We start from the raw sequence: 288,358 nt of genomic DNA, 5'->3' as shown, positions 1-288,358 counted from the left end.
TAAATCAAACCATCACGCTGTCTGCCTTACATGTATACGGTGATGTATGCCAATTATTTCTCAATAAAACTGAATAAAAACCACAGTGACTACAAAGACACAATTCCTATGAAATCTAAGTTAACGTTAAATTGACATGACACATGATGGTGAATATTTTACTGAATATTAAATTGCCTTTCGCAATATAAATTAGAATCTGTTTGCTAAAGTGAAGTTCTTGTCAGTTTAACCTATCTGGACACTGTTATATCTGTTATTACATTTCTCTTTTTCAAGCTCTTGTGAAACCCTCAAAAATAAAAAAAATAATAAAACTAATTTACTCAATTCAAGATTCTCCATTCCAATACAGCTGACATTTTCATAGCAAGATCAAAAGTTTACAAGTATCCGAAGTAGTCTTTTAGGACCAGTACCAACCACCCTGAGGGCTGGTTTTAATTGCATTCTAAACCAAATCCTTTCAGCTAACCATTAGCACTCATCACTAGCAGGCTTTCTCATTCATTTGTTTATTTTACTTGTTTATTGTCTTTCTCTGTCCCCTTTTCCTAAAGGTAAACTTCAATGAGGTCCTAATCTGTCTCGTTCATGCTGGCTCCATCTCTAGTGCCTAAATAATAGCAGCCATTTAGGAAAGCATGGTAAATACTGCTGAATTAAAGTAATGGAAATTACATTAATACTAGTAATACCATCTATCCACATGAAAACACTAAAATAAGAATGATTTGTTTCTAATTCTTATTTGCCTCTTCTCAATCCTGTTTTCACAAACTTTACAAATTTTGCAGATATTTGGCTCCACTTCATAACATCTGGGTTATGAGTAATAAGAAAACATTTATAAAACACTTGGAATTTCTGCCATGAAGTATTATATGTAAGAGGACCTGTTTGATTGGCAAAATGTGCACTGTGTAGTCACTCACTTATAAATCAAACATTTGCTGGATAATAGACACTCTCACACAAATTATCATTCCTAATCCTCACTAGATCCTATAATGCACAGTAAGCCTCTAGATTTACGGGTTGGGAACAATGCTCATATCAAGTGGTGAGATCATGAATCTACTCTAACCCAGTGTTTTGTCATAATCTTTTCCTGGCTTTTATTTTTCCATTTTAGCAGACACATCAGTGCTGTGTTATTTTCCCACCTTCACAGGGAATGTCCCTTGGCAATGGGACAGGCTCATTCATACAAAGGTTCACTCCCTGGAGGCAGCTAACTGTGATTGTTAAAGCACTCGAATTCTAGTGTAGACTGTTCTCAAATGGCTTTGTCACTCACAGGCAGCGTGAGACCTTGGGCTTAATGTCTACATGTCTCGGTTTCCTCAACTGCAAAGCAAGGATAATAAACAATAAATGTTTAACCATTGTTAATGACAGAGTAGACCATTGTGGTTGCTAGTAATGCTCAATGCAATTTCTCCATTATTTTTTTTTCCTGCACAAATCTATACTGTTTGATCCATGAGATGGGAGAGTACTCCAGGGTGGTTAAAAAGCTGTCTAGTGGCTGCAGGGAGGGCCTCAGACTGAAGCCCTGATACCAGGGGGTTGCAGAGGGGCCCTAGGCAGGCCAGGGATTCCGGAGACTCCCAGTCAGTCGTGTTTGATGGTGAGGCTTTTGAAAAGATATTCTCCTAGCCCCACCTGGCGGCCCACAAACCTACGATTCCTCAGGTGGTCATCCTTCTATTTGGGGAATTTCACAGTTCTTACCCTAGTGAGTGGCTTTCCGGGAAGGCACAGTGACAAGCGTCTGTGTGGGGAGAAACCTGGGCATGCAGGTCCCAAAGGGCCTGGCCCAGGTTCTTCTCCAAGAGCATGGTGGCTTCTGCGGCGTCAGGGGCGGCACCCCACTCATCTTGGGAGGGCTTGTGCATCTCCTGGAAGAGGCAGCAGCCGAGCTGGTTTTGCATCATCAAGAGATGCCCCGTGCCCCCTCTGTACTCCTCCTTGGCCAACTTGGCAAGAAATGGATGTTGTCCTCCAGAGTCACCTCGTTGCTGTGGAATAGAAGCCCAGAGAGGGAGGGAGGTGTAAGTGCCCGGCAGGTGCAGGTTGATCAGGCTGTTGCCTGCAGCCTCGACCTGGTGGAATAATTCTGACGAATCTGGGAGTTGGTCAGCCATAAGGAGCTAAGCTCAAAATACAGTGTATTTTGAGGCAGAGGATGGCTGAGATGATTCCAGAGGTTGCGACTAGGAAGGAGGTAGGAAGCCGGAAGAAGGGGCATCCCCGGGTCAGTTCTCTCCTATCACTGCTGAAGCAAGAGACAGATGGCGGGACCACCTGGTGGCCGCCTCCGTTTCTTTAGCAGGTGAAGCGTCTGGCAGAGAGCCTGGGTCACACGTTCAGTGGGAATGAGAGGAAGAAGGGGGCCTGGTGACTGTGGCAGGGAAAAGAAATTCACATAGAGCAAGACTGGGGTTAGCCAAGAAAAATGGGGCAGAGATTTTAATTTTCACCTACAGACAAAGTCTGTGCCTTTTTTTTACAACTCAAAAATTCCAAAAGAAGTCACCCAAACACTCTAAGTTGTCAATTTATGACATATTTAAATAAGTGTTAAATGGCTCCATCCTCTAAGTTCTCTTAACCTATTTCAGGAAATTGATTTTTAAAGTAAAAGGTGATATGTGAACAGCTTGCTTTTTCTCATTATAAAAAGTCTACTTTTGCTCAAGGATCTGCCATTTCTAAGATCACAAAAAGTAAATGTGGAAAAATTACAGAAAGAAAAATTACTTTTTCCACAATTACAAAAGTAAATGTGGAAGAATCACAGAAAAAAATTACAATTTCCTGTGTTACAAAGGCACAGACAGCTTCTTTAGAGATGGTAGTTGTGCTAAGACAGATTTACACTATTTTAAACTCACTCCCATATGGACTCCAGTCCATATCCTCTGCTAGATCCTGAGCTTCATTAGGTTCTTCAAGAGGATTCACCCCCTGGCTGGTGTAGCTCAGTGGATTGAGCGCAGGCCTGTAAACCAAAGAATCACGGTTCAATTCCCAGTCAGGGCATATACCTGGGTTGCAGGCCAGTTCCCAGCAGGGAGAGGCAACCATACATTGATATTTGTCTCCCTCTCTCCTTCCCTTTCCTCTAAAAATAAATAAAATCTTTATATTAAAAAGATTCACTGAACACCTGCCTAGAGGATCCCTCTTCCCGATTCTGAATCAACTGAAAAGTAAGGCAGAGCATAGGGTCGATAAAAGCCATAATATTACCTTTGTTACTGAGAGAGCAGAGTTCGAAGATGGGGCTTGTATCTGCAGGCAAATGTGATGTAATCAATACTTTGGAAGGAGAAAATTGTTATAACTGTAAGATGACTCCAGAACCCAAAAATGATATAAGTGCATAAAATTTTATAGTCACAGAAGCTTACTTGAAGGGATTTTTCAAGAACCCTGTGAAGAGCCTGGATAAGTGAAACTCTATTAGTCACTCTTTGACTGCCCCCTACTGGCTGAATTTCAGAGTGTCCATTAGAGCTCAGTACTTGGTCTTAAGATTTTAATGGTATCAAATACATTTGCTGTGAGATTTTTATAAATTTTCAGATTTTTATAGAGGGCTCACGTGATCCCTATTTTCTCTACCTCTATACAACCAAAAGTGATTTCTCCCATTTATGTTTAATCCTTGCTGATAACATCTTGATTTTTCATTTGTGTTCCTTGATTTGTCTAAGGGGTTTTCAATAAGGACAAAAGCATCGCATTCAGGGATGACCACTAACAAGGAATTCAGTGTGCTGCATCTTCAGCAAGAGAGACTTCTCTTATAATTTAGCGAAAGATGTAACTTGCTGAGTGCAAAGCCTGTCATGAGAGCTGTAAACCTAAGTTTTGTAACTAGTGCTTTGTATGTTATTTTATTATCTCATACCTCAGTGTTTCTACACTTACTGATAGCAACCAAACACAGGCTTATGGAAAGTTTTTATTGGGAAATGATACAGTTGCTTTGATAAGGTTTGGGGTAATATTCTTGAGATGATGTCTTCTTAAATTTGAGGGGCAGTCATGGGAGTTAAGTTTAGGTGATCAATACAAGTTTAATTTTTAAAGGTCTTGAGTGCCAAACTGTACTCCTGGCATCCTGAGTTTCTTAGCCTGTGAACTGGGGTTATGGGTGGGGACAATTTAGGAAAGCCAAGCTAATTCGTCTCCCCTGTTCTCTTGTCACAAGAATACAGAAGGGCTGATGCCCCAGCAGCACTTGGTGGCCAGTAGGGGACTCTGTTCCTTCAGTGGCCACTCCAAGGAAGTCAGCTCCTGTCAAATGAAGAAGGAATTTAAAAAATCTCTATTTTCCATCAAGAAAGGGTGTTGGAGGACAAAGTACTGTCCTACAAGTTATAGGGCAAGGTCTTTCTGCAGAATAAAAATCCAAGATTGTGCAAAGGATAGAACTTGTGCTATAAACTTGAGAGTCTAAAATAATGTTCTATAACTTTATTTCTCCAAACCTGAATAAATCTTTTTTAAAAGATTGTACTTATTTTTAGAGAGAGGGGAATGGAGGGAGAAAGGGAAAGAGACATCTATGTGCGTGAGAAACACTGAATGCTTACCTCTTGCATGCTCCAGCCAGGGACCTGGCCTGCAATCCAGGAACATGCTGTGACTAGGAATTGAACCAGTGACCTTTCAGTTTGCAGGAGGGTACCCAGCCCACTGAGCCACACCAGCTAGGGCCTAATCTGAATAAATCTTGAGATTGAGCCTGCATCACACTGAGTTATCAAGACATTCAGTTTTATAAGCAAAATATAACCAAAGACACTGAAATTGGAACAGGCTGAGAGTGACCAGAGGGGAGAAGGGAGGGAATTTCAGGAGAAAAGGGTGAATGGTTTTTAGGAACAAGTATAAAGGACACATGGACAGTAACAAGGGCAGGGGGTAGAATCACGAGGGAGGTGGGGAGGGTTGGGTGGGTGGGCTGGGATGGGGGTAAAAGGCAGACAACTGTACTTGAACAACAATTTTTTAAAAAAGACATTCAGTTTTAGTCCTTATTATTCTGGGGTTTTTCCTACTTTAAATTCAGATCAAGACCCTTGCTCTTGCATAGAACAAAACTGGTGGGAATGGCCCCTCCAGTTATCCATCCTCTCTGATTGCCTTGACACCTATCCAACACCGAGGTCCCCGCGTTCTGCCTCCACCCAGGCACACCATGGGCGGGAGGTTCGGGTCCCCACTGCTCCCAGAACCTGCAGCCTTCCTCCCCCTGAGTCCTGGGGAAATGCAACTCTCTACACCTCGTGATCATCTCTCTCTTGCCCTTTCTGCATCACCCACCAAAATCTCCTTAATGAGTTCAGGCTTTCTGATAGCCAGGGTGAAGCACTCCCAAACAACTTCTGCTAGAAGGCTTATCCAAGCACCTCCCTGGAGGCAGACAAACACCAGGGGGGAGAAAACAATGCAGAGAATAAATATATAACTTCATTTTCATCCTCTCTGATTCTTCTGCAGCCGTCAAAACTGATGTTGCTGCATCATTAATTTATTCTGCCATATTTACAAAATCAAGGAGAATGGAATAAAATAAGAAAGATATGAGTTTGGGAAACTTAGAAGAAGATTTAGAGAAAGAGCATCATTTCTGTGGATCCTGTAATTCATTATTTAACCTATTTATTTATTTCTGCTGCCACCTGCTGGTGCACAGGCTCATGTGCTGAGCCAGTGAAGGAGATTTGTCATGCTTTTAATTCATTGCAGCTTGCAAGGATCTGTAAGGCCTAAGGATAAGCAGCCACAGGGGATCTTCAAAGGTTAAAGTAAGATGCTAGCAATGCTTTAATACAAGTCAGAAGGTAGTATGCTGGGGGAGAGGTCCATGGAGAGAAAAAAGAAGTAAGGAAATAGGTAATATACGATACCAGAGGTCAGTATACCCCAGGTTGGAATGCTGCTGACAGGAGGGAGAATTTGTTAATGCTGTGGGTGCAGTGTTTCAATACCTGCAATAGGTACTTCTGGGCTCCTGTGCTTATTCAGGCAGTTAGAGATGATAAGGGAGTTTCAGAGCATATTTGAGCTGCTAAATATACATGCCAGGCTTGCTCATTTCTTGCCCATTTTACTGTTTAGTTCAAACAATAACACCTAGGGCTGATGCAATTTTTATTGTTGTTTAAAGCTGGGCAATAGTAGACAATATGAAACCACCCTTAAATGCCACCAAGGGACGAATTCTACTGTCTGAAAAGTAAGCAGATGCCATGCTGTATACAGTAGCCTTAGTGCTCCAGGATTGGCTTGACAACAGTGCGTGGTCTGGAGTTCATACACTGAGAGGTTTTTATTCAAATCAAAACAAAGCTGAGGGTTCTGCACAGAAGGCATGTTGCCTATGTTCTTGGCCATTTGTGGAGCCAAAACCTAGTCTATGAGAAGATTCCTCAACGATCCTGGGTTCAGCAAGGGCTGAAATACTTACTGACAGGATGGAGGTAATGAAGGCCAAGTGTGCATGATTCCGGTGGGCACCTGAGAGATTTGAGCTCCACAAGAGGAAGCAGCTGCTACCAAAGACACTGCTGCTTGGGGTGCAATGGAGAGGTTTCTGAGACAGAGTTCAAGGTCAGCTCACTCACATGGCTACTCGAGTGACCTAAATTCGGTGTTTATAGAATATAGCTGGTGGACTGTGGATTAGTCAACACTTTTCTTCACAAATGACTCCCAACTTGAACTATCTTAGACAAGTGAGAATTTGATGATTAACAGAGTTCAACCATAAAGGGCAAATCTGTTGTGATTTGGCCATAATAGAGTTCATAGGGCCACCTCACAGGAAGAGTGGGGATCTGGCTGGGCCTTAGAAGTAGCTGAAATAAGAGTTTTGGGGTGCTTCTTGTGCTCGTCAGTGGTGCTCCTCCACTCATAACAGCTACGTCTGTAGGACAGGAAGTCTTCCTTCAAAGGAGGCACTATCTCTTCTGACAGCTCCCAAGCTTCCAGTCCCCACCACTCCTGACACTTAAAATGCTCAAGGAAGATTGTTGATTGGCTTGAGTCGAGGGCCCGTGTCTGACTGCCCTGGTGTGGTTCTGACACTTGTTAGCCCTGTGACCTTGGACAATGTACTCAACATCCCTGTGCATCAGTTTCCCCGTCTGTCAAGCAGGACTATGATAGTACCTCGTTCAGAAATTAGTGTGGGAATGAAAAGAGACACTACATGTAAAGTTCTTAAAACTATACCTGATGCAGGATAAGCACCATTTGAGTGGTTGTTATTCCACTGGAACAGCAGTTCTTCATCTCCCTGGCTCATCAGGGAACTTTACCCGATGTCTTGGTCTCATCCCCAAGGTGACTGGTTTGCAGGTATACTTCTCAGGAGACTCATTTTGCATATGAGATTGAGAACTACTGCACTAGAGTATAAGCGCCATAGATGGAAGGATATTCTTTATGTCTACTACTCAGTCTTCAGTGCGTAAAACCATGCCTGGCACACAGAAGGTGCTCAGAAATGTTTGGTGAGTGAGATAATGAAGCAGCTAAGGGACTGCCGTCTCTAGTTGAATGAGGATGTGTGTGTGCGCGCATGTGTGCACACACATAGGCACAGGGCAACCATTTGTGGGGCCAGGGTGTGAGTACAAATGGAGACCCACTTGGCATGTTTGTAAATATTTCTTATAAGCCAAGCTAATGAATGCCTAAATAAAATATTTTTGCCCTACCATGAAAAAATAGTTCCTGGTAACTACTTAGAGATACAGATAGAAATTTCAAATTTTAGGCCTGTTCCAAATTCCCCTCTAGAACTTGGCAGTCTGAGAAGACCTATTCACTGGTTTCTGGTCCTGTCTATGACCACAGTCCCTTCCCCCCATCCCAGCCCAGTAGGCACCCTTCGAGCACACAGCTAACCTTTGTTTCATTCCATCAATCAATATGCCTCTTCTTATGCAAGTACCAGGCTGTTTTGATTACAATGGCCTCGTACTATAGTTTGATATCAGGTATTGTGATGCCTTCAACTTTGTTCTTCTTTCTCAAGATTTCTGAGGCTATTGGGTTGTTTGTTTTTTATGGTGTTAAGTAGTATGTGTTCCTTACATATTTTGGATATTTACCCTTTATTGCAAGTATTTTCTCTCATTTAGTAGGTTTTCTTGATGGTTTTCATATTTTACATTTTTAACACTGGTTATAATTCCCCATTGTGTGGAATCATTTTATAAGTTAAAGAAACCCAAAATTTGAAACAAAGGACCATATGTGTGTCTTTAATAGTTTTGAGAGAAAAAATGAAAACAAGTCTCTCTTATACTTTCTTCAGTAGGCTATTTGGATATAAAGTGTGTTTTTTCCTGTTTAAGTTCTTATTGTCCTTAGCCTCTGTTTTAGAATCTGCTGCCAGATAATGGATTTCTAATTACCTTTGTGACCAATAAAGATTTAGAAAAACAGATGTTAAGCGAGGACTCAATTTTAGCACAAAGAGCCTACATAGAAAGATGGATTTTCCAAGTTTTTCGCCAAGTGAACAGAAATAAAATCATTCAAATCTGTCTCCATTAGCAAATTTGCACGTGATGTGCTTCGAGTGGTGAGGAAATCACAAGTCCAGTTGGTCCTACTCTGAGATGACTTAGCAGGCTGCTTCAGCTAGGATGAGCAGGGTGGTAGCTTTTCAGAGGAGGTGACATCTGAATTGAGACCTGAATAATAGGAACGGCCTTCCAAGAAGAAAGACCAAGGATGAAGTCCCTAAGCTTAGAACAGAACTTGTGCATGTAAGGGACAAAAGAGGCTCGTGGGTCTAGAGCACTTGAACAAGGGGGAGGGTGGAGAGATACATCAACGGCAAAAGTGGAAATGCTCTTGCCTCTTCCACATCCCTCCAGCCTTCTTTTATTTGGTCCTGCTGAGAAGTGAGATGAAACCCCTACATTTTATGAGCCTTTGATTTTAAGCTGTCCTTAGCACCTAAAAGAAGGAGTAATTGATTTAGATACTGTAAGAACATATTGGTAGATGGTCTGTTTTGGGTGGAGGGAGACGACATTGGAGAGGAAGCAGTTGCTTGTATCACATGGGGCTTTCTAGACCAAACTAATGAGTCTGAATGTCACTATAGATTTAGTGGGAAGCTACTGGAATTATATGATTTGATTTACTCATTAGAGAAACCCTCCAGATTGTTCTCTGGGGGTCAGCCTGGGGATGCACAAAGGAGGGAGCAAGATGATCTCTTAAGGCTGTGAAGCGACAGTCCTTCCATGACAGGGTGGTGGCTACTCTAGGGCAGCTTTAGTGAACCCAGAGAGAGGGTGTATACAACCTCACAGTAATTGGAGGGCTGGCTACATTGGATAATTTCTTAAGAAGGAGCAGGAGAAGAAAGCAAGTAGTAAGCACTAATTGTGAGCCCAGGTTGTGTTAGGTTCTGAGAAAGATACAAAAGAATATCAGTGAGTCCTGCCCCCCCCCAAATGGGTAAAGTTTGGCTCGGGTACAAACTGACTGATGCTTGTAGAACTAAGGTGTTAATGTGGTGGTGGGACCATCTTTCCTCTTCTTCAGGACTCAGCAATCACAGCCAAAACTCTGGGGTGGGTTGGGGGGTTGCAGAGGCAGAGAGAGAGAGAGAGAGAAGAAAGGAGAGAGGAAAGGTCTGAAAGAGGATGAGAAAGACAGAGAAGGCAGGAAGGAAGGCAGGAAGGCAGGAAGGAAGGAAGGAAGGAAGGAAGGCAGGAAGGAAGGAAGGAAGGAAGGAAGGAAGGAAGGAAGGAAGGAAGGAAGGAAGGAAGGAAGGAAGGAAGGAAGGAAAAAGAAACTAAAACCCAGCACCGCCCCATGTAGAAACATGGAGACTGACATTTCCTCAGAGAGAACTGTCTCCGTAACCGCCCCCTCTCCTCCACCATCTCCCAGTCTATATTTCTCAGAATATTTCTCAGAATAAAGCACCTGTGAAAGGATGGGGGAGGAAGCAGCCTCGGTAGAGGGAGAAGTTGAGCTGTGATGAGGGACGAGCTAAGCCAAGACCAGTTTCACAGCAGTGCTCACCAGAGTGCCTCACGCGAGGCAGGCATGACCAGATTCCATCCCTGCATCCCTTAGTTACCAGAGCAGATCCATGAGAAGGGAATGATCCAGAAAGGGGCAGCTCTCTGCTGCCAAGGCAGGTCCCTAATGGAGCTGATTGCTGGAGCAGAAACTGCTGGATCCGGGCCACGTATCCTGTGTCCCCATGCCTATTGTGGGGATACTGGGGGTGGGGTGGTATGGTGGATGGGTTCTGTTTTGGAGCAACCATTTTGGGGGAAGAAATAATCCCTTCTCATACATCCCCCCCAATCTGTTATGTTTTTCCTATAAGAATGAGAGTACCCACAGTCATTTCCTTCCACTAAGTTAGAAACTTAGTGGCTTCTTGTCTCTGAAATTTGCTGAGCTCTGAACTGGCCTGTTGCTGCTGTACAGAGAAATGTCAGAGCTAAGGAAAGGGGTGTGTCAGGGGTGACTCAGTTACCACTCTTTGGCTTTCCCAAAAGGGTCAAGAAGACCCATTCGGGAAACAAGTTCCAAGAGCCATGGCCTTGTAAATAATAGCAGCATTGCTACCTTTATCTCATGGTGGGAGATGTGAAATTAGCTGGGAACTGCCCCCCTCACAATAAAGAACACAAAGATGGTTGCTGGATCTCAACAGAAGGAGACGAGACGCAGACACAATGAAGAATCCTTACCTGCACTGATTGAACTGTAAACATATATGTACTGTATTTCACCATGTATAATGCACAATTTTTTGTCCAAATTTTTGAGGGAAAAATAAGGGTGTGTATTATATGTAGGTTATAATAACTACATACCATGGGTATAATAATCCCATATATAATGCGGACAAAAATGTGGGCATGCATTATACTCAGCAAAAATACCTCCTTTCTATTCATTACTCCAATCTCCACTGAGAAATCACTATACCTTATATGGGTCAATGAATTTTACACCAAATTTTAAATCAACTTATTTGTTGGACGTGGACCCCACAAAAATATATTTCATCATGATCCTACATACTTAGGGGCAGCCTTTAATTTGATTTTTTATCAATAAATAAAAAGGGACTCTACTTCTCCTGAAGTAGTCACTTAAGAAAATATCATTTGTCCTCTAATTTCCCTCTAGTATGTACCCGAGAGTGGCGGGGGTGGGGGGGTGCACACAGAAAGAAAAGGAGAGCACAGAGGCTAAGATAACAGGCCAGACTTACATACACGCTCCTGAAGCCCTGGGCCCACAGATCTAACCTGGAACAAAGGGACTAAGAAGTTGCAAAATTCAACGAGGATGAAATTAAAGGAGATTGCTACCTTGCTGGAGAAAATGCTAGCAGTTGCTGGAAAGTGAAATCACGTAATTATACCTTAATTCTAGCATTTGCAATCTCAGAGAAGAATCCTTAAAATTGTACATTCTTTTTTTTTTCTCTTTTAGTCCACAGACTAAGTACCTAACTGTATGATTGGCTAACATCAGATTGGATGATGTATCTGGATTAAATGTAGAGTACGGTTTAGACCTCTAAATATATTACATTGTTAGAATCCACAAAATATTAAATAAAACAATTGTGTAGTGAGAGGGACACATGAGAGCTGGAAACATCTGTTTGACAAACTAAAACTCTAGACTACAACTGAAATTATAAGGCAATTATAAAATAAAATATATGATTAATGTAATCATTGATAAGATTTATTTCTCACCTATAACTGGCATAACTAAGGAAATGCTGAAGACTGGATGTACTTGGTGCCTTAAAAACATGAATATTTGAAAGAGTTTGACACCAATATTTCTCCTAATTTTTGGCCTCTCCTTGTAATATGTAGAGTGCTGATGATTCAGAATAAAATGTTGGTTATAATAGACCTAAATGTTTAATGTCTGGATAAATTTCTTCCATTCTATTGCATCTACAAGTGCCCTTACAAGAAATGACTCAGAAAAGCCACTAAAATAAAGTTTCCTTTTGTAGAAAAATGTCAAAATTTTGATTAATTGTAATATGTATACCAACCCAGCCTTAAAATATGATGATTTTACTTTTCAAATCTAGGTCTGAGAAGAAAGAAATAACTCTAACTAAAGGCAGACTATAAATGCTGGATATCTATCTATCTATTTGTGTATCTATCCATCCAATTATTCATCTATCTATTCATTCATCCATCCATCCATCCATCCATCCATCTACCTATATCCATTCAAAATTTAGCTATTCTCATTTCTTTTAATTTATTATATGCTCTCTGCATCCTGTAACAAATCTGCACACTTTCTGATACCTAACACACTTTTTAATAACTTTCCTTTTCTAGTAATCAGTGCATGCTAAGGATATTAGCTAATTAATTCCCTCTTTAATTTGACTCTCATTAACATGAGCAAGGCCCTGCTGTAGTTGTGGTGGAGAAGATAGTTTCATAGAGCTTACGTTGTAAGGGAGACACAGACATCACACACGTGTTTACAAAAGGCCCTGCAAGTCGAGCAGCTAGAAAACACACTTAGGAATTTCATTCCCAGGATCAAACCCTGGCATTTGGCAAGCAGTGAGCTTTGTAATGAAAGAGTGAATATTAACTGTCCCTAGAACTGTTACTGGGGTTAAGTGAACTGTATTTACAAGAGGGCCTGCTACATGGTCAGATTCAATTTAAGTCAGCTATTATTATTAATATGTAATGATAACTGCCATTAGAAGAGAAATGTAGGATATGATATAATTTGAATACACATAAACTATAAAAAATGTACGACTTAAAAAGAACATTCTGTGTGACACTCTATAGTCAAAATTGAATGTGTTGGTGCTATTTTCTTTATCTAACTCACTGTTTTACTTTAATTACTTAATTTAATCCTTACTGAGGTTCTACCATGCAACTGGCTAGCCAGCGGTACACAGTGAGAACAGTTCCTGCATTCATGGAGCTTATAGTCTATCTTAGGGAATGACGGGGGTGACTCACTGCCTCGCAGACCCAGTGGGTGCTGGACTATGAGGACTAAATCTCAGGAGAACTCAGAAGCTTTACAAGTAAATGAAACTTACTAAGTTTTTCGGGATGTACGACTTCCCCCCAAATTCACACATCCCTTCGGACTGGTCAGATTGCTTACTTTGAAATGCAATCTCTCACCTCACCTCTCCTACTTTCTTTCTCCTTATGAGCTCACTATTAAATTTTATAACACTTTAAATCTCAAAAGCTAGGTACGTTAGAACTACCACTAAAAATCAGTAAATCTTGCACGTAATATGTCATAATCACATAGATTACCCACCATCCTACAGAGCGAAGGCCATTTTAGGGTGGCCAAGTTCCAACATCTTGTTCAGTAGAGAATATTATTGTATAAACTATGGAATTAAGACAGAGGCAGTGTAATGTATTTGGCCAGAGTCCTGGTCTTGGATCTTGAAGTCCTTTTTTCTTTTGCTCGTTTAAGCACATATTCATTAAATACTTAGGTGGTGGAGCTCTCTGCTACCTCAGCCTGTTCAGTATATTTTGGCCTCTCCAAAAACACCACCCTCACTTTCCCTTAGGAAAATGGAGATCAGCTGGCCCCACCCCAGCTTCACTGTGGCCATGTAACGCAGCCAGCCAAATCAGCATCGCCCATCTCTATAGCCACAGCCGGGGGTTCAGAGACGGGACACAACACACGTGAGGCCCGGTGCTCTGGGAGCTCTCTTCTCCCTTGAGTTGTCAGCCTGCTGCATGTATGTCCGAGGCTTCCCCCTGGGCCTGCACAGAGCCTGCCTGACAACAAAACCAACCAAGAGGAAACCGGGGTCAGAGGTGGAGCTTGACTGTAAAGCGAAAGGGAGTGTGAGAGGAAGTCTGAGCAGATTTGAACTCAGGGGAGTCAAAGTATAACCTACTTCGCAGAAGTAAATGCAACTTCTGTCTTAATCTCTCCTTTCACCCTGTGGCAAAGCAGTGAATATGTGACCACACAGGGTATCAGTTAACACAGGGCCTGTCCCCGTGAGGTTGACTCAAAGCACCACAGCATCGAGCATGAGGGTCCAGCAGATGCTGAATCTGCCTGTGGCTGGTGGTATTGGAAAAGCCCACGATTCCACTGGGTCCCTGACCTCTACTCAGTTCCTTCTCTGTCCTCCTTCTCTCAGCCGCGTGGTCCCCAGATTGTGCAGCTCTCTCGACAACCTGAGTCTTCCATAAAACCTACACATATCTGACTTGACACACCGACAACCTTTCTCACTGCGCTATTTACAGTCCATGGTGTCACAGAGTGCCTACTAGGGTTTAGGTGGGCACAGTGTCACAGGTCCCCTTTCTCCTTCAGCCGCAGCCCCCAGATGTGGAGTTTTCTAATATCTCTCTGCCCCAGGGCTCACTCAGGGCCGGGGTGTGGCCACTATTCCTGGGACGTCTCGGGCATCCACACGCACTTGCCTCCTCTCTCTCTCCCTCTCTGCTTTGACACCTGGGGTAGGAAAAACTGACTTTTACATTGAAATCTGTTCTTCCCAGATCTATCTCTTTACATAAGCTGTATCATTTGAAACCAAAATATCTTGTTTCTGGTGAGAGTTTCTAAAACCACTTTGAAGTTTGAAACTTAATAATCTCTCCAGGTCTCCAAATGCTTTGTCCCCTCGGGCAGTGAGTGAGGCTAACTCAATTTACACCTGAGATCAAGGAAGAGAAGGCAAGTGCTGATAAAGAAAAACACAATCGTTGGTCTGAGGTTTGCTCTAACCCGTTCCAGGGAATGGTACTGAGGCCTGAGCAGCAGGAAGCCTGGATGAAACCAGGTCCGCCCTGCGTGGGTAATTGCCAGAGCCTCGGAGGGTCCATCATACTCTCCCTCCCGCTACCTTCCTACTATTTTCTCTGTGTTTTGCTTTTGGGAACACTTTCATGTTGTAAAGTGTTTCCTATGTTAAATAAAAGAAACCTTTGGGAGGAGAATAGGACCCTTTGGAAACTATAATCTAGGAAAGCTCAGAAAAGCTTTCTTCCCAAAGGTTCCAGGCCTACCTCAGTAGAGTCTGCTGCTTGCTCTCTTCTTTCAAATTCCACAAAGGTGAATCCCCTCGGATCTCCAGTAGCCTTATAATGTGGTGGACTCACAGAAATAACATAGCCGTATTTCCCCAAATCTCGTTCAATCCAGCTGGGATTACAATGTTCGGGAAGTAACTCCTATAATGAATTAGAAACAGTACTAAATATATAAGGATTCTTAGAAGGCCAATACATTTTTATTTGAATATGAAAAATAATATAAAAGAAAATGAAAAAAGATCAGTTAATATCCAAATATTCCTTCCGTTAAAAAACAACAACAACAAAACAACCATTTGAGACTATAATTAGTTTTAGTAAGTGATTCATGAAGAGGCAGCATCCCTTCCAGCAACCTGAAGGACCCTCTGAGGGGTGGTACAAAATGAACGCTTTCTATAGGAAGAAGGGTGGGGCGAGGGAGCTATTAGCAAAAGAAAAGAGAGGATTGTTTTTAAACCAGGACATCACCTACTTAGAGGGGAAGGGACCAGCTAGGGTTTTACCAGGCAGATGGTCCCTTCTCCCCAGGAAGGGGGAGGGGATGGAGGAGCTCCGTTACCATCTCGCTGGTATGGAGCACCAAATTCCAAACTGGCTGATTAAGATTATATTTCTAAGGGCAGTTGAAGTGGCAGTTAAATCAGGTATTAAGTTTTGGTTTGGTATCTCAAACACAACTGGTATCTTCAGCACAGCCAGTGCCTGCTGGGCCTGTTTGGTTTTCCCTTTAACATCCCATTATGCAACGACCTTCCGGATTTAAGTATCAGGTCATTGTTAAAGGAAATCAAGCTGAAAAGGAACTTGATCAGATCTGTAATTCAAAAGGTTTCTCTGGCTGTGGTATGGGGGAGAGTGCCTCCAGGCAGAAAAACTAGAAGAAACTAGTGCCTTGATGTGGAGAAATTGAGTCAGGAGGTGGCAGAGCTGGAGGGAAGGGTCCAGGCAAAGACTGCGAGTTTTATGCAGGGAGGGTCACGGGGGAGGCAGCCCCACTGTTCCTGCTAGGCTCCTGCTTGGGTTACAGGGAGAATGGCGAGCCGTTTACCAGTGTGGGGCTCCTGAAGTTCAATGAAGACTGAGAGGCAAAATATTTGGTTATGACACTTTTGTGGGGCGTTAGGAGAGTCGGCTAATTCTGTTTGGGTTTTGTGCATGTAAAATTGTGAGAATAATATAAAATATTTTGATATGCTTTAAACTATCAAGCATTATTGTATACAACCATTGTTTTGCTTTCCAAAAATGGATGGTATGTTCTGTGACCCAAGTCAATAACCGATAGAGAAAAGAAGACTATTTAACAGTCGTGGGCACCACACCCTCTCGTACAGACAGAGATCATGTAACACACCTGAAGGTGAACATTTGGAGAGAAAACAGTTGCAAATGCAATCAGGAGAAATCTTTGACTTAGCTCATCCAAAACAGTATGTGGATTTATTTTAATAACGTGTTAAGTTCAAACAGTTAGGAGGAAACAAGTGCTGAAATTTGAATGGGAACACGTCTATTTATTTAAGCCTACTAAGACAAAAACTGCGAAGCCTTCACTCAAGATAGACAGCATTCATGCAGATACATGCAAAGAAAACACTCGCTCATCTCCTTACAGAGGAATAGGCAGAAACTAATGAAACAATGTCCAAGCCAGGAAGCATTTGGTGCATAATATCGGAAGCTAACTTTAACACCTGAATTTTTTTTTTTAATTTGGACTTCAGGGTGAAAAATCATCATCTTAAAATCATTCATTTTGTTCTGATAATTTTTTACGTATCAGTCCTCAAGGCTTTTCTTAGACAAAGCTTTCCCAAAGCCCAACTTAAGTAAATGTTATTATAAGAACTCCTTGTGTCTTCCCTTTAAGAAAGTCCCGGCTATTTTTCATAAAGAAACATCGGTAATTTATCCTTAGAATTACTAAGTATTCTCTGGCACCGCAAAGATGGGAGACTCATTTTGTTACACTCTGATGTGCTTATATTGATTTAAATTCCCAGCGTGCTGTTTAAGTCTGACCTCTCTCTAACGCAGCCTCTATGTTTCTCATCCAAGGGGTCCTGCAGGGGCCCAGAATGCCACTACTGAGAGAGCATGTCAGCAGCACTTCTTAGCAAAACACTGCCAGAAATACAGAAAATAAACATCTCTGAAAAATAGCTGTATTGAAGTGCTTCCAGACTCAACTCTGAATAGCTGAACTCCCTTACAGCCTGTTAAATATTATACAAACCAGGTCTTTCATTGTAGTTCAGCTTGCAGATGGCAACATGACTTAGAGCCACTGAGAACTAAAACTGTAAGTTCGATAGCAGCCCTATTGATCCTGGGACAGTACAATCGCCTACCGACTCTGGGGGTGGGGAGGAGGGAAAATGCTGAGAACTCAGTACTGAAGAGCACTCAGGGGAATATAACGTCTAAATTTGGCTGGTGATGGCTGATAAAGAGCTCAGCACCTAATTAAAGCAACTTTGCAAACAGTTCCCAAAGCAGAATAAATGTCTGCATTTGGAATCAATGATCACTCTCTGGGGAGTCATCGTTAGCCAAAAATTAGAACTTAGCCCTTTGGAAAATCTTCACCCTGGAAGATGGTAACCCAAAGGGTGATGAAAATCACAAGTTCTACAGCAGAGTTCTGGAACAAGAGCTCATTTGTCTTATCTGCACAAGATATCTTGCTCAACTCTCAGGCTAGAAATAAATAAAGCCAAGAAAAGGCTCGGGCTCCAGGGAGAAAGTAATCAGGCTTTCGCACGGTGGATAAGCGTAGTTCATCCATGAAAACACACATCCTCGGCAATAGCAGTGCTCCATCAGTGCGGGCCCCTCTGAAGGTGCTTCCAAGGCCCTCGGCACCAACAGAGAGAACATTCTCTGCCTCCCTGTGGCACGTGAGTGTGAATGTTTAAGCATCACTCGGAAGTACAAGGAACATCTCATTACTTTACTACCTTTAAATCCTACTCAGAAGTCCATCTATAAGATTCCATGCAGCCTGAGTGGCAGGGAATGAAAACGCCACCTTTATTTACTCTCACTGGTTTTACCTGCCTCCAAATGATGCAAAAGTCCCTGGTTTCTCTTCCAGAGAGAGGGGCCACACTGGTTACCTCTGAGATGCCAACAATATCCTGAAATTCTTCCTCTTCAGGGCACCCTGGGCACACAGTGCTCTAAAGAGAGTTGCATGTACCTGGGTGGACAAGCCTCCCAGGCATCGCCCTCGGGGGCTTCGTCCAGGTGTGCACCACCTTTCCCTGTCTGAGGCCTCTCCTGTCCTCTGCTTCCCACCCCTCCTCAGAGACAGAGTCAACACTACACAAGCAGAGGCTTCCAGGAAAGACTGTAAACCAGGTCATCTTTCAGAAGTTCCTGGTGTAGGCTTCCTAAGGAAACACAGTGGCCCCTATTAGCTTTCCCCAAAACAAAAATCTCTATCTATCTATCTATCTATCTATCTATCTATCTATCTATCTATCATCTACCTATCTATCCATTCATCTCTCTTTCTTTTTATTTCATGTACTCAGACACTTCAGTTAAAAAATAAGTTAACATTAGTGTTATTCCATTTATTTCATTTATCAAATGAAGAAATTAAGGCTCAGAAGTATTGAGTAACACCCTGGGGGACCAGGATGAAGGAGGCATCCGGACCCAGCTCTGTCTGAATCCAAAGTCCTTGCTTCTAAAACTTTTGTCAGAAGCAGAAAAAAGTCAATATTGCAGAGGATGACTTATAGGAGGGTAGTCATTATTTAACAACAACAAAAAAATAAAGGAGGTGCTTAAGAAAGGAATGTATTAACAGGCAGATACCGGTGCTACAGTAAGGTGAACTGGCTCAAGAGCTTTCGTTTTGTGTTCCCTGTTCCAGCAGCCATGGTCAAGGCTACTGCCAGCACAAATGCAACTTGGGAAAAAGTTGCATTCCTTCTAACAGACACAAATCCACCGTAGCCTTCCCGGTTTAACAAGAGGACTGTGGGCCAGACTTCAGCCCCTTCTCACCCTTTGTTAGTTATTTGTTGCCACAATAATACTGTGTAACAAACTATTCCACAACCTAGTGGCTTAAGGTAATAACCATTTATTATTTCTTAGGAATCTGTGAATTCCCTACAGCTCTGCTGATATTGGCCAGTGTCGTCTTATCTCCACTGGACTTGCCATTCATCTGCAGTCAGCTCCAGATTGACTGAGGGCTGGATAGTCCAGAATAACCTTGGCTGGATCAGCTATGTCTGCTCCATATGGTCTAGCAACCTCCAGTAGACCAGCCCGGGCTTGTTCTTATGGGAGAGGCAGGTGTTCAATAGGGAGGGCAGAAGTTTTAGATCCTCTTGAGGTCCATGCTCAAAAATGGTGTACCATCACTTCTGTCACATTCTATTGGCCAGAGCAATTTACAAAGCGAGGCTAGACTCAGAGGGTAGGGGATAGATGCCAACTCTTTTTTTAAGATTGTATTTATTTATTTTTAGAGAGAGGGGAAGGGAGGGAGTGGGAGAGAGAGAGAGAGAAATATCAATGTGTGCTTGACTCTCACATGCCCTCTGCTGGGGACCTGGCCCGCAACCCAGGCATGTGCCTTGACTGGGAATTGAACCAACGACTCTTTGATCCATGGGCCAGCAATCAATCTACTGAGCTACACCAGGCAGGCCTAGACTCCAACTCTTGATGGGAGAAGCTTCCAAGTCACCACCAGGGACATGGTTGTGAGGTGGAGACTTGGAGACACTTTTTTCTGGCTGGATTAATTTACTTTTTATTTTTCAATTTTCCTTCAGTTTTATTAAGAAATAACTGGCATATGTCATTGTATAAGTTTAAGGTGTACAGAAGGATTGGTTCACTGACATTTACTGTAAAATGATTACCACAGGAGGTTTAGTTAACATCCATCATCTCATATAGATACAATGAAAAGAAAAAAATTTCCCCTTGTGTTGAGAACTCTTAGGATTTAAGGATTTACTCTCCTAACATCTTTCCCATACATCACCTGATGGTACTAATTATAGTCATCCTGTTGTATGTTGTATCCCTAGCATTTATTTATCTTAAAACTGAAGTTTGTACCTTTTGACCTCCACTTTTCCTTCCTCCACCCCCCTGCTTTTGATAACCTCAAATTTGATCTCTATTTCTGAGTTTTATGGGTTTTTGCAAAAGATTCCACAAAGAAGTGTGATCACACAGAATGTCCTTTTCTGTCTGACTAATTTCACTTAGCACAGTGCCTTCAAGGTTTGCCCGTGTTGTCCCAAATGATATCATTTCCTCATTTTTATGGTGAATAATATTCCATGTATACATATACTACAACTTCCTTGTCTGTTCATCCACTGATGGACACTTATGTTGTTTCCATGCCATGGCTATTGTAAATAATGCTGCCATAAACACAGATGTAAATATCTTTTTGATTTAGTATTTTGTGTTCCTCACTTCTGGGATAAATACCCAGAAGTGAACTTTTTGAGCCCTTCTTTGTCTTTTGCTATAGCCTTTGTTTTAAGGTCTATTTTGTCTAGTATTGGTATTGCTACCTCAGCTTTTTTCATTTTAATTTTCATGAAATATCTTTTTTCCATCCCTTTAGTTTCACTCTGTGTGTGTCTTTTGATCTGAAGTGAGTCTTTTATACATGGCATATGTAATAGTTTTTTTTTTCTTTTTGTTTTTGCTATCCATTCAGCAACCATATGTCTTTTGATTGGAGCCTTTAATCCATTTGCACTTAAAGTAATTGTTGATAGATATGTATTTACTGCTATTTTATTATTCATATTTTTAACCTTTTTCCTTCTTAAAAAAGGACCCTTTATCATTTCATGTAATACTGACTTGGTGATGATGAACTCCTGTAGCTTTTACATGTCTGGGGAGTTTTTTATCTGTCCTTTGATTCTAAATGATCACTTTGCTGGGTAGAGTGATCCTGGTTAGAGATGCTTGCTTTTCATCGCTTTGAATGTTTCTTGCCAGCCCTTTTGGGGCTGCAAAGTTTCTATTCAGAAATCAGCTGATGGTCTACCAGAGCTCACTTGGAGGTAACCGCTTTTTTCTTGCTACTTGTAGGGTTCTCTCTTTGTCTTTAACTTTTTGCATTTTAATTATGATGTGTCTTGGTGTGGACCTCTTCGGGTTCATCTTGTTTGGGACTCTCTGTGCTTCTCAGACTTGTATATCTTTCCTTCAGCAGGCTAGGAAAGTTTTCCATCATTGTTATCTTCATAGACTTTTCAATTCCTCACTCTCTCTTTTCTCACAGCTCCCCATGGTGCAAACGTTGGTACATTTGAAGGTGTCTCAGAGGCTTGTTACATTATCTTCATTTTGGGGGGATTTCTTTTTCTCTTTTTGCTGTTCTGATCGGGTGTTTTCTGCTTCCTTATCTTCCAAATCACTGATAAAATTCTCTGCTTTGTCTAACCTCCTGTTTATTTATTCTAGTGTATTCTAGATATTTTGGATATTGCATTCTTCGTTTCTGACTGGTTCTTTTTTATGGTTTCCATGTTCTTTTTAATACTGTTGAAATTCTCACTGCATTCCTTGAGCTACCTTACAATCATTGTTTTGAACTCTGTATGCAGTAGTTTGCCTGCCTCCATTTCATGAGTTCTGCTTTTGGAGATTTCTCCCCTTCTTTCATTTGGGGTCTGATTCTTTGTCTTCTCACTTTGGCTGCTCCTCTGTGTTTGTTTGCATGTAGTAAATAAAGCTACTATGTCTCCTGGTCTTGGTAGAGTGGTATGGAGAGCCCAGTGCACAGCCTCACCAGTCACCTGAGCTGGGTGCTCTAGGTATACCCTGTATGAGTTGCCTGCACCCTCCTGTTGTAGTTGAGCCTTGATTGCTGTTGGCACGTCACTGATGGGAACTGACCTTCAGGCTGACTGGTTGCAAGGACTAGCTGTGATTACCGCAGAGGAGCTGCTCTGCAGGGGCCAACTCCACAGAGCAGGACTCATTTCAGTGGGGCTTTCATGCCCACGAGTGCCCTTTGAGTATGTCACTCATGGAGGTGGTTGGGTTGTAATTCAGTGTGGTCTGAAGCTGTCCGCTGGGTGTAGTGGCTCTGGTACCTCCAGGAGGTCGCTGAGCATGAGCTACCAAGTGATCAGCACTTGGCTGATACCTGTGCTGGGCTTGGAGATGCCCAGGAGAGGCCATGCTATTAACAAAGGCTGCTTGTCACTAGTGCCATGCCTGTGGCCACGTAGCAAGAGGTGTGGGGCATGCCAAGGCCAGATGCTGCTTGTTTAAGAGATTTTGGGAAAGTCTGAAGTGTGGAACAAGAGAGGCTGTTCATATGGAACAGCCATTAGAAATGGCTTGGGTGGGCCCACTCGTTGGGTGGGGTGAGGTCTCATGGAATCACCAAGGTGGGGCAAAAACAGTGTGAGCTAGGTTGATGAACACTCAGATACAGCTCCCAATTGCTGGCTCTCTGGGGGCAGTGCTCAGCAAAGGAAAATGACCTCTGCCAGCACTTCTTTCTGGAAAAATGTTCCCCCCCAGTTCTTGTCTTGATGCCAGACAACTCAGTTCCTCCCTGTATATTCCTGGTGCCTTTCAAGTTGCTGCCCCAGCACTGGAACTCAGAGGGAGTGAGTCTGAGTAAGTCCGTGCATGGGCCCTTTATGAGGGATGCCTCTGACTCCAGAAGCCCTCTGTCTCCCTCAGCCACAATCCTTGCTGGTTTTCACAGCCAGGAGTTAGGAGAACCTCTCTTCTTGGCACTGGAACCCTGGGCTGGGGGCCTGGTGAAGGCTAGGACCCCTAAACCCTCAGGGGGTCCTCTGCAATTTTTACTGCAATTCCTCCCAATTTTTACTGCCACATGTGGGTATGGGCATCTCTGTGGAACATCCCTCTTGTTCCACTCTTACCAGTCTTGATGTGACTCCTTTATATCCTTCATGTTACAGGAATTCTGTTCAGTTAGATTTCAGGCATTTCTTAGTGATGGTTGTTATGTACTTTAGTTGTGATTTTAACGTGGTTGTTGGTGGTCCAAGTACCACGTTCACCCATGCCGCCATGTTGACCCCCTTAATCATTTGTAATTGGGCCATTGTTCCAAATGTGAAGATTTTAAAAAATCATGATATCTAATCCAATTCTTTTATTAAAACTAAATTTTAAAGCATCACCCCAATAGATTTAATTTTAAAAAAGCATTTGGTCCATAATTAGAAATATCTCTAACAACATCATTGAATTTTAAAGTTTGAAGTATCTTTAGAAGTCACCTGATCCGAGTTCTTTATTTTACAGGTGAATAAGCCAAAATCTAGAGAGGCAAATCCAGGCAGTAAGAGATCCAGAACCAGAACTTAGATCTCCTCTCCTGTCCCAGGACTCGGGCATCCTAACACTGGCGTCCTTTCTTCTGCTTGCACTGTCCTTGAGTATTTTCATTTCCCAGAGGTTATCACTCATCATGAATGAATGGGAGGAGAGTAAGAGTGGCTGTGGGGAAAGCAATCTTAAACATCGTTGCAGTGATTCAGGCTGCTCCACCGTCCTAAAATATGTGTGGTACAGGAGGTGGAGAAAGTTACACATGTTCCAAAGATGCTTAGGAGTTAGAAAGAACAGAATTCCTAGAAGCCGAAAAAGAGAAGGAACAAAGATGAAAATGCAGTTTCTGACATGCACAATGAGGTGGGTAGTAGCATCATTCATAGAACAAGGCTCTAGGGAATGGAAATTAAGAGATTGGTTTTCCCATTGGTTTTCTGCCTCCTTCCACATGTTCAATTGGAAATCTCCTTGAGCCAATAATGGATACAGGTCTGGGTTTCAGGCCAGGTAAATGCATTCAGTGCATTGGCTTCTTCTTCCCCCAAATATCACAAACACCTGTATGATGTTGAGCATTGTGCTGTGCCCAGAGAATGCAGTGAGAGAGAAGACAGATCGATTCCTGCTGTCCTGGAGTTTCCAAAGTCACAGGACAGTATGGTCCAGTGAGCATTTGTGCTTGCATTATTCCTTATAGATGTCAAAGGTGCAGATTCCAGAGTGCTCATTGATTTGCCTCAAATTAAGCTACCTGGGATGTGGTAGAACAAGAGCTCTCATCTGTCTTGCCGTGGCTCGTTTGGTCCCAACTCCGCTCCTCCCTTATCCCCTACACAGTCTACAGAGGGAGCTTCTTTATTCCAGCAGAAGTATGGGAAATACATTTCAAGGATTTAATCATAGATTTCCTTCCTTCCACATGCTCTGTGAAGCCTCCCCCCTCAGCACAGAGGGCCTGGGGTGCTGGAATGAATGAGGCCCGTGACTCTGGACTCTTTGGACACTATTTCTCTCTTGTTTGAAGTAAAATATCTTTGACCGTTGTATGCAAATCATTCCTCAGGCTGCCCCAAAGCAGGCCATGCAGTTGTGGGATAGTATACCAAGAATTTACATTATAAAAGGTTATTTAGGCAGAATTAGAAATTGCTGACAGACACGGATTGCCTGCCAGTCATTATCAACTTCACTTGTATTTACGAAAGACTTACTCTGTGTTCAACACTGTGCCAAAACCAAGCTATATGTAAAATGTTTTATTTATAATCCTTAACATTTCCTTATTTGCCAGATAAAGGAACTGAAGCTTAAGAAGGTTAAATAAGTTAAGGCACCACAGCTAGTAAGTATCAGGACTGGAATGTGTATGTCTGTCGATTCCCTCCAAAACATGCTCTTAACCACTAAACTAAACTAAATTCCTGTGCATTCAACAATGTGGTTTTGAAGTCTGCTGTGTTCTTCCTAGCCGCGCATGTAAGCTGTTCATCACAGGGCTTTCATTTGTTTGACCGTGGGCACGGGCTGAATATTTCATGTGGCTTGTCCCTCACACATTCCCTGCAGTACAAATACTGCATGAAGCAGTCCTAAGGGGACCGGATGCTGGAGAGAACAAAGAATTCAAGTTTCCAGAATATTTTGTTTGAATTATAAGCTAATTTAATAATAGTTAGTGTTACGACTCGCCTGTGGCAGAAAGCTGAACCATAGATTATTTTTAATAATGAAAAGATGTCAAGTGATATCTCCTTTACAAACAAGGAAGACGAGAGGAAATAAAAACTGGACAAATTATGGGGAAAATGATCTAAGCCATTTGACGTAATTAAATGAGGGTTAGATTGGCTTTAGCATACAATAATAAAATGAACCAACCAGAATTACTCGATTGGAGAAATCTATTAAAATTCAATTTATATAAAATCCGAGTGGGAGAGAAATACCAAAAAAAAAAAAAAAGTATTTTTTTAAAGGCTAAGAAAAATAGTGAGTGAAAATTTATAACATTGTTTGACTTTTATGTTCTCAAACTTGTTCCCTTTCATGACCTGAAATTTCAACCCCAAACCATACCCACCATTAACCTCTTTGGAGCAAAACAGGATGTAAAGAAAGCAAGTAGAAACTCCATCATTTTTGCTGAATGCCTCAGGTTTTCAGGAAAACACACAGAGAAAATCGGTTTGGGTTTGAGTAGGTTTTGCTTATACCATGATCAGCCACTAGATGGCAGAAAATGACATGAAATGGAGGCAGCAAACAAACTTGAAAGTTTGGGAGAGGAAGTCGAGAAAGCTTGAGTTAGTGAAAAACTACAATTGTGCTATATTCATAAGGAGATATAACATAGCCATTCTGAACATATGCACATTACATTTAATTAAAAACATTTACTGATTCATTTAAATTCCTGTCTGGAAGTCCTAACGCTAAGACTCAGCTCACTGCAAGGCTTGTTCCAGAGCTCCTCTTCCTAACCACCTCTCCTCCCATCCCTCCCAGTGTCCTCCCCCCGGAATCCCTGCTGAACAGTATTTCTCAGGGCCAATGGCCGGTTTGTCTGGGTTCGAACAATGAGCTCCGGTCACGTTCTCCTTCATTTTCTTTGCCTTCTTTCAGCATCCTGTACTACTTCATCCTTGCATACTTGCTTGCACTGAGCCCAGCTGTGGTCATTCTTTGTGACTCTTTTGGGGCCTAATGACCCATTTCTCAGCAGGACACCTAGTCGGATGCTAGATTTCCAGGTCCTAGTTTGAGGCAAAATGGGCCCAAGAAGTGAAAGGGGTGTTTCTTGAAAAACAGTAGAGAGAAGTGTTATGGGAAGGCTGTCAGAGAAGGAAAAAGACGATTTCAGACCAGTTAAGCAGCTTATTCAAAGTTCCTTATCAATAACTGCTAAAAAGTAGAACCAGATATTCCCGACACCTGATTTGGCACTCCATTTGGTCAACAGTATCTTTCTTTGATCATTCAGTGAAAGAACAGAGCAGCAATTTGGGGGAAAGTCTGCCAAGCAGACTTAATAATCCTTTCCAAGTGATATCAGTGAAATCAGCAACAGGAAAAAAGTTTTCGGCTAGCCTCTCTGGACTTCATAATTTCTATAATACTCAACACCCTGAAACTGAATCATGATGCTAGCCTCTCTTTTGGAAATTAACTGAAATTTCCCCCAAGTACGTGCTCTTCTTGAAAAACGTCCTGTGCAATCCATACCATGTGTCGTTTTCTACACAGATCTCATAAAATGTTGAAACAGCCGAGCAACATTCTCCATGAAATCTTCCCTATCCAAATGTACCTAACGTAAATCCACCTCATTTTCTTCGTGCCCGCCACATAACGGATGCTCAATTTGCACAAGGAAATACAGGAAAGGGGGAGGAAAGAAATGGAGAGGAGGAAGGGAGATGAGAGAAAAGATATACCTATTGAAAAGTTAAAAACAATAACTGTAAAATCTCCAAGAAGCAGGATATCTGCATCCAGTTACGATGAAGAAATGTCTGCTCTCTTCCCAGTACAACCTAATGTTTTAGGCGTGGCCATTATTAAAAATATTCCCTGACCATCTCCTTTCTAGACTAAACAACCCAAGCTCCTAAAACTTTCCCTCAAGACTTCCATTAATTTTTTTTGTGCTTATCTATTCCAATTTTTATTTCTTTCTTAAAAGTCAAAGTTACTTGAGATTATATTCTATTGCTTTTCATGATCTTTTTAAATGTTATCCTCATTTGAGGAGATATTTATATAGGTAAAAGAGAAACCAAATGAAATTTGTATGTTTATAAAGAGTAGATATATTTTGAAGCACATGCGAGAGTAGTTTACCAAAATAACTACTTTTTGCGTACAAACCAATTTTATTGGAAGTTTGATTTTTTAAAAGGGTAAAGCAGAGTAATGATTGCATCTAGATTTCCCAATCCTCCAACACAACACCACACACACACACACACACACACACTTTTTAATGCAGTGAAAAACTAGTCAAACATAATACTTACCTTTCCCATGATAATATTTAACTAAATCAACTATTAAAAGAGTTTTTACCCTGAATTTATGAACTATACAAAGAATCTGTTGTAACATAAAAACTGAGAAAACCTGTTGGCGAATGCTGTTGGGAACATACAGATACATTTTCCAGTTTAGTGTTTCCCTGTTTCTGACCAAGCTATTGTCTATGGCCCATCTTCCCCAGCATCTCCCCACAAAGGGCAGTTCAGCAGTACTTCTCAACAACGATGATGCTTCTTCTCTACTCCAGCCCTACAGAATTAGAATCTCTAGAGAAGGGGTCCAGAAAATTGGCATACTCCCAAGATAATTCTTATGAATATCTCGGTATCATATGTACTTATATCAAGCTTTGTTTTTTTCACTTGGCAAAGCACTTCTCTATTTTTTTCCTCTAGAAGTAAAGAGATCTTTTTTTTAAAAAAAGTTGTTATTTAAACAGTGATGGGGAAAATGTGAGAGGTTTTTTTTTCTACCCAGCAACCTGATTATGGTGGAAGGAGAATTTGACTGTGTTCCTGGGGATCTGTAAGATGCTTTGATCTCCCAAAGACTAGCTTTCTTTTTGGATGTTGATGTATGCTACATCCCATGATTTCTTTTATAATTCACTTACTTGGCCAAGTTTGCACTTCACACTGCAGAGAGTTGGATTTGTTCCTTGTAGTGAGTGCTAACGTAAGACATTGTCTTTTTCAATATGGAAGTGGCAATACTTATTTTTGGTTAGACGCCACCTGCCAGGTAGCTGAAAAGAAAGAAAAGCAATGCTGAGCTGCAACCGTTAAGAGCTGGTGGTTGGATCTCATGCATGGAATCCCAAGGTGGTATTCTTATTTTTCTTGTTTCCACCCCCAAGGTCACCTCCAGGTCATTTGCTTTAAAGGTGACCTGGTGCAATTTTGTGATAGCTTAGAATCTGTGTGATAGCAGTCATGTGATTGTTTAGAGTGTTCTCTGTAGTTGTGTTAGAATCTATCAATAAGGTTATTCTCTAAAATACTTTTGGTTCACCACATTTTTTTTTTGTATCACCACTTTGTAGCAGTTTCTCCTAAAATGAATGTATTCTGAAAGCTCTATGGCTGGACTTACTAGATGTTTCTCTATGATAGTTTTCCTTTGATTTTATTGACTTTCAGTTTACATTGTGAAAAAGGTTACTGACACTTTTTGTATAAGTATACATTTTACAAAACCTTTCATCTCTGTTTGATTCTCATAACCATTCAAAATATAGCAAGGAATGTATTGTCAATATTGTAATTTAAATAAAATTTAATAAATGTTATAGTCATCAATATAAAATTCACTATTAGCAAAACATGAACGAGGATGTTTCGGAAATTAACTTTGGAATGAATTTAAATAAACAGGGAAAATATGTTTTATCTTGTGTCACTACAGAATGAGAGAAACCTATTGATAAAAAATCTCTCTGGATTGCGTGAACCAAAATTTCTGTTCACTCAGTGACATGTAAGGGAAAGCTTCAGGCTTCCCAGGCTTATGATATTATCTCTGTCACTAACACAGCAGCTTGGGCAAGTCCTTAAGAGTAGCGTAGTGTCTCGGTGTGCTCCACATTGTCCCATTTCACACCCCTGCCTCCAGCCCTCTGAGAGCATTCATGGTGAACAATACGTTAGGTGATCACTCCATGAGTCCCTGGGCCACAATTTGATTAAGTACTCCATGAAATAATTGAACTACATAACTTAATAATAAATTCCAACCTTAAGACTAAGTGGAAAGAATTTCTGTGTCGACTCATGTCATCTTATATAATACCTACACTGCTTATCTCCTTAGGTGTATTATCCCGTTGGTAAAGAAGATACAGAAAGTTAGGCAAAATAGGTACAAGCTGCCAATTTACAGATAGGTTGGGTGGTAGAAATACTGTTTCAAGGTGATTTCTTGGAAACTGGAACATATTCTCCCCTATAAACAATGCTATAAATTGTTATTAAATTCCAATGTTAATTCAAAGTGTATGTAGGTGGGCTGCCCCGATACCAGAAAGAAGGAGGCATAGTAAGCCAGCCTGTAGACAAGAGCCACGCGGTGTGAGCTGAACGTGCAGGCTCCTGCATGTTCACTTGCAGGTGAGGGTCACAGAGAGGCGGGTAAGCAAAGGCAAACCACAGTCTCTGAAGCAGGAAGAGGCCTTTGATTTCTTGACAGGATAATGACACAGCATGGGCTCATTTCCCTTGGGAATGATAACCAGATGCGTTTCAGAGTGTTGGACCTGAACCCCTTGTGAGATATGATTGATAAGTTTATTCCAAACACTGGAGAAGATAATGAAGTAGGGTAACTTCCAGCCTTGCCCCGACCCCCAGCTCCCTCATCCTAACTTTTCCCATTCACAGATGCCCTAATTTTGGACATGTATATTTCTCCACCAGGAGATCTCAAGAAACAACAACAAAAAAAAAAAACAACAACAACAAAAAACCCAGAAGGTAAAGAAACACCTTCAAAAGTGGTCCCTTCTACTCAAACTCTACAGTAAGGAAGAAACTTGATTTGGATCTGAATTTCTTCACTTAGTTAAAAGGACCTAAAAGACTTGTTAGTGTGTGATCGCTGGTGCTTCTAGAAAATGGAGTCCCTCCTGCCTCCTGCTCTTCTCACGGGTTTCCTCCAATCAGAATAAAGCACAGGGGCCTGGAAAAGGTGGCCCCTTGCGAGGAACCACGCCCAGTTTGCGGTCTATGAGGAATATTTATAAATGTGCTTTTTAAAAAACCCAGGGATCCTTGAGTTATACCAGTTCCAAAGCAGAGCAAGACTATCTGTGCAACGGTGGTAGCTGTAGTGGTTCACATGAGTGTTCACTGGACAGTCCTCCGCTGTGAATTTTCCGAGAGGCGTCTCACTTCTGGGAAGATTAAACCCTGAATGCAGGGACTCTGGTTGTGTGTTTCAGGTTCCTACGCTGTTTTATGGACTCTTATACCAAATTTATGCCAAACCAATTAAGGTTATACACTGAGAGATGAAATTACTGAGACGTGATGCCAGCTTTTTTTTCTCTACCTGTCACCAGTGTTGCCCTGGTTTGGGGACACAGTCCATGATGCCCAAGGAGCGAATGAGCTGCCCAGAGAGGCAGTACCGAGCAGACTCAGAGTTGCCTTTTTAAGTCATTCCAGTCCCTAGGAATTAACAGATTGAGTTAAATTGAGATCCTGGGAAAAGGAAACATTAACAATTTCTTTTTTTCAATAAGTTCTGCTGTGCATGTTTCTCCATAGATTAAAACAATGTACAGTGTCTGCTGCTCAGACTTAAAGATGAATTTGAGTTAGAAACTAAACAAAAAATAAAATTCTCTCTAAGTGCCCAGGAGATAGAACATCATGCCAGTTTGATTTGGGGTTACTTGCATATTTGAGAATATAAACGTGTCTTTCTTTATGATACCCATGTTTAAAATAACCATTTTACCTGGAAATGGATCATCTCTGGCTCCAATAGGAATCAGGAATTAAAGTGAGATGATATCATTAAACTAGTTTTGTTAGGTAGGAGACTGGTCTTTTATTAAAATGATTGTCTTTTTGCTAACAATACTTGAACTTGAACACCTCACATGCGCCTCCAAATGGAATCTACTCTCCTTCCTGTGAGCTCTCGACACCTTGAAGGCTGTTCCTCCCAATGTCCTTTATTCCAATTAATGACGCTGCCATCCACCCAGGAACTCAAGCAAGAAACTCTGTCACCCTCAGCCTCTCCAACTGAGGTAGGAAGATTTGCTGAGCAGAGGAAATGTGTTCCTTATTTACTATCACAAACAAGTCATTCTTGATCCATGTTTAAGTGATTTTGTGAAATGTGAAGTGTTTAAGTAATTTTTCTGGGAATTAGCTCCCAGAAAAAGAAATGATATATCTTGAATACTATTGCATGAACTTGTTTTCAGACGTAGCACATTAACCTTTTAGTAAGCTAATCTACCCATAGTTGCTTTTCTAAAGAGGATAAGAAGTTATAATATATTGCACTATAGTTGTATATTTGTCTACAGTTAGCTAAGTAGAATATTGAAAATCTTCCAAGTGTAAAGAAAAATTATCATCCACTTCTGCTCTAAATGCACCCCCTTCTGGGGAAAAATATCACAATGCTTAAACATCGTATTATACTATGCACTTGGAATTGGGATTACCTATGAGAAACTCCCAAAGGTGTTCTTTGTAGATGTCAAAAATTATCATTGTTGCCCTTTATTTAACTCAATATCATGCTATACTTCTAACATCAGACTACACGGCAACACACGGTCTCATTAGTAAGAGGTACAGAGTTTGCGCCCAGTAAGGCAGCATGCCACTCGTGGGGAAGTTGCCACTCGTGGGGAAGTAGCTCAGTGAGGATTTCAAATGTTTCCAAGATCATGTTTCAAGGAAAAGAAGCAATCACTATGACCTGGTGCTTCCTAGGTTTGGAGATTTTAAGAACACATAAGATCATATAGCTTTAATAAGTGCCTTTCCACTGTCCGTAAAAATGTATTTGGCTTTTTTTCCCTCCCACTTGCTTAGAAAACCTGAAAATATCATAATAAATACTATCAGTTCATTTATACTTAAAATCAAGTCTCATTTCATGAGATGTAATGCTATCTTGTACCAAAGTGTTTTTGAATATGAGGGAAGTTATGCGTTTAAAACTATTGGAGGCTTCTCTTCAGGTGTCTGTACCCTGCGTTTGGTTAGGTACCAATGCCAGAGGGGCACTCTTGCAATCAGCAAATGACCGAGATGCTCACGTGTGCATAAAGAGAGGCCATTCAGCCCAGAGGCCAGCCATCAGGAGCTTCCGAACCTGAGGTGAATTGTTCCAAAGTCATTATCTGGAAACGGAAACAATGAAGACATTGACCCTTGAAGTCCCTGGGAAAGTGGTACACTTCCTACTGGTCACTCTGAGCCTCTGCTGGACAAATGTGTTTACATATGGGTTAGCTCTCTGGACAACTCTCCGGGAGTTGATTTAGGAACTGAATAGGGCTCCACCACAAAGAGCCACTGGATCACAGACAGTGTGTTCTTTTAATTTACTTCCATAAACAGGCAAAAATTGAAGTCAGCTGTCAGCAAAGACCAAATTAAAGAGCCGAGTGTCAGAGCCACAGTTGAATCAAGATCAGTTTTTTTTTAGGGGGCAGGGGTTGGGTATGGAGAAGAGGAGGTTGAATTTTTAAGCTTCCAGAAAAGATATATTGTTAGGTACAAAGCTTAGACTTTCACTTGAACTGTGGTTTAGATGTACCGTGTGTTGTTTATTTTTCAAAAATTAAATTTAGACTGAAACGAATATCATTCCTAAAAACCTTCCTTACTTAAATGATGTACATTATCTCAAATATAATGCAATAAATGTGCAAACCATAACCATCCCTCATATAATTAAAGCAAATATAGCTCCGTCTGCTGGGCTTGTGGACTCTGAATCTCCTCGATATGGCTCATCACGAAGTCCTAATGCTTCTTTTAGTGATTTTAATGATTAATTCCTCTGGGTAGTTTTTGCTTCTCTTGTTCTCTCACAGGGACCTCACTTCTGTGCTAGTCTGTTGTGACAGAACGTTGCAATTGTGATGATGGGGAGAGGAAAGTAAACAAAACTTCAAGCCTGGGCTTTCGATAATGCAATCCACAGCGCACACATTGATCGTGTCTATGAAAGTAAGTGCAGACGGCTGTGTCTACGTGTGATGCCTTGCAGTGTGGTCGGCAGAATGTAAATGCAACTGGGGGCTGCACGGAAGGGGGTTCAAGCACACTGGCTGTGGAGGCGGGGTTTGCAACTTGGCGATTTCATAACAAACCACTTTCCTTCTTTGAATTTTAATTGTCTCCTTTGTAGAATAAGGACAATAATATTTCGCAAGGCTGTTTTGAAATAAAACATGAATATATACACACTGTGCTTACCTAAAGAAAGACATATAGATGGCACTCAATAAAGTAGCTATTCTTATCATTGTATTACTAGCTCGATTCAGTAAATAGATTGTTAGGACCTGCACTTTGTTCAGAACTGGGGGATATACACCAAAAAATATGACGTAGTGGCCCTGTCCTGAATAAGCTTGTAATCTAGTTGTTAGTTTCAGTGGTGGAAATAAGCTATAGTGCCTGGCAAGAGTGATGTCTTATCCTGTGGGGAAGGGTTTTAATGGGTAGGAGTGGGGGAACAAGAGCTGCAAGGGGTCAGAGAAAGAAGGGGCCAGTGAGTTAAAAGCGTGCAGGAACATTACATGGGAGGTGTTTGCGTTATTACGAGTCTTGAAGAGTGGGCCTCCCACACATGAGTGATTGAAAGGTGATAAAAATAAACATGACCTCTTGGAGGAAGAAGCAGCTTCATCAAAGCACTGTTGGTGCTGGGAATAGGGAGGATCAGGTCACAAGGGGGGGCATTTTCCAAAATGTGTTCTACCAAGGGGTAGCTTAGCCAGATAATCAAAGGTGTCGTCTCTCTCTCTCTCTCTCTCTCTCTCTCTCACACACACACACATTGAAAATAGTTTGTTTCTTGATCAAATGATTACAAAGTGTTAGGCCAAAGTGAAACACCCATCTTCCTTCCAGGACTTTGCAGAGACTTCAAATGGGAACATGTGTAACAGAAACATAACTCCCAGTAGTGTGGAAGCATATGGCTTCTGTGTCCTAAGTGTCATAATTCTCATTAGTGCTGAAATACATGCTTTTTTCTTCCTTCCTCTTGAAAGAGCTTGTAGTGACAGAGGAAAGGTGACACTCAGACGAGGAGAATGGAAGTAAATGGAGGACAGAAATGACTTTTTAGATATTCAGGGGGGAATCCTGGTGGGAATTTGGTGGCAAGGGTTGGAGAGGGCTGTACTACTCTGCATTAAAAGACGCATGGGTGGAAAAGGAAGGTTGGGGAATTGCCTCCTGAGAATGAACAGCTGGTGGAGGTGGGGTGATGAACAAGCAGAGAGCAAGAAAGGAATAGCCAATACTTCCTTCTAAGTTGTTTGAGTTAATGTGAAGTGTAAAATTCCACTCCCCTAAGAGTTGCGTACAGTCTGTGCCACCTAAAGGCTGTATGATCAATTAGGTTTATCAGTTCAGTCATGTACCAACCAGCTGCTAGGTTAGCTGGGTGCTGGCTGGTCTGGTGTAGCTTCAACAAGATGGCCCACCTCTGCTCCATCAGACTGGGCCAAGCTGGTTCATTCGCATGGTATTGGCAAGGCTCTGGGTGAGACCAGAAGCACTCAATATCTCGTGAAGCCTAAACTTGGACTGGCACACTATCATTTCCCTGCTTTCTGTTGACCAAAGCTGGTCACAGTGTAGCAAAGACTCAAGGGATGGGGAAATCGTCTCCACTTTTGATGGGAGGAGCTGCAAAATCACATGGCAAAGGGGTGAAGATAAAGGAGGGAGATAATTATAGCCATTTGCACACACGATTTATGATATCTTACTTGAATAATATTCACATGGAAATGTTAAAGGACTTTGCTTAATACTTTGTAGAACAAGAACGGCAAGCTCAGAAAGCAGAACCAACTTGGTAGAACATGCACCTCCGAACCAAGAGTGACCATGAAAATATTACATATTTATCATGTCACCAAAGAGTTGGAGGGAGCATTAAACTTTCTATAAGTCTTGGCATGAGCTGCTGCACCAGTACTACTTCACCCTTAAGGAACACTCTGGCACCAAGGCAGAGATGCCCTATAGATTAGAGTTGAATGTCCAAAGAGTTACTATAGGATATGGTTTGCTTCTGGTTCATTTGACCAGGGAAAAGTCCTCTCCTCCCCTTTGCTCCCCTCCCTCTTTTCTCTTATCTCCTGACTTTTCTTCTCCTCCCTTCCCATCTCTTCTCTCCTTCCCACTTCTCGTAGAACTAAGAAGTGGAAAAAGGTATGAGAAAGGGCTTAGAATACTAAAATGAAGCATTTGACCCAAGCTTGTAGGCCTTGGCCTGTCTTTAGAAGACATGGGACACAAAGCTTATGACCGAATTTGGAAGCGCTCATCTTTGGACAACATTGTTTGGTAGGTCAGAAGGCGGTCCTGTTATTGAAAGTGAAAAGCAGTTTACACTGAGAGCTTTCAAAAGAATGAGGACAAGTATCGCAGTTCGATTCCTAGTCAGGGCACATGCCTAGGTTGCAGGCCAGTTCCCAGTGGGGGACACACAAGAGGCAACTGTACATTGATGTTTCTCTCCTTCTCTCCTTCCTTTCCCCTTTAAAGATAAATAAATAAAATCTTAAAAAAAAAGAATGAGGACAGATGCAAAACAAAGGCACATCTGCCTGCCGGTTCCCAGGCACCCAAGGCGTGCAGCAAATGTTTAGTGACCAGCTGTTCTGGGGCCTTGCCTGGACTTGGATGATTTTCAAAGGGACTCAACTAATAAGTCTCCAATCAGGCTTCATTTTGTAAAAGATGTTTCCCATGTCCCATGAGATTTTTTTCTCTCTAGATATCAGAAACATGAAATAAAATGACAGTGGGGTCCAATTGATTCAGGTATATTTTTAAATGATAGATAAGAGGCTCTTTTAACTTTAGACTTCATAGAGATAAACAAGGAAAGTAGATAGGAATGATTGAACTTTCCTTAGGGAATGAACTATACATGGTTAAGTAGATGGTTAACATAAACACACATAGACACACATTCGCATAGGCAACTACAACTATAGTATCATTTCATTACTAATCCCTTTTTAAGGATATCACTGATTTTAAGAACTAGTCCTTGTCTTCTCCAAAGCAGTGTACTTGATTGCTTTATTCCTGTGTCGCTCAGTCGTCCTGGTTGGCATCCATCATTGGTAATTCTGTCTCCCGTGATTGCCCATTCCAATCCATGAAAAATCTTTCATTTTCTTATATGAGAGGTGTACATAGGCAAGAATACACAGAGACACTCTTAGTTGCTTTGTCCACACTCTTCAAACAAATAGAATCATATCAACTATTTTCTTTCAGCACATGCTGTTTCTGTTCCTATATTGCTAGTACACAGATACACACTGGAAACTAAAGTCCAATGCGTTCTGCATATTACACCAGTTGTGTGTGACCACCTGCTCTGAACTGGCCTGCTCCAGGATGGCTCTAACAAGAGAGTTTGTAGACCTTTCTGTGTTTGGTGCTGACTTCAAAAGCTCTTCTCACCTCATTCTCCCCTACATATAATATTTATAATTCAACTGCTTGGTAGTTACTTCCTTACTGGCACACTAAAATATCCCAGCCTCTCCCCAAGCAGCTGTGATTGCAGCTTTAAAATAGGAATACGTTGTTAGATGGTTGTTTTTCAAAAACCATGTTCATTCTAGGTATTGCAGACACACTCATATACAAAGTCAATAAAAACCAATAATTAATAATAGCAAACATTTATTGAGAGTCTACTGTATGCCAGGCACTGTGTTAAGAGCTTTCTGATGTATTAGCTAATTTAATATATACACCAAACCTAAAGTTCACTTTCTATTTTAGGGTCATCTTTTAAAAGTGTAAATCTAACCAATTAACCCACTTAAAATATTCTTAGAGTAAAATCTAACTTTGTTACCAGGCTTCTACAAAACCCCCATTAGTTTCCTTTTGCCCATCTCTCCCACTTCCTCCTCTCCCTCACTCACGCTAGCTTCCTTTCCCTTCAACCCCCAATGCCTTTGTCCCTGGCCTCCTGTCCCCCTGGAAATCCCTTACTCAGCCTTTCTCAGAAGACCGCCTCCTCAGCATCATTTATGTTTTTCATTCAAGTGTCATCTCTCTAGAGAGGCCCCTGGGGCCATCATCCTGTCTCCCGTTAACACTCACCCTCTATCCATTGCTCAGTTGTATGTATCATCGAATATAGCTTTGTTTGAATTTACTTTTTGTATCCATTCATTTACATGCTTCTATCTGTCCATCCCCTCTCAAACATTAGCCCCATGAAGGGAGAATTTGTATCTGTCCTCTGTACCTAGAAGAGTAAATATCGTTTTTATCAAATGACCACTTAGGGATGGACGGCGGCAGTACTGGCTTTCTTCCAAATCACATTTGTGCTAAGTAATTTATCCACAGGTACACAGATGATGAGTTTGATTTCCAACAACTCACTCAGTCCCAGTTGGAACTCAAGACTTGTCAAGTCTAAACCCCATGCTTTTAACATCTATGCTTCCCTGTGTGAAGTTTTAATACTTCTATTCTGTATAAAAGCTGAACAATTCTACTCCATTCTCCTTTCCGTAACAGTTGACTGGATAAATTTTTACAAAAGGATGCTGTATCTTATTCTGGGTCTGAAGAGAAGAGGATCCAAATATTCTGGATTGCCACAGAACCCACCAGGAGGGCAGGAGAAGGGGAAAGAAAGTGAACGAGGATATTTTGAGCCCCTGACATTCGTGAGGCATGTTGTAAGTGTTACGATGATTAACACCTAAGCTGCTTGTCACAAAACACCACTGTCCGAAGGAAGAAATGCTGATTTGGAGTTCAGAAATAGTAGAACACGAATGTTGTTCTACGTAAATCCAAAGCCCATAAATTTTCCATGGCTTCACTGTCTTATTGAGTGGTAGCAGTATTCTTAAGAGTAAAATGTGAAGAGTTTTACTGTTAACACCACCTACGTTTCTTCATTTTCACTGACATTTGAATATTCCCAGAATATATGATATTTCTTTATCAAAACCCTGACTTCCCTCTTGTTCAGCAATAACAGAAAGTTATGCCAAATTAAATAAAGCCACATTACTTACACAGGCTCACCAGGAACAGGCCAGAAGGCTGGACAGTGCTCAGCAGTGGATGCAATTTTGAATCTCCAAGGCAACTAAAGAATTTATTTTTCCCTGAGGCGATATAAAACATGAGCTGTCTTCTCTTTCACAAAATGAATCAAGCAAGCTCTGTGTGGCAATTTTACCTAGATTCAACAGCTGCTCCCAAAGCCGTCAAGTACCCTTTCACATAAAGCCTGGGATTGAGGCTTCTCCTACTTTAATGCCATGTGAACCAAGGCACTACCCATGTGTCAGGGGATCAGCCTGGAACCTGATCTCAGGACTTGAAACTGACATGGAGGGAAGTTCTGTTTGTGGGACTATTCTCCCTCACCGCTGCCCCGCCACCCCTGCCTCTCAGGATCCTCCACAAAGTTTTCCCTGAATTTGGAGCTAACTGAGCACAATCTGGCCTTAGTCATGTTCGAGCTCCCCATAGAACCAGGGCTTGCCGACAGTGGCAAGATGAAGGTGACTTCAATGCCCTTCCTTAGAATTGTTATCGTTGAAAACGGGGTCTCTCGTGTCAGCAAGTCATCTTTTCCTGATGGAGCATCTGTTCTCCCATCCTTGTGGGAGCAGGGCTCTTACTTCATCCACAACGTCTATCTTTTGGCAACCTGCTCACCCTGGACTTAAGCTCTTTTGAAACTGTTTCCCTTCCTCCTCACTTTTCCAAATGAAACAACTTCCCTGCAAGTGCGCTCCTGGCAGCCGTGCTCTCTTACTTTAGAAAACACATTTAGACACTCTGTTCCAGCCAGAAGGTCACCCGTGACAATAAACAGCAAACAAAACACACATTTGAAGGCACGGAGGAGTGATGAAACATGACGTTGTTGGCTGCCTCCCTGCCAGAGTCGGCTGTTCCCTCCATACCGTCCGCAGCCATGCTGATAGCTAACAGAGACGCTCCAGAGCTTTCTGCCGAAAGCCAAGCTCAGGGGCTGCTGGTGCCACAGGGCACCCATCACATCCATTCAAGTGGGATCGCTGCAGAAACAAAAAGATACCAGATGCTCTCTGCTCCTTTCAGTACAAAATCTCCTTTCTCGGGTTCCTAAACAAACAAACAATGCTATAGATGAGCTCTTAACAGTGTTGCCTGATAGAAAAACTGAGGGTTTGGGTGTCTGGAGAAGTGATACTGCTTTGCTTGTGCATCTGTGAAATCTAGTCTTGGTTCTTCTCATGAAGCGTGGCATCGTTTGGCTCGTGACTTAGGAGAAAGTGCCATGGTACTTCCCCTCTTTGTGAGCATTCTGTCCTGGTTATGGACTGAAAACTGGGGGAGGCCAGGCCGTGCTGCTGACCTCTAAGCAACCTGAACGAAGCCTGGATCCTTTCTTCGTGAACAAACCACCCATGTGAATCTGTCAGATTTCTCTCTCTGGTCTTCCATTCAAAGGTACTCTCCTCTCCTTCCCTGGCTCCTTCTCTCAAACATTTGTTCTTCTCAGAGGCAGGCCAAGGGTACAAGGACCCAGCTCATCTCCACACAAAGTGTGGTATCTATTTTCTTCTGTAATTTTCTGGGTTTAGAATCTAAACCATGCTGGTAGACCAGATTATCCAGACCTTGGGATACTATGCAGTTGTTAAAAAAAAAGTGTTTGGTCAACATATGGGGTGCTAATGTAGAAACATGCCTGATATAAATGAAGTTAAAAAAATAAAAGAAAGTTGCAGGGAAAAAGGGGGCTTGTACTATATTTTTATCTAATTTATGTTTAAAATATATAGTTTTATTTATAAAAATAGTACATGTTCATGGAAAAAATTAAAAAGCATACTTCTTGGATGACCATGGATGGGAGGGAAAATTTTACTTTTCACTTTGTAAACTTTTGTTTTCATAAATGTGTACCACGTACAGGCATTTTTAAAAAGAGTTAGGAATGAGACTTCTGGCCAAGATTGAGGTGTAGGTAGACACACTGTGCCTCCTTGCACAACCAAAAGAAGGACAACACATTTAAAAACAAAAAACAACCCGAACTGAGGGAAAAGTGAACTGTATGGATGTCTGACAACCAATGAGTTGAAGAAGAGCATTCACTCGGACCAGTAGGAGGGGTGGAGACAGCCAGGCTTGGTTGGTGGCCCCTGGTTGGTTACTGCCAGCCCATGAGTGTCCTGATCTGCTGTGCATGTGGGTAAACCACGGGCTTCTTTCCCTTCAAATCCTCAGCTGTGGGATGCTGCATTCATGTGCCCTTTCCCTCTCTTTTTGCCATAAAGGTGGACCTCTCCTTTACCAACGTCCCACTCTTGATCCAAGAGCCCATTTAGGGGATTGAAAAGCAGGACCTTTTCTTCTTCGTGCCTTTCCTAAAGCATCATAGACATCACTTAGGGGGCTGATGAGCCAGACCATCTAAAACCAGGCACCCCACCTCTGCCTTCAGGGAGAGGCTGCAGCAGAGTGGGGACCATAGATGGGAGTAAGCAAATGGAGCAGCTTGTCCAGGGGCACTGTTGACAGCAGGTAGTTTGGGCAGTGACTGACAAAGTAGAATGAGGGGTACCCGGAAGTCAGGTTCATGGGCAATTGCAGTTGAGCCTGTGCTGCAGCCACAGGATGCAGAGCAAAAATAAAAATCGGGCTCTGGGCCCAGAGGATATGCCGTTTTGGCTGATGATTAAGAAAAAGATGGAGGTGAGGACTCAGTTACTGGAACTAGAGCACAAGCTCAAAGACACACCAGCATTGGAGCTGATTCATGCTGAGTTGCCTTGTTGGCCAGACTCGGGCCCCTCTGAGTCCTTCCAACAGAGGAAGGGCGGGTCCCTCTGCCTGAAGTGAGACTGAGTCTGTCTGTAGGTCAAGGGGGCCAAACTGTGAAAGAGTGGAGATTTGAAAGGCAGGTCAGTCAACACAGTATAGCAACCAGAGTGGGAGATGAGGGCCGGTTCAGGGCGATTTAGTGCAAGTGGGATCAGTGTCAAGGCTGCTGCTATGAATTAAAAAGTTTAGAAAAAGATAAAATCTATTCACATCACCTGTCTTCTGCACATTTGTTGGACATTGGGAACTTGAATCCGGCTGTACATGTCCTCAAAGTCTCAAGCTATGAAGCGAGAACAGATAAACTGATACAACCAACTGAACCAATCAATAGACACACCAGCATGACAATCCATAATCTTTTATGGGAAAAGTGATGACATGTGTGGAGCCCACCGCGGGGCCCATCCGCAGCATTGAACCCTGGTTGCAATTTTCTCTTTATGGCTAGATTAGAGGAACACACCCGTTTTCCTTAAATCACATTTAATTTGTTTCTTGGAAATTCTAACGTGTTCTAAGAGAGAGACTTCCCCGTTGCCAAAATCTGCTCTTGGCCTGATCTCTCTCCTCTCAGGTGTTGAGGCACTGTCCGTTTCTCGTCTCATACACCGTCACTCACTTCTTGCTCAGATGGCCTGACTCAACTGCACTATTTTCCTGTTCCAGGACTGAACTGTTACAGCAGGCTGATTGTTTGGAAGGGTGAAAAAGTGGGGCATGGGCAGAAGGCAGCTAGACAATCACATTCTTTCCTTTAGCTGCCAGTAAAAAAATATATATGAAACTATAGACGGTCTAGCAGGGCCCTGTTAGGAGAGCTACACTCTGGGACCATGCCACATGGAGCTCAAATTGTTGATAATATTTATTTCAGTGATACAGATTGCAGGTGGAGAAATGCAGAAAGCAGCTTTGGACAAATTTAACAAGCCATTTCCAGAGGTATTTTTCATTGAACACCCAGTGAATAAAAATGCTTCCCAATCAAGCCCATATTGGAATTTGAAACAAAACAGCATTCATTTAGCAAGAGTGCCTACTACTAAAAGGCAACCTGCATTCCTGTTCAAAATCTGGCTGAATACATCGAGGGCTCTCATTCCTAAAGTGTCATTTTTCTATATTCAGACTATTCAGACTTTACCTCCCAGGACTTCCTCCTGGTATATCTCCAATGCTACATATCTTCAGGAAAAATTCCTGGATTTTTTTTCTCCAATCCTATTCTCATGAGTTACTATGGTTGATAAACATACGGTTGATTGGCTCCTATGCTACTTAATGAGCTTATTCTTGACTCCTTTTTGTAGCTATCTAGTGAGCCATTTTCTAGCACTCATTTCATGAACATGTATCAACTGCTTTGCATAGCATGTGCAATGATGATGCTTGGAGCAGCGAAGACCAAGATGAAAAAGGCAACAGTGTCTTGTATAAGATAATCACAATAAATACCTATTGAGTTAATATTGATAATATAGGGAAATGGACATAGTGCTTTCACTGGTGGGCAAAATGAGAATGACCACCTCTACTTGAATGGATAAAGAAATTTTTTAGAGATACAATGCTTGACAGATGTGTGTGTTTCACAGACCTACTGGGAAGGTGTTATAGACTTGAATGTGTTCTTCCAAATTTTCATACGTTGAAGCCTCCAAATGGGAGCAGGGAGGCTTTGGGAAGTAATGAAATGGTTTAGAAGAGGTCATGAGGGTGGGACTACTATGAGGGATTACTGTCATTCTGAGAACGAGGAGGGAGAACAGAGAGTGCTCTCTCTCTCTCTCTCTCTCCCCTCATCAACAAAGTAATAAGATGGCTAGCTACAAGCCAGGAAGAGGGTTTCACCAGTAAGTAAATCCACTGGCCCTTGATCTTGAACTTCCCACTCTCTGTTACAGTGAGAAGTAGGTTGTTGTTATTTGAGCCATCCCCGCGTATGATATCTTGTTAAGGCAGCCCCTGCTGACTGAGGCCCCAGGTAAGGGGAGAGGCAGAGGGAAACAGTTTAGCATTACAAGGTGCATCAATTTGCGGTACTGCCATTGCACTGAGCCAGTGACATCCCTTATACTCCTGTATCCAAGGGCTGTGGGGATGTGAGGCGGTGGTCCCCAAATTCAGTATACACTGTCCCAGGAGAAGCACAACCTTGCCCCTCCCCAGCCCTAGTTAATTATGAGTGTGTGGCCCTAGTTACTTATGGGAGTGCGGTCATAGCCCTCAGATATTGGAAGGTGATTAATAAAAATAAAAACATCACTTTACACTTTAAAAGCAGTTTTTACACATTAGCTCATTTGATCTCTCCCTGCAACTCTGTGGGAAATGGAATTATCCCCATTTTTACAAGTGAGGAAACCGGCCTCATTCCGGTCACACTGTCTGTGAGAAATGCTGCTGAAGGCTTTGCCCGGGGCTTTACAGCTCCTTCCTCGTAAAGACAAGATCCTGCCTCACCTGAAGGCCAGAGCCATTTCTCATGGCCCTTCCTACAGCCGGTACCGAGTTCTGTAACAGGCACAAAACAGATGCCTAGTGAATGATGGTGAAAGGAGGGCTGTCTTTTCATTCCAACCGTGTGTTTGTGCCACTGGTCCCCTGCAGGGATGTCCCACCTGAGTGAAGGCTGAGCTGCTCCCACCCTAGGTCACGCTCTTTCCAGTGGCCTCACAGGACCGCTGTTTTCCATCACCAGCTTATTGATTTTGTCATCTGTAGCATCGCAAGGAACTGGCAAGCATTCATTATAAAATTACATTTTCTTTTTATCCTCTAATGACTAAAAGATAACCCAAGACTAAAACAGTTACGTGTATAGATTTCAGGTGAGCTGCCTCTGTGCTGTGAGACAACATGATTTGCAATGGGTCCCTGGGACCCGAGGTACCAGAACACAGTGATTCCCATGTCCACACCCAGGAGAAATGCGGAGGCCAGTCGTCCTGATTCTGAGATTCCATCTGTATTCCACATTTCCATAATCGTACTTGTATGCCACTTAACTTGTATTGCCTTCCTTCTTTTAATGCTCTTGATAATCCAAGTACATCTCACTCTGCATAACAGGTACATTTCTGAAAATGTGTATGTAAATCAAATCTGAAGTGTTTTATGTGTGAAGAGTGAACATTGATTTAAACAATGAGCTAAGAGATATAAGATAAAAATGGCTGGATTTAATTTTTTTTACTTGTGAATTACCACTTATGATGGTAAACATGTTATTTAAATATTAAATATATTCAGTATATTCAAATAAATGAAACATTTTTTAATATTGAGTTAAATACATTAAAACAAATTTTAAAAGGGGAAATTCATTAATTTTTATCTTACATCTTCAGGATAAAATGTAAAGTTCTGAAGGGGACATAGATAATATCTTAAGGTAAAAACTCTGCTTTTCTCCAGGGCTAAAAGTCTTAGAAACTTTTCCAAAAGCTGTTTCTTCCTACCCAGAGTAGAAAGAAAGGATGAAAAAGTCCCAGTGCACCTCCTTAATCAGGCTTAAAATTTAACATTCAAGTGACCAAAGTATGAAGAAAAATAACCTCTTTACTTTCTTTAACTAATATCATCTTGCTGATGGCAGAAAACAAACAACCTCAGACTTGCCACATAAAGGTCATTCCCCTTGTTAAAACAGTCTTTTCATTTAACTGTTTAGTTTTATAAATACACAGACAAGTCACACTTCAGACTTCTAGGAGCTGAACTAATGTTTACAAGGCTGGGGCCAGTTTTAATTATGCGTAAAGGACAAAAACAATGTTTTGAGTCATACCATGTCAATGTGGCCCTTCCTGGCTCTGGGGCTCTCCCAAGTGGCCACACTGCCCCGTCCCAAGTCCAGTGGAAGTCACTTCCATGTTCTTCCACTCCTTTGGCTCTGGACTCTGGATGCAGACTTTCTGGGCTAAAATTCTTCTGACTTATAGATCTTACTAACAGGGCAACCTTAAGCAAATTCTTCCCAACTTCAGCTTTCTTCATTGTCAAGTCATCAACCACTTCACAGGAATTAGTGATGCGGGTTAAATTAGATCTCACTGCCCTGGCAGGTGTGGCTCGGTGGATTGAGCGTGAGCCTTCGAATCAAAGAGTTGCTGGTTAGATTCCCTATCAGGACACATGCCTGGGTTGCAGGCCAAGTCCCCGGTCAGTGGTGTGTGAGGCAACTACCCATTGATGTTTTTCTCCCTCTCTTTCTCTTCCCTTTTTCTCTCTAAAAATAAGTAAATAAAATCCTTTAAAAAGTTAGATCACATCCATGGGGCTTTGATAATACTACCTCTCACACCAGCTATGGTGAAGCTTTGGGGAATTTTAAAGCTCCCAAGCAGCCGTGGAAGAGACATTTAAAAAATGCAATAAAATGGGTGACTTTTAGACTTCTGGCCAAGATAGAGGCATAGGTAGACACACTGTGCCTCTTCGCACAACCAAAAGGACAACAACACATTTAAAAACAAAAACAACCAGAACTGATGAAAAATTGAACTGTATGGAAGTCTGACAACCAAGGAGTTGAGGAAGAAACATTCACTCAGACCAGTAGGAGGGGTGGTGATGGGCAGCCAGGTGGAGAGGACTCACGACAAGGTGGCGGCTGACGAGTGGGCAGTCCCATGTTCCCGTGCAGATAAACTGGTAGAAACAACTAAGGAGTGAGACAGACTGCCAAACCCAGGGTCCCAGCTAAGGGAGATAAAGCCTCAAAACCTTTGACTGAAAACACCTGTGGAGGTTGAGGCAGCAGCAGAAGAAACTCCCAAACTCACAGGAGAGTTCGTTGGAGAGACTCACAGGGTCCCAAAACTTTCACAAAACTACCTACCTGGAAATCAGAACTAGAAGGGCCCAATTTGCTTGTGGGTAGCAGGGGAAGTGACTAAAAACTGGCAGAGAGCAGAGCAAGCAGCACCATTCCCTCTTGGACCCCTCCCCCACATACAGCATCACAACAAAGCCACGTGGGGTGCCCCACCCTGGTGAACACCTAAGGCTCCACCCCTTACTATGTAACAGGCATGCTGAGATTTTTTAAAAATGGCCCAAATGAAAGAATAGATCAAAGCAAAAAATACAATTAAGTGATGAAGAAATAGCCAACCTATCAGATGCACAGTTCGAAACACTGGTTATCAGGATGCTCGCAAAAATGGTGGGATATGGTTGCAAATTAGGGGGGGAAATGAAGGCTACGAGAAGTGAAATAAAGGAAAATGTTCAGGGAACCAACAGTGATAAGGAAGGAAACCAGGACTCAAATCAATGGTGTGGACCAGAAGAAAGAAAGAAACATTCAGCAGGAACAGAATGAAGAAACAAGAATTCAAAAAAATGAGGAGAAGCTTAGGAACATCCAGGACATTTCAAACATTCCAACATCTGAATCACAGGGATGACAGAGGAGAAGAGGAAGAGCAAGAAATTGAAAACTTATTTGAACAAATAATGAAGAACTTCTCCAATCTGGCAAAGAAAATAAACTTTCAAAAAGTCCAGGAAGCTCAGAGAGTCCCAAAGAAGTTGGACCCAAGGAGGAAGTCACCAAGGCACATCATAATTACATTAGCCAAGATTAAAAATAAGGACAGAATCTTAAAAGCAGCAAGAGAAAAGGAGATAGTTACTTACAAAGTACTTTTCTTAAGACTGTCAGCTGGTTTCTTTAAAAAAACCTTGCAGGCAAGAAGGGGCTGGAAAGAAGTATTCCAAGTCATGAAAGGCAAGGACCTACATTCAAAATTACTCTATCCAGCAAACCTATCATAGAATGGAAGGGCAGATAAATTGCTTCCCAGATACAGTCATGTTAAAGGAGCTCATCATCACCCAGCCCTTATTACATGAAACCTTAAAGGGACTTATCTGAGAAAAAGAAGATAAGTATGAACAGTAAAATGATAACAAACTTACCATTATTAACCACTGAATCTAAAACAAAAACTAAGCAAACAACTAGAAAAGGAACAGAATCACAGAAATGGAGATCACATGGAGGGTTATCAGTGCAGGAGGGGAAAAAGGCACAGAGAACTAGTAGCATAAATGGTAGGTAGAAAATAGACAGGGAGTGGTTAAGAATAGCATAGGAAATGTAGAAACCAAAGAACTTACATGTATGACCCATGGACATCAACTAAAGTGGGGAAATTCGAGTGGGAGGGAGTATGCAGGGTGGAGGGGAATAAAGGGGGGAATGGGACAACTGTAATAGCATAAGCAATAAAATATATTTAATATGAAATAAAATAAAATAAAATAAAATAATAATAATGCAATCAAATGAATTAGAAATCACATACATGCATGCAAACAATCTAAGCTTAAAGTACTACTGAAGTATCCAGGCACTTTAATTTTTATATGTATTGACACTGGTAGCAATTCACATGCGTGGTGTGCTGGCCATACTTTCCATCAGACTGCCTCAGATAGGGCCCAACACACACACACACACAGACACATACACACAGTAAGTGCTATTGTAATGTTTATTGAGTCCCAGTAGGAAGAGAGCAGACAGAGACTCCTGCAGAATGAATATTACTGCATTTTGCCACACCTAATGTGCATTTTTTTGCCCAAATTTTTTAGGGAAAAATAAGGGTGTGCATTATACATGGTAGTTTAATTTCATATCTATGTAAATGTTTTTAATTTTTTTGTGTATGCTCATGTGTTAAAAATGTAACTCTAGAATGCAATAACAATAACTGTATGCAAAATAATACCCTGTAATATGATACCTGGTTTTATTTCTAAATATAAATGAAATAAATTCAGTGAAAAAATTAAAACAAAAGATTTTTTCCTGAAGTTTGGGCCAAAAGTTTTTTTCTGAAGTTTTTCCAAAAGTTTGGGCCAAAAACATGGGTGCACATCATACACCCTGGGTAACTTATACAGAGTAACTCAAGTTCAGTGTCATCAGTTAATATAATAATCAGCATTCATTAACAATGGAACAAACACGAAAATTTCCAAGCCATGACCACATGCATAACTCATATCTACTTAATTTTAATAAAAGGAAATAAAGTGCTTCAGGAATCATTTCACTTTGTCAATGAGAAAACAAAGGCAGAACTGGAAAAGGCCTGCCTCTGTATTAAAGGCACCTGGGAGAGCTTTTAAAAACTACAGTTCCCAATACTACTAAGTCGGTCTCTGGTGCTGGGACAGGGGCACGGGGATTTGTAAAGCTGCTTGAATAATTCTAAAGTTCAGGGCGTGGTTATGATTTTCTGACTGAACCAATCACTGAACGAGGCAGGACTCGTAGGTGGGCGCTTTTGGGTGCCCACCTACTGTCTCCAGCAGGGCATCGCGGTTACGTTGGAGACTTCACTGCGGGGAGAGCATTCATCTTTGGAAACCCGAGATGAAGACATTTTGTGAAAATTGAATTCGGGGTAGAGGGAGGCCTATATTAAACAGCTGACCAATCGGCCTAACTCATGCCGCAGATGACGGGCCCTAATTTGGTTTCTCTAAATGCCTCCCTGGGTGTTTTGGCAGCCCTGAGGGACAGAGTGATAAGCCTGATTACATGGGCGATATATTGTGCTCTGCATAATATTTTAGATTCAGCGAGGAATTCAAGGCACAGTTTTTTAAAAAATAAAATATCCTATTTCATCCCTATTTCCAGAATTGTAATCGGAACTCTGGCTTTTATGATGTATTATTTTTCTCATTCGGTTTCCTTTGGAAGAGAACGGAAACTTTGAGTCTTGGCCACTCTTCCCTCACATTCTGATTTCCCCATTTGGTGGACCAGAGTGCCTCTTGGACTCATTAATATCAGTGGGATTAATATGCATTCTGGGGAAAATGTACAATGGAGATTTATAGACTAGAGAAACATAATGAAAATTCAGCTAACTGTTGATGCATTCTTAAAGGTAGAGGTGGTACCTTCGATGTGCTTGCCAAAATTTAGATTGGGGAAAAAGTGTTTAAATTTTCCAAGGCTTCCTTTATTTCATTTTATTCAAAAGATTGGTTCCTAGACCTCCCCTATGGTGGAGAACCCATTCTGAGCAAGTGGGGAAGGTCTCAGGGGAGATGGGACTGAGTGAGGGGGATCTGATCACATCACGGGCCAAATCGCTTCTGCAACTTGCTAGGGAAGAAGATGACAGCATGAGAAAGAAAAATTCTTGCAACAGTTCTGCTGCCCATTTCTTTATGTTTTTTTTCTTTTTCTCATCTGAGAGCATTTTTCTGTCACCTGTTAGAGATGAAGGAGGGAAGAGAGAGAGAGAAACATCAATGAGCTGCCTTTCCATTCATGCCCTTACCAGGGACCCAACCCTCAACCCTGGTATGTGCCCTAATCTGAAATCAAACTGTGACCCTCCAGTCTACAGGATGATGCTCCAACCAACTGAACCACCCAGCCAGAGCTGATGCCCATTTCTCGAATTTCCTACTCCGGATTTCTCATACAGGATTACCTTAAATATCACTGTCTCTTGAAAGTTCTTCCGTCATTTTCCAAATGAGTTTGGATCTCCGTGTAATATTATGCAGTTTTAAAGGAAACTATTCTCCTACATGGTACCTGTCACAACTATATTTGCTTAATGTATTTTTCCTGCTAGATTGTATCTTGTTCTATTTCTAGGACCCGGTTCCTAACACAGTGCTTAGCAAGAATGAATCTGCCCTCTACCACCAACATCACACACACACACACACACACACACACAGAGTTTTAGTGATTTTAAGTATTTGCCAAAAAAAGTGGGGGAGAATATACTCACATTAAAACCTTGGTGACATCTTTAAGTTCTGCTTTATAAAAATTCACAGACTACTCATCTTAATGCCATTGTTACAAGACCAGAAACCACTTTCTAAGGTGGCTATAGATGCCCTGAAACTGTAAACTTGGAGTCAGACTTGGGCTACCATCTTGAGTCTGCCCCTTGCTCGCCATCTAATTAATGTCACAAAGCCTCAGTTTTCACATCCGCAAAATGGCAAGCAGTGATGACAACAATGAGGAACCAATGAGTAACCCACCACAGACCATGGTTGTGAGGGTGGAACAAGACAACACATCATTCCAAAGCCAGCAGAGTTTCTGGCACAGCGTAGGTCCCCCGTTAAGGCTTGTTGCCTCAGACTTGCACACAAGAGCAACGGCAACAAGGGCGATTTTATATAGTTTTCCAGGTGGAGCAGCCAGCTCCCACGGGGAGGAGGCCCGGGGAGTCTTTCATCCCCGCTGCTCCTGCTCCTGAGCCCAGTTTCCCGTGCAGCGTCTTTCATTCTACCTGTGGTTTCTGGAGTGACATCAGAGGTTTGGGGTCATTTGAATTAATATTCCCTCTATAATAATATCAGGTAATCTGAAACTTCTATTTTTTGGTCCTGATTATTATTAAAAATTATTCTAGGAACTACTGTATAAAATAATATGTCGGTATACTGACTATTTTTGAAATTAGTACTAAAAAATGTTTACCAAATACTATACTTAGGAACTCAAAACTTTGGTTTACTGGGCTCTCCCAGCAGTATGTTGACAATCTTTAAGGCAAGAAGAAAAATAAAGTCTCTCTGATGTTAGACCGAGGTTAAGAGTGCCAGGGAAGTCGCTGGGGCAATGCATCAGAACTTCAACCCACCAAAAAGCCAAGTTTAGCACAGTCTGTGCATTTAGTTTTCTCTGGGATGCAGGTGTTTCTGGCTAAAAATTGTGAACCCAGTGTCCCTAACATTATTCAAGGCTTCCTGTAATATCTTATAGTAAGATTATAGCTGACACCCAAGAGTTCGTTGGGGGGAAGTCAGCTCTATTGGAAATATCTCTCTTGCATATTCAAAGTGCTTATATTCCTTAGGAACCTGAGAGATATCACTGTTATTGAGGAACTGCGGTTTCTCACCAATTCATCCCTGTCCAAGTTCAACAAAGCCCTGGGTCTGCCAATCAGAGGTTTGTTAAGAATAGGATGTAAGAGGAGCTGCAAAAGAAAGTCATAACTGAAAGAATAAAACTACAGGTTAGGTAGGTACAATTGCTTAAAACAATTGCCTTTCATGCTAAGCTGTCCTAGGAAATCATAAAATGTAAACTCAGCAAAATACATATATTTTTAAAACATGCATAGTGTGAATGGCCTGACTCTAATAGTGAATAATTTATATTTCATATTTTTCACCTATCCTCCTAAATGAAGAGATTTCCTTCCTACATAAAAATATCTTTGTTCTTGTCTGAATTGTCATTTGTTTAACTATGAGACACACAAGCAAGTGGATAGAAAACATAAGACAGACACTGAGTTTTCTTCAGCTCCTGAAATTTCTCCATACTGGAGTGAAAAAAAAATAGGAGACACATTTCATTTGCATTTTTCACCCCTAATCGAAGAACCAGTTCCTAATGGAAGAACATGAAGCTGAAAAGGCGCCAATGAAATAGCAGGGTTTCATAAGCCATAGGGCTGCTTTCTCAGTACAAATGGATTTGTGGTTTCAAACAGAAAGTCTCTGTGGCTAGAAGAAGTGAACAGCAGCTCAAATCAAACTTCATGTAGCTGTTCTGACAAGCAGGAGATACGTAAACATTTCCAAAACCACCAAGAGTGTCAGGTAAGGGGACTGCATGCCTCTAACTCTGTACAGTGTCTCCCTCTTCACTCCTTGTTTACCTGGTCAGCTCCTTCAATTTAGGATGTAGTCATCTTTCATTCTAGGACAAACCTTAATTTGACATTTTATGCAAATTCTAATAAATCCCACACACTGCCCCACCCCCAATAAAACTAGTAGGCAGCTCCATCCCTAATCTGAGCCTTTGAGCTCACTGAGAAAAAAAGTCCTTAAAAAAAAAAAAGAAAAGAAAAACAAAAGGAAGAAAAAAAGGAAGGGGAAGAGAAGGGAAAGAAAGAAAGAAATTGGGAAGAAAGGATGACAGGGTGGAAGGAAGGAGGAAAGGAAAGAAGGGAGGGAGGGAGGGAGGGGAGAGATTAAAAACACAGGATGTTCATTGGGGTGCTGAAGAGAAGTATTAGGCCGCCCCATAGAATAAGAACACCATCTAAACGCCTCCAGTATTACAGGGTGCGCATTGTGTTAGAGACAGACTGATTTGGTGATTGAGACAAAGCAATACTGATTCCCAAGTCTCAGCTCTGGGACTCTTCTTGCTCCCAGCCATCTCCCACTAGGCCAGACAGAAGGGGAAAGTGTCCATTTATTGCTCTATTATGACTGAAACCAGCACTATTTGGCAGTTCCTCTCCACCCAATCTAATGTCAAAACTTCAGTTTCTTGAAACAACAGGTTTGGTTAAGGCCAAACGCTTTGAGAGTAACTTTTTTTTCCTCATGGTATTTCCATTGCCGGTACTAGCCAAAACCCAAACTACATCTCCAGATGAAAATAAACATAAATCAGGAAACCTCAGCAACGGTCTGAGCTTAGTGTGAAGAGTAAACAAACGAGGACTCAGGTTAGCTGGAATTTTACCTGAACTGGATCCTCGATTTGTTTTTCACCTGATTACATCAGGATTTCTTTTTATTCCTTGGTTTCCATCCTTGATTTTGACATAAATAAAATTGTTATTGTACTGGTACAATAAAGCATCTCTCCCATCTCCCCACCCCTGACAAGAAGTATCCAGAAATTCAGCCCACTCCATTAAGTATTAGGCAAATTTCGGCAACTAATGATATATTACAGTTATTTCCTCAGTTATTCCCAGTAAGGGGTCCAGCTCAGAATTGAGCTTTCTTTATAAAATATAACAAAAGGAAACCTTGAGTCTCTAACTTCCCCAATTACTTTCACAATTACTTGAGGGAAAATACTAACACCTTTTGTAAATGAAACCTTAACGTTAGAAGTAACCTTAAGGTTACTACCACTTTTCTGTGTGTGTAGACTCCATGGTCTTTTTTTTTCTAATAGGGACAGGATGAAGCACATAAAAGCATTTATTAAAGGACATATTTTTTGCCTGAAAACAAGCCCTGTTTCTGCCCCCACAGGATGTTGGTGCTCTCCACAGACCTCGTGTTGATTACCCTCTGTGGGAAGTAGCGGTCAACTCTAATTAACTAATCTACTTTCAACAAGTGTTTAATTAGGGCCTCTGCCCATATGTTGTGCTCTTTTGAAGATTCTATACAATGTAGGAACTTTCGTGAAATACAAAGAATTAGTCTGATTCTCTGGAAGGAGAGGCCTTCAAGTTTGTAGAAAGTAACCTGAAACAGTTGACAAGTATTAAATTAGATAAAAAACATGGAACAACTTAGAAAGGCATTGATCCCACATCCTGAGAACAACGTATGTGCCTTCAGGGACTAGCACTGAAGAGAAGGACATGAAAACTGAAGTGCAATATTCAAGAGGCAAAATTATAGTCACTGATGGTAGATTGAGAATAATAATGAGTTCTTTGACTATTAACTCCGTGTTAGTTTCTGCACTCTCTCTTGTGTAGTGCTCACAAGAATTCTACAGTCTAAATGGATGAATTCTACATTCATTTTGCAGGTGAGGCAACTGAGACCGAGGGGTTAAAGAACTGGCCCAGGTTACAGCTGGCAGGTTGCAGACTTGGGGTTCAATCCAGGTAAGTGTTAGGGAATTGCAGAGGTACCTTAAAGGGGTCCTTCTCAAATTTTGACGTCCATAGGGATCCGCAGGTAATAGTGGGTTATATTGCATATTCTATTTCAATGATTGGTTAAGGGTGGGGTCTGAGATCCTGCATTTCTAACAAGCTCCAGATAATACTTATGTTACTGATTCTCTGGCCTCACGTTTGAGTAGCTGGGATGTAAAGAAAGAGTGAGGATTTCAACAAACTTAAATGTGGTGGAGAACATGCCAGAAGTTATTGAAAGTCAGAAAAGATCAGCAAATTAATCAATGACGTACAGCTGATGAAACTATGGAGGCAGTTCTTAAGCCCAGGTCCCAGAGCCAGGCATTGTGACTTTCAACCCCTTACCTTTCATCCCTCAAGCACCAAGGCTATCTAATTATAAAATGTGGGCATAAAGGAAGTAATGCTTGCAACTGGAGTTTAACAATTAACTGCCTCTTCTTGGAGTCTCGGAGTCAAGGTCTTATTAAGGCTAAAACTGGTTCCATGCCACGTCAGTCGCCATCCTTGAAGACTGGAGCATAGGAAGTGGAGCAGGACTTTAAAACCTGCAGTTGCAGAAACTCTGCCACATTAATGGGTTAGAATAGGAAGCTCGGTCATGGAGATCTCACTGAGGTAGAGAATAATAGGCTGGTGAGCTCCTTCCCCAGAGGAGGCAGAGTGGGCAGGAGTTCAGTGCAGAGTCGGGCTCTCTGGTTTGAATCCCAGCATCACCTTCTAGCTTTTTGACCTCAGTTGAATTACTTAACTTTTCTGTGCTTCTGTGTATCTGTAAAGTGAGCATCATTATAACACCTCCCCTGAAGATTTTTTGAAGTATTAAATGTGATATCATTGAAAAGTGCTTGATACAGTTTCAAACACGTCACAAAGGCTATGTATTTCTTTTTAAAAAATATTCTTAATAAAGATTTTACTTATTTATTTTTAGAGAGAGGGGACAGGAGGGAGAAAGAGACGGAAAGAATATCAATGTGTGGTGGCCTCTCATGCGGCCCCCACTGGGAACCTGGCCCACGACCCAGGCATGTGCCCTTGATTGGAAATCAAACCCACAACCTTTGGTTCACAGCCTGCACTCAAGCTACACCAGCCACAGGGCAAGGCTATGTATTTCTTAGTCAGTCTAAATTTGTTTTGATCTGTCGAACACAGAATTAGCTTGGCCATAGTAGTGGAGAAGTAGCAGAGTAAAAATGAACCAAATTAAGGTGGAGAGCAAATGAGGGAAGCTCCACTCTGCCACTGCCTCGCTAACCTTGGACGCTTCACTCAGTTTCCTTGTGCCTCACTCAGTTTTCTCCCGGTAGAGAGGTGGAGTTGAGTCCACTGGATAATTTCACATGCTTTCCCCAGACATAAAAAGGGTTATGATTCCATTATTGAGTGGGAAAGGAGGGGAGGGACGTGGGAATAAAATTTGCCTGCAGAATTTTTAATAAGGCTGCTCGATCCCACTGCACAGATCGCTAGCACCCCCTCTGCCAACTTATTAAGTATTAGAAAGGACCTGAAAATCTGAATTTTAACAAGTGCCTCATAGGACTCTGAAGTGTGGGTTCCCAGTCTTTGAGGAACACTGTCCGAGGTAATAGAGGAAGAAATCCAGCTAGAATTGCAGTTTTTATAAATAATCTTTATGTATGTGATCCGGATATGGATAAATAAAAATAAAATATCCCAGGTAGTAAAAGGTATTGTCTCAGTGTGTAGAGTATACTGAGTGCATGCTCTCCGCCACACATGCAATGAATTAGTTCATATATATGAGTGCGTATGAAATACCTAGTTTTCACAAAATCCCTGCAGACATTTTTTAGCTGAACTTCGAGTTATGTGAGCCTATTAATTTTCTGTTCATTTAAGCCACGTTGAGCTGGGACTGTGGTTCCCTGAAGCCCAAAATACCCTAACTCGTTCCTGTAGTCTATTCTAGGCACTGTGGATTTAAAACAAGTTTTTTCCCGAAAAGCTCCATGGGCTGTCAGATTGGTAGAGTGATAAGTTTCAGAACAGATTCATTAAAAATGCTGTAGAAACACTGGGAGGGATAGCAAGGCTTTAGGAGCCAGAAGTAATTCCTAAAAAGTGAGCAAATAAAGAGGGTGGGAAGGGCATTGCAGGCAGAGGTGCAGATGTGGGCAAGAACGTGGAACGCGGGGCTCTGCAGGACGCTGGGCGCCTCTGCCAGACTGACCAGTGTAGATTATCAGCAGGTCTGTTCTGGCAGCAAACGACGACTTCATCTCCTCTGAGCACTGTGTGGAAGGAGTGTCTGTGAAGATACTGCCTTGAATCCAGCAGACCTGGCTTCACACTTCAACTTGGCCCTTTATTAGCTATGTGATCCTAAGATTCTCAAACTTTCCAAGCCTCCATTCCCTCATCTGAAAAGTGAGCTCCATGATGTTTAATTTGCAAGTAGTTTACATGGAAAAGATAATGAGTATAAAGTGCTTAGCACATTATTTTTGTTATTAATTAGACTATGATGACTATCTGTGATCTAGAAAGACAAAAAGACACCATCTCTGTTCTTGAGATGCTTAATATTTAGTTGGCAAGAATAGGATGTGAGCAAACAGTTTTCTGAAAAAGGAAATGTCCAGGAAAAGTGTGAGAAGTGCACCTTCTAAGACTTAATTTTATAATAAATGTTTAATTAATTTGAAAGTAATATAAACAGGTGAGCAAGGTTTTCATTTAAAATCATGATTTCCATTCTGGCTGGTGTGGCTCAGTGGGTTGGGCACAGGCCTGCAAACCAAAGGGTCACCGGTTCAGTTCCCAGTCAGGGCACATGCCTGGGTTGTGAGCCAGGTCCCCACTGCAGGGCATGTGAGAGACAACCACACATTGATGTGTCCGTCCCCCTCTTCCTCCTCCCCTTCCCCCTTCTCTAAAAATAAGTAAATAAAATTTTAAAATGAATAAAATCATGGTTTCCATAGCTGCATGGAGACTTGATCGTAAAGAGAGGCAGCGGAGTGGTTAAGAGCCTGTGACTGTGGGAGGTGAGGAGAGAGGGTAAGCAGGGAAACAGCAGCTGGATAAAGAAACCAGACATATTTGTGAAATACTGAGGAGTGGAATTGACTGGGTTTGGCTCCCATGCCTCACCTCCAAGTCTTGGGTGATGTTCACATTCCTAGTGCAGGAATACTTAATATTGATGACATTCTCCAGCATCTGGAACATGAGAGGTCAAGCTAATAGAATCATCAGTGTTCTCCAATCCTCATTTTCCTCAACTGATCCACCCAATTAATTAATTGGCCAACAATTAATTATTCCTTCCCCCATGATCTACGTTATGAAAATAGGTATATCTTATTCTATTGCACTTTGCTTTATTGCACTTCACAGATGTTACATTTTTCACAAACTGGAGGCAAGACACCCCACCCACAAAAAGATTACAACTCACTTTATTGTGATACTTGTCTTAGTAGGGTGGCCTGGGACCCAAATCGTGTTACCTAGAAGGTATGCTTGAATGCAACTTGCTGCATGCTGCATTATGTTTGCCACTTATGTCTAAACTTTCCTCTATTCAGAGATTCTCCAAGTTCAGTCTTTAAACTAGCAGCTGTTGAAAATGCAGATCCTTGGATTCCATTCCAGACAGGCTGAATCAGAAACTCTGAGGCTGGGCCCAGCCATCTGTGGTGGAACAGCCCACCAGGTGGTTCCAATGCATGCTAGATTTTGTAGAATCGTGAGTCCACGGGAACCTTAAGTGCACCAGTGATTTGGAAAATTCTGGCTTGCGTAAGAGAAAACAGCTTCGGCAACAGTCTGCCAGTCCCAGGAAGACGAGCCATGGCCTCTCATGGAGTGCAGTGCGGCCCCGAGAATGAAGCAACCAGAGGTCCTCATCACAGGTACAGGTAAGAGCCAGCTGGGAGAATTACAATGACTTCAGGCAGCTCTGAAGCTAAGTTGGCACAATCTGGGTCTTCTTTCCGAGGCACCGTGCAATGCTCAGAGGAGCCATAATATTTACTGCAAAGCTACCTAAGGATTAACCCAGTATCAAAGCTGCCAGTCCCACAAGGAGAAAAACTGGGGCCCAGTGGAACATGTGAGAGGTAATCAGAAGGAAAAGGGTCCCTCTGACACGCTCCTCCTGCACACTGGGCCATTGCACTGTTCTTACAGACAAGGCTACTCAAATGCCAACAGACAAAAGTAATAGCCCATCGTCCCAGGTCAGTAGGTAGAATTTCAGGGGTCAACAAGCCATGGTCTTAAGGGCTCTGATTACAACTAGATCACCATACAGATGCTGAATTGTCTACTGGCCTCTGTGGCACAACTCCATGCTTCTTGGGAAGAAGGGGGAGGGTTCCTTGGCTCTTTCTCAGGGAAAGGGAATTAATCCTATCATGACCCCTAGGTCTCAACCCCCAAATGCCCATTAGCTGTCTGACTAAATGCCATCCCTGGGTGGGCTTCAAAGTTGGAGAATTGTTATGAAATCACTTCCTGACAGTTTTCAGAATGAAATTCTGTGTACAGAAATATTTTCTTTCTTATTAAATCATTTACTTCTTCATCCAGTGAGCGCTTTGGTTGAAGTAGAGTTGAAAATTTAATTTAAATTGTCCCATCCCTGACTATACGAAAACTATGGTTCCAAGACCCTCTTTGTCTAATGACAGAGGTTGTGTTGGACTCTCCAGCTAAGTATCTGCAGCTGCTCACCATCAGCACTGCTTAGTTTCTCACAGTTCATCTCCTCCCTGACCCGCTAAGCTAATTGCACTCCAGGCCCTGCTCACAGTTAGACGTCCATCGGCAGGATCTAGACATGCCGGACTCTCCAGAGGTCAGATGGGAGACATTTTATTTGTTTGTTTTATTCCACTTTTAAAAGGAGTTAAGGGCAGACAGAAAGGGACCTCCAGCCTCAGTGAATTCAGTTCCAGTCCCGTGGGGATGTCCACAGCATTTTTCTCTACTGTTGTCTTCCCCTCGCTACTGTCATCTTCAAGACCTCTGGATGCTCAGAATACACAAAGCTTTAAGTGACCATAGGCAAGGTTTTAATCTATGCAACCTTCACTTTGCTCATATGTAAAATGGGACTAGTTGTGAAGATTAAATAAGACAGTGCATGTAAAACTGTGCCTAGAGTGTGGTGCTGGATAAATGCTGGCATTGAGGAAATGATGATGATGATGACAATGACTATAGTGGACAATTTTAATGTTCCTCCCAGATCCCCTGGGATCTCTTTATACCATTTCTCTGTGCTTCCCCCAGAGGCTTTTAAGCAATAACTTTTGGGTGTGAGAGCATGAAGTCCCCAGGAGCCATTTGGGACTACAAGGGTGCTCTGAACCTAAAGAAACAAAAATGAGACTAAGGGATCCTACTTGTTCTAACAGAACAAGTAGGCTCCAGCATACTTTTGTGCTGATACTTCTTGACTTGTGGTCATTAGCAGAGTCCCTGCTCACGCCAAAGGTGCTAATAGCAGTGTGAGTGCCAGCTTAACCTCATGGAGGAAGCCGTAAGTTCATGAGTGGGCTGGTGGCTTCAGAAGCTCAGTGGGGACAATAGCGGGGTAAGTCACTGACAGCTAACAGTAGCAGTGGGAACAGGTGGTAGAAGTTCAGAGGACTGTATTTGTGAACACCAGGTTCTCCCAGAATAACTAGGAAGGTTTGGAAGTAAGCAAAAAGTCCACTAATAGTAAGTGAAGAAACAGAACCCAAAATATAACATACTACTGAATCAGTGTGAATTTTCTCCATGACTTTCAAAGTACAAAAGTGGGAGCTATAGGGCTTTCTCTCTCCATGTCAACCTCACACCACAGGACCACAGATGAGAGGCAGGGGAAGGGCCAGGAATCCTTGGTGGGCTGGCCAAAGGGGAACTGTGCATTCTTTGCCTGGCGCACATTCTTCCTTCCAGTGTAGCTTAGGGGGTCAGGAAGTGGTCACCAACAGCCTATGGAATGAACTCTGCCCCTCGCTGGCCTGTCAATCATCTGACACAACTGTCTTCCCACCACCTGTCCCCCAGCTCCTGTGGTAGAATGCACCTGTGCAAATTATCAAGCCCACTGGCATATGATATTAGAGTGTACAATAAATGATTTATACCGATACTTTTTTTCTAAATCAATTCAATTGAGTTCAGCCCTCCACAGCTTGTAGAAAATCTAATTGCAGTTATGTTTTTTTGAGTCTCTTTCCCTTCCTGTGATGGTCTGAGTGTCCTGGCCCTTCCTGGTAAAAGAAGTCTCTGAGCCTGTGGATTCTATTCTGCCAGTTGTGACTGACCAGACCTTCATGACTCACTTGAGAGCAGTTTCCTACAGCAAAATGTTTTTCCATAAAGGTACAGATAATATCTGGGGGGAGAGGTGGCTGTGTGGGCAGTATGTTTTCTGTCACAATTACTGAAGTCAGCTGCACGGTGTGGAAGCAGCCACAGCCAGTACTTAGATGAATGGTCATGGCCACATCCTTGCCAGATAGGATCATGGCGCAGAACCAAGAAAATGAAAGGGTTTCCTCCTCCTCTGGAGTCACCCCTATTTGATACATAAAAGCATAAGAGCAACTATCTTTTCAAGTTTCCATGCTCCTGTCTGCATCAATAAAAAAGAATTTCTACCCTCTGAGAAGTATTGGGAAAAGTTTTCTACCATTTCTTTACCCATTTTTCATTTGTACTTCTCTTAAGATTTGAGGAATAACGTGACTGTCAGCCTGTTCTGGGCTCTTCCCCTCTTTGGGGGTGTTGCGTGCCTCTACATCCCTTCATGTGGAGTCTCAACTTCTCTGGTCTTGTTTCTGTAGTGAGTTTAGTGATGTATGACCTTGCAGGGTCAGATAGTTGTGAAGGGGTCAAGTCTAGTTTTGCAGCTCCTTCCACCTGTACCTGGTGAGTGAGCTTAGCTTCCCCTTTAATATCACCAGTGCTCGTGTAAGCATCGCTGTTTTATCACAATTTCCCCCTCCTAAACCTCTGTGCCCTCCAGGATACCTGAGAATAAATGTAAGACTTCTTAAATGACAGTTTTCTATAATACATACCTGAAGTGTCTTGGTATTCTAAATCATAAGTTTTTCTATAATTTCCAAATCTTAAGGTCATGAGCATCCCTTAGAGTGAGAGTGGAAAAATATAAATAAATGAGGAAGGTCAGGAATTCTGGGAGGCTAAGAACCTAATAATTTTTAATATTGTTGTAGCTATTGATCCAGGCACTCTAGATATGTTACCTCACTTAATCACTTCACAGCCATTTACAATTTATAACAACCTATACATTATATGCTAACTTCAGATGAAAAATGTGTGACCAGAGATGTTAAGTAATTTAGTATTGCTTATACAAACTAGTAAGCAGCAAAACCAGAATTTAAACACAGATGTCTTTGCCTCCCAAACCCATGCTGTTCATCACTGTGCTATCTTAGCCACTAGTGAAGGGGAAGCTGAAATAAGAAGCCATATCTCTTGAGGGACTAGCTCTCTCAAGACAGGAGATAATTCTGAGTAGCAAAAACTACCCAAGAAAGAGAGGTAGTTTATCTGTGGCCATTCCCAAATTAGGATTGGATATTCCATTAATCAACCGTCTTCCAGCTCTTGGGAACCTGAACTCAGGCACACCCTAATTCACAGTTCCTCACCGGAGATGTAGTTCCTGGCCTAAGCCAGGATTGCGATCCACTCAGGGCTAACAAAGCCCATTGATTAACTGACAGAATAAAAGAACAAGTAGGACTCTGATATAAAGAAATCTAAGGAGGGAGAATTTTTGTGGTTTGACATGTCAGGGTTATATTTTATATTATCTCTACTTTGTCTGCTTAAAAAGCAATATTCTCAGTGGCCCCTTTCTCTACAAATCCCATAATGATAGTTGTTTTTTTTCTGGAAAAATTATAGAACCATCAGAGTCCACTGAAAACCCATGACATATACATTTTAATTGATATTCTAAAACCATTTCATACATGTTCTACTGGTTCCTAAGTACCCTCCCTCATAGCCACTATACAAAATGTTCAAGTCTCCTCAAATAGTTCCACTCAGAACAAGTAACTCCACTAACTTTTAGTGACAAGAAAGCTATGTAACATATTTTCTCATTTATCTTCTTCAAAACATCTCTGCATGGGTGCCATATCATAAAAGCATTTTCTTTTTAAATGCAGAATATTTACCTTAGGAAATAAAGACAAGTGGCAGAGCACAACAGAAAATGATGGTGATTAAAGTTACTTTAGTTTATATAGCTAAACATTCACATGACTGCCCAGCCATCCGGCTTACTCATGAAGACAGCAGACTTACTGAATTGGCTGAGAACCCCAGGACAGTCACCTGGTCATCTAACACCCATCGTGTGAGTGTCTGCTCTGTGCCAGGAACTATAACCAAGATCGAAGATAATTGTTTGGTGATAAGGGGCTCCAGACAACAAAGGCTTTTTCCAATTAGCACGTCCAACGAACAGGCTATCTTGAAAACCTACAAATACTCTATTTTTTGACCAAATACCTACTGACCACATTGGATATTGTGAAAGGATTTTTTTCTCCACTGCAGAAGAGATGAAAATAATTGAATTACTTTTAGCTCACTGATTATATGGAATGACAATTCTAGGGTGTTTGTCCAGTATCCATTTTCTACTCAGCACTGTTTTTATTTTCACATTCCTTCAAAAACATAACTATTGCTGATGACTCGTAAGTGGTTTCCTCTAGTTCTGGTGTCTCCTGTAAGACCCAGGCATGTGTAGTTCTGTCTACTAGACCTTGCCAGTTGGATGTCTTGCTGTCTGTCCACAATTAAAGCATTTAATCAAATTGCTTCTTGACTCAAAACTAAGTTCACATTTTTCTCAACAGTGCCATTTTATTCTGTTAGTCATTTTGGCACAGAATTTTATAGTTACCTTTGATGTACTACATCCTAGGTTTTGGAATTCATCAATCATTGATTATATTGACTCAATATTTCCAATTTTAACTTGTCTACTTTTTTTTAAAAAATATTTTATTTATTTATTTTTAGAGAGAGGGGAAGGGAAGGAGAAAGAGTGGGAGAGAAGCACCAGTGTGTGGTTGTCTCTCGTGTGTCCCCTGGCTGGGGACCCGGCCCGCAACCCAGGCATGCACCCCGACTGGGAACCGAACCGGTGACCCCCCACTTCACAGGCCCGCGCTCATTCCACTGAGCCACACCAGCCAGAGCTACTTTTTAAAAGAATAGCTGCATGCACCTTTCTAGTTCATGAGTCTATTTTTTAGAGTGTCTAAGGATTAGGATACAGTATCCCTAAATCTGTCTTATTTGACACTTCTCAAAGGAAGTATATATACTCTTTTCATTTTAAGGTTTTGCTGCCTATTGATAATAGTCTTTATCAAAATGTGAAAGAATTTGGACCATATTTTTGTATAGCTACTGTCATTGAAACTCATTCATTTCCCTACATTTCAGGTAGCACAAACAATTCAGTAGATAGTTTATAAAAGGGAAAAATGGAAGTACACCACCTAGAATACTCCAGTCATTTGTAATTCATAAAATCTTTATATAGGTGTGTCCTATTTTGCTACTTCTTGTTTTTACACGTGACAAGTTAAATTAGACCAACTGCTACGTCAGTCTACCTGTGGAATGCCTTTAAGTGCTCTGGTTTTGCAAAGGATGGGCCGCAGCCTTACCTGGATGCACAATCCTCACCACCAGTGTTTATGGTAGACTGACATGTGGCCTGTAGTAATCCCATTTCCATGCATCGGTCAGCAGTAGCTCTTCATTGTACTAAACAGTAAGCACCCTGAAGGCAGGGACTTTGTTTTCAAGTAAGCATCTGAACCTTTGATACTAGCAAAGAGTGTTGCATTTAATGAATTTGTTCAGTAAAGAAAGCCTGGGTTGTTTGTTTATTTTGCTCATCAAAGACATTGTTCAAAAATAAAAAGACAAACCAGAGACTGGAAAAACAGTGACAAATGAAATAGCTCAGTAATTGTATTCAGAAAATATGAACTCCTAAAAATTACTTTAAAAATCCCCAAACAATCCATTTAAAAATGGGTAAAATATTTGAACAGGCCCTTCACCAAAGAAGATATAAAGATGGCATTCAAATTAAAACACAATAATGTACCTCTACATATCTATGAGGATACCTAAAATGAAAAAGACTGACCATATCAAGTGTTGGTAAGGATGGAAAGCAACTGGATCTCATACACTTGTATTGGAGTATAAATGCTAAAATCACTTTGGAAGACAGTTGATCGGTGTTTTCAAATCTTAAGTACACACCTACCTTCTGACCCAGCCATTTCATTCCCAGGAGTCTACTCCAAGAGGAAAAATATATGTCCCCACAAAGACTTACACTCGAATGTTCATGGCAAGTTTTTTCTAATAGACTCAAACTGGAAATGACCCAAATGCCCATCAACTGGTGAATGGATAAACAAATTGGGGGATACTCATACAGTGAAATAGTACTGTATGAGTACAAAAAGGGGCAAACCTACACAGCAGCAGAAATGTTTCAAAATAATGATGCTAAGTGGAAGAATCCAAGCATAAAAATAGTACATAGTATATTATCTTATTACATAAAATGGAAAATGTAAACAAGTCTATGGTGACAAGAAGCAGGTCATTGGTTACTTGAGGATCAATGGGCGCAAAGAGGTTACAAAGGGTCACAAGGAAACATTGGAAGGCAAATGGACATGGTCATTATCTGGGTTGTCATCATGATTTCATGGATGTTTGAGTATGTCAAATATTCCAAATTATACACTTTAAACAGATGCAGGTTTTTTGTGTCATTTATACCTCAATAAATCTGTAAAAGGATGAGTGAAAAAGAAGAAAAAAAGGAACTCTCTGTCCATTTGAACACACATCAATCATATGGATAAATACAGTTGCAGAAGACTTGCATTTTTTAAATGAAAATCTGGCTAAGGATTTTTGCTGCAAGTGGAAGATGGACTCATTCATTCATTCACTTAATGTATACTTATTTAAAACGTTATTTTACAGGCACTATTCTAGGCACCAGGGATATACCTGTGAACAATGCAGATGAAGCTCCATTTTATGGGGAAGAAGGGACAAAATGTTTATCACAGAGGTGAACAGATGGCATGTCATTGTCAGGGAGGGTAAATCGGGGAAGGAGGTAGACAGGAGTGATGATGGGGGGAGGGTGTGTTGTTCCGATGGTCAGAGAAGAGCTGACAGATGACATTTGAGCAGAAACCCCTTTTCATAATATTAATGCTTTTAATTCATAAATTTTCATACTTTCATATTTCATACTTTTTTTGAGATTTTGGATAGTAAAATAATGTTCTGGATAGTAACTTGTAATACTTTATGTGACTTACCTCCTCTGTCTTAAGAAAGAATTGTGGGGGTATGTTGGTCGTAGGAGTGAGCTATAAAGAGTTAAGCATAATATATATATAAATTAAAGGCCTGTGTGATTTCTAAAAGCCAAACACCAATTAGGAAACCAGTTTCAAATTAGAATCATCTCCCTTAATTACTACTTTGAAGGGAATTACCTTGCCCCCATAATAGAACATGTAGCTCCCTTTCATTTGGTAGCTAAGCCTGAGTGTTCTGTTTTTGATTTACCTTTTTCTGTCTGTACTGACTTTTATGGGTTGAAATCAATCCAGTCAGCAACGAATGGTGAGACAGTCTCTCATCATTCATTGCTATGAAAATATTGACCTATTAGTATTATCTCTGTATGAAAATATTGACCTATTAGTGTTATTATCTTTCATTCACCTATCCATCCAGCATGTACTAAGTACCTACTATGCTCTGTGTACTTAAAACTCCTCTAGCTGTTCACCAAGAAAATGAGAAAGATTTCAATAAAGATGAAAAGATACAACAAATATAAGCTGTCTAGCAAGTTAAATGTCCAATTAATGTTAGTTCCTTTTCTTCATGTTCTACTCACTCTAGAAACCAAGCGTGATTTTATACTTCAAAGATTCTAAAGAATTATGAAATATTTCTAATACAAAGAATATTTAAGGAATAGACTAATAAACTCAGCTTCAGAAACAAAACATTATCAATACGGTTAGCATTTATACACATGATTCTTTCATTCCCCTTCCAGCAATAGCCCCTTCCAAATGAAGTAACTTCTATCCTAAATTTGCTGTCTATCAATCCCATGCATTTCTTTATACTTTTATTACCTATGTACACATATATACTACATGTGTATGTAATGTTGAATTGTGCATTTTTAAATGACATCATAGTTGAGCTATTCTGAAAACCAGATTTTTTTGCAAATGTGTTATAAGATGCATCCTTATTGGTATGTATAGAGCCACTTCAGCCATTTCTCTGGTCATAATCCCCTATGTGAACACTTCATGGTTTATTTATTTCTGCTCTGGTTTGGTAGACATGGAAAAATGCTGCTTCAACAATGCTGCCGCAATGTTCCTGTACGAGATGCTATTTGCCAATGTGTGATAATCCCTCGGGGTTGTATTCGGAAGTAAAATGGTTGGATCATTGACTACACACAACTTCCATTTTATGGAAGTTATCAAACCACCCCAAATTGTTGTACTAATGCAAACTTCAGCTAGTAGTATATGAATTACTCGTTTCCACATTCTAATTACTTTATGGCATAGCAATATACAAAAATGTTTTCAGATGAAAGGGTGTGAAATGGTACTTCCTTATGGTTTCAATTCATGTTTTCCTTTCTACCCATGGAGTTAAGCATCTTTTTAGATGCTTAGTGATCATTTGGGTTTTCTCTCCCATGAGTAATTTTTGCCCATTTCCTCAAAGTGTCTTCTCAGCAGAATAGGTCACATTTTTTTCTCCTCAGTTTTAAGCTTATTAAAGTCTTGATGCAATGCATTTAAATCTATTGGAAGATTTAAAAAACATAAGTAAGATCTTCCTTAGCACCCTTGTCCTCAATCACCCAGTTTTTCTCTTCATAGTTAACTTTTCCTCTGATTTGAAACCTGGAAGCAGTGTATAGAGAGTATTATTTTCTGTATTCTGTCTGTGCATTGAGGAGATGTAAACTGAGCAGTGTAAAAAAACTTAGGGAACTGTGGCAATTCTTAAAGGACTACAGAGACTAAACCAGTCAAGAAGCTTTTGTTACCCTTGAGTAGAGAGATGAAATGAAGAAGAGAGAATGGTCACTGATGTTTGAAGGTCACAGAAAATGAAGAATGGGAGGTCTCATGCCAGCGGAGGGCTTGGGCTAGGGCTGCCCGCCCATACCGTAGTCCCAGGAGCCCTTGGCTTGTATGCCAACCTGTCTGTCCTCATGCAGAGTAACAAATGCTGACTTGTATGGAGATGAGGGAGTCAGCACCTGCTAACCAGAGGTTCTTTATGCAGCCTGTTCAGCCATGCATAAAGGGGGGCATTGCTTCAATGGTTTCTGACATTATAATAAACAATACATCTATGATTTCCACTTATTAAGTGCTCGTTATACAAGAAATACTTTACACACTAGCACATTGGATTTCTCAATGCTTCTAACAGGTTGTTAAACTATCTTGCAGATGAGGAAACTGAAGTTCATACTGGGGAACAATTTACCCGTAGTCATAGCTTATATGTTACAAGTCATAGACAGTGCTTGCCTCGTGATGAAGTCTGTAGATTTACTTGAAATTGATGGGAATGAGAGTCTAGTTCTGTAATCCAAAATTCAAATGTATAATTATCCACCTGGAGTTGACAGTTGTCAATTTACTTGGAAATGTCCAGGTTATTTTATACCTCTCTTCACATGGCACTTCTTTACAATGAAGTTATCATGTGTCCCAAATATTTACATAGATCTCTGAAAGGTAGATGCCAGGTCACCACTGAGAAAGCTCTGACTGGAAACCCAAGCCGTTGGCCGTTTCTAAGCATACAATTCCTCTTCCCTATTGCGTCTTCCTCGACCATCTTCCCCTGGGTATTGGTAGGGAGAAAAGGCCACGTTTATGTAGCAACCCACTGGGTATATCATAAAAATTATAAAGTCTTAGATTTAGGCAATTTGTGAGCCATTTTATTTCTGTAGGGGAAAAAAACTAGTGCTGGGATCCCAGGCTTTTATATGCTGGCCAAAATGAACACCTCCAAGGTTTTCGCCCAGGGGTCCCTAAGCCATCCCAGCTTTCTCAAGGTCTCCATTCTCGGAGGCCATGAGCAACAGTCCCATATGAACTTGAGGGATCTCGCTACTGGTGCTAGAAAGTGAATTGTTCTAGTTTCCCAGGTGAAAAACTCCATGTTTTTGATAAAGAAATTAAACAGTTATTCTAAAAGGTAATACATTCCCCCTGAAACTCTGTGCTTTCAGCAGAGTGTGTCCAAGCTAATTTGGGGGTTTTATTCAGTCTTAAAACTGTGGCCACTAATCCACAGAAGTTGTTTACTTCTTTGAAGTTTCCTTTCGCTCTGAGCTGGCAGGGTTTTAGCCAAGCTTGGCTTCAGGAGACCTTCAGAGATTGTTCTCTGCCCAGGTTGTGTCCTCTCTGTATGGTGGTTTGAGCCCTTGGCTTACATTTTGGGGGGAGGCAAGTTGTTCAAGTACAAGGCAGAGTGGATAAATGTTTCCAGCCTAGGGAGAGGTTTGTGAGAGCAGTGTGTGTTTGTGGAGTGGGTTTGGGAGTGGATGGGCGTGGGTAGGTTTCACTGAAATGAACCCATTGAAAAGTTCAATTGCACTTAGTGTGTTCTAAAGATTTACATTTATCAGATCTAGAAATAGCTGTGATAATGACTATACAATGGTTATTCTCTCCCTGTCATTTTCCCATGTAATTATTAGCTCACTTGAGATACTGATGAAATAATCTTGGTAAATGGTCTAATAAAAACTAGTATCATGCCAAATTGACCATGAGCAGCAATGAAAAAGTAGCACATGAAAGTGGTTAAGAGTATTACCCAAAGTTCCCATTACTGTATTCAGCCATCTCGCCTTACGATGCACTAATATTTCTCTTAAATGCAGTCATGGATCATTAATTCCCTGGCCTTGAAATCTCATCATTAAAAGTGTTACTTAGCAACTTTTAGACATTGAAGTTAATCCAAAGAAGAAAAGCCAAAAGGTCTGTTAGTCTGTTCACTCTTATTGTAAAAAACGATTGATGTACTAAGCTGGAATATTTTTCATTTGCTTTCTTAGAATTATATTGTCTTGACTGGGTTAGGGAAAAAAAGTAAAATGTGCGTTTTCTTGGCTCCCATAGATCACGAACAAAATCACAAACATATTTGGTGTTCATCTTATACATCTGCCTCACTATTCTTCACCCATGAAAACAACTCTCTTCTCTCCTCCAACGTTTGGATTCAGTCTTGAGACAGCATTGTGTACCATCTAATATTGAGTTAGTGGGTGCAGCGGGCCCAAGTAAGTCTATTTCTTTCTGTGGGTTTGATTCATTGTTTGCCTTTTTTTTGGCTAAAAGCAGTCATGTTTATCTTGATTTTGGCACACTCATTGGTGGAACCACTAGAACTGCCTGGAGTGAGACCACCACCTCCACTGGGTTCCTACTCCACTTTAACACACACTTGCTCTTAGGCACTTCCCATCCCGCCCCAGGCCCACGTGCAGACCTGACTTCGAGGATGTATGACCTGTGCAGTCAGTCATGTAGGGCCCATGCTGAGCAGGGCCCCAGTCATAGTTTAATGCTGCACTGTGGCTCCCTTGAAATTCTTAATTTTTGAAGAAAAGGCTCTGCATTTTCATTTTGTTCTGGAATCTACACATGTAGTTGATCTTGTATATCTATCTATCTATCTTCTCTACTGTAGATGAGCTATTTGAAGTCAGGGGTTATATTTTCTGGTCCAGTTCAATGCATATTGCATGGATTAATTAACCTTCATGGAAAGCATAAAGATTTGATTTCTCATAATACAATCTGATGATAAATTATTACTTGATTTCAAGCTTTGGATAGAAGCTTCTTTTTTTTCAAGTTGGAGTTTGTGTCCACATAATTTACTCAGTGTATTTTAAGTATTGAGTTGGCCAAAAAGTCCATTTAATCTTTTCTGTAAAATGGAAGACACATTTTTCATTGTCACCAAAAACTTTATTGATTTGGATATTTTGAGTGTATCAGCTATCTCCCACTATTGGCTTCTAGTGAGTAGAGGTCAGGGGTGCTGCTAAACATCTCCCAATGATAAGACAGCCCCACAACAAAGAATTATTTGGCCAAAATGTCAATAATACCAAGAAATTTCACAAAGCACTTTTGACACATTCAATCAGTCACAGCAACTTCTCCATACACTGCACAAATCTTTTATTGCATTTCAATTGTGTTTTTACTTTTCTTGAAAAACTAAAGCGTAATATACCAAAAACTTGCATATTTTCTTCCATCTTCAGTATTGAAATGGCTACGTAAAAATTTACCAGTTTTGATATTTTTAAAAAAACATACATTGATATGACAGCTGTCACAAAACAATTCCACAAAATTGTTTCAAATGAAGTTAAAGATATTAAGTGCTGCTAGAACCATCTTATGGAAAACACTCAACAAACTTTTTGGCCACCCCAATATATCAATTATGTTGCTAGAATGTTTTGGCATAAAACATTAAAGATCAAAGTCAGTTGTTCCAAGAAGGAGTTTAGAGTTAAGTATGATAATAAAACTAACCACAGGAGTAGGAAACATCACATTATTACATTTTTTAAATGTGATTTGGTTGTTAATTCAAATAATTCTCCCTGGAGTAGTAGAGCCACTTAGTAAACAATGTCCACTAGTTATCATCACTCTCTTCTCTGTGTTTTACTTGTGTAAAATCATCCCTTCTTTGTTAATTTTTTCCCTTTTAATTAGACCTCAAAATCTACTTGTAGGGCATTTTCATGCACTACTGATAAGATTAGAAATTATGATAAATTTCTACCAGGTAATTTGAAATCATAATAAAAAATCTTAAAAACATGCACACCTTTTGACCTAGCACTTTCGTACATTTCCTCCTGCAGTACATCCACCTATAACAGCAGAGCAGTAGGATTAGTGTCTAATAAATGAATTATTTATTTTAAAGTAATATATTAACTTATATCATTATAATTACATGGAGAAATGACTCATAGCATCAATTTTTTAAGTAATTACACTTAAGTTTGTATGATTCCAATTTTTAAAAATGTATGCATTAAGAACTGGAAATAAACATCAAAATGTTAAAAGTGATGCTGTTTTGGAAGGACAGATTATAGATAATTTTAATTTCTCTTTTTATATTTCTCTATCTTAAAGTGATTTTTAAAAATATTTTTAAATATGAATTTTAAATATTTGAGGATACCTCCATTTTTTGTTTTTATTTTTTTTAATTTATTAAATTATGCTTAATGGAAGGAGAATACATCCATCTTTGTTAAATATAATAACCTATAATTATATGCATATGCCAAGGATTATATTTAGAGTATAAAAATCCTTAAGATATATTTGAATTTTCAAAGAAAATGTGCAATTCAATGAAGTGATCACATTGAATATGAAAAGTGCTCTCTTATCCAGTGTTTCAAAAAGTATTGCTTGGGAATCAGCATTCTGGGCAGACACCAACCATCCGTCCAACTTCACAAATCACACTGCACCACCTTGGGGTGCAGGGGAAAAACAGATGTTTCCTGGATTGAGGAGAGGCATTTAGCGTGGCAAGTCCCAGAGTACATGTAGACGACTGGGACGGCTGAGTTCATAAGAACTGGTCTCATGGGAATTGGTGGCAGAATCTGGCTGTGCTTTAGCACAACATTTTGGGCATAGCTCAGCGTTAGCACTTTGTATGCAAAGTGCCTAAGTGTTTCTTTGCAGCAGTTTCCATTACTAAATTTCATGTGGTTTGAGGACAAAGACCATGTAGTTTCTGTGTGCCGTCCCTCCCAGCACGTGGTGCAGAACCTGGCTGTAGTAGGACACCATGAACGTTTTGAAGATGAATAAATAATGTGCAGTCAGGTCTTATTAATCTTAACATGGGTCATACTGCATGGCATTTAGTGGTATATATGCTTTATGTCTGCTTTGATGGAATTATCTAAATTAAACAGAAACAAATTTGGATATCAGAGCTTTAAGATGATGGAAATATGTCTTCAATTTAGTTGTGACAGTCATTTAGTTTGAAGGGACATACATTTGTCAGACATTTTCATAGAATATTCAGCTTCCGATTTTAAATTCAGTTACACTGAATAAGTATCATTTGACAGCTGGTATGAAAACAGCTGTGGGACTTGGATAAATCCACTGAGACTCACTTTTCTGTTGTATCCAATGGGAATACCGCTATTCACTTGTCATACCTGACAGATTTTGTAGGTGTCAAATTTATATATATATTAACGCTACAAATCGCTGCAGAAAGATTAGATATTATACGCAAAGTGCTATGCTAAGTGATCTGGAAATCAGTGGCTTAAACCCAAGGGCCCTGTCTTCAGGGAATTTATAATCTAATTATAAGTAAGGACTGTTCAATCTAGCAATAAGAGTAACCAGTGTTTGTTTGGGTCAAGGAGCAGAAACGGCACCATGAGAAATGCCACAGGGCTTGCCATTCGTATTGTAGTACTTAGGAACCTGCACTTTTTGCTGCTCAGACTCTCAGACAGTTTGGAACCTTAATTTTGGTCAATTTTCACATTTGAAACAGTGACAAGGATCCTTATTGTTCTTTTTGTGTTTGTTCTGCTTTGAATAACATATAATTTCCAACAAAAATCATGGACCAAAACTTTCCCTCAATTGTATTTCTCAAATTGAGACTGACTCCAGGAACAGAGGGGGAAGCGGGGGCAAAGAGACGGAGGGAGAATATGAAGATGCAGAGAAGGAGGGAAACTGGTAATGAGAGAGGGTGGAATCCAGACCCTCTGGGAAGGTACAGTTAGCACCGCATCTTCCCCCAACTCCTAGGCTTGTGAAAATATTTGCTGCTCAATGTATTTCCAGATTTTAATATCTTCGTACAAAAGGTTAAAAAGTTATAGTAAAGTCTCTCCTAAATCATCATCACCACCACCACCAAAACAAAAGGGGGAGGTTATATTGAAGAAGTAAATCCGTACAGTAATACAGAATTGGCGCCCCTAAGAAATTCTGCCACTTTGGGTAAACTCAGGCATGTTCAGGATATAAATCAAATCTGCCTTTAACTTGGACAGCGTGGCTTTTACCTGGAAGAACACAGAAGAAATTGCTCAGGTAATAATAGCCCAGAGATTTATGCAAAGCAGATGTGGGGTGGGGGTGGGAGTAACCCAGTCCTATCCCTCTTATCCAGGCCTCAGTTTCCTATAGTTTTATTGTCCAGGGAGTCCAGACCAGATTTTGGATTTGGTATAAACTTAATCCAGCCTTCAACTACACAATTTTTATGTAGTTTTATATTCATGTAATCATCCAAGGCCCTCACAGAATCATAGGGTGAATTTCTGGTAGCTTTTTCCCAAAATTATTCTGGGGTATATTTGTATTGGCTTTTGAACACTAGTTTTATTTGTCTGAGAGTATAAATCAAAGAAATAATTATCTCTGGGTAGATTCAGACCCAAATATGTACAATATAGACCAAGTGTGTGTGTGTGTGTGTGTAATATATATATATATATATATATATATATATATATATATATATATATATATATATAAAACATATATACAAAGCAATAGAATGTTATATATTTTAGTTCATTTTTATAAAGTACTGTTTGTACATCAAGGAAATGTTTAAAGCAAATCATGTTTTGGACTCAATCAGTACTGTGGGGTTAAAAAAATCATATAATCTGAGAAAATATATTTAATAATTGGTGCCAATTTTTAGATGGTGGTCTTTTACATTTTCTAAATTTCCTAATTAGGGAGTAGCAAATTTAATGACAAAGAACTGCTCACAAGCAGCTAATTACAGTGGAGCGCCACTGATACTGAGGGGCTAAAGAAAGGGTAGCTAACATACCATCCACTTTGCCTGTTGCTATTCCGCAAAACACATCAGAGTTCAAAACTATAAGATGAAACACATTCAGCAAGCCTATTTTCCAAAGCTCAACGGCCTGTGTTTTTGAAATGCACACTAATTTAAATTTAAAGGCACACATTTAATGTTCCCCTTTGTAGGTTTTCAGCAGCAAACACACATGGAGTCACCATCTGTTTTTAGCCTGTTTCATTACCAATTCATCCCCTGTGCTGTATTATCAGATCAAGAGGGTGGACATAAATTTGGCCACCTGGGCACTGGTGTCATTAATGTGCAGCCCAGCCACACATTCATAAAGTGGTTTTGCTCGGAGCTGTAACTTCGTGGTGCTTCCTTTTTCCATTTGATCAATGTTGAGTTTTGCTCAGTAAGCTCTTAATAATGTAATTTCAGAACAAACTAGAGAGCACCAAGAACTTTCAGGGATTATTTGGCCTATCAATTCAGAAGAAAATTATTTGTTTTTAGGGACAGACAAGCTGGTAGGGGTAGAATCAGAGAGAAGAGCAGACAAAGGCAGGAAAAGATACATAAAAACCACTCAGAGTGAAGCACACACAAGGTCCTTTCTTCTTTGTTTTCACCAGTGTAGATGTGTAGGGACGAGTTCAGACTGTTTCAGTATAATTCTGAGTGTGGCTCCTGCTGAAAATGGGTGAGCTGACTTCCTTTTCTTTCTTTCTTTCTTTCTTTCTTTCTTTCTTTTCTTTTCTTTTCTTTTCTTTTCTTTTCTTTTCTTTTCTTTTCTTTCTTTTCTTTCTTTTCTTTCCCTTTCTTTCCCTTTCCTTCCTTCCTTCCTTCCTCCCTCCCTCCCTCCCTCCCTCCCTCCCTCCCTCCCTCCCTCCCTTCCTTCCTTCCTTCCTTCCTTCCTTCCTTCCTTCCTTCCTTCCTTCCTTCCCCCTTTTCCCTTTCCTTTCTTTTCCACAGTGTCTGCACCAGTCTGCATTTCTACCAACAATGCACTAGGGTTACCTTTACTCCATATCCTCACCCTTCAATACAATGTTGACTAAAAGTGGTACAGGGGACATTCTCGTCTTGTTCCTGATCTTAAGGAAAATGCTTTTCGCTTTTCAACACTGAGTATGATGTTAGTTATGGGTTTATCATCTGAGGTCTGTCTGGAATAAGTCCAACCATTGTTAATATAACGTGAATGACTTGTGCAACATGGATGTAACCTGGCAGCCAAGGGAAGTGGACTGGAATGCACATGCATGAACAATGACAACTTCACTGTACTAGTCAATGGAGGTGGTAGACATCTCTGAGTGAGCATGTGTACTGTGTGGCCATTGGATTCAAAACTATTGAGTGAGTAGAGCAATGAATCTGCATCAAATTTTGTGTTAAGCTTGAATAATTCTCTGCAAACACTACAGGCAACTGGTGATTGGCAGCTTCATCATGATAACACACCTGCTCATGCATCACATGCTATATGGAGTTTTTTGGCAAAACATCAAGTCACCTAGGCAGCTCAGCCCCTCTACAGCCCAGATATGGTGTCCTTCAACATCTGACTTCCCAAAACTAAAATCACCTTTGAAAGGGAAAAGATTTCAGACTGTCAGTGAAATTTAGGAAGATACAACAGGGCAGCTCATGGTGTTTGGGAGAAGTGTGTGAGGTCCCAAGGTGCCTACTTGAAAGGGGACTGAGGTGTCACTCTCCTATGTACAATGTTTCCTTTATCTTCAATAAATGACTCTAATTTTCATAGTATGTGGTTGGATACTTTCTGGACAGACCTTGTTGTATATGGCCTTTATAATGTTAGGTAAGGTATGTTCCCTCTATTCCCACTTTGTTGAGAGTTCTTATCATAAATGGATTTTGTTAAATGCTTTTTCCTGCACCTATTGATATGATCATGTAATTTTTACCTTTGTTTTGTATGTGGTATATCATTAATTGATTTGTGGGTGTTCAACCAAACTTGCATCCCTGGAATAAATCCCTCTTGGTCATGGTATATGATTTTTTAACATATTGAAAAATTCTATTTGCTGATATTTTATTGAGGATTTTTGCTTCTATGTTCTTCAGGAATATTGTCCTGTAATACTTTTTTAGTAATGTCTTTGGTTTTGGTGTCAAGGTAATAATGTTGGCCTCATAAAATGAACTTGGGAGCCTTCCCTCCTCTTGAATTTTTTGGAATAGCTTGAGAAGGCTAGGTGTTAATTCTTTGAATGTTTGGTAAAATATCATCTGCGAAGTCATCTGGTTCAGGACTTTTGTTTGTTGGGACTTTTTCCTATTTTTTAATTACTGATTTGATTTCCTTAGTAATTATGAGTCTGTTCAAATTTTCTGTTTCTTCTTGATTCAGTCTTAGAAAGATTGTATGTTTCCAGAAATTTATCCATTTCTTCTAGGTTGTCCAGTTTGTTGGCGTATAATTGCTCATAGTATTTTCTTATCCTTTTTATTTCTGTGGTGTGAGTTGTTACTTCTCCTCTTTCATTTCTAATTTTATTATTTGGGTCTGCTCTCTTCTTGGTGAATCTGGTTGAACTTTTATCAATTTTGTTTATCTTTTCAAATAACCAGATCTTGGTTTCATTGAGCTTCTTCAATTATTTTTAGACTCTATTTTATTTATTTCCACTCTGATCTTTATTATTTTCTTTCTCTTACTCACATTGGGCTTTGTTTGTTGTTCTTTTTTGAGTGCCTATAAGATAAGATTATTTGAATTTTTGTTTGATTGTTTCTTGATGTGGGCCTTTATTGCTAAGAATTTCCATCTTAGAACTACTTTTTCTGTGTCACTTAGATATTGTGTTGGTTTTAATTTTCATTTATCTCAAGGTATCTTTTTTATTTCTTCCTTTAGCTCATTGTTAACCCATTCATTGTTGAATAGCATGTTATTCACACATGCTATTCATACACACATGTGTGTGTATGTTTTTCAGTTTTCTTCTTGTAATAGATTTCTAGTTTCATACTGTTGGAGTCAGAGAAGATATTTAATATGTTTCAATCTTCCTAAATTTATTGAGACTTGTTTTGTGGCCTAGCATGTGGTCTATCTTGGAAAATGTCCCTTGTGCATTTGAGAAGAATTCTACTGCTTTGGGGTAAAATGTTCTAAAAATATCAGTTAAATTCATTTGGTCTTATGTGTTATTTATGCCACTGTTTCCTTGTTGGTTTTCTGTCTGGATGATTTATTCATTGCTGTCAATAGAGTGTTAAAATGACCCACTAGGACTGTATTACTGTTTACCATTCCCTTTATGTATATCAATATTTGCTTGATATAATTAGGTGATCCTACTTTGGTTTCACAAATGTTGCCAGGGGTTGTATCCTTTTGTTAGATTAACCTTTTATCATTATGAAAATGTTCTTCTTTGCCTCTTGTGGCCTTTGCTTTAAAGTCTATTTTGTTTGATATATATATTGTTACTCCAGCATTTTTTTTTGGTTCTCTTTGCATGAAATATCTTTTTCCATGTCTTCACTTTTGGTCTGTGTGTGTCTTTCAATCTGAAATAGGTCTCTTGCAGGCAACATAATTCTTGTTTTCTTATCCAGTCAGCCACTCTCTGTCTTTTGATATGATCATTGAAGCCATTTACATTTGAAGTAATTATTGATAGATATAAATTTATTGCCATTCTCTTGTTTTCTGGTTGTTTTCTTTACTGTTTCTTAATCTCTTGTTCTCTTTGCTTGTATGTTGATGATTCTCTGTAGTTTTGTGTTTAGATTCCTTTCTCTTTATTTCTTGTATATCTCTTATAGATTTTTGATTTGTGGTTATCATGTGCTTCATATATACCAAGCTTGTTTATAGCAGTCTAATTTAAGTAGATGGTTGCTCAAATTTGAATACTTTTTAAAATAACTACAATTTTTACACCTTCACTTATAGGTGTTTGTCATTATTGTTTTTAGTTTTGTGTATGTGTTTATGTTCATCCATTAATTTACTGTTATAATTACACATGATCTTCCTACTTTTGCCTTTTAATCTTTGTAGTAGCTTTGTAGTTGGTTTACATGCTGCTTTTATTGTTTGCCCATATCAATGAAAATTTTTTGCAATATTTTCTTATTCATATTTTTAATCATTTAAAAAATTCTTCTTAAAGAAGTCCTTTTAACATTCCTTGTAACACTGGTTTGGTGGTGATGAACTCTTTTAGCTTTTTCTTGTCTGGAAAGATCTTCTGTCCTTTGATTCTAAATGATAACCTTGTTGGGTAGAGTAATTTTGGTTGTAGGTCCTTGCTTTTCATCACTTCGAATATTTCCAGTCAATCCCTTCTGGCCTACAAAGTTTCTGTTGAGAAATCAGCTGACAGTCTATGAGAGCTCTCTTGTAGGTAGCTACTTGCTTTTTTCTTTCTGTTTTTAAGATTCTCTCTTTGTCTTCAAGCTTTGGTATTTTAATTATGATGTATCTTGGTGTGAGAAACTTTGGGTTCATCTTATTTGGGACTTATGATTTTTATTCTTCATTTTTGTGAATGTAATGTATCACATTGGTTGATTTGTGAATGTTAAACCATCCTTACATCTTGGAATAAATCCTACTTGATCATGATGCATGATTGTTTTAACATACTATTGAATTCAGTTTGCTAATATTGTGTTGCGGATTTTTATATCACTGTTCCTCAGGAATATTTCCCTGCAAACTTTCTTTATTCAGTGACCTTTTCTGACTTTGGAATTGGAAATGCTAGCCTTGTATAATGAGCTTGGAAGTGTGCCCTCCTCATATTTTTTAGAAGAGTTTGAGGAGGATTGTACTCTTCAGCTCTATAATTTCTGTTTGGCACTTTTCATTTTCTCTCTCTGTTGAAATTCTCACTTGTCACACATTGTTCTCCTGACCCCAGTAAGCATTTTTATGGTCATTATTTATAATTCTTTATCAGGTAAATAGTTTATATTCATTTCATTACAATATGTCTCCGGAAATTCGTTTTGTTCTTATGTTTGGAATATAGTCCTTTGTTCCTTTATTTTCTTTGACTCTCTGTGTTGGCTTCTGCACATGAGGATAAAACAACTATCTCTCCATCTTGACACAGTGATCTTGTGTAGAAGATGAATCTCATCAATCTGTTTGGCCTGAGCTCTTGGTTGCCTTAAATACTTTGTGATCATCCAAGCTGCCTTCTTGTTCTTAGTGGCTCTCAATAGCAGAGAGTATGCCAGGACCTATCAGTGTAGGGGACCCTCAGGGGAGAATTGCATTTGGCTCCTAGATGCAAGCTGACTGGAAGCCAGTCCCTAAGGAAGAAGCTTAGAGAGTGTGTAGTTAAGCCTCTTTTAGGGACAAACTGAGAGATGGGCATTTTTGCCTGCTCCCTTTATGCTAGGATTGGCACACACACACACATATATGTGTGTGTGTGTATACACCTGCCGGGCAGGTGCTTCTGAGCCAATTAAGAACTGTGTCTTTGTTAGCTATAGGCCTATGGGACTTGTGTATACAAGTTCCTTTGGCTATCAGAGCCAGGCAATTGGAGGTCCATCCCTCCAAAGCAGCCTTGAAAGTTGGGGTATGAGGCATGTGTACAAGCTCCTTTCAGGAGATACTGGTAACTTGTAGTGGGCTACAGGAAGAAAACCAGAGAGGGAGCTGCCTATTTCCCTGGTCTCTGGAGAGCATCAGAGGCAGCCCCTAGAGGTGTGCTAAATTAGAAGCCTGAACCTCAGGCAGCCACTTTCCAAGTATGCAGCTGGACCCCTTTTAGGGAAAGACTGGAAGATGGGTGGTTTTGCAGTTCCCTCTGCACTGTGCCCTGGGGGCATGGCCATGGGAGTGCTCCCATTCATTATCTACTTGCTCTTTTTTTTCCTCCACCATAGTCTGTGTGTTTCCTGGAAGCAAGCCTTGTTGATTCCAGAGCTAGGTATTTTGAGCTTCCTTCTCTCAGGTGGGAGTTTAAAAATTGGGGTACTCAGTGTGGGGTATATGTCTTTCCCTCCCCGGGGAGAAACCGGGAGTTGGGAGTTTCCTCCCAATTGTATGGCACTGTGCTGGGGGTCGGGGTTATGGGGAGAGTGTGTCCCAGCCTTTCCTATGCACCAGATGTGGGTGTTTTCTCATTCACTCAATGTGTAGGTGTTATTTAGCAGGTTTCTGGACCTCTTTTAGTGGAATTCCTCCCTAGGTAACTGTACATTCATGTGTCCTTGGACGGAGGGTGGCAGACCTAGGTAGGCCTAGGAGGAATGGAAAATCACCAAGCGAGAAAATGGCACCATGGGAAACTGCCTGGCGACCCTGCCCAGGACAAGCAGATGCCTGGCTAAGATTGAGGTCTGGGGTCAGCCTATCCAGCATAACAGGATGCAGCTTTAACTTGAGCCTGACAAGATGTATCAAGAACAATGGTCAGCAGGAATAGCACCCAGCAACCAGCTCTAGCCAATCAGACTCTGACACCCCAACCAGTTACCCTTTGTGGGTTTTGCACTTAAAAACGCTGCCCTAAGAACAACCAAGAGAGTCCTAACCTCCCTAGGTTGGCTCCACTCTCGCTCTTATTCCTTGCTGATAAACCCTGCTCCTTAGCTCACTGCATCTGCCTGGTTTCTTGAGTGACTCCAACCTAACAGAGGGGAGTTCAGGACCCTTCATCTTGATTGACCTCCCACCAACAGCATTCTATCGGTTGCCTACACTTGCTACACAGGGTAGGTTTGTAGTGAAAACCTATGAAGATTATGCACACATTGGCCACCTAACAACATTATAGAAATCTTTGAAAAAGTTGGACAATGAATTACTTTACCACCATCCTCAGAATGCTACTTCTTTCATCAAAATCAGAGTATGCTTCATTAAAAGTAGATATCATTGTCCTAATTTTAAAGGTACATAAATTAATTTTTCTGTTCAAATATCATTTTGAGTTTTCTGCTTTTCTTTACTCTTTCAATGAATAAGTAATAAAATTTCTTAATCCCAAGAACAAGCAAATTGAAAAACAGTATTACAGAGTAATGTCAGGCTATGTTAAGGTAACAATAATCCCAGTCTCAGTGGCTTAATACAATAAAGGTTTATTTCATGCTCATGCAAAATCTGACTTAGTTTGGGCAACTACCCAAAGCAACTCTTGTCCATGCAGTGACTCCGATCCAGGCTGCCTTCACCTTGTAGCTCTCTGCCTTTGTGGTCCCAGCCAAATGGGAAAAGAAATTGTGGAGAATGCACACTTGCTCTCAAGTGCTCTAGCTTTAGAGTTTCACATGATTCCCAACCAAATTCCTTTGGTTAAAATAACTCACAAGGGTTCATCTAACTGCAAGAGAATTGAGACATCAGATGCTGCTTGCTGGTCGGAAAGGGAAGAACTAGATGTAACCAAGCACTGGAAGTTTCTGCCACATTTAGTTTTCCAAGTGGCAGATGTTAAAAAAAAAGTAAGCTTGGGAGAAGCATATGTGATGAAAAAAAAAAAGCTATTTATTTAATTCCAAAGTGTAATGCAAGTACCTAAAACTTCAGTTATCCTATTCTACACAGTGAACTCTGAAAACATACTTTTAACACTTATCCTACTTGGCAGTTAAATGCCGTGATTGTATGTGTCTCTGTTCAAACATCTGAGCTCCTACATCAGAGAGCTGTTACCAATGCTTCTCAATAATTACAAGTTTTAAAAATCCTCATTGTTAAAAATTACAAACCCAGGGACCTGTAATTCACAAAATGCTAGTTCTGTTGTTCACTTGATATATTTTACTAAATTTGAAAGAAATGAAGGAAAATTCTTTGTAGGGTCATTGAGATAATTATTTCATCATAAACATAGATGAAATTTGTAGGTGATATGGTAACCTGAAATTAAGTATCATTATCACATTAATGTGAAAGAGTACTTTCCAAAGCTTTTAAACTTTGACTTATTTTACATTTTTTTACACCACAACAATTTTTAAGGAGCTTTTAAACTATTGATAAGTTTCACTCTTTAGAGTGTGCAATGAGAAAAACCATCTGAGAAGTCCAGATTCCTTAATTATTATAAATTTTTCCTAATTGCCCTTCATTTATCCTGATATTTTTATTCTGAAACAAAGGGAAAAAGAGCTAAATGAGTCTTGAATCCAAGCCCTCAGTCACCCCTTGTGACTACCTGCTCCTGGTTTTCTTGCCTGGACACTTTGTCACAGTCTCTCTACTGGTGCCTCCCCCTCTGTTCAACACTTAAGAGGGCTGGTGCAGCTAAGGCTCTTTCTCCCCCTCATACATTCTCACTCGGGCAAGGTCAGCCCATAAAGTTCCTTGGTACTAAGTGCCCTCTATCACTGATATCCCACAGATAGTATATCTCTAGCCCTGATGTCTCCCTAAACTTCAGATTTATATCCAGTTGCCTATTTGGTATTTTCACATAAACATCTAAGAGGCAACTCAAATTTAGCATATGAAAAATGGGTTATTTTTATTCTCTAATTTTCCCTGTCTTCCGTATATGTTCTGTTGCTTAGGGCAAGAAACCTAGGATACATATTGTTTTCCTTCTTCTTCCTTCACTACGCCCTGCTACATCCAACTCACCAGCAAGCCTTTGGGCTCTTCTGCCAAATGATGTCCTGAATCCAAACACTTCTCTCCTTTACTGACACCCGCCAGCCCAAGTCACCTTAACCCTCATATGATTACTATAATAACCTGGTCTCTCTGCCTTCATTTTGAAAATCCACCCTCCCCACATGGCAGCCCAAGTGAATAGAGCAAAAGAGTCAGATCACATCGCTCCCCACCTTAAATCCTCCAATGATTTCTAAGCACTTAGACTAAATCCAAGCTTTCACCTTCATGGCCCTTCATGGCCCTTCATGACCTTGGTTTTGAGTACTCCTGACCTTGTATTGGTTCCATGGTCCTTCTGCCTATACTCTGGTAACTCTTCCCTTTTGTCTATACTTTGATCATGCTGACCCTGTTTGCACCTCGAGACCTTTGCACTGGTTGCTTCCAGCATCTGGGCTACTCCTTTGCATGGTCCTCATGTACCTGTCATTCAGGCTTTAGACCAAAGGCCACCTCCCCAGAGATGCCTTCCAGGACATTCCTACCATCATCACATAACTGGTTCTATCTTTGTACTGAGAGGTGCTCAAAATGGTCTAAAACATTGGTCTGAAAACTGCCTCACAACCAAAATGAACAAGAACCAGAGAGAACAGGGGCCCTGCAGTCACCATTTTGAAGGTGTTAAGAACACACTAAGTTTTCATAGGTTAAGACAAGAAATGGTGTCCAAATTCTAATGGAAGGAAAAGGTACTAACTAATGGGGGACAAATTAATGAATTATGGATCCTAGAAGTACAATAAATAAGCCGATAACAGTGACCAAATAATCATTTTAAAAAGAATTTTAAATGATTGGCTGTTTAAAATGAGTGCATTGCAATAATTCATGTAGAATAAGACAAAAGGAGAGTACACGGCAGACACATACCACAGAAAAAGGATGAATGGGGAGGGCTTGATGTTGAGAGAGAGAGGATAAGGGGAAAGTCTAAGATTCTTGCTTAGCATCAGGGGCTTTGGTATGCTAGAAGATGGTGATGCTACTTATATTACAAAAAAGTTAGAAAGAACTCACACAGAAAAAAAGTTGTGGTTTTTGAATTTTTACTATTTCACCTTTCAGTTTGGGCTGCAAGTAAGTGTAATATCCTCTTGCAGATGATAGATAAAACTAGTGTTGGAATGAGACAGAAAGAGTGTAAATATAAATTTTGGACTTATCTCCATACACATGATGGTTACAATGGCATATGCATTCTGTATATTTATTGGACTCCTGCAGAGGTTGGGTGTATCTAACTGAGGCAGAGTTAGAGGCTGCCTCCCACAGAGTTTACAAGGATAGTCCACAAACCAACAGATGACATTCTTTATCAGGAGTCAGCGATCCCAGCCTATGGGCTAAATGCAGGTTCTTTTTCTTTGGTATGGATGGCAACCTAATGGTTTTACATTTTTTAAATGATTAAAGAAAATCAAAACACTATATGTATCAGGATACCTGAAAACTGTATGCAATTCACTCTTAAGTCCCCGCATGTAATGTTTTACTGCAACATAGTCACACCCAGTTATTTCCATGCCCCCTATGGCTGCTGTTGAGCTACAGTGGCATAGTTGAGTAGACATGACTGACTTCGACTCATCCATGTGGCCTGTAAAGCCTAAATATTTATTTAGTGGACCCTTTACAAAAAAAGTTTGCTAACCCCTCTCCTCAAAGACAGACCTAGCAGAGAAAGCTTGGGGCTGAGTCTTATAACTGAACTAGCAAGAGGAAGAAAGGGAGAGCATGAAGTGGGAGTCTGATGGGAGTCTTAGCCAGACAGCATGCTGCTGTGGAAGCTGAGGTTGCAAAGCCCAAGGAGGAGTGAGCTGGCAAAGCCTTCAGAGAACTTCAGAACAACTACCAAAGGGCCCCCGTTAGGCTTCTTAAATGGGGACTTGCATTTTTTTCAAGCCTAAGTGATTTATGTGCCAAGGAGTATGTGAAACCACAGGACAAATAAGCATGGAACATCCTCCTGGAACGCAATTTTGCTGCAGGTTTGGGGGGGATGCTGAAGTCAGGGGTGGATAATTTTGTATTTAAAAATAACCATACATTTTACTGAGGAGAACACAAAATTTACCTGAATTTTTCTGTGAAAATCAAGAGGCCAATGACATTTTAAACTTGAAATAAGGTTGCTTTAGGTTATAACCCCAGAGTTACAAATTCACTTTTCTCTGTCTTTAGGGGTACTTTGGTTGAAAGGTTTGAAAAATGCTGCATGAAATACTCCAAAGAGTGTTTCTGACAGAAGATCGTTGTCACCATCTAGGGCATGACTTGGAAATAAAACGTTAAACTCTACTGTCAACTGCAGTCTATTGGTGGTGTTCCTTGAAACACCTTTATTGGGAAGGGTTCTGAGACTCAAGTTGAGTTCAGCAGTGATTAGCAATGTGTTCTAACACTGGGGGAGGTGGTACCTGGCAGTTTGCTGTACTTATTCATCATAGATTAACACTGGATTCTGTCTAAATTTTTAACTAAATTTATTGGGGTAATATTGGCTAATAACCTTATGTAAGTTTCAGGTCTACAATTTCATAACACATCATCTGTATGTTCCATTATGTGCCTACTGCCCAAGTCTAGTCACCTTTGGGGTCACCATGTATTGGACCCCTTTTCCACTCTCCATCTTCTTCCCTGCTCTCCCTCCCCATGGTAACCATACTGTTGTCTGTGTCTGTGCTTTTGCCTATTTATTCATTTGTTGCCTTCTCTTTTATATCCCATGTATGAGTGTAATATAGTTCTTGTCCTTTTCTGTCTGACTTACTTTGCTTAGCATCATACTCTCAGGAGGCATCCCTGCTGTTGCAAATGGCAGTGTTTCATCTTTTTCTGGCAGAGCAGCATCCATTGTGTGCATGTACCACTTCTTGATCCAAGCATCACTCGAAGGATGCTTAGGTTGTTTCCAGGTCTTGGCTGCCGTGAATAATGTTGCAGTGAACATAGGAATACATATATATTTATGAATAGGTATTTTCAAAATTTTGCAGGTAGATACCCAGAAGAGGGATTGCTAGGTCATACGACAGCTTGATTCTTAATTTTCTGAGGAAACTCCAGTTTCCACAGAGGCTGCACCAGTTTACATTTTCACCAGCAGGGTATGAGGGTTCCCTTTTCTCCACATCCTCTTCAACCCTTATTTCTTGTGTCATTGATAAGAGCCATTCTCCAGGCATGAGGTGGTACTCATGAATTTGATTTGTATTTCCCTTATCCACAGTGAAGTTGAGCATCTTTTCATGTACCTATAGGCCATGCCTTCTTGGATAAGTGTCTGTTCATATTCTTCACCCAATTTTTAGTTAGATTGTTTGGGGGGGTGTTGTCGAGTTATAGGAGTCTATATATTTTGGATATTAGTCCCTTACCAGGGTTTTGCTTACAAATCTTCTCCCATTCAGTTGACTTTTTGTTTTGTTGATGGTTTATTTTGTAGGGCAGAAGCTTTTTAGTTTCAAGTACTCTCAATTATTTATTTTTGCCTTTAATTTTCTTGCCTTTCAAGTCAAGAGAATTAAAAAATGCTCTGAGATGAAGTTTAGTACATATATTTTCTTCTATGTATTTTCAATAAATAATGGTGGGAAAATTGGAAAGCCACATGCAAAATAAGGAAACTAGACTTTCTGATACCATAAACCAAGATTAACTAAAAATATCTGAGTTTTTATTCAACACATTTTTTCAGACTGCTCAACCTCTAAATTAGATTTAATGTATTTACCACCTATTTTCAAAGCCATAGTTGCCATTACACCTCTGCCTTCATGATTCAAATGGTATTAATTAATATGTTTATCCAGAAAACCCTTGGAGATTTTTATAGGAATGATCATTCCAGTCCATTAAGATTTTTCTTGATCCCCACAAGATATATAGGTGAAGAGAAAATTAAAAGGGCACTGTATTTCACGTGAAATGTTTAATGTTATTCTACAAGGAACAGGAGGATAGCAGAACAAATATGTTAAAACAAAAATAAATGAAGAAATATAAGTGAAAAATTGAGGTGAGGCAAGAATATTTAGGATAATAATAAAACAGAGAAAAAGAGGACCAAACAGGCATAAATGAAGCAAATAAAAAGGTGGTGAAAATTCACCAAAGTTTTCTGAGGTGGACACACTAGAATCTGGTAATAGATTAGCTGTAGGGAACAATGAGATTAAATGTTGAATTCAAGGGTCTTTGCTTACCCAACTAAGTAGGTAGAGATATTACTAACTATTAAATGGGAGGGAAGAAAAAGGAATTGTTTGGGAGGCATATGCTGGGCATTTGCTTCTTTGCTCTTGGGTCTACTCTCAACTTCTCCTGTGCTTCTCAGTGTCAGAAAGAACTACATTACCCAGGCTCCCCAGCTTCTAGGCAGAAGTTGGTGGGAGGCTGGAGGTTGAAAGATAGGGAGAAGCCAGGGTATTTCTTTCTCTCTCACTCCTCCTCAGGCGATGTTTCTTGTGGTGACCAGAGCTCTTCTAAGATTTCAGCTTCCATGAGACAAGCTTTCTGTCTTTGGTTTCAGTTTACTCAGTGGACATAGCTCTGGCCTCAGCTATTTGTTCTAGCTCTAGTCGGATGGTCTTATCTTCTGGATTTTAGAAACTTTATTGCTTCTTGTTATCCCTTTTGCCCAGTGGGTGAGTGGCTTCTTGCTGTTTCTAATCTCTGGATTGTCTTGTTTATACCCGTGTAGTCATTTCCAAGTATTCAATTCCCTGTTTGAAATACCCTGACTGACACAGTAGTAACTTCATTTTTGGATACACTGAACTTGAGATAAGTGTAGGGATCCCTCATCAAGATATTTAGAAGCAGCTTAGAAATAATTGAGACCTGGCAACAGAGATTGGTTTGGAAGTTAACCACATGCAGGTGGTATTTCTATGAGGAGAGAAAAAATTAAACCAAAAAAGATTAAATAGTAAGCTAACCCCTAAAATGTCAATATTTTTAATTTAGGCTAAGAAATAACTTGACAACTGAAAAGCACTATCCAGAGAAGCAGAAAAGCCAGGGTAGAAATGTCACAGAAGCCAATGTGAAGTAAAATTCCTAAAGAAAAAGAAATGATAGAGTCAGACTTGGTGGAAATAGCAGATAGGACCCACACAAAAGGATTGAGGCAATGAGACATTTTCTTTGAATTTAGCCACGGGAATGTCATTGCTACTTTTGTCAGAACAATTGCAATACAGTTGTGAGGAAGAAACAAGATTATGATAAGTTAAGATGAGATTGGGAGAAGGTTGAAAACATCAATGAATGTCAGCTACTTTTCCGGGATATTGGACAGCAAAGACCTTGAAAGGGAGCATGTTAAGTTGAAGGGAGAGGAAGAACTGAAGAAATGAAAGGCATGTATACTGATGATCCCACAAAGGTGAGAGGGGATGGGACCAAATGGATAAGTGGAGTGGATGGCTACTCCTTGTGAAAGGAGAAGGAGAATGATGAGGTTGGTCCAGACGGAGATGTAATTACAGGGTTACTAATTCTCCTTTTCTAACATGGTATTATCAAATAGTAGTCACTGCACACAAACTTCTCTACAATGAACAGAAGTATTGTTTACTTCTCTCACAGCTCCCCTTTAAAGCAAAAGAAAAAAAGAGAGAGAGAGAAGAGAAAAAAAGAAATGAGGTTGGAGAAGGAACTGCACATCACCTGGATATGAATTACATGCCTGAGGCTGGGTGTTAACTTTTCTCCAAGGTCTCAAGCAAAACATGAGAATCCCATGTTTACAATGACTGGTATTAGCATCTTGAGAAAGAATTAAGGCATTCATAAAGTTGGTTTTTGTTAAGTGCTGATCTGTCAAATTTTCTTTTCTGGTGATGAGGATGTTTAACATTTATTATCTTATCAGTGTTGAAATATTCAATGAACTATTGTCACCATGCTGTACATTAGATCCCCATGACATTAGTTTTCAACAGGAAGTTTGTACCTTTGGATAACCTTTTTCCATTTCCCGCAATCCTAGTCAAACTTGAGAAAGTTGTAGTCCCATCTTTTACAATACTTTTCCGATGCTAAACTACCTGAAAATATAGGGAAGAAAACCAATTCCATATATTCTACTTATGCCACCCTACACTGCTTTCAATGTATGTGTTTGTGGAAAACCAGCAGATCTTTGTATAACTACCCTGAAGCTATAAATTATGCTTTAGTATGTGTGCATTGTAGCTGTAAACCATTTCCCATATAACTATGAGAGAAGTTTAAGCAAATAATGTCCAAGCATCAAGCTGTAGATTGAAGAGAACGGAAGCTTTCATACACATATTCATTTTTTGATAAGGAGAAATACTTTTGAAATAATTTAAATAGCCAAGGACAAAGGAAATTAAAAAGAGAGGTAACACCTTGTGTAATGCTTAGTATATATCATGCTGCATTAACTATACTTTACACATTTACCTGATGTAATCCTCAGCACACAAACCTATATGCATTTTACTTAATTTAGCTCTTAAAACGGAGCCCTGCAGGTAGGTAAATATTGTTACCTCCGTTCCACAGGTGAGGAAACTGAGACTGGGAGAGATTAAATAATCTACTCCAGGCTCTTCTCGCAGCCTAGGCTGGAACTCTGGCAGTCTGACTCCAAAGCCCCCACTCCTAACCTCTCCACTACTGTGTATTGTATGGTTAACCTGGTTAGTGTCTCAGATGTAGTTACCAACAGATTTTAATTTTTTTGGTCTGCTTTAAGGACCTTTGGGATAGAATTTTAAAGTGGTGTGTTTTTTCTAAATATGTCTAAAGAAAAACTTTTCACAAATACTTTTGAAGTTTTTAATGCATGAAAAGAACATCCCAGAAACAGAACAGGTATTGACGTATTAACGATGAAGCACGATATAAGAGCCCCCTCCCTGCTTAGTAATAGGAATATAGTGTAGATAGATGTGAAAGGAGGTGAACGCTTCAGGACTGAATGCAAACCCTAAAGTTGTATACAACATTCATATATGGCTTATCTCATAGCGATAATAGCTTCATAACAATGCATATGACACATACTTATTGGTAAGACGCTTTTGACTCAAAAGTTAACCATAATGCTGAAGAGGTAGTTTTGCCAATGCAAGGTGAGAGAAAGGCTTTACTTAACCTTGCTTTATTATTGTTTTTTCTCAAAAATCTGCAACCATTTCTTTTTGTCCTAAGTTTCTTCTGGATCAGCCAGGAAGGTAGTGATGATTTTAGAAGTGGCCAATTAAAAACCCTTTGAGAACTAATGCCCCCGAGGGGACAATGATGCCCGTGAAGCTGCTGCTCCGAAAGTCCCTCGGAAGCACCCACAGGGCCTTCTCAGTCTGGGACGTGGCACAGACTCTGGCTGGAAGGAGACCAGCTACTGTCTGACCAGCTGTCCCAGGAGGCCATTCTGCTTTCTCCTCCAATTCTGTGCATAGTCTTGTGATGGCAAGCCCTACGGTGACCCAAGAATACTGGTAGGTACCCTGTCACCCTAAGTCAGGGACTGCTTTCAATGACGCGTGTGTCTATCGAAGTTTGAAATGGAAGTTTGAAGCATTCCCTAGCTGGCCTGTGAAACTGCATGATAAGTACTACGAGTGGCTGCATGTAATTCTTCCTGTGTTTCAGGAAGTCATCACATCTTAGACTCAAAGGGAGCTCTGGCTTCTGACTGTCAGCTGCCGCATGCTGCCTTTCTGTGTGAGGAGATACTCAAATTCTTTGACACCGGTCATTCGACCCTATGTACAAACTAGCTTATCCTATCCTTACAATGAGAAATCGGCCCACGAAGAAAAGAAAGGTTAAGTTCCCAGGGGCAACAACATTTGTCAATTCCCAAAACTAGAACCGTCATTTACCAGACAATGGTTAGGGACCACTAAAAACAAAGTGGCATCTATGAATCAGGTATGACTTGTTACACATAAGAGAGCATAAATATACAGTAAATAAGAGGTTTATGCGAAGCCCCAGCAGAATATGTACATATTAGAGCCACTGTGAAACCGAGGAGGAACTCCCGTAGCACATGCCCAGGTAAGAACAGTTCTGCCCCACGACAGTCTGAAGGGAACAGATGCTGAGGACAACACGTGGTCACACTAAGCAGATATCCACATACATTTATCCTTGACAGTGCACAACGTGAGAAGTAAAGGACATGATGAGAGAGCACTTTGCCTGCTGAGCATCTTCCTGCCCATAAATATGCACAAAGTCTGTCCTCCAACGGTGGTCTGCGGCCTCACACCTCCTCCTCTGTGGGGGTGCTAGGACCGCAGGACGCAGCCAAGTCACAGGCTGTTCCCTCACTCCTGCTTCCCCTGGTGCAGGCCATGAGCTCCCACCTTAGTCTCCAGCTGCAAATCGAAGCATAAATAACACCGAGACCACTTCGTGGCTCCTCCTTTCACAATGTCACTGAGAACAGATACTGGTCAGAGCGGCATAAGCACCGCGCACCAGTGTCCGGGAGTGGAGAGTAGCTCTGTGCACTTTTGCAAAAAAAACAAAAAACAAAAAACCCCCAAAATCCACCAGATGTGTCTTTTATTTTATTGGCTAGCCCTGTCTGTAGCTAGGAAGACACTGTGTTGCTCCTGGGCTCTTTCTATCAGCTTCCTCTTCTTCTTTTTGTTCTTCTTCTCCTTCGCCTTTGGTGCTCTCTTCCCTACAACGAGGCAGAGAGAGAGAGAAAGAAAGAAAGACGTGTCAGAAAAGGCTCTTTCTCTGGGAAAGAAAACATAAAACATTAAGAGTTTTACACAAAGCCCATCTGGAAAACATCACCTATGGAAAAAGCAGCCTCAAAGAGAAAATTGTTCACATTAATTTTGACGGAATAATAATAATTTACTAAATTGGATGTGCTGTCTAACACAGAGACTGATCTTCCTGTTACAGGGAACTGGCATATTTAAAAACCTCCCAGCGGCCTGAGCAGTCTTGCAAATATCATCCTGCCACAAAAATTCCACTTATCCCCTCCTCCTTTTAACAATGCTACCCTTTACTAGACATCTTTACATCTTTCTACTGCTCCACCTGTCAGTGGGTCAAAAGAAAATAAGCATCTATCTACAGTAAATATACCAGAAGTCTCAAACTCCCCTGGCCCTAACCCAGGGAGAAACAAATGTCTTGCTTTTAACATTATTCCCTCCGCGTTCTCCAGAGGCCAATATACGAAATGACATATGTGGAATACTTCTTTATTTTCTATAAAAATTCATGAGGCCATCATTCATTATGTGGCTTATGGTCTCTTACAGAAATCCCATAGACAAGTTGTTCTTATTATTAATTGAGAGCAGGAGAAATGCTTGTTTCTGAAGAACTAGTACGTGGCTTACAACCAGAAAATCACACCATGCTATCTTATTTGTTCTCTTTGCCTTAGTCACTAAGAGGCTCGGGACCACAAGCTTAATAGTTAAGGTTTTCCTCCATCAGGAGTTTTTAGATGGTATGTTTTGCTTCTTACATCTCAGGATTATGCATCCTAGTCTGTATGAGGCCTCAGCATTTCTTTGCAAGTATGTATACATAATATGATGAGAAAAAAAGAATAAGGAACATAGGCAGTTATTTGCTTTAGGTATGTTACTCTCTTTGGGGTCTAAGCATACAGGGATCGTAGGATTTTTAGAGCAGAAACTAGCTTTAAAGGTTACCTGCATTGCACAGAAGGTAAGTCATTATCGCTATACATCTTCGGTACAGGAAGGTTTTTCCTCAAAAGACTAGACTCCCACTGCCAGCCCTCCTACATGCCCTAGTATAAATTTCAGTGTGTAGTTTTGCAAAACTTTTCTCTTCCTGTGAGCCACAGAGTAATTAGTACCACAACGACAACATCCAGTTATAACCCACCTTTCCAACCTTCCCACACCTAAAACACTCAAGACCCCACACCTTTTCAGGACAGTGACATAGGCAGCCCACTTTTAATCCAGAGAATGGAGCAGGGGGGCTCATGTGAGAAATGAGGGGACAGACAAGAGGTCAGAGAGGTAGGCTCATGCCTTGGGAAACCAGGTCCATACTAGGTTGAGAGGCCAGGACAGTTCTACGTAAGAGAGGTGTTGCTCATGTTTGCTCTGTCTGCTCAGAAAGGGTCTATTTTATTTGAGGATGGAAAACAGTCTCACTGGTAAGACTTGAGAACATGGTTGTCACATGGTCGATATTCAGTAAGTGTTTGCTGAGCAAAACTTTTACGACAAGAAAAAAGATAAAAAATAACTTATTTCTAATGGGACAGTGCAGTAAAATAATCGGAATATGATCATGCCCTCATATTAAAGTATGAAGGTCCTTGAAGTTAACTTCTGGTTCTCATTAAATTCTGGCATTAATGTCATAATGGCATTTTGCCATCTTTAAACAGAGCTGATCCTACCCAATGAAAATTTAGTCCAAGCCATCATTAATCAAAAAAAAAAACCCTGTAAACTTACAACTATTTAGTAACACTATATCTAATGATGAGACAACTTAATGAGGGCAGAGAGATGAAATATTTAACATAAAATAGCATATGTAAAAAGAAGCTTCTATTATAAAGTTTTATGAAGGTTTTTCTTAGTTCTGCATTTTATCTAAACAAATGAAAAATCCTTTAAAAATCATTGCTGACTACATTGTAAAAATCCAGTTTATATTTCATTTCTTTAAAGGCTGGAGTTTTCTTTAAAAGCAAATCAAAATTAAATGAGTGGAAAATAATGCCAACATTCCTTGATTTTAAAATGTATTCTGTTAAGATAAAAATATACTGAATATATGTTATTTAAAGAAAGCTTTTCAAAGTCACCATTTCAATTCTTCATATAAATGATTTAGTTGAAAAACCAAATGTGCACTACTTTTACTCACAGGGAATCTAAGCTAACTTACTGGAAACTCATTTTAAGAGAGGGTCAATTTCATGTCATTTACCTATATGTTATTCTGATGTAATTGTCAACATCAAATGGCCTTTGGGTTTGATAGCTGACATAAAGTTATATGATAGGGAAGTTATTCAATATTTGCATAAAACTGTTCGAACAGTGTGACCAAAAATTCAGAAACGATTCTGAAAACTCACTTACATAAGATAATTTTCTAAAATGTATGATTATTCTATTGGCAATAAGTCATATGGTACGAATGCCAATGAGAGATGTTTTGGGAGACCTAATTACAACCCTAAAATTCTTCCTCAGCAGCCTCTTTTGAATGCTGCCTCTGTGCTATGAGTTCATTGGTGGGTTTTGTTCTTGGTCCCCCCACCCCACCATTTCTCATGTAAGACATATTGCAAAACCGAAGACTTAAAGACAGTTAGCCAAGATTTGACCACAGGTGGACCTAAAATTAACTGAAAATATTTTTTGGTCCATAGTAGGTTGTTTGGACTCTAAGCCCAACTCAAACTAATATAAGAATATTAAAACTGACCCTAACATAAGGTCTAAAAAGGGTCTTGCGTATATTTTTTTGGATCTCTGCTAAGATTTAACAAAAGAAATTAGTGAGATTAAGTCTAACAAAAATATCTATTTCTGTTCTTATTTATATATATGAAAATAACATTTAAGCATGCCAATTTATGTTTTCACTTCTTTACATCTGTGGCTATGAGATTACATTCAGAGAATAACATCTACACTTACAGACTGTCTCACATTTTCAGGAACATTCACCCTGTACAGGAAGCATTTACAGGCAAGTTTGACACCAAAGAGAAATTCAACTTCCTTGCTTTTTAGTTTACAAGAGAAGACTTGGAAAATATACTTCCCAAGATCAGCAGAAAAGGTTTGCAGTTTTATTTGGAGACTGTCAGCCTCCAGGTCTGTCCAAAGCTAATGACAAATTAAGCATCCCTTCGTCCTGAGTGCTTTAACAATGCAGCCTGAGGGCATTAATAGCACAAATAGGTAGATACACAATAGCCTTGAGAATGTAAAGTACAGCATAGGAAATGGAACTTATATGTATGTCCCATGGCCATGAACAGTAGTGGCAGGATGGCCTGAGGGAACGAGGGTGCTGCGTCAAGAACAAAGGGAGAAAAACTGGGACAACTGTAATAGCATAATCAATAAAATACACTTTGTCAAAAGAATGCAGTTGCCTTGACAAATCACTAGTGAGTGAATCTCTTCAAGATCAAGCACAATCTGATCCACCTAACAGAAGCAGATCTTTTCAGCGCTTTTTGTGAACACAAGAAAGACAACTAGCCCAGATATTGCTGCTTTTAAAGGAAGCAATGTGATTTCACAGAGAAAGGGCTCCTCTGGGAGGAAGGACAGCTGGTAGGTTGGCACGTCTCAGAACAGAGGTGGCTGGTGCAATGATACTTGCGACGCTCGGTGTCTACATTTGCAGAGAGAAGAGGCTATAGTCATCTTTCACTAGAAAGTTATGAGACACCGTTTGAAAAGACTGTGTTCCTGGCATGAAAGGAAGATGTGTAAAACACCAGTGGCAAGACAAGATTATCATGAAAACGAACAAAGTTAGAAAGGTACTATCAAAGCCACACACTCTAACCAGCGTAATTACATTGACTTGCACACATGTGGAAATGGTCCAACAGGATAACCTATCAACTCTTCTACAGAGAAAGGTGAACAGTGCCTTATGGAAATACTCCTAATGCCCAGCTGTAGATTACTGCTATTAGAATCAGAAACAGGATGGATTATTTTGAACCAAGATATCGGGCAGCCTCACAAATTACATGAAGCTGTGAAAATACTGACTCCCCTGCTAGTCAGACATGAGCTTCATTCTTTCATAAGCTCCCACATGCAAGGACTGTCTTCAACTGTTTTCCTTTTTTCTTTCTCTAGGTGTAGATAAAAGTCTTTTCATCATCGAGACAATGGATCTTGTACACCCATCCATCAGTGAGGCACAAAGGTTGTGAACAGTTTCCATAATAATTACTAAGAGTTTTCAGGTAAACTTTCTAATGGTAAATACAATGAAACAAAACTGAAGAAAAAATTCAGTAGCTGTGACTAGCAAAAAAAAAGACAAAAGCTTCTCTCTCCATATATACACACATGGGGTGGAGGAGGGGCAGAGTCGGGCAGAGTTATGACCAATGCAATAAACTATAATTAGCATTGTGATAGCCAGAACCATGATGACAGAGGTAATCACCTGAAACCAGGACCAATTTCTATAAAAGTTTCATAAGTTTGTGATGCTATCTTGAAACCTAAGCTTCACTGTATTTATGAAATTCACCACGGAGACTCAGGGATCACCTCAAAGAGATTCAGTCAACCTTCAGAGCAGCTAAAACAGAGGGATGGGAGGCTTTATAGAACCACCAACTGGTGAATCTTGTCACACGTCAGAGGGACACAGTGTAGGCAGAACATAAAAACCTGCTTCCATACCTCAAGTCACAGGGACTGAGTTGGAGACAACGAATAGCCACTGGGCTATTACTTCCTCACGTGTGGGCAACTTTAGTTTGCCCAAGAATGAGTAGCAACAGAGATTTATTTATTTAAGAGTGATTGATGATTCTCTGGAAAAAACGCCAGCTGGTTCCTAAAATATTTTAAAAGCTCATGTAAAAATAGACAAAAGGCCTAACTATAATTCAGAAGAGAAATAAAAATAGCTAATAAATAATTTAAATAATCAAACCTCACAATTAAAACTACCAAATAAAACAAGTTGCCACTGCCAAGATTCTTAAGAGTGAAAATATCTCAAGCTAGTGCGCACACAGAGAGACAGGCATCAGGATGTGGTTGGAGAATATAAAATTGCCATGTACAACCTTTCCGAAAAGCCATTTGGCAAGTGTAAAAGAGCATTAAAAATGGTCATAACTTTTACTTAGATCTAGGAATCTAGGAAAATAACTAAACTTGGACAGAGATTTATGCATAAAGATATTTACCATAACTCTGAAAAACCTGTAAATTACCTAGATGTCCTTCCACATTTTTTTCATGCCTTCTTCTTTTTATGATTAGTGAGGCAATAAAGTGTATTTTCAACTGTGAAAAAGCATTTTTTTAATTTTAAGGCCACAGCCATTAAATTTATTTCCAAGATTAATTGCATGTCCTTAAAACTAATCAGAAATAGGTATAAGGAAAAGCCTGAAGTCCAACAGTATTCCTATTAGGGTAGGAAGCAGATGTGTTACTGGAGTGGCCAGATTCAATAAATGAACCTAAGATATAAAACCTTAAGAACCACTGACCTAAACACTTAGACATCACAAGAACAAAAGCATACTCAGAAACAGAGACCAAAGGGATGGTTGCCAGACAGGGAGGGAGGATGCGTAGAAAAGGCAAAGGGAAATACAGTCAATACTGTGATAAGTTTGCAGTGACTGATGATTATTAAAATTGGTGTGGTGATTGATCACATTGTAAGGTATAACAATGTCAAATCATTATATTATGCACCCGAAACTACATAACTAATATAATGTTGTATACCAACTGTACTTAAGTTTTAAAAGAGAATAGATGGTAGATCATGAGGCTTCTTTTACCTAGAGAGAAGTCCAAGAAAGCGGGTATGATGAGCATGACCGGCATCTACTGCGGAACACTGTACATGGTCCAAGACTAAAGTGTCCCTACCATCCACAACAGCTCAGTGTGACGCATCTCGATGGTTACTTATTACATGAGCTGAGAGTCAGACGGGAGCGTCAGCTAGAACTCTAAGCAAAGGAATCCATTTTTGGCTGCTTATAGTACAAAGTTCCTTCATCGTCATTTTTAGTTAATACTTATCTGTTTGATGGTTTTTTTTAAAGAAATAACACCCCTTTGACTAAAAACATGTCAAACAGATGTCTTTGGAAAGAACTAGCAAATCCTTCAATTGTTGCTTGATGATTGTGATCAAATTTTCAGGAAAAAAATAATCTAGATACAAAGCAATATGTTTTAAAGGGCTCAAAAATAGCAAGTGGCCTACAAAGTAGACTTTAGTAGGCATCTTAAATCTTAAGTCAGAACTTGAAAACCTTTTCCAGGTACTGACTTCACCATGTCATCTTTAGAGAAGTACATGTGCTTAAAAAATCTACACATAACCCAGAGACAACTCACTGGCACTTGCTCATTTTGCAAGGCTACTGGGGGAAGGACAGTCATCTCAAAAGTCAAAAATAACTGACAAAATGCACTTCTCTAAACACACAAATAATGAAAATCATGCAAAATCCAAAAAAAATTTTACTACTATACAGATTTATCCTAACTTGTAAAAATGTATTCAATAAGCCAATTCTGACTGTGTCTTACTGTTCTATCTGTGACAGTTTGCCATCTTTATTGTCAAAAGGATAGTATGAAATTGCTTTCTTTGTCTTTAAGACCACTCAAATGTTTTTATATAACATGTTTTATTAGGCGTGAGGTCTGTTACCTATTTTGTTGAAAGGGAAGTCCGTTTGGTTTTAACATCTTGTTTCATGTTCAAAACGATGAAGTTGGAAGAAAAGCTAATTCTGAAGATCACCTGAGCCTTTATAAGTTAATTATAGCACCACTAAGATTTTCCCCATGTAGTATTTCAAAATTTCCTGATTTTATAGCCCTGAAGGAACTCATTGTTCTTCATGCATGTAACAAGACTTCTAACGGGGCAATAAGATATTCCCAAGCCCCTCCCAGCTCACTGGAAGTGGTAAGGACCACAAGAAAGTAATCTCACTGAGATTTACGTTTGTTCCAAAGAGTGTCGGTCACTTCAGAGATTTGTTTAATGGGAGCTCTTACATATCTGGTACCTTAAAGAGAAACAAATTCAGTTCGAAGACAGAATTCTATGGAGTTTAAAATGGGTGCAAATAAATAAACTACAAGACTTTGTGTCAAAAATATCCTAAGTTCGTTTCATAAATACCTGAGGTTCATTGTAAAGGACAAAGAGTTGCAGAGTAGCGAAAACTAAAATAACACCCTCCACAAATTAACTTGTGTGAGAGAATAAATACATAACTTTGCCACAAGGGGGCAATAATTCACTTTTGCTGTAAGAGTACCCCCAGTTTAAAAAAAAAATGTACTTGGTAACTTTGGGGCTCTAACTTCTTACATACTTTCTCTGAACCCCAGTGGGAGGCCATAATTTTTTCTTTCTAGCCAAAGTTAAGTTCTGTAGTAAACTAAAGAATAGTAGTAGCAAGACCTTAGTGCAGCACAAGGAAAAATACAACTGCACACTGCAGTTAAAGAAAGATGTTTGAGAGTGAAGGCAGGGAATAAAGATAGGAGATAAAGAACATGAATCTGCTATTCAAAGAGTGAGTTAGGGAAAAACGCATTATTATCGACCCAGCTTGCATTCTCTCATGGAGAGGTTAACATCAACTACCCTCAAAGAACAAGTCCTTTCCTTCGATCTCTTATTTATAAGAATAGATGTAAAATCAAAAATGATATTCACTATTACCTGGTCCAGGACATGCACATAGATTTGATATCAATTATGAAAGCTGATTACCAGGTAGGAGATGATTCCTGACGAAGGATTCTGATCCAACTGGCCTCCCAGCACCAAAGTTGGTTGGCCATACTGGGGTGGGGGTGATGAGACAGTGAGTATTCCAGACATTTCCTGCCCCTGCACTGGTCCGACTCTGCCAAATGGTTCAGATGGGAAGCCCAATGAGGCACAGAAAAACTAGAGTGACCCGCCCAGGTTCCTACAGCTAATTAGCAGCAGCCTTGGGCTTGGAACTAGGTTTCTACATCTTTCTTCCTTAGATGCTTTCATAGTTTAAAAAGTCACTGGGAAAGGACACAGTGATAGAGTTGTTTTCCAAGAAAGGCAGAAAAACATTAGAAGACATAATATTACCCTGACCAAATTCTAGGAGAAAAGTCATTAGCCTCATCATAACTGGAAAAAGCCTTCAGATACTGTTAAGCAGTGCATAACAACTTCTCTGTAACTGAGACATTCTGTAAGCTTACACTGCATTGATTCGTTGCTTATTGTTTTTCTTACCTTTTAGCAAGATGCAACCTATAGAGTTTCCTACGTCAGGTAAGTGAGATGGTGGACATTCCTACCACGGACTCTGTGCACTCAGTGTAAATGCTTTATACACGTTCCCATGTGATTGAATATCATGAACAGACTGAAGTACTCCAACCCTCTGCCAGAGCGTCGTGCAGCTATGCATCCTAAAATTACTCAAGGTAAATAAAATTTGCAGAAAACCATCAGGCTCATTTGGCACTCCTAAATTAAGTCAGAAAAACATCAGGTTTTGCAGGGAAAATGATACAACTGTTTTCATTTGATTAGGAGTGATGGGATAACCAGAGAAGAATTTCAAGTTCCTCCAGAGGTGACTTCATACTACAACAGAAGATACCTTTTAAGGTAATTCCATTAGAATAAGAGGATTCAATACCTTCTCCTTGGACTTCAATCAATAGCCATTAACTAAATGAAAAAAAAGTCCAAGAAATGATATTTAGGACTATGATTATATGGCAAGCATTTATTTAATTTGGATTCAACACAATTTCTATGGAACTTGAAGACACACTTACAAGTGAAAAGAAAAACAGAACTGGTTTCTCCAAGAGAGTTGTGTTAGGGCATGGGTTCTCAGTCCCAGCCTACAGCTCACCTACATGGTAGAATAACATAAAGGACTACAGGTCCCGTGAAGGACCATAATGCATTCCCTCTTCAATGCCCCTGGAGCACTTGAACCTTCCTCAGTAAAAGAAATTCCTACCTTCTGTTTTAATTGTTATATTTTCTGATATATCATGCAATATATTTCTGAATAATTACAAATAGCTGTAAATAAGGCCACTGCCATGGAGTCCTAGTTAGAGTCTTTCTAAAAATCAAGCTACAGATACTCACTCAAACTTATCTCAGGTAATAAGGGGAGTCAGAACAGAGATATATGGGCTAGATGTCGACACTGGATGTAGTCAGGAGCCAAAGCATGTGGTCTTTGTCATTCATGATAAAGTGAACTTTCTTGTTCTTCCTGGGGGCCACATGGCTTCTGTGCTCAACCTCAGGTTACTCATGGTCTGTGAAGGTGACCCTGGCCCTGAGTAAACTCCATGACCTTTCAGCTTACCTCCCTCTTATAATAGCCTCATTCTCTTTTGCCTTGATTGCATATTCCCAAGAGAGGAAACCCACGTGCCTTGTTCCACCTATAAGTTAACCCATAGAGTCTTGGATGGCCTGGCCCGCCCATGGATGGGTCACTCCCAGGTCTGTCCTGGAGGGGTGAGGCAGTCACGTGGCACTGGACTGGGCAGGCATCTAGGACACATGATTAAGAACATGGGCTTGGGGATCTTACAGCCCTAGATTCAAAGCAGACCTCTGCCTCTTAGAAGCGAGTGATCTTGGACCAGTTACTTACTTTTTCTGAGGCTTAGATTTCTTATTTCTAAACTGACAGTATCTATGGTACCCACTTTCGCATTGCTGTGATGGGTACAAACAAAGTGTATAAAGTTCCAGATACTATACCCGGCACATAAATGTGAAATACATTATAGCACCATCCAAGGTGCCCCATGTGTATTATTTCTAATCCTTACAACTGTCCACAAGGTAAGCATTATTTCCATTTTGCCGATGAGGAAATAAGTTTAGAGAAGTTAAGTAAATAGCTCAAAATCACATAGCTCGGCACTGAGTCAAACCAACATCTGGCAGATTCTAAAACCTGTACTTTTTGGATCCCTTGTGCCCAGCAAAACCTCTTTGATCTCATGATCATGTAAATGGCTGCTGAACAAACAACAATACCAGGCTGAAGACCGGCACCAACCTCCCCACCCAGTGCTCCGGGAGAGCAGGGCTCCCTTGGGCCGAATTAGCTCCCCAAATGGCCAGGCCTACAACCTATATTTTTTACATTAATTATTCACTTGGGGTTGAGGCATTCAAAATCTCAGTTTTCTGAGGTCAAGCAATACATTTAGCACTTTCAACTCAGTGTAAACAGGGTGCTCTGGGTAAAAACCAAGGGAAGAAAACACAGGATGCTTCTTTTTCAGTTGAGACTTGGGAGAAGTTTAGACCTGTGGTTCCAAAAGCCAGTTCCTGGGCCAGAAATAGTAGAATCCTCCAGGGAGTTTTTTCAAAACATAGGTTCCTTCGCTATACACACTCCTGAAGGGAACCTTCGGGAGGGAAGATCCAGATATGTAGTTATTTATTTATTTAGCTTCCGAGGTGCCTCGGTGCAAAGTTAACATGGAAGTCTAGAGCAAAAAGGTTCTCTGTAAAGGATGTGGGCAAGAGAGCAAAAGGACTTTAGAACAGGAGAAAGAAGGAAGCGTTGGGTGAGCATGGTTCAGAATGAATTCACACCTCCTTCCCAAATGGGCTGAGAGATAGCTTCCAAAGTGGGAAAGGAAGCAACCCTCCGGTGCCTGGACTCCCCCAGGTTCTGTTCGTGGTGGTGCCCCAAGGAAGCAGCAGGGATCAGTTGCCCTGGGGACCAGAGGAATGTGCACACCCAGGAAAAGGGCCGCTGATCTTTATGCTCAAACTAAGGGGTTGTAGATCGTTCATTTTATAGCAGATTCATTTTTCCTGTGGTTAGATTCAAGAAACTAGCTTTATTCTATACAGGGGTATCCAACCTGCAGCCCATGGGATGCATGGTGGTCCAGAATGGCCATGGATGCAGCCCAACACAAAATCATAAATTTACTTAAAACACGAGATTGTGTGTGTGCAATTATGTGTCACAATGTATTTAATGCGAGGTCCAAAACAACTCTCCTACCAGTGTGGCCCAGAGCTGCCATAAGGCTGGACACCCCTGCTACAGAATCTCTCGATTTATTCCATTAATGGGTTCTGTTTTGACAATGTAGTTGGTTTGCAGAGATTCTGTACAGTTGGACACAAAAAATGCAGTTGAAAAATTAAAACTATTATCAAGCTTGATAGCCTAGTTATCCTAGGCTAACTAGATCTCTATGATAACTATAGACTAGTCATCATAACTAGGATATAGAGTTGGCACTTCCAAAATTGGAAAGGCAAGAAAGTACCCCTCAGACCAGATGACAAAATACCAGAGGCATTAAGACAGTATTAGTTATATCACAGACAGAGGAAGCATATTACAGGTCTTTTCTTCTTTCACAAAGGTACTATGACTTTCTCTAAATTACCAAATCAGCACCATCACCAACACGTGACAGCTGAGTGCCAGGCAGTTTTACATATGTTAACTAACTTCACACGAAAAATATCCTTGTGAAACAGATATCCTCTGCAGCCCCACTTCACAGAGAAGGAAACTAAAGATCAGAGAAGTGGAGCACCCTGAGGTGAGTTGAGATTGGAACTCAGCAGTCCGGTCCCACAGCTTGTGCTCCTATCACTGTGCTACACTTTCTCCCCTCACCTCTGCAGTGCAATCAATGTGACCTCCCGAGAGGAAGGAGATCAGTGTTACACCCGTCCCGCTGACCACAGACTGCCTCACACCCTCTGGACAGATGGTTCTATTAAGTGGCTGGACCACAAGATGGAGGTTCAGGTGATCCTGGTTAGATATTAACACAACACCAAGATAATCAAGGGCGTATTTTCTTTGTTGTTTTTGCAGGGCAAGGAAAATAAACAAGTATTTGTCAAAGCAAACAGTCTGTATCCACAAGTAAAGATCAGACAAAAGTTCTGGTCCCTATAGAATCTTTTCTCAACTACCCAAATAACAGCAATGGATTTCAATTAGAAGGAAAATATCTGACAAGGAACTCTAAATTACAAGTTCAACATACCCAATGATCCTCAGGGCTCAGTTTCAAAAAGCCTAAACCATGCTGGGTTATCTTGAATCCTAATATGTTTGCCTGTGATCACCAGATATTAAAAGAACAGAAGATGGCTAATTTTTTCTTTTACAAAAAATCCTAATGTTTCACAAAATGGGTTAATTTTCCTTCAACCTAAATGGCATTTCACTCTCCAGAAAAAGTGTATAGACTTTCAAACATATAAACTAAAATCAAAAGTGAGCTACACAATACGTATCTGTACTATTCCCCAAGCATTGCTTATTGCCATGTGTGTATCACTGTGTTCTGATTAGTTTAGTTTAATGTAGCTGTTAAAGGAAAAGATGAGAAGCCAAGAGCTTACAAATAGCATGAAAAAATTAGGACACAATGAAAATGGTTTCAAACGAACCACTGCTGAATCAGATATCCAAGAGAACGGTCTCTCTCACTCCGAACTATTACAATTTCAGTAAAGATATCACCTGGAGTTCAGTGAGCTGTAAGTTTAAATGTTATAAAGGACAAGTTTCTCACAATCTTAGGAGGGCAGGCTCCGTGATCTGTGCTGAAATGAACTCAATGGATCAGTGCAATTGAGTTATAAGTTAAAAATGCCTGTGAAGAGCCATATGATTTCACTCACATGGGGGATATCAAACTGAAAGCACCAAGTGAACCACCAAGAAAAACAAACAAAACCTCAGACACTGACAACAGTACGGTAGTTACCAGAGGGAAGAGGGGTAGGGCGTCGTAAGAGGTAAAGGGGGTCAGATGCACGGTGACGGAGGAAGACTTGACTTTGGGCGGTGGGCATGCAATGCAATATACAGAAGATGTATCATAGAATTGTACACTCAAAACCTACATCATCTTATTAACCAACGTCACCCCAATCAATTTAATTTTAAAATGCCTCTTGACAGTGAAAGGGAAGTCAGTGGCACTGCAACCGTGCTTGACCACTGCGTCCTACTAGGCTTTCAGCAATTTAAGTGGCATGGCCAAGTGAGGGCAACAAAAATGAAAATGTCACCCCATTGAAAGAAAGCAAAAACTTCGAGGAAAGGCTGCAGAGAAGGCTTTTCCAAGCAACAAAAAAAAAGATGTCAACACTCACAGGATATGTAAAAAGTTCTATTTTAAAAATAGAACTGTTTTCTACCTTTCACTGTGTTGCTAATTAAAGGTAGGAAAAAAGTACAGCCACAAAGCTGTAACAGCCAGAGTAACTCCTGGACCGACCAGGGGAGTTAGAGACTGAGTCACTGAGAACAGATGTGGTGAACCTTTCCTGCTTTACCATCGTCGAAAGTTAGGTAACCGTTTTTTCTGAGGGTAGTGTGAATAGAACGCAGAAGACAAGGAATGAATTGAGAAACTTACGGAAATCTCTTCTAATCAGTTTGATTATAACAGAAAAATGTGCAGGCAATAAATGTTAAAGAGTAATACTTATATGTTGACACTATTTTACAGTAGAAGTGATACATGCATTTTTCATCTGCCTGAAATTAATGTGTTTTCCAAGTCTTCCTACCAAAAAAAAAAAAAGGAAAATTCCACCAAACTAATGCCCAGGGATCACCTCTAATATGAACCAAGTCTTTCTTTAAAAGACAACTGTGGTTATATTTTAATGACTGCTCAATCTTGAATTCTGGGTCCCTGACAGTGTCAGTAGCAATGAAGCAGGCCACCCTAAAAATGAGTGTGCAATTTCTCTGAAGTGTATGTGTGTGTGTGTGCGCGTGTGTGTATTCATAAGAGCATGTGTATCTGAAATATATCCCTCCACGGACTACCTATCTCTGGGCACCCTGGCTGAGATGACAGTTCACCTCCACATAAGCATTATGAGTTTATCTTGTAGCATAAAATGATATTTTTTAGGATTATGACCAACAAATTACAGGTTTCTTTTAAAATAAGATGAAAAATTCTGGACCATTAAAACTGTAAATTCACAAGAGTTACAAAATTCCTATGGTAAAAATTTATGGCTTGGAGTCATTACTGATCGATGCTAGTTTTCTGGCTCTGATGAACAACATTTTGCACTGAACACAGTTTCTTTAAGAGTCTAGTTTTTACACCATAATAAACAGGAAAATAATTCCTATTAATAAGGGAGAGCATGATTTAGTATCTCACTCCCCGTTATTGCATTTTTAAATAAAATACGGAAACAACCAAAAATCTTGTTGAGGGGAAGTTGTGTGGTGAGTCAGGAGGAAAGGGAAGGAGGGAGAGAGAAATGGTGAATTACTATGGCCACTACTCAACTCAAATGCAAATCAGCCTACATCTGCTCATTTGGAAATTGATCACAGAGGTCACCCAAATGACAGGTAAACATTTTATTCATGAGAGAGTATGGTTTTCAAAGCCTTACTCTAACACTACCTGCTAGACTGCACCCGCTGGGATAAATATCTCCTTGTCATAGATCCCATCCTATGGGTTTGTGTCGCAGAAACACTAGACAAGATCACAAAATTCCCAAAACACAGTCCTCTGGGGAGTCTGCAATGGAGATGTTGCAAAACCAAAATAGAAACATTTAGATCGTAAGGCACTTTGTCATAAACACTAAAGTTGAGGTAAGAAGACAGAATGACAACTTCAGTTAATAAAATAACACTGCATTCAATACTAGAAATCCACTGAGAGCAGATCTCAGGTGTTCCCTTCATACACACACACACACACACGTAACTATGTGAGAAGACTTGTTAATTAGCTTGACTGTAGTCATCATTTCATTATGGATAGCAAATCAGCATGTTGGACACCTTAAATACATACAATTTTATTTAAAAACAAATTGTAATATATCATTCGGTTGGGTCAGTCGGACATCACCAGTGACTTGAAAGACAGAAGCTCTGCAATGCTGAGAGGAGAAAGCTGAGTGGCGGCGAAGATGAGAAGGGGAGGCTCCAGGAGAGACAGCTGTCCCCAGAGAGATGAGGGGCTGAGCAGGGTTATCTGGGTTGGGGAAATCTGAGGTTATTAGAGGCTGAAGAGGAGACCCCAGCGGAAGGGGGGAGATGACTTCTGCTATGGCTAAACCACGTCTGGCCACGTTCACTTTACCAAGTAGATGAACAACAAGACAGACAACAAAAAACATAAAGAGATTATCTTAAGGCAGGAATACAAGTGGGCGAAGGGAGGTTTATAGTTGTTCATATTGAAAATACAATAATTAATAAATAATAACACAAGAATAAACCCCGTGTTTCAGGTACGCACAACTGTAAACCTACTTTTGCTGCCCTCTGTGCATTAGCTACTTGTCTGGTATTATTAAATTTGAGAAATATAAACTCTCTCATTCCCATTTGACTCATTCCGTTTCTGAAGCACATGAACATTCAGAAGCAACAGACACATTCGGTTACCTTCCCTGATTCCTTGTGCCTTCCTTACACTATCTTTCCTGGATCTTTATGATCCAGGAAAGCCAAAACATTAATAGTCTTTCCAGCAGGAAAAATTAAATGTATTCTCTGGGCCAAATTTTGACAATAAAAGATAACGTTAAAATAAAAGGTACTTGAGTGTAAATTTTTTTTCCAGCTTCATTCTACCCAACTTCTCAAACTGTGCATTTTACAAATTGAGTGCCCCAATTGACTGAAATAGTCTGCCTTTCCCTCTGAGTAACGAACACTGCCTAGTGCCAGTAAGATTTTATTTTAGGGGGAAAAATGAGATCAGTCCCCATTAACGGTTATCTGAATGCATATTGTTATGCTACTCCATGGAAATTTTACACACTATCGACTGTTCTACCTCTGTTCATGTGTATATTCAAAATTAAGTACAATAAGTTAAAATATTAGGTAGATGAAAAATAATGAAGTATTTCCATGTATGTCTGGTTTAAATGTAAAGTGGTACAACCTTTCTGAAAGGTTTTTTCCCCTATACTTTTTTCTAGGGATTTTATAGTTGCTAACCTTACATTTCATTCTTTAATCAATTTTGAGTTCGCTTTTGGATAGGAGCCCAAATATGTTCTTCTGCATGTAGATATTATGTTTTGCTAACACCATTTATTGAAGAGACTATCCTTTTTCTGTTGAGTATTCTTGTTTCCCTTGTCAAATATCAGCTGACCATATAGGTGCAAGTTTATTTCTGGGATGTCAATTCTGTTTAATTGGTCCATGGATCTGTTTTTACACGAGCACCATAGTATTTTGATGACTGTAGCTTTATAATATACTTTGAAATCAGGAAGCATCATGCCTCCAGCTTTGTTCTTTCTTGAGATTGCTTTGGCTGTTTGACGTCCTTTATGGCTCCACAAAATTTTAGGATTGCACTGACTCTGTAGACGGCTTTGGTAAGAATGGACATTTTAGCATTATTAACTCTCCGATCCCTGAACAGGAGTATCTATTTCTTTGTGTCTTCTTCAGTTTCTTTCCTCAATATCTTATTGTTTTTGTGTATAAATCATTCACTTCGTTGGTTATATTTTTTCTAAGTATTTCATTGTTTTGGTGCTACTGTAAGTGGGATTGTTTTATTTCTTTTTCCGATAGGCGTGTGATGTGCGCACACTGAGCTGCAGCGAGCCGGCTGCAGGAGCCTGGGTGGTGGGCCAGTAGCAGACACACTTGTCGTGGTGGGAACCGTGGGACGCAGCCAGGGCTAGAGCCAACTACAGGTGCACTGGCAGCTGTGGGGGCACTAGCTGTTAGTGTGTGCTGTGCTGGCTGTTGGTTTTCTGGTCACTGGTGTACAGCAGTGAGGGTCAGTGTCAGGAGTCAGGCTGGGGCATGCGGACATACAGCTGGAGGGATTGGCTGCAGGTGAGCTGGGTGATGTAGGCCAGGGGCAGGAGGCAGGGCCAGATCCAGGACCACGAGCAGCTTTGGGGATCCTGGCTGTCGGCCTGCCCTCCTGTGGCTGCATGGTCTCTCTACAGGCCGACACTTGGCAGTGGAGGCCAGTGACAGTGGTTGGCCCAGAGGCATGCAGGTGTGCAGCTGGAGCAGCCAGCTCAGACGCGTACGCAGCAGCAAAGGGCAGCTGGGGATGGGAGGTCTAGACTGACGTCTTGAAAGCTCATGCAGACCTGGAGGTCCGGGCTGGCTGCCAGTGTGGGTCTGGGCCTCTGCAGGGAAAGGAGGGATGGGCTGGAATGCAAAGGGAGAGGGACTCAGGCAGCTGGCATCAGCAGACCCAAATAGTTGTGGGGCAAAACTGGGGAAATCTGCAGAGGGTCTATGGTGGCTGTGCTGGCCCTTGGACTTCAGTGACCAAAGCCTCTGGGGTCATCTGCAGAGAAGGTCACCGGCAACTGAGGTAGCTCCCGCTATGAGACTGATACTGGTAGGTCCTGCTTTTCTTTTCTTGTTCCTAGTCATCGTTATGTTTCAGCTGTGCTGGTCACTTGGCTGGGTGACCAAAGCAAGTCCTTCATGGGGGGCCCCTAAGGCTGGGGCTTTCTTTCCCTTGGGAAGGAAGCCTTCCCCACTGAAGGCCTCGCTCTGGGCCCAGAGCGGTGCCTTGGAGAACGGGGTGACACAGGCACAATGGAACTGCTCTTCCTTCCCTTTTTGCATGGTTGTACTCCAGGTTTTTGTTCCACTGGACTGCTAAACTTTTTTAAGTGGACTCTAGAGCCCTCCCAGAGCTATTTTTGTTTATAGATAGCTGTCTCATAATCCTTGATCTTTGTATAGAGATGGAGGCTGAGGTCTCCTACCCTGCTATTTTGGTGACATGACCAATGATGATCTATTTTATAAACTAAATGGTAGGTACAAACACAATTATTTTATCATTGTTCTTAAACTATACATATAAGTTATATGTACTTTTTTTGGTAGGTCTGATTTTTCTTTAAAAAAGCTAATATAAAATCTTTGTAAAATACTTTAAAATAAACAGAAAGATCATCCCTGGAAATAACCATTGTTAACCAGAGATAGATAGATGGTAGATAGATAAATAGATAGACAATCTTTGAAACAAAAATGTTACCATATCATAACGCTAATCAACTACTTGGTTTCTTCTTTAAGACATTTTGCGAAGTGTTTTTCAAGAAATGACTACGTTGGCATTACACTTTGAAATCGGTGTACACTTAAGTATCTTGGTCGCCTTCCGCTACAGGAACCTTCATCAATTGAACCTAATTCGTTCCTGGAAAACATGCTGGGTAGCAAATTTCTGGACAGTGGTGGCCTGTCTTCCATCTTCTAAATGAAAAAAATAATTTATTTCCAACTTATGAAAATACCCCAGCTAATTCCCCAGAATATCACTAAAATACTTGAAAATATTTAGTGCCAATCCAACCAAGGATTTCTGACTAAAAAAAATAAACATTTAAATAGCCTAAATAGCTATTTAATAAAACCTAACAAGCTCTTTTGGTCAGTGTGTTTATGTTAAGCAAGCAAGGATGCCACGTAGGACGGGAAACTACCCCCAGAATCAAAGGGAGCAGGGAGACGCGCTGCAGTGGTCTGCCGCCAGGGCCGCTGCCTCCATCCTCCTTCCCTGTCTGCACGGACCAGTCTTTCACCTCGTTCCTATGCTGCCTGTGAATTGGGCTGGCCTTTCCAGCTTGCATGGCAGAGATGACACTGTGGGACTTCTTTCAGCTTCATCTGGGTCTGCCACACTGTGAGAAACCCAAGCTCACCCCATGGAGAGACTATGTGGATAGGAAGATGCTCCACCAACACCAAGTGCTGCAGCCAGTGCCAGCCCAGGAGCAGAACTTGGGAGGAAGCAGCCTTCAGAGGGACCCATCCTTCAGCTGTTAACCGACACAAACGAATGAGTGCCCCCAAGAGACAGCCTCGCAGCTGCAGCCTGTCAACTCTCACGTCCATGTGAAACGATAATAAAATTCTTGATTTTGAACTACTACATTTTGGAATGTGTGTCACAAACAACAGATAACCAGAATATACACCATCCTACTGGGAGGACTGCTGAGATTGAAATGCACTACACTTACATCCTATTTAAATGTTTCTGCTGGCAATTGCATACAAACTGCATTCTACTGGGGTTGCATCCATAAATTTGGCATAACATTCTTTGCACGTTGTTACAGCAGACAGTGACAATTCTGGTAGTGATCACCTGGTTGTGTTGTGAGATTATGCAGTTACACTCTTCATCTCCTGAAACCTAGGTGCTATTGTACTATGTTTTTTGTGGGGTTTTTTGGACATCAAAATTAAAAGTCTGAGGACAGCTTGATTTTGATTTTTGTCCTCTGGATATAAAGTACCTACCTTATGGATGCACATAGAATTTTCTCTGTCCTTTTTATCCAAATGTGTTTGCCAGCCTGTGACTACACGTAGATCTCTCTTTCACATATTGAGTTGTTTGGCTCTATAAACCCAGACCATCTTTTGACTCAAGTGTTTTTATTGTTAATATTTATCACCTTTTCCAGTAGTTTCCAAATCAGTTTCATTTTCCCTGTATCTTCTAACATCCTATTAGCTTCCTAGGTTTCTTTTTCTCAGTAGCATTATTTTATTTTCCAAATGATCAAGTCTGTACTTGACACTCTCCAAGGAAAGCTTTAACTTAATTCCTCTGTGCTGAGGTTGTCTTCAGTTCTTTCTCTCACCTCATCTCTCTCACTGACTCACATGACAGAGATGATCACATTGTCCTTCTATCTCAGCCTGTTTTTTATTGCTTTCTAATCTATTTTTGAATAATATATCTTCCCTGTATCCTATTGAGGATAAACATTTTTCCTAAATTTTTTGTGTTCTTATCATGCAATACTATCAGGAGTCAAACATGAACTTTGCTAAGTTGATTTAGATGATTTCCCTCTTATTCAACAATAATTATTCCATAAATTCACTGTTTTCTTTAAATAAAGGAAGTCCACTCAGAATTGTGAGGACTGCCTTTGGACCCCCTCTCTGCCCATCCAGGTACTGATTAAATTCCATTTCCAGCCCAACCCATGGATAGGACCTGATTTGCTCACTTCCCCAACGTAATCCAATGCTTAGGTAACTCTGCCACGATGATGCTGAACTAAAGTGGAACCTTCTCTTAGCTACCATCTGGATTTCTAACACACTGAAGGGAAATATATTAAATTATACTCTTTAACAGTCACTCCCATCAAGGTTCTTTCCATCATCCCCCTGACTTCCTGACTTATAGCACTTAAGGGAACCACATTTTCTAGGACACAATGCACCACCTATTTCTTACGTATTTGTTTTCTGGGAGTTGGTGAATTATTTTTAGGAACAGCAATACAAAATACTTGTAAACAGATGTGAGAAAGAGAAATCTGGCTTCATAGACAGTTTTTCCTTCGCATTAGGAGCACAAGTCCTGTGTGGCTCAGTGGACTGAGCACTGGCCTGCCAACCGAGAGGTCGCCTGTTCAATTCCCAGGAGCACAAGTCCTGAAGCCAGACAGTCTGGATTCAAATTCTGGCTTGATTACTTAACTTGCTCAAACCACAGGGTGAATTCGGATCATCTCTGTGCTTCTATTTCCTCATCTGGAAATTGGAAATAATGACAGTGACTACCCTTTATAGTATCTTAATACAATATCTAGAATATTATAAGATCCATTATTAGTTATAATGATCATTCTGTTGTTATAAAGCAGAGCCATGTGACTGAAGGACAACTATCCAGTTTTATAATTGATGTAGAACTTGAACCCAGGGTCCAGTTGGTTGGGATTGCAGAAAGGCACTTCTAGCTTTGAGTCAGAGAGTTATTAGGAGCATAATGTTAATGATTCTCCACTTATATTTTTCAAGTCAGTGCTTTTGATTTTTTGGTTGTTGGAACTTCCTTCTGGATTCTGATGACAGGATGCCTCTTGGTTTTAGTTTACAAGGTTATCCGCTGCATCCTTATATTAGGGAGAAGTCTGGAGAGGTGGTGGCGGGGAAATCCATCTAGATGCCATTCTAAACTAATGATCATTAATCCTAAGTAGGTTAAAATGCTTTGTATCAGAATGAAAATGTGCAACTAACATTTACATAACTAAGAACAGTTCCCAAGTCCAATTCTGTTTTGTTTACACCAATGGTAAATGGCAAATTCCAAAAATCTTCTTACCAATCAGAATTCTTAAACGTAGACCAAAAAAAAAAAAATCACAGTACAGGACATGACTGAGGGCTCATCTACTGCATCCCTTTGCCTCAAAATATGTCTACACCCACTTACCCTGGAAAAAGCATTTCAGACACCCAAGAAAATAAGTATTCTTAATAATCTTAAGGATGAAGGAGCTCTTGATTATCTGAACTCCAAACTCTCCTCTGTGGTTATTTAAGTACAGTTTCTCAGAGACAGAACAAGAGTTGGCCACCAGTTTCCAAACAATCTTTATGTTCTTTAAACTTTATTATATCATCTTTTACTACCCTTTAAAAATATATATAGTTTACAGATGTACTGCTTATCTAACAAAGTTTGCATAAATAAATTAGCTTTATGTAAACACATACTGCCTATTCTTCTTTTGAAATGTCATATTTATTTTAAACAAGTAACTACGAATTTAGTCTTGCCAAATCATGTAAAGATTTCTCCAACACTGCTTCTAGCCTAACCTTTCAACTCCCTTCACTGAAGGTACTTACATTATATACAAGTAACGGAACTGGGAGAAATGCCATTCCAAATTTTTATGTATGGAACATTTAAAAGCAGTGAGTTTCTGATGTGAATACTTTCCACTAATCATCTTGGTTCAGGAAAGCAATATAGCACCGAGGTTAAGGATGTGCTCTTTGGAGAGAGAGAGCCTGGGTATAGGTTCCAGCTCTGCCACTTTGGCTTATCCACAGCCTCATAGCTGCATCTTTGATAACTCTCAGGTTCTCATCTGTAAAATGTTCCACCCAGATAATGTTGGTGCTGTCATTAAACAAGAAAGCGAAGTAAACTTTTAGAGTTCTTGGTACCTCGTAAGCACTGAATATATGCTGGTGGTGATGAAAATGGTGATGGCGGTGGTAATGGTGGTGGCAGTGATAATAATGATGACAACAAAAGAGACTATCAATGACACCAAAGGAGCAAGAAGAGATCTTCTTAGCCTTCCTTAAACCCACCACATAGACCACAGAGCCAAACCACAGGGAGGGTTTGAGCACATGCCCTGACACTGCCATTAAGCCACGTGGTGGCTGCGTGTCCCAGCGCAGTCACCCGCAACTGTTAGTTTCTCACTTGTACTAGAACTTGCCCTTCCCACCTCGGATGGATGGTAACTGCTGGTTTGGAAGGGATTTACTTCACATCCTCTGACTTGAATATCTTTGCAAAAGTCATTTTTCAAAGTTTTCAAAGGATAAGTAACATTACAGAGGTATTCATGTCCAAAGGAGTGAGGATCACACAACAAAAGGAAAACACCCATAGGAAAACAAATGTGTGGGGGAGATAAATTCACTTCAGGATGGATGTTTACCAAAAAGAAATTACATCCACAGTTCTCTCAGTTGGGGACCAATGTCAAGCTCCATGCCCCCTGTTTAGCCGCTGAAAGCCAGCCAGATCCTGTGGCTTGGCTCCCGCACAAGCTCGAAATACATGAACTTGCAGAACAGCACCCAAGTAAGCAAGTAACTGTAAACTGCTCTCGGCTAAGAATAGACAGAGGAGACAGAGTTTTCAATAACTACAAGCTTGAAGAGATTATGCAGATAAATGGATTCAGCCCTACTAAAGGTCGAAAACATTCTACTAGGTGTTCAAAATCTCTGATGGACACTTAATGAATCTCAATCTCTCTTTTTCTCTCTCTCTACTCCTCCCTTTTCTCCCTCCCTCCCCCCTCTCATCTTACAACTATGTTGAATAGGTTGTAGGAAACTTAGAACAGACATAAATTTTATGGGGTTTTTTAGCTTCTTTTCTTCTCTTATATTTTTCTATCTACTCAAATACATTTCCTACTATAAAAAGAAATGCAAAGCAATTCTGTCTGTACTATTAACTCTGACTTTTTAAGGAACCATAAGGCAAAGTATCTGCTGGAGAGGAAAAATGTTGCTGGTAGGGATTGCAAGGCCCCAGCTCAGCTGTGATATTCATGCAAAGAATCTATATAGCTGTCTATTCTTCTGCCTGTTCTGAGGCCTCCGGGCAATTCTGATGATCTGCTTGGTTTCGGAACCACTTCTCTGGATCAGTACCATCAAGATTGCTTTATCTGTAGGCTTGAAGTGGACTGACATTATCAACATCATTATTAGTCACAATTTAATATGTGCTCACATACTATGACAGGCATTTCACAAGTAGTGACCCCTTTAGTATCCATTACAACTGTTGAGGTTGGTATTTATTATTGTTTTTCAAATGAGGATTGATGCAGTGAAGTGACTGCAAAGGTCACTTCAAGGCTATTAAGGAGTCAAGAGATGAACTCCAAAGCCTTTACTCTTAAATAACGTGTTGTATTGCCTGGTGATGGAAGAGCTTCAAGAATTAGAAGTAGGAGTGGAGTATAGGAAACTGGGTGTGCAAGGAAAAAGAAGATAAAAGAAGGTTTGAATTTTGTAGGCTCTGTCACCAGATCTCTGCCACCCTCACTGCAGTCCTTTCCCACTGTCCCCCAGTTCTGGAGCAGCACGGATCCTCCAACTCAGAAGTCACTGCTGATGAACAGTGTAAGTCCCCTCATCCAGAGTAAATGCCCTGCATCACAGCATCTTGCCACCAGGATTTCTCAGGATATGCAGATGCATTCTGAACCACAAAGTTGAATAACAAACACCAGTGCACTAAAATTATACATGCTTGGTTCTGTAATGATTTCAAAGTATGTTTCTATATCCCTAAATAAGTCACCTAACCCATGATGGGCACTCAATAAAGACTTATAAAATATAGAGACTTATTATCTCACACTCGGAGGACACTGGGTTTTGTCAGGAGGACACCCCCCCCCCGAGATCGACAGCAGAGTTGGCATTGACACTGGCCCTGCTACTGGATGCTGGGCTTGACCAGCACATGTCATTTTTTACCCCATGACTGTATGATATGTTCAAATCCTCACTGAACTCATGGACATGCTAAACTACCAAGTAGGATTTTATAATCCAATTTGTTTCTCATCATGTAGGCAGCTGTTTTAACCAAACTGTGCTAATTTGTTTCAGGACATACATAAAATCCAACATGCCTCTACCCAGGCTGGGAACAGAATAGCACTTTGCCAGCAAATGAAAAAAAGTCTAGATGGCTCCCATAAAAACTTGTGACATGAAATTAGGCTAATTACAAGACACAAATTTAAGGTTTAAACTACTTAATAATTCTTATTAATCTTGCACTAAAAACTGAAACCAACAATGGACAAGAGTTACTTTGTGTACCTAACTCTCTTCAAATTAATGCTATTTCCTTTTTAGTAAAAAGAAATGCTAATATAAAGTGGGTCTTTATTCTTCACATATCCTCCAAATCATAGCCTTGCAGTACTTATGGCTCCAAGATAGCCAAAGTCCAGTAATGCCCTTGGTAATTTGAGACCTGCAGTACACTTTTGACACAAGCCTCCTTTATTTTCCCCTTAAATGCTGTCAAAACACATGAATGTTATCACTGCGCATTACTTTATGTTTGGATGCTTGGCCCTTACCAAATTAACCGAATCATTTGTTTGTATCAAATCACAGAAACAAATATTGTACTAAATATAGAAAAGTAAAATAGAATAAAATTTGCAGAATTTTACCATGAGACAAGCAGTTGGCTGAAAATTTAAAGGCATGTGATCACACTAAATCAAATAAATGAACTCTTTTAAAAAAGATCACTAAATAAGAGTTAACCTGGAAATTTCAGTAACATTAAATAAAGATGTATATTTGTTTGTTTCAAGGTAAAACTTGCATGAAATAAAAGATTCCAGTCTTACCAACTAAACGGGTGCCCTTCTAAAGTTGATCTCAAAAAAAGTAAAGAGAAAAACAGACCAGACAGTCCTCTGAAGTAGTCGAGGTGGGCAAAAAGAAGGCTGATAAAAGACAGGGCATGGTAACAAGGTAAATGAAGTCATTTGGAAGTGCTGATCACCAGTAGAGTTAAGTGGAATTGGTGGCCAAATGGATATGGGAAATAAAGATAACAAGAGGAGTTGGGAAGATTTGCAGGTGGTAGCCAAAACACGCAGGGAGATGATGCCATCCTCTGATATAGGGTAGTGGAAGAGCCCATTTGAAAGGAGAATTATGAGTCATTTCAGAAATGTTTAATTTGCAGTCCATGTGGGACACCCAGGTGGAAACATGAAGGTCAGGGGCTGGGATAATGAAGGCCTGCGAAGGCATGGTAGAGAAGAAGAGGAAAATATAATAAAGAAAAGATCATAACAAATGAGTGAGGTCTTTTTGGAGCAGGGCTAAGATTCAGAAACACCAAGGTAACCTTGAAAGAAAAAGGTTTGTCTCTTCCACAAGAAAATGTGAGTAGGTACATTGTTTGAAGGTCGACGGGAAAAAAGAGGAGGCAGTTTACTTCAATAGTCTGCTGTTAGGAGAAGACAACCGCATCTTCTGAGGACACTCAAGGTTAGAAATAACTATCATGCAGAATGAGACAAAGAGCTGAGAGAGGGGGAGGTAACAGAATCCTCAAACTGGGCTGAGGAATTAGCTAAGACTGTGAGGACATCTGCCTACCAGTGTGTGATTTCCTTAGCCTTAGACCAAGTCAGCTTTGGGCGACTGTGAAGGACAAGATCAGGTGAAGTTCCAGCCTGTCTTCCTGTTGTTTAATCACAGAAGGACTAACAGCCATGAGGCGACCTCCTCACGAACATGGACTGATGGATCTTTGCTTATACATACATACACTCCTCTGAGCCGATGCTGAGTTTGAATGAACCATGTCACTAGTGATATGAAAAATCAGATGGCATGATTTTTCCAGCTTCTAACCTCGACCATGTATTTGTTGGACTTGATATAAAAGTAAATATAAGCTCATGTAAAACAGTCAACTTTTGACAAGAGACTGGCCAAAGAAATTACATATATATTCACATGAAATATACATATATTTAAATGATCCATTCTTTTTCATTTACTTATATGTTCATAAAAATGTTGGTCTCAAATTTGTCACCTGTATTAGTATAAATATACTATATTTGTATACTAAGCATAGTATATAAGTATACTATACTAATACATATATACATATATATGTGTGTGTATATATATATATATATAATCTCTAGGGGAGCACATATGCCAAATTTTTACCTTAAAGGAAGATTTAAAGATTATCATAAAACAATTTTTTAAAAACAAGCTGATTTGTCTTAGTTGGCACCACTCAAGACTTAGGAAACTTAGAAGAACAGAAGCTAAAACTATCATTGTACAACACAACAGATTATATAGTCATCATTTTTACTACAACTTTGTACTCATTTCAATCCACCTAAAAATTAAAGACTTTGTACTTGGACATTATAATCTAGTCATAAGTATCCAACTGTGATAATTTCAAAACCCTTTGCCATTGGGTAAGTCTTGGACCCTCATCTTAAAAAATAAAATGACCACATAATTTTTTACATTCTGTTTTTCTAAGTTTTTGAAGGAATGCACATGCTCTTTGTCCATCCCAGGCAAAGGCTGCAGAAATCACCCCCAAAGAGCAAATGCAGCTGGAAAACAAAGAAACGGAAGAGGGATCCCCCTCATTAATAAATAAGTATAATTGGGAACAGATGACACTTTAAAAACATAACAAGATTCAGTTTTAAAATGTAAAACGTGGTTCTGGCAAGGTGTGGTAAGGCCTCCCAATTTGCTGGTAACACAGTGATACACACAAGCCTTTTGCAAAGCCATCTGGCAATATAAAATGTTGGCAAAAAATTTTATTTTCTGTTATGTAACAATTCTACTACTCAATCTATTCTAAGAAAACAATCTAAAATACAGAGAATTATACTCATAATGATAATCATAAGAATATTTTCATGTAACTTGATATCAAGGTTTTTCCTGATTATAATACTAAGGCAATGCTAATTGTGTAAAATTTGAAAATTATGAAGCAGGCCATGGGTTGGACACCCCTGGATAAAGGAAGAACATTTTTATTCATCCATTTCCATTCACATAGCTACTGACCACCTACCTGTGTGCAAGGAACTACTAAACACTAAAGACTCAGTAGTGAGTGGGACAGTCCTTGTTGTCATAAACCATAATTCTACCACCAAGAAACAACCATCATTAATATCTTAGAAAAATTCAGTTTATTTTTCTGCTTACATACATTTATTACATATTTTAACTGGCTGATACTTATGACTATATACACTATTGATATTTTTCATTCTGATCTTTTTCTGTTCAGAAATCTTGCTGACAAAAGGAAACAACTTTCTCCAAATGCAAAACTATCTTAAGTGCTCAACTTCATAATTTAGCAATGGTTAAAAAAAGATTATAGGCTTATTACATGCAAAGAATCCTCTGATTTCTATAAAATTATTACATATTGTATGTACTATATAATGTCTAAGAGGATTATACATATAATTTAACATATATTCTACACATGACTCAGATGTGAATATGTACAAAAAGATCCAGATACACAAAAATTATGTACTACTGAAATCTTCCAGCTAATAATTTTAAAGTTTGTTTCAGAAAGTAGTTATTAATAATACCCTTGAGTTATGCAATATCATGGCTTCCTACTGGTTTCTCAGTTTATGAGAAGATAATTATCCTCCTAGAATTACTGTCAAGATTTAGGACAACCAGCACCAGGTCTCCAGACATGGAGATTAGAGACAATTGCCCGAGCAGGCAAGAAGAATCAGAAGACCCAATCGTATGGGACTGATAGACGGGGGCCACAGAATATTGTCCTATTAAATGGCAGATGGAGCTGGGGATCTGGGAAAACGCTACTACTTTCTAGAACCCAATGAGGTTTAGTGCACTAGCAAGCCATCCAGGGTCAGGTGGTGGCGCACACACACTATCGTCAATAGCCATAAGAAGCCAGGAAATGTTAGCTGTGTCCACACACTGCATGTTCTCCTGGAAACCTCACAAGCCTGCAAGGTAGATTCCATCATCTGTACTCACTTTACAGGAAAGGAAAAACAGTATCAGACAAGGACAAATAGTTAATGGGCAGCAGCCCTGGGGAGACAATCTTAGGTCTAAGTGTAAAGCCTTTGTTCTCTTTACTCTTTGCTATTCTGTCTCCCATAATTTTAAGGAAGCAAAGGGATAGAGGGAGGGAAGAAGGAAGGAGGAAGGAGAAAGGAAAGGAAAGGGAAGGGGAGGAAAGGGAAGTAGGGAAGGGAAGGGAAGGGAAGGAAAGGGAAGGAAAGGAAAGGAAGGAAGGAAGGAAGGAAAGAAGGAAAGAAAAGGAAGGAAAGGAAAGGAAAGGAAAGGAAAGGAAAGGAAAGGAAAGGAAAGGAAAGGAAAGGAAAGGAAAGGAAAGGAAAGGAAAGAAAGGAAAGAAAGAAAGAAGGAAAGAAAGGAAAGAAAGGAAAGAAAGGAAAGGAAAGGAAAGGAAGGAAGGAAGGAAGGAAGGAAGGAAGGAAGGAAGGAAGGAAGGAAGGAAGAAGAAGGAAGGAAGAAAGAAAGAAAGAAAGAAAGAAAGAAAGAAAGAAAGAAAGAAAGAAAGAAAGAAAGAAAGAAAGAAAGAAAGAAAATGAGGAAGGAGAAAAGAAAGAGATGGAATAGTCAGCCAGCAGCACAGCCTCAGGTGGTGGTGGAGTAGAGTTTGGAACAGACTGACAGACGTCAAATGGGGATGCGGGTCATGAAGGGACTGAAGGAATTCACAGGTAAGACACCAAAGTATTCATCCCAAGATGTCTAACCTTGCAAATCTACACAATGACTTTTCTAAAAGGTCATTCCCACCAAGCCTTTTAGTAACTGAGTATTTCAACAAATGGATTTGATCCATATTATAGGGAGAGGTCCCCCTCTGTATTTTCAGCAGACCAGTTAAGAAAACATACGTTTTGGTCATATATACACATACAGAGAGACAATGAATGAACGAGGTATAAAGGGCTGATATTTCTTGTACATCTACTTAAAATCCTGAACCTGCGCACGATAGGAAACTTGAAGTAAAAGTGCTGTATCAGACAACATTCTCATAACTTAAAAATTTAACATCACTTAAAGTTTCATGTTCATGTCAGAAAACAAAAAACATTTAATAGACTCAGGAGTTTTATGACCACATATAAAAATTTTAACTTTGCCACATTTCACAGCATGCTTATTAAATCAAAGATTTTGCTTCTATTTACATTCAGGTTTTCATGAATTCAGAGCCTGAAAATATTCAGAAGAAATTGAAATTAACCCAGAAATGTTCCCATCATTTCATCCCTGTGACAGTTCACAACTGCCCACCCTTTTCCCAAGCAAATGGTCCAGGACTCTCCTTCAAACACATTGTCTTAAACCTTTCACTTATGAATTCCTGCAGAATTACTTAACATATCGAAAGGAAAGGTTTTCTTTTCAAAATACAGTCTCTCTGCCCACAATACTATCGGCACAAAAGGTCATTTATTAAAGCTATGTGATATCCCACCCACTTAGTGAAAATAAATAAATACAATAAAATAAACCATAACTCCCCAGCCCATCAACCACAGAATTAAACATGGGGTGGATCTCACCTGATGATGGCTATTGAAATGGGAAAAGTCGCTGGAAGCTAAACACAAAACAGAAGTTCAGGGAAAAGGAGTCCCTCCCGAGAGACACACAACCTCTGAGAAGACAGGTGCCACATGTGCCTGTGGACCAAAATAAAAGACAAACCTGGCCAGCCACACTGGGAAGGGATTTAAACATAACAAAACCTCCTATTAGCACATGTTGGTGCAAAATGTATCCTGCAGTCTTTGGGCGCAAAGCATTTTGATGCACTGAGGCAATAAGCTGTGGCTGAAATGAAAACCTTTCATTTTTCCAAAAACCTTTCAGCCGTGGACTTCGGACCGGCCGTCACAAATGCGGCCTGCCCTTTGCCACAGCCCCTGCGAATGCTGCACTTTGGTAATAGATTTGTGATTTTGTTATTATGTTTTTAATTAACGGTAAGAATCCAAGCAAAGCCTTGAATCAGCACAAAATGCTTATTAGAACATTTCTCCAAGAGTGAAGCCAGGTCTCGGGACAGCCCAACGTGTCTACAGAGGAGGACAGGGATCATGGAGAAAGGAAACATGTTTGTGAGCAAAAATAAGATTGTAAGTCTTGCTTGTTATTAACTCTGGCCAAGCCTAAACAAACATTTTTTTTTTCTTCCAGTTGTTATTGAGTCATATGGCCACTGGCAGGAACTGTTATCACTTCATTTTCTGCAGAATGTTTCAGAAACTTGAAACCTCCCACACTTTCCCCATGGGAACACTCTGGAGTTTTAAACAGCCATGAAGTGTTTGTTTCCAGAATTGAACGCACTTGAAGGCTTGGTAGTACAGCTGATCCATCACAAACTGTTTAGCAGGGAGAGTGGGAGAAACTAGAAAGGATACTAGACCAAAGGGCATAATGATTAAAAAGCTATTATGGCACGGCTATATAGAACAGCAATTTAAATTAAATTAGCATCAGCATCACGGCTGTCTCTGTTGTGCATTCACCTCTGTTTTGCTGTTTAATCGTTCAATCTGGAGAACACTGGCAAGAGTACAGCTTGTGATGCTTCAAAGTAAAGAAGTAACATTTCAGAAACCTGCTGTAATCTTCTTTGCATTACTAACTCCCCGGAAGCACCTGCTCAACCCCACAGAAACTCAAGGCAAAAGATGCTAAGTTAACTGCCAGGTATTTTACCCATATTCTATTAATATAATAAGAAAAAAACTATCTGGAATCTCAAAGTCCAGTATGTGCTAGGAGCTTGGTAGTAAACAAATTCTTGATTTTTCTGCAGCTGTTTTACAAATAAAATGCCTATTTTTGGTAAGAGTTTTTCTCTAAATGCTATCTCTGCTAAAAACAAAAAAAGAGTACAATTGCTTAATATCATCTTTCAACCAATAGATCCAAACTGACATCCTGTAAGTCAACACAATAGAACATTAAAATGTTCTAACTTGTAGCCACCCTAGAACCTTTTGATCATGCTATGGTATGGAACATCATCTTCACTTTCATCTACAAGCAATCTGAAAGGAGACCTGCCTGGAAGAGCTTTGTCCTGAGTGGATTTCTCTCCTTCTAGACTACTCCCTCCCACGCTCAGGGCTAGTTCTTAAATTTTCTCAGAGGTGGTCATTTCTGCTTAGCAAATAAAGTGTTGGATTTTGCCTAAAAGGAACGTGAAATGTAAAACACCAGGTTTCCGAGCTCCAGCCAAGTTAAGTATGTGTGTTCTATAACAGACGCAAGCCAGAAATGCAAATGATTTCTACAAACTTCTAATCCTGTTATCAATCCCTTGAGACACACCCCCTTACCCTCCATCTCTCCCCTGGCTACAGTTCTACATTTTTACTGCATGTTTTCAAAAAGAAAAACACTAGTAAAGATACCCTAGATTTGGATTTAGGAGTCCCAAGAGATGACACTGAGGTGTGGACTTGAGCTGTTTTCTAATTAAAAACTCAGATGGTCTGTTTTTCTTAAAAAGCTTCAGTGCCTAGTGTCTGCACAGCAGATGCTTTCTTTGCTCAGAGCACCTCAGCCCAAGGCTAGTTAGGACCTGCCTCCAGAAGCCCTTCCGGGAAGCAGGTCAGGTGATGGATGGAAAGTCACTACCAGAGAAGGAAGGACTTGTGCATCTTCCATAGGGACCATTTTACCAAAAATAAATTTTAAAAACAAAAGTTTTAAAAGGACTTGGAAATCTGAAGAGCACAAGCACAATTTTGAAAGAGAAGTCATGATATAGAAGAGCAATCTGAAACATTTTAACAAGTTGATAAATGAGGAAGATCCAAATACATGGAACTGTTTAGCCATGGATGAAATGCCAGTACCGCTCCTTTCTGATAAAGCTATTTTCTTCCTTTAAGGCTCAACGGTGCTTTTTTATGAACTTCTCAAGCAGTCCGCATCAACCTTTTCTTTATGGTGTCTGTGTTCCCTGCTTTGAGCATTTGGTTCTTGCTTTCATTTCAGTTGTGGCAGCTTTGAAACTTTTCAAATCTTAAATCACTTCATCATCACAGCCCATGGTTTTTCAAACACCTATTATAACAAAAGCCACGCATCTCACTACAAAAGTACATATTTTATCAATTTCTTTCAAACCTTTGAGTCAAGGATAGATATCCCCAGTATAAAGGATATCGATTACCAAGTAGACGACAATTATATCCAGACTCTGAAATAAGTATTTCTGATTCATCTGGGTCTGTGACATAGATTGCAGTCAGAATCCACACACAAAAAAAGGCGAAGAATAGAGCTGATAGAGTCACTCTCCCACAGTCTTTATCTAGACATTGTCTTCTGTGGTAGCCTTACTCTGAATTAAACTGCATGAAAGGCTAAGAACTTGGCTGTACGGAACCTACACCAGATCCCTGGTCTGGACAATGATAACAGCAGCTACGACAGCCCAATAAGTGAAAAAAAACGATGGCCATAACAAGGGGTAGATTCTGAAGTCACTTCTGTACAGGTCTTTTCTGAACACTATACATAATAAATGTGGACCATTCTCTGTGTGTGTGCGCGCTTTGGGGCTTCATCGGTAAAATGCATTAAGGTAGCCCTGGCCAGATATTTCCTGGATCACCTAATGTGCACCAGGCAATGACATTTACATCACCATGAGATGCCACTCTGGTAGATGTTCATTTCAACTGGATACATGTGCATCAGTCTGGCCACGAGTAAACGTAACCACTGAGGCATTGGCATTTTGTTCTCATGCAGAAAACTGCTTGGTATCACAGTTAGCAGAACTAAAAAAAAAAAAGGGGGGTCTTTTAAAAAAGATTTTATTTATTCATTTTTAGAGAGAGGGGAAGGGAGAGAGAAAGAGAGGGAGAGAAACATACATGTGAGACATCCCAGCGATTGGGACCGAACCTGCAATCTGGGGCTTGCACCCTAACTGGGAATTGAACCAGAGACCTTTCACTTTGCAGGATATGACACCCAACCAGCTGCCAACCTGGTCAGGGCTAAAGTAGTCTTTGACCCAACACTCTGTAAACAATGTAGTAAAACTAACAAGTAAACTCTTTTTAGTTAGGGATTAATAATAAATCAGGTAGGTTGTGCTCACTAAAAACTGACCTAGAGGAAAAAAAACATATAAAAGGAAAGGTATTTAAATTAGGTTATGCAAGGGCACAAAAACACATGACTTTGAAGAAATGTAACAAAGAACTTTCTCCCAGGGCCACAGAACTGCCTTCCATGATCTGCCACCAATTACCTGCCTTCAGCTAAATGTCCACATCCGTGAGGGTGATAGGCTGGGATGCCCTGTGCCAGCCTTTGGAGGTCAAAATTCTCTAGTAACTTTAGGGAATTGACTGAAATCAGAAAGACAATTTTAAAACTCAATCTTTCCCTGCTGCAAGAGTGAAATAATATTTTGTATTTAAAATACTAAAATTGTTTTGCCCTTGCCCCCCGCTTTAGGAAAATCCAGATAAAACCTTAAAGCTTTTTTCTGGTCAACAGGAATTATATATTTTCTTTCTCTAATTTGGGGGTAAGGTTACTTTTGCCTAATAGCTAATTCTGATTTTGTCGTTAAAAGGAACAGATGCTAAAACATAAAAAGTGTGGACGCGTGGACCAGCTAGTTTTGAAACAAAGCAGTAAAATAACTTAAATTGTGGCTGCTTTTTGTATTCGAGCTATCTTTGTTTCTTCCTGGGTTCTATCACCAGTAGGGGACAAAGGCACTAATTTTCTCAGTATGGAAAATGCCAGCGTTAAAGCCAAATAAAATCGGGTTTAAGATAATTATACTAGATTTCATCAAAGCAGCGGGGCAGTCATCAAAATTCAATCCCAGCTAGTTGATGAGATTTCATCAGGCTGCTTAAGAAGCAGGGAAATAAACAAAGTGGAGAGACAATGAAAACAATGTGACAACTGTCAAACGGAATGCCGAGCGCAAGGCCGAACATCTCCCTGAACACAGTGCCGAAACCACTAATTCTCCTCCCCACCTCCCTCCCCACCCCACGCACACGCACACTCATGTACAAGAATAAATGACCACATATTTTGAATTTTCAATCATCTTTAATTGTGCATTCATTGCAGGATATTGATTGTGGAATCATTTATTACTAAGTACTTAGAGTTGCACAAAAGATGAACAACTGAGTGCTGGATGGTTTTCCAAAGTTTTAAAATATGGGTGCTTAAGAGGTCACCACCCTTGTTTGAACTCCTTGAAGCAAGTTCTTAATAAATGTAAGCGATTATAAAAGGAATGGTTCAAATTAGGCTACTACTGATGTTATAATTTTGCAACTAGATATGCTCACATGTCATCCACCTGGTGGTAGAAAGTTTCACATAGAGCTTGGGGTATACAGGTCTTATGTTTCCGATAAAGTCGCAGCCAAGCAGTCCCAGCAACACACAGGGCGCTGCTTCAAACGGAGCTGCAGAAGCCAGCCAAGTAACTCTTAATTCAAAGCATGTTTGATGACTGTATCAGGTCAATCTGTGCACTCGGGTTTGACAATTATACCAAAGAGAGGAAGACCTGACATGCAACAGACACTTGATATTTGAGGCAAAAATGACTTTAAATGACTCAAGTGAGCAACACCATTCTCAACATGAGAATGTAAGAATATTACGAGGACTCTTTGCTCGCGTGCAAGACACGCATGTGGGTTCCTTCTCCAGGTTTTGACATGAGACATAAAGGTAAGAGACAGAAGGGATGGGTATGCGCACAGTGCCCCTCCCCCAGGGATTAGCCTTCAGTTTCCTTTTACCGTGTCATTTCGTCCGAGGTTCTTCTCCGTCAGCATTTGCAAGAGATTGGTAATTTGGAAAATAATTTCTTCTCTATATAGGTATTTTGGAAAACAGACTCTTCATATCAGCCAAAGTCTGATATGAAGACTATGAACCTATTTATAGGTTCAAGATAAAAATCCAATGAAGATGAATGGACAATGGAGCAGCAGGATTGTGTGGGGTGGTTATTTAAAAAAGGTAAGTTGCCCGGGCTGGTGTGGCTTTAGTGGATTGAGCACTGGCCTGCAAACCAAAGGGTCACAGGTTCAATTCCCAGTCAGGGCACATATCTGGACTGAGGACCAGGTCCCTAGTTGGGGATGCACAAGATGCAATCCCACATTGATGTTTCTTTCCCTCACTTTCTCCTTCCTTTTCCCTCTCTCTAGAGATAAATAAATAAAATATTTATTAAAAAAATTTAAAAACAAAAGTAATAACAACAGCCCACATTTTCTAATCCTTGACTCTGTGCAAGGTATAGAATGAATGATGCTATTTAATCCTCGTAACAATCCTGTGAAGCAGGCTTCTGTTATCCATCCCCATTACATAGATGTTGACATTGAAGCTTAGAGTGATTAAGTCAACTTCTCGAATTTGCATACGTTTAGGTGGCTGAACAAAGATCTGCATTCTAATTTGTCTGAATGTGAAGAAGAGATTCAAAGGTAGGGCTGAGAGCCTAGGTCACTGGGAAGTTAGTGGCGGCACTAACAAAAATAGTTGTTCTGGGAAAAACAAGGTTTTGACAAGATGGAAAGGTACATTTCAGCTACGTTTGACCTTACAGGCCAACTGGTCCCCAGGGAAGACGCCCATCACCAGCCTGACCTGTGGGATTGGGGCTCAAGTGGATGATGATTCATGTCTGAATGAAGCCAGGAAATGGACAAAACTCAAAGGAGAGAAAAGAGACAAGAGTAAAGCCAATCGCAGAAAGAATGGAAAATATTGCAGAATTAACCACAGAATTACAACAGAATGTAGCAGAATAATGAAAACGTACCTATTTGCATAGGTGCTCATTTAATCCTTATAACAATCTTATAATATATTATCCCCATTTCATGTATGGCTAAACCTTGGGAAATTAAATAATTTTCCCAATGTTACTCAAGCATTATGTGACACAGACCAGTATGTAACAAATTTATAACTCTTTACACTATTTTTCCAATATACAGTCATCCACCATCACTGAAGGTATAAAAGAGAGGCAAATTACTCTTTTCCAAAGACTTCCAAGCATGTGTTGGGAGACTTGGAGGAAGGCAGGAGAAAGTCATGAACAAAATGGGTTAAAAGGATTAGAATTAGGAGGAACAAATCCATGCTACACTGCTTCCCACCAATGCTGCTAACACAACAAATTGATAACCATACACTTTCTCCAGAATCCAGCATTTAACTTACAATCCTTCTCAAGCCAAAGTTCTAGGCAGCTGCTAGTACACAGCATGCTAAATAAAAACATCCTAGATGTACAGCTGAAATTGAACTCTGTAGGAACATTTCCTCCTTGATCTGAATAATATTTGTGTACTTTAAATTATCAGAGTAGTCTAAGCTGGCTGATAAGGAAAACCCATTTTACAAGTTAACACCATAAGCTAGAAAACAGGGAATAATACATTCCAGGATGATCTTAGTAAATGGCATATGGAAGTAGCAGTTAAAAGGCAAATACAGTTCAGTTAGCTTAAGTGCAAAATGTGCCTAGATGTAAAAAAATAAACTGCACTAATAAAACTGGGGAACAGCTTGGCTTAGAATGTTGGCAGGAAAAGATGTAAGGGTCAGAGTGGACTGCAGGTCAAGGCAAAACCCTGCATCCTTCAGAAAAGCAAGCCTAACAGAAAAATGCATAAACATCAGGACGCATAAATATTCTTTGGTAATTTTTCCAAACTCATACTCTGTTTAAAGTGCTGCCCCCAAATCTTGGACATGCAGTTTATTTTCTTATACCTTACCAATACAACCTCAAGTCACTTCCACCTTCAATCAGCATTCTACTAAAATACCTCCATGCTCAAAAGTCCCCTGTGGCTCTCTACTGTGTACAAAGAAAAATTCAAAACCATGTCCTCTCCACAGAAACACTCCACGGTAAGTATGCAACTTATATTTTTGCTGTGAGCTTCCGTGACTGCCGCATACAACCTCTGAGCTCCCCCCAGGCTCTTTTGCTCACCACCCTTGGACATGAGGAGCACATTTTGGCATCTACAAAATATTCTGTCTAAAAAAAAATCTCCCTTTTTCAATGTGTTTTCCTCCTAATATAAATTAAGTTTTCCTCTTCAAGAAGCATTCCCTGGCCACAACAACTAAAAACAGCACCTCATGCTATAATATCAGAGCCTATAACAATACGTATTCACATTTACAATCACAACTCTGCTTCTCTTATTTGACATTAATGTGCATTTTCTTCTTCCCTAGACTATAAACTCTTGTCTGTATCCCCCCCCCATTCCCAATTTGCTATTTCATTAGAACACAGGAATTAATAGATGTTTAAATAATTGGTTTGATGAAACTGTAGACATGGCAATGGGAAAATCATGGATTGCACTGAAAATTCAGCTCCAATATTTACACCTGAATTATATTGGAGAGGTAGTTCAAAAGAGGAGTTAGAAAACACCTTGTAATATATTTTAATAAGGTCAGTTCAACTCAGTGAGTATTTACTAAAAATCCATATGGTTCTCATATCAAATAGTTTTGCCAGATTAAAATAATTGAAGGTCAATCTTGGAGAAGAAACAAAAATCACAAAAGGTTATTTAAAATAGTACTTCTGGGACTTCCAGTCAAAATGGCAGCACAGGCAGACATGACTCACCTCTTCACACCACCACCTCAAAATTACAACTAAAATATAGAACAACCATCACTCAGAACCATCAGAAATCAAGTTGAATGGAAGTCTGACAATTATGGAATTAAAGAAACCTCATCCAGCCTTGTGGGAGGGGCACAGATGTGGAACAGGTTGGTCCCTCACCCACATGTGGTGGATAAAAATTTGGGAGGACTGTCTTGGGAGCAAGGAGTCCCAGCCACATACCAGGTCGCCCACCCCAGGGTTCCAGTGCCAGGAAGATAAGTCCCTACAACTTCTAGCTGCAAAACCAGTGGTGATAGAGTCAGTGAAAGAAATTGCTGAAGCCCCAAACAGTTCCTCTTAAAGAACCCGCACACAGATTCACCTACTTAGCCTCACTCTCCCTGAGCTCCAGCATTGGGATAACAGTTTGAAAAGCGCCAGTGGCACACAGAGAGAAACTGAAGCATCTGGCATTAAGAAAAGCAGAGGCCATTGTCCTTTTTCTAAGCCCTCCTTCTACAGACCTGGCAAGCTGGTGCCATATCTGAGACTCCGTCAACCTGGCTAACATTGTTTGATTTTGGAGATGCCCAGAGACTCTGCCCCACCCAACTTATGGGCCCACCCAAATTGCTTTTCCATAAGAATGGCTGGCCTTGGCTCATGCTTCATAGCTTCCTAAATCCTACCAAACATCAACAGCTGGCCTCAGTGAGCCCCAGGTCAGACAGTAGCAGCAGGCAGCCTAGATTCACAGCTTAGCTTTGCCTGGGAATCTCCAAGCTCAGCACAAGTGGTAGCCATCCCAGGTTGCTTTATAGCCCAGGAAGGATCGCCCTGGGCAAAACAGGTTTGGGCTGACCTTGGCCTGTACCGCCCAGGAAATCCCAGGGCCAGCACACCCAGTGGACAGCTACAGACCACATCATAGCACCACCACCCTGCCCCTGCACAGTTGATCCTCCACAGAGGGCAGAAGTTGGTGGTCAGTGGTAACAGCCAATCCTTGCCCCTGAGTGGCCTGGGTAAATCCCTCCCATTGATCTGCCAACAGTAACCAGGGCTAACTTACAAGAGGAGAATGTCTCAGCCCACACAAAGGGTGCACCTCGGGTACCCAGCTTGGGTGATAGGGGAGTCTTTGCCACAGGGCCCTACAGGACACCTACTACATTAGGCAACACTATCAAGACACAGAGCCAAAGAAGCCTTACCTAAAACATAGAAACAAATGCAGGGAGGTTGCCAAAACAGGGAGACAGAGAAACATGGCCCAAATGAAAGAACAGATCAGAAGTTCATAAAAAGAGCTAAACAAAATGGAGATAAGCAATCTTATCAGATTCAGAGTCCAAAACAGTGGTTATAAGGATGTGCAAGGAACTTACTGAGGACCTCAGTCACACAAAAAGATCCAGGCAGAAATCAAAGATACACTAAATAAAGAACAATTTCCAGGGAAACAACAGTAGAGTGGATGAAGCTAACAGTCAAATCAATGATACAGAACATAAGGAAGCAAAAACAGCTAATCAGAACAACAAGAAGAAAACAGCATCCAAAAAAAGTGATGTAGTATAAGCAGCTTCTGGGACAATTTCAAGAGGTGTAACCTTCACATCATTGGGGTGCCAGAAGAAGAAGAGAAAAAGCAAGAAGTTGGAAATCTATTTGAAAAAATAATGAAAGAAAATTTCCCTAATTTAGTGAAGCAAACAGATATGCAAGTCCAGGAAGCACAGTGAGTCCCAAACAAGATGGATGCAAAGAGGCCCATTCCAAGACACATCATAATTAAAGTGCCAAAGGCTAAAGATAGAGAGAGAATTTTAAAAGCAGGAAGAGTAAAGTAGTTACCTACAAGGGAGTTTCCATAAGACTGTCAGCTGATTTCTCTAAAGAAACTTTGCAGGCTAGAAGGGATTGGCAAGAAATATTCAAAGTCATGAAAAGCAGGGACCTACAGCCAAGATTGATCTAACCGGCAAAGCTATCATTTAGAATCAAAGGGCAGATAAAGAGCTTCCCAGACAAGAAAAAACTAAATGAGTTCATCATCACCAAACCATCATTAGATGAAATGTTAAATGGACTTACTTAAGAAAAAGAAGATGATCGAAACTATGAACAATAAAATGGCAAAAAATACACATCTATCAACAACTGATCTAAAAAACAAACTAAGCAAACAAGAAGAACAAAGACAGAATCATGGATACAGAGAGCATTTTGATGGTTGCCAGATGGGAAGAGGGATGTGGGGGAATGGGTGAAGATATGAGGGGATTAAGAACTACAAATAGGTAGTCACAGAATAGCCATGGGGATGTAAAGTACAGTAGAGGAAATGAAGTAGGCAAAGAACTTATACCCAGACCCATGGACAGGAGCAATGCCGTGGGAATTGCCTAAAGAGTCAGGGGTGCTGGGTGGAGGAGGTAAAAAGGGGAAACATCAGGACAACTGTAATAGCATAATCAATAAAATATAATTTTAAAAGAAATAAATTAAAAAAATAAAATATTACTGCAGGACTTGATATGATTACCAGAATTAACTCTGCATCTAGATGTAGGACTCCTGATCATACTTAGGAACCTAGTACTGTGTAGAAAAGACAGCACACTTACTGACAAGTTCAAAGGAACTGATCCTCAGTACAAATGTACATTTTGTAGATTTGCTAGACACCAGGAAGTTCTAAAATTATTCCACATTCATTAAAAAACCAAGAGGATGATTCCATTCAACTATAACAGGTAAGTCAAAAAGTCCTGATTCTATATTGCCCTTGCCTCTCTGAAGTCACATTTCACTATTATACCTTTGGCTTTCATTGGGGGATAAATACTGCCAAGCTGCCTTATGCCTCTGAAAATATGCATTTGTTATTGAGATGTTGTTGAAGACACTGTTCGCTACACTGCTAACTGCTTTGGATGTGATTCTACATTTGAGAAATGTGTTTAGTGTATGTCTCCCTGTGGAACTAGAATGCTTTCTTTACCATGAAATTATCATTAATTTCCTCAGTTCTATGATGTAGGACCCAACCCTTCCACCACACGCACACACTGAGTGTGTCTGAAATTGGAATAAGTAGCCATACATATATGTGTGTTGTGCATATAGGTGTGTATAATCATATATACATACATGGGTATATATTCACATGTACATGTATATTGCGTGTATATGTACACATGCGTATGTTTGTGTGTACACATCTACATTTATGCAGTGATTTTTCCCTTTAAATCATTATGAAATTGACTTTGCTAACTATTTTATAATTAATCGTTTATTTTAAATATGAATAGAAAAAAACATACCTACTTTTCTTCTTTGCCTGGTAAGAAGCCCAAGTCCCAATTGTTAGCCCATTTATTTCAACCAACACATATTCATAGGCTCTATTTTCTTTGTCAGTCTTGAGCTCTTATTTTAAGTTTTTCCTGGTGCTGATCTTTTAAATTTGTTTTGTTTTGTTTCAGCATGTCATTAAATAACCTTTTACATTCAGTTATTATTAAATCCTTTGAGTAATTGCCAGCATATGAGGATATAACATCAATTATTAGATGTCTCTTGCCTACAGAAGCTCAAATACAAGAAAATAATACTGACACAGAAATAGGTCCAAGTATTATATAAACAGGTCAACTGCATAGCAAAAATCTATTGCCCTCATATTTTTAGCTTAAATTAATTATCATCATTTTAGCCACCTGAACCTCTAGCCCCCCCTCTATTGGACAAATAACTTTATCGTCTTAAGCACTTCTGCAATGATGACAACATGAATCACGCTGGGATTTTAGTGAAACTCTGTCATTCTTTCCATTAAAGTGTTTTACTTTCCCTGCCTCCTGATCCTGGAGGGTGTCCACAGGCACAGCTCTAGGTCATTCCAGTAGCTGGAGAAGTATTTACAGGAAATCACAGTGAGCAAACCGCCTGCGCCTTTTATCAACACCAGTGAAAGTCCCACCGAGGTGTCTGATGAGGAAAATAAGTTGTTCTAGGAAATCATTAGGGGATTTGTACTTGAGACTCTCTTATCTCCTAAGGAAAAAAAAAAAAAAAAACTAAAGTCCCTTGTAAATGGGGGGAAAAAAATCTGCCACTGACACCATGTGTGTCCTATTAAAGCTGTTTTTATTTTAGAGCACTGAAAAAAATTGTTTTATATATTTTACATTAAGATCAGAGTAGCTTACAGCTGTGTAAAATTCATAAAAGAAAGCCCCTTTGGAATTTTCCTGTCCTTGCTTTGCTGCACACAGAACATCGGGCCTTCGGTGGCATATGTAGTTGAGAAATCCTTTTTACAAGTACCCATAAAAGAGACTAGTACATGTTGCTCCAGACTGTAATTAAATGGGGCTAGTAGAGACTCCAGATGGGAAGCTATAGAGAATGGCACAAAGGTGTGGCTTCTTTCACTCGCTCATTCCCGAGCCCCTCCGGCAAGCCAGGCTGGCACGAGGACAGGCTCAAAATGAAATGTGGAGAAGAGGCTGTCTTATATCCCGCCCCCCACCTCCACGTGATGAGTGCTTTGCACGCCCCAAGATTTCCACTTCTAAGTCCAAAACTGCACTCCCTAGACATTTCATGATCTCCCATGCACGCCACACAGGAGCTGTTACCCTCTGAAAAGTGACAGTTAGATATAAAGGAAGTCATGGCTAAAATAAAACCCCAGGAAAACAAAAACAAAAAACACCACCAACAGCAGGTGTGAGTAGTTATCACCCACCCTCTTTCCAGCAAACAAGAAGAAAAATTTAGAAGTAATGGCTGGAGGGTGCAGAGAGGGTAGGCAAATTTCCCAAGATGTCCCCTGAAGTTCCTTGTTAAGATCACAGAAGCAGGGATTTCAGACAGTCCAGCTACTGGGAGAAATGTTTGTGGGCAGGTAGATCTTCGCTAAACATCAATTTAATATAATAATTATACATGAACATTTGAACTGTGGCTAATTCTGAGTGACTGTCCCAGTTTATAATCACTATAAAATAAACATTACCATTAGTGCCCACGTATCCAGAGTACCTGGGAAATAGTCCAATTTGCTTAAAGTGACTAACACAAGTCACAGATTTTAAAATATAATAAAGTGTTTAGCATACCAAACAAAAGGCAACAAGAATTTCCCCTTTTTAGATGCTGTCTTCTTCATATGCAAAGTTCAATTTCCACATTCCTGACAACTATGAAGTTTTCAAAACAAAAGAGGTTTTACTCTTATCCTCCTTCTTGAGGATATTCTTGAGGTTGGCATGTATAAAACAGACCACATAAATTATAACTCAAATGTAAACAAAATGTACAGAAATAAAGAACATATGTCTAAAGCATATTTGTTTGACCCTTATCCTACTGAAAATGTGATTATTTCCTGCTCTCAGTTTAATCCATCACAATCTACAACCATCTTTAGTCATATTATCTAATACCTAGTCCACATGTTGCTGTCAATTTCTATACAGAAGACAAAGATTAGAGTCTTATTGCTATTGCTTTTATAAAAGCAGATGTTTGCAAAAAATTAAGGGTCTAAATGGCTAAATAGTATCTTCTTTTCTTTCCTACCAAGTTATAGGCCAGTTTAAAAAAAATAGATAATAGTCAAGTGAGGTCTCATAAGAGGAATAAGTTATTTTTTAATTGAACTAGTATGGAGTAGCAGATTTGATATTTAAACTTTTGCATACTCCTGAGAAAATACAATTAGGGCTTAAAGAATTGTATTATGTTGCTACTAACAGGCATGGTTTGGTGAGTGGAGGCAGCCATGAGCAAATGGGACAAATAGCTATTTGGGTATATGTCGAAGCATCACCTAAATTACTTTAACAGCCTAACTGCTTCAATGTGTCAGAAAGGGGAAACCATGCTGGCCACAGAGCCACTGGATGTGGGCACAAGGCTCAGATCCCAGGACTGATGGGCAGACCAGGGAGCGAGAGAGCAGAGACGAGTGCTGGACCTGACCCAACGCAAGGCAGCCTCATCCAGAAGGTGCCTCTGAAAGACTAAGGATGGAAAGAACACTCTTGAAGCCACTCTTCTTTCTCAACAAACTGATGACCAACGACAGTAAAATTATAAAAAAAGAGGTCATAGCAGGGGCAGCTGAACCAAAGCAAAGCCAGTGAGTGGCTGAACACTTCAGCATTTCTGAAATGACCTTTGGGGTATGTCCTACTAGCTATTTCAAGTTGGAAGACGGTGCTGATGGCAGAGTGCCATGTTTGTGAAAAGTATTTGTAGAGCAAAAGTAAAATGATGTGTTTGTTGGAGAGAGAAAGAGTTTAAAGTTGGCTACTTCAATGATGGACAACCATGGCTTTATCTTTGATTTTTATTATAAGAAACAAGGAAAAGGCACAGGAAAACTTGGGTTTCCTAGGCAGCAAAATATTGGGCCTACTCTTGGCTCTACCACTAGAAACTTGCTATGTGTCACTTTGGGCCAGTCGGCACCTCCCTAAATCTCAGCTCTCTCCTCTTCCCTAATGTACAGTGGGAGGATCAAGATAGCCATGTAACATAGCTATTAAGTCAGTAGCTTAAGAGTTTGCCCTGAGGCCCATCAAAAGACCTCCTTCATTCAGATTTCCTATTAAATGTTCCTCCCTCAATTTTCTTGAATACGCTACATAAAATAGACACTCCCAATCAACTCTTTCACCAGCTCTCTATACTACTTTATTTTTCTTTACAGCCTTTACCCTCTCATGAAGTTATCCACTATGCCCATTAGAGAAAGCTCTGTACAAACTCAACATTATGCCTAGACCAATGGTTGGTACATAGACATGAATGAATTAAAAGTAGTTGTCATAAGACCTTGTAGAATAATGAGTCCCATACAGACAGGACAGGAAATTTCAGGTTGAGGTTACGCTGGCCAATCCTGTGAGTGTGGATGACAGCCACCTCCAAATGTCAACATTTCCCCTATTCATGAGCCATCTTCCAGTTTGAACCTCCACAACTACTATTGTTTTCTTCTACTATTCATTTAAATGGGTAATAGGAGCATGTTTATGCTTTTCTATTAATATCTTGCCTAATATACAACATGGTTCAGACTTGAAGTTCCTTTCATTTAGAGATGCAGGTTACATATTAACAGAATAAATCAGTCCCAACAGGGTGACTTCTACTGAGCAGTGTGCTCAGGCTGGAAAGGAGGGAAGATGGTTTCACCTGTACCGGGTACAGCTTTCATTTTAAAGTAGTCCATTCTTTTTTCTCCTTGTTTCCCATATTCATTGCTCAATTTTTTTCCTTACTTATTCTTTCTTTTTTTTCTCATAGTCTTTTAAACTCTTCTCTTTTTCCTCATTATCTATCCTCTTACTATCTGGGTAGCTAAATGCAGGTCAAATGTGGATTTAAAAAGAGTCTGGCACAGTCTTTGTGGGCTAACTACCTGTGGGAAGGAAAGAGAAGATAGAAGGAGAGTGAAAGCTGCCAGATATGAAAGGCTTGGCAAATGCCCCGTGCAGCTACTGAAAAAGTGTTCTGTTCTTTGGTTGTAAAACAATGCTCTTGGGCTTACCAGCCTCTTCCTCACCCTTCACACGACAACCACAGAAACTGCCTGTATCTTCTGACAAGCTTAGAATCGTAGGATTTTAGAGCTGGGCTGGATCTTAATGCTCGCCCACCCTAATACCCTCCAATTTACAAATGAGGAAATAGAGGCCAAAGAGGTTAAGTGACTTGCCAAGGGTCACAGAATGAATGACTTGACAGGGTACAGAGATTCAGATCTGACTGCCAGAACAGAACCCTGAAGAATGTGTGTCAGAAAAGCCCAAGAAATTCTACAAGTAATTGTCATTAGAAATGAAAGAAAGGATAACCAACCTAAAAGAAAAACTGGGAAAGGAACACCAAGTAATTCGAGTGTAAATCAATCCTTGACTTAGAATATTTTCAAACCATCTTTTCTTTTTCTTTTTTTTTTTTTTAAGGAAATAATCATGTGTTGTTTAAGGGGAAAATAGGCTGAAGCATTACAGGGTTGTTGGTTTTTCCCCCCCAAATCTTGCATCCATTTATTTTCTTATTTTTGATAGTTTTTCACATAATACATGCTTAGTGACTCTTCCATTGCGCTGACCTCTACTTCTGCCTTCCAGTAATGGAAAGCAGCTGATGTTAATGCACTGGTGCGTTAGTGTGAAGGAGGTTAAGGCAGTGTTTGTGTGCAATCAGGTTAAGATTGGCTCCAACAGGAGAAAAATCCATACATATGTTGAAAAGATCTGAAAAATGCCTGTATTCCCAACCTGATTACGACTTACATTTTTGCATGGTTTGTCAAAGCAGATCACTAAAATCAAATCAAGATGTAAAATGGGATGAAGTGGTTTTCTTCTCCATTCTTCCATTAATCACCGTGACCTACTGCAGAAAGGAACGTTTTGCTCCCCCACCTGAGGCAAGGTGGGATACTGCGCTAGAAGTTATGCCAATTTTTATCAGTTGGTACTCAAGTTCCTAAATTAATTTTCTACATTTTCATTTGTTACATTTTGGAATAGAAGTTATTTTGTTGCAGAGTAATTTTCCATCAACAATTCTATTGTAGTTCCCTTTTTATAAAACATAAAACAAATTTTCATGTAACAGTTTTGACTTGCTAACTTTAATGGTTATATAAAAATTGAATTTATGAAACTGAAAACTGTAGATTTGGGGAATTAGAACAATAGTCAGTTTCTCCTAATAAATAATACTCGGTAAATACAAATTACCAGTAAATCAGAGTCCCTTACTGGTTATTAAAAAGAGAACTTAAGCAGATGATACATAAGCATTTATTCTGGCAGAACTTAATTTGCCGGCAGTATCAGGTTGTGCTCTCTAAGACAGTATACTGCTGTTAGTAGCACAAAAAATATGAGCGCAATAAACAGGTTAACAATCTAGCTGTTATCTACAAAATTCTCGAGCAAGACTGGGGCTAGGTCAAAATAGTTTGGGACGGGAGGGGAATATTCTGGCTCTTGTTACACATAAGCATGTTTGTTATAGGAGCATTTTCAGGTTAATTTTTGCTATTAACGTAAACCACAATTGGGGGACCGCATTGCTGGAAGAGAAATGGGGGGAGGGTAGTTATATAAACAATATACAACAAAGGAAGTCTTTATTTCCAATACCTGAATACATCAGGTTTGTTTTTAGGCACAAGGTTGCAGGTTAAATGCTCTCAGCTATCCAAGAAGTAGCTTATTAGTTTTGTAAGAAAATATTTTCTTATATTTTGACTGAAAAATACCCAGTTTAAGTGAACAAAACCATCCTTGTTAGTGGAAAGCAAGCCCAAAAAAACTTTGTTTCAAAGACTCAGCAAAGCAAAGCAAAACTAATTCAAGAGGAAAAGCTGCCTTCCTAATAGTAGCTTCTGAATCTGGATCTAATAGTTCTCAAAGGCCGACTGGAGTCTTCAAGTCTTAAAAGTTTGTCTTCCTCCACGGATCATAGACATTCTCTATGAGGCAGCATAATATGGATATAAATCCATTTTAAGCAGATATAGATTCTCTCTCTCTGGCCTATAACCACAAAGCTGAAAAACTATGCACCAACAGCAAAAATAAAAGCAAACAAAAGTTTTGATTATTTTATTGGGCAATTTTCCAACTGCAACGTTCTTTTTGCTTTTCTATGTTGTGGACTAGAAAAGCCCCAGCTTCATCCCTGGCAATGTAGCATCCACTGGTGATAAAATAAACGGTAACAAGCGATTATGCTTTAAGAACCCCGGTGACGGCACTGAGAACTACATTTCAAACAGACTGACTCAGCTTCAGCCAGCACCTGAGCCGTGTATGCTTCTCCTAATTTGTAAATGAGCCTAATCCTGTTATTACAGAATAATTACTGCAAATCAGCACAATTACTACAAAGACATGAATAAACACACACATACCAGTAGCTGTTTTCTACAAATTATTATCAAAACAAAGAGAACCGGCTAATTGTGGTAACATTAAGACAACGTTTATTCCTCCCAGTGTTTGGGCAAGTTTATTTTAAGTTGTCATCTTCAACTAGTAATGATGCAGATGATTTTACAGATTCCATAAACCTTTCTAATCTAAACTCTTCTCAACTGAAAGTTGGCCGCTTCCCTCAGAGCAACATCTGCAAAAGCCTGATTTCCTAAGACCTACTTTTATGGTATGTTAGCCAAAAGAAAAAAAAAGTCACAAAATTCTAGAAAGCTCATTTGCAATGTACTGTTCTACACTAGTATCAAGGTCTCATGAAAGTAAATAAAATACATTTACTCTTCACAACTGAAGCATCCATCCCTAAATTAGTACAATGTGGAATTTTTACCCTTTGACCAATGTTATTAATTCCTCTCATGGATAAATACTCTTTACTCGGAGGGAGGGTGGCTAGGGAAGAGGTGAATTCAGAAAGCACACAGTCCGTGGTAGTGATTATCCTGACTCACCTCCTGGACAGTGCCTCATGGCCATCTTACACCTCCTGGACTCAGCGATGGTCGGACATGGTATTGTGTCTTTCGCTGGCTTTTTCACAATTTGCCGTGTTCTGGTTTCCAGACCCCATTTAAATCCACATGTGCGATTATTTCTGCTACAAGTTCCCCATTCACTCCAATGACCAACTTCACATCCTTCTAAATAAAGATAAAAGTACAAATAAAAATAAAATTTTGGTATCCCTTCGTTCCACTAGCATCAAACTCATATGGAGAGTGTTTCATACTCTCCCCACTTTCGGATGCCAAAAATTAAGTTGCACAGCCCACAGAGACCTACAGTCACCTTTCAGGAACTTTAATTCTTTGAACCATAGGGTCACTTTAATTTGCAACAATTGCCACATAAGTCATTGGAAAACTATTAACTTTGATTTGTCTTAGTTTGGTTTTTTGAAGAGATGCAACTGGGCCATTCAAAAGACACTGAAATATACAGCCTCTAAAAGATTCAATAGCTAAAACCTCTAGTAAAAGATACTATGTTCATACTATGTCAGAACACAAAATTTTATAGGCTAATTCCAAATGCCCCTACTGAAATTTACAAGTATGTTAGTTTTATTTTGAAAGTAAGTACTTGGGGGCAAAGGCTCAGGTGTTTAGTTTGCATTTTCTGATTTTCTCAATTCTTTCAATAGGTGTCTGGAAACCACAGTATGTATTTCTTATTACCTAAATTAGTGCCACACATTATTATACTTTGAAAAGTAAACAAGTATGATCAGATATATGAAAAATTTGTATTTATTTTCATAGATTACATATCTAGCTTTTAGCATCCCTTTTTGTAAATTCAGATAGTGGAAAATTAGACCACCCTCTAGCCTCCTGGGGTGAGGTTGGGGAATAAAAGGAGAAAAGTAAGGCAATTAAACCTCCTCATCAAATTCAGCATTAAAAAGCCCCTTCACACCACCAGATCGAGGCTCAGGCCCAGGGTCCTTAGACATTATTTCTGTGTTCCAGATCTTAGCAGGCATCATGGTTACACTTAGATATTTCAAAGCTAAGATTTGTAGTCAGGTGAAAAAAATTGTATTTGGGGAATGCATAGGACTCAATTTGAATTTGTTTATATTTAAGGGTTTCATAAGAGTTTCCCGTGACTGTTATAAAAAGCAGATTCAACAATCTCAATATGCTCATCTACTGATGTTCTTATTGTTTAAAAGGGTGCTGCCATGAATGTATTCACTCACACTTAAATAGGAACATAATGCTCTGGCTGGTGTGGTTCAGTGGATGTAGTTCTGGGCTGCAAACCAGAGGTTCACAGGGTTGATTCCCAATCAGGGCACATGCCTGGTCTGCCAGCCAGGTCCCCAGTAGGGAGTGTGAGAGGCAACCACACACTGATGTTTCTCTCTCTTTTTCCCTCCCTTCTCATTTATCTAAAAGTAAATTTCAAAAAAAAATCTTTATATAGTAACATTAGTACACATTTCTTCATAAACCTCTTATTTAAAAGTGTTCTCTAGAAGCTTTCACATGTATAATTACAGACTATTTTAGCAATATTTCTGCAGGAAAAAGAGTTCTTAATTTTCTTTTAATTCTCCACATCAAAGAGATGGAAAGTCTCACTTATAATACACAGCTCTGTCGTACATATCATAGCAGGTGTATAATATGTCCAATAAAATGAAGGGGTAGGAGTAGAGGGTTGGTAACAGCAAAGATGCCACTACACTGAATAACAACACCTTCAGCCGTTCCCCAAAATGTGGGTCCTGACAGGTCTCCACCTTGTCATCGGGAGCAGAAAAACCAAAACCAAATAAAGACAGTGAGCAAGTAGTATGACAACCCAAGTGTTTTCAAACACTCAAAAAATATTAAATTAAAAAAATATCTATTTCTCCTGATTATTCACAAATGGTATATATATATGTATATATATACATATAAAATTATACATCCTAGCTGTCTAAACTTAGTAAAATTGCTTTAATGCACTATGCACCATGCAGTTAATCATCAAAATATATTTTACACAAACATTTTCTTTCCAGTGATTTTTTTAAAAAAGGCTAAGAAGAGCCATAATTAATATACATAACAAAGTGATAGAATCATTAATTACATGGTACAGCTTCAAATTTTGTTTTTAAGTAACATTTTTTTCTCTAACAGGTACTAGTAATTTATTAAGATACTTAAGAAATGGATGTACTACACATAAGATAAAAACATTTTGAGACAAGATGTAATACGTGAGACTAGAATTCAGAGAGTCAGTAAAAAACTGAAATTACGTTCAGTTCTAATTGACAAGAGACTAACTTGTTGTTAGGTTGATTATATCCAGCATGTATTTTTCTTTCTCAAGAAACAGGTGTTAAAAGTTGCAGTTTGAAAGTTACACAAAAAACCACTCACCCACACATTCCATGGTGTCATCTAATGGTGCAAAACCGTCTGGACATTCATCAAAGCAACGGCCTCTATGCAAATAAAAACCTGCTTTGCACTTAGTACAAAAGTCTTTGCTGAAGCAAGAATCACAGTTTTCTATTCTGCATCCTAAAAACAATTTCAAAGAGAAAAAAAATTCAGTCAAAGTAATGCACTTGTTTTGCAAATAAAATTTTCACAAACTTATCGGGGTCAGCTCAATCGGAATTCTAGTGGTCAGGGAAATATGACTTCAACCCATTTGTTTCCTAACGCCATCTCACTTTAAATCACTCCCACCTCTTGCAACAACTCACCACATCAATAAACTAAGACACAACTCCAACCCAGGGCCCTAGGCAGCGTGAGACCCTGCAGAAATTTTTGCAACTCCAAATGGGATTAAAAAAGATTTAAAATAAAAAGAAAACACCCTCCTACAAATTACATTGCTGCTGGGATTGAAATCTGTTCTGCTCTTCAAAAGACCTACAATGGAAAATACGAAGGGAATACTCTAATCAGTATCTTCTGTTTCAGGACAGTAAATTAAAATTTTGTTTATGTTGGTCAGTGCTGGCATTTACTTTCATCAAAAGGTTTCTTAACTTGCAGGGGGGAGTTTTGGCCTTTAAAAAAAAACATAACAATGTGCCAAAGGCTTTACATGCATTTCCATTGGGTCTTCATAATAATCCTACAAGATGGGCAGTACTATCCATATTTTGCAAATAAGGAACCTGAGCTGCAGAGAGATTAAAGCATCGAGGGAGCAGTGGCTGAGTTGGTTCTGGAAGTTCCCCAAACCCACTGCCGCCTCAACCTGCTCTCCTTTTTCTATAACCTGCTACTAGGAGAGGTTTGTGAAACAGAAGTGCTTTCAGGCCTGCTACATCTGGCTTTGAACCCCAGATCTGCCCTTACCAGCTTGGTGACTCTGGACAACTACATGCTCTCTGAGTCCCTGTTTCCTTCTGTATAAAACAGAGACATCACTGACTTTACAAGGCTATTGTGAGAGTTTGTAATGATATATGTAAATTGACTGGCTCATCATAGGTAGTCTGCACAATAGTGAATTAGAAACATTTATTTTTCCACTAAACCACACAACAATGTGGAAAAAGCAGTAAAGCTTTATCTTGTACCCTGAGTCAGATTCCCTGATAGGCCTATAACAGGGCTAGAGATAACAGGCTTACAGGAGTCAAAATAAATATAGTCTAAACTACTCTTCAAAGAGAGGTAAGGAGAGAAGGTTAGAAGACTGGCTAACTGAAATGTCAGGTTTTCAACAGACTCGTAGCACATTATTACTTGCAACATTTTTAATTCATGGTAATTAACAGTGTGTAAAGCTCTAGGAAAACTCCATGCCATTACTTTTATTCATTTAACAAGCCCCCAAGTACCAATACTGCATTTGGAGCTTTAATGATTCAGAAAAGCTTTAAAATATATAGTTCCTGCAAGCAGAGCAATACTGGAATAAAAAATAGTGATCAAAATGTGAAATCACTGAATATTAAAGGTTTGAAAATAGAGAAATAAAGCCAGAAAGTAGAATTAAAGGCTAAAAAACATACATACTTCATTAAAATTAACATTATAAATGACAGTTTCTAGACATATTAAAAGAAAAATGGCAACTCCTCACCTTTCAGTATTGACTCTAAACAGGTCTTCGGGTAGTAAATGACCACCATGAAGTGGTTAATTCAACTTCTAAACTGTTACCATATTTACAATTGGAAAACCAACTATGTGTTGGGTGAAAGTCTATAGTCAAATTATAGTATTTCTCTCTTTGGGGAGGGTGGTGGGCACAGAACACTTTATCACCCCATAAAAGGTTCATTTGTAGTCTTAAATGCTACAACATATATTTTAACAAAAAGAGTGGTCTATAGCTGGTCAGCAGCTTCTTAATCATGGTCAAATTACATGACCAGCATGTCCACAAATTGTTGGTTTTCTCGTACTTTTTTAAAAAAAGCAGGCAGCCTTTCCTGTTAGCAGAATTATTTCCCAAGAAATAATGATAAACATTCGAAGATAAAACAGAACGAAGGGATGAAAAGAGAATTTATATTTAAAAAAAAGGGGACTATACACTTCATAAATCAATTGTTATCTAGGAAGTCTGATTTTTCTTTAAAATACAACCTGTACCAATAGCTTTTTGGCCCAGGAGCTACAGCAATAAGCATTTGGAATTAATTTTACAAGGTGCTTTGCTGATCTTTATTGTTACCTGTGACTCCCTTTCTGCTTTTTGTTCCATGCGCCTAACACCAGTGCACAGAATGTGGCATTTCTGAAATACCTATCATTCTCTGTCAAGTCCCTGAGGACTTCTTCGGGCATAAATCCTGCTAAGAGAAAGCTGAACTGTTTGTCCTCAAATTTCAGTGAACAAGAATCTGATACATTCAAATTGTAGAATACTGCAGCCATGAAAAGGCATGAGGTGAATTATAAGCAATGACGGAAAACGAGTACACAAACCCACAGTTAAGTGAAACAGGCAAGTTGCAGGGTATCTGGTAGGTGACACAATAAAACCATATGTGCATGTGTATGTGTGCATGAGGCCACTGGGAAAGGGGTGGTAGAATTTTGAAATCTTAAAATTGTTATGTTTCTGAATTATATGAAAATTTTAGCATTATAATGCATTTTAGTATTAAAGTAAAGCAAAAAAAAGTTATTGCAATATACAATTTGTGACCTGCTTGAATGTACAGAAAATAAAACTTCATTAACATTCTAAAATAAGTTCTTTTGGTTTTAAGGCAAGCATGACTAAAGAAATACTATCCCATGCCAGATTGTTCTAGATCTGGGTCCATGAACTCACAGCCCTCATTGAATAATGCTTAGCCCTCCCATTACACAATCATCTGACCGTCTGTTGACAGTATCCTTTGTTTTCATATATTCAATGGCACTTTTCCTTCACTCAAATCATAAGGAAAAACACTAAATTATTTTTCATTCAGTACAGCAGTTAAACAAAAGCTTTGATCGGTGCCAAGTCCTAACATCTCCGCCACCTCCACGGGACCGTCTTACTCTCAAGTCCCGCGTGGCCACACGTAAAACCCACGCCTGCAGCCCAGGCGTTCAGCGGCCTGAACTGACACCACTCAGCTAATCACAGACATCTATGATCTGAAAGCTTCCTAAGCCAGCCACTGCATAAACCACCTACCCTGGAAATCTACCTCGGCACATACTTCGGCACCTGAAAACCTTTCCTCAGCAGCTCCAGGTCCATCCACAAGCCCCTGCCCTCTTCTGCCCTTTCTCCCCAAACCGCCTCTTCTGCTTTGGAGAAAACCGCTATTTTGGAGGGTCTCAGAGTCCCTGCTCCTCCTTCCCCATCTCAGCCCGTAGCTACTCTGCCCAAAACTTCTTAAGCTTGTTATCCTTAAATAATTGGGGTCTACATCAACTCACGAATACAATGAATACTCATTTTAATATAAAACTGTCTCATTATAAATAACAATTCAAAACAATGCAGAAGGCTTTTAAAAAATACAGAAATACCTCCCTTACTTTAGTGGAATATCAGGCCTACTTCTCAGAAATAGCCACTGTATTGCAGTTCAGGTAAATCTCGATGTCAACTTTATCAATAAATGACTTTTAAATACCAATTGGATCACTTAATAGACTGACAAACCTTAGAAAACTTCGTACTATGTAAGAAAACAGGTATATCAAAGTTTACTAAACATAGATCTTTTCTATAAAAATCTGAGCTCTAAGTCCTTGCTCAGAAATATAATACCCTGGTTTAGCCAACTTACATGCTTCTAAATTACATGCCTCCTCAAATATGCAATCCACGAAATGAGGACTGCCAATATTGGTTTAAGTAAAATTACTGTCCAAGTGAAATTGCCTCCAAATACATTCTGATGGGACTGTCATTTGGCAAGAGGGGCTCACTCTGGCCAAGAGGAAAAAAAGAAAATAGGCGGGGTGCCCCGTCCCCTGTCCTCCCACAGTACCCATGCAGGCTCCATCCCAACATCGTCAAGTTACACTGCCGTGCAGTTCAACAGTTCATTCCAAACATTCTCCAAACATGTAGCACCGTGCCAGACCCTGAGCCCGTAACATTAGACTATGCATGCCCTCCCCTGGAGGTGCGAACGCCCAAGAGAGGGAGCCACGTGCCCTTACAGGGAGTCGCGATGTCCAGCGAGAGTTACGCACGGCGTACATCATGGGCGGGGAACACGGGTTCATTTGTACCCTGCCGTTGCAGTTTTCTTGATTTTGTTTTCAATCTGTAAATTCCTTGCTTCTAACACAGAGCTGGACACATGGTGGAGTTATGCTTGCCAAGAGAACTTACGTGAGTGCTACTTAAAACTTCAGCTCCTTTGTATTTAAAAACTCATTGGAATGCTTTATTTGAGATTGCTTACGTGTGCACTGTAAATATCTGTACTATAAAAAGTTGGTCGGTCATTTGCCGTAAATCTTATTGGAGAACCAAACAGCTAAACACCTATTTAGAAATAGAAAACACCTAAATAGAAAACAATTATAATAGGGAATAGAAATATTGAAATGTGGCAGGAAATATGTGCTGTGGAAGGTGTAACTTTAGCTGAGCAGACTGTAGAAGCACAGAGGAAGCATAGGGTTCTGGCCATAACAACCCCACTCATGATAAGGCAATGAGGAAAATTCACGTGGTGTGTGATGGGCCCCAGGGAGAATGGATGGAATGAACTGGACAGTAGGTGGAGGGGCTGGTTCCTCAGGCACTTCCCATGTTACTTAGTTTCAAAAAGAGAGGTAAAATTATAAAGTATTTGCATTTGGGGTGGTTTTAAGTATTTCAGTAACAATTAAGATTAGTTAAAAGGAACTCGGGCTCAAGATCAGGGCTTGCTCTGACTATAGTAAGAATCTTGAGCCAGAGAGCAACACGACAAGATGGTAGCTGTTTTGTTCCCTTGTTTCGACAGGTAAAAGTCATTGGGATCCGGGCACCAGGATGGGTAACTAAAGGCTGAGATGAAGAAGCACTTCAGGGTCGTCAGTACTAAAGAACAGGTACCTCGCAGGCAATGAGATGGAAAGGCAGCACTGTGCACTGTACAGAGCTGGGGAGTCCACATTTTCAGGAAATTAAACTTCCTGGAAGTAGAAAGAGAGTGAAGGTGGAAAATCACTGAGAACCTCAGCACTGTAGCAAGGGTGTACAAGCCGCAGCTGCACTAGGCCCAGAATGGCTATGAAGGTAGCCCAATACAAAGTCGTAAGCTTACTTACCGGTAAAACTTTTTTTTTTTGCTTATCAGTTTTTGCTAGTGTTTTTGCATTTAATGTGTGGCCCAAGATAACTCTTCTTTCAGTGGGGTCCAGAGATGTCAAAAGGTTGAATACCCCAGCAAGAGATAAAAGCTATGGAAAAAGGAGTTACATGAATCGATAGAATCGACAAACTGAGTGGAGAAGATGCAGACTGAGAAAAGCCATAAATTATCCCCTCTGCCTTTGGCCCCACAGCTCCCTGAGGGCCTTGGCGCACTTGGCAGAGTTAGTCTTGTTTATCTTTCCAGCAAAATCTAGATGACGAGAACCATCTCTTAACTAAATATCTCAGCATGGCCAGTCGAGTTGTCCAAACAAAAAAATTTAAACCTTGAATTGAAAGCAGAGAGAAGTGAACCTCTGTGGAACCCAGCTATGAAAAAATGCAATTCTGTATATTATTATCATTTATTGGAGGAAGGGAAGAAATCAATGAGGCAGACAAGACCTCAGATACACACTGAGGAATCCACTTCTGTTTTTTCCTGACCATCCGGGCCCTGGGCTTCTGGCTGCATGAGCACATCCTGATAATCTCATGCCGATCGTTCCTCAGCTGCCCTTCATTGTCAAACTACCGGCATTTCCATTTAGAATAAGGAGATGCCAGCACCTACAAGGGGGATTTAATCTTTCAGGCTGCAATTGCAAGAATCCAAGAGCACCAAGACTGTGCCTGGAAAACTCGATAGGTTTCTCTACTTGGCGAATGCTAAAATTTGAGCAGAACTGAAGTCGACAGGTTGTTCCAAAAGACATTTAAAATTAGACCTTTAGCAAATTTTTCACATGGGAAGTGCTAGCCTGTGCAACTTAATATGAGGCTTTGTAAAATTGTTTAAATATTTTTAGATTTCTCTAATAACTATGGATAATGCTGTTTAACATTCCTTCTCAAAGCTTGTGATGGTTTATAAATATCCCAAAATAAAGTTTTTAAGCTTTATGTTAACAAAATCATGTATTTACTACTGTGCACTGTTGCAGTGATGTCACTAGAATAGGGACTGATGAAAACTGTTACCTGAAATCTAAAATTGCATTCTTTGTCGTGCGCTCTATTTACACACAGCTCATTGGCAAGGCTGTCCTATGTCAACCTAAAGAAGTAGGTTTCTTTAGGTTGTGGAGTCAGAGGTCGTGGGGCTCAGTGTCTCCTACTGATGACTAAACTATTTGAGGGATGAGGCAGAAGACCAGCATGACCAAGTTAACAGAAGATTGAGGGTAGAAGTGTGTGTAAAATCCATTGGAATGGGTTTAAATCAAGATTGCCCTATTTGTTAGGCAAGTTAGCACAGGATGAAATCCAACTATGTCAAGTGCAGAATATTACACTCAGAACAAAAGCCAAAGGCAGGAAATAAGAACTATGTTGAGAAAATAGTGGCCTCTCAAATAGTACAATGGTTAACGGATAGAAGGCTAGAATCTTTGTTCACTTTGCCTCAATTTCCTCATCTATATTTAAAAAAAAGGAACATCAGCCCCTACATCCTAGGGTTGTTGGGCAGATTCAGAGGCTTAATAAGGGCAAAGATGTTAGCACAGTATCTGCTGCAAAATTAGTGATAAAAGGATGTGAGCTATTATGAGTGTGAAAATTTACCAATAGGACAGTCTAAGATGGCAGATGGAAGGAAGCTCTAATTATATAAATATATGTTACTCAAAAGAAGGCATTATCTGTAGTAAATTATCTCTACCTTTGTTTAGGTCACGCGGCTAAACAAATCGAATACAATGAATACTGTCATTTATTGAGTACCTACAAAGAAACTCATCTACTTCAAACATCAGAAACCAGGATTTAGGAAAAGTGACATCTAAACAAAATTTTGACCTTGGGGGTAGGGGTGGGAGTTGGGGTGAGGGAATCCCACCCTCTCTGTTCCCTGTTCCCTACACTAACAGTCAGGAGGGGAAAATACTTGACATACCTATATCAGATGAATGTTCAGAGTACCAAATTAAAGATGAGAACAAAAGGATAGGTAAAAGGTACCACATTAAATCTGTACCACTGCCTAGAACCAAATAAGCCTGCCCTTCAACAGATATTGTTTGAAATGGGCAGTGCCCCTTTCTGAGCACAAGGAAGCTGTTTAATTTGTGAAGTTCACTTAAAGACGGTCTATCATGGCCATCAGGACAGGGACCACGAGGATAGTAAAATCCTGGCCTTGGCAGTGCTTTTAATCTCCAAACTGCAATTAAGTAAGATGAATGGACTGCATCCAGAAATGCATACATTGTTTTCCATATAGCTATAAACTTCTATTTTACATGCCAAAAGTGCCCTTTATTTTAATATGCTGTCAAAAATAATTTCTCCTCCGGACTCATTTTAACTTAGTGTTACAGCAGTTTATTAAAATAAAAAACCCAAACGCAAATTTATAAAATACGTTGCTGGTAGCTTCCCTGTAACATTTGAATGTTTAACAATTATAGCTTGCCCACCCACACACAAAAAATCTGAAAAACTATTGAATCTTGTATAAAATCATGTGGTCAAATAATGAGGAACTGTAAAAAAACATTGGCTTTGTTTCTCTTATATTCAAGTGATGCATATTTGAAATCATTCTCAAACAACCAAAATTTAAACTTGGGCACATTTACCAGGAATACAAAGGGAGGTGTTTTAAAGGGAATTTTTTCCATTTAAAGGGGGTGAAAGAGGAGGGCAATTACCTCAAAATAAAGTAGGAAAGGAATTTGATGGCATTGAAAACATTTTTAAAAATTATAAACCAAAGTAATATCTCTGACAAGATTGTCAATTCCTGCCAGTAGCAGTGCTTGCCTCTGGTTACTCCTTATGCTTTTTCTGTTTGGGGACATGGTGCCCTTTCACACTAGATGGAACCAGAGCAGTTCCACAAACATCAGACCTGAGTCTTGGTTGAATTTTTTCAAATGTTGAAAAAGGCAGATCTCTCCACCCAACTAAATGGAAAAGTGTACGTAAGCTAACATATGTCTTGCCCTTCACTCAGCCTCCAGCCAAGGAAAACAAGAAGAATCTCTTAATCCCTTCATCCCTCCAAATAGGGTAAGGTAGGAATCAGCAAACTTTTCCCATAAAAGACCAAACAGTAAATATTTTAGGCTTTGGGGGCCATACGATCTCTGTCTAAACCACTCAGCTCTGTTGTGGAGAACAAAAGCAGCCACGCTCAATGTGTAGATGGTGATTTCCAATAAAACCTTATTAATGAACACTGAAACTTGAAGTCAGTATCATTTTTATGTGTTACATATTATTGTTCTACTTTTGATATTTTTCCAACCACTTAACAACCTAAAATCTTATTCTTAGCTCAAAGGCCCCACATAGAAGGTGGCAGGCCAGATAATGGCCACTGGTCTTGGTTTGCTGACCCCCAGACTACCTACTGAGATTCATGAGGCACACTGAAAGGAAAAGGGGAAAAGGAGAAAAGGAAAAAAGGAAAGGGTTTTCATTTTTAAAACATGAAACGGTAGCATTTAAAGTTAGGGAGGCTTAGTGATGTTTTGTATGTACCATGCAGCTATGTGCATAAAATACAAGTCAGCTGACTCTGAGGATGCTGGGATTTACTTATCTCTACATGGGAACACCTACTTCAAGATTCCTTATCAGTTGTCAATAGGTCAAAGTTTCAACTGCTTTAATAAGCTTTTATTTTCTTGAATATGTATGGTATGAAATTGTCAACGAAGGGGTAGTTAGACAGAAAGAAGGGAGCAATTTTAAAACACATGTGTTTGGCCAATAAAAAATAATAATAAAACTAAACTAAACAATGCTTTTGGCCTGCAACCTGCCTAACATTGATGCCTAGTCCTTCCCCAGTGCTGTGGGAAAAGCAGCTTTGTCAGGTCTGCCCACCTAGTTGCTGAGCCATGTCGGCAGCCGACCCTCAGCCTTGTCAGTGGGCTTCTCAGAGCATCTGACACCTACTCTGTGAAGGGACACAATACCACAGGATTGCCAGGAGCCAAGGAAAGGGTGTATTTAAAATGAAAGTACTTTAAAAACTAAAGTACAGATTAGATGTCTTCTATGCACAAAGGAAAAGAGAGTACAAGGTGACATTCGCCTTTAAAACAGAATGACGCTGTCCAACTTGGGTCTATACTGAAATAATAGGCTCATTCACGAGAACCACCAAACCCACAAGAAAATTAAATGTAAGCCTGAGAAATAAGATTTCCTCTACTAACTATCAGGACAGGCTAATTTCCCCACTTCAGATTTGCATTTTATGTTCTCTATTCAATGATCTTGTTTCCTTAATCACCCTCTCTTTCTCCTCCTCAGCTGTTTCTTTCCAACTCACACCTCCTTCTGTGTGACACACACACACCCCCATTCCCTAAACCAAAAGCTATATAGCTATCATCAACTCCTTTTCAACAAGCTTAGCAGTAAAGGCTGCTTCCCTAGGACCACATATACTCCCTCAAACCATTGCCATCAGGACAGTGCCCCAGTAATGACAACAAAACAACCTTCATGAAGGATAACACCTATTGTTTATGTCACTCTGACATCAACACTTGCAATTGATCACACCTCCCTGCTTCTGTTTCTGGGGCAGCATTCTCTAAATTTCTTCCTATTTTCCTGGTAACAGTCATAGCCGCCTCCACAAGCTTTTCTTTGCTTGCTGTTAAATGTCAAAATATTTCAGGCTTTAATCCTCAGAACTCTTTTTCCCCCCATTCAGTTGATCCTGCCAATGATTCAGTTCAGACCTCCCTGGAAGGCTCTAGACCAGTACGTCTAACTGCTCATTGGGCAACCTGCCTAGGATGTCTCACACCATCTCAAGTTCAACATATCCCAAATTAATGATCCTTCACATCATGACCGTTCTCACCAGCAAATACAGTCCTCCTCCTATACTCCGTACCTCCATAAATTACACTCTCCCTAAACCAATATCATAAGAGTAATCAATTTCACCTTCATCCAACATCCTCGAATTGATTATCAAGTCCTTTTCATTCATCCTCAATACTTCTCTCCATTTCTCCATCTCTCCTACATCAACCTTCACTCATTTATTCATACAACAAGCACTACTGACCACCCATTATATGTCAAACAATACTCTGCACATCATGAGTCTAAACAAAAGATATAAAAATCCCTTCCCTTTTGGAGCTTACATTTTAGTGGGAGAGGTGAATATAATAAGGTAAGTAAAATATACAGTATATTTGTTATTCATAAGTACTAGAAAAATAAGGGAGGAAAGAAGTGAGTGAAGGAAGAGGGAGGAAAGGAAGAAGGGAGGACTAAAAAAGAGAAGGAGGAAAGGAAATATTGGGATAGGGAAGGATAAATTTTAAATAGATTGGCCAGAGCAGGTTTAAAGAGATGGCTGTTCTAAATTTTTTTACCTAGCTTATTGATCTTGCTGCCTTCTTGTTGACTCTAACTCATATTTCATGCTACCAAAAGAAAAGTATTTCCCAAAACCATAACTTTATCATTCTCCTACTAAAATCCTTCATTGTTTACTTGTGGCCTTCGGGTAGATGTTTATACTGCCCAAATGTAGCAAATGAGGCCTGTTATTATCTCGTCCCCACCAACCTAATTAGCATCATTTCTGGTTATACAATAGAACCTATAGTTCACTTCAAAATGGATGACTTGTGTGTGTATGTGTCTCTGACTTCATATGTTTTTCTCTTTTTCTACCTGTGATGCTTAATCCTAATAACTTTGAAAATGCCCACATCTTCCTAATCTAATAACTTTGAAAATGCCCACATCTTCCTGTCACCTACATTGCTGAAATACACCTCAAACTTTAGAAAGCATATTTTACATAGTCAGGTAACTTCATCCACAAAATGGAAATACCATAACCTACTTTGCACACTTTTTTTGAAAAATGGGAAAAAGCACTTCTAACAGAGTAGGTCTAGAACAAAAGCTAAATAATGAGCGACCGTTACCACATAATACACCGAATTGTCTGTCTTTTCCCTGAGACCGAGTTTTCTCAACATCAACACTGCTGACGTTTTGGGTCCGAACATACTTTACTGAATGAGGCTGTCCTGTGCATTGTAGAATGTTTAGCAGGATCCATGGCTTCTATCCATTAGATACCTGTAGCATCCTTCTGGCTGTAACAACCAAAAATGCCTCCAAACATTTTTAAATATCCCCTAAGGAGCAAAATCACCCCTAATAGAGAATCACTGTACTAAACCATAAGTAACTCCAGGGCATTAACTAGTTATTCCTAATTATTATATTTCCAGGTATCTAGTACCAAAGCTGGCACACAGTACGTGTTCAATAAATACAGTAAGAACCATAATTTTGCCTCTAGCACTATAGGTTAATTTTTCCTATTTTTTAAAATGCATATAAATAAATATATATATTATTTTTATGGCTTCTTTCATTCAACATTATGTTGTAAGATTTGTTTATATTGCTGCATGTTGTAGTATTTCACTCATTTCTGCTTCTACATTTTTTAAAACATACTATACTTTTTAGATACTCTATTGGACATTTGGGTTGTTTCCAAGTTAGAGCTAATATGACTAGTGTCATCATGAAAAATCTGTCACATGCATGTTGGTTACAAGACAGGATGGTAGTTTTGTTAAAAGAGGAAAGAGGGGAGAAATTGGGAATGGATACAATGAGGATTCTTGGGTTGCTGCTCACATTCCCCCTTTACCTGAGTGGTGGCTACAAATGTGTGGTCACTTTTTTGATAGTTCATTAAACTCTCCACTTATGACCTGTGAACATAAAATTCTATGATACTTCATTTAAAGATTTTTTTATATTACTAATAACAAGACAGCTGTGCAAATAGAAGGGAAAAGGCCAGAGAGAGATTCTTGTAAATACCCTATAATGACATTATTCACATGAAAAATGTTTATATTCATTTGTATCAAATAAAAGCACATTAAAACAAAATGCATTTTTATATATTTTTTGGCAATAATGCCCAATGTTGGTGGGATATAAGGTAAAACACCTGCTATTAGTCAGGTGAATAAGTACAACTTTTCTAGAAGTCCATTTGGCAATATATATCCAAAGTCTTGAAAATATGCATTATGGCTACATGGCTACATGGCAATTATATCACAATAAAACTGGGAAAATGTATTATGTTTGAAAGTTTGTGTTATGAAAATAAATCAGATAAATGTGTAAAATTACATATGTTTGTGAAATAACCTATATATAAGGATATTCCTTTTACAAAAAAATTTTTTAATTTATTTATATTTAGAGAGAAGGGGAAGAAGGAAGAAAGGGAGAGAAATATCAACTGGTTGCTTCTCACACCCCTGCACCTGGGGACCTGGTCTGCAATGAGGCATGTACCCTGACTAGGAATTGAACTGGTGACCTTTTGGTTTGCAGGACAATGCCCAAGCCACTAGCCATACCAGTCAGGGGCAGAAGGATATCTTTACTATAACTGCTTTTAATGGTGAAAAGCTAAAAGCTATGGTCTATGTTGAGCATAGAAGCTAAAATGTTAACTTTTGTTATATCTGAGCAGTGGATTTTTGCTTATTTTTGCTTTTGCTTAATTTTAAAAGGTCTATTACTCGCTAAACTTTCTACAAGGAATATGTATAACAATTTTCAAAATTAATTTTTTCACATAAATGAATTTATCAATGAATAAGAAATAAAATATATTAGAGAAACACCCTGCAATAGTAACAGAAACAATGGCTGCTCTTAGCATCCATTGGTGTGTGTTTATATATATTTTCACAGTATGTCTTAAATTATTCGTAAATGGGTTTTTATAAGCATGTTTGAAATTCATAAGGTCCATACAATTTGGACCAAGAAGGGAACCTCAGCCAACACTTCACAGAGCAAGTCTCCCTTTGGAAGAAAGATCCTGCTCTACAATCGGGCTCTTATGCCAGTGATTATGAAACGGAAGAGGAAGTTGCACTTGTAGGACTTTTTATAAAGCTACTGTTGCTTGAAGTATGCTTTTCTTCTCTACTGTTGGGAAATAATCTCTTTAAGAAAACAAAAAGTGGACCCGATGTCAGATTCTCAGTCTGTGACAGCTTTTCCAATTCAAACCTGTCTCATCCTCTGAATAGAATACAGATGACAGTGCAATAAATGCAAAGTATCTATGAAAAAAACAATGAATCACTAGCGTGAAAGAACCACAGTCATCCAAAGTCATACACTGAAAATTAAGAAATCATTTTCCACTTTCACCCGACGTCACGGGAGTCCTGTTAGTCAGCACTTCCCGCTTGTACCAGAGAAGTTAACGACTTCCTCCAGGTCGGTCATGCAGCACTGACTGCATTCACTTACGAGGAGGAGAACCATAGCAAACCCATTCTCACACACGGATCATCTTTCCAAGGCTGATTTTCAGTCACTGCTCCCTGTCCGTTTCTGAGAAAAGGGTAGACTTAGCCAAAAACTGCATGTTAACCCCTTCCTGGGAGCATCTCTCTCCAGAAGCCCCTGTGGCACACTAACCCTATGAGGCACTGTTGAGTGACCATCCACACCAATTTGCTCGGACAGTTCTGGTTTATACCCTGTGCCCCTGCATAATTCTTAACAGCAGCCCCTCCCACTCCCCAGTGTCCCAGGTGGAGTGACACATTACATGGTCACCCTATCATCCATACACAGCACATATAATGCTAGGCCTAGAGCTTGAGATGAATCCCTAAAGCCACCTACATTCCTACCTCATCTTTCCTGTGCACTGATAGTGTGGAATGAAAACCACACGGAATAGTCATGGACTCAAATTCTCCCATAAGTGGTCTAAAGCCATCTGAGCAGGAATCCATCTTTAAGGACCCATCCTCCTATGAAGTTCAAAAATGTCTAGGTAGCCAAAATCATATACTATAAGGATAAGGTAATTATTTACAAAAATTAGCCAGTCTACTCATAAATTATTAGAAGTGGGACCCCTCTAGTTACTGATCTTAAAAAATTCCACAAAATGAAAGCAAATCTAAATTTCCTCTAAGCCTATATATTTCTATCTGTGCTGATAGGAAAACTCTTCCCCCAGTCTCCTTAACTAGAAAGTGTAGGTTCAGATTTGATTTTCTCTCCACTGTCAAATCAGTTACTAAGTCCCACTGACTATTTTTAAAGTCTCTGGAATTCATTACCCACAAATCTTTCTTCAGAACACTGTATCTATCTAAATTCTCAATTGTTACAGTAGCCTTAGTCTACTTTCTATTCTTCTCCAATTCATTTTCCCACTTCTGCCAGAATTATTCCATGTAAAGCAATTCTTTTAGTCCACTTCCTGCTCAAAACCCTCGGATAATATCACATTTTTCCACATGGTACTCAAGACCTTTATCAATAGCATTCAAGTCTCCCTTTCCATCCCCAATTCCAACCACGCTTTCTAACATGCACATTCTACTCAGCAGTTCTCATCCACACACGGTACCACTCTCCTAGGAGGTGTCTGGAAGTGTTTGCTGACATTTCTGTTTGTCACAGTGATTTGAGGGTACAAAAGACACTTAAAGAGCATGGACTAAGGGCAATAAAGGTCCAGCAATGTAGGACAAGATGCCTTGTCATAATGCCAATAGCATCCCAAATGAGACTAGTTCCCTAAACACATTATTTTCATACATGTGTGGCACCTTTTTTTCTAAAATCAACTTAACCTCTCTCCACTGGTTCTGCATCCTCCCAAAATAATATTGTAGTTGGAAGATACATTTCAAACTCTTCTCATCCTAACACCTCACTGACTTAATAGTCATATACAGTGTGTTCATGAGAGATAATTAAATCACTCCTACAATACAGTCAGTTGCCTGATTAGTACTTAGTGTATTAAATTATGATCAAACTTCTTACCCACCTGTCATTTCACTCCATGCTCCTTCCCCCTTATCTCCCGTGTTCCCTAAAATTTGAACTCCTTAAAGACATGGATGTTCCTTTGGTATCTCATTGATTTTTTAAACTCAAATTTCTACTGTTTATTCTATGAATGGTTTTTGGATTAAAAGATGAAACATTGTGCCTGCATTCCTATGTGTGTATGCAAGAATGCCATTCCTTAATTAGCTTTTTTTGGTAGTTGTTAAACTTAGAACTCAGAATACTTTCAAACAAACTAAATATTTCAGTTACATCTTCTATCAGTAATTGTGCTTTACAGAATTCGAAAATAAATGTATTAAATTACATATTAGACTAAATAAGGTATTACAAACTAGGAAAAAATGGAAAATAAGCTATAGTTACTGTGGTAAAGTAGAGAGAATGTGTCCAGTAAAAAAGTATTTAAATTCCTTTTTTTTGTTAAGTGCTATGTATGACTTACAAATATCTGCCTAATAATCTTATATGTTGAGACGTTTGTTATCAAAAAAATTCAGATCTTAAAAAGTGTTAATGTGCAATATTCTTCTATACAGAAGATAAATTTAAAGTTATCCCACACTCCACTCAATTTTTTAAAGTTTAAGCCTAGACTATTTCTGTAGCATATTAAAGATATACCCCTTTATAGTCAAAACTTTCAACTTGGTTCCCACTAAGTGGCATAAATGGTAAAATGAGGCAGACAAAAGTCAGCTGCTCACGTGCACATCTGTTCATATCTGGAGCTCGGTGTCCATAGTAACCCGATGGGCAGGAATGGAGGCACTCCCCATACTGGCGCATGCCTTCTCTTCGAAGAAAGAAGAACAACTTCTGTTGACATCGGCTGCACCCATTGTCCTTAGAACAAGACAAGCAACCCTTGCAAATGGGATTTGATACATAACTAGCTGTAAAAGAAAGAAAAAGCATGTTTAAATATGAATATGATCAAACTTCTGGGCAATGTAACATGTTGTGAAGACAGTTTATCTCTTATTGTTTTATTTTAATGTAGAAAATCTAAGCAGAATATCCTCTGAACCCCCCCCCAAAAGTGATTAATTCACAGCCATATTCAGAAAGGAAGAGGAAATTCAGAGCCAGAGTTGAGGCTGGAAGCTCGGACTGAATGGCTCATGGAGGTGTCAAGCCAGACAGAGTAGACCTCATGGCAGGGTCCTAAACCAGGCGGAGAAAGATGCGCATAAAGAGCTGACCCTTGATGGGCTTTCAGTCAAAGTGGCAGCATAGGTACACATGGCTCACCTCCTTGCACAACCACATCAAAATTACAACTGAACTATAGAACAACCATCATTTAGAATCATCAGAAATTGAGCAGAATAGAAGTTCTACAACTAGGGAATTAAAGAAGAAACCATATCAAGACTGGTAAAAGGGGCAAAGTTACAGAATAGCCTGGTCCCACATCAACATGTGATAAATGAAAATCAGGAGGGATATCTCAAGACTGAGGAGTCCCAGACCCACACTAGGCTCCTCAGACCAGTGTTCCAGTGCCAGGAAGATAAGTCTAGGTAAGTTCTGGCTGTAAAAACCAGCAAGGATTGAAAATGCAGAAGACAAAATCTGCTGGACTCCTCAGCAGATCCTCTTCAGGGGCCCAGGCACAAACTTATTCAGGTTCACTCCCTCTGAGCTTCAGTTCTCCAGAGGCATACTGGTAGGAACTGAATTGTCCAGCATCAGGGCAAGTGCCAGCAGGGAGGAAGCAGCTTTCTCCCAGACAGAAGTGTTGGCAAAGGCCATCGTTCCTTTTCTGAGCTCTTCCCCCACACAACCACAGAGCCAGCAGGTGAGGGCCATACCTGAGACTCCATAAACCTGGCTCACACTGTTTTCCCCACCCTGGTAAATCTCTGAAGCCCTGCCCCACCCAACATTTATGCCCACCCAAGCTGGTTCCAGTGGATTTTCCATAAAAGTGACTTGTCTTGGCCCATGCTTCAGATTTTCCTAAATTCTCTCAAACAAGCAGCATCTGGCTTCAGTAAGCCCTGTGTCTCTCACTAAGGTACCCCTGCCCAGCACTAGCGTTAGCCAGCTATATTCAGAGCTTAGCCTTTCCTGGGCACTTCCAAGCCCAGTACAAGTAGCAGCCATCTGCAGATTGCTTAGTAGTTTATGCTGTGTACTCTGAACAAAACATAGGTGGTGGCTGACCTTGAATGTACCTAAAACAATCAAGGCTCAACTATAAGAGGAAGGTGTACTCAGCCTACACAGTGGGTGCACCTTGAGTACCCAGCCCGGGTAATAGGGGAGGCTGTGCTACTGGACCCTATAGAACACCTCCTACATTAGGCTACTCTATCAAACCTGGGAGACACTGCAGTTCTACCTAATACATAGAAACAAACCCAGGAAGGCTGCCAAAATCAAGAGACGAAGAAACATGGCCCAAATGAAAGAACAGAACAAAATTCCAGAAAAATAACTAAACAAAATGGAGACGAGCAAACCACTAGATGCAGAGTTCAAAACATTGGTTATAAGGATGCTCAAGGAACTTAGTAAGGACCTCAACAGCATAAAAAAGATTTAGTCAGAAATGATAGATACACCAATTGAAATAAAGAACAATTTGGGGGGAATCAACAGTACAGTGGATCATGCCAAAATTCAAATCAGAGATTTGGGACATAAGGAAGCAAAACAAAACCAATTAGAACAGAAAAAAATGAAGATAGTGTAAGTAGCCTGTGGGACAACTTCAAATGTACCAGTATTTGCATCATGGGGGTGCTGGAAAGAGAAGAGAAAAAGCAAAAAGTTGGAAACTTATTTGAAATAATAACAGAAAATTCCACTAACTTTGTGAAGAAAATAGATGCACAAATCTAGGAAGCACACAGAGTCCCAAACTAGATGAAGCCAAAGAGGCCCACACTAAGACACATTATAGTTAAAATGCCGAGCATTAAATACAAAGGGAGAATCTTAAAAGCAGCAAGAGAAAAGCAGTTAGTTACCTGCAAGGGAGCTCCTATAAGACTGTCAGATTGTTTTTCAAAAGAAACTTTGCAGGCCTGGAAGCACTGGTGAGGAATACTCAAACTAATGAAAAGCAAGGACCTTTGATTCTAAATAATAGGTTTACTGTACCCAGCAAACCTATCATTTAGAATAAAAGGAGAGATAAAGAACTTCCCAGAGAAGAAAAAGGCAAAGGAGCTCATCACCACCATACCAGAATTATACGAAATGTCAAAGAGTCTTCTTAAGGAAGAAAAAAAAAGAACAACAACAATATGAACAATAAAATTACAACAAAATATCTATCAGCAATTGAATCTAAAAAACAAAATAAACAAACAAGCAGAACAGAAACAGAATCATAGATACATACAAGGTTTTGATGGTTGCTAAAGGGGAGAGGGGTTAGGAAGATGGGTGAAAAGGTAGGAGAATAGGTGAAAAGCTGAAGAGATTAAGAAGTACAAATTGGTAGGTACAGAATAGGCCTGGGATGTAAAGCACAGCATAGAAAACATAGTAGCCAAAGAACATATAAGCATGATGTATAGACATGGAAAATGGTGTGAAAATTGCCTGATGAGGGGGCTGCTGGGAAGAGGGGGACAAAAGGAGAAAAATTTGAACTACTGTAATAACATAAACAATAAAATATAATTTTTTTAAACACAGAGTTGAACTTGGCTCTCTTTATGTAGGCTGGAGTCATGAGGGCTGTTTGTCCATGTAACAAGCACTGGAAGCCCCCACTCCAACTGGCCAGAGGAAAAGATTCCAACTCTGAATTAGGGCATTAAGGGGATGAGTAGGGAAGCAAGAAAATATAACCCATGAGAAACAAGTACCCACGCCTGAAAGACATCCAAGAGTGGGATCCAAGCCTAAATTATTGATGCAGTATGGAGTCCCTAAGTCAAGAGGTTAACATTAAAACTTGTCCAAATCAAAGAAAACCCACCAAGAAAAAAATCTGAAAGTGCCCTATATTTTTTTTTAGAATCCTTAGGCCTGGAACTTCCAAGGAAAACCACCTTAACATCAAACTGTACAAGTCACATGTACAGGCAAACCGTCATGAGGAAGCTATTAGTCTTAGTTCAGAGAGAGAGATTTCATACCTAAAGAATCAGAAATAGCCCTGGCTGGTATAACTCAGTGGATTGAGCATAGGCCTGCAAACCAAAGAATTGTGGTTCGATTCCCAGTCAGGGCACATGCCTGGGTTGCAGGCCAGTTCCCAGCAGGGGATGCTCGAGAGGCAACCATACATTGATATTTTTCTCCCTCTCTCCTTCCCTTCCCCTCTAAAGATAAATAAAATCTTTTAAAAAATCAGAAATAACAGAACAGTCTAAAAGAGGCTTTTAAATGAGAATTTTCCGGATATTCAAAAAGATAAAGTAAGGTCTAGAAATCACATAAGAAGAACAATACCATAAAAATAATGTGCAAAAATTAGAAAGAAATGAAAATTCTAAAACTGACCAGTCAAATGGCAGACTAGAAGAGAGGCAATAAACTGGAAAACAGGTTTAAATAACTGTAGTACAAAACAGTGTAAAAATGAAAATGTAAAAAGGGTAAGAAGCATGAAAGAAAACAATAAAGTCTCTAGTACATGAGTATTAGGTGTTGCTGAATCAAATAAAGAAAACAAGGAAGACATAATATTCAAAGTGATCATGGCTATTTAGTTTCCTAGATAATGTCTCCTCCTACAGACTTAATTCCAACCCCCCCCTTGTGGGTTCCACTAATCTCATAACCCAGAGCTACTTATGGCAACCCAACCCCCACCCGCCTTTCTCTACTTCACGCTACATTCTCTTGTTGGGTCTATTTTCTTGCTTTTATGCTTATTGTAGGATTTCTGTTACATCTTACTCTGGTGAGATAATTATGACTTATAGAGCATTTTCACATAATGACTTTATGTGAAAATATGACGGAAAATAAGCCTATAGTATTTACAATTTCCCCAGCTGCCTTCTGAAGTGGTTTCATTCTGATATTACTATTGGTGTTCTGAGCAGGATGCAAGGAGTGAGCATGTACATTCCAAAAACTAGGATACGGCTCAACTCCTCTGTGTAAGAAAGGGGTAAAAATCGGGGATGAGAATAGGGTGCAGAAAACTGAGAGAAACACACCTGGGAATATTCAGTGGCTGTATAATGGATGAAATGGCTTTGGTGGAGCAGGTGGACTGGGGAGAACCCCACTCACTTTTATTTAATTATTTATTATTTTTTAAAAATCCTCATCTGAAGATATGTTTATTGATTTTATTTGTTTCGATTTAATCGTCATTGTATTTTTTTCCGTTACCTTTTTGTCCCCACATACCCCCTCCCCACAGCAATCACCACACTGTTGTCCATGTCCACGAGTCCTTTCTCCTTTCTGATTTTAAAGAAAGAAAAGGAGGGAGAGAGGGAGGGAGAGAAACATCGATGTGAGAGAGAAACATCAATCAGCTGCCTCCCATACATGCCCCTGTCAGTGATCGGACCCACACCCTAGGTATGTGCCCTGACAGGAGATTGCCCCTACAACCGTTTGGTACAGGGGACAATTCTCTAACCAACCAAGCCACCTGTCCAGGTTGAACCCAACTCATTTCAATTTTGGGAGCTGCCTAAAAACAGAACCCACCTTAAGCACAAAGACCCAATAGCATGATATTGGAAAAGGCAATATTATGGTTATCCAAATGCCCAACTTAGCTCCATCGGTAAAAAGAGAATTTAGAAGATTGACATTCACAGCAGCATGGTTTAAGGGAAGCCTCTCTGCACCACAGCCACCGTAAACTAAGGCTGAAGCTGTACTTAACCTCAGTTCAAAGTTAGACCAAGCACTCTTTATCACTGTAAATCATACTCCATACTAAAAAGTATGGAGAAAAGAGAAGTTACAGAACTAAGAGAATCAGCACAAATTAAAGGCTTTCTGTTTTGTTCTGTTTTTATGTATCAGATGCCAACTTTCATCTTGACCACAAAGGTTTCAGAATCAACAAAGCGTTCTCTACATTTTTTTAAAGGTATTCTGAAAATCATTAAAATCATTGCTTTATTTACTTGAACCCTGACTGGTTTAATGAAAATGAATTAGGGAATACTTATCTGAGGGTGTGTCTTCGATATCTTTATAACCCTACACAAGGAATTCTCTTAAACAAAAGTGACGTAAGCCCCACCCAAACTAAGAGCCTTCTCTTCCTTCCCTGCAGTCTTCTTTAGTCATCAATAGTGCTCCTCAATGCTAAAGGGCACAGGCACGCATAGTTTTTGCAATTTGAAGTTTCATGCCCCAAATTTCAAATAGACTTTTTCAGTTTAATTAACCATTGTGCAGTATCTACTACCCTAGTGGACTCTGTGGTAAATCGAGAGCTTCACAATTTAACTAAAACTTCATCCCTATGATGACTACACCAATCCCTGTATCTACCATCAGGCAAGAAGACACCTTCGAACTTGACTAAAGTAATTTATTTTGTCAGGATCTTACTAAGCTGAATGGCTCTGCCTATTGCTTTGAGATTTAATTCAAGTGTGCAGGTGAATAAACAGACCTTAATTCTCAGCTCTGATGACCATGTTTATTTGCTCTCTCTGTAAGCTTCAACTTTTCCTTCCCTAAAGCCTGCTGAGACCCAGGGCCTCATCATTCCAACCAAAACACTTTTCTTGAACTAGACCCACCCAAAAGTGTAAAGATGAAATATATCACTTAAAAGATGAAAAATCATCAAAAAGATGTTAGCGGTATTAACACAAATCCATACGTATCTCTGAAGGAGTATGTGGGGATAGGAAACAAGACAAATTTGAGGCAGAAACCAGGTAACAACACCTATATCACTAACGAGTATATCAAGAGAGAAAAACAGTGTAAATAGAACTATACTTTTGATTCTAATTATTTGATTTGCATCCCTTTAAACTGCAAGTTTTTTTAATGAATCTTGGTATCTTAAGTTTGATCCTTTGTTAAATCAAGTTCAGTTATTCATGTTTTATCCCATAGAGCATCTTGTGTAGGTACTGAATGCCCATCTGTTCCTAATATACTCCTAACATTTTTTAAAAGGGCTCCCCTGTTTCTGGAGTTAGCCCAGGCCAAGCAGTAAGAAACCTAAATTCCTTCTAAGTGAAGACATCCATTCCTAACCAAAGGTACAGATTTCTAATTTTGCACATAATGGGCCGGACAATGGGCTATTGGCATCTTATCCTCACTCCATATTTGCTCCTTAAATAATGTTATAAGTTCAAAATATTTTTTAAATTAATAATTCCTATGAACTTAATTGATCAAGCTTATCGTGAAATTGTTAATTTTTGTCTCTGTCCCATTCCAAATTCAAGATGTATTTAAAAACAAAAACCCTATCTCTGGCACCGATAACATGTCAGATCTTACACAAATCAAGCTGGGCATAGACCCTCCCACTAGAATTTGACAACACTGGGTTAAAAAAAAACTTCATAGCCACGTGTACTGCCACACTCAAAGTCAACCAAGCAATCAAGATCATGAATTGAGTCACACAAGATTTGACCAAAATAAGAAATGCTTATCTCTCAGATACTTAGCTTAGTTTCATATTTCATTGTAAGTATTTATAGAAAATATCACCATGAAAGATGTTATCTGATCTTTGACATAAAGACAAATTTTTAACACTCTAGATGTTCACTATTCCAATCATCAGGCCCTAGACAGGAGATAAATGTTAAAATTAACAATGTTAATAAAGCCTAGACAGACATGCATTTCTACATGCCCATTAAAGTTTCAGAGGGCTCCATTAACATGAATTTAATCTAGAAAAAATCGAACATGATAATAAAGGGTAAATGTACCAAAAATTTTAGAACCTCTACAATTAAACCGTATTTTCTCAATCTCTTTTTATCTCTTGTCATAAATTCTTCAATAATAATATTTTAGGTCAAAGTCTTACAAAACTGACTTCTTAAATTCCTAGCTTTGAGAAATTCATATTAATTGGCTACTTGAAAATGTTATTATTTGATCATTAATAATACCATTTTATCCACCTAAAATATGTAAGTTAGGAATGAAAGACTGAATATATCCTTATCTCTAGATGTATTCCTTGGGAAAATAATATGTTTAAAAAGTTATGTCCCCCAAAACATGAAAATTATCTCTAGAGATAAATATTCTTAATGACAACAGGATTAAAAGTCATTAATCAGATGATTTTGCTTCTCTTACCAAAACTCAAATAAAGCCACTAGGATATTTAAAACATGAAGGAAGTGCTAAGATCTTCAAACACAAAGAAAATTATCACAATTAGCAACTTCTAGTTACTCTCCAGTGCCAGGACCATTTGACCCATAATCCTCAGCCTGGCACCAGAGAAACGTATTCACCGTCACGATGAACTGTGGCCGTGGTGTGGTTCACTGGGCGGGACACTTCTCACACAGTGCAGGGGAGTGGAAAGCTTCAAGTCTGACTTAACTGAGACATCCCAGGGAAGCCCAGAATATCAATAACTGTAGGCCAAGGAAAGATGGTGAACCGAGATATGGTTCCAAAATAAATACGGATGGAGTCTTACATGGTTCTGTTTGAGGGTACAACAGACCTATTAAGAACATGGAAAACATTTGCTTTTCATTTAATAAGTCACAGACTTCACTAACATCCAAGACAGACTGCAAAACCGGAGGAGAGCGTATACACGGTGCCAGGTGGACACTGGAAATATCGAGGGGAATACCTTGTAAAGTATACGACTGTCTAACCACTATGCTGTACACTTGAAACTAATACAAAATAATATTGAATGTAAAATGTAATTGACAAGTGTAATTCAAGATTTTTTCAAGGTAAAAAATTTCTAAAAGAAAAAAAAAACTGATGGAGAGTGAAAGCAGGTACCAAAGCAAACCATCACGACAGTCATCAGAGGAAAAATAACTTTGGTTCAACACATTTTATGTTGAGGCAAAGAAGTATTCCTTCAACAAAATTTCACCCAAACGTAAGTAGCTGAAGCAGATGTGGGCTGCGCATCTGGTGGTGGTGGGGGGCCCACAGATTTCCCAAAAGAGTTTCTGAATGCACGTCGATTGCCATGCAAGGTACTCAAGTGCTCTTGGTCAGCACCACGAGGTCCTGACCCCCCGGGCCCAGCAGCACAGAGAAGCTGCAAGAACGCCGAGGTGGGCCTGTGACTTCCAGTTCTGTGCACAGCTCTAGAGCCAGTCCCCCTGCAGCCTACACCAGAGTGAGAAGCTTGGGCAGAAGGAACTTCAGAATGCAAATGAATTATATGGAATTTAGAAATTCTTCAGAAACATGTTTCCAAAAATGGCCATTAATACCCATCTCAAATAAAAAGACAAGACACACACACAAATAAGTAGCTATGTGTAGACCTGGTAGGAAAATTAAAACCACGAGTCCTCAGTTTAGCATGCACGATTCCCTAAATGATGAATTTTTCCTAATTAACACTCACTTTGGAAATCAAGTCCTATCAGGCTTATTCCTTCTCCCCCTCCTAGAAACTCTATGAGATTGAAGTAAATCCTAATGCACATCCCTACTCTGGATATGAATTCTGACAGGTAAGGGGAGTGGGGGGTATGCACAACTGAAGATCAGAATACTCTCACCAAGAAACAAGGCTATTAAAGCAGGCAAAATAGGCCACCAGAATGATGAGCTGTTCAGCTTCTATAACTGCTAAGGCCAATAACATTAATTAGTTGATGAAGTCAGAATATATATATATATATATATATGAGATGGTTTGAGACAGCTCATATCCCCAAAGATATATGAGTGCAATGTTTTGAAACAAGGGAAAAATTGTATCCTATGTTGTATAAAATAAGCCACCTATCAGCGACCAGAGGGGAGAGGGGAGGGAATTTCAGGGGAAAAAAAGGGGAAGGATTTATAGGAACTAGTATAAAGGACCTATGGACAACGACTAAGGGGGGTGGAAATGGGAGGGAAGTGGGGAGCACAGGGGGTGGGGAGCTGGGATGGGAGTAAAAGACAGAATACTGTATTTGAAAAATAATTAAATTAAAAAAAATTTTTTTAAAAATCTGTGAAAGAGGAAAAAAATGTACTCCATAAAACTTCTCACACCACACGAAAAGCAAGCTTACAGTTAGAACACGTGCAATGCTGTGAGGTGTAGCGAGAAAGTTGCGTTGTGTAGATGACGTGTGCCAAGTGTCAGCCTGGCCTCTCCCAATACACTTAAAAGACCTTGTTGACAAACTGTTGGTGCTAATGGTAACTCCAGCATGAGCAGATCTAAATATATACATTTATGAAGATTGTGAAACTGCCACTTTCACATGGTTCCATGTTTATACAAGGAGATAGTCCAATTATTGAAATATAAAACACAAACTGCTCGCAAATAGACCAGATTGTTTCTCCATAAACTACTTCAATACTTCTAATGCTAGCACTGTTTCAAAATAGTTTCGCATACTTCCTAAATACTGTGTAATATTTATACTAAATATAAGTGTCCTAGTCTCTGACCTATCCAACTGCCTATAGGGAGAAAATTTCCCCTTCCTGCCTATCCAAAGATTTCACCGTTTTTTTAGAAGGGAGGAGGGATAGGATGGAGTCTGTGTAGTGTATGTTCCCATCACGTACAAGCTGTTGACTGTGCCTCGGACACCACCTGCTTCCTAGAACAGAAATTAGTTTGCCAACTCCTGCTTATTCCACTATTTTCATTTTAAAACAATAAATGGAAAGGAAATGGGATGGCTTATTTGGTGTCATAAACACAACCCTCAAGAAGAATCAGTGTCATAACTAACCAGATTAAAGGCTCCATGTGTTTCAGATGTGGAAACTTCCATGGCTCAGACCACTGGGTTTTAAAATTGAGAAACAGCACTCTGCTAGCTACTGTCCTAGAGAAAAGTTTCTTCAAACAAAGATAATAAAATGTTTTTTAAGTTGCTTTAATGAAAAACACAATAACAAACCCTTAGGGTTGGCAAATGATATTATGATAGAATTATTCAGGAATAGACTGTGCTGCAAAAAAAAATAAAAGTGAAAGCCCTATCGGACTCAGTGTGGGTCACTGTGGGTAAAAATATCACATATGTTTACAAAAATCAGAATGGCTCACTACTAAATCTCCAGACCTACATAGGATTTGTGGTTCTCGACAAGTTTTTTTTAATCAGCTGTCTGCATTTCACATTTATAAAGAGCTAGTTTTAGCATGTTTTGTTGATTGCTCACTGCACAGCAATCCATACCTTAGACCTAGTTTGAAATCCAGCTTTTTAATTATTCTTATTTTAAGAAACTTCTGTCTTCTCAGAAGAAGAAATGAAAAAAAAAGAAGGGTAAACACAGGGGCTTGCGGGAGGAGATAAAATGAACTTTGGGGAATATGCTATATGACAAGTTGCAGGTTCCTACTTTCATACTTTCTAAAAGTCACATTTAGTACTCGTGATTTCTGTTTATTCAAATAAACAGACAGATCAGAGAATTTAAGAGACCTTTCCAAGGTCACACAGTTTGTTAGTGACAAATCTGAATTCAGCTCCAACTTCTGATTTCAAAAGCCATTCTACTTCCCCATTAAGAAATATATGTGTAGCATGGCGGAGGCGGGGACTGAATGCACTATACCATGATTACACTGTGAGAATTTCTTTCATTAGGCTGTACCCTCGTAATTTGCTCACTGCCTCTTTATTTTTGCTGTAGCTAAAAAGAGAACAATCAGTTACTTTTGATGATTAGTCACTAAGAGCACTGTACTAATTCTTTCCTAACATAACTAGGACCAACATTAAGTCTCATAAACCAACAGAGGTAAGATGTCTACAAAGGCCCTGCAGAATAAAACAGCTGACGCATCTTTTAGAAAAGGATAATGGGGGACACTGAGTTACAGGTTTCTTGTGGTAGAGGTTAAAGGGAAGGCTTCGGAGTTACAAATGCAAAGTCTTTAACTATTTGGGCGTACAGCAAAATGCCAGCACTTTTTAAATAAGGATCTCCACTTGACAAGTTCAAAGTAAAAAATAAATAAACAAACAAATCACCCCCAAACCATGCAATTTCCTGCAAATGGGCCACTCTGCTCACTGTCTTTGAAGACAGATCCCGGCCTGGCCAAAGGGCTTTTGAAGTAGCACAGCAAGCACACCTATATAATTAGAAAGGCTGGGTAAGCCTTCGAATGACCAGAACTAGACTTTAAAGATGCACAAAAGGAAGAAGGTATGGACTGAGGGGCCGACACAAAGAAGAGAAACCTCTGCTCGAGACTGATTTAGAGAGCAACTCGCCTCTGCTCACCGACCGTGGTGCTCCACTCCCTCCAAGCCTTGGAAGCCACAGGCAAACCCCATTCATGTGAATGGGACACTAAATAGTGTTTGATCACTTTCAAAAAGTGGTAAAACTATATGTAGATGAGTATACAATCACAAATGTATACACAGACATGTTACATGTGCATATAGACATAGATGTGTGTATACAAATATTTGCATGTACTATTTTTCTGAATCATTTGATTGTAACTTACAGACACTACGCTTTTTTGTCTCTAAGTTTGTCAGTGTTCACTATGTAGTTTCAAAATCCAAGGACACTGTCTTGTAACAGTCATATTGATACAATTCTATGTTTAATCTATGCTCTATATTCAATTATTCCAATAACAACCTTTATAACTATTTTTCTCCAAGACTAGAATCTCGTCCAAGATTACACATTGTATTAGGTTATCCTTTTAGTCCCCTTTAATCTGGGACACTTCCTCTTTCATGAGCTTGATGTTTTAGAAGAGAACAGGTCAGTTATTTAGAGAATGTGCATTCACATTTGTCTAATGTTCCCTCATGATGAGACATGCATTGGGGGGGGGAATGTATAAAATGATGTCATGTCTTTCATTGTGCACATCAAGTAACAGAAGATGGATGTGGCCACGTTATTGGTGATGTTAACTTTGATCTCTGGTTAAGATAGTGTCTGCCAGGTTTCTACATTTTATTTTTATTTTTTGGATTTTATTTATTAATCTTTAGGGAGAAGGGAAGGGAGGGAGAAAGAGAAGGACAGAAACATTAATCAGTTGCCTCTCGCATGGCCCCAACCCTGGGGCTGAACCAGCATCCCAGACATGTGCCCTGAGGGGGAATCAAACTGGCAATCTTTCCAATTTGTGGGAAAATGCCCAACCCACTGAGCGACACCAGTCAGGGCCAGGTTTCTACACTTTAAAGTCACTGTTTTCTCTCTGTAATAAGTAGTTTCTGAGGAGATACAGTAAGACTGTATAAGTATCATTTTGTCACCCATTGGTGATTCTTGCCTAAATCAACTATTATTCCGGTGGTTATCAAAGGAGGTTTTGTAATGCCACCATTCCTCCTGCTCCCCTTAGAGGGCATTCCAGGGTTAGAAGGACCTCCCCTTCTCCCTTCAATTATTTGTCTGCAAGTTTGTTTATATCAGTAGAGCATCCTGGATTTTATTCCGTAGACTGTAATCTGTTACTGTACTGACACTCAACTTATCCTAGATTTGTTCAGTGGGAATCCTTCCAGGTGCTGTGGTTCTGAAATTGTATTTGATGTGTACAGCACCAAGTGCTGGGGGTAGAGAAGAAGGAGACCTCATTTATCCCGGGAGAGCTAATCAAGAATAGGTGGTAACGCGAGTTGGGTCTTGAAGAGCTAGCAGGAGCTCACCAGTTGCAGGAGGGTATCCCAAGGACAGGGAACAGTACGTGGATTAAGGTAGGCACAGGGCTGGGGATTACAAAGACAAAAGGTCCAGTACATCTGATAAATCCCGGCCTGAGTTATCGACAATGCATCTTCCGGGCAACTGCAGAAACAACAGAAAAAGCCACTCAATGTTTAACTTGGGTACAGGAAGAATTTGTTGAAAATAGGAACATTACTAGGTTACCATGGGGTTTTTAATAGTAGAATATGGAGACCATGACCCTAGAAGTGTAATCTAAGACTTGAAAAGTGTATATTTTTGGAAGTTTGGAAGGAAAGAGGTTCTGGTTTTGCAGCCAATGTTTCTAAATTAAAATTCAAGAATAGATCATATAAAAAGTAACCTTGCCCTGACCGGTGTGGCTCAGTTAGTTTGGTGTCATCCCACAAGGTGGAAGTCACCAGTTCGATTCCCAGTCAGGGCACATGCCTGGGTTGCAGCCCCCGTCCCCAGTCAGGGCAGGAGGCTACAATCCAGAATAATGTTTCTCACATCATTTCTCTCCCTCCCCTTCTCCCTTCCATCCCCCTATCTCTAAGACTAAATAAAATCTTTAAAATAAATAAATAAAAATAAAAGCTAATCTCATTTTTTAAAAATCATAATTACCCTTGCTTTTTCTATCTATATCTATGTTTCTATCTACACACACATTGATCTGTAAGTAAAAAGCTACGGAAAACACGTTCATATATTTGGGGTGATTATTTGAAGGTTTTTGCAGACATCACAATATTTCATGCTGTATTCTTCAGCATGCAACTTCTGAGAATGCAGATGTTGTCTTCCATCATCACAATGCCATTGTCGGGCCTCAGAAACTGACATGAGTAAGATAATAGTACTAATCTGTTGATATTCATACTTGCTCAGCTATCCTCAAAATTCTCTATTTTTCATCTACTCAGAAACCACTCAGGACTGTGCATTGCATTTGGATTGTTTCTTTAGTCCTTTTAGTTTGGAACACCTTTTGCCCACTTTTTTTTTTCCTTTCTTTACATTAAGATGTTTGGAATCCAGGCCAGTTATTTTGTAGAATATCCTACAATACACATTTGAATGACTGTAGCCACATAATTAGACTCACCATTTAGCCATCATTAATATGATCATTTAATTCAGGCAGGTATTACCATTATCCTGACACTATTAGGTGAAAGTGTATTGGGAAAAAATATCACCCAAGAGACTCCTTATTAAGTCCAAAAGGAAGAGCTGCCTTTATGATTAGGAGAGTTAACCAAATCCACATTAACCAAGTGATCAGAGCATCACCAAGGGTGGGACCAACTGTATCACGGGCCTCCTGGTGTGACAAAATCGGGAGCACATGTATGTGTAGAATTATTCTCGTTAGAAAGAGCCAATGGATAGATATCAAGAGGTATTGGGGCTCTGCTCAGTATAAGAGCTGATCATTAGGCTCATATGCATAGGCCAACATGGGTGTGCACACACATACTCCCCAAGAGATGAGAGTGAAAGGGGAAGTTAGATATTTTCTGAGAAAAACATTTCGTCATTGCAGTACAGAAGCATTTCTAGGGCCACCATGTATGGCGAAGCGCGCTATACAGCCCTTAAGGGGCACTATTCACTTACAGAGAAAACCTCTGCCTAGAGCAAATATAAACCAGAGGTTCCCATCTGATGACCACGAATCCTGATGCCGTCTGTAGAAACATTTTGTTTTACCCACACCGCATTTTTCTCTGGAAACTTTTTAATGGAAATTCAGATTTTTTCTTGAACAAGCAGATGGTGTGGCCCACATTCCCGTTTGATAACAATAGGCCTGAGCTGTAGAGCAGCTGCCTCCCTAGGACACAAGCTGCACCCTCTATCTCAGTTCATCACTCTCCATGGTCAAGTGCACGGCCTGCCTCACTCACAGAAGTGGCCACCGGGCCTCTGAGGATCACCTTCACAAAGGAGACAAGACACTAGAGTTCATGTTGCCACGCACATTTTCCTAACACCCAGTTCACTTGCTCATTGGGTCGTCTTACAAACCAATGCAACTGTTCTCTCTGTGAATTAGTAGTTCTGGGGTAATAGCTTTTTCACTATGATCTATAGAGACTGGTTGGCATAAAGAGAAATAGATGTTACCATATAAGTCATATCGATGAAAACCAAATTATATTCAAGCATTCAACTATTATTTAAATATACCCCAATTTTGTGCATATATTAATTAATACCAAAAAATCACTTTTTGTACATTTTATAGAACAACTAAAAGAATCTCCTGGAAAGGCTATGTGACAAAGTCAGAAACTCCAAAAAAAATAGTTATTACACAAAGCAACACACTGGAAAAATTATGGCAACATACAAAAACAATAGATATTTCTGTATAATGAACACCTGCAAATCAACATAAAGTCCTTGTAGAAGAGAAAGTAAGAAATACAAACAAACAAAAATAGAAATGACAAACAATGAAATGGAAAGATACACACAAAAATGTGTCCAACCTCACTAGTGACAAAAATGCAAATTAAAGACTCAAAGTCACTACATATTAAGGTTTATGACATTGATAATTAAAAACCATTAGTAAGCACTTAGAGAATGCGCATCTCATATACTGCTGATGGTAATGTAAATTAAATTAGTACAGACTGTCCAGAGTATAACTTAGTAACACTGCACTTTTCCTTTTATCCAATAATATTACTTTTTAAGAGTCTCGCAGAAAGAACTGAACGGATACATAAAGATATATAATTTACATCACAGTATTGGTGTTAACATTAAAAAGATACTAAAAAGCCAATGTCTACTAATAGAATACAGAATAACTTACAATGGATCAGAAATGCTGACTTTATAGGTCATTTATTAAACAGTATACATAGCAACCTCGGTTAGCATGTAAAGGTTCTTTCTGTATAGAACAATGTAAGAAGGAAAGCCCATTACAAAAGCAATGCACTCTATTTTTTTTTTGTTTAAAAACATATGTATGTATAATGACATGATATTTTGAAGTGTTAACTAGTTTTTTCTTTTAAATGCATATTTAGCCCTTAGCTTTTTCTTCATTCAGACATACTGGGGGAAGGGTTTCTCAAAGAAGTACAAATGCTTGAATTTTGAATTTCCAAATGAAATTTTAAAACTTTTGAAAAAGACAGCCTTCCCTTTCCATTCATTTTATTGTGTTAGAAGACACTGAGTTTTTTTTGAATGTCAAAAACCAGAGACACAAAAACACAGAACAAGTAATGTTTCTGGCCTAAATATTCATGGAGGACCGTGCAGCAAATAACAGAAAATCACCTCCTTCGACAAGATAAAGACCCCATGACTCAGAAGGGAGGAAGAGAACACTCAGTTTATGCTGAGTGTGTCTCTACAAAGAGCCCTGTGCCCTAACCGTGGGGGCATGGTGGGAGAAAAGAATATTCATATCCTGCCCTGATAAATTTGGGATTCAGACCAGAAGCTTTCTGCAAAAACTAAGAAAGTAGGAGCATCCAGGTGTGCCCGGCCAACCAGGAAACTTACAGCATCCAGAGGGGAGAGATGGGGGTGAGGCCTTCAGGGTGGAGAGGGCCTGCCAAGTGCCCCAAGTCCAAAGCAGTCTAGGAGACCACACAAAATAACCTCATATCCCAAGAAGAGCTCAGAAGTGGCTGAGGGAGATCACAGCCCAGGACGGCCTCCAGGTCAGGACAGAGATGCAGAGCACGTGCCTGGACAGAGTCCCCATGAATTCATGCCCTGGCGAGGGAAGTACAGGGACAGACTCGGAAAGGAAAAGTCCACACCAGGGTACAGTAGTGACAAGTGGCATCCGTGTGACAGAGGCCCTCCATTCCCTCACCAGCTTAATCCAAACCTTGCTGAGAAGGGTGTGGGAAGAGAAAGGAAGGGAACGGCTCATCTGGGAATGAAAATGGAAAAACACTTAATTGACAGAGTACTTGAATTTACCAGGATTAATTTTCCACTACTCAGAGGAACAAGGCCTCAAGATAGATAGTAAATGCAAGTTTAGAAAATACGGTGACTTTGTCACACCTCTGGGTATGTGTCTTAGGAAATTGCCACTTTCTACATACACACAGAAAATATCTTAGAAAAACACACAAAAATGTTAACAGTGGTTAACGCAAGGAGGTGGAAGGAGTTGATATTTTTTTATACAGTTCAGCAGTTCATAAATGTCTTACAATGAACCCATATTATTTTTTAAAATAGAAAACAAGGCTATTTTGGAAACAAAAGGTAAATAACAATTATTCTGCCTTAAAATGTTTTAAAGAAATTAAAGAATAATTTGATTTTTAAAATAATTATGGCACCAAAGTACAATGAGCCATTTCTCTCCATTCCTCACTTTTTATGTTAACTTTTCCAGAGCTTCACATATGAAACTGAGGGGCAAAAAACCTTAACTTACATCAGTGATCTCCCTGTCAGAACAAAGCAGGACATGTGCTGTGTAAGCCATTTATGCACTAAATGGACGTGCTCATCCACGTAGAGGAAATCTTTGGGCAGGGGAGAGTTACTACCTCTTTAAAAAAACATGTAAAATCCTAATTTGCTTAAAATACACACAGGAACCCAAAGGCCTTACTAACCTTAATTACAGTTTCCTCCAAGTAGAACATTCATAAGCCTTAAATCCTTTTATTGAGTTTTATTGCCAGTAATTAGGCAAAGCATACAGAACTGAGGGCATGTGCATGTATATGTGTTTAGATTTAATAGAATCAAGAAACATGTGTCATTTAGTCCACATTTTCAATATAGCACAGGAATATTTAAAAAAAGAAAGGAAGAGAGATGGAAAGCATTCAAAATAGGTGGAAAAAAGGAATTTCTAGATTAGTTCAACATCCAAATGAATATAGTATTTGGATTCTGTTTATATAAATGATTTGACTATTTCTGAAACTTTCCAAAAGCATGTTTAGTTGGAAAGCTAGAGTGGTATATTATCAAAGTGTGCAACTTGCTATGCAAAACGTGGAGCTCAGCCCCACGGCAATACCTTACCCGAGACAGAATCTCGGGCCTTACCACGCACCTGCTGAATCCAAATCCACATTAAAGCAAGATCCCCAGTCAATTCTGACACATTTCTTAAAGGCATTTAGATCAGAGTTTTAAATGTAGTGCCACCCACCCCCCAAAAAAATAAAATGAGAAAAATAAATCCCTATAACTAAAATTTCCTTTATGCCTTCCTATACATCAATTAAGATTGATTCAAAGGGAAAATTAATATATATTTCTATCAAACAACCCCACAAAAGTCATGACTCAAGTGGAATCTTATTTTATTCTCTAAATCTTAAACTGAAAATGAGTTGGTGTGCAAAAGAAATGCCAAGAGTAGAAGGTTAATTTCCCAGGGTTATTCAGCCCTATTCAACTGACAGTTAAGGAAACTGCTAGGTCACAAAGTAGCATCACAGTCAATAGAATCATCTTACAAACCAATGCAACCTTCTCTCTGTGAATCAGTAATTATGGGATAATGGATTTTATTCATTATAGCCTAGTATAGACCAGTTGGCATTAAGAGAAATACATGTTATTATATAAGTCATAGCAATGAAAAACAAAATTAAATTCAAGTGTTCAACTATTATAAACATTTAAGTGCACATGACAATGAGCTCTTCCCAAGTGATGAAAATGAGTACACTATATTAGGGAAAATTAACAAAGATTAGGAAATATAAAAATTAAGGTTTTCAAGTTTTCATTCATTGACGTTCACAACCCTCATACTGGAATTTACCCTAGATCGACAACCCACACGAACCTGGCACAGATCGGAATCTAATGGGTCTTCCCACATTGGATCAGACTCATGGTCCCTCCTGTCCAGAATTCTGATGATGGCACCAAGGGACATGCTGTGGGAAGAATGGCTGTTCTTTGATGTCAACCTCAAAGGCTAGGAGTATACCCAAAACATTCTAGCGCTCTGTAATAACCTATTATGGATCTGTCATCCATAAATTCAGTTAAATCATTTTGGAGGTTATTTATATTTTCCACCCCTACTTCCTCTTAAAGCAATCAGTTCCATAAGTTTATAACTAGTTGGATAGAGTGATCGTTTCTAGTTCCACTGATCACCAAATCTTGGAATAAGGTGGTGTTGTTACTAACAATACCATTCATAACATTAATGACATGAGAAAATGGCCATATCTCCTCACACTTGTGTCTATAAATTCTTACTGATTTTCTTTACTCCCTATGGGCAGTCAACATCTATCTTGACCCTTTTAGTATGCTTCTTATATCTTCTCCAATTTCATTATATATCTTCTGGGAGGATTATTTGTCTACAAGGAGTGGGTATACTACTAATTTGTCCAAAGATAAGAGAATGTGCCCTATTCAACCTCAAAATTCATTTCCTGGTGAGTAAAGACCTCAGTGGAAATTCTTAGGTGTCCTGTAACCCCTCATCAATACCAGTAACTTTAACATAAACTAGATACTTAACTTCCCATACTTAAAATTCACCTTCTTTGTGTCTTCTTTTGCTTCTGTTTTGTTTTGCCTTGCCTTCACCATAACCTTGTCTATCATTGTAAACATAAACTCATCTGCATATTTCCCAAGATAGCAGCCTGTAATCAATCTAGGTTGTAGCAAATCAGAGACTGTGAAAGAAGTTTCTTCAAAAGGATAAAATTAATAAGCTAGTTAACATACTCTAAAATACTGGAAAGATACATAGGCAAGTTGAAGAAGACTGAAGAGTTGAATTAGGCATACATCTATAAGGAAAAAAATCATATGTAAAGAAAATAAGTTATGCAGGATAGGAAATGTAATAAATAGGAGGTCTGTCCAGAGGTATCCAGCCATGTAATATGAAAAGTAGAGACATTATTGAAAAAGATACAAGAAACACTATACATAGGACAATAACTCCTCAGTCCCCTTCAAAGTAGGCACCTTGGGACCTCACACAGTTCTCCCAGTTGCCATTAGCTGCCCCATTGTATTTTCATAAATCTCAACAGTCTGAAATCTCTTTCCTTTCAAAGGTAATTTTAGTTTTGGGAAAAGCCAGAAGTCACTGGGCACCAAATCTGAGCTGTAGGGGGCTGAGTCACCTGAGTAATTTAATGTTCTGCCAAAAAAACTCCACGTGAGATGTGATGCATGAACAGGCGTATTGTCGTGATGAAGCTGCCAATACTCGCTGCCCACAGCTGTGGCCTTCTGAATCATCCAAATAGTTCACACGGAGGAATGTTGAAGCTTAACGCAAAATTTGACGCAGATTTGTTGCTCTACTCAAGTCATTTTGAATGCAACAGCCACACAGTACACATGCTCACTCAGTGGTGTCTACCATCCCCACTGACTAGTACAGTGAAGTCATCGTTGCTCATTTATGCACATTCCAGTCCACTCTCCTTGGCTGCCAGGTTACACTGATGTCCTGTCCTACAAACCACTCTTAGCATATTAACAATGGCTGTACCCTTTCTGGACAAACCTCATATATACATACACATTATGTGCCTCAGCTGTGTTTGCATGGTTATAATGATATAAATACCAACTGCTCATCCTTCCAAAACTATACTACAACTCTCCTGGAAGGATGGGGAGGAAAAGCAAACTTGTGTATGGCAAGGAAGGGAAGTAATGAAAGTGAGTTCAATCCTTATCTCCCATAATGTAAATTCAACAAATAATGCGAACCCCACCCCGCCCTCCCCCCGCCCCGCCAAGAAGGACAGAGCAAGAACAATAAAAGCATGTTATGAGGAGTTATAGACATAAATACCTAAAGAGTTTAAAAGACTTTCAAGTAGTCACAGGAGAGGTAGCAGGAGGACATTGGGACAAGAACAGTAGTTTTTCATAACAACCCTGGTAAAACATTTGAGCTAAACTGTGTGTATGTTTAACTTTAATAAAAAACAAAATTTTAAAACAAAGGATGTACTTATTTTCTTGTAATATTAGTATAAATGATTGATCTGTACTTAGGAAAATTCCAATTTTATGAGATTAAATTAGAAGAAATTCCAAACTAAAGATTCAATTACATAGTACTTACAAAGGCAAAGGGAGAGAAATATATAGCTAAATGCTAATATTCTGTACACTATCAGCAATCAATATTACAATATTCAAATCCCAGAGATTCTATAATTTCTACCAATCAGAAAAGTAATAAAAAAATCTTTAGAATCTGAAATCTCATTCTATGGTATCTCATGTAGAGAAAAACAAAAACATTATTTGCCATAATGTTTTTATTTACTTAATTGTGGATAAAAGCATACCCTTAATTTATATTTATTTACATTTCCTTACTAAAAGGGGACTTCACTTACATCTTGGCCAAAAGAAACATAGCTGATCTCATTCTATGATTAACTTTTGTGGGGGAATCTCTTATTTTACTTGGGGGAAAATGAGGGAATTAATTAATACAAGTTATCATCACGCATTCTTATATAGAATGTTGGGTTCACAAGGAAAGAATGTTTAGATTAATGACACATGGCATTTGTAATAAATCCTTCTCACAACATAAGAGAGCCCTCTAGCAGCCAACCAGATTAAGCGGGACCACAACAAGTAAAACCAGGCCACACAGGAGTACTTTCCTACATAAGAGACAAAACAATACATGTAAGATTTCAATAGTTTCTTAAGCTGTTCCAGTGTTGGCTACAATTTACATCTTTCCAGACTTAGCAAAAATACAGACATTATCCAGACTTAAGGGGTTTCATATTCAATAAGAATTAAAATTCTTTGTTTCCCTTTGCCAAGTTGTCTCGAATTCTTAAACAGGAATAAAAAGGGCATCGGGACATGATAGAAAGTCCAGATAAAGCATTAAAATGAATCGCGCATCACCAAATACAGAGATTTTTTTTTCCTGTAAAAACATGAAGAATCGAAAAGTGCTCGTACTCTCAAGTTCATGCCTTCATGGACTTCTCGTGAATTTGGCTTTTCTAGTTAACAATTCATACTGTAAGAAAACAGACTTCAAGCCAGCCCAACTGCACACATGTTATTGCATATATGTTTAAAAGCTTTGAAAACTGACATATGGCAGTATATTTAAGTGCGGCCAATACAATATAGGTTATTTAAAATATAAATACAAAAGACATGTATATAAAGGCAAGCCTGAGAGATTTATTATTTTATTCCTGTTCTGCAGACCTCATAGTCTCTACTGTTTTCAAATCTAACAAATTGAATGAATTTCATTCACCATGTTGCAGTGACCTACCCAATGCTGATTCTTAATTTTTTTAATGAAAAATAAAGCCATTTATTGAAGAAGATACAAGACACGAGAAACACTGCACGTGATTATTTTGCAAACAAACACAACCCACTCCACTCTTCCCCTCTGTGCCTTCGGCGCACGGGCTGCAGAGCTGACCCCTGCTCCTTGGTAGTCCTTCCCTTCTGCGGGTTTCTCTCCGCCTTTTTGTCTGAACCACATTATAATCACATGTTTACATACTACTTTTAAACTTTCCTCTGTTGGTTTATTTTTTTTAACTCTTCATTCAAATCAAGCTGGGTGAGAAAGAACACAATTAGCTCCTTTCGTTTTTGTTTCTGTTCTCTTTTTTTTGTTATTCTCTGCATTTCAAACAATAGTCTTAGAAATTCCAAAGCCCGTGCTGATTGAGTGCATGTGAGAGATATGACAGCCTCATTTTTCTGGCAAAGAGAATAATCGCCCATTGGTATATGCTTTCCTCAAAATGTTCTTAAAAAGACTAGACTTCACGTTCCGTGTTTTGTACTAGTGTAGGAAGCGTAACGGGTAGCTTACTGTGTATCAGACATTACTAGTTGCCTACCCTTCTTTCCAGATCCCAATTCTCTTTGGGGAGGCCATCTGCTTGGCTAAACGACTAATTTCCCAGACCCTTGGTAGTTAGGGGCACGCTAGTCAGGGACAAGGGTATGTGCCAGGGACGTCTCTCTCATTTTTTTTTTTTATAACCTAAAAGCTTTTCCAGAAGCGCTATCCAGGAGACTTCTGCTTGTATTTTAGCAACCCAAGCCTTGGTCCCACCCTGGACTGCCATGCCCTCACCACGGCCACTTAACCAACTCCTGCCAATCTTCCCGCGTCAAGGCATCCTTCACTCCGAGAACTTCTCTGCATGGGTTTCCGTACCCATGTTGCTCACTGCAGAACTTGAGTTATTCCACCAGCCAACACACTTCCATGCTTCCAGTTCTCACCTCCACCTAATCCTTTCTCCACTAAACTTTCAGAGGGATTTAAAAATTAAATTATAATCCTATCATCCCTCATTTAAAAATCCACTGTAATCTCCACTACCTAGAGAAACAAGTCCAGCCTCATCCCTACACAAATACCACCTCGGCCTCTCAAGTTTCTGCTCCTGCTCTTCACCCCCCACCCCCCAACTGCCCTTATTTTTCTAATTACTTTATATTCATAATCCAAGGCTCACATCAGGTTCTATTTCATTCATTCATTCATTCATTCGGTATTTATTATTATTTTCTATGCCCTATGCACTAGGGACAAAAGGATAAGTAACATAATATATGATTTCCTAACTTGAGGCACGTGCAGTGCCCTCCAGGAAGTCTTCTCTGATATTATAACCACTTTTTAGGGCTGAAGGGCCATGACAGGATGCCTGAGATGGGCTGGACTGTCTTTTTTTTCACTGTGTGTGTCACATGGTGACAGAATTACCCAGCTGTCTGCATGTCTTCCCGGGAGACAATAAGCTCCTCAAGGACAGGTGTGATCTCCTGTACATTTTGACGTGTCCAGAGTCTATGTTGGTGCTTCGCATCGAGTATAGATGCTCATTATGATGCAAAAACAAATAGCTAAAGTGCGGTGTGTTTCTGTTTACAAGCCTTAACACACATATCTTTTACTTGGTAAGTTAGAAAATAAAATAAGCCTCCTAATCTACAGGAACATTCAGTCTAACTTAACAAGATATTCATGCTCAACATGCCAAACTTTATACAGTATTAAACAATAAAAAGGAAAATCTCTAAGGTTTGGTCTCAATCATTTTGAACAATCTCATGACAATGCTTTATAGAGTATGGATTTGAAAGACAAATCAATTGCATTTCTTTGCCAAACAAACCATTAGCCACTTACTGAGACAGTTTGACTCGAGGATATATAAATAAACCGACTTTTACCCCCAAATCTGCCTCCTTTTCTGCTACCCTGCACCCCAATTTTCCACTTGGGTATCAGTTCCTTAGACACACTGAGCAGTTTCCACAAATAAAAGCAAGTTGAAATTTATGACAGTTCTTCTTGCATATTTAAGGCATGCCACTTTTTATTTCAAATCATCAATTTAAATGGAATTTTCCCTTCTCCACACACAGGCAGGAAAAAGTCTAATTCCCCAACAGCTTGGAGTACACAGGGGCTGAACGCATTAATTTCTCAGGAGCTACAGAAGAAAAGGGGCCACGCCTTCCACTTAAAAGATGAGGCTTTATCTTTTCGCTCAGTTGACTGTAATCCTCTCACTGCTCATGGGCTCAGGAAGGAAAAGCAATGACTTCATCACCCTCATTATCACAAGGAAACTTGTTGGGGAGGCTAACACCCATCTCAACTCCCCTGGGCTTCGATAATCCCTTCACAAACCTCACCGCGTCCTCCAGCTAATACCACGTCCACACCTTGTGCCCTGACGCACCATCTATTCCTGGCCCCACTATGCTACTACAAAGGTCCTGTCTGGAGCATCCGCCCTAATCTCGTCCACCCAGACTCTCAGCAGTTGTCTCCAGTGCCTTCTAGAGGAGGTTTTGAGGTCACGGTGGCCCCTCTCTCCTTCTGGGAGCACAGCTAGGGCAGTCTGCTGCCCGAGCAGGTTTCCATCGATGAAAGGAAAGTCCATTCTCCCTTCCTGTCAGCAGTAACGAAACAGGGAAGCTACTTTCTTCAAGTCCCCACCTTTGCCTTTGGGGAGGAGAAGTACTCCCCCTTCATCCCAGGCTCTCAAACATGTGGGAGAGTTTACAAATGGGAGAGTACAAACACTCTGAAAATATCAGAAAATGACAGAACAGTAGTTATTTTTTTAACCAGGAGAATACAAGTATATTTGTACATACCATGTGTAACTACAATGAGAACAAAAGGAGAGAAAGAGGGGAAAAGGAAATGAAGGAGGCAGAGCAATTGATTTCTTACAATGAAATGGCTCAATAATCAAGTTTTCGAATGGAACCCCCTTGGTATTCATACGGTATTTACAATTCACTCTTCAGAAACAGTGAGAACAAACCCCTTTCATGGTCCCAGCAAAGGAATAAAATGATATCCCTTGAATCAAATGCAGCAAATTCAGAATTGAGAAAAATGTCCCGGAGGAGCAGGCCACATTGCCCGCCCAGATCCCTGGAAAATGAAGCTTAGAAAGCACCAGCTTCTGGTTAAAGTCAATCACCCCCCGAAACAACAGAGTCTTTGTCAAGGAAACTCGAGTTCAAGTGCATGAGGATCAGATAAAACGCAACACATGGCATCTGAACTAAAATGATATGCTTTGATTTTAGATTAAAAGTTAAGCCAGCAGAATGCAAACACTTAAGAGAAAGGATGTACAAATAAAATTAAGATTGGCTTCCTCTAAGGTGGTGACAGTTAAATAGAAAGGTGGTTATGTTAAAGAGTTGCGGAGTAGCCCCATAAACATCTTTACTCACAAACCCACAATAGACATGGCTCTATTTAATAAGACATTGTGTTATGGCCACAGATAAGAGATATTAGATAACCAAATGTTTAGAAAAATACATTGTTTAGGAGACCACTGATAATAAGAGAACAACTATTAATTCAAAAAAGCACATGGCCCGCCTTGTGGCCTCTAAGGCCTGCACCCTGCCCAGGGAGGAGGAAGTGGTGAATGGAAGGAGTTATGTGGGGCTGTGTCTCAATTACAGCTATAAAACCAGTCACCCAAATTCTTTTAGAACCTCTCGTTAGAAGCTGCTCAGATTACCTAAGATAATAAAAAGCCAGGAAGCATAAGGGCTCTTTTGACCACACATTAAACATGAATTAAATTACTGAAATTTCATGGTGTGTAGTCCCAATATGGTGTGTTTCTGTGTTTAAAAGTAAAAGAATTTAATAATTTTATACACTGAAGGTACTACTGAAGGAAGAAAACCAAGTTAACACATGGCCCTAACATTGTCTCCATCAAAGACAACTTGGAGAAAACTTGGATTGAGTGGCTATGATGAAATAAGAATTCATCTGAAAATACACTTGCACTGTTTACTTTTTGCAGCACTGTTTGTCCCTGCAAAATACCGGGAGCAACCTAAATGCCCATAAACAGGAGAGTAAGTGGATAATTTTGGTACAACTACATAACGGGGCACAGTGCTGCCATAAAAAGGAAAAAAAAAAGAATAAGGGAATTCTCTAAACTGGTATGAAGTGTAAAAAAAAGTGAAAACAATGTCTAATGTATGTTATCTTTGATAGAAAGAAAGGAGGGAATGAGAAGGCACACAGGTCTGCTCGTTTGCGTAACAAGACACGTAACCAGAAGTGCGTGAGACTAGCGGTCGGCAGCAGACAGGTGAAATGGGGTAAGAAAGGGAAATGCCAACAGGACTGGAGGGGAAGGTGTGGGAAGCACACACACCTCTTCTGCAGTGTTCTGACCCTCAAAATCATCGTCATATTTGACATACTTAAAAATAAGTGAAAACAATAAGGATGGAGAAGAGGAAAACCAAAATGGAAAATAAATCAAGCTAACTCAGTTTCAATTGAAGAACAGAACTACACTGCAATGGGAGGGAAACTAATCTAAGTAACTTTTGAATAATATTTTGACTACATGCTCTTAAAGACGAGGAGCGTGGCAAACAAACACTGATTCACAGCATGACTTTCACAGGGGCATGAGTTAGTATTTCTAAAAGTATTCTATGTGTATTTTAGAATTGTGCAAATATTATGGATGACAGAGGTTTCCCACTGTTAGAAAAGAGAGTTAAAAACTTGGATTAGAACTGAAACAGATTTTTTTCTTATACATCATAATATATTAGTAGGGCAACTGAAAAAAAAACTGAGTAAGTTCTATAGACAACAGTATTATATCAGTGTTACTTTCCTTATTTTAACTGCAGTTATAAATTAAGTTTTTGTTTTTAGGAAATACATATTGATGTTTTTAAGAAACACCATCACTAATTTACGTATAAAAATTCAGGAAACTTAGAGAAAATGGATAATATGACACAGCAAATATGAAGTGTGGTAAGATATTAACATTTGAGGAATCTGGGTAAAAGTATATAAGAATTCTTTGTACAAACTTTTAAACTTTTCTATCTATAAGTCTGAAATTATTTAAAAAAACAATATAGCAATCCAAGTTTAGGCAGAAAAATACAATAACCAACCAATCCATTTCAAAATAATTAAAATAATAATTACCTATAAAAACCTATACCAATTAATGCAAGTCACTTTGTACCTGGCCAGTGTGGCTTTGTAGATTGGAGTGCTGACCTATAAACCAAAAGGTCACATGTTTGGTGGTTTGATCGCTGGTCAGGACACGTGCCTAGGTTGTAGCTTCAGTCCCAGAAGAGCCCTTGTAAGAGACAAACGATCAATGTTTCTCTCTCAGGGATGTTTCTCTTTCTTTCTCCCTCCCTTCCCCTCTTTCTAAAATCAATAAGCATGTCCTCAGGCAAGAATAAAATATATAAATAATTTTGTGAAACTATTCCTGGCTTTTCCAAGGAACTGGATCTCTATAGCCCTTCTATATTATCTGGACCTTTTGAGTAACCGCCCCCACCCCAAAAAAATACTTCTGATATTGCTTAGATAATAAGGCTCATTATTCAAAAGGCTAACATTACCCAAACATATTGCATTTTCCTTTAGATTTCTCAGTGAAGAAAATTATGTGATTAATTCATTAACAAGTAGTTATTGAATGAAAGACACTGTGTAGACACTTAAACAGGTAACATCTACATCTGGTCCATCCAGTTTTATTCGTTCAGTACCAACAACAAACCACCATAGAGGCTTTATCCAGTGGCCTTGGCCAAGTGAATTATCAGTCTGGTAGGATTACCACATGCAGATAGAGCATTCAAAATAGTCATGGTAATAAAAACAATTCTTGAATAACAATTTCAAGGAGCTTACTGGAAATGCACCCTTCATTACAAAGGCATTTTTATATGGGAAAATACAACAGTAGAGAACTTGTATTTTTTAAAAAATTAAACAACACATGAGTTCAATTATAGCAATCACTCCAAATTACCACTATCCATTAGATTCTTGTTTATTGAGCTATATTTGACATTTAATATTGTGTAACTTTAATATGCACAACATGCTGACTTTATACATTTACATATTGCAATATGATTGCCACTGCAGTGTCAGCGAACATCTCCATCACATCACATAAATCACAATCCCTTAGAATGGACGGATTGGCATGGATGTAGTTTGGGGAGTGAATTCTAAGTAGTTCTTTGCAGAGTCTAATAGGAGCAGTAAAAAGGGATTGTATTTCTTCCTTTTAGGATTTCATCATTCTCAAAAATAAACCTGTCCTTGATGTTTCCATTTACCCCCTGATATATGCTCATCTGGTTTTATTTTTAACTGTCTACAAGCTCCTTTCTACATATTTACATACTCAGATTCACTGTAACCCCCACAGCCTTCAAAAATTCTTCAGTGTCTCCCAACGTCTACTGATAACCTTTGCCTCTCACCCTTTATTTCCAGCCTAGTGGATGTTATTATATATACCACAAGTGCAACTGCCTGTCATTTTCTGTATATTCTACCATCCAACAAATAAATGCTTCAAGTTTCTAGCCTGACACTCAAGAGACCCACCACCCATTTTGTCCAGGACCGAGGGTTTTCCTGGGATACAAGGCTTTCAGGGCTGGCACCTGGAGTCTCAGGCAAATCGGGACATCTGGTCACCCTAGCTCTGTGACCTAGCAACTGAGCTCTGGACCTCCTGAACACACCTTTGCTTCTGATATTCACTTCCTCTGGCTCATCCTGCCTCCACATATCCAAGTGAAAATTACTCAAGGACTTATCTAAAGGCCATGTCCTCTGTCAAGGTTCTCTCTTCCTTATTCCTGGAATTTCTCCTCATTGTAAATTCCAAAGCCACTCAGTTGTGCCAGTTCTTCCCTGGTGTGCAGAAAGAGGGGGGACACTTACTCCCTATTCTTGATGTTTCCTTCTTCATTTGGATGTGGGGGTGGACACGTCTCTATTCACATACGATGTACATTCTCCTCCCTCTCACTAATTCCCAAGAAAGGAGGAATTCTCTGTATGCAGAACTCAGGACAAGGAACTACGCATTGCAGACAAGTGCCCTCCTCCTCCTTTTCCTCTCTGGAATTTGCTTGCACTCCCACAGTATTACAGAAGAAGGGTCCACACAGGGCCTGTGGTCGTCTACACTGCCTGTGCCCAGCTGGGTCTGAATCCAAGGAACGGGGTCAGGAGGCTCATTTTTGCTGTACATTAAAGCTGTGTTCTCTAGTATCAGCTTTACCAGGAACAAAAATACTTAATTTTTCACCTGAAAACCTTGATTTGTTATCACTTGAGTTGGGTAAGAATTGGGTTGCCCCAAAAGTCCGTTATTTTTTGCATACAATGGCTCTAGTAGTGCTTAGTTGTCTATAACTTCATTCAAAAGAATTTTGTTAGATTATATTGTGACAGGTGTCAGAGCAGCGTGCATTTGAAAACCAACTTATTTAAATTGGTGAATTTTTGTGTAGCTATTTTAATATTGAAGATGGAAGAAAACACACAACATTTCCGCTGTGTGATGCTTTAAAATTTCAAGAAAGGTAAAAATGCAACTGAAACACCAAAAAAAGATTTGTGCAGTGTATGGAGAAGGTGCTGTGACTGATCGAATGTGTCAAAAGTGGTTTGCAAAGTTTCTTGGTACTGTTGATGTTTTGGTCAAATAATTCTTTGCTTCAAGGCGTCTCATGCATTGGAAGATGTTTAGCAGCTCCCCTGGCTTCTACCCACTAGAATCCAATAGTGGGAGATAGCTGATACACTCAAAATATCCAAATCAATGCAGTTATTGGTGAAAATGAAAAATGTGCCTTTTATTTTATGAAAAACATGTAACAGACTTTTTGGCCAACTCAATAACAGGGATGATATTTACTGACCACTGCCCCTTTACAATGTCGGGCCCTATAACTAAACATGGATCGCCTCCACAGCACGCAGTGCAGTGCCTCACAGATAGCAGACACTCCTAGCTAACTAAGCAGATATGAACAACTCACCACTGATATTTTTTTTTGAATCATGACACTGGAGTCAGTTCAAATCCTGGGACTGGTCCTTAAGCAAAGTGACCTTAAGTGAATCTCTTAACATCCAAGTCCAAATTTTTTCCCAATTTGAGGAGTTGCTATAGAGACTTTTGGTCCACACAGCCTCAAATATTTAAACTCTGGTTTATTACAAATCCCTCTTCTAAGGATTGTTGTGAGGATTGCAGATCAGATTTTATTTATTGCTAGGGCCTAGTGTATTAGTGGCTGTTAGCAATTTAAATACCACAGTAACTTTAAAGTAGTATGTTAAAAGAAAATTCCTATGGGCATACAAAATTAACAGCCAAAACACACTGTTCTCAAATATTCCACACCTAAAACAGGGCGAGCCCTCAAGAATCATCATTTTTAACTTGCCACTAATTTGGAGGCTCAGGAAGCATTACGTACCACAAAACTCTTACACTGCAAAGCATCACCCAGACATTTATCAGTGTTTCCAAGAACAATGACTCAAGGGAAAAGATATACCCAACATTTTTTCCACTAAAAGGAATCTTGAAATAGAACTTGAGCAACAAGTATATTTACATATTTAATATTCTTTAATGGATGAGAAGCAGAGGATACTGATGGGAGTTATTTCAGCTTAAAATGATTTGTGCACACGAATACCTCTGACCAAGATGGTGCAATAATTCTCCCTCCAATTAACTTTGACTCCTTTAACATTGTGTTAAGTGCCTGGGATCCCAGGTCAGGACAGTCCCTGTCCTTGTAGAGCTCAGAGAGTCCAGTAAGGAACACAAACATGCATTTAACGGGGTTATCTGAATTCTTGTAACTGGAGTTCCGACACTTTTAGAAGAAATGAGCCTTCTCCCATTTGCTGAGCTCCATGTCATTTTTGTTTGGCACCAGGGATCAAGGGGACAGTGTTGCATGGGGGAGTCCTAGAACAGATAAAAATTCAAGGCAGCTAGGCTTGGGTTGTGTTGGCCAGCCCCTTGGCCAGAAGTTCAAAGGGCGAGGAATTGCAGTAGGATAAGCTGGTTGAGGAGACGCTGTGGAGAGACCCAAGCGGCATTCATTCATAAGACCAAAACACACCTTAAAGCGTAGCAGGGTAAGAGTGTCTCTAATCCTGCATGTAGGCCAGCACGGCCCGTACCCTATAGGTTGGCAACATGAGGAACTTCAGAAGCAAGAGTCGTGGGCTCCTGCCTGGTACCTGCGCTCATGAGTAGTGGTCATGCTGAGGCTCCCCCAAATGACCTCAAGAGCCACAGACATTGACGAGTGGCTATCAAAGCAAGGGAGGGAAGTTGAGATGGATGCCATGGGGGACCGCCTGTGATGCCCAGAAATAACTGGAGAAACCCTGTGGGAGTGGAACCCACAGCCATGGCTTTAATATGCCATACTCATTTAGGACACACATGAAAATAAAAGCAATACAATAGAGTAAGTGCTACAACAGAGGTATGTGCAAGCTTCTATAGAATCCAGAGAAGGGGCCCCAATTCCAGCCGCTTGAAGCAAGTCAGAAAGAACTCTGAGGAAGACGGGTTTTATTTGTTTTTATGAAATGGCTTTCTTTTTTACATTCCTGCCAACTATTTAACTTTCCTCCTTCTGAAGGTATAGTATAGCAACAGCATACATTTCATCAACTGTTTCTAACACTCATGAAAATCACTGTTTGGGGTCCTTGAAGAACGGACAAGCACATTTTTCTACTGATGATTATACTCTTGTGTTAATAGTCTTGAAAGACCAAGGTGACTTTTTATGCTACCAGAGAGTCGCATCTCCCATTTATTGAGGTTTTTATCAAGCTCAGCCAATTGCACTGTTAAATTATTGTCTCTCACAGGATATGCATTGAAGTTACATTTTCGAACTGAAACAAGCACAACTTGAACGAGCCTATTTATAAGCCATGGTATTAGAGGCTTGAAACTACCACCAGATTCATCTTTCTTCAAATAATGGCTATTAAGAGGGTACTTAGAGAATCCCAAAGACCTTGTATCACTAATGGATCACCATTACGTGGTACAGAAAACTTGACTCAGGAAGTTGTAAGAGTAAACAGATGAAGTCCATTATGAGCTTTCCTTTCTTGTGGTAAAACTAAATGGCCTTATTATGCTACCAACTTTAGAAAAATAAATTGTAATGTTTATTACTGATTATTAAAAATACTATGCATCCCATGCACTTTGAAAAATACACAGAGTAGACTGTGAATCTTTTTTAAAAAGGGACCAAACCTTTTTATGTTTGCCAAAAGCCCTTTCAGAATAAGAAGAATACAAGTATTAAGTGTCACCTGAATTCGAATCTTACAAATGACATAACGATCAGAACACAAAAAGATCATAATTTTGTATGTTGGAAATTCAAGAAGAATCATGAATAAAAACATAAAAGCAACATTTACTGACACAGGGAACGCCAAAGACTGAAGCTTTGGTTAGTGCACTTTGCTTCAGGTTTTTGTCCTCTCTGTTCATGGAAGAGGAGAAAATAAAACAGTGACCTTGAACCAGGAGATACGCAAAGCTAATGAGATTCTGTGCATCCTCTGGGGACAGTAACCAGGTTCCTCCATCTCCAGCACAAATAGAAAAGAAGAAAAAAGGTAACAGAATAAAACAGGATTGGTGCTCACATCTTACTCATAACACAATGGCCCAGTAGCTACAATGGTGGCTGAGACTGGCAGAGAGCAGTGAGGGAGGGGACAGGTGGGCTGTCACCGCACACAGCAACACCACGCTCTCACAGGCTGCAGCCTTCATCCAGGAGTCACGACCGGGCCACAGGCATATAGAACAAATACAAGTTCGGACTCCGATCCTGCTTCTCCCTCTCAGTCACTTCAGGAAATTGCCTTGCACACACTTGTCTTAATTCTAAAATTATATTTTTTTTAAAAAGGAAAATATGAAGGGGAATTGAAAGGAGAGGACGTTACAGAAAAAAATCCATTGGTTCTATCAAATTTAAATAATATTGTGTAAACTACACATAATCATAAACATTTAATAATACACATAGTCACACATAGTCCATCCTCTGAGAACCTCCTGACTTATCTTTTCTGCTAAATGATAAACTCCTTGAGGACATTTAAAATTTTATCACTGGCCCCTTAATACAGTTTCCAGTATATGAGGGTCAGTGTATTCTATTTAGATGAATAAAAGGTTTTATTATCTTCCAAATCAAAAATACCATTTCTACCTTGAATCCTGACTATGTAAACTCGATACTTAGTGAACAGTTTCCCCTTAGTTGCCTATGATATTAAAGTGAAGATACTGAAATTTCAAAAATAAACTTTTCCCATCAATGCCTCTTCTTAAGAAATTAATAAGCATCTTTTATTGGGTTATTGTGGCATAAATATTGGTCACCAAATTGACAGAGTATTTCTATACCTTTCTAGCATCTCTTCTTGTCGCCTAATGTGAGGATCCTATTCTAGTTGCTATTAACTTCTGCCCAGGTTACTGCAAGAACTTCTAGGCGACCCCCTCCCATTTCCAGCTTCCTCCCTCCAAACCACTCGTCTTCAGCACACCCTGCTTTCCTCCTCTTCAGAGGACAGGCAGGTGCCATGTCTCACTCTACTCGTGTCTGCAATGAAAACATTCAATTACCTCACGGACTGTGGTGTCACATGAACGTCAATTTCTGTTCAAAACTAGACCTCTTGGGTAACATTGTTTTCTTTAAATATAACCCTTGAATCATTGTAATCATGAGGGAATAAATCGCTTAGTGCTGATTAAGAGGAAGCACTTGCTATGGAGTTTTACAATTCACCTGTGTGCTGTGCTGCCCGGATCTGTGTTAGCCATTTAAACAAAAAAATAAGTAAAGTAAGATAACAGAAAGGAGGCTGAGTGTACCTGGTCCTGGGGGTGACGAGTGGAAAAACGTTCTGGGGAGCAGGAAAGTGCAACATGGAGTTGTACATTCTTTGTGTAATTCCACCGTAATTGGAAAGCTAAAAGCTACAACCCACTGGCATCGCCCTTTGCTGAGTCACTGTATTCTTCGTACACATTTCTGTAACAGCAATCAAAACGGTAATTGCAGGACTAACTTTAGAACATGAAATCACTGTATCTTCACTGACGTGGAATGCAATGTGAAAAGTATCTCGCGGAAAACTAGAAACTGTGGTTTACATTGTTTAAAAAGCACATTGGAGAGCTCATTCTCAGGGGATAGATCATAGTGCTTGTTAAGGACAGAAAATTGAGAAAAAGTATTAGTTCCTTCCACAAAATACTTAAGAAATCCCATGAGCTTCTGGGCCCTCTACTCCACCCACGCTTTTTCTAATTACATTAGGAATAAAGTGTTCTTTAAGTGTGTCTTTATTACCACCCTTAAAAATATCAGTTTCCCAAACTTCGATCCTGACTCAAAGGAACAAATGATAAAAGCCATTTTCAAGACAATTTGAGAAATTTGGTCATGGCAGGTATTAAAGGATGCTGAGTAATTATTGTTAAATTGGTTAAATGTGATAATGGCCTTGGGGTTATGAGAGAACCACACTTGACATCCAGACAATGACATGTTAAAGTAAATTACATGCTATTTGAAATTTGCTTTCAAACACTTTCTCAGGGATAAAAGGCAAAGAACAGATGAAGCATGTATAGAATATACATACACCCGCTTAAGAATGTTGAATCTGAGTAATGCCTATGAAGGCTATCCTCTATTTGTGGTTTGATTGAAATCTGTCATAATATACATGTTCATAACATCTGCTTTGTCCCCCTTGTATAGGACTCAGAATCACGACTCCGGTGGGCCCACTGAGGTCTAGGGCCACAGTAGCATCCAAGCAGAAGAAGACCTGCCATCACCAGGCTGTGGCCAAAGATTCGTGAGGACCACTCCGGGAAGCATCCTAAATAAAAAGTCTGGAAAAGATGTGCATACGCACACAGAACACTTATTTTGTCAAGGCCTCACGTGACCAAGCAAATTCCTAAGTTTTGTTTTCCCATTTTGACTGAAATGACTAATTGTTCCCCCTACCGACTGTTTTTCTCCCCACCACCACCCTATGTGTTTTATCTTAAATAATTAAGACATCTTGAAAACTCCCTCCGGGCAAACACCTTTCAAGTCTTGACTATGGTTCAGGAGAGGAAGACAAAAAGGAGTTGGTACAAGAAGACTGGACCCTTCTCCAAGGAAACAATACAATGGAGACAAAAGATCAAATAATTACCTGAGTTTCTAGCAGCAGCAACAGAACTTGAGGAATCTAAATATTTTTTCTGAATTATAAATAAATGATAAAAATTATAGATAATCTCTTCAAGTGACTGCCTCTCACAGGCTCTTCTCAGGGTAAGATACCAGATAAGCACAAGTCACAATCTGTTGATGCTTCCCACTGAGTCCCAACTCACTTCTGTGCTTTCCTGCAGTTTCCATGAGAGCACGCGTTCCCATTGCAGTGCAATCAGTAGTTTCCATGTCAACAGTACAAGCTGCAGCTAGCCCTGGTTTCTCCTGCGGTCCTGAAACATCTGTGATTCCTGGATGCGGAGTCCGAGCTCTTCCTCAGAGAGTCTGTTTTGGTTTATCTGGACTGGGGCCCGGCTCCCACATCTTTAAAATGCTCCCCCAGGTTATTCCCACTGTTATCAGGTTTAGGAACCACAGACAGACTCAATCCATGTCCTGCCTAATGTGAGCACGTTCTTGATTTTATTAGATATATTACCAAGATAGAGACACAAAGGCATCCTGTGAATCTGTATATACTGCCCCTCCAAGCATTAAAAAGCAGCTTTCTAAAACGTCTTAAAATCTAAAATGCTTTGCTGGAAATAAAAACACAACACTCGGGACGATAGCATTCCCTGCACACCAAGTAAATCACTGTTGGCACTGTGCTGTTGTCACATATCTTAGTAAAGCAAACAAAAGTCTGACCATCTTTAAAGATTCTGTTCCTATAACACCTCCTCCGGTCTTGGCAGAGGGGCCAGGGGCTCATCCTACGTACCTGCGGCGTCAGCACCATCCGGTGCTGGGCTGTATTTACCAGTTTATGGCACAGGTCTGAGCATCCCCCGAAGACCACGTATTATCATCCTCATGTGACTGGCACCTAGGAAGTCTCTGATAAACACTTTGCTCAGTGTCTATTACACATCACACAAGTAATCAGCCATAATCTTAAATGGCTTAGGTAATTAAGTCAGGGCGTATATGACAACAAAACAAATATGGGGCTGGATGCTATAATTTCCCTCAGATTTCCATTCATTCTCTCCCACGATGCTCCCCTGTAAGAGTCTCTAGATCTTCCTGGCTGATGTCCTCATGTATTAAAATCATACCACTTTAGTAATCTGGGAAGTAAATGAGAAACTCCAAGTTCTAATATCTGTCCTTATTCTTGTAGCAATCCCTCAATGCTGAGTGACGGTATTGCCAGCATTTGAGAATGCACCATATGCCTACATGTATTGTTAACTCACTTAATAGTTATAAAAACTTCATGAGGTACTATTATTATTTCATATACAGAGGCAAAGGGAAGCACAAGGAACTTATCAATCCCGCCCCAGGTCATTCTGCTACTAAGTAACAGAGCCCAAATTCAAGCCCAGGCGGTCTGGCTTTAGCGCTTAGAACAAAGATGGGTTCAAGTGTGTGTGCCTGTGTGTTTAAGAACAAAAAGAAGAAAAAAGAAAAACATTTGAGAGATGGCTTATCATAAGGTTTTTTTCCAAAAGGGAAAAAGAGCTGGAAAATGAGGAGGCATGAGCTCATCCACCCCACTTCCGCATCAGCCACACCCCTAACCTTACGAGGGTCCTTGTGTATACTGAGCTGCCACACACAATTACCCTTTCTCACTGCTGGCCAAGTAATAAGTAGTATGAACAAGGGAGTGGTAAAGAAAATAATAGCAAGCACCTATTGCTAGAAGGCTAAAGTCCTTAAAAAGGGATCCAGCTAAAAGGGCTAAATGAAAGGCATTAAATGCCTATTCTAACAGGCAAGGTTAAGTGTTGAAATTTCTTGCTTTAATCCTCTTATTTAATCAACCGGGTGATCACTAAAGGCATTTGAACTAAAGTTTTTGGGGAAGTAAAGGCATTTTAGAGAGAGGAAAAAAACCCATAAGCAAACGCTTAGGAACAGTGAGTGGTACAGTTCGGCTGGAGCAGACAGCACACACCTGATGCTCTCTGACGACAGCTGAAAAGGTAGGTGGAGTCCAAACAGAACATGGAATATCACACTGAGTAACAAAATTAGCTTCTGCCAGGCATGGAGAAGTTCCTAAAATCTCAGCAGGAGGACGACGTCACCGAAGAGTAACAACTGGAAGACTGATCTAGTTTGATGTACATGAGACAGAAGGACGATTAACAGAAAAATCAGATAAGGAACTTTTACAGTAATCGTGACTGGTGCATCGATCTGGGCCAGACCTGTGGCACAGGGAACATGGAATGAAAAACTAACAGGTGTCAATAACAGAGTGTAAGGATCTGAAGGAGAGAGACTATTTGAAAATGTAGTCAAAATTTCCAACCTGGAGGACAGAATTGAGTTATCACTAAAATTAACAGCAACATCAATGTTGAACAAGATGACAAGTGTGGAGTTGTGGGTTCCATGTGTTTATTTCTGGCTGGGGGAGGGTGCGGGGAGACTCAGCTTTTGGGACAAGTTCAGTTGGCTCTCCAGCATGCAAAGGAAAATACAGGGCTTGTCTTCAGAGAGACTCTAGAGTTATTAAACAACTTAGGAGAGCCCAGAGCATGAATGAAATCAGGTTTCTTCTCTCTTGCTACATTTTAGAAGAAGTCAGAATGTGTATGTGGCAAGAAAGAAGAATCCTATGGGATTTTATTTTATTTTTATTTTTTAGATTTCATTGATTTATTTATTTAGAGAGGGAAACATAGGGAGAAAGAGAATGAGAGAAACACCAATGTGTGGTTGCCTCTCCCATACCTCCTACTGGGGACCTGGCCTGCAACCCGGGCATGTGCCCTGACTGGGAATCAAACCTGAGACCTTTTTAGTTGGCAGGCCAGCACTCAATCCACTGAGCCACGCCAGCCATGGTGGGAATTTAAATGATTTTTCCCCCAAGAAGTTGAATGATGAAAGGAATGGCAAGAGCAAAAATACTACCTCTTTAGGGTTGCAGAGTCGACAGACACTTTTGTCTTACATGTTACACTGAAGAAAACGTAAACATTTTTCAAAGTAAAGGGGCACGATGCCGGTGACGAGAGGAAGACAACACAAACGGAAGAGGGAAGAGATCACATCTGAGCAAGGCCCAGTGAAGGAGACGGGACAGAAGTCAAGTAGAAGCAATAGGTCCCATTTGCTTTGAAATAGGAGGAAAAAATAAACTTAAAAGAAGGGGTGACTGAATAAAGACATTTTGAAGAATAGTAGGATATGGTAACAGGAAAGCACAAGCATGGTAAGAATAAGAAAAAAAATGAGTGAGCTCTCAGTCCACAGCTTTCGTCTTCACAGTACACTGAGCGGCAGGGCCGTTATCTCAGTGGTAAGAGACTGGATGGAACAAAGACCAGAGTTGTGGACGACCATTTGGAAGAGCCACTGTAGGGAGAGATGCAAAAAAGACTCCCAAACCAGTGAAGCAAAGGATTTCCATGGAGTAATGAATTCTACCTGTGGCCAAAGGAAATACCTAGTATCCCTTAGCAGCTTGAGATTTGCATCACAGAAGGTCAAAGGAGAAAGAATTTGGATAAAAAGATGGCAGCCCCGAAGATTAGATGGAATGTTTGTGTTCCCCCAAAATTCCTGTGTTGAAACCCCAATCCCAGTGTGGCAGCATTTGGAGGTGGGGCCTTTGGGAAGTAAAGAGGTCATGAGGTGGAGCTCTCATGAATAGAACTGGTGCCATTATAAGAACAGGCGAGAGACCTGGGTGGCCCTTGGTGTACCGTGTGAAGATACAAAAAAATCAGCCGTCTGCAACGTGGAAGATGCTCGTAAACGCAACCGTGCTGGCACCCTGATCTCTTACTGCCAGCCTCCAAGACTGAGAAATGAATTTCTGTTGGTTATACACTACTCAGTCCATGCTGTTCCGTCACAGCACCCAAACAGACCAAGTCCATGACCATAGCTCCAGGCAGATCCTGAGCTGAACAACAGGCTGATAGTAAATAAACAAATGAAATATTGAGACGTATGGTGACCAAAAGGTCAAAGAACAAGTTTAATTAAGTGATGGTAAGGACAGGTTGAGCCACATAAATGATATTCAAGAGAAGAAAATACAAATTTGAGAACTGGGAATTAGAAGAATCTCAAGATACAGTCGCTTCAACAGGTGGCAGAGGAGAAAAGGAGAAAAGGGACAGGGTCCCAGGAGTCCCCAACAGGATACCTACTGAGAAGAGCAGAAATCAGTGCAGTAGAACACAGAGGAGGAGACTGTTAAACAACAATGGTGGGAAATAACAGCTACAACGCGGTACTGAGAGATGGGAAGCAGTCCTTCCTTTCCAAAGGAAATCTGGAGAAATGAGAGGAGCGCGTTCTCACAAGGGGAAAAGAACAGGCATGATGGCCTGCAGCCCAGATTTCATTACAGCTCAACTGTGGTGCTCATTAAATGCTGAGTTAACAATGGCAAGAAGATAGAAGGAATCATAAAGAAATGGAAGCTCCCTGGTCGGGAAGCTTGGTTGGTTAGAGTGTTGTCTGGCTATGCCAAGGTTGCGGGTTTGATCACTGCTCAGGGCACGTAAAAGAATCAACCCATGAATGCATAAATAAGTGAAACAATGAATCAATGAATCAATGTTTCTCTCACTCTCTCTCTCTATCCCCTATCTCCTCCAGAATCAATAAGTAATAAAATTTTTTTAAAAGAAATAGAAACAACTTTGTATTAACATACCTTTGTCCTAACACCCAGGAGACCTAAGTAACAAAGTGGGGAGCAAAGGAAAAGAGGAGCTGAGCTCTCAGGGGTGGTTGCTAGACTGGCAGCAGGCACAGGGTCAGCTGGTGTCTAGGGCAGCAATGATGGGTGATGATGATGAAGGAAGCAGGAGACTGGTGGGCTGGGAGGCAGCACTGGGGCATCGACGGCTGTGTTTAGAGTCAGGCCCAGCTTTAAATCCTGGCTGTGTTCCACGCTGGCTAGAACTCCTCGCCTCCCTTTGCTCTCCTAAACTCCTTACCTAAGAGCCTCCAAGTCCATACCAATGACCCATGGCTGCTGCAGGGAATGAATCAAATAGTGACCACTTATACAGCACAAACGTGTGAGTATACAAAAACACCACCAAAAATAAGGGACAACTATTATTCCTAAAAGGGAGGAGGTATTGAAAATCTCAGAGGCTATGAGAAAGCAGCCTTGGCAATCTGTGGGGAGAGAGGGGAAGATAAGGGCAAGGGTGCAGGAGCAAGTGCCCTGATAAATGGGGCTTTTATTTTATTTTAAAAGTGTTTATTCATTTTCAAGAGAGCAGAAGGGTGCAGGGGTAGAGAGAGAAACATGGAGTGGTTGCCTCCCACATGCACTGCAACCAGGGGTTGAAGCCACAGTCTAGCCGTGTGCCCTGACTGCAAACCACACCCTCAGGCTCTGGGCATAGGGGACAGCACTCCAACCAACAGAGCCACACTGGCCAGGGCATAAATGGGGCTTTTAAACCTTTAGGGTAAGGGCACTCAGCTAGCAGTGAGAAGTTTGTTTTGATTAAAATGCTTGCTCTATTGACGGGCTATATTAATGCTTTCTCACTTGAAAATCTGCACTTTCAATCTCTTCTCGCCTTGGCTGGGGAGCTCAGTTGGTTACAGCACCTTCCTGAGAGGTCAAGGTTGTAGGTTTGATCTCTGGTTAAGGCACATATAAGAATCAATCAATGAATGTATAACTAAGTGGAACAACAAATTGGTACTTCCCTCTCTCTCTTAGATCAATTTTCTAAGAAAAACCTTGTCTGAGCCTTAGAGATGGAGGCAGGGAGGGGCATTGGCCTGCCCCTAAGAGACGCATCAGGTGGTGCCTCTTTAACAGGTAAGGTCTTCTTTCATCTGCTGTATTTCACTAATGACACCAAATCGACGTACCTAATACTGGGCTCCTAATACGGAACAAAAGAAAACCAAGTATTTCTAAAGTTCTGCCTAAAACATTACATTACTCGATTTGCTAAATTGCTACAGAAGAATGGTTATTTAAATTTAGTTATCCTTTTTACTGATATACTTTGAAAAAAAAAGTAGTACCCTGGAAAAAAAACAAAAGATAGTCTCAGCACCTCTTGCCCTGACACATGCCAACATTCTCTCATTCCACGTTTCATTTGAAAGAAAATTGAAGCAATGCCCTGGGCAACTTGGCTGAACTTTATAATTGTGATAGCCAATCATGAAGCAAAAGAATGTGAAAAACTCTGCAGGGCCGTCTGAGCAGGGTGAGAAAAGGCAATGAGTCTCTGAGGGGCAGGAACACTCCAGAGGAAAGTGAAATGAAAACATCACTTGTCCAAAGCATTGTTTTAATAACCAGAAATTCGAAGGGACATCACATGGATAAAACTGCATTCAAATTATTGAAAGCAACTTTAGGGGGGAAAAATGCTCACTTCTGCACTAAAAATAAAAAATGTGATAGCAAAGCAATGTCGTATCGTCTCACATATAGGAATCATTTCTAGCACTACACCCAACACCCAGCAGGGACTCAAGAAACTCAGTAGTTGCTCAGTGAATCCCAGGAAGAGCTGATGTGTCCCAATGATTACGCCATGATTCTGAATTCCAAACAGTCATAAAGTGCCCTGGTTCTGTGGTCCAGAAAGCAAGCTAGGAATACTTAGGAGGTGATCAAGCAGAGGCAAGTTCTGATTTTAGAGGCCAAGAAGTAACACTGATATTTGGCTCCTAAAAAACAAACAAATAAAACTCCTGAATGCTCTTTAAAACCCATGAATATCTATACTTCCTCCAAACAGCTATTAAAAGTTAAGCTTAATTTTAAACACAAAAGTTTCTCTCTTAATTACAAAGCCCATGTTTCAGACACCTGGATGCCAATCCTGATGTTCTCAGAACATTAATTGCTTTCTTCTTTTATTATCCAACATGACACATTCAAGATCATAAAGAAGTATGTTTCATTCTCTATTCACAAATACCGACACTGACAAGTATTAAAATGTTTTGGAGGGGAGTGGCCTTGGGGACAGGGACCCTGGGTAGGGGGAAGAAATGTCTGTTCCACATGTAGTTGCAACACAGGCTTAGCTGAATTATATTCACCTCTTCTAGACATCGAAAGATAGTCATCTTGTCTGTGTATGTTACACTGATATATACATCTTAAACAGTAAAAGACTCTATCCCACATCTGCCTGAGTGAGTTGCAGGGGAAAACATGTGAACAATTTGCTAACTGCTTACTCCATTCGGATTGCCAGAGAGTCAGCACCCCAGGATGGCGACCTGTATGGTTGGAATTAAACTGTGTAATACAAAACACAGCTATGTTTTAAATCTTTCCTTCCTGCACTGCCATCTTTATTCACTGACGTGGAGGATCCCTGCCTCTCGGGTTTATATCAGTAAATATTCAATAAAACATGAAATACCTTTTATCGTGGAGAGACAAAAAGCCAAGGCAGGTAGAGTTCCAGGCTAACTGACCCCTCCCCTCCTGCAGACCGCGCCGCCATGGCTCGGCTGTGGGACGGCCCGCCCGCACACGGTTCATGGGGTATGGAAACCATTTGTTAATGAGCAGCCATAATTTAGGCCTAGGGCCTTTTGAAAAGAAAACGTTTATACATTTGCAGAACAGTATAATAAGATTTCACAAATGCAAAGATAAAAATGTGCTATCATTTATCGTGGATTATAATATCTGGGGTTTGATTGCCTTGTGAAATATCCCAATCAAGAACAATTATAGATTTTTCTCACACCACATACACCAGGAAACACTTAACAAGCACTTCTTTTAGACTATTCAAATGATTAGAAAGAAAGAAAATTGCCTATTCAGTGGTACACAGGACCATTAAGATGTAAATACAATATGATATACAGAGAGGAAAAATAAAAGGAACTAGGGCTGGCAATGAAAATGGTCATCGGTCATTTTTGTAAACCATTACTTTAGGGAAGGAACAATCTTACATCATATCCAGCCATGCAAACTTTTCTCTTGGGTTAAAACTGGCACCTTGAGACCAAAGCATCAGTTGTAAGATACCACTCTCTGAAGCACGTGAGCACATCAGCCGACTGAAACTGTGCCTGCTTCCAGGCTGTAATTCAAGTCTGGTCCAGTGTATTGATGAAACTCCGCCAAAGTACACATGCAAGGGATGAGAATTCTAATATTCATCCGATGAATATTCCCTCTCCCGATACAAGTGTCAAGGGCAAGCCACAGTATAAGCTTTCTAGAAATAAAATAAACCATTTGGGTGTGCAGACAAAACACTGTTTCAAGTCAGCAGACATCATTGAAAAACTAAATTCTAATCACTCTCTAGGACCACAGTTGATTCCAAGTGTCTGGAGAGAAACAAGTCAAGCAAGGTAAAAAGACAAGAGGACAAGGGGAAAATAATGAAGATGAACACAGGCAACTGCATGAGCCAGAATCAGAAAGTAGCACCTAGAGACCTAAGTGTTCAGCAGAACTCAGCATGCCTTTTGCTTGCAGGAGGTCACCCCGTGGATGCAGGACTAGCAATTGGTAATATTTTTGTCCCCTTCCTGCTCTTCAGTGTCACTTTATATAACCTATTGGCATTATATACAATGGGAAGTATTATTAATGCATGTGAAGTTTTATCATGTATCAGAAAACATTAAAGTTTTCTGTCATTATCAATATTTAAACTACAGTCTTTAATGATGCTCAGGCCCGAGGCCATGCCAGGTACATTGAGGGAACTTTGGGGATCTGTGACCTCATGTCTTCTCAGTGCTACCTTCTGAGAACAGTGAAGAATTGGCGCACTTCGCCATACATACTCTTCGATATACCCCAGGAAAATTCTTGAAAGGCTGCTGGACAGTGTGCTTTATCTCACTCAGTAAATAACTTGGCAATGTGAAAAACTGGAGGCAATGAAAGAGAAAGCCTGTGATCCATGATGTTTACAATCCTCGCCTGAAGTAATGGGACAAGTTAGGAGAATGACATCGTAAACATTTTTCTTTATTGTAAGGATGAAGTCTCCATATACACGGGGTCTGCTTTTGTATAACTGCCAAATAATTCTGCAGAAAAGTAACAGCAGCTTAAACCTTTTTGTCTTCACTCTGTGCTGGGTACTATGTTAGGCATGTTCTAGACACCACCACCTGATCCTCACAATTACCCTCGGGAGGCTGGGCCTACTAACATCCATGTCAAAGATGGGAAAACTGAGGCCAAATGAGGCTGAGCAAGTTGCTAAAAACATATAGCTTAGACCTAGGGTGTGATCCAGGAAGTATGCGCTGCTGTTCATACGTCTCATGTAAACCTCTGACAAAAAAACTAGGGAGAGCAAATTCCTGAGGGACTTTATGAAAGAGAATTCCAGAGCCACTGGAAGGGGTTGGAGCCAACCTGCCGACATCTACGGCCTTTACGCCCCGTATCAGGCTGCCCAACGACACGACAGTTAAAATTAGAAACAACGAAGCCACAAAGGAAGAGTGACATTATAGAAAACCCAGTAGAGTTGAGAAAATAAATACATTCAAGAAAGAAATACGTCCATTTTCCTAAGTTCCAACTCTTAAAAATAATCATTTTTCATTTACCCGAAATCTTGGCTTTACCTGAAATCTTGACTCCTTCTTTAAAGTTAGGCTTGACTACTGTACCCTTAAAACCCCAATATTTAGAAAAAATACAGAAACCTCTCTCCCACTTACCTTTCTTTCCGCCCCCCAAAACTCTATCTTGCACATAGTTCAACCGTCCCAGGGGCAAAAAACAAAACACTAGACTACTCACTGCTCTACTTTTTCCACTACAGTTCATCAACATCGGAAAAATCTTCGTTTCCTTCCAAACCACGTGTGTTTCCAGGATATATTTGTTTTATATTTATTGCATTTTCAAATAAAATTTCCACAGCCCAGAAAAAGCCTCACCATGAAAACAAATTGCTTTTTACTTGCATGTATTAAAGGGTTAGAATGTTTGCTTTCATAAGCTTTTGGACTTGGAGTACAGATCAGTTAATTATAATAATTAACCTTATTTTAAAAAGAGTTTATACAAGAGTAAAACTTATCCTTCTGGATAATTTTTGACTTCTTTCCTAAGGCCATCTATACTAAATAGCTATAGTTTACCCATTAAAACTGAGTAAAAAAAAAGTACGTGTATATCGATCGATGAAACAAATATGGCCCAATGTTCACTCTTATTCTAGTCTGTGGGTATGTGGATGTTTATATTGCCATCTTTTTATGTTTCTGATTATTTTCAGTTTATCAAAATGACAAGTGGAAGTATTTTCTGAGAACGACAGGAGGTCAGCTGACACTCATAAAATCCTATTGGGGATGAACAAAGCAAAAAAGGAACCGGTGAGGCTGAATGAATGCAACCGCCTCCAGGGAAACTGCTGCCACCACCTGGTAAACGCTGAGCAGGACCTGAAACCTGGCGCTGCCGACGGATAATCCACTCCCATCTCACCCCGCTCTCTGCATTGAAGGAAAGAAAAAAAAAAAAATGCCAGTTTAACATGCCCGGTGCGCTCAAGGAGAAAAGTAAATTATCTACATCTCCAAAGACAGAAGAACCACCTGGGAAAAAAGGTTGCTTAGCTGCCGTTTCCAGGGTTTCCCTTCTACTGACTTGAACCTTCAGATTTCGTCCTGGGAGACTAAGTCAGCGACACACACCCCAAATGAATCAAGACTCGAAGAACCCTCTCACTCAATAAATCAAAACCACATGGAAGGATGTGCGCCAGAGCTGAGAACAGCTGCGGGGCTTCCAGCAATGAGCCGCTCCAGTGAACCCCCTCTGCGCCCCGACCCCACCAGGAACCAATCTGGCGAGAAAGAAAAACTCATTGAAATGTCAAGAGAGGGAATAAAAAACTGGTAGTCAATTTTTTAAAAAGCTCATCGACTTATTAAAATAGGATGCTTATTCCTACAGAATTAGCGCAGACATGTGCCACCGGCAGCCACTGGGTTGAGAGTGGGTGCTACGGAGGCAGTTCAGCGGAGAAAATGAAAATCACAACTCCAAACTGAGCATGGTCAAAGTCTGGGGCTGGGGCTGCCTCGGTGGGAAAAGAGGTGGCAAAGAAACTTGATTTTTCTTCTGAACTGGCTGCTTCTTGCACTGGACAGAACACGTGGGCACTAAGGGATGTCAAATGACTTAAAAGAAATTTTACAAAATCTCCCTAGGGCTTCAAAGTCTCCTCAATAAAAATAACAATGCAGACAGAAAATGCAAGGCCGTGGTAAGAGGAGGACGGAGAGGTCTGTGTCTCATCAGGGCTGTGATTTTGAAAGGGTGAAGGAACCAGATGAACAAAATGATTGAGTGTCATCCCCAGTAAACGAAGAAGAAAGATAAGGAGTTAGTGTTTACAGACAGAGAGGGGAGTAACAATCTTTTCACCTGAGGCCCCAGAAAGACTCAAGAACTAACGTCACAAGGAGAGCTGGTGCCTTTTCCAGAAGGAACTCCAGCCCCAACCTCCTGCCTCTTATGTTGGCATTTTCTTCTAAAGGAAGAGCTCAGATCACATGCGCATAAATAAGTTGTGCAAATCTACTGTTCATCTAGTGCCAAGGCTAAATAAAATACTGTATCACACACTTAAAATTTGCTCAGAGGGTCAATCTTATGTTAAGTTCTTACTACAATAAACAGACAGACAGACAGACAAAAGTAGGTGGAGGATACCTTGAGAGGTCATGGATATGTCTCTGGCCTTGATGGAGGTGGTAGCTTCGTGAGTGTATACTTATCCCCAGACTCATCATATTGCATATTTTCATTGTGCACACATTTTGACGTATCAATTATATCTCCATAAAATATTGTTTTTAAATCACATTCACAACCGGGGTTAAGTTTTTCCAGTGTTTTCTTTGGGCTTTCCGTCAGTGTGCTTGTGTACCTTATACCATACTAAGTAGTGTACTTGCCAACAGATGAGTTTGCATGTATACTTTTTTAAAAGTATGAAAAGGAAAATTTTAGTTTCCTCAGCTGGTAGAGTCGTTCTGATGGGACTCATTTTCACAGTGAGAGAAACCTATTCGTATAAAACTGGGTCGTGCAGGGACGAGGTCGTACAGGAAGCCAGAGAACTGAACGTATCACTTAGAGTTCTAGATTAACGTGATCCTCTGAACTCATTGCTTTTTATAAGGTGTATTTTGCACCTTGGCCAGCAAAATTTGGTCTAAGCATGAATATTTTCTGCCCTTTACCAGACGCAGCCAGTTTAAGAGAAAGAGTGCCTTCCTTTGAGAAATCCAAACTCACCTCTAATTTTAAACAAATCTCAAACAGGGGCCTCAGCACCATAGTCAACGATGACAGACGAACAAAACTGTATCTTTTCTTTAATTCCTACAGAGTTTAGAGGTACCTTAGTGGTATGTAAGAGTCGGAATAAAGTTTAATAAGTCACCATTTCAGGGAATTTTTCAAGATCATGAATACAGAATTTATTAGAAACCTGGTGGGGGCAAACGTGAGTGAGAAAATGTCCAAAGGGTAAGCAAGTGGAAAGTTTCATTAGCAGCAGCTAACGGCCACGGTGCATTCGCTGAGCACCAGGCACTCTTCCAAGGGTTTGACGCGCACCCTCTGTAACTCTCACAACAAAATCATGAGCCAGGTAATATCATTCACTCCTATTAACAAACAGTAAAAGTGAGGCACAGAGCTGTGCACTAATCTGACAAGGTTACAGAGTAATTAAGAGTTGGAAGAATCTTTGGTGTGAAAATTTGGAACAAACAAAGAACAGAGATATGAATTTTATTGTTAAAAGGGCTCTTGGGACCATTTAGTCCACGCCTTTTATTTTAAATAAGGAGGATGTCTGGTCAATAAGGTCAGTAAGCTAGTGAAGAGCTGCTGATCAGGATTAATGCAGGTAGCACAGAGATACACGCACCTCACCTGGGAGTTTAGATGCAGAGAGGAACAAAAGCCTCAGATTTTACACACTCTAGGTCTTAACCAGAGCACTGAGCCCGTGTATCTAAATCTTCTAACAGCATGAAACCTGGGTTGGCAGCTGCGCCCAGTCCACCCCAGACTCCAGCGGCTTATGGGTGGGTCTCTTGGTGGAAAGGCCCAAGGGCAGCAGAAGCACACAGTCCCCTCCAACCCCCACCCTGCCTGGAAAGTTCGTTAGCAGCAGAGATCCATGCCCACAATATCAGGACTCCTGAGAAATTAAAAACAGGTTCTCTTCTTATAAGAGTTAAAAATCTTTAATCCCGACCAAAAGCCTTCTCATCTCCTCAGAGCCCATAGACGTTTCTAGAATGCCAAGATTCTCAGCCTGAACTACGGTTGCTATCACTAGACAAGCAAGATAATTGATTGAGCCTTGGCTACCAAGGGATTTTACTACATAAGTAATAAAAGCAGATACTCTTTCTCTGTTGCATACATTAAGAAATTTTTAAAGTAGAAGTTCATACCTATATTGGGCGTAATCAATAAGAAATAAAGGCAAGAAATGTTCAGTATAAGCAAGTAACTATAAACAATGGTTAGATAAAGCCTAATATGTAAATCTTTATTGAATTCTGCATTTTCATTATGAAATCACTGGGCCATACCCATGGTCCAGGTTTTCAAAACATCTCTAAGAAATCAATTAAGGGCCACTTTATAAACAGTGAACAGCTTACATTTAAGAGTTAAGTCCCCCTTTCCATGAAATCTTTTCCCAGAGCATCAGCCGCTCCTTCCCCTCTAAACCCAGAAGACACTTCCTATCTGTGTCACTCTTTGGCATCCTGTCTTGTTGTTTATATACCGCTATTGATATTCTATGGCCATGCGTTCCAATAGGTATTTCTTTGCTACAGTATGAACAAGCTCCCCGCCCTTTCGGAACATATGTTCTAAAACCTCGGTGGGACGTGAGCATTTGTAAGACTTAGGGCAAGCGCTGATTTGTTCTTCCCAGCTTTACTGAGGTGCAATCAACAACGAGGTCTGTAACATATTAAAGTGTACAATGTGGTGATGTGGCACCTTTATACATTGTGAAACGATTCTCCCATTGTGTCAATTAACACCTGTGTCACCTCACCTATTTACCTTTGGTTTTTGTGGGGGGCAGAAGGGGCAGGTGGTAAGAACATTTAAGACCTACTCTCTAAGCAAATTTCAATTATTCAATACAGAGTTATCAGCTCTAGTCACCACGCCAACCCATTAGATCCCACACCTTGTTTATCTTACAGCTGAAAGTTCATACCTTATTACCAACCTCTCCCTCTTCCCCCTACCTCCCAGCCCTGGCAACCACTCTGCTACTCTGTTTCTGAGTTGAACTTTTAAAAAAAATCCTATTGTAAGTAATACCATGCAGTATTTGTCTTTCTCTGTCTGACGTATTTCACTTAGCATAATGACCTCCAGATTCATCCACTTTGTTGCAAATGTCAAAGTCCCAGTGGCTTAAACACAAAAAGTGTGTTTCTTGCTCACACAGGATCCAGGGCAGCTACTCAGCAGGGGCACTTCCACGGGGTCCTTCAGACACCCAAGCGGGTGACACCCAAACAGGGGTTCACCAGGAGGTCCTGCTGCCCCCAGGGGCTCAGAGAAGGGGGCTGGATCCTCTGTTCCAAGCCGACTGACTCGAGTGCGACTCTTCCACAGGAGGTTTATTGGGGCCAGGTCTAAAAGTAGTGAATACACCACTGCTGTACACTTTCCACTCAGAACTGGGGCCCACGGTCACACCTAGCTCCAAGGGAGGCTGGGAAACATAGTCTGGCTCCATGCCCACGATGCAAAAGAAATGGAATTCGATGAATACAGTGTACTCTGACACCAGAACAAAGAGAAAATTCTGCGTGTTTAAGAAATAAACAGTTGACATAACAGAGCAAAGCTGGGACTAGAATGAGGTGAACAAGGTTCTTACAGTAAAACAAGCAAGGAGCCGCTCACATGCAGGCTAAGGCGAGTAAATCTTTAGACTGGTACCGTGAGCCCCCCTCCCACCTCCTCCCCCTCTCTGAGAAAATTTACAAAAAACACAGAAAGAGAAATGTGCTGTTTCAGATAGTTATCCAGAAAAGAGCTTCTCATGAAAAGGATGGGGAAAGATCTTTCTAGACAGAGTAAGCAGCAAATGCAGAGGTCTTGAGTAGGAACAGGCTTCGTGTTTGACAAACAGGGGGTCAACGGGTCTGAGACTGCTGGAGAAATAAGCAGTGACCAGGTCACACAGAGTCTCCAGGCCGAGCAGGGTATCATGGAAATGCACTGTGGAATTTCACCTGCAGCCTCACCTGCTCTGACTTCTGTTGCGTAAACAATCGCCCAGTTGTCCTGGGGAGAGTGGGAAGATCATCTTTCCCAGGAAGATCAGCTGGAAGGCCACTGATGTGGTTCAGGAGGGAGACCGGGATCACCTGCTCTAGCAAACCTCAATAGACTTAGAGAGAAGAGTGATTCAAGATACATTGGAGAAGGGGTACAGTAATAACAAGTACTGCTGAGAAAACAAGGATTAAAGGTGTAAGCAACTAAGTGGATATTAGTGTTATATGGATCCAGGAAAAATAGGAGAGAAATGTTTTCTCTCCCCAGTTAAATAGTGAGCTTCTTGAGGATAAGAGAGAGATGCTTCTTTTGTATTCTCAACCAGAGTAATTCAACCAGATGTTTTTTAAAAGAAGAAAATACATGTTATCAAAGGCTCAAGGCAATATGTGCTCAAGGCACACCATCTCCCACCCACAGGATAAGCATCGGTAATATTCTGAAGGAAAACTGGCAGTGAGATCAAAAGTCTCACCTGTCCATCTTGGTAATAAAGACCAGGGCTGAGTCAAACGACTAGACGGAAATGCTAGCTCTGCCACTTCCTGGTTCGGTGACCTTGGGCAGATTACTTACTCCCCTGCGCCTCAAGGGTCTTCATCTGGAAATTGAAGGGGGAAATGAGCCTATCTCACAGGTCATTAGAGAATTAAATAACATTATATGTAGCCTGAAGAACTGTGCTCGGCACATAGTAACTGCTCAATAAGTGTAATGATTATAGTATATTAATCATTACATCTAGTGCCGCAAGTGATTCCTAAGAAAAAAATGTACAAAGATGACAGCATTATTATTAACACTGAAAAGTTAATACTAAAATGTTGAACTGTCCGACAACAAGGACATGGATTTTTAAATTTCATGGTTAACAATCACTTATGATCCAGGTGTTATAAATAATATCATTAAAATAGTTAAGATTATATGCTTATGATGTATTGTTTTAAAACCTTCTATTTATGTAGAAGGGAAGGAAACATCTGGAAATATGCAAACCAAAATGTTAACTGGTTATCGCTGAGTGGGGAGATGATTGTTAGGTTTGTTTTCTCCATTGCATTCTTTGTTTTCCAAATTTCCAACAAGGAATGCATGTTGGTTTATATTCATAAAAAACTCCTCAGCTAGTGGCTTTCTTAAACCAACTACTTAGACAAACATGGTGTAAAGCCTTCACCACTTGCTTCCAAGACAAAACACCTAACCGTCTCAACAATATGGGGGTTTGGTACCAAAATAACTTTCAAAACCGAATGAAAGTAAGATGGAGCCTGAAGGCCATGAACTACTAGCCCCTCACGAGTGGATACAGCTCCTCTGGTTTCTTAAAAACATACAGGTTGGAGGGAAAAATTCATCTTCTAGAAATCTTCCATTAGGAAAAGAAGCTATGTGCATTCCCAGCTCTCTTTCCTGGGTTTGCAATATACCCAGTTTGCTCTGTTCACAATACTTTTCACTCTGAAAAATACAGAGAAGGAACTTTACTTGTAAGTGTTGAATTTCTCCAACAACAGGTTTTTGGAGTCCATATTAAATATGCCCATATTCAAATTTTCTAACATGCTCTTTCATGTAATCTTCCCTATGAACCTCTGTGTAGACTAAATGGTCAATTTCACTAAACAATGAGATGATCAAATGTACATATTATAGTACCTTTCAATGAGCAGTAGAAAAACTGCACTGATAATAGCTTTATTGGTAGCAATAAACTATTTTTTAACTAGATAAAGGAAATACTTCTGTAATTTGAAAAGCCAGCTGCAGCTACTAAGTAGGAGAAATGTTATTTATTCTTTTTACAACTTTACTATCACTCACCCACTGGAAACACATAACATCTAGACCCTTTCTTCATATGCCTGCAAGTTAAAGGTTACCCTGCAAAAACAAAAATGAAAATGACAAAACAAACAAACAAAAACGAGTCATTGATGTGTTTCGAGAGCACATTCTGAGCAGCCAGCTGCCATCCAGGTCCCGCTGTGGGGAAACTACGACCCTTCTCAGGTGACTTGCTTGTACCCTACAGCACCCCATTGGGCTCCTCAAATATTCTCCTTCCTCTCCCCTCTAAACCTCCAGAGAGTGTCTAAAGCGGCACAAAGTACCGTTTTTCTACCTAATGAGCCTCAGAGTACAGCCGGCTGAAGCTACTGTATATTCACTTGGTAGCCTCTCTGAAAGCTGTTAATAGAAAACATTATCAGAGGATGTCTACCAGAGTAGGGTTTTCAGGAGGAGTGTACCTCACTCCTCTCAGCAGACACCAAAAGGACTTTTTGGGTGTCATTCCACCACTACTGTTTCAGTGAGCAGGGACCCTTGGGGGGCTCCCTCTCCTCCACCTGGCAGGTCTGACTCAAACCAAAGCATTTCATTCGCTTGTGATGCAGCTGACCCCCAGGCGGACGGACTTGGATTGACTCCTTACCCTAAAAATGGGCAATTGCTTTTCCTATAATAACTATGTTTCATAGTGACAAAATATCTATAGTTGAAATGAAGTGATATTTAATAGAATTTCAGCTAATGATTGTGAAAGAAATAATAAACTTAGGGGAAAATTCATATTTTGCAACTCCTAATGACAACTGATGATTCAGACAAAGATCATCAAATAGTACGCACTATCAAATAAAAGGTTAACAGGAATGTTACAGTGCAAGGATCAGGCTGTTACCACATGAACCCTTTGCTTAATCTTAGCATCACTAAGAACGGCACAACAGGGCGTTGTGCTTGCTGATGTGGTGTTAAATGATGCACACAGCACCCCCTGTGAAGTGTTCTCGCCGAAAGAGTTAAGCCTGAATCTAATCTAACCTTCAAGGAGAGGTTCTAGCTTACAGAAAATATGGAGGATTTCAAAAAAAAAGTCAAATGACCCCCATGAGGGGACAAATGGAAAAATCCAGAATATCACACATTCTGCAGAAAACTGAGTGGTGTTTTTCAAATCAGTGGCACATTGGAAACTCTAGCTTTCAAATCAAAGGAACCGAGGGGACATAACAACCAAGTGCCATGAGTGGCTGTTACTTGAATGCTGATTCTTACACACCAGCCGTATAAAGACATTTTTGAGGCAATTAATGAAGTTTGATTACACAGTGATTAACGTGTGTTACCCCATGGAATAAACCTATTTGCAAGAAATACATCCAGAAATACATAGAGTAAAAGTCTGGGTGATGGATATATGGGATTCATAGTGCTATCCTCTTTGCTTTTTTGTATGCTTGAAGATTTTCTATTTAAAATGTGAGAACACTTAGAAGGATGTTTTTACTAGCCTGTTATATGTAGTAAACAAGGATGACTAGATCAAGCTCCTTGGCAATGCCAGTAGTATATGCTACTCAAAGTCAGAGGAAACTACTTTAAAACAACTAACACCAGAAGCAAGGCACAGGAGACAATACTGGCATTGCAGTAACGTTCTAAAAAGAATTCGAACAGCTCTTGGAGGACAGTAAACTACATAGGGAACAAAACGTTCAGCTCAGCAGAACAAGAAGCCAGTTTGATTCATGGTTTTGTTTGAAATGGTAAAAAACATGCTCAGGTCATTGTTTGGATTCGCACAATTTCACTGAACTTCTGGGACACAAAAAATGTTTGAAGTCTCCTAGTCCAAACCCTATACACTTATAAGCCATGCCTAAAGCATCCCCATTCCCAGGGCCACCATGCAGAAGTCCTGGGGCTGACATTAACAGCAGGCCTTATAGCCACCAGTTCACAGTTAGGTGGCTGTGTGCAAGTCCTACTAAGTGTTCTGCTTCCATCACCATCATTAATATTTCTTTTACTATCACTACTAGTTATTATTAGGACAGTATAATAAATAATAAAAACAATAATAACATTTATTCCACAGGGTTGCTGTGAAAATAAAATGAACACTTAAAATACCTACAGGGTCTGGTGCAGGTTGGAGCATGTTATGGGTTGAACTGTGTCCCTCATAAAAAAATTTATTGAATTCCTAACCCTCAGTGACTCTGACTGTGACCTTATTTGAATATAAGGTCTGTGCAGATGAAATTATGTTAAAATGAAGTCCTTGGAATGGGCCCTCACTGAATCTAACTGGTATTCTTATAAGGAAAGAGCTCAGCAGCAAGGGAAGACAGCTTGTGAAGATAGAGGAAATGTGTGGGGTTAAGCTGCCACAAGCTAAGGACATCTGCGGCCACCAGAAGCTAAGAGAAACAAGGAAGGATACTCCCCTCCAGTCTCAGAGGAAGCACAGACCTGCTGACACCTTGATTTTGGACTTTCAGCCTCCAGAACTGTGAGAAAATGAACTTGTGTGGTTTTAAGCCACCCAGTGTGTGGTACTTGATTACATCAGCATCAGGAAACCCATTCAGTGTTACCAGGTGTGCTGCTAACACAATCCTGAAAGTAATGGCATTGGAACAGAGCAGCACTGTGTGGGCTGGGGACCTTCATACGCTTCATTCTTGAATCTAGGTAACTATTTCTCTTAATGCAGCCAATTTCTTTTTGTGATGATACCAGGCTGCAACCTCAAGATGTGTCAAAAATCAGTGAAAACCCCTTGTCTCCAACATCCGGTTCTTCCACAATTGGTTTTTTGATTCTAAGAGCTACGCTCCATGTTTTTCATTCGTAAATTCATCCTGTCATTCCCAGCCATCGAGATATTTTGTCACCAAACAACATTTTAAATGCCCTGTTCAACCTCATAGTATGCTAAAGTATGGTTTGCATGGCATCTGTCTCCAACCAAATCATTAAGAAGTGTCCCAAACAAGGCCAAGTAAGAGTCCCTTACTATATACTAGAAGCTCCCCTCAAAGTGGACATCAGTCCACTATTCACCGCTCTCTGACAAATGTAATTCGAGTAAGCAACATATGAAGATATACTTGCATTTTTCCACCTTGTCCAAAGGGATTTTTCATACATGCCAGGTATTATTCATGGAGTTTGGTCAAATGCTTCTTTACCCTCCAGCCTAGTAACACCATTTAAAAAAGTAAAATATTTGTATGGCATAAACCATGGTCTATTGCATTGAAATCTCAGACTTCCTTATAATAAAACATTCTAGAAAATGACATTATGATTATGTAAGAATTTTTAAAAGCTTTTCTTGTTAAAAAATTTCAGATTAAACTTTGATATCTATAATATTGATTACTGAACTTTAAAATAGTGACCCTGAGGCATATGATACTGAATATAAGAAGTTTTGTTTAGCTTCTTCCACTGGGGAAGGCAAGAATCTTATAATTGGAGTCCAAGTAGTTGGTGATAAGAATTTGTATGTAAACACCTATGAGATGCCAGCTGTGTTACAGATGTGATCATCGTGGCTATTCAGGTGTGAATGGCCCTTAGGGGTCCCTCTGCACTCAATACAGTCACTGGCTTCATGAAACTCTTAATAGATACCCTCTACTGTTGGCAAAAGATAATTTGCAGAGTCAGGGTATCAGGAAAAGTCTCTTCCATTAATGGCCACTTTCCTAAATATAAACTATAAACTTCCTTCATTTTGCCTTCATTCCAACAGGTAGAATAAATCACATCCTTTTCCCACATGACTGGCCTCAAGTCTTGAAAAGGAATGAATTTATTCCTTCTCTTTCTCCCCCTTTCTAGGTCCAGCCGGCCATTTCTTCAAACCTTTCTCTGGAATTCAACAGAAAGATGACTACTTGAAGCTTGCCAAAGCCTTCAGAACCATTATTCCTCACTTGAGCCACTTTCATATCAAAATCATGTTGAGATTACCCATAGCCTTGCAAAGAACTAATTATTTTTACTTCTGCATAAGGGAACAATGCAAATGAACCAAATTCATAATTTTGGACAATTTTCAAGGGACAATTTCAAAGCCCTAGATCAATTTTCAGGATAGTGTTAGTTACAGAAGAGACAAAGAAATATTTCATAACGGACAGGATTCGGTCAAGAGTCACATCAGCCAGCGCATGACTTACTGGCCACCAGGAGTGGTAGGACGGGCTTCCCTAACTCCACAACAAACTAACCTCAACCCACTAATGGTGCTTCTGGGAACCACCAGTGTCCACTATCAAACAACATTTGGTTTTTCGAATTACTTAGTCTCTTGACCCTAAAAAAGTTTCTCCACTATCCTAAGCTGGTGGAAGTAGGGAGACCACGAAATTTATTTCACCAGTAGAAGGAGTGCTCTGGATAGGACAGCTCTGATCTCTCTCAAAGCCTTAAACAGATGTCCGGATTCTAGGAGAAATTAAAGGAAAAGATTAAGCCACTTTGCTCATTCCACTCATCCAACCTACAAATGTTCTCTGCCACTTCTTCATAAAAACTTATGAGCCCAGAACGAACACCCAAGTCCCCCAAAATTCCTCTATACACGTGACCCTTAAAAACACACACACACCACACACTTCCAAAGAAAGGAACCCTCTAAAATATCATCAAGAATCCAAGTGTCAAAATCAGCATTAATTTTAACAAAGTAGTCTCCCACCTATAAGCACCACCCAGAAAACATGACAAGTCAAAGACTTGGACAGCCTTCATTGAACTCATATTTCGGGATATAACCTGGGAACCCCAGGTGCAGTCCCCTTGGATTCACTGGGCTGCCAAGTATTTCTCACTCACTGGAGAGTCTCCAAAGACCAAATAAAGCAGTGGAAGAGCTGAGAAAACATGTACCATAGCTACCCCTCCCCAAAATACACTTTTGTGGGTGTGATTAGACATAGGATACATTACTTGGTCATAGTGGGGTCATTAACCCCACTATGAATTAACTACACTGAAACCTGATATTGAAACGACAGCACTGTGGTCAACTAAATATGCAAGTTAACGGCGAGATAGTACAAATACCTCAACATTAAAAACCAACTTTGACTACAAGAAAGAGGCATTCGAACACCACACAGAAGGTAGACAAGGGTTTAAATCCTGTGGCAGACTTTACTACCTGAGCGGGAGAAAACCTTTTTTCTAAAAAAAATTGGACTTGGGCTTTTTCATATAAAATCAGACAAATTTCACCATTCTCAAAGGGCTAAAATGTGATTCATTGAAAGAAATGGGTTTCTCCATAAAGATTAAAGAATTTGGCAAACAATTCATTGGTAAGAATTAACTTGAAGTTGTTTGGGCAACTCCAAATTTTACCAGTTGCTTAGTTTTTTAGGCATGCATTTTATAGAAAACATTCTTTAAAAAAAATAATGTTTTCCAAGTGGCTGTAGAAGCTGAAATCTATTTCCAGGTTAATGCAATCTCTGGTTTTAATATCTGCCTCCTAGATAGTAAAACCGAAAGGCTGGTTAAATCTGCCTTTTGATGAGAAGGTCTTGTCAAAAGGACATTAGGGACCAAACCCAGAAATGCTCAGTCACCCTGAATGTTCTCTTTATCGGCTCCTCCCTGGCGCTCCCCCGCCCCGCCCCCCCCCCTCTCTGTGAGGATGTCAAGATGATGACAGCGTTGATCTTACAGGAGAAAGCAGGGCAGGTTTGCCCCCTGAACCTACAGGGCAGAGCAAAGTAAGCCCAAATCCTACAAAAACTTCAGAGAACAAAGCACAAGAAAAAGAGTGCAGAGTGTGCCCTCTGTCGGTGTGAGTGTTTTAACTGCGGAGTGGCTGCTTGGCAGGTTGCATCTGGCCATTGGGGCGGGGCTAAGGCCCTCCCTGTGGAACCCATGTAAGTGTGCTGACCCAGCAGCAAGAACGCTAGCAGAAGCCTGCTTGGCCAGAACTGAAGAGGGCTCGCCCCGGTTCTGACCAGTCTAAGAACTGGCAGCCTGAAACATACAAGTCACACAAATGCCGGCACCATATGGCATCAGCTGGAGATTGCAACAGTGACTTCTAAAACTCCATATTATTGTTTTGTTAATGAGCTAAAAATTAGACCATATGAGAAGTTTTAACAGAGCCCCTTATTCTGTCTATTTATTTTTCTACTTTTATAAACTTTTTAGGGAAATGGAGAGAAGAGTTTAACAACTATTATCTTTGAGGAAGGAGTATTAGCCAAGTAACAATTTATGAAAATAAATCTGGAGAGAGTGCTTCCAATGTGTCCTCATATTGTAAAGTATACACATGGCAAATGGCTAGAAACCCACACATGGAAAATAAACTTAGCTAATTTCTGCATCCACGTGAAGCAGCCATTTGGCATGAAGCTACTTAAGGTTACCTCCTATTTCTTCAACCAATGCTTCTTAACCTGTTGAAGGACTGAGATGAACTGTGGGCCACTATGATAATCCAGTGGGAGCTCTAGTAGATCCTTTCTATGTACTTGACTTTGCCCCACCTCCCCCCTAAAAAAAGATGTTCCTTCTGATTTCAGGAGACCCGAAAGCCCTGCCCCCACCTCTGGACCCCAAGTTAAGAAACCTTACTCAAAAGAAATGTTCTGAGCAAGCCTAAATTTGTTCCGTAAGCGTGCTTAATATCCTCCAGCAAGTGATGAAAATTGAATGGTTTTCCCAATATTGTAAAGGCTTTCCCCCAAATAACATTAAAAGGGGGAAAGCTACCTATAATTAGTTTCTCTATGCTCTAGCAGGGGTATGCAAACTTCTGGCGTCTCTGGGCCACACTGGAAAAAGAAGAGTTGTCTCGGGCCACACATTAAATACATTATGACATGTAGTCACAAAAAAATCTCACAGTGTTTTAAGTAAATTGATGGTTTTGTGTTGGACCACATTCATAGCCATCCTGGGACCCATGTGGCCCACGGACTGCAGGTTGGACACCCCTGCTTTAGAGTAAATATAAAAAATATTTAGCAGCTTTTCTCTTATGAAAAAAGAGAAAAGATACATATACGTGTATCTGTATACAATACACACATAGACACAATGCACGAGTGTGCACCCAAAGACGTACACACATTTGTCCTCACTGTTGGAATACCAAAAATAAAAGAGGTTGCTGTAAGTCCTGAGAAGAGACTTCAGAACGAGGACTGCGGTGGGGACACTTTTACACATCAGTGTGTTTTGTTATCATTGTTGTTTGCCTCTAAACTCTAAAGAACAGTAAACAATGAGTTTATAACTATTATCTAACCATTCATTCAAAGTGCCACAATGTGCAAAAAACTGAAAAAAATTTTTTCTCATGAAGCCACCAAAATTATTTTAAGGACAACAACAAAATCCCGTAGCCAGTGCCTTTGTTCAGCCACCACTAGTGGAGGAGGCACCCTGTAGGCCTGGTTTGGGCAGTGGGCAGATCAGTGTACCCAGGGTCTGCCACTGAGGAGCTTCAAATAGAGTAACAATAAGACATAGGGCAAAATAACCAGAATACAAGTGAATGGGAGTTCTTTCAGAGTAGCACAAAAAGCTAAGAAAACTGGTTGATTTAGGCTTCAGAAAAAAAGGTGGAAAATTCCAGGAAGGCTTCCTGTAGGCGGTGACATTTTTGCTGTGGACTACCACACATTGAACAACATGAAAACACATGGTGTGGCTGGACATGAAGTAATTTGGTATAGCTTAAGCATATAGTGCTTTCAGGTGGTGGGGAGTTGGAAATGGGCTTCAATCAGATTGTGGGGAACCCTTGAATGCAACCCCCAAAAGGCAGACATTTATTCTGTAGTCAGTATGGAGACCTGGGAGGTTTGGGGTTTATTGACTTAGAAGCAACATGATCAAATCTGTGGATGAAAAAAAGTCAATGTGGCAGCATCGTAAAGGATGGAGTGAAGAAGTGGCTGTTGGGAGATGAGAAGTCAATGAGGGTCTGAACTAGAAAATACCTTTGGGAATGGAAGCAAAGGGGTGGATGTAATTACAGGCCAGAGGTTGACTCACCAAGACTGAATGAACCAATAAAAGAAGAAACAGAAAAGTCCAAGCCTACAGCGTGGCTCCCAGCCTTGATACACAGAAACCCCATGAAGAGAAATAAGAACACAGGCAGAGGAACACGGGTGGCAGAGGGCATGAAAGAGGAAATGAGTTGTCAAGTTTGAGTGTGCATGAAATGGAATCTCTATTCATACATGAGGGTGCATGGAATATCTACCCACATAACAGGTGGTGGGAAATCAGAGGATAAAATAATCTGAAGCTCAAAAAATCATTTATTCTAAAAAGTGTTGGGACTTGAGATGAAGGACTCCACATGGAAATAACAGTTCAAGATACAGGGACGGGTACGCACCCCAAAGGAAGAATCAAGACACACTAGTCTGTGCCTGTTCTAATTTGGGTCCCCAGTGAGGGGACCCAAAAAGAGAAGTGGGCTGAGTATGGGAGGCAAATGTAGAGGGTGGAGTCACCAGGCAAAGGAGGAGACTTTCTTTGGAAAGGAGCAACAGCTACCTCCTGGGGAACAAGGAACGCAGGACTGCAGGGGTGCTGGTGGAGTTGGCTGTGCGGTGAGTACCGGCTATGGATGGCCAATAAGAAACCCTTTCAGTAAAATAAGGAGGCAGAAGCCAGACTGAAGACTGAAAGAGGACTGTTAAGCAAAGAAAGGGCAGAAGAGGAAAAAAAAAAGGGGGGGAGAAAGAGAGATTAGAAAACAGCATGGGGAAGAAAGAAATTAAGAATTTTAGCGTTAGGGGGCCAGCAGCATATTTGAAAAGAGGGGGGCCAATACACGAAGGTCCTAGAGGAGAAAAGAAGGGTTGGCCTTGCAAACACTGAAGACACCTATCCTTCCTTACCCCTTCCCTGGTCCTGTCCTGTCACCCTGTCTGAGAGAGAGATGAAAACAAGAACTGAGAAAGATAAGTGAAAAATCCTTTTTAGTTACAAAACCCAACCCTTTATAGTCATACGACCCCTACAACCTTTTCTCAACACGTAGCCATGCCCAAATATAGACGTACATCTGTATACCGGGGTGTGTGTGTGTATCCCCTATCATACACAGTTACATCTGCAATTCCTGTACTTTAGTATTAATTAGCCCCATTCATATGTATTCCAGCTAAAAATATGAAAATCCATATATACAGATATGGAAGACTGTGTTTACCCAAAATCAGTCCATTATTGCTGCAGATCCTGGGGAAAAATAATCAACATCATGAGTTTGAAAAAAAAGGGAGTTTGAAACTTTATTTTCATCCTAGAACTTACCAACTCCTTTCAGCAGAGTGGTTATCAAGTGACCTGTCAAATGACGCCTGTCATCTATTTCCTGGCCTGGGGAGGTGTAAGAGGACTTATTTCCAGAAAAAGAAAGAAAAAAACGAATTAAAAGGCAGTCAGTTGGAAGAAGTAAAAAGTAGCCTGGACAATCCCGTAAACTAGCCAGTTCGTCTCTGACTAAATCAAGAGTTGGTTTTGCATTAAGGAATTAGAAGTGTCATTTCCAACTTGTGATTTCTGCAAGTATTGGATTCTACCCAAGATGGATTTTAAAAGCAGATAAAGAAAGCCAGGATTAAACGGAGGCTCAGGGGGAGCACCACCTTTTCTGAATCACTTCCAAATTTCAGCAGCTAAGTGAGATGTTGGTTGGGGCGCAGCAACTTTCTGACCTCCGTGCACTGGTACAATACCAGCCAGAAAAACTCAGGATTCTGCTGGAAGAAAAAGCGTTCCATTAACAAGAGAGAACAAAAGAAAAGAAAGAACAGGTTTATGCTGCAGTGTTAAACACCACATCAGCTTTTCTGAAATACTCTGGAACTTAAAGAAAGTAAGCATACAAAACGTATTTTGAAGCCTTTTCATTTAAGTGTAGGTTAATATGTTCCATGTGCCTTTTTGTATTTTGAAAGAACACCATGAGAAGCTATCATTCAAAATACTTAGAAAACCAAATATCTCCAAATCTCTTCATGAAATTTTTAAAGACACAAAGTAATTTAGCCCTATAAGGTTTAAGAGAAAACCGTGTGTGTGTGTGTATGTGTGTGTGTGTGTTACCAACCTTGGTCACCAGAAACACACCACACTGTTTGTGATGAGCACTCCAGTTTCACACGAGCAGCCAAGTCCAATCTTAGGGAAATGAGATGTCTCCGCACTTCAGTGCGAGGAAGGCTGTGGCAGGAAGCCCTGGCCCCCCCTGCCCTCTCCCGTCAGGCCACCAGAAACACCAGTCACAGGTTTGGGGGTCTTGCTGCTTTCAAAGAGTTTTATCAAGAAATTTTCATAAAACCCTGGTTAACATGTGACTGAGCATATAAACAGAATGAAAGAGATATAAAAATAAGTTACTACTTACCAAGCTCAAGAAATCCCAGGAGACTATATTAAAGCTATAACTTGTCTATGCACCTTCCAGTAATTCAGTCTGAAATGTGGCTTACAGCCCTCCCAAAACATAAAATGAATCGAATAACCCAGTTTTCTCCATACAAATAGATCATGGGAGGTCTCAAGACAGGTCCAGGCAGTAAGGGTCAGCCGTAGTTAACAATGACTATGCATTTGAATAGGAGGTGGGCAAGGGACCAACACGTTATGACTGTTAATGTGTAGGCAACGCATGAGTTGTCAATCAGCTTTTCAAAGCATTGACGTTTGTCTCCCCTCAACAAGATACTCATTCTCCGTATTGTGTTTGTGCCTCATCAATTTTAAAAATTATTGCTGCCAGGTCATATTAGTGTTTATCCAATGCATTTTTATTTTATAAACTTGTTTCTAACTAAGGGGAAGAAAGAGCTGTTGGTGTTGCTTATGATGGTCTCCCCCAAACAGAGGTCTGGCCCAAAGCAGGGAAGGTCGACATTCTATTCTCTAAATCCTCTAGCTATATTTTCAAATAAAACATAGAGTTAAATGATATATTTGCTCTCTATTCCAGACTGGATGCAACTGACTTTAACTGACTAAATTATCTGATCTTTGCCAAGAATTTTATTTCATTAAGAAAATGATATTATAGCGCATCTGAGATCACAGAGCAGACTAAACATAATGCCAAAGAAGTTCTGAGAATGCTCCACAGTGAAGGTTTGATTATTTGCAGATGGAATATGAAAAAAAAAAGAAGGATCTGATCCCAGGCCTTGGCCTCACCAGTCCTGGTGTCACTGCTGCCTACATGGTAGCACAAAGCCAAGAACATAACCGACCTTCTGAGCCACGACAACATCTCCTTTTAAGGTGCTAATCACTTTTCTTCTTGGAAAGTAATATTTAACTGCCACTACCCAAAACAAAGGGAAAAGGGGAAATGTTGGTGCCACAATGGGCTCTAGCGTGTCAGCTGTCACTACTGACATGATCTGGCTAGTCGTCAAGCATTCACCAGGGAACTAATTTAAATCAGTCTCCTTTGGGCAAGCCCATTGTTTGGTATGCGCAACAATTGGTGTAGGATCAATCAGTGGACATGAGATCAATTAAAACCAGCTTAAGTTTGTGAAGAGGAACAATTCACACAACCTGAGTTAGATCTCTATTCATTTCAATACCCTCACAATGCAACCCTTAAGCTTCCTTGCAAAGCAGAATAGCTACTATCACCCTACACTGTCTAGCCAGCCCTTTAAGTAGTTCCACTTTTAATTAAAAACACAGTGCACTCTTTGTTGGCACAGATAGTGTGGTCACTTTTAAGGACCGCAGTTATTTTAGCCAGAAACTTGGGATTTGGGAAAGGACATCTGTTAAGAAAGGGTGTGGGGGCAGTACACTTTGATAGAATTTTTTTCTTTACAACTTCACCAATTTGCATGGACTTGAAAGCATTTGACTTTTATTAAATGGAAAGGTTGGTTTGGCAAAAGTTACCATTACACACTTTAGAACTAGGTTTATGAATGTCAGCACTTGGGGATGTGGAGGCTATGAGATTTTGCTAGAGCAGCTGTGAAATAAATCGGGTTTTGCCTCAGATACTAAGAAGACACAGGCATAACTTCAGAGATGGCACAGGGGAAAAGCATGCAGTACCGCCTCTGGCCGCAGGGGTGCTGTGATGCCATTCTCCACGGAACAACATCTCCACACTAAGTTCTACTGAAACAATATGTTCGTTTATTCCCTGCTCAACCACAACGGGACAGGCGCCGTGGATCAGAAAGACGTCCCTGAATCAGCACGAGCTTGGGAATGGGTTTTTGACATTTCTCTATTTCTCAGACTCCAAGCACTTGAATTTTTCCAACCAAGTAGACTGCAACTTCTGCTTATAAGTGGGAGCAAGCCTCTCCAAACACTTTTAACCACAGTGTAATAAAAAATTGCCAACTCATCCAGGCAATACCTCGAAAGAAAACAGTGGGGTAGAGAAAGGACCAGTTGGGAGGAGTGGGGAAGACAGAGAGACAGAAAAGGAGTTTTCCGAGACTAGTATCAATATCAAACTTTCATGGCCTCTAGAAGAAATTTCTCTCTAGTAATTTTACGCAGAATGATTTCCGAAAATAAGCATTTTCCAAATGTCAGAAAGGAGAGAGAGGGGTGTCCTCGCAGACCACAGATGTGCAAGCCACGGTCGCAGAACAGAGGCTGCGGGAGTTGCCCTTCGCCACTTATCTCCAGCTCTGCCCTGGGGCAGGCCACCCTCCCGCCCGCGGGGAGGTGAGAACAGCTTAACGACTTCCTTAGAAACTATGAAAAATCTGGACGCAGAACTGGAGATTCCATAAAACGAGTTATAAACAAATCACATCACAGGTCGAGTGAGACGTTTATAGCCCAGAAAAATCAAGATCCGTTAACCTCAAGACAAATTCTAACCGAGCAGAAGTCCAAATTGCTAGATAGCTCTGAGGGGTTGCTATGCACCTTCCAGGAACTGGCACTGCAAGGTGTAGGGGAGGTGGAGGGGGGGGGGGGTTGAAATCCCGCAGAAGACTTAATTGTGTTTAGCAGCTCTCCCCCTAAAACGCAGTTGGGTTAGCTACAGCCACAGCAGGGCTCGGAAACCGAAGTGGGCGCACTAGATCTGCGGGAAAGCCAGCTCTCTGAGACCTTTCTGGAGGCTTGCACTCTCCTTTTCCCGTGGCGCACACAAGAGATGGAGAAGGAGGGACCGGTTAAAAAGTCCAAAGTGAATTTCATTGAGAAGGAAAAAAATCCTCTCTCAGAATTAGTTGCTTTTTTGAGGGAAGTAAATGGAGAGGGCAGCGTCGGGCCTGTCCCCTAAATGTCATTATGCCGGGGAGCACTCTCCAGAAAACCCGCTCACGAGTTACTGCTCAGTGCAGAAAGTTCAGGGAATCATCCCATCTAGTCTAGTTCCAGAAAAAGAGATCAACGTTGCCCTTTTCCTGGAAATACAGGTCCTCCGCCTTGGTGCGGTACCCACTCTGAGACGCTCTCCTGACCCCTCTGTTACACGCGCGCGCACACACACACGCTGCTAGGCCGTGTCCAAAGAGATCTGGGGTCACGGTTTGGAGCGCACGTGCGCCAGGAAGGTAGAGACAGACCAGCTGCCGGGGAGATGCACAAGAGGACTAAAAAGAAAGACAAAGAGACAGAGAAGAAAATCGGGTGCCAGGTAAGAAATGAGACAGAAAGAGAGAAGAAGAATTCAGAGTGGCAGCGCGGCAGCGAACGTGGGCACGGATCACATCACGTAACCCCAAGCACCCTTCTAACACCGAGTCCACCCGGCCCTGCGCGTGTCTCGCTCAGGTTCGTCACACCTTCTGAGGACAGAGAAGACAGAGTTCTGCAGACCTCCACGCCCGGAAGGTGGGGAGCGGCGGTGTGCAAGAGCGGGGTCGAGGTGGGGGGCGCTGTCCCGCCTCCCTGTGCCCCAGGAGCCCGAGAGTCAGTGAGCGCCGTGACCCGCCCTCCCGCGCCACGCACTCACCTCCGGAGGAGTAGGACCCACCTCGTTTACTGCGTCTCCATCGGTTGCCTTGGCAGTGGCTATAATCCATACAGTTCAAGATGATGAGGGCAAAGGAGAAGAGGCGAAACTGCATCTGGGCGGTCGGGTCGGGGAGAGACGCCTCTCAAAGTCGGGGAACTGAAGGGCTCATCCGAGGAGCCAGCGGTGACCGCTGCTGGGGACGACGCAAAGGGAGAGTTGCCAGTAACCCAGAGATGGCACTGGTCAGTTCCGCGCGGTCAGCATCTCCCTGACTTGAACCTGAGAGACCAGGAGGAGAAACAGAATGGGTGGAGAGAACCCCGGAGAGGCGGCTGCCTCTCTGCGCGTCCCAACTTAAGAAAGGAAGGGAGGGGGCAAGCGAACTCATTGCCTGGCACGAGCTGCGGAGCTGCTTAACCCCCAGCGCACAGCTGCCGGCAACTTGGAGAGCGAGGTGATTTCAATCAGTAATTAGCAACCACTGTGCTGCTGCGGGCTCCGACCCGGGGAAAGGGCGTGTGCGGCGCTCCAGGGAAAGAAAAGAGCTCCAAAGGAACCGAGGGCGCGGGGTTAAAAGCACGCTCTTGGGCCCTTTGGCTCGAAGGTGGGATACCTAGGCATGGTGGTCTCAGGGGTAACCTGTCTGGAGCACTTACTTCTCGGGCTGTGCGGCGTGCCTAGGCGCAGCGCTCCATCCCGGGCTCCTGACGCCAGCCGCCTCGCTAGCACGTGGGCTGGGGGAAAGTTTGCCGAGACCTGCCGGGAGCGCCCCGCAGCTCCGGGTTCCGGAGTCCGCCACGGGTTCGAAGTGCGCGCAGGGTCCTCTGGGCTGGCAGCGCCTGGCTGGAGCGCGGCGGATGCTGAGTCCCCGCTGCTGAATGTGATTCTCGAGCGAGGGGCGCGCTGGCTCTTGCTCTCTGGGTCCCTGTCCAACTGGGCGCTTTCCCGAGCTCTCTGCACAGCTACTTCACAGCTGAGGTTTCTCCCTTCCCAAGTTGAGGGAGATGAAACGTTCACGGGAGGCCGAAGGGATGTGGCGAGCGCACTTTCCGACGGAGATGCTGCCGGGCAAAGCTCGGGATGCTTCTATAAGTAGGTGGTGCTGTGGTCCACAGCATCTAAGTCGAAGCTGCCTTGGAGTTCCTGGGTCCTAAAGCCAGAAACCCTCGGGTTTCCCTGAGGTCCTAAAGAGCGTTGACAGCCTCCTGCTGGCCTAACCCCAAGCGAACCCCCTCCGGGTTTTCCTGGAGGGGTGGCTACTCTGAAGCGAGGCTGGGGTGGGAGCCCAGCTGGCTGCACCCCGAGGACGTCCTCTCGGTGGCTCAGGGGTCAGTTCTAGCCTTGGTTCCAATCTCCCCGCAGGAAGGTCTGACAGATTGGTGGCTTCTCGGGACCTTTCTTCCCGAGCCAGGCCCGGACCGCTGCTTCAAACAAGCGCAGTTTAAACTGGAGCCGCTTCCCGAAAGATGCCACACCTCGGCCGCTTTTTAATGTACGTCTTGGCTTTGTTTTACAGGAAGATTTGTTAGCAAGGGCTGAAATTAAAACGCGCCCTCAGTTTGGGGAGTGAAAGGATATATCCAATAGCTTTTGCTTATCCTGGGACGTGCTATTTCTTCACTTTGTTTCTCCCCCAGAAAAATTTGCAAAAACCTGTGTTCCCTTGCTTGCAATACTCCGAGAAATTGAGACCTTACTTCTTTACAGAACAGTTCACTTTCCACTGAAATATTTCTCTTTTATAATCCTCCTCCCTCCCACCACCCTCAAGGTCTCCTGGGTTTGGGCCCTCAAGGTCTCCTGGGTTTGGGGGATACTCCGTTTAACAAAGTGTTAAATTAAATACACTTGATCTTGCCTAACTTCATTCTGGTGAAATCTTCTGTCCTACATTCAGTACTGTATTTGGTCCTTGGGCAAAAGATAAGAACTTATACCACTAACCATGGAAATATGATATAACTGGTCACAGGTGCCATGTTATTATAGTAGCATTTTGTGCTATTTAAATTTTATTTTCTCTGCCTTTAGTCTCAGAAGATGTTCAGAAATTGGAGTCTTGTGCCAATCATAAATAACAACAGGAATATTAGAATAGTCGTGTTTATTAACTGTTTATCATTGCCTATCTACAACTACTTTTTGCTAACATCACTGTTACATAGCAATATTGATGAGCTAAGAATGTCAGTGCCATTCCCTTTATCCATGCCTGAGAACCACAAATATCTGAGTGGAGGTCACTGGTCCCATTTCCTAGATAAGAAAAGTCAGCCCCTGAGACTGGCCCACAGCACAGAGTTGACAAAACACATTGCGGAAACAGTGGGTCTGTTTCTCTGCTTTCAGAGTCTTTGATTTTTATCACAGAGTTTGGAAGTGATTGGAAACGGTGCCACTTATGGAGCGAGTGGCCCAAGCAGGATGACTTGCTACTCCAGTGAATATCCCTCCATCATCATAGATTCCACTCCCCTAAACACTCACACCTGCACACACCAAATTCATTGCACTTCCAAAGGAGTTAAAAGTGTTAAGTCCATGGGAAAATCTTCTGCCTTCCAACACAGCATAATACCCATTCAAGATCAGCGATTATCCGTGTCTTTTAAAATATTTTTAAAAAATAAGCACAAGACCAGGTAGATCTAGCTCCACCATTAACCAGATGGGTGACTTTGGACATTTCTCTGGATCTCAGCTCCTTGGTAGTATTTTTAGGAAATTAGACCAAGGTCTCGCTCACCTCCATTATGTTCCAGTTTACAATCAGTTTTCTGTTTCTATCAAGAAGTTTACTATGGCATCTAACAAGTGTGAGGACAAACTCATCACTGATAGGTTTTCAATGGAGAAAAACGAGAGTTAGCTACTGCCCTCCATTCAATTTACAGAGAACTTTCAACTTTATGTCTTTGAAGATGACTTCCTTAGTTTTAATCATTTGGGTTTCACAATTGGCACTTTTAAAACCAGAGATACTTTTCGGTTTAGTGAACTCCCAGATCCATTTTATAAAAAAGAATTTTAACAGCCCAGCTTCTGTTGCAGTTGGTTAATGCTCTTAATAAGATAAGAATGGGCTCTGGGAGAAAAGACTCCTATTCCTTTCTTCCTCCTGGTCTGTCTCTGTTTTCTAAAGGTCACCACTGATCCTCAAATATTTGTCACACTTGGTTCCTGAGGTGCTTAATCTCTTTGGAGCTGTTTTATTGATAATGCAGGGGTTTGGGGATTTTTTTGTTTTTTTGTTTTTTGCTATTCACTGAATATTTTCCCTGGTTTCAAGAACCCAGGAACGTTCCTGCTACTAAAAAGTACAACCCTAGTGTATCCTAAATTATTAACTTGAAACCTGTATTTCTGCTTCCTTTCATTTCTAACCTCTGAATGTCTTGTTTTTGAGGCTTGAAGCTCACAGTTCCTCCATCCTGGAGGCTCAGCGGAGTTTTTCTTCAAATTGAGTCTAAATGGTGGTTTCATTAAACTGGCTTTGAGGATAGACCTGTGCCTAGTGACCCTTTCCAGGGAAGCAGGCTGATGACGTAGACTTCGTAACACTCATGGGCGATAGAGAAGGTTAACTGAGGGCAGGAGATGATGTTATAGATGGGAGGCAACTTGTGTACTTTACTTTTTAGATGTATGATTCATTCATACAGCTAAGATTTAATATTTAATAAAGGACATACAGGGGAGAGGTTCTGTCTCAGCCATCCGGTTCTCCTTAGAGACAACCAGTTACTCATGATTACCTCAGGTTTTGAGTATACTTCCAGGGATATGTTGTACCTACCAAGAAAATGTATGTGTGTGTGCACACGTGTGTACACACCTAGTCATGCATTGCTTAATGACAGAGATGCAGCGTGAAAAAATCGCCCTTAGATGATTTTGTTGCTGTGCAAACATTAACTAGAATCCTGTACTCATTAATCTGCACCTCAATTTTTTATGCATGGTAGAATGCATTCAGTATCAGTTCATAAAAAACTTTCCTGCTCCACATATTATTTGATTGTATGGTTGTATTTAGCCAGCTCCCTACTGATAGATGTTTACATGGTATTCATTCTTTTCCTGTTATAAACAAAACATCAATTAACCACTTCATGGGTCATTTTACCTTTTCATTATAAATTCCTAAAAATAAAGAAGCTGGATCAAACACTTGGATATGTGTGTATGTATTCTTACAATCACATTCTACAGAGATTCTGTCAAATCACTATGCACGGAAGTGTCTTTCTCCCTACACACCAACCAAGATGTTTTGATACCCCTAGGCAGAAAATGGTATCTCTGTAGTTTTCATTTTTTTCTTTCCTTTTAAATAAATTCTGTGTCTTTAATACACTTGGGCAAGTTATATTTCCTTTTCTACGAACTCTCCAAGATATTGGTTACCTCTTTTTATATGTTCTTTGTCACTTGTTTTTGTCTGGTAGAATATACACATAGAGACCCATATCATCTTTTGTGAATTGCGTTCGTATATTTTTCCAAGTTTATCATTTGTCTCTTAACATTGCTTTTGTAGTTAAATCTGTCAGTCTTGTTAGGTACAGCCTGTATGTTTTTGTTATACTTATAACAGCTCTTCCCCATGCCAATCTTCTTCATTTTCATTTGGCAACTTCCACATGCTTTTTTAATGTTAAAAACCATAAGATATTAGTGATTTTATGACATGGCTGCATTAGAATAGATTTAACATTTTCTGAATCTTTCCTAAATAATTTTGTTCACAGATTTGGTTGACTTTGGCTCTGACTCTCATTTTCATTAGCTAATTGATTTAGAATTCTCTTATCTTTTATGTTATCAGATATTCCTAATCTCTGCCTTAAAGTTTTCCACAACCTTCTTACTCATAGCTGAAGTTTGCTCTTGTTGTATGCACTCTTCTAGTCTAGAATTTATCCATTAATTACTTTGGAATAAACTCTGTCATTTTTGCCAATGTGTCATATTGATAGTATAATTTTTCCTGTTAACTAGAAGCTGAATGTCCATTTGCCTGGTTTCATGTGATAGCCTATGTTCATTTATTATATTTTGCATGAAATAATTAAATGGATTCATATGAAAGATCTTCAACAAGGTCACTGACCAGTCCTTATCTGGGCTAATTTGTTGTTTTTTAAAGCCACACCATAATCACTTATTTAACATTTGAAAAATGTGTAAATATTTGACTCCTCCAAATGTTAATACTGTGTTCTGCCACTTGAGAACTCCTCTGTAGACCGCAGCAGTGATAAGGCTTGTTTCTCACTTTGCTCCCCTTCCTCATGGAAGAGGTCCAGGAGTCTCTCTGCGAAGGAAGTCCTGCTCAGACCAGCCCGTAAGAGAAGGCTGGAGATCTGACCTGAAGTTTGAAAATGATTTCCTTTATTTAGTTTTGTGTGTTCTGAACTCTTCTGAACCAAAGTAATGCATGTGATTTCCATTCTTTTTGTGCGTGAATGGGATTGCTGGAAGGAAGTGTTACTACCCCGAGTAACTAACAAGAGATACATAAAGATCTTCAGCTATTTTAAGACTTAGACTCAGCCCTGGCTGGTGTGACTCAGTGGACTGAGGGCAGGCTGGGAACCAAAGGGTTTGATTCCCAGTCAGGGCACATGCCTGGGTTGCGGGCCAGGTCCCCAGTGGGGGGCATGTGAGCAGCAACCACACAGTGATGTTTCTCTCCCTCTCTTTCTCCTTCCCTTCCCTTCTCTCTAAAAATAAAGAAATAAAATCTTTAAAAAAAGAATTAGACATAGTTTTCATTGATGTGAAGAGAATCTCTCTTTTCACTGTGGTGATAATTGAGATGAACAATGGGACAGATAATCCCGAAGAGCAGGAATTACCTTCCCCAGCACTACTTTCAGTACTTTATTCTCCAAAAAACATTCACCTCCTCTAAGTTTTAACTTATGGTCATAATGAATTGTGTTGCTGCTCAAAAGCAAATTTCTGCCTTGCTGTTAGCAAGTGTACAATATAGGCAGACTTTTTTACTAGTCTCATTTCTTGCTGCATTTTATGCTTCTACTCTGATTTTCCCTTTGCTTTGTTTTACTCACCTATTTCTAATGTGTTCTACTTTGCAATATTATATGCATCTTTATAAGCCACTTTCACTTTGGAACAATATGCAAAATTAAAAATAATAATACATACCTTATATACACGAGGACACAAAAACATAAACACAGTCAGAGAACCAGCCTGAGGGTTCTTCTGGTTGCTGAGTACGTCTACCCTCTTCATCCTGACCTGTGGAAATAAGCATGGCGAGCCACTGGACTCCCTGGGGAAAGGACCCAAGCCAAAAAGTCCATTATTTATTTAGTCTTCATAAGCCCCTTCTTTTGACATTTTGGATGTCAGTAAACTAATAGTAGTCCCAAAAGCCTGGTCATTTCTCCTTCCCCCAAACACAGTCATCTGAGTAAATGGCCCCAGGTCCTGTTGGGGAAGGCCAGGAGAAAGATTTACAGTAAGGGCCTTGGCTAAAGAGACAAGGAGATGTGACCTCCTCTCCATTCATGGAGCTCTGGGCATGTGAACTGGTCAAGTCTGGGATCAGTTAGGAAAGGGGCTGTTAACACTCTGTTGTGGTGACTCAAGTTACATTTCTGTAAGTCAGACAAAGTTTTTCTGTCCTACCAATCAAGTAAGATGCTAGTAGGCTGCCCATCTATTTCAGTTCTAGGTAAAAGTAAGTTATAAATATCAATTGCAAGTAGGTAAGGCTGTTCTAAATATGAAACATTGCATGTATGTGTCACACTGTCATGTTTATCATGCTTTCATATGGTAGAAATGAGTTCAGACTGAAAAGCTAAGATCAGAAATATACCAGAGTCCAAATGGACCAAGATGCTAGTATTTTGGGGAAACCAGAAGCACCCAGTACCATCTATCTCAAGACAGAGAAAAAAATGTGCATCAAAGGTCATGTGAACTTGACCTGCAATGTCCCATCAAGAAAGACAGGTTTCATTACCCCACTCCCTTGAAGGCTGTCCACAGAAGAGTGCAGTAAAAAGACAGGAACAAGCCCTGGCTGGTGTAGCTCAGTGGATTGAGTGCGGGCTGCGAACCAGACAATCGTGGTTCGATTCCCAGTCAGGGCACATGCCTGGGTTGCAGGCAGGTTCCCTGCAGGCCAGTTCCCAGCAGGGGACGCACAAAAGGCAACCATACATTGATGTTTCTTTCCCTCTCTCCTTTCCCCCTTCCCCTCTAAAGATAAATAAATAAAGTCTTTTAAAAAAAAAAGACGGACAGAAAACTCGGGGAAAACAGCAGACAAAGGCACCAAGGATGATGAAGCAGAGACCAGGGCTTTCAGAGAGAAGACTTCTGGTTCCCAGGAAGGGTGAGCGAGGTTATTTGAGCCAATTCTCCTGATAAAAACAACTAAACGTGCTAATTATGATAACATGTTTCCAACAGCCACAAAGAGCCACTAACGTGATAAACAATAATAGGCTAAACAAGAACCTAGGATAATTAGTGAGCACCAAAGCCATTATTATTCTGAGGCTGTTGGCCCAACATACAGATGCAAATTTTCATCTTCCAGGAAGGGTTAAATAAGCTGGTACCCCAGCTATGATACCTTCAGAGTCAAGGCTGCACAGTAACAAGCCAGCCCTCTCCACAGCCTGCATCCCAGATTTACATCACCTGAGCATCTCTAGAGCCTCAAGCATGGAATTGGAATTAAGGTGGTCCTGGACCCAGAGTGCCTGCAGAGGCTGGCAGAAGCAAATTCAAAACCTGCCCAGGAATAAGGTGCTTTTATCCAGAATTCATACTATTCCTGTAAATAATTTTCTAAATTCGATAACCAGCACAAAATAAAAGGTAACTAGACATATACAAAAAAAATCACTGTGGACAAGAAACAACAGACAACATAAACAGACCCACTCCAGATATTGGTATAACCAGGCAAACTACTAAATGACTATGCTTTAATATGTTTGGAAAAATAAAAAAAACAAGCTTGACAATATCTTAAAGGGGTAGGACTGATAGTGTATGAGATGGGGGGAAAGGCTAAGAACAGTAAAGTGCTGGGGGGGAGAAAGGTTTCTCTGTGTCCACATGTGCCTATGAAATGACTAAAAGCAATAACAGCATTATTTCCATCAAAATGCATCATTAAGCCCTTACTCTGTAGCAGATATCTGTTGCTTTTGCATGTCTATTTTCCATTCTCCCTTCCTCTCAAACAGCAATTTAATTTTTCTTAATAAGGAAACACCCAACATTACGTCCATTTACAAGGAAGCCTCACCTTCCTCCAGGCTCCCAGGGTGGTAAGGTGACCCCAGCCTGACCAACTGAAGCATTCCATTCCCCTAGTTACTGTAATTGATTCCACAATAGGACTGTTTCCCAAAACAGACCAATGAAAGTAGAACTTTTGCTAGAACTCCTGAGAGAACTGGAACTGCTGAGGTCGCTAAACACTCTGGCAGCTAGCTATCTTGGTGCCCGAGGAGGGAGCTTGCCTGTGAATAAAGCCAACACGGAGAAAAGCAAAGCCAAGGAAGAGAAATAGATTCTTGATGACGTCCTTGTAATATCCAGATTCTTTGCCTGACACTTTTCCATTTGGGGGGCAGTACATTCCCTTTCTCTGCTTAAGCCAATTTGAATTGGGTTTCTGTAAATTGCTAACAAAAGAGTCCTGGTATATAAGAACTGCAGTCAGAGCCCTGGGCTGGTCACCAAGGATAAAACAGCTAAAAGGAGAAAGAATCTGTCAGGAAGCAGAACTGAAATTTTAAAAGAGGAAATAATTAGAAAATTCAGATGAAGACAGATCATTGCCAAGCCTTCCTAAAAAATGATCTCCTCCTCCTGAATTTCTCTAGCATTTTTATCAATTACCCTTTTGTGGCACTTAAAATAGTTTACGTTGTATTGTAGCTAACTTTGTATATCTTCATCTCTCCTAAAAATCTGCATGCCCCGAGGAGCAAATAATCATAGGATTTCAGACATATAAAGTCCCTTGGACAGACTTAGTGGGATTTTCTTATTTCATAAATTGAGATAGAGACCAACCATATCTGTTTTATCTTGGCATCCTAGATATATTTGGGGAGCAATATGGATTAACTGAAGGAATGAGTTAATGAAATGAAAAAAGAAAATAGGAAGTAAGAGAAATGAAGAAAAAATGAGACAAGTAAATAAAAAGTATGTATTTTGGGAAAGGGTGAAGGAGAGAAGTTAGAAGACAGAAGGAAAAGAATAAGAGCAAGAGAATAAGAGCAAGTAGAAAAATTCAGGAATATTGAGTAATACTTATGTGAGTATTTGGTTGTAAGCTACATTCTAATGCTTTTCTTTTAGCATTTTAATCCTTCTAAGTTTCCTCTGCTTATGCAAATAATAACATTTATTCTTTAATGTCCTGAGTGCATACCTAACAACAGGAAGAAAGCACTCTGGATGTGTTCTTGATGGCGGGGGGTCACGACTTCAACAGGTAGATGAGAACTGGTGACACCCTGGACGGACTGGTAAAGGGTTTATGCAAAGCTCTTCTTGACCATCTGAGCAGATTGTATGTGGCTTCCAGTTCTTCCCTTCCCCTTTCCTTTAGGGTAATTATTCACTTTACCCATTGCCATAGGACCTGCAGCGACTTCTGTGGGAGGAACTTCCTGCCCCATGGATGTCAATCATAGCCGTGCTATTTGCTTTGGTCAATAATATCATGTGTGACCCTAAGACATCTAGGCAGAAGCTTTAAGAACCATGGTGAGTTTCTCTAGCTCTTTTTTTTCTTTTTTAAATGATTTTATCCATTTATTTTTAGAGAGAAGAGAAGGAAAGGAGAAAGAGAGGGAGACAAATATCATTGTGTGGTTCACAATGGGGACCTGGCCCCCAACCCAGGCATGTGCCCTGACTGGGAGTTGAACCAGCAACCCTTTGGTTCATAGGCCCCTGCTCAGTCCACTGACCCACACCAGCCAGGGCACTCTTTTTCTTTAGATGCAAAAATGATATGTTTCTAATAGGAGCTGCTCCTTTATCCTGGATCCTGGCATGAGCAGAGCCATAGCTTAGTAGCAAATAACTTCGAAGTTACTGAGATGCAGTGATCATCTGGTACCGAAGCAGAGCTGACTGATACATCACTAAATTGCCTTTGATACACAAGCACCAATTATTTTTTAAATTCAACTTCTGAGTTACTTTGTTTCCAAGGTTATATGCTCTGAGATAAAACTGATTCAGAAAAATAATATGATGTTTGAAATACCATTTTATCTATGTTTATATATTTTTAATTTCTCAACACCTACATAGGACCTAAAAGAAAACCACAAACATCGATCCATAGCCTGTATAAATGATATAGCTCAAAGATGAACAACATCTGAGAATGCAGCAAAACAGATTCTCCATAAGTTCTCCAGCAGAGACTTAGTTGCTTTGGTCTCGTTGCAGGAAAAATAGACTTTACTTTTAAATGTTAAAAAAAAAATTATAAGGCTGTCTGTGTGTATAGGGAAGACCACCCCTTTCCTCACCACTACCACCATAAAAATATTTACAGACTATAAATATCTTGGTTTCAGGACCTAGCTGGTCATCTGATAGTTCAGTAATAGTCTCGGTGCAGAAAGAAAAATATGTTTCTTGGTTTTAGAGGAAGGAAAAGGAAAACAACTCCGATAGTTGCATTTTTTTAATTCTAAGTTGCAAGAGAAATGTTTTCTTTCATAAAAAACCAATGAAGCAAGACTACTCTGAATATTTATATAAAGCCCCCCACCAAAGCAATGGATTATAATTCCACTTCAGAAAAGGTGAAGTTTTCCCTTAAAAAGGCAGTAATAATGAGCATGTGTACTACCAGCAATTCAATACATACATGAGTACGTACAGATTTAGCCGAGCTGTGACACAGCCCTCCTTCTCAAAAAAAAAAAAAATGAAAACTAGTTTTCCTCTATCTCTAAAACAGACATTTGATTTTCCCCTTTATTTTCAAGTTACAGGGAAAAGAAAGTAAGTGCCAGAGGAAAAAATTAAGGGATGGCTTTTATAAGTCATTTGAGTTCCAGTCTCAGGGACATTTTCCCATTTTTTTCCAAAAGTCTAGATACCCGTAAAAAATAATAAGAAAAATATGCTGGTCGCTGCATCCTGAATCCTCATCTTTCAAACCGAACCTGTTGGCGAGTGTCAGGTGGAGCCTGCCAACGGTCCAAGCTGTCTCCCTGCTGGAAGGTCCAGTGTGCGAATATCGTGTTTCTTCTGGAGAGTACCCACTGCAATTTGCGAATACTCTTAAGGTGGGAGGGCACATTCAATTTGTCAGCTGTATCCACCAAGTTGTTTTCAGAAGATGGTGACTGGTGGGTATTCAGAAAGAGGTTTTTTTAGAAGGTTTTTTTTTTTTAGATTTAAAATGTTTTCTGTTTGTTTATTTTAAAAGAAATACTCATCCATCAGATGAATAGGTTAGATTTTCTTTCCTGTTTGGGAAAGAACCTGTTCTTTCCCCCTTTTTGGTGACAATTTATTATTTCTACAAGATTAATCACTGGCCATAAATCTCATATATCTAAGGTACTTGGCCTGCTCTTTGCTGCATCATTGTAAAATAGTAAATCTAATACCAGATTGTGTCATCCAATGTATGCGTTTTGAAAGTGGAAGCCAAATGTAAGTAAATTGAATTGGCTGACTTCTAAGAACCAGAGAGCTGCATGAGGTAGTTTGGACCAGTACAGTCTCAGCCGCCCCTCCCTCTGCTCTTCCCCCTTTCAGAAAGCAAGCTAATCGCAAGGCCCTGACAAAGACTGGTCTTTGTGGACCACGAAGGACCATTATACAGCCCGATGAAGCGGAGTTGGGAGTCTTCCACTGTTTTTCCTCCACCTCTCTCTGCACGCACAGCCCTATCGGCTTCGCCCTAAACGCAGCCGCTTCCCAGGTGTGTGTCCCCCTCAACCCCACCAGCTTTCCACCAGCTCCAATGAGACTTCTCTCAGGATTTTTGGAAGAAGAGAAGATGCCCCCTTCTGCATCCCCCCACCCCCACCTTTTTAACCAGACCATCACATGGTGCAGATGTCACAAACTCAACCAGCTGTTCGGGATCAAGTCGGTAACGTCAGTGAGCGAAGTCAGTAGGTGGAGACTATGGTGAAGGACAGATCACGTGTCCCATCCGGAGCCACTGCCCTCTCCGGATGGGACACTTGATCTGTCCTTCACCATAGTCTTAGTTCTGACCATTTTTTTTATATAAGCATTTAATCTATTAAAGCCAACTCTCCTTTTTTTTCAAGAGAAATGGTGGATCAGTCCAGATCTACCTTATTTTTTGGACTATAAGACACACTTTTCTTCCCCCAAATTTGGGAGGAATAATAGTTGTTAATGCTGCTGTTGAGTTCTGTTTACATTTACATTGGTGAAATATTATGCTATTTATGTTCTAACATTTTACTGCATTTTTTGCTTCAAATTTTTTCCCTATTTTCCTCCTCTAAAGCCCGGGTGCAAAAAATACAGGTAATCATGGAAACTATACAAATACAAATTTTTATGACATATCCCAATTTCCAGGCATAGCTAACTTTAAAAAAAATTAAATAGGTACATGCATATACACAGTGTTTACCAAAGTAAGACTGTAGGCCTTGACTTTGTGATAGCGAGTGACATGTAAATGGACAGAGTTAGACTCTTAAAATATTTTACTCAAGTTAACAGTCTCAACTTTTTAGGATCGTAGGACACCTTCAGCTCAGTAACCTCAGACTGCTTAACTCTGTGATTTCACTTATTCATTCACTCATCCATCAGATATTTGTGGAGTGCCTACTTTAGAGGGTGGGTGTGTGGAGAGAAAGAGGCATGGTGCCTGCCTTCCAAGGAGCTTACAAACTACCCAGGGAGTCTAACATAGAAGCTAAGTTAACATGGGTGTAGGAACTTGTTCAATGTAAAGAGACAAGTTGCCACTGGGTTATTTCTAAAAATCAGTTCTCAAAATTATGGTGCTGCTCAGTGCTCCCCACCAATCTCCCATGCCCAGCCCACCCCCACCCACCCTTCAAGTCACTTAAGCTAATTACAGCACAGGCCAAAGGACCTGTGTTTGTCAGCTGCTTCACATTCACTAAAGTCCATCATTCTACAGAACTGTGCCTGTCAAGAAGTCAGTTTGTACTGCTCACCTTGTCAGACATGCTGCATACATAAATGGGAAACATAACTTAGGTCAGAGAAGACATGTTTCTTGTTGCTCCCGCTTTTATCACCCTGACTTCTCCTTTGTCCTTTATCCCCCTCTTCCCCTCACCTTGACATTCATCTCTCATGTGTAGGTAGAACCAAGCAACATGCCTGGCATCTGTAGGCACTAGAAAATGGTGGAATAAAATTCAATCTCTGTTTTAGAAAGAAGTGTATCATTTGCCCTTAAACCCTAAAATGTAAGTAAGTACCTAACACACCAGGACTGAGGAATGACGTTAGGAGGGTTTTCAGATGTTTGGGAATTATTTGCTCTCAGTATAATTTATAGCCAAGTTTGGGGGTCTCTATATAGGTGAAAATTGACAAGTCAAAAGTTTTTAGTAATAGAACATAAATGATCATATTCTCTAGAATAAATTATAACCTACATTTAAGGAATGGTTGGTGCTTATTGAGCATATTTCATGTTTTAGGTACCATGTTCAAGGATTTTTGCTGTCTAATCTAATGATTTAATTCTTGCAATTAGTAGGTAGTGTTACCACATTTCCAGATGAGGAAACAGACTTGGGAAGATTGAATAACCTAAGAAAACAATCATACACAAGTCAGTGGCAAAACCAGAGCGTAAATGCAAATCTATCTGCCCCTGGGCCCTTGCTCTTCCCAATGAGCACACTGTTACTTTAAGGCAGGCGCTGAGGAGATCCTTGCTCACTTAGTAATGACTTTACATTTGCAGATCCTTTAGCTGCCACCTGCTTGTTAAGCCAAAGAGGCAAAAAATGCCAGAGAACAACAACTTCAAATAGAGTTGTATTTGACCATTTTTTCTGAACAAAACTACAGTATGATTTCAGCCATAGTCATGTCAAAGATAAGTAAACTGTCTATGAATCACTTTCCCTGGTAATTAGCATAATCATTAGAAATGACTATTATCTTGTAACCTACTGCATGGACAAATGGGCTTCACTAAAACTGAGGATGGATGAATTTGACATATACCCCTTTTACAATGCAATTATTCTATCAAATTGTACATGTACAAAGGCCAGTCATAAATCACCATCTCAGTTCTACACTGAAGAACCTCGATTCTATAGTCAACAGGTTTGAAGAGGGCCTGGTATGAAGCAGGTTTCCTCCCATTCACTTCCCAATTCCACAAGTCCATAGTCTAGAATGCTAATGAAATAGGGTCTGGACACCCCTAATGCAACCACAGAAGGAAGCAGGGATGGGGGGAAATGTTAGGACTGATTTTTTTCATGTGAAAAGGCTCAGCAGGAAAAATCTTCAGGATGAGAGGAGAGCCTGACTCTTTCCTTAATACTCTGGACCAGTCCCCAACTCAAGCTTTTTCCCCAGATCCAAAAAACCTTCCACTCAAGGATTTATATCACTCCTTCTCTCAATATATGCTCACTGATTTGCACTATTTGGAATAAATCCTGCTGCATGATCAGCCCTTATCTGATCTCCTTCATGAAGGACCCACAGGTATGAAAGAATTGGTTTTCTAACTGGTGTGCCCATAACTTGCCTTTGGACAATATGCTTCCAAACTCTCTTGATCTGTGGCAGTGAAAGAGACACTAAACAAAATATTCCCCTGACCCATTCTAGGGCCCCCTCCCATTCTTTTCTTCCAGCTCTGGCCCCTCAAAATTAGAGGATGTAGATGATATTTTTCAGATTATCTGTCCATTTACTTTTTTAAAAAGGGACATTTGTAGACCCTCCTTGTCTGTTAACTTGGCCCCATTTGCAATGAATCTAGCAAAAATTCATGAGTGTTTGTAAATTATAATGTTATTACAAATTTTATATACAGTTTCTCTATTTTTGTATTCTTTTGTTCAGTTCATTTTTTTGTTCCTTGAAGATGGGAGGATTCTGATACTCATATTCATGCTACCATTTTCACCTGAAGTCTTTCACTGGAATTTCTTCTACATTTCCTTGCTTAGAAAGCCAAAACCCACCCAACCAGACCTTTCTGGAATTTTGATTAAAATATCACTTTACATCAGTGGGAATTTTTTGCTGTTCAAGGAGAGCTTTTGTGCCCAGAAAAGACTATTTAGAATTACATATTCAATATAATGAATTGTCCAATTTAAAACCCCAAATTTCCCTTAAGGTCTTAATCCACCTAAGAGATTCTTTTAGTTTAACTATAAATCTAGTAAATTTTATGTAAAACAGGAACAATAATTTTCAGGAGAATCTCCAGTTAATGTTTGGTCAATTAACATAGCATGGACTAAACTCCACTTTAACCATTCGATTTATGGACTTAATTAATTTTCCTAAGCACTTAAAACTTCATTTTAGATTAGTATGTTTTATTTTATTTTAAAGAACTTCAAATGCATAACTAGGCAGATACATAGCACTATAAGGCAAATCCTTTCTAGAGTTTACAAAACTCTTTTGTCTAATAAATTGTGTGTGTGGAGAGAGACAGAATGTCAAATTCTTAAAAACATTTCAATAATCTTAAAATATAGGCAACTCCTCTTAACTTTCAGCTTAAAACAATAAACCTAGTATCAATCTTTCAAAGTGGGAATCACAGATAATTTTTCAAATTAGTTAAAATTTCAATTCTCTTCAATACAACAAACTATATAACAGCATATATAGATCCTTCTAAGTTTAACAAAAAATGAGTTATGCTGTGGATTTGATGTTCTCATCATTGAGTAATGTAATTACTAAAGTGTAGCTACATATTATATACTACATAGACACTCCAGACCTCCCAAGCCAAAAAAACGTACAGTCTTTTCAAATAGCAATGGAACACTGACAAAAACTGACCACATAGTAGACAAAAAAATCCTTTATGAGTTCTACAAAGTGGAATTAAACAGGACATGTTTAATCCAAAATATAATAAAATGAAAAACAAAGAATAAATAGAATCATTGAGTTAGAAATTTGACAAATGGGGCTTCATCAAACTAAAAAGATCCCTCACAGTGAGAACAACCATTAACAAGACAAAAAGGCAACATTCTGAATGGAAGAATATATTTGTAAAAGATAAATTTGATAATGGGATTGATATACAAAATATATATGGAACTCATACAACTCAATAACAAAAAATAAACAATCAGATTGAAAAATGGGCAGTGGACATGAAGAAATGTTTCTCCAAAGAAAATGAATGGATGGCCAGTAGACTTATAAAAAGATGCTCAACATCACTAATCATTAGGGAAACGCAAATTAAAACCACGAGACACTACCTCTTATCAGCCAGAATGGCTATTATCAAAAAAGTCAACAAGTAACATGTGTCGGTGAGGAGGTAGAGGGAAGGGAACCCTTGTGTACTACTGGTGGGACTGCTAACTGGTGCAGCCACTGTGAAAACAGTTTGGAGGTCCCAAAAAACTGTGACAAAATCTACCATACCACCCAGCTATTCACTTCGGAGTATGTATTTGAAGAAAACAAAAACAGTATTTAAAAGATACATGTTCACTGAAGCACTATTTATAATGGCCATGTTATGGAAGCAACCTAGGTGTCCACTGATAGGTTAATGGATAAAGAAAATGCGGTACATATATGCAATGGAATATTACTCAGCCATAAAAATGAACAAAATCTTGCCATTTGTGACAACATGGATGGACCTAAAAGGTATAATAGTAAGTGAAATAAGTCAAAGAAAGACAAACAGCACAGGGTTTCACCTACCTGTGGAATTTTTAAAAAAACAGACAAAACAAAACAAACACAGTCTCATAGAAACAGACATCAAAATGCTGATTGCCAGAGTGAAATGGAGGAAAATGCAGTCATTGTGATATAATACTGTGATAAGTTTGCACAGTGACAGATGACTACTAGACTTGGTGTGGTGATTACATTGTAAGGTACATAAATGTCAAATCATATATTGTACACTTAAAACTAATATGATATCGTGTTATGTAATATACTTAAATTTTTTTTTTTAAATTCAAAAATGTGAGAAATTTGAAAGTACTTTCCTAAAGAACCACCAGGTGAAAAAATCAAGACTATAACAAAATAATATTTTTACTAGCAGTACCTGATAACAACACATAATCATCTGACAATACCACTACCAACTCCCCTTCCTGCTGTCGCGTGCCACCTGACCACCGTTCCTCACTCGTCAGTCACTTAGGAGCTTGGCTCACTGTTTCCCTCCCCATTGCTTACTCCATCATTCTTGGTGAATTTAGTTTTGTACAGATAAATCATCCAACACTCAGGAATTTCAATTTCTATTACTTCCTCAGTTGCAAGGACAGCTTCTTCCTCAGCTAATGAGAGAACATTCCTTTCTAACTTGTACTGGAAATGCATTACAAAGAGTATCCTCAGAGTGTTATATCATTCATCCCACAAAAGAACTATACTAAGATATAGTTTAAGATTGCCTGACTCTATGTATTATCTAAGTATTCTATTTTAACACTAGCTGTTAAAAGTACAAGTATTCATTCAATTGAAAAAATATAATGAAATTAAACACTAAAATGTTACTGAAAAGGCTCTTAATGACAATTTTTAAACAAATACATCAAAAACCCATGTGCAAATACCTGCTTCCCAATACCACAATAAAACCACTCCAAAACGCAAACTCCCCCAGCATGCAGTGCACCCAACGTGCTGGATACATAGTTCACACTATTAAGTAGTTATTGGGTGATGGATGCAGTCGGCACTGATGCTGTTGACATGGCTTCCCCTTATCTAGTAGATGCCTGTAACAGTGTCTAAGAATAATGATGAAATACTGGCCCAAACCTTCAGGGAGAAAAGTCTTTGGTTTTACTTTTTTAATTCAATATTTTAAATGTATTTGTAGTTAGAAATAAGACTGGCTATCATATTCCAGGGTATTATTTTGCATACAGGTATCATTATTGCTTTCTAGAGTTACACTTTTAAGGCAGGAGCATAAATAAAAGAATTAAAAACATTTATATAGAAACAAAATTAGTACTACCCTTGTATAATGTGCATCCTTACTGTTCCCTAAAAAATTGGGCCAAAAAAGTGTATTATACATGGCAAAAGATGGTACTTGAAAGTTGCTAAGACAGTAGACCTTAATTGTTCTCACTGCAAAAAAAAAAAAAGTGGTAACTATGTGAGATGCTATATGTGTTTAGTAACATTATTATGGAAATCATTTACATATAAATATAACCACATATAAATCACCATATTGTACACCTTAAACTTTAAAAATATTATATGTCAGTTATATCTCAATAAAGCTGGGGGCAAAGGAGGAAAGAAGCATCTAGGAGGAAAAGGTCTATAATGGGAAAGCTATTTTCCCAGAAATTTATTTCTGTCTCACTGGCCAGAATATTGTCACTTCATGCTCCAAAAGAGCTGGGATTCTATAAAGAAGAAAAAAGGGAGCGTGGTAGACAACCATTTGTTTTCACAATAATGAGAGTTGAAAGAAGGGAGAAAATTCTTGGCAACGGTTTCCTGGAGGAAGTGAAACAAGAGCTTGATCTTAAAAGATGGCAGAAGTTGGACTTCCAGAAGAAGACGGAAGGGCTTTACCCGGTGGCACAGATGGCCTCACCAAAAGTGGAACGCAGATTTGAACGACTGGCCTGACATACGCAGAGACCAGACGAAGGTGGAGAGTAGGCCTGGGAGCAATGGGAGGAGATTGAATTGGTGGAGTGAGTTCCAGTTGCGGAGATCTTTGACAGGAAGACTTTGGATATAACATGGAGCATATTAAGGATCTACTGGAAGTTTTGAAGTCAGATGAAGACATATTTAAGTAATTGTTTAAGAAAGCCTTCTGTGGTTGCAGAATGTGGTATAGATTAAAGTGGAAAGGGACTGGATCTATTTGCTGATGAAGTCACTGAAAAACATTCAAGGACTTTCGCTGCAACAATTACGGATGTTGCACAACCAAAGGTCTTAGAGTTATCCTTACCCAAGTGTTTCGTGACTAATGGGTCACAAACTGGCAATCATTGGTGACATGTTCACTAATCCTCCCCCGACCCCAAATGTGCTTGTCGTTCTTCACACTTCACTAACAAGCATGATCAGAGTAACGTTGTCACGATACATTCAACATATGAGACATTCTTTACTTTGGGTTGTGGCAACTGAGCTTTTGAGAAGGATATATATACACACGGTGATTTTTAAAAAGCAGGCCACTTTTATTTTGGTCACTATCTTTAAAGTAAGTGTTGATGGTATCCATGTGTGGAGAAGCGTGTGAAGACTAATTTTTATGCCAGTGTCCTTTGCAAACACTGTGCATCCAAGGCCTGGTGAACGGCGTGCCTGACTCATTCTCCTTTCCTTCCCCCTGACTCCACTCCCCATCCCGGGGGAACTCGGATTTCTGCTTCAGGCTGAAGCCTAGCCCCACCCCCAGCTTGGGGGTAGGATCTTCCTCCCTAATATTAGCTGGCAATTCTGGAACCTTAGGCAAGTAGCTCAGTGACTCAGCAATCCGAAATGAAGTCTGCCTTGCTTCTGTACAGGGTTAACCTTTGAGTCCCTTTCTAGTAACTAGATTCTTATAGTGTTTTCCCTTGTTCAACATCCTGTCGTGATGCTTGACCCAAAGCCCGTTCCTTCACAGCTGAAGTCCTGCCTGGGTCCCCTTGATTCTTCTAAAGACCAGTGTCCAAGCCCTGAGTCCCAAGCCTTCCGCTTCTCTAATTTCTGCCAAGCCTTCCTGATGCTCCTTCTGTTCTGGTTGACATTTCTAGCCGTTGCTAGTTGTCAAATCCTCAGCAGCTCACTTGCCAGTACTCATTTGCTCCTATTTCCTACTGCTTAGAGTTGTCTGGTCTCCCAAGTTAAACCTGTTGCATAGCTATTTACCAACCTGATTCAGGCTTGTCCTTCATTTTTATAAATGTTCACATCTCAGGACCAATCTTTCCGCTTTTTGTTTGTGGAAAGATTTTTCTCAAAAATATTAATACATATTTATTCTTTATGTTTTTTTCCTTTCCCCTAACATTCCCAAAAGGTAGCCAAACCCTTAGTAGTTCCTTGACACAGAGAATTGTGCTGAGAAAAAAGCAGAAGCATCTTGAAGAAGATGGCCTTTTTGTCTTTGGAAAAACTTACCAAAGAGTTTGTTGGAAACATCCTGAATGGTAGAAGAGAGAAGTGTGTATCCTGTGGGAAGCAAGAGGAGTTCGGACCCGGCCCATGCAGGGAAGCACCAGGGATGAGACTGGGCATCCCTCCAACCCACTGTGATTGGGGTTCCAAGAGAAATTCAACTTTGTTTTCAAAAATAACCCAAGATAACATAAATATAAATTACACATGAACCCTGTCTTCAAAGAATTTCAAGATAAATACAGAAAATAAAACAAGGTCATTTGTTTTATGTATATATGATCATATATAAAGTAACACAATAGAACATGGTAACAAAGTATCTGTGTCTTTAAACATGAAAAAAATTATCTCTGATTAGAAGATTCAGGAACATCTTTGTGGAAACCTAAAAAGATTGGTACAATTTACGTAAGCAAAAAACCCGCAAGTTGGGAAAGAACCAGAAGTGAAGCAACTTTCAGTGGGAAGGCCATTTGGCTGGAATTCACGAAGCCTAAAGTGTCATGGAGATGACGATTTTAGAGATGAAACCGGGAGAACAGTGTAGGGAAAGTGAGCAGATTAACTGTGTTTACCGTGTGGGAGACTAATTCTAGACAGTAAAGCCACTTGGCACGTGTTAAGGATTTGTTAGAACATATATACAAATGTGTGATCTTTTATCCCATTTGCAACAAATAGAATCAATCAACATGAAATACAATTGGCAACAGCTAAATTGTGAGATTTTTCATTCTGAGCTGGGAAAGTTAGACTTCATGAATACAGACAGGGATCAAATGGGGGTTCGAAAGTTACAGCCAGAAGAAACTATAGTTGGTAGACTTGATGTGGACAAAAAAAAAATCTAACCAGTGAATCAAATTTCATCGTAAATTTTCCACAGGGCAAAAGATCTCAATAAAAGTAGTAAAATAAATGAATAAAATAAAAATGAAAATGGAAATATTAGAAATGTTTAACTGTACTCTACAGGAAATTGATAAAAAATTAAACTGATTTGGTGCAATCACTCCAGAAAAAGGTCGCCTGTGGAATAATTCTGTTGAAATCCTCAGCCTGGCATCATGATGTGAGAACGAGGACACTGTGGGGACTTCGTTCTGCACGCATGGCAAAATCATCAGCACTTTACACTGCAGAGGCCACAGATTTCCCTTACATTTCATCTTATTTAATCTACACAAAAATTATTTAGTGAGTACTTACTGAGTAGCAAGTCTTCCTCAGGTGTCCTAGATAAAGCTATGAATGAAAAGCATTGCCCTTGACCTCACAGATCTTACAGTGTCTCAGGATCTCACCAAGAAACCTTCCGGGCGTGCTCTGCTGTTGAGAGAAGTCCCCTGGGAGTCCCCTTTATGTTCCTGTGGGTCTCAACATGTTAAAGCTGCAGCATCTTCTCTGGCTCAGGCATCACGATGAGCAACGTGGAGCAAGGCCTCATAATTTGTCTTGTCTTTTCCAGATTCTCCTCTTTAAAAAAAAACACTGGCAGCATTTTCATCATTTTTCCCTCTCTGAAAGTATTTAGATACAATCATGTATCAAATTATTCTGATCTCCAACTTAGTAGAAGACTAAAAAATAACTCTCTAACACGTAAAACAGAAGTCAGGAGTTAAGTCCAACCTCCCTATGAATGTACATAATTACCCCACTCATTCTGCAATTATGATCCCGACTGCGTTGTGTTAACTTTGTATGTTGCCATTCAAAACAATTGGGTTATCTTCATTATTAAAATCCAGGCAATCCTGGTTTCATCTTCCTATATATTTGTATATCTGTCTAAAAAATATCCTTTCCTTCAGGAATGCCAAAATACAGTTTCTGGACTTGAGAAATGATAAAAGGTTTTCTCCTAGAACCCTCAGGGGCTGTTACAAAAAGAAATGCAGTCTTGGAACCATTGCTGACAAGTGCCCAGCTGTGTGACTGTCTCACAAAAGAGAAAATGTCACATTTGGTGTTCCTCTTGGAACACCAAATAAAACCAGATTTACATTCTCCTCGAAATACTCCCTGACCATTTTAGTTTCTCCCTCCTCACAGAGGAGGGAGAAAGGCCCTCCTCTGTGTGGGTGTACTAAGGGTATTCAGATTTCTCAAGCCAGGACTGTAAAAGTTTGGGGTGGTGAGGAAAGCAAGTGAGGTTACTCCACCAGCTCCGTCTTCCCACCGTGAATCACCTTTCTCTTCCTTACTCTTTCCTAGCCCTTTGCCCCGATTTCCACCACCACCCACTCTCTCCCAAATCCCAGCTCATGCATTTAACACACATACACAGAGCAACGTCATCACTAAGTATGTTTGTTATAGAAGGAAAGACACACTCATTCCTTTTCTGTTCTCCTGGTCAAGGGCATCTTGCCACTGTGTTGTCAGGGGTAGGAGATGGAGGTGTGCTGCCAGCTCTGGGGAGCACTTGAGAGACTGCCCGGAACCTCTGAGTATGCCCCTCATGATGCATCAGGGCAGGATTTAAAGATCCACAAGGACAGCCAAAGCAATTTAACTAACCATCCTTTCTCTATTCTCCTTCATAAGTTGCCACATCACAGTGCTTGGAGGGGCTAGAACATGTCCTTTATTAATCCCATTTCCAAGGCTCAATCCCTTTAGAGCAAGACCTAAATCCCACCCGGGGTCTGACACAATAGAATTCTCAGAAGCAAAACTTCCCAGGGAGAGAGCAATAAATCAGGACATTAGCTCCTCCCGGAGTCTTCTCCAGCAAGTGTAGTTTCCAGGCAAATCGGAGCAAGCAGCAAAACAAGTGAGCTCAGGTTTCCCTGTGATGTGATTACTACCTTGGGGGAACGAGAGGGAGGTGGATGGAGAGAAAATCTGACCCTACCTTGGATTTAAAAAAAAAAAATGCTGGCATTTTGGCAGTCCATCTACAAGTGCTTTCTGAATGCCAAGTGCACGGTAAAACCCAGCCAGAAAGAGAGACCTCCGGTGCTTTGTGATAAGCCACTGTTTCACTAGCTCTGCTTTTCAATAGTGTCAGGTGAACAGAGCCTCGAGCTGCAACCTTAGCCGGGAGAACAGCGGCTGCAGGGCAACCGAACACCGAGCTCCACCACTGTGCACACCGCCAGGCTGGGGGAGGAGGAGGCCCGGCTTTCTTCTCTTTAAAGAAAGATCTTGCTACTTTGCCCTCTTTCTTAACCTTTCCTTTTCTGCTATGTACTCCAGTCAGGTTTATCAGTCAGTGGGCCAAGCTGGACCAGCTCACACCACACCTTTGCCTGGGCTATTGCAAGCTCAGGGGGTTCCCAGAGTAGAGTTTGACTTTGACACCATCTGTCCTCCCTTCATACTTTGCAGAGTGTTAGCACAGAGGCTTGGGAGTCTAACACAACAGATTGGACTTGGACTTTGGCTGTGTGTCTTGGGGACTCTGAAACTCAGTTTCCTCATCTGACAAATGAGGATCATTATACCAGTCCTTCAGTGCCTTGTCAGGAATAAGATAATACCTAAAATGCTTACCATAGCATCTAGCTCATAGAAAGCCCTTAAAGCGCAGGTATTGAAAACAACTATGCACAGAATAGGCATGCAAACAGTTGGAATTTATTTTACCTGGAAGGTGCCTCCGATGTTCCCTCCCATAGATCTGGCAGGTTCAACCCAAACCTCTCCACCTCTGGAAAAATCCTGCACAGCTTTGTGGAGTTCAGTGCTTCTTGCTCTGTGTTCCTAAAGCAAATTGTTGGAGCACCCACACTGCAGCAATGCCTGCACTACAGAACGTGGTCATTTCTTTGTCAGTCTGTCCTGCCGCCCCCTGAACACTTGCAAGGCAAAGGAGAGACTGTTCAGTCTGATGGTTACCAGCACAGCCCCTGTGCCCAGACCATCTGGCACCAAACCCTACTATATATTTGCCAAGTGAACTGTGTGCCTCACCGAAATCGGGAGTGATGACAATAGTACCTACCTCCCAGGGTTAGCATAAAAGAGTGCCCAGCACATGAAAGTGTTAGCTTTTATCATCTTCCAGTGTCTGGGAGATAGAAGATGCTTGAGGCATGGGAGTTGGAGTAACCAGAGAAGCATTAAAAATCATAGGGACCCATACATTTCATTCAGGGAGAGCAACGCATCATGAAGTGGTTCAAGAATGGCTAAATGGGCCCTGGCTGGTGTAGCTCAGTGGATTGAGCGCGGGCCTGGGAACCAAGCAACCACGGTTCGATTCCCAGTCAGGGCACATGCCTGGGTTGCAGGCCAGTTCTCTCCCTCTCTCCTTCCTTTCCCCTCTAAAGATAAATAAATAAAATCTTTAAAAAAAAAAAAGAATGGCTAAATGGTACCCAAAGAACTGAAAACAGGGCCGTGAAGAGATAGTGGATCACATGTGTTCTTGTGGCACTATCCACAAAAGCCAAAGTGTCCAACAACCAAAATGTCCATCTATGGATGACTGGAGACAGAAAGTGAATATACCTACAATGGAATATTATTCGGCCTTTAAAAAGAAAGAACTTCTCTCATATGCTACAAGCCAAATGAAGCTTACGAACATTTTGCTGAGTAAAATAAGCCTGTCACAAAAGGACAATCACTGTATGATTTCACTTATATGAGGTAATTAATGTAATCAAACTCATGGAGACAGAAAGCAGAGTAAATGCCCAGGGCTGAGGGGGAGGAAAATGTTCAGTGAGTATGAAGCTTCAGTTATGCAAAGTGAAAAAGTTCTAGAGATCTGCTGGACAACGATGTCCATATTCAGTTGACCCTGAACAACACAGGTTTGAACTGTGCAGGTCCATTTATTTACAGATTATTTTAAAAAATAAATACCTGTCCATTTTTTGTCCTCAGTTGGGAGTCTATGGATATGGTGGGCTTACCGTACACACTGGCCTATGCCATTTTTTACACAGGGGCCCTGAACATCCATGGATTTGGGTATCCACCCAGTGTGTGGGTTCCTGAAACCCACAGAGATGAGGAATGATTTAAGTTTGGGGGGAATCAAAATTTATATGCAGATTTTCAGCTCTGTGCCTCTACATAGTTGGCCCCAACCCCAGCATCCGTCAAGGGTCAAATGTAGTTAACAATATGGTACTGTACGCTTAAAAATTGTTAAGGAGGTGGATTTTACCACCACAACAAAAAAATGCAGATTGAAAGCCAAAAAAAGCAGCACACCTAAATCGGATGTGTCAAGCTCAGCACTTCCAGCCTATTTCTGCCTGCCCCACCTCTGAGGTAGGTGCTGCAGGGGAAGTCAAAGCCGACCGAGTCAGGGTCCTTCGGTACACACGTCCCCAGGTCTGCCCAAAGGTGTTTGTTTGTTTCTGAGCACCCACTACCATCATCTGTGAGTCCTCAGGCACTCAAGTGGGAAAAACTGTACAGAATGAATGCGGTCTGAAGTGTTAATGCTCTACTTTCTCTCTGCTTAAGGAGCAGTGTGCTTTTCAGACAAATCTGCGACACAGCCTGCTCCAGTTTTCCCCATCGAACGCATCTCCATGGGCATTATATGATACACTCATTGGGTTGTTGGCCTATTGCCCACTAGCAGCACATAATTCCATGGGAGCTTAGACTTGTGTCTGTTCACCGCTCTATCCCAGGATCTGGAAGTGTTCCTCATACATAGTAGATGCTCCATAAACTTTTGTTGAATAAATGAATAGATAAACAAGGACCCTATTAATGGAGGGACAGGAAAAAATAGATTGTTCTCGGCCATCGAGATTAAGGCCCTTCAGTTGAATAGGAAATTGTCTTTGGAAGGGTAGAGTCCCTTCATCTCTCTGCATTGCATTGGGATGCAAGCCTCGGCCATACTCTGCAACACAGAAATATGAATATACTTATGAGTCTTTAACTAGATATGCCCAGGACCCTACACTGATTTGTATACACTTTTATCAGCTAGTTAATTGCAGGAATTGAACTTAGTGGCAAGAACTCTTTCAACAGAGTGGATGGGAGAAAGCCAATCGCTCAGAAGGGGCCAACAAAGTAGGTAGAATCACATCCTGAACCAGTTCAATACACTCACAGATAACATGACTTGAAACTGTTCAGGAGCAAAGAGAGGTAAACTCACCCTTGAAACTCACAGGGCAAGAGTGTTTATTCAGCCTTTGAAGACTGAGTACCCGCCTTGAGTTAAAATTCTTTCCTCTTTATTTCTTTGGAAAGCTAACCAAATTTTCTACCAAAGATGTCTGGTAGGTTTGTAAGGCCTAGGATCCTGTGATTGCAAAGTCACTCTTTAAGTGTCCTGGTGCTTTCTTTACACGCTAATGGGGGAGGATGGACCACACTTTCTGCCTTTTGGGCTGTGGAGTCCCTTTGTCCACAACCATCAAGACGGTACTGTTCATACTGTCTTGAGCCAGCATTTCTATCTGAAGCTTCTAATATCATCCCTCTTTGTGGCCCATAAAAGACTGTTTTTACATACTTTTATGGGGATTTTTAAAAATAAAATGCTGGGTCAGAGCCCTTTCTAGAATAATTGGAAGAGCTAGCAAAGTTTTGGAGGGAAAAGATACTGTTGTTTTTTTTCTTTTTGTTTCTTTGAAACAATCCCAGGGACAAGGTTTGAGGAAACTTGGTTGGGCTTATGATCCCTCCCGCATCAACAAACAGCAACCCCAACTGTCAAAGCTGACTTTGCACAGAAGTTTCAAAACCAGAAACCAAAATAACTGCCAATAAGAACCTACTGACAGCAAGATTTCACGGCATTTTTCCCTGTTGTGTAACCCAGCCTCCCTCTCACCTTCCCTCCCAGGGAGCATTCTATGGGGAGGGATCATTTTCCTCTTCCTGACCCAAGCAAGTGCCCCATGAATGCATCTGCAGTTTGTAAGACTCCTCGGGGCAGATTGGACATGGCAGGAAAAGACTGTGGGGATCACAGCAGGAGATGAGATCTGAGACTGTGAGTTCTCTCCCAGCCTCACTCCTGAGCAGGGTGGCCGAGGAGAGCTCAGGTCCAGGGATTTGCACAAAGAGTGAACGTGTATTTACATGTAAGTTCCAGATCAAAAGCAAAACCCGTTTGCAGTATTCAAAGGGGAAAGGAGTTGAAAAAGGCCAGCAGGAAGCTTCCAGCAGAAGTTAGTGAAAAGGAAAAAGATTTCATGGCATTTCCCACTAAGGGTGCAATGGGCAGACCCACCAAAGAGTGGTACATAAGTGACTTTAATGTTAATGATAATAATGACAGAACAACAAGAACAGCTACCTTATTTATCAAGCCCCTGCAATGCCCACTGTTGCAACTTCTTTCCATACCTTAACTCATTCAGGCACAAGGTGATGTGTGCAGCTGCCTTAAGTCCACCTCACAGAGATGGGTCCCAAGGCTTAGAAATATTAATAACGTGAGCATGGTCATTCAATTGCAGAGAAGAGCTAGGATTTCAACGCAGGTTCTTTGACCCTCAGCTAGCTCTCCCAGTCCCTGGGCAGGGCTGCCGGCCTGGGAGCTTGGGAATGAACTCTGGATGGGATATTCAGGTTCTGTCTGTTCCCCTTTCTCCAGTTTCCTGCCTGTCAAGCATGCACGGAGAGAAAAGAGGTAAACTAAGGTGATTCTTTATTCTTCGCCTCAGGGGGCTCTCTGTCCACTTCCTAGAGCTGGGACACACAGACCCCTGTGATAGGATGGCAGATAGCCATGAGAAGCCCACCGAGGGCCACTTGCCACACCAGCCCCACTGCATGATGGATCTGCTCAAGATTCCCGAGCCTGTGGGGCGCCCACTTGGATTCGGTCTTGGTTACTTCCTTGCCTTCCAATCTGAAAGCTCAATTCTTCAATGGTCTTCTGTCTCTAAAAACACTGTGGCCCAGCTCAGCTTTTGCTGACTCCTCACAAGCCTTCCCATGAACACAGCTTCCTGCCGCCACCAGCACCAATGTGGCAAGCAGCTGAGCGGGAATGCTAAGGCGAGCCAGGGAGCCTGGGGCAATGTTGCCTTGGCAGCGGCTCTCCGATTCGGCAAGGGGCAGGCAAGGGCTCCAAAGAACACAAATATCCCCATCTTTCTTTCTGGCAGAATTAATGGATAAATGCTTTAACAAGGACAGCAATACGATGAAGGGAGGCTAGAAGACAGGGGTAAAGAGAAGAAACTTCTGGCCAGACAAGAACCCCACATTGGGGCTCGTCTTCTAGGTTGTGAGGATGGCTTATATTGTGCACTAGAAATCACTTAGACAAGATCCCTGTCTCCTACATTCTCAGAAATTGCTACCACACTGTTGGAGCTCCATACATTTTGATTTTCTGTGGTGGGAACAAAAGCCATTTTCCTTTCCCAAAGCTAACTATAATAATGATGAAGCTAATGCCAGTATCTGTCATATACATAAGACCTGGTGCTAAAAACTTATGTGATGATGATGATGATGATGATGATGATGAATAAAAGAACTTACAATTTCATACTTTGCAGCGTATCCCTGTTCTAAGTGATATATCTATATGAACACATGTATTAATACATGAGTTAACGTGTTAATCTTCACAACAAAACCATGAGGTAGGTACTATTGTTAGCCCACTTTACAGATGACAAAATGGAACTTGCTCAAAGTCATAAACCTGAAAGATGGGTACTTATCCCCCAGGAAACTAAGGTTTAGAGGGGTTTAGGAACCAACTTAAGATCACACAGTGAGAAAGCGGTAAGGCTCAGTTTCAAAGCAGATCCGCCAGACTCCAAATGATATGCTGTTAGCCACTAAGCTTAACTCTCTAACACTCTCTGTAGATAGAGATACAGACACACATATGTACCTATGTGCCTATACATGTCAATACACACATACATCCACACACCCAGAAATACAGAGGCTTGATGGGGTCAAACATCCATCTTGTGTTTCTACACAAGAATTTGGGACTCCAAGGTTCTAAGAGCATTTCTTAGTGCCTCCAAAAACTTTTCCATCTTTGAACACACAGAAAAGGGTTATATAGGAAAGTGACTTGGACTACGTGGGAAAGGCAGCTCAAGGCCCCTTTGGACCCAGTCCTGCCGTCTATGAGCTAAAAGGATCAATATTTTATCAGAACTGAAATCCACCCTGTGTGGGAAGTCCTTCCTTGGAGAAATGCTCTAGGCATGTAAGCAGGATGCGAACTGAGAAACTACCCCATCTTCTCCCCTTCCCGTCCCTTGCAATTCTGCTCCTTCATCTGCGCTACATTTCATCATCCCCAGAATAAAAGCGCATGTGTTGAATAGAGTTAGGTTCACCACTAAAAGCAAACATTGCCTACCACCTAAAAGATCCCAGTTACGACGTTCCTTTTTCTTTAGAAACAGAACAGCAGTAGTTAAAATGGAAGCATTAGAAGGCCCAGAGTGTATCACAAGCACCATTTGCCTAGAAGACAACCAAGCTGCGGATTCCTCATTTCCCCAGAATGAACAGCGACTACTGCCCTGCAATGCCGTAATCAAAGCCTGCCTGTGGCCGTGCAAGGCAGGCCATGACAGTCCTGGGTCCCCCTCTGAACCAAAGCCCTGTGAGCTGCACCACTTGAGGCATTTCCCCCAGAACTGAATAAACACTGGTGCACATATCGGCAGGGACAGGCATGTTCCGGCAGAAGAGCACACAGTGAGTGTGACTGCCAGCCGGTCTTTTCTGTCTTTCAGTTTTATGTTTCTCAAATTCTAATTGAGTTGCAGGCACAGCAGAAAAAGTTCTGCTCCATTTCTGTGTTCTAAAAAGCTGGAGGGCCCTGGGACACATGGGCTATGGGGTTCTCTGGGGCTCAGGTTTGGAGGGAGTGAGTCCATTCCCAAAGCAGACTCTATGCATGAGACAGATAAGAGAGGATGGCCACTGTGAGCACACACTTCTATGCAGGTTTCCCTCAAAGCCGCACAGTGATAGATGCTGGGCAAACCCTTTTGGTCCTAACACCATATGCAATGTACATGTGTTGTCTGACTAGGATTAGTTTGTTATTTCTCCTTTAAGTAGGTTAAGCTTTTTAATGCAGGGGTAATTAAGATTATGGTTAGACAACAATGAAAGAAATCACAGGGCTTAATGAGGATACCATAGCTGCCCCCAAATGGAAAGGATAACGAGTGTGCTTTTATTGATATGAGAAAAGATGGCAATAAAATCTACATAGTACACAGCCCTGGCCACCACCATCTGATAGAATGGGGAGCTCACCGGACCACTAAGGTAACACGACTATTACTTTTGGAACTCATTTTTTAAAAAGGACTGCCTCTTCTTTGCTTATTAAATCCTCTGTGGTTGCTAATTTCTAAATACTCAAAACATATAGCTACATACCCACAAAGATAAATTGGTTAGGTTGACACACCCTTCCTGATCACAGATTCTGGGTTGCTGCTGGAGAGAACTTAGAGGAAAAAGCAGGAACTCTCTCTCAGCTGGTTCTGTTCATTAACTGTCTCACTCAGCTGTCCGTTGCCCGGGTTTCAGCAGCTCTCTCTCTCCCTGCCTCTCTCCCGGAAAGATACAAGAGACCCTTGAGCAGCTTGCTTGCTTCTAATTGTTCCTGCCTCACTCCATCCCCCAGAGAGCAGCCAGGCTGATGGCTCTAAAAGGCCAGCTTGTCCATGCCGTTCCCCCGGTTAAATGCCCACCTACGGGCTCAGGAACTCCACTTTATGGAGAACCGCCTGTAAGTAACACTTGCACGTTTTTAAAGACAAGAACATTCCAATCATCATTGTGTACTGACTGGCAACACATTTAATGTCTATCATTAGTGGACTGGGTAAATAAAGCATGGTTCAACCACATTGTTAGAAAACACGGGTCTGCGGAAAAGAAAGAGATATGTCTAAATGTGCCAAATGTGCTGATGTGGAACCATCTCAAGATTCAAAGCAAGGTTTGTGCAGTGTGCTCCTGCGTGCACAGCAAAGGACGGAGCTACGAGGCACAGGCAGCTTCCGCAAAGGTGCGCACGAAGTTAAAGGTCACGACTGCTTTCCGGGAGGGAAGCTGTGGACCTGAGGGCACGCTGTGTCAGAGGTTTCTTTTACTGTGTGCTGTTGTGGATTTTAAAATCATGTATGGACATTACCTTTGCGACAGGAAACACAAATTTGAAAAGCAAAACAAGGCCTTCCATATAAAAGCGCTTTATCACCATCTAATGAAAACACTCTATCCACTGGCCCCAATCTACCTTTGACGCCTCCTGGGCTGACTCAGGTCGCACCACGCCAATTGCTACTGCTCGCACTGCTCCATCAGCTACCAGAGCTTTCTACCTATGCACACGGCTGGGTGTCCTCACTTACAGAAGACGATAACCGCACCCACAACAGAGATGTTTTTGAGAATTACATGAGATAAGCACTAGTGCTTATAATAGTGTATAGCTGATAATAAGTTTTCAATAACTGTTAGTTGCTATTGTTATGGGCTTTTTTCAAGGTTTCATTTCATTAGAAGGGAAGGGAGAAAGAGAGGGTGACAACTATCTCTCAGTTGCCTCTTGCGCGCCCCCAGCTGGTCCTGGCCCATAACCCAGGTCTGTGTCTTAACTGGGAATCAAACCAACAACCTTTTGGTTGGGAGGCCAGTACTCAATCCACTGAGCCACATCAGCCAGGGCTCTTTTATCCTACTGCTGTTCTACTCTGTAGAAGGGCCTTTGCTCCATTCTCTGCCTCGTGGAAGGCTACTTGTTCTCTACGGCCTAACTCAAACATCATCCTCAGTGCCTTCTCCACCACCTTCGATTTCGGAGCCCTTGTTCATACCCTTCGGGTAGCACTTGTCATACTCTATCATGATTAATCACATACAGCTCTGCTTCCATCCACACCTTCTAGGATCCAGAAAACAAGGATTGTGATATCTGTAATTTTATAGAGTCTAACATACTTTTCCAATAAGTATTTAGAGAAATTAGGTGCAATGCAAGCAGTACAAAAATCCCCAGAAGGTGCGGCTCGTGTGTGCCACAGCAATGGAAATCCTCTCACAGTGTGTCTGCTGATGGTTCCCTCACTGTGTGACACTAGAGGAACCTTCTGGGAAACAGGGATCAGTGTTTGTGCCAAGCTCCCCCCCAAAGGTGAGCTAAGCACTTCACACCATTTTGGCTGTCAGGCCTCACTGTTCACTGCTCATCCTTCTTGCCAGAATGCTGGGCCAGCTCTTAGTACTTAGTAATATAGATTGTGAGCTAACACTGGGCCAATGTCTAATTTAAAAGATGGACTGTGCTTTAAAAGCCCTAGAAGACCAAAAGAGAAAAAAAGGCTTGAATAAATCATTACAAGAGGAATCTCTTGGCTGATTATCATTTTGCATTTGAGTCTCTAAAATTAACACAATAGCATATATTTAATTGTCCTCCACACTCATGTGGGAAATAATACGTTCAAAGATATAAAACAAAATTCCAGAGTTAAAATATCTGAGGGAAAAGGTTTTTTTTTTTTTTTTACACTGATATATCTCTATAGATAATGTGTTATCTGAATCCTCTGGAGGTACTTGCTCACGATTCGGGTTCTCAAGCTCTACCCAAGGCCTACTAAATTAGAATCTGGCAAGGACCCTAGAATCTGCTTTTCCATAGAGGATGCCTTGGCGATTCTTGAATATATTAAGCTGAGAGGCACTGATTTATGGTAGCATTCAGGAAATTCAGCTCGAATGAGAAAGTACAGCAAATGTACAGATCTCATGAAACGTCAAGCTTCACCAAATCACCAGATACCTACCGTGTGCTGTTCCCCATCCTTTGTGCTGTTGAGGCAGGGGCTCTGTATCTTTGCTTGTGCTAAGGCATCTCATACAATGTCATGCTTAGAAAGATGTCAAGCAAGGTTCGGACAACTGTTCAGAATTGAAATGTGGTCAAGTAGGGACTGATTCTCTTTCCCTTTTACTCCATATCAAGTTTCCCAATTCTAATTTGTGCTACACTTGCGTGCATCTCAAGCCTGATTAGGACTAATGGTCACGGGAAGGAAAAGAACAAGCAGCATGGTTTTCCTTGGGTCTCGTGTAACGTGGAACCCAAATAATGAGAACTGGATCAAAATTGTACTTTACCTTTCACACCCATTTGTTTTGCATTTTTAAAAGCCTTTCTTTTGAGTAGATCCAGTTGCCTTTCCAGTTCTTTTTTACATAAAACCCTGTAAGCACATGGCACGAAGATAATAATCGAAAGTAACGTACTCTACTCAGTGCATTCCTCTTCCCCCACAGTAGACAAGTCAGCTCAGCATGACTTGGGGGTCATTCTGCTTCATGAATGAACCTGTGTACTAATGGAGACTTACTACAAGCTATAGTCTCCAGTGGGAAGAGCATTTGTTTTCAAGTCAGTATCTATGCTTAAGACCCACTTCATATTTTCTTAGGTGTACAACCTAAATGAAGCAAGTTCTTTCTGAACCAGTTTCCTTATTTACAAAATGAGAAGAATGAATGCCCACTTTCAGATACTTGTCATAAGAATAAAAGAAATAATATCCAAAAAGAACTTAGAATATTGTCTTGTACATAGTAGGCATTTAATAATATGTCATTAATTCAATCATCATCTAACAAAGCATCTATGATTTCCTATTATGAGTTATCCATGAACTGTGTTGCTTTGGGAAACACTAAGGATAGTACAGATTATGCTTAAGCTGCTACTGTGGTGCTTATATATTGTATACAATTTATTTAAGTAACACAAAATACTTCACAAGGTAGTATGTGATCAATTGCTAGATTAAGGGTTTAACTAAAAAATGCAATAAATAAGAGAAGTGAAATAATTCTGAGACCAGAAAAGCAATTTGCTAGGATTACCCTGATTGTTACTGAGGCATTATGAAGTATGGAGCTGGCAGTTATTTCAGAAAATTAGAGTGAAGGAAGACCTTTCTCAAGAGGGAAAGTTTCATCAGAGACCTAAATGAAATAAGATAGCAAGCAAGAAGAAATCAAAGGAAACACCTTTGATAAGGAGCAGCAAGTGCAAAAGCAGGAATGAGCTTGGCGTGCAAGGTCCTGCAAGAACACCAGCGCGTCTAGGAGAGGTGAGCCTGGGAGAAGTGGCAAGAGACACGGTGAGGGAGGAGAGTGGAGGCTGGATCACATGGAACCCTCTCATCCATCAAAAAGAGAGAGCGGTATTCTAAATTATGATGCAAGCCCATCGAAGGATTTTGAGCAAGGGAGCAACATAATTTAATTATTTCCTTTTCTAATACCATGTGTAAACAACAGGCTATGAGGGCAAGAGAATAAATATGAGATCAATAGGAGATTAATACACTGGTCTAGGAAAGATGACAATGGCTTTAGCTATTAGAGATAAGAAAGAAATAAAACTAAAAATATAGTCATTAAAACAAGAAATGAAGAGATTTTCAAAAGACGATGAAAATATGACAATCTGGTGGACAATATACTAAAAGTATCGAGGAGAAATTAGAAATGAGAAATAGGGAGGTCAGAAAGGGATGACAGTTTGGGGAATAAAGTGTAAAGGCCTGGAATCTGGAGCCCGCACACTTGAATTTAAACCCTGAGCTTATCACTTATTACCCATGTGCCTTTGGAAAAGTTTCTTAGCATCTCTAAGTCAGTTTCCTCATTTCTAAAATAGGAGTAATACTATGTACATCATAGAGTTATGAGAGTTAAGTGAGAAACCTTATCAATTTCTTGTCACATAGTAGGTCCTTCTAAAATATCTGTTCTTTCCCTTATACCCCAGATTGAACTTAAACTTTATTCATCCTCTTTCAATAAGAGGATATCTCTAAATACCATTGTTCAGAAACACATGTGACTTCTTCATGAAGACTTTGTTGTAATAGATCAATAATTATAGTATGTTTTTGTTATTCTTTAATAATTCAAGGAGAGTTCTAAAAACTGGCTTAGCTTTATGACATTTTGGGAGGAGATTTCTAGGCAAACTGTGTGTGTGGTCAGATCACATCAAGGGGAACCTCTATGCCAAGCCTTATTTAGCAGATGGCTCAGTATCCATTCCGCTGAAATTGTGAACTGTTAGCAGACACATTGTGGGGCAATTTTGATTGTCTGGGACTCTGTACAGGGGGAGGCAGGCTTTAAGGTAATCAAAGCATAAACTCTACAGTGCTTTATGGATTAAGGTCACAGCCCTTCAATGAATGCATAATAACCTAAATATGATTCCCATTTGCTCATCCAGAAGGAGAAAGGGAACAACAGAAGAGAAGTGGCTTTCATTTCCACTGTGCTGCACTAAATGACTCCAGGACTCACTGCGATTTCCAGTTGGGCCTCACTTTTAACAGCTTCCTTTCATGTTTCTTAAAATTTGAATGAACTCCACTGAGCAGTTGAAGATGAGATGTTGAGTCAGAGTCTCCAAGTAAAAGATACAGCTCCAGGCTTGGTGTTTCATACTGTTAGAAGCACTTTATTAAATACTGGACACGTGGCCAAACCAAAATACTGTTAGTACAATATTGGTGTGATATGCAAAAAAAGAAAAGTGGGTATTAGGCGTGGAGGAGTAGGGAAGGTGAAAACATATATGAAGATGAAATCCCACAAGTTGGGGATAAAACAGGCAAGTACTTCTCAATCAATCAGTAGTTTGCCTCATCTCCCCCCAAAGACACCAATGCTCAGTTGAAAGTAGTGGCTGTTCAATGAGTTTGGACACACCAGTTAGAACACATTATAATATCAGTCCCTTAATTGTTCTACATTGCTGAGTAGTTATATCTAAATGTGCTCTGGCCAAATAAAAGGGACAGTTATAATTTTTTATTTTTATATATTTTAAAGATTTTATTTATTTACTTCTAGTGATAGGGGAAGAGAGGGAGAAAGAAAAAGAGAGAAACAACAATGTGTGAGATATATATCGATCGTTTGCCTATCCCATACCCCCAACTGGGGAACCTCGCCCACAACCTAGGCATGTGCCCTGATTAGGTGTGACCTTTTGGTTCGAGGCTGGCACCCAACCCCTCAAGCCACATCAGACAGAGCAATTTTTATAACAGATGTGTTGGCTCTTAAGTAGAGCTGGTTATGTCAAATCTTACAATCATACTTTCTAGAGTATAAACAGTAAATTAAATCATGGCAAGAAAAAAAATGTTCCTTTGGTTCATAAGTATTTTGATTAAGAGTTTTAAATCAAGTCATATTCTTGATTTCATAAAAGATTTTAATAAAACTAAAGAAATGTAAAATATTGTTGATATCTTGTTCAAAAAGAAGTAGACTTTGCTAATCTATTTGTATATCCAGCAGATGTACTATGCAAATATGTTTTAGAAAATTCCAGTCCATAAACTTCTTATCAAAGAAAATGAAAAGATGTTACCTCCTGTATGTCTACACAACTTGTACACAATGCTACTAAAAAGGAGGGGAGTGTGATTTGCTTTCCTATAATATTGAGACTTTCCAAATAAAAACATTGGTCACTTTTCAGTTTCCTTAAAATGTACAGAAGTATTCCAGCCAAGATGGAGGCACAGGTAGATACACTTTGCTTCCTTGAGCAACTAAAAGAAGGACAATGATAAATTTAAAAACAAAAAACAACCAGAACTGCCAAAAAATTGAACTGTACAGAAGTCCAACAAGCAAGGAAGCAAAGAAGAAACATTCATCCAGACTGACAGGAGGGGCAGAGATGGGCAGCCAGGGCCCAGAAGATGCACAGCAAGGTGTTGAATCAGGCAGGCAAGGTGGCATCTGGTGGATGGAGCAGTCCCACATTTGCAGGTGGATAAACTGGGAAGAACAACAGGGGAGCGAGACAGATCGGGCAACCCAGGGTTCCAGTGTAGGGAACTAAAGATTCAAAACCACTGGCTGTAAAAACTTGTGAGGGTTGCAATGGTGGAAAAAACTGCCAGTCTCATCGTAGAGTGTACTGGAGAGACCCACAGGGTCCAAGAACATACACAAACCCACCCACCTGGGAATCATCACCAGAAGGGCCCAGTTCACTTGTGGGTAGTGGGGAAGTGACTAAAAGTGGAATGAGAACCCAGCAAGCAGCATTGTTCCCTCTCTGACCTCTCCCCGACATATAGCACCACAATGCAGCCATGTGATTGCCCCACCCTGGTGAATACTGAAGATTCCACCCCTTACAACATAACAGATATACCAAGACAAAGAAACAGGGCCCAAATGAAAGAACAGGTCAAAACTCTAGAAAAAGAACTGAGTGACAAGGAGATAGGCAACCTAACAGATGCAAGATTCAAAACATTGGTAATCGCGATGCTCACAGAAATGATTGAGTATAGACACAAAATAGAGAAAGAAGTGAAAGCTATGCAAAGTGAAATAAAGCAAAATATACAGGGAACCAACAGTGAAGGGAAGGAAACTGGGACTCAGATCAAATGGTTGGAACAAAAGGAAGAAATAAACATCCGACTTGATCAAAATGAAGAAACAAGAAATCGAAAATGCGAGGCAAGGCTTAGGAACCTCTGGGACAACTTTAAACATTCCAACATCTGAATCATAGCAGGTGCCAGAAAGACAAGAGCAAGAACAAGAAATTGAAAATGTATTTGTAAAAGTAATGAAGGGACAATTCCCAAATCTGGTGAAGGACATAGGTATGCAAGTCCAGAAAGCTCAGAGAGTTCCAAAGAAACTGGACCCAAGGAGAAACATAGCAAAAAAACATCATAATTAAATTACTCACTCAAGATTAAAGATAAGGAGAGAATCTTAAAAGCAGCAAGAGAAAAAGAGAGAGTTACCTACACAGGAGTTCCCATTAGACTATCAGATGATTTCTTGAAAGAAACCTTGCAGGCAAGAAGGGGCCAGAAAGAAGTATTCAAAGTCCTAAAAGGCAAGGCCCTACATCCAAGATTACGCTATCCAGTGAAACTTTTATTTAGAATGGAAGGGCAGGAAAATTCTTCCCAGATAAAGCCAAGGAGTTCATCATTACCAAGCCTTTATTATATGAAATGTTAAAGGGACTTAGATCTAAGAAAAGAAGTTCAAAACTATGAACAGTAAAATGGCAGCAAACTCACAACTACCGAGTGAATATGAAAAAAAAAAAAAACAAGAACAAACTAAGCAAACGATAGAACAGGAACAGATTAACAAAAATGAAGGTCACATGGAAGATTTTCAGCAAGGAGAGGAGATGGAGGAATAGGGGAAAAGGTATAGGGATAAGAAGCATAATTGATAGATACAAAACACACAGGGGGAGGTTTTGAATAGTATAGGAAATGGAGAAGCCCAAGAACTTATATGTATGACCCATGGACATGAACTAAGGTGGGGGAACACTGGGGGTGGGGGGATGCAGGGTGAAGGGGATAAAAAGGAGAAAAAAATGGGATAATTGTAATAGCGCAATCAATAAAATATACTTAAAAAATGTGCAAGAGCACTCGATGGGATTATTGACTTTACAGAAATGGAAGGAGATGGCCCCCTTAGACATATGCCTGTAAGAGGGAGGTCATTGTTCCCAGACATAGAAAAGTTGTTAAAATGCTGGCTCGCCATGAAATCTTATTTTCAAAGTGGACAAGAAGACCATCCATGTCTAATCTGAAAATCCACTGAGAGAATGGAAAAGAAAAATCATGGTAAAACAGAAATGTATATGCTGTTTCTCTGAAACTATCTGATGATCTTTGAACAGGCCGTAAGGAACCTGGAAAAGGATGAACTGGCTACACAATGAATTGTTCAATGTTATGTGAAGACTGCAACACTCTTACAGTGAAAATAAACCTCCTCTAAAACTCGGAAAATGGCAGCTGAATTAAGCAGTCTTTCTTTTCTTTCTTTTTTACTAATACTATACTTTATTTGAAATCCAACTTCGGTTTCACAAGATCAAATTTTCTCTATGCTTTAAAACCATTTTTCCTGAGAAAGAGATGTTTAACTGATGATGACACCCAATGTGCTTAGGCGTGTACAAAAATGGTGGGCAATTTAGATATGGATAGCCTGTATGAGTAACTTCCACATCAAAGGACCTGATTGCTAAGCAGCTGTTCTACCAAAACAAGTCTGTAATACCAAATGAATGAATATTTTGGGAGAGCTAGAGACAAAAATCTTACAGGTCTAAAAAACTGCTGTGACTAGCAAGTAAAAGTCCAAGTAGTCAATGCTCAAATTCTTTTGTTGAGAAAGTATTTAGATCCATGTCACCACATCGAATTGACATCAGGAATCAGGGTAATGTGAGCTGAATAAGGGCAGGGCTGCAAGGCAAAGCGTACTTTACATTTGACTATATTTACTTTTACCACCACACAAAAGGAAAAAGGATGTCCTAGGGTGCGGGCTGCAGGCAGGTCAGAGAACTATTATTGGAAAAGGGAGTTCAAAGAGTAAAAATACCCTACTCTATCATGAGTTGGAAAGAAAAATCTCATTGCTTTAATTATTATTTTTGATTAGATATAAGTAATATATATTTAATTAATATAGATCTTAAATATGCACACTAAGAGCCTGAAGTAGTTTAATATCCAATCAAGAGATAGTAGGAATTAAAATTAATCATTGTACCAGAGGAAAGAAATATTATCAAAATATTATTACATCTTCCTCTTACATGTGATTTTTAAAAATTACTCCTATTCTTAATTGCTACCAATTGTCACTGTTAACTAGTTCTATTGCTTTGGTTTAAATAATGGCATTTATAGAAAGAAAAGTAAATAGTGCAGAATTTAATATAATTTCAAATAAACACTCATTTTTATATCTTTATTTTAAAGTAGTAACATATGTTATTTATTATACACTATGTATAAGCTATGTCCCAGGTTAGCACTCTAAAGTGTCCACCCTAATACCCCCCCATCCCAGTCCTAGTCCCTCACTCACCTGGTGCTTCAGCGAACACTCAGCAGCAACCCTTCACACAACTGCCCACCAGCCAGAGTCTGATTCCAGGGAACCCACTGACCATGACCAATGCAGAATTGGCTCCGTCTTTCATAAACTTACAGTCTAGCAGGAAAAAAAGCATCAAACATGTAATTCTTAAAAAAAAAAAAAGAAAGAAAGAAAAGTACAGCAGGGAGCACCAGTGTGGCCCGGAAAGGCTTCCCTGAGGAAGGGACAGCTAGGGACGCCCTGCAGCCTGGCAGGAAAACCCTCCGCAAGCCCGAGTTTTCAGCGCTAGGCCCAGGGTCACACAGCAGCTGCCTACAAAGCAAATTCAGGCCGAATGCTTACATTGGCCATTATAATGCTTTATAAAAAGTTAGGCCCCATATCACTTATTTAAAATCAGGAAATTTTTACTTAAAAGCTGGATTTCTGGCCTCATTTGAAAAATAAGAAATTTCACAACATTGGGCTTAAATCCCATATTGCAACAATCAGCTGGAAATGAGTAGCCACTGCCCCCGTGAAATGACATGTGCCTTGCCCAGGTCACATCGTCCCCATCACTCCCAACGGCTGCCCTGCACTGAGACTGAGTGGCTCATGTCCCTTGTGCTCATGCAAACTGTTACTTGTAGTAGGAATATATTTCTTATCCAAAGGAGAACACAGAAGGCCCCAGTGCCCACGCCTACCCAGCTTGCTTCACGTGAGGTCACTTTAGGCATCTGAGCATGTGATGTGCACCATAAGCCTGTGTCAGATAAACAAAGTTCTCTCTCTCTATTTTACTTCTTTTGTTTTGACTTTTTAATTGGTATTTTCTTAAGGTAATAGTTTTCATTTAATTAATATATTTTCATTGAGTCTATCAGGGTAACACTGGTTAAAATGACAGATTTCAGGTGCACAAGTCCACAGCACACCATCTGTACACTGTACTGTGTGTTCATTACCCCAAGTCAAGTCCCCGTCTGTTACCATTTATCCCCCCTGTACCTTCTACCCACCCCCAGCAATCAGCACACTGTTGGCTGTGAAAAGCAGAGAGCATTTTTTTTGTAGGAAAGCTGTCCTTCACAACCCATTCAGCAGCTCCCTCTCCTAACCACAGCTCCTCCCCGAAGTATTTCTAAACCAAATTCCTTTCTTGATGTATTTAACCTGGCTGACCTTTCGCTGAGGTAGAGGTCTCCAGCTGGAACTGCCATTCTCCCAGGCTTATCCTGTGCCCAATTCAGCTTCTGTAAGTCCCGGGAAAGCAGTTACCTTCTGGGATGCATCTCCTGGTCAGGGGACTCCTGCTACCTTGAATGTGTGCCTTCGGGTGCCAAGATAATCCACTGAGGTGCAGGAGGAAAATGTTCTCACCTCTATTTACAATGTTATCTTATAAGAAGAAAAATGAAGATATATAAACATTAAACCTACAGCTTGACACTGGTATCTTCACTTCTTCCACGTGTCAGGCTACCGTGGGTCTAGGTTTGCTCACAGATTTTTTTCAACCTTAATTCACTGTGACACACTATGGTTTGCATTGGTTGTCCAAGGTTCAATGGCATTATAGAGGCAAAAGAAGTACTGTAATAATGACTTACAAATAGTCATTATTAGACTATATTTGAATAGACTATATTCAAATGTACTGTGTTAAGTCTTTCCAATTTGGGGGCCCACTGTCACTTTCTCTGGTTTTTCGATGGTTCTGTATCTCTCTTTCCCCTACAGGGTGCCCGATCCACAGCCCATGGTCCCCATGCTATGGCCATGGATGGCTATGAATGCTGCCCAACACAAAATCATAAATTTACTTAAAACCTTTTTGCTTGTCAGTTTTCGTTAGTGTCTGTGTATTTAATGTGTGGCCCAAGACAAACTCTTCTTCTAGTGTGGCCCAGAGACACCAAAAGGTTGGATACCCCTGCTGCTTAGGAAGCTCCCTTGTGCATGCTCATAAATAGCCTCACCTCTCAGTCTTTCATTGGTTTAGAAAGACTTCCTTGAGATATACCGAACCCTCTGGAAACTATCCTCCTGCCTCTCTGACCAGCTCTGATAAGATTCCTTTTAAAGTTCCCTCCTTCTGCTTTTAAGAAACCAGTTATCACCAAACTACCACTTTTGCTTTGTGTTCAAATAGAAGTGAGTTGGCATCCTAGCTTCACTCTATGTTCTTGGTCAAGTTATTTAACCTCAGAGAGCCTCAGTTTTCTTATTTAAAAAAATACCAGTTCTGCAAGGCAGTTGAGGGATTGTGTGAAGTGTTTACCACTTTATATACAATAACAATCAAATAATTATTACAACAAGGAGACATTTATCTGCTATAGTTTTCTAGTATTTCTCTTTTTAGCCTTGCCCATTTACCTTGTTCCCAGAATAATTTCTGAGAGAAAAAAAGACAGAGGGAGGGAAGGGGAGAGAAAGAGAGAGGCAGAGAGAGAGAGAGAGAGTGAGAAAGAGAGGGAGAATGAGAATCTTGATTGAACCCAAATAACAGAGAAATACTTTCATATATTAAGCTATGCAGCTCTTAGCTGGTTGGCCATTAAAATAAACAGTTCAGAGGGAAACTTTTCCTTACAGGGTAAATTCTAGAATCATTCAAATAGAATATTAAACATTGATTTTTGTTCACACCTACTCAGTTTCCATCTTATTTCCTCGACAGCAGGATTTTTTTTTAAAGAGTAATGGAATGTCCGGGGCAGATTTCAGACACAGGAGATAAAGTCCAAGTGTCTAAACTTGCACGTATATCAGCCTCTATCTCTTTCTGATCTTCCCAGTAGAAGCACATTCCTTTGGTTTATCCTCACTTGATCTATTCCATTTTCCCACTGAGGACTGGCCGGACTCTACTTTAGCCATACCCTGGATCGCAGAATGAATTCTCTCATCCCTTTCCGTGGGGTGTCATTTGTCAACTGGAATGAGGGCCTTGACTGTAACGAGGAAACCCTGCACATCGATACCATCTCTCAACGCCTCGGTCCTGGCTTGTGCCCGATACCCCAGCCCAGCTTGCTAGGTGTCAGAGGTAACATTCCTTTTGGAGGTTTCAATACCCCCATCATGACCCCTTGACTCTGCTTGATGACTTCCATTATTTGTTTCTATATATTGAGGAAGGTGAGATTTTTAAGCTTCCAGAATGCTGGTTAGCACTCAAAAAGATAGCTAGAATATCACCTTATTTGCTTTAATTTCTGCTAGTCCACAACATACAATATCCCCAAGTTGAGTTTTGTGACTTCCTGGACCTCATGCACTCTAACTTTTAAGTGATTCTACTTTTTGTTGTGAAATATATCATTCATAAAAAGAATATATAAAGCATACATTCACATTAAAAAGAAACCACTGCAAAGCAGACACCCAAATTCTCACACCCACTCCCATCATGAAATATGAGAACATTCATGCCTCAGGAGACCTTGCCTTCCCCCGATGCAACCACCATTTTAATGTTTGTGATCATCATTACTAATAGTTTCATCATTTACATATGTTGTTAACAGTGTAATTTTATTTTGCCTAGCTTAGAATTTTATATAAATGGAACAATGGTTTTTACATTTTGTGACTTGCTTACTTCACTCTATGTTGATGTGAACTTAGGCCTAATACAACTCAGTTTAATATTGAGTATGGCTCACAAATCTCTCCTTTTACCAACACTGTTGGGCTCATAATGGTGCTCAGTTAGTTCTTGGTTGGTTGAGGGCAACAACAATAATGGTAGCAGTAGTACTAGCTAACATTTATTGTGTACTTACCATGTGCAAGTCAGGGTTCTCAAAGCTTAGCATAATCATTAATTTGAATAATCCTCACAACAATATTATAAAATAGAATTTACTATATTTATCCTCTTGTTAAAGATAAGACAACTAAGATCAGAAAAGTGATGTAATGTGCCCAAAGTCCTACAACAGTGAGTGTTAGAATAAAGGGAATAACAGAAACTTAAACTCAATTTACTTATTCCATGCTAATTCATAAAGGTATAATCACAGTAATAACAATAGTAACAGCTATTACTTGCTGAGTATCTGAGTATCTTTACTCTGCCAAATATTTAGTTCATCCACCAACATGATCTCATTAGCTCTCAGAACAATTTATTATGATGAGTACTTTATTTCCAATTTAAAAGCAAGGAAACTGAGGCTTGTAGAGGTTAAATTGCCTAAAGAGCTAGTAAGTGGCAGGCAAATTTCCAACTTGCAAGGACATGCAGGGAACAGCGACCATCAATAGTTGGAGTAACAGTATTGGATGCTCCATGGAAATTTTTTATCTCTACTATTCTGCTCTGTGTATGTCACCATATATAATTGTGTATATAATAGATCAGGAAGAAAAAATTAACATGACCATCCCTCTGCTCCCTAAGACTCTGGTGAATATCAGGACTCTTCTGTCTTAAGTCCCCCAGATGATTTACTTGCTTCTTATTTTCTGAGAGAGCAAGTTACCAACTGATTCTGGCCCATACTTTATGCTACATCCATTGCTGTGATTAGGGAAGACTACACACCACACAATGCTTTTAGACCATTGTGAGAGAAATAGAATTATAATCATAAACATTATTTACATAGTTTATAATGTAGTTTAAAAATGGTTAAAGCTTTATACTTTTAATAAAAATTTCTGTATGCTGCTAAATCTTGGCCCCCCCCCCAAAAGCATTTAGTTATCTTACTGGTTATACAGCTGCAAAGCAATTTATAATCTGAAATTGTAGAGGTACCTCTTGAGAAGCTACTTTCTGAATCAACCAGGGAGAAATTTAGAAAGTTACTATGCACACCAATGACCAGGAGATGCTACGAATTAAAAAATCCAGAGGTGTAGATGCATTTTTAAACTTTAATTTAGAAACCATAAAATTTACTCCAAAGTACCAGTTTGCATTCTCACCACCTTAATACGTTTCATTTTCAGTTGCTCCACGCCTTCCTGTACATGTGGAACAGCATTTGGTTTTAGCCATTATAATCCCTGAGTATCACATTATAGTTTCAGTTTGTGTAATCCTAATGATAATGATGTTGAGCATATTTTCATGTGCATATTTACAATCTGTATACCTTTTTTGGTGAACTCTACTGTTCAAATATTTTGTCCATTTTTAAATGAGATTGTTTACTTATTTCTGAGTTTTCATTATATATCTGGATGCAAGGTCTTTGTCAAATATGAGATTTCCAAATATTTTTTCTAAGTCTATGTGTGGTTCGTGTTCTTATTTTCTTAGCAGTGTCATTTGCAGAGAAAAAATGCTTTTATTAAATTCAATTATGTCAATAGTTTTCTTTAATACATTGTAATTTTATGTAGTATCTAAGAATTCTTGCCTTAATTTAAGGTAACAAAGATTTTCTCTTTAAAAAATTTTATAGTTTTACCATTTATATTTATGCCTATCATACAAGGTGAACTTGGTATAATTATGGGTTAGAGGTCCAGATGCATTGTTTTACTATTTTTGCATATTTCAATTGTTACGGCAAGATTTCTTGTAAAGACTGTTTTTTTTCAATTGCCTTCAAATCTTTGGCAAAAACCAATTTACCATATACATATGGGTCTACTTCTGGACCCTCTGTTCTGTGCATTGGTCTATGCACCTGTTCTTGCATGAATATCAAACTCTCTTGACTACCGTACCTTTAAAATAAGCCTTGAAATCAAGTAAGTGTTTGTTCTCCAATTTTGTTCTTTTTTTCCAAAATGTTTGGCAAGCCTAGCTCCTCTGCCTTTCATATACCTTTTAGAATCAGTGTGTCAAAAATCTATAAAATATGCTATTAAAATTCAGATTGGAAATGCATTGAACCTATAAGACATTAATTTGGGGAAATTAATGTCTTGGTAATATAGAATTTTCCAATCAATACACAGTGTATATCTTCATTTATTTAGGTCATCTTTGACTTCTTTCACCAAAAGTTTATAGTTGGTAGCATACAGGTACTGCATATATTTTGCTAGATTTAAACCTAAATGTTTGCTTTTGGTGTCAGAGATGATAGTTTTAAATTATTTTTATTTCCAATTGTTCATTGCTAGTAATAAAATTGTTTTTGTTTACTGACCATGATAAACATTTAAATAGTTTTATTTTTTCTTTCCAATCTGTGTGCATTTTATTTCTATTTCTTATTTTATTGAGATATCAAGAACTCCAGAACAACGTCAAACAGAATTGATGAGAACAATTACTTGTTGCTAACCCCAGGGGGAAAGCATTCAGTCTTCTGCCATCATGATGCTAGCTGTAGGTTTTGGTTTTTTTTTAATGCCCTTTATCAAGTTCAGGAAGTTTTCTTCCGTTCCTAGTTTGCTATCAATTTTTATTTTAATTGGTTGTTGGATATTTTCAAGGCCCTTTTCTGCATTTACTAAGAGGATCATGGAGGTTGCTCTTCTTTAATCTGTCAATATTGTGAATTATTTTGGTTGATTATTGCACATCAAACTAGTCTTACCTTCCTGGGATAAACTCCATTTGGTCATGATGTGTTATTATTTTATATGTTGCTGTATTTGAAAATGTACTGCTAAGGACTTTTGCATTGTGTTTGTCATGATACAAAAGGTATTATCAGCTTGTTGTGTTCTTTTCTTTTAATATCTTTGTCTACTTTTGGTATAAAAAAATGCTGACCTCAAAGAGTTAAAAGTGTCTTCTTCTATCTTTTGAATCAGTGTGGAATTCATATTACTTCTTCCTTAATGTTTTGCATAATTTGCCAGTGGTAACAGTTTTCTTTGTTGGAGGGCATTTAACATATGAACTCAATTTCCTTGATATTGGACAGTTCATGTGATCTACTTGTAAGTTAGTTTTGGTATATGTGTCTTTCAAAGAATTTGTCAAAGAACTTAACCTGTTGTAGAATTTATAAGCATAGAGATGTTCATAATATATTTAATTCTTCTAACTTCCTTAGGGCTTGTAGAAATACTTCCCATCTCATTTCCAATATTGGTATATTGGGTTTTTGTTCTTTTTTTCCCTTGGTCAATCTTGCTAAAGATTGATCAATTAGAATGATGTATTCAAACTGGATGCATTTTAAACAAACATTCCCAAATATTTTGATACTAATGGTTGTAGATGAGTGTTGAAGAAATCCCCATCTATGTCACAGAAAATACTATCAGTAAGAGGCGGCAAATCCAAAACAGATTTATGTTTAAATACAGCTCTTATGATTTGCCTCACTCTAACCTGTCTTTATCACTCATGGCATCATTTTACTATATTAACTTGAAAGTTACTTAATCATTAGAACGAACTTTATTTAGGAAACTCAACAGCCATTTTAAATGAGTACATGTTGATTTTCATCTTCCTCAAACAGATCTTTGTAAATCTGTTTATATTTCAAATAGTTATTGGCATTCTTCAGAGTAGTATATTAAATATTTTAATTATTAATTTTTTTAGTTAAAAGAAGTTAGTATGGTTCATTTCATCCTGAATTTGAATAAAATAAAATTTTTGAATCTCAGGAGACGATACCAAGTATTTTCCAGATGTCCCTTAAAATTGATGACAGATTCATATACTTATGCTGACTTGAGAAAAACAAAACAGGGCTCAAGAAATGACTCAAGACTCCAAGCTATTAAAATTCAGATGCTTTTTGACCCCAGTATGCTAAATGCCAAGAGAAATGAGTTGGAAAATGCCCAATGCCCATCTTCTTTCTGGAGGTTCCAAAATTTATGACTAAGTTATTTCTGTAAGTCTAGGACCAATTACTGCTGTTTCCATAATTTCTAAAGCAATTCTGCCACTGACCTGGACTAAAAAGGATTAATCTGTATTTTATGATGTGGCTGTAATTATCAAAATTTGACTTAATAAAATAGAGATGGTAAAATAAGAGTTCCTAAGAAATATCTATTGAACTTTCACTTTTTATCACAATTAAGATTTTTTTTACAAAGTCAAATTTACCATGAAGTCCTCTAAAATGAGATGTATTTTGCTATTCTCTTATCATATTTTAAATATCCCCAAAGCATCTGTATGACTCCCTAGAAAACCCTTTCTGTAAAACACTGCATGAAGTTAGGGTAATCATATATTGCAGTTTAGATGATATATTATAATGTCACCTACCTAAAATGAGTTTGAGTCCAAGCTATCAATATAAAATCAAACATTCATTAGAGCAAGTACTAACTGACCAACACTAAATGCATAGCAGTTGAGAGATAAAAGCAATCAATGCTTTCTGCTTTTAAAGTAATGGCACTAACATAAGGTGGTGTACACAAGCACTATCACGTAACAAGATGAAGTTTATAAAGGTACCATTACTTATATGCTTAAAAGAGTGTAAGTGAAAGAAGAAAGCTGAGTATAAGCTAGATTGTTAGCTGCATAAGAAGCAAAAGCGGTAAAGGTGGGGAGTTCCGGCCAACATGGTGATGTAGGTAAATGCCATACTTGAATCACCCCCACAACTAAGCTACCAAAAAGCCAATATTCAGAACTGCCTTAATGTAGCTAAATAGCTCTACAACTACGGATGTAAAAAAGAAGGCACATTTAGACTGGTAGGAAGGGTTCAGATGTGGATGTGGCTAGTCACACACACATGTGGCGGTTAAAAATTGGGAGAAATATTTTGGCTGAAGAGGTTTCTCCTGAAAAGCAAAGGCCCCCAGCCCAGGGTCCCAGCGACAGGAAAAGAAGTCCCCATAACTTCTGGCTGTAAAACCCAGTAGGGATTGTGGCTGAGTGAGGTAGAGTACTTCTGAAGTCCCAGGAGTACCTCTTAAAGGGCCCCTACACACACTTACTCACAATTACTCCCTCTGAGCTCCAGCACTGGGGTAGAAACTCAATTGTCTGGCATCAAAATGAGAGCTGGGGGATAGCTTTATACCAGACAGAAGAGTTGGCAGATGCCACTGTCCCTTTCCTGAGCCCTCCACTCACAAAGGCAGCAAGATGGTGCCATATCTGAGTCTCCATCTACCTGGCTAACACTGTGGCCCCACCCTGGTGATTCCCCGAGACTCTGCCCCATCCAATATGTGGACCCACCCAAGCTGTTTCCAGTGGCTTTTCCATACAAATGGCCTGTCTTGGTTCATTGCTTCAAACTTCCCTAAAAATCTCTCAAGCAAGCAGCATCTAGCCTTAGTGTGCCTTGTACCTCTTCCTATAAGTGGCCAGGATGAGTACTTGTAGCGGCTGGCTTTGCTTTGCGGCTTGGCCTCTTTCTGACCAGACCCAGGCCAAGTAGCAGCTACCTGCAGAAGGCTCTGTAGCTCATGTTGGGTAACCTCAGGCAGGGCATAGGTGATGTTGGTCAGCACCTCCCAGGAGGCCCCAGAGCCAGTGCACTGTGGCCAGCTTCAGACCACACAAGAGCACCATCCAACCATCTCCACAAAGCAACACATTCAAGATGTGGACTCAGTGGGTACCAGAGCCCTGGTGAAGTGTGTCCTTCTCCATGGAGTTGACATCTGCAAGCTGATTCTCCATGGGAATCACAGCCAGTTCTCAAAGCCTATTGAAGTACCAACAGCAATCAAGTCTCCACAACAACAGGAGGTTATATACAGCAGCCCACATGGGGCAGGGAAGATGCACCTAGAGTATCCAGCCTGGGTAATGGGAAAGCTGTACCACTGGACCCTACAGGACACCTACTATATAAGCCCACTCTACCAAACCTAGGTGATAGAGCAGCTCTGCTTAATACATGGAACTAAACACAGGGAGGCAGCAAAATGAGAAGACAAAGAAACATGTCCCACATAAAAGAACAGAACAAAACTCCAGAAAAAGAGCTAAACAAAATGGAGACAATCAAAATGGTCACAAACACTGGTTATAAGAATGCTCACTGAATTTAGGAGAAGAGTAGATGAACTTAGTGAGAACTTCAATAAAGATATAGGAAACAAAAAAAGAACTAGTCAAAAATGAAGAATACAATATAGGGAATCCTTGGTGGAGTGATGAAGTGGAGGATTGAATTGAAATTTGAAAGATAAGGAAGCAGAAAACATCCAATCAGAATAGCAAAAAGAAAGAATGGGAAAAAATGAGAATAGTGTGAGGAGCCTCTGGGACACCTTCAAGCATACCAACATTCACATCATGGGGATGCCAGAAGGAGAAGAGACAGAGAGCAAGAAATTGAAAACCTATGTGAAAAAACAACTATGGAAAACTTCCCTAATCTGGCGAAGGAAATAGACATAGAAATCCAGGAAGTACAGAGTCCCAAATAAGATGAACCCAAAGAGGCCCACACCAAGACACATAATAATTAAAATGCCAAAGGTTAAAGATAGAATTTTAAAAGCAGCTAGAGAAAAACAGCTAAATACAAGGGAGCTCACATAAGACTGTCATCTGATTTCCTGACAGAAACTTTGCAGACCAGAGGGAGTGGCAAGATTTCTCTACCCAGAAAAGCTATCATTTAGAATTGAAAGACAGGTAAAGAGCTTCCCAGACAAGAAGTTCATCACCACCAACCAGTGTTACAAGAAATGTTAAAGGCTCTTCTTTAAGAAGAAAAAGATAAAAAATACAAATAATAAAATGGCAATAAATACATATCATGGGTGAAAAAGGTGAAGAGATTAAGAAGTATAAATTGGTAGTTACAGAATAGGCACAGGGATAAAAAGTACAGCCCAGGGAATACAGTCGCTAATATTATAATAACTGTGTATGGTATCAGATGGGTATGTCATCTCTGACTGAAAAATATAATTATTGAAAATAAAATGAATAAATGGGCAAAGAGGAAAAAGAATATAAATTATATCTATTATGGTTCCTAAACCAATCTTGGTACCTAGCACAGTAGCAAAAATAAAATGGGAATACAAAACATTATTTGTCTTCTGACTTTAAGTACAGTTAAGTGCATGGACTTGGAAGTCAGACAGATTTGAGTCAAAATACTGCATTATCCAGTTAGACATATACTAAGATTTTCATGGAAGGTTATATTATCCAGTTTACTCATCTTTCTAACTCATAAAACATGAATTCAAAAGACTTCTATTTCTAAAAATCAAGTTTATTCTCAAAAACAAAGATCACCACATGAAAAATCCCTATAAACTCATGTTTTAGGAATAAAACCCAGAGTTTCAGAATCTGTAGCATGTTACACAGGTAGTCATCTGTGCAGAACATCTGCTCTAAGAGAGAATAGTAATTTGGGATTACTATTATTACTATTTGGGAGCACTAGTATACTTATTTAAATTCAGTCTCAGTCACTGATAAAAGAGGAGTAAATTTCATAAAAAGTGAAATTACATATCAAAACTTATTATAAATGTTTGTATATTTTAACTAATTCAACTTCTGAGAATCCACCCTAAATCAAAATACAGTTCACTGAAACATTATTTGAAACAATTACAACATAATATCCAACAGAAAAATGTATTGTAAAATGATTGTACATCAATATTGTTCACTGTAATTATGAAAAGAGTTTTGACAAGGAAAACTTTTGTCACACTGAAAAATCAGGAGCATACGATAAAATTTATGTATGCAGTATGCATTCAACTACATAAAAATACACATAGAAAAGAAATAAAAATGTATATAGAAGCAGGACTGAAACTGCTTCTATATAAAGATAAAGACAGGCTAAAGAAAACAGTATTAAATTAGCAAGACAACCAACTGTATGGGAAAGCATATTTGCCAATGATACCTCAGACAAAGGTTTAATCTCCAAAATATACAAAGAACTTACACGACTTCACTCTAAGAAGACACCCAACCCAATTAAAAAATGGGAAAAGGACTTGAATAAACACTTCTCCAAGGAGGACATACAGAACATTCAGAGACACATGTAGAGATGCTCAATATCGTTAGCTATCAGAGAGATGCAAATTAAAACCACAATGAGATACCACTTTACACCAGTCAGGATGGCTGTCATAAACAAAGCAACAAACAATAAATGTTGGAGAGGTTGTGGGGAAAAGGGGTCCTTAGTTCACTGTTGGTGGGATTGCAGACTGGTACAACCATTATGGAAAACAGTATGGAATTTTCTCAGAAAAATAAAAATCGACCTGCCTTTTGACCCAGCAATTCCACTGCTCGGATTATATCCTAAGAATCCTAAAACATCAATATCAAAGAACCTATGCACCACAATGTTCATAGCAGCACAGTTTACAATAGCCAAGAGTTGGAAGCAACCTAGGTGCCCATCAGTAAATGAATGGATCAAAAAATTGTGGTACATATACACAATGGAATTCTATGCTGCAGAGAGAAAGAAGGAGCTACTACCCTTTGCAACAACATGGATGGAACTGGAAAGCATTATGCTGAGTGAAATAGGCCAGGTGCTGAAAGACAAATACCATATGATCTCACCTTTAACAGGAAGCTAAACAAGAAAACAAACAAGCAAGCAGAAAAAAAAACAAAACAAAAAAACAAAGACACTGAAATAGAGAACAAGGGGATAGTGACCAGAGGGGAGAAGGAAGGGAAGTTAAGGGGAAAAAGGGGGAGGGATTTGGAGGAACAAATAGGAAGGACACAGGGACGAGAACTAAGGGGGGTGGAAAAGGGAGGGAGGTGGGGAGCAAGGGGCGGGGGAGGCTGGGATGGGAAAAATAGACAAAAAACTGTACTTGAAAAATAACTAAATAAAATTTTAAAAAATAGGTTATCAATAAACATTAATTAATCATCAAAAAAAAAGATAAAGACAAAGAGTAATTTAAAGATAAAGACAAAGACTATCAGATTAGGTATGCCCTGGGCACTGTGGCTCAGTTGGTTGGAGGAGCATCGTCCAGTAACCAAGAGGCTGCTGGTTCGATTCCTGATCAGGGCACATGTTTGGGTTGTGGGTCCCATCCCCGCTGGGGTGCTGGCACAGTCCCAACACATACAGAAGGCAACCAATCAATGTTTCTCTCTTTGCATCAATGTTTCTGTCTCTTAAAAAAATAAAAAAGCAATGGGAAAGAAAAGACTATCAGATTATGTATAAACAAAAGCCAAATTCTTCAGACAAGAGGAACTTAAAAATGACAGACTAGTTTAAAATTAACAGATACCCTACATATATTAGATAACACAAACAGGTGTCACAACAATCTCATAAAATGGAGAATTCAAGAAAGAAAACATTAAGTGGAAAAAAGATACACTCATGTGTATAGTAATACATTGTAAAAACCAGTAATAGCTGTATAAAAGTCTATATCAAATTACATATGTTAAAATGTAAAAATAATCATTAAAGTATATGTGAAATATATTTAGATATTAAAGTATATATTTAGAATATATAAAGAAATATATTAAAGTATATTTAGAAATATACTTTAGATAGAAAATTTTAACATGTCACTATAAATTCTGTTTTACTAGATAGGAAAAAATAAGAACATATAGATATGAAGAATTAATTAACAATTAAATTAATGATCCATTTGTCAAACAGTTCACATAACTTTTAAAGCATCTATGTAACACTAATATAGTGACCTCCAGTAAGCCAAACATAAAAGTTAAATAAGTTCTGCAAAATTAAATTATAACAGGCTAATTTCTAAATTGCAAAACAATAAATTCATAAATTAATAATGAAAATTTAAACAAAAGGAACTAAATTCTTTCCAAATTAAAAGTGTTCACTCTTAATGAATAACAGTTTGTGAAATATAGTCAAAGTTGTCCCAAGGGACAAATTCATAACACTTATAAAAACAATATGTTTCCTTCTCTACCTAACTATTAAACATTGGAGTTTCCTGGGGCTAGACTCCCCTCTTATTTTGCTGAGGAAATTTCATACATTCCCAGTTTCATTTGGCATGTATATAGTAAATAAAATAAAAATTTAAAAAAGAATGGAAACCACTCTGCAAAAAGAAACATACCAAAGACAAAACTTGAAAAGTAAAAAGCATTTAAACAACTTGCTTAGGTGATAAAACAGAGTTTCTGAAATTATTTAGCATGCTACTAAATATGATAAAGAAAAATAAGAAAGATCTTAAAATCCAAAACAGAAAAAATAAAATGAAAATTTCAAATAAAATGTGGAGACAAATTCAGCACTGCAAGTTTTGGTTCTGACATGAAAAGAGCCTGACAGTCTCTACCTTCAAAATGAGAAAAAAGTTGAAAAAAAATAACCGTCATGCCATGAGGACACCCAACCAGCGCTGTGGAATAATCCATGTCGGGAACCAAGGCCCCTCCTCTGGGGCCAGCAGCAATTCGCCACCTTAGTTAGGGATTGTCCAGCAGCCCTCAAAGCCTTCAGATAACTGCAGCCCCAGCCAATATAGGACAGTAATCTCATGAGGGACTCTCAGTAAGAACTAAATAACAGAGCTTAATTAAACTAAATATAACTAAGAGACTATTAGAAGTAAGTGATTATTGTTGTTTTAAGACACAAAGTTCTAGGCCAATTAATTATGCAGCATTAGACAGGTTTCTGGTTTCATGGAGTCCTACTTTTTACTATGTATTGCATTTATAATTTGACTTTCTATGAAAAAGCATGCTTTCACGTCATAGCCTGACCTCAGAGGCCAAGTGAGCACAACTGAAGGTCTGTGACATGCTTGTGAAACCTGGGCTTCTTCTCTTTTCCCTGAAAGTTTAACATCTCTGGGCTAAGTTGTGATTGGTAAAGGTCTTTCCAGTTCGAATCGGAAGAAAGCTCTCATATAATTGCTCTCAACAAGTGGTTCCAATTCTGTCCTCTTGGGCCAAAGCATACGTAATCCTTCCTTTCTATGCAAGCCCTTCAAATATTGGAAAAGTTTTCTTTTCCCACTCATCTTCTCTAGGCTAAGTATCTCCAGATTCTTCAACTATTTCTTGTAGGTCGTTATTTTGTCTCTTCAACTCAGGTGCCATCCTTCAGACATTATTTCTTTTTTCCGATAATTAAGGAATGAGAAAACCTTACTGACTAGCCACAAAAAAGATAAAAAAAAAATGGTAAGATTTACTCTGCAGTATTATTTTAGAAAAAAATTTTCCTTTTAAAAGTTGAATTTCCAGAAGTTATTCTTCATTTTGACCCACGTAGCTGAAAATTCTAGGTTGAGGATGCACTTTGCTAAATTATTTAATTATACCTGGAAGTGAGGTTGAAAAGGTGGGGGAGTAGGGGGTGGGTGGGCAATATAGGGTAATGTTTAGAAGCACAGGCTCTGGAATTAGACCACCTGGGTTCAAGTCTTCCTACACTATTTATAGCTATATGATCTTAAGTGTAACTCCGTGTTTGCTTCCTTCTTTGTAAATTGGATGGTAATAACCAGACACATTTTCATAGGTTTGTGAGAACTAAATAGGATAATGTATGTCCAGCACTTAAGTCACAGTGCCTAGCACACAGTAAAGTCTTTTTTAAGTAGAATAGTATGTATTCCACTTAAAAGTTCTCAGTCACTTAAAAATCTTCAAAATAAGTCTGTATAAAGACAGCCACTACAGGAAGACAGTATATAATCAGAAAGCAAATGGGTAAGTTTTAACAGTGGTTTTTGCCATGTTTCATTTCCCAATGCCAAACGCATAATTGGATTTAAAAACTGTACTTTAACAAATTCAAGTCAATGAATAGAGAAGTTTTTTAATATGAAGGCGAGAGATAAATAAGACATGGCAGACCAATTAACTTAATTCAGTATTCCAGGGGAAAAATGATGAGTGCTTGATTCCTGGAGAGGAGACAGTTTTATAACAGTGAGGAGGACCATTTTATAGAGAGTTTACTCTGTGCCAAGCAGTCACTCAAAGAGGAAAAGGAAACTGGGCAGGAGGAGAAGGAAAGGAAAGGAGGGTGGGGAGAAGAGTCCAGGGAGGGTAGGGACAGGGAGAGGGAGGAGGGGGAGTTGTAGCTAGTATGTGTTGAGTCAGGCCCTCTGTTAATTGCTTCACACGAATTGTTCAATACTATTAATTAATCTACTAATTCGCTTAATACTATTTACCTACAAAATGGGTATTAAAAAGTTTTTTATTGGACTTCCAGCCAAGATGGAGGCATAGGTAGATGTGCATTGCTTCCTCGAACGACCAAAAGGACAACACATTTAAAAACAAAAAACAGTGTGGCTCAGTGGATTGAATACCAGTCTGCAAACAAAAGGGTCACCAGTTTGATTACCAGTCAAAGGCACATGCCTGGGTTCCAGGCCAAGTGCTCAGGTGGGGGTGAGTGAAAGGCAACCACACATTGATGTTTCTCTCTCTTTCTCCCTCCCTTCTCCTTTTTCTAAAAATAAGTAAATAAAATCTTTAGAAAAAGGAAAACAAACAAACAAAGAGCAACCAGAACTGCCAGAAAATTCAACTGTATGGAAGTCCAACAAGCAAGAAGTTAAAGAAGCAACACTGATCCAGACTGGTATGAGGGGCGGAGATGGGCACCCAGGGTGGAGAGGATGCATGGCAAGGAGGCAGCCAAGAGACCAGGTGCACGAGGTTGCTGGCAGACCAGTCAGTCCCACATTCACATGCTGATAAATCAGGAGGAACAGCTCGGGAACGAGACAGACCATGCAACCCAGGGTTCAGAGCCAAGAAAATAAAGCCTCAGAACTTTTGACTGTGAAAACCTGTGGGGGTTGCCACAGTAGAAAAAAATCCCAGCCTCACCGAAGTGTTTGTTGGAGAGACCCACAGGGTCCTAGAACATACACAAACACACTCACTGAGGAATCAGCACCAGAAGGGCCCAGTTTGCTTGTGGGTATCGGGGAAGTGACTGAAAGTGGGATGAGAGCCAAGCAAACAGCATTATTCCCACTCTGACCTCTCCCCCACATACAGTGCCACAGCGCAGCAACATGGGTTGCCTCACCCTGGTGAATACCTAAGGCCCCGCCCCTTACAAGGTAATAGGTGTGCCAAGACAAAGAACATGGTCCAAATACAAGAACAGATCAAAACCCCAGAAAAAGAACTAAGCGACAAGGAGATAGACAACCTATAAGACGCAGAGTTTAAAGCACTGGTAATCAGGATGCACACAAAAATGACTAAGTATGGACACAAAATAAGGGAAGAAGTAAAGGCTATACAAAGTGAAATAAAGAAAAATACAGAGGGAACCAACAGTGAAGGGAAGGAAACTGGAACTCAGATCAAAGATTTGGAACAAAAGAAATAAACATCCAATCAGAACAGAATGAAGAAACAAGAATTCAGAAAAATTAGGAGAGGTTTCAGAACCTCTGGGACAACTTTAAACATACCAACATCTGAGTCATAGGGGTGCCCGAAGGAGAAGAGAAAGAGCAAGAAATTGAAAACTTACTTGAAAAAAAAATGAAGGAACACTTCCCTAATATGGCAAAGGACATAGGCATGCAAGTCCAGGAAGCTCAGAGTCCTAAAGAATTTGGACCCAGGGAGGAATACACCAAGACACATCATAATTAAATTACTCACTCAAGATTAAAGATAAGGAGAGAATCTTTAAAGCAGCAAGAGAAAAGGAGAGAGTTACATAGGAGTTCCCATTTGACTATTAGCTGATTTCTGAAAAGAAACCTTGCAGGCAAGAAGGGGTTGGAAATAAGTATTCCAAGTCATAAACGGTAAGGACGTACATCCAAGATTGCTCTACCTAGAAAGCTACCATTTAGAATGGAAAGGCAGATAAAGTGCTTCCCAGATAAGGTCAAGTTAAAGGAGTTCATCATCATCAAGCCCTTATTATATGAAATGGTAAAGGGACTTATCTAAGAAAAAGATAAAAAATATGAACAATAAAATGACAACAAACTCACAACTATCAACAAAAGAATCTAAAAAGTAAAAACACACTAATCAAACAATTAGAACAGGAACAGAAGCACAGAAATGGAAATAATGTGGAGGGTTATCAGTGGGAAGGGCAAGGGGAGAGAATGGAGGAAAAGGTACAGAGAATAAGAAGTATAAAGTACGTACAAAATACACAGGGGGAGGAGGTTAAGAATAGTATGGAGAAGCCAAAGAATTTATATGTACAACCCATGGACATGAACTAAGTGGGGAAAATGCTGGAGGGAAGAGCGTATAGGGTGGAGGGGAATAAAGGGAAGAAAAAAATGGGACAACTGTAATAGCATAATCAATAAAATATTTTTTAAAAACTCTTTACATTGGTTAAATAAGAGCACAAAATTTATAATTGGCTAAGAATTCAAACCTAGTTCTTAAGCATGAAGTTATTAATTATTAGGGAGAGACACTGTTTACATAGTGGAAACAAAAAGGGAAAAAAAAGACGGTCTCATGTCTACATGACAGAATGAGTAGTGAAAAGAAATATGGATTTGAGTGGGAGTGGGAAATGAAACAAAAAGAGAAGAATAAATCTTTGGTCTTTGCATTTATGAAAGAACTATCCAAGACGTTCTGAGCAAAAAGGAAAAAATGGGGACATTTAGATTACATTACATCAATTTCACATTAAAAGGAATTGACCACTGATGGTCAATAACAACTCTTAAAAGACAAGGTAACATTCTCAGTCCTTCCTTTTACTCCATTCTCATTTCTGGGAAAGTAAAACGAAACGTGGAAGATAAAAACACTTTCCTTTTTAAAAAAATCAAGGTGATTTTGTAATTTGTTAACTTTGGGTAAGTCCACGTTTCCTCGACTTGATGAAATTTAGCAATGGGAAATAGCTTTAACCAATCAGTATCTCCTTACATTCCTACACCAAAGGCAACCTTTCAGGACCCAGCAGCATGTTTTAGTCATGCTGTGTGCAATCCACTTGCAGAGATGCAGTCTGGCTGGTGATAGTGCCAAGTCAATGCTTTCTTCTTCTGGATACACACCTGATTAAAGGCTGCAGGATCAAAGAGCAAATCACTTACAGCAAAGTGCTGTGGACCCAAGAGCTCATCTGTGAGTGGAATTACTTAAAATTATTTTAAAGGGTCATCTCAAAGAGGATGCTTATTTTTAGAAACGAGTTTTCTTTTGATACAAGGAAAAATGTTGTCTATTTCCCTTATGTTTATAACAACATTCCAATTTAATCTTCCGTTTAAAAATTCTTTTAATTATTGCACAACAGTGTTTTGTTGATTGCACAAGACCCACATCTAGACTCCACGTGTGTGTGCGCATGTGCACGCATGTGTGTGCATGCACTAACATTCTTTTCCTTTATGGTAATAATATGCATTAAAGCTATGCTTTTATCATTTTAATTCTGCTCTCAGGGGAAAGCTGTGACTCAAAAATGTCTGTTTATAAAAACACTGTATTTTCACTAATATCATTTTTACTTACTCAAATCTTTTTCTGGTAACAGGGGTGGAGCTGGAAAGAAGCATGGTGTTAGGTAGCTACCTGTTCCAAAAGTTTATTCTTTGGAATTCCAGGTCCCTGTTCTCCACCATTTAAAGTCACTGACATGTATATATACATAGGTCTTCAAGTAAAAGTAACCAATAGGTGTTGGAATTATTCTTAGGGTGTTGATTAGTATCTCCTGCAGAAAGGCCTTTCAAATCTAAATTTCCTGTGTTGGTTATCATGACTATCACTGAAAAATCTGGAAGAACACATGCCAAAACACACAACCACATGTTGTTTTTTTTTTCCAGTCAGACATAAGCATCCAGCATAATTATTCTTGAATTAAAATCAAAAGCAAGTTTGTAAGACAACATCTATGTTCTTTTAAATGCCAGGACCTCATCTAGTATTCAGCTGATAACGATCATTTTATTTACTTCACTTTTATAGTGAAATTGAAAGTTGAAAGACAAAAAAAAAGTCTTACCAAGTTAAATAATGTGAAAAAAGTTGCATGCCACTTTATACCTTTATATGCCTTTGGCATTTCTCTTTTGAGAAAATGTACTGTTCCAATGTAGTATGACTTTAATTTTCTATGTCTTACATTATTTTATAAAATTTAAGAGTGAACTTTTAAAAACAAACAAACAAACAAAACACAAGTTTGTCTGCTCCTAGAAGACAGAACCAAAAGAACATTGGGTAAATTTAAACACACACACACATTAGTTTTGCTTCTCTACAATTTAGTCATTATAGTAGAATATAAGTTTCAAACACACAAAACCTCGAGTCTCCTGGTGCATCTTGTGTTACCATCTCTCATTCCACTGGCATTCCTATGTTGGAGAAGAATGTTCTTAGGATAACTTAGCTGAAAAAAAAAAGCTACAGTTCTTACTTGCTGTCTATTCAAGTATCTAGAGATGCCAAAGGGAGTTTTTCCACTTTTTTCCCCAGATGTTCTAGAAGGAGCAATGTTTCAGTAAATTTTTTTAACTTGATAAATGCTATTTCACTTAAATGTTCATTCTGTTTTCTAAGAGAATGTAGCAGCTTCTGGGAATATTATGTATGTAATAAATACTCTTATAACACACACACACATATATACACTTTAGTCAACTGTTCTTCCTACAGTTCAAGTCAAACTAATGGTCAAACAAGAAAAGGTTGCCAGATGATCAAATGGAAGAATAATATCCAACTTACACTACAAGGTTGTTTTAAGACTCACTTGAAATGATGTAAATGATTGCAGGACAGTGTTAAATGAAAATAGAAATATAAAACAAGAAAGCAGCAGTATTACTGACTGTTAATAAAAACTCATTTAAGTCCTACGAGTCTTCAAAGACCAAGGCCCCAGGTTCCAAGGCTGGGCAACCAAGAATATTCTCTAATTATGTCATCTATTAAAACACGAGACATGGTGATCACGTAGATCTGGACCATTCCTGAATCAGTGAGAGCATGAACGTCCACCCGGTACTTTCTAGGTCTGGCTATACTAACTCACCAGAAGAAATTTAAATTTTTAAGTAAAAATAACAAAAGTTCCAATACTCATTTGTCACAGCGTCTTAAGTTTTGTCCCTATTGGTGTAGTGTTTATACTGACAGCAGCACATGTGGCACCAATGTGCCGACCTTCGAATACACAAAGATAAAACTTCTGATCTGCCATTATGGGATTCGTGCTTTAAGCTCTGTTTGTTTTGTTTTGAAAAGTTGTGATGATTTTAAGCTGATCTATGGGCACTCTTTTCTGGTCTCCCTTACATCCGATGGCATGCACTTAGGAAACAGCTGGCAAAGGTTCAAGGTGCAAATCTGTGGCTAGGAGTGGAGAAACACTAACTGGTTTATTCACACATGGACCAACAGCTGTGACCTCATTAGCCAACAGAACAAAGACAGCCAATCATGTGCTTCCTACCAGGCAGACCATTCATCTTTACAATGAAAAGCTCCACTTTCCCTAGTAGAAGTAGTCTGAGGGAATCACAGCAATGGCCTCTCTGCTAAACTGCTGCTTCTAATCTTTCCCAAACATCACCTGAATGAATAAATGGGTAACGAAAGATTGGATATCTCTAAATATCTACTACTATGCCTACTGTTTAAAGGAGCACAAAGATGAACATAATGGTTACTGTGCTTCAAAGGCAATGCAGAAGGCCAAAAAAAAAAAAAAGCGATGCAACAATATTTTACTCTCATAGGAAAGCTGCCAGATTTCAAGTCCTGACTGACTTTCTGTGATCCAATTTTTCCCCCATAAACCATGCCTCTGGTCCTCAAATAGCTGCTGTCTAGCACTGATCACGTGGGATCTTAGATGTGTGCCTTTAAGCAATCAGTCTTACATATACACACCTACATATACTTAGCTTATTTACCTGGAATTGTGCCTAAGTGCCCAAGCTGTCTGCCAGTTCAAAATGTCAACTTCTCTTCACAGCTCAATTGCCTTCGCAACACTTAAAAACAAAATCAATCAATCTGGCATTGTTCTTGCAATCTCATCAGACTAAATGGAAGTGAGCACAAGAGTCACAGTTTTAGAACCAAAATAGGAGATGGCCTTAGATTAATGTTATTTCTTACAGATTCTAACAGTCAAACAGTTTATTAAATCCACCAGATGAAAAATTAACAAAACCTAACAGTGTTTGTGCTACCTCTCCAGGAAGTTAACACTCTTCCAGAGGATGGCTTGACCTCTGAGAATTAAAAATGCAGGGGAGTAAATTATGCATGGAAACACACACAAAACAGTTTAATAGGCTGTTTTCTAAATCTAAATAATGACTCATTTCACCCTGTATAGCTGATAGTTTGGCCCTGACCTTGACTACTTTTCTTTCTGATGGCCTTTACTGCCCAGTATTTAACTGACCCAAAACTGCTGAGGCAAATCTGATTTAGGATTTCAATTGCTCCTGTGTTAACAGTAGCACTAGCACCAAAAGGACTGACTTCCCAACTAACCTCTTCAAGATGCTTGAGGGTATTTGATTATACCAGTACCTTCATGTGTCTACACATTCACCAGCTGCAAAATGAAACAGTGGTCATAGGTGGGGAACCACAGTAGGCTGGCAAACAACATAATAACTTCAGAATATTGTGTATTTGGAAGTCAATAATTACGTATACTGTCCAATTGTTTCCCTGACCACTGGGAAAAAAAAAAGAGAAACATTTGAAATTATTAATATATATATTTGCCCCTATTTTTACTTCCACCATTACCATGAGCCAAGACAAAGAGAAAGGTAAGTTTTAAAGCTTTTCATAAACTGGAGTAACATGATGTTTTAAACAAATCTTCAGCTGACGTTTACCATAAGAGTATCTTATAATACTTCGTAAGTCTGTTCTCACATCCAGTAGTACTTACCATATTGTATTGTTTGTGTGTCTGCATCTCAGACATCGACTGTGAACTCATGGAGAGAAAGGCTGTGGCAGTCTTTTGTGTCTAATTTCAGTAGCCAGGCACACAAAACAGTTAATACTGCCATTAGATTGGAAAATCAGAAAATAAACAACTCCTAATTTTGTTCAAGATCACCTGATAATAACAGAATGAAAATTCAGGTGTTTGAACAAGTACATTTACTTTTATCAACCTTTTCCCCTTTGAGTCCACGTTTTTTCCATTATACCATTCTGAACAAGATTCACTCATTCAATACTTTATCCAGGGTCTAATACGAGCCAGGCATTAGGGATTCAATAATAAACAAAACATATACCATTCATAAACAAAAGTCTACAGGCATAACCAACTAATTATAAAATTAATAATGTAGTTACATGTGGGGTAAATAATACAAATAAGACACTATAACAGTGGAATTTAGCCTAGCCTGGGGGTAAGTAAAAACCTTCCTTCAAAATGGTATGTCAGATTTGTCTTGCTGAGTTGAGTC

At 40.0% G+C, this 288,358-nt stretch overlaps 2 protein-coding genes across 3 annotated transcripts; both read right to left on the bottom strand.

The window, feature by feature from the left end:
- Nucleotides 1-1,733: 1,733 nt before the first annotated feature.
- On the bottom strand, nucleotides 1,734-2,150 carry LOC119065016 (ferritin light chain-like). Its single transcript, XM_037166926.2, has one exon. It carries the CDS (start codon nucleotides 2,148-2,150, stop codon nucleotides 1,734-1,736), a length of 417 nt encoding a protein of 138 aa, XP_037022821.2.
- Nucleotides 2,151-90,389: 88,239 nt separating this feature from the next.
- On the bottom strand, nucleotides 90,390-225,872 carry RSPO2 (R-spondin 2). Of its 2 annotated transcripts, none has more exons than XM_037166981.2 (6): nucleotides 225,457-225,872; nucleotides 224,798-225,079; nucleotides 157,973-158,161; nucleotides 141,992-142,135; nucleotides 139,559-139,747; nucleotides 90,390-91,109 (listed from the first exon to the last, which is right to left on the bottom strand). In XM_037166981.2, exons 2-6 carry the CDS (start codon nucleotides 224,910-224,912, stop codon nucleotides 90,994-90,996), a joined length of 753 nt encoding a protein of 250 aa, XP_037022876.2. In that variant the 5' UTR covers nucleotides 224,913-225,079; nucleotides 225,457-225,872; the 3' UTR covers nucleotides 90,390-90,993. The 2 variants fall into 2 exon arrangements, with proteins under 2 accessions (XP_037022876.2, XP_053517047.1); XM_053661072.1 differs by having other exon boundaries at nucleotides 224,798-224,990.
- Between the last annotated feature and the right edge of the window lie 62,486 nt (nucleotides 225,873-288,358).

Source organism: Artibeus jamaicensis, unplaced genomic scaffold (assembly GCF_021234435.1).
Source record: "Artibeus jamaicensis isolate MK-2021 breed Jamaican fruit bat unplaced genomic scaffold, CSHL_Jam_final scaffold_916, whole genome shotgun sequence".
Taxonomy (NCBI): domain Eukaryota; kingdom Metazoa; phylum Chordata; class Mammalia; order Chiroptera; family Phyllostomidae; genus Artibeus; species Artibeus jamaicensis.
The sequence above is the reverse complement of the archived record's forward strand: the minus strand, read 5'-3'. Positions and strand labels throughout refer to the sequence as shown.

Bases quoted from the DNA above. Each gene is read 5' to 3' on its own strand.
- RSPO2 (XM_037166981.2), bottom strand. From the start codon at position 224,912: ATGCAGTTTCGCCTCTTCTCCTTTGCCCTCATCATCTTGAACTGTATG. The intron at 158,162-224,797 runs GTGAGTGCGTGG...TTTCTTTTACAG, and splicing joins TGGGTCCTACTCCTCCGGAG to CTAGTTATGTATCAAATCCC. The intron at 142,136-157,972 runs GTGAGCAGCTGA...AATTGTTTTTAG, and splicing joins AGATATGAACAGATGTGCAC to GATGCAGAATAGAAAACTGT.
- LOC119065016 (XM_037166926.2), bottom strand. From the start codon at position 2,150: ATGGCTGACCAACTCCCAGATTCGTCAGAATTATTCCACCAGGTCGAG.